This window comes from Solanum lycopersicum, chromosome 2, assembly GCF_036512215.1.
Source record: "Solanum lycopersicum chromosome 2, SLM_r2.1".
In the NCBI taxonomy this organism is placed as follows: domain Eukaryota; kingdom Viridiplantae; phylum Streptophyta; class Magnoliopsida; order Solanales; family Solanaceae; genus Solanum; species Solanum lycopersicum.
Window position 1 is genome coordinate 55,487,118 of NC_090801.1, and position 235,625 is coordinate 55,722,742.

At 32.1% G+C, this 235,625-nt stretch overlaps 28 protein-coding genes across 44 annotated transcripts; 10 read left to right on the plus strand and 18 right to left on the minus strand.

Annotated features, from left to right (window-relative positions):
• Nucleotides 1-1,916: 1,916 nt before the first annotated feature.
• Nucleotides 1,917-5,015, plus strand: LOC101267578 (probable aspartyl protease At4g16563). The gene has a single exon (XM_004233846.5). It carries the CDS (start codon nucleotides 3,286-3,288, stop codon nucleotides 4,741-4,743), a length of 1,458 nt encoding a protein of 485 aa, XP_004233894.3. The 5' UTR covers nucleotides 1,917-3,285; the 3' UTR covers nucleotides 4,744-5,015.
• A 1,050-nt stretch (nucleotides 5,016-6,065) lies between these two features.
• On the minus strand, nucleotides 6,066-13,547 carry LOC101247094 (ras-related protein RABF2a). The gene is made up of 7 exons (XM_004233157.5): nucleotides 13,147-13,547; nucleotides 12,387-12,464; nucleotides 12,112-12,279; nucleotides 11,952-12,000; nucleotides 11,497-11,570; nucleotides 7,108-7,201; nucleotides 6,066-6,387 (listed from the first exon to the last, which is right to left on the minus strand). Exons 1-7 carry the CDS (start codon nucleotides 13,183-13,185, stop codon nucleotides 6,287-6,289), a joined length of 603 nt encoding a protein of 200 aa, XP_004233205.1. The 5' UTR covers nucleotides 13,186-13,547; the 3' UTR covers nucleotides 6,066-6,286.
• Nucleotides 13,548-14,816: 1,269 nt separating this feature from the next.
• Nucleotides 14,817-22,847, minus strand: LOC101246592 (uncharacterized). Of its 6 annotated transcripts, none has more exons than XM_004233155.5 (8): nucleotides 22,462-22,847; nucleotides 20,936-21,049; nucleotides 19,313-19,380; nucleotides 18,074-18,146; nucleotides 17,586-17,695; nucleotides 17,403-17,510; nucleotides 15,541-15,640; nucleotides 14,817-15,188 (listed from the first exon to the last, which is right to left on the minus strand). In XM_004233155.5, the coding sequence occupies exons 2-8, from the start codon at nucleotides 21,017-21,019 to the stop codon at nucleotides 15,012-15,014; spliced, it is 720 nt and encodes a 239-aa protein (XP_004233203.1). In that variant the 5' UTR covers nucleotides 21,020-21,049; nucleotides 22,462-22,847; the 3' UTR covers nucleotides 14,817-15,011. The 6 variants fall into 6 exon arrangements, with proteins under 6 accessions (XP_004233203.1, XP_010316992.1, XP_010316993.1 ...); XM_010318690.4 differs by having other exon boundaries at nucleotides 20,936-21,089; nucleotides 22,462-22,840; XM_010318691.4 differs by having other exon boundaries at nucleotides 20,936-21,039; nucleotides 22,462-22,748.
• A 1,451-nt stretch (nucleotides 22,848-24,298) lies between these two features.
• On the minus strand, nucleotides 24,299-26,901 carry LOC101267286 (trihelix transcription factor ASR3). Of its 2 annotated transcripts, none has more exons than XM_069293533.1 (2): nucleotides 25,756-26,901; nucleotides 24,299-24,811 (listed from the first exon to the last, which is right to left on the minus strand). In XM_069293533.1, the coding sequence occupies exons 1-2, from the start codon at nucleotides 26,303-26,305 to the stop codon at nucleotides 24,453-24,455; spliced, it is 909 nt and encodes a 302-aa protein (XP_069149634.1). In that variant the 5' UTR covers nucleotides 26,306-26,901; the 3' UTR covers nucleotides 24,299-24,452. The 2 variants fall into 2 exon arrangements, with proteins under 2 accessions (XP_069149634.1, XP_004233893.1); XM_004233845.5 differs by having other exon boundaries at nucleotides 24,299-24,827; nucleotides 25,760-26,898.
• A 1,766-nt stretch (nucleotides 26,902-28,667) lies between these two features.
• On the plus strand, nucleotides 28,668-31,776 carry LOC101246309 (senescence-associated carboxylesterase 101). The gene is made up of 4 exons (XM_004233154.5): nucleotides 28,668-28,797; nucleotides 28,880-29,246; nucleotides 29,923-30,495; nucleotides 30,834-31,776. Exons 1-4 carry the CDS (start codon nucleotides 28,787-28,789, stop codon nucleotides 31,626-31,628), a joined length of 1,746 nt encoding a protein of 581 aa, XP_004233202.1. The 5' UTR covers nucleotides 28,668-28,786; the 3' UTR covers nucleotides 31,629-31,776.
• Nucleotides 31,777-31,884: 108 nt separating this feature from the next.
• LOC101246013 (CBBY-like protein) lies at nucleotides 31,885-42,195 on the minus strand. Of its 2 annotated transcripts, none has more exons than XM_004233153.5 (11): nucleotides 39,839-42,195; nucleotides 39,246-39,295; nucleotides 38,966-39,029; nucleotides 38,704-38,752; nucleotides 38,535-38,603; nucleotides 37,636-37,697; nucleotides 34,733-34,813; nucleotides 33,845-33,999; nucleotides 33,624-33,708; nucleotides 32,522-32,665; nucleotides 31,885-32,209 (listed from the first exon to the last, which is right to left on the minus strand). In XM_004233153.5, exons 1-11 carry the CDS (start codon nucleotides 40,081-40,083, stop codon nucleotides 32,107-32,109), a joined length of 1,107 nt encoding a protein of 368 aa, XP_004233201.1. In that variant the 5' UTR covers nucleotides 40,084-42,195; the 3' UTR covers nucleotides 31,885-32,106. The 2 variants fall into 2 exon arrangements, with proteins under 2 accessions (XP_004233201.1, XP_069149635.1); XM_069293534.1 differs by having other exon boundaries at nucleotides 34,733-34,834.
• Nucleotides 42,196-44,889: 2,694 nt separating this feature from the next.
• On the plus strand, nucleotides 44,890-50,453 carry LOC101245719 (probable phospholipid-transporting ATPase 4). Its single transcript, XM_004233152.5, has 11 exons — nucleotides 44,890-45,507; nucleotides 45,601-47,057; nucleotides 47,151-47,261; nucleotides 47,358-47,634; nucleotides 47,978-48,066; nucleotides 48,188-48,272; nucleotides 48,371-48,580; nucleotides 48,778-48,903; nucleotides 48,984-49,082; nucleotides 49,185-49,376; nucleotides 49,576-50,453. The coding sequence occupies exons 1-11, from the start codon at nucleotides 45,070-45,072 to the stop codon at nucleotides 50,221-50,223; spliced, it is 3,732 nt and encodes a 1,243-aa protein (XP_004233200.2). The 5' UTR covers nucleotides 44,890-45,069; the 3' UTR covers nucleotides 50,224-50,453.
• An 8,433-nt stretch (nucleotides 50,454-58,886) lies between these two features.
• LOC101266995 (LOB domain-containing protein 4) lies at nucleotides 58,887-62,006 on the plus strand. The gene is made up of 2 exons (XM_004233844.5): nucleotides 58,887-59,264; nucleotides 61,310-62,006. Exons 1-2 carry the CDS (start codon nucleotides 59,094-59,096, stop codon nucleotides 61,622-61,624), a joined length of 486 nt encoding a protein of 161 aa, XP_004233892.1. The 5' UTR covers nucleotides 58,887-59,093; the 3' UTR covers nucleotides 61,625-62,006.
• Nucleotides 62,007-62,013: 7 nt separating this feature from the next.
• Nucleotides 62,014-64,126, minus strand: LOC101245421 (photosystem I reaction center subunit III, chloroplastic). The gene is made up of 2 exons (XM_004233151.5): nucleotides 62,549-64,126; nucleotides 62,014-62,477 (listed from the first exon to the last, which is right to left on the minus strand). Exons 1-2 carry the CDS (start codon nucleotides 62,923-62,925, stop codon nucleotides 62,168-62,170), a joined length of 687 nt encoding a protein of 228 aa, XP_004233199.1. The 5' UTR covers nucleotides 62,926-64,126; the 3' UTR covers nucleotides 62,014-62,167.
• A 164-nt stretch (nucleotides 64,127-64,290) lies between these two features.
• Nucleotides 64,291-65,899, minus strand: LOC101245121 (photosystem I reaction center subunit III, chloroplastic). The gene is made up of 2 exons (XM_004233150.4): nucleotides 65,138-65,899; nucleotides 64,291-64,693 (listed from the first exon to the last, which is right to left on the minus strand). Exons 1-2 carry the CDS (start codon nucleotides 65,512-65,514, stop codon nucleotides 64,384-64,386), a joined length of 687 nt encoding a protein of 228 aa, XP_004233198.2. The 5' UTR covers nucleotides 65,515-65,899; the 3' UTR covers nucleotides 64,291-64,383.
• A 785-nt stretch (nucleotides 65,900-66,684) lies between these two features.
• On the minus strand, nucleotides 66,685-71,547 carry LOC101244547 (E3 ubiquitin-protein ligase WAV3-like). Its single transcript, XM_004233148.5, has 2 exons — nucleotides 70,898-71,547; nucleotides 66,685-68,912 (listed from the first exon to the last, which is right to left on the minus strand). Exons 1-2 carry the CDS (start codon nucleotides 71,075-71,077, stop codon nucleotides 66,966-66,968), a joined length of 2,127 nt encoding a protein of 708 aa, XP_004233196.1. The 5' UTR covers nucleotides 71,078-71,547; the 3' UTR covers nucleotides 66,685-66,965.
• A 3,709-nt stretch (nucleotides 71,548-75,256) lies between these two features.
• LOC101266692 (exopolygalacturonase-like) lies at nucleotides 75,257-78,018 on the minus strand. The gene is made up of 4 exons (XM_069294369.1): nucleotides 77,869-78,018; nucleotides 77,276-77,566; nucleotides 76,137-76,652; nucleotides 75,257-75,580 (listed from the first exon to the last, which is right to left on the minus strand). Exons 1-4 carry the CDS (start codon nucleotides 78,016-78,018, stop codon nucleotides 75,356-75,358), a joined length of 1,182 nt encoding a protein of 393 aa, XP_069150470.1. The 3' UTR covers nucleotides 75,257-75,355.
• A 3,786-nt stretch (nucleotides 78,019-81,804) lies between these two features.
• On the minus strand, nucleotides 81,805-84,881 carry LOC101244831 (sterol side chain reductase 2). Its single transcript, NM_001319322.2, is given in 3 exon segments — nucleotides 81,805-82,446; nucleotides 82,543-83,822; nucleotides 84,857-84,881. Coding segments are annotated over 2 exon segments (1,701 nt in total). The 5' UTR covers nucleotides 83,800-83,822; nucleotides 84,857-84,881; the 3' UTR covers nucleotides 81,805-82,002.
• A 17,830-nt stretch (nucleotides 84,882-102,711) lies between these two features.
• On the plus strand, nucleotides 102,712-105,864 carry LOC101244251 (pentatricopeptide repeat-containing protein). Its single transcript, XM_004233147.5, has one exon. It carries the CDS (start codon nucleotides 103,065-103,067, stop codon nucleotides 105,624-105,626), a length of 2,562 nt encoding a protein of 853 aa, XP_004233195.1. The 5' UTR covers nucleotides 102,712-103,064; the 3' UTR covers nucleotides 105,627-105,864.
• A 1,940-nt stretch (nucleotides 105,865-107,804) lies between these two features.
• Nucleotides 107,805-108,782, minus strand: TFAM1 (TMF family protein). Its single transcript, XM_004233146.5, has one exon. The coding sequence runs from the start codon at nucleotides 108,499-108,501 to the stop codon at nucleotides 107,956-107,958; it is 546 nt and encodes a 181-aa protein (XP_004233194.1). The 5' UTR covers nucleotides 108,502-108,782; the 3' UTR covers nucleotides 107,805-107,955.
• Nucleotides 108,783-112,998: 4,216 nt separating this feature from the next.
• Nucleotides 112,999-117,870, plus strand: LOC101243664 (mediator of RNA polymerase II transcription subunit 9). 3 transcript variants are annotated; one of them, XM_010318685.4, is made up of 7 exons: nucleotides 112,999-113,319; nucleotides 114,415-114,812; nucleotides 114,920-114,982; nucleotides 115,065-115,145; nucleotides 115,530-115,588; nucleotides 115,729-115,809; nucleotides 117,349-117,870. In XM_010318685.4, the coding sequence occupies exons 2-6, from the start codon at nucleotides 114,456-114,458 to the stop codon at nucleotides 115,784-115,786; spliced, it is 618 nt and encodes a 205-aa protein (XP_010316987.1). In that variant the 5' UTR covers nucleotides 112,999-113,319; nucleotides 114,415-114,455; the 3' UTR covers nucleotides 115,787-115,809; nucleotides 117,349-117,870. The 3 variants fall into 3 exon arrangements, with proteins under 3 accessions (XP_010316987.1, XP_010316988.1, XP_004233193.1); XM_010318686.3 differs by lacking the exon at nucleotides 117,349-117,870 and adding an exon at nucleotides 115,890-116,097; XM_004233145.3 differs by lacking the exon at nucleotides 117,349-117,870 and having other exon boundaries at nucleotides 115,729-116,097.
• Nucleotides 117,871-118,988: 1,118 nt separating this feature from the next.
• On the plus strand, nucleotides 118,989-127,133 carry LOC101266389 (protein POLAR LOCALIZATION DURING ASYMMETRIC DIVISION AND REDISTRIBUTION-like). 2 transcript variants are annotated; one of them, XM_019212244.3, is made up of 4 exons: nucleotides 119,059-119,594; nucleotides 122,735-123,180; nucleotides 123,283-123,483; nucleotides 126,987-127,133. In XM_019212244.3, the coding sequence occupies exons 1-4, from the start codon at nucleotides 119,315-119,317 to the stop codon at nucleotides 127,032-127,034; spliced, it is 975 nt and encodes a 324-aa protein (XP_019067789.1). In that variant the 5' UTR covers nucleotides 119,059-119,314; the 3' UTR covers nucleotides 127,035-127,133. The 2 variants fall into 2 exon arrangements, with proteins under 2 accessions (XP_004233890.1, XP_019067789.1); XM_004233842.5 differs by lacking the exon at nucleotides 126,987-127,133 and having other exon boundaries at nucleotides 118,989-119,594; nucleotides 123,283-124,035.
• Nucleotides 123,982-129,131, minus strand: LOC104645909 (uncharacterized). The gene is made up of 12 exons (XM_026029319.2): nucleotides 128,411-129,131; nucleotides 127,521-127,705; nucleotides 127,275-127,355; nucleotides 127,158-127,199; nucleotides 127,001-127,045; nucleotides 126,587-126,673; nucleotides 126,366-126,492; nucleotides 125,741-126,262; nucleotides 125,118-125,243; nucleotides 124,801-124,865; nucleotides 124,207-124,312; nucleotides 123,982-124,117 (listed from the first exon to the last, which is right to left on the minus strand). Exons 1-12 carry the CDS (start codon nucleotides 129,015-129,017, stop codon nucleotides 124,020-124,022), a joined length of 2,091 nt encoding a protein of 696 aa, XP_025885104.2. The 5' UTR covers nucleotides 129,018-129,131; the 3' UTR covers nucleotides 123,982-124,019.
• A 1,105-nt stretch (nucleotides 129,132-130,236) lies between these two features.
• LOC101268639 (protein CHUP1, chloroplastic-like) lies at nucleotides 130,237-135,477 on the minus strand. Its single transcript, XM_004233144.5, has 7 exons — nucleotides 133,742-135,477; nucleotides 132,547-133,428; nucleotides 132,186-132,317; nucleotides 131,645-131,826; nucleotides 131,419-131,530; nucleotides 130,795-130,938; nucleotides 130,237-130,657 (listed from the first exon to the last, which is right to left on the minus strand). The coding sequence occupies exons 1-7, from the start codon at nucleotides 134,513-134,515 to the stop codon at nucleotides 130,577-130,579; spliced, it is 2,307 nt and encodes a 768-aa protein (XP_004233192.1). The 5' UTR covers nucleotides 134,516-135,477; the 3' UTR covers nucleotides 130,237-130,576.
• Nucleotides 135,478-138,354: 2,877 nt separating this feature from the next.
• On the plus strand, nucleotides 138,355-148,548 carry LOC101268344 (pentatricopeptide repeat-containing protein At1g30610, chloroplastic). Its single transcript, XM_004233143.5, has 9 exons — nucleotides 138,355-139,213; nucleotides 141,189-141,380; nucleotides 141,955-142,036; nucleotides 142,160-142,351; nucleotides 143,149-143,262; nucleotides 144,373-144,463; nucleotides 144,540-144,697; nucleotides 146,087-146,518; nucleotides 148,002-148,548. Exons 1-9 carry the CDS (start codon nucleotides 138,585-138,587, stop codon nucleotides 148,371-148,373), a joined length of 2,262 nt encoding a protein of 753 aa, XP_004233191.2. The 5' UTR covers nucleotides 138,355-138,584; the 3' UTR covers nucleotides 148,374-148,548.
• Nucleotides 148,549-148,569: 21 nt separating this feature from the next.
• Nucleotides 148,570-154,916, minus strand: LOC101267862 (UDP-arabinose 4-epimerase 1). 4 transcript variants are annotated; one of them, XM_010318681.4, is made up of 11 exons: nucleotides 154,779-154,916; nucleotides 153,839-154,003; nucleotides 153,410-153,534; nucleotides 151,975-152,088; nucleotides 151,715-151,822; nucleotides 151,540-151,631; nucleotides 150,269-150,410; nucleotides 150,068-150,162; nucleotides 149,794-149,923; nucleotides 149,296-149,440; nucleotides 148,570-149,210 (listed from the first exon to the last, which is right to left on the minus strand). In XM_010318681.4, the coding sequence occupies exons 2-11, from the start codon at nucleotides 153,897-153,899 to the stop codon at nucleotides 148,969-148,971; spliced, it is 1,254 nt and encodes a 417-aa protein (XP_010316983.1). In that variant the 5' UTR covers nucleotides 153,900-154,003; nucleotides 154,779-154,916; the 3' UTR covers nucleotides 148,570-148,968. The 4 variants fall into 4 exon arrangements, with proteins under 4 accessions (XP_010316983.1, XP_004233189.1, XP_010316982.1 ...); XM_004233141.5 differs by having other exon boundaries at nucleotides 154,610-154,879; XM_010318680.4 differs by having other exon boundaries at nucleotides 154,601-154,867.
• A 6,809-nt stretch (nucleotides 154,917-161,725) lies between these two features.
• LOC101266095 (coatomer subunit epsilon-1) lies at nucleotides 161,726-165,147 on the minus strand. Its single transcript, XM_069293536.1, has 7 exons — nucleotides 164,724-165,147; nucleotides 164,529-164,618; nucleotides 163,828-163,979; nucleotides 162,888-163,023; nucleotides 162,656-162,811; nucleotides 162,304-162,383; nucleotides 161,726-162,025 (listed from the first exon to the last, which is right to left on the minus strand). Exons 1-7 carry the CDS (start codon nucleotides 164,889-164,891, stop codon nucleotides 161,932-161,934), a joined length of 876 nt encoding a protein of 291 aa, XP_069149637.1. The 5' UTR covers nucleotides 164,892-165,147; the 3' UTR covers nucleotides 161,726-161,931.
• A 528-nt stretch (nucleotides 165,148-165,675) lies between these two features.
• LOC101267575 (beta-amyrin 28-monooxygenase-like) lies at nucleotides 165,676-168,442 on the minus strand. Its single transcript, XM_004233140.5, has 3 exons — nucleotides 167,348-168,442; nucleotides 167,053-167,240; nucleotides 165,676-166,223 (listed from the first exon to the last, which is right to left on the minus strand). Exons 1-3 carry the CDS (start codon nucleotides 168,267-168,269, stop codon nucleotides 165,924-165,926), a joined length of 1,410 nt encoding a protein of 469 aa, XP_004233188.1. The 5' UTR covers nucleotides 168,270-168,442; the 3' UTR covers nucleotides 165,676-165,923.
• A 7,898-nt stretch (nucleotides 168,443-176,340) lies between these two features.
• LOC101267082 (vesicle transport protein GOT1-like) lies at nucleotides 176,341-179,795 on the plus strand. Of its 2 annotated transcripts, XM_069293537.1 has the most exons (8): nucleotides 176,471-176,618; nucleotides 177,049-177,141; nucleotides 177,256-177,324; nucleotides 177,698-177,789; nucleotides 177,914-177,994; nucleotides 178,115-178,212; nucleotides 178,291-178,372; nucleotides 179,490-179,795. In XM_069293537.1, exons 3-8 carry the CDS (start codon nucleotides 177,294-177,296, stop codon nucleotides 179,526-179,528), a joined length of 423 nt encoding a protein of 140 aa, XP_069149638.1. In that variant the 5' UTR covers nucleotides 176,471-176,618; nucleotides 177,049-177,141; nucleotides 177,256-177,293; the 3' UTR covers nucleotides 179,529-179,795. The 2 variants fall into 2 exon arrangements, with proteins under 2 accessions (XP_004233187.1, XP_069149638.1); XM_004233139.5 differs by lacking the exon at nucleotides 177,049-177,141 and having other exon boundaries at nucleotides 176,341-176,618.
• A 1,467-nt stretch (nucleotides 179,796-181,262) lies between these two features.
• On the minus strand, nucleotides 181,263-184,538 carry LOC101266787 (probable ribose-5-phosphate isomerase 4, chloroplastic). The gene is made up of 9 exons (XM_004233137.4): nucleotides 183,550-184,538; nucleotides 183,240-183,367; nucleotides 182,732-182,801; nucleotides 182,468-182,572; nucleotides 182,221-182,316; nucleotides 182,070-182,126; nucleotides 181,835-181,952; nucleotides 181,678-181,744; nucleotides 181,263-181,560 (listed from the first exon to the last, which is right to left on the minus strand). Exons 1-9 carry the CDS (start codon nucleotides 183,718-183,720, stop codon nucleotides 181,482-181,484), a joined length of 891 nt encoding a protein of 296 aa, XP_004233185.1. The 5' UTR covers nucleotides 183,721-184,538; the 3' UTR covers nucleotides 181,263-181,481.
• A 4,254-nt stretch (nucleotides 184,539-188,792) lies between these two features.
• Nucleotides 188,793-196,627, plus strand: LOC101266183 (subtilisin-like protease SBT2.3). The gene is made up of 10 exons (XM_004233135.5): nucleotides 188,793-189,720; nucleotides 190,331-190,484; nucleotides 190,643-191,040; nucleotides 191,997-192,092; nucleotides 193,013-193,085; nucleotides 193,228-193,510; nucleotides 194,252-194,571; nucleotides 194,886-195,156; nucleotides 195,286-195,567; nucleotides 196,011-196,627. The coding sequence occupies exons 1-10, from the start codon at nucleotides 189,455-189,457 to the stop codon at nucleotides 196,430-196,432; spliced, it is 2,565 nt and encodes an 854-aa protein (XP_004233183.1). The 5' UTR covers nucleotides 188,793-189,454; the 3' UTR covers nucleotides 196,433-196,627.
• A 270-nt stretch (nucleotides 196,628-196,897) lies between these two features.
• LOC101266478 (gamma-soluble NSF attachment protein) lies at nucleotides 196,898-204,683 on the minus strand. The gene is made up of 9 exons (XM_004233136.5): nucleotides 204,498-204,683; nucleotides 203,763-203,830; nucleotides 203,582-203,666; nucleotides 203,330-203,488; nucleotides 201,946-202,083; nucleotides 201,337-201,415; nucleotides 199,689-199,768; nucleotides 198,122-198,251; nucleotides 196,898-197,354 (listed from the first exon to the last, which is right to left on the minus strand). The coding sequence occupies exons 1-9, from the start codon at nucleotides 204,539-204,541 to the stop codon at nucleotides 197,250-197,252; spliced, it is 888 nt and encodes a 295-aa protein (XP_004233184.1). The 5' UTR covers nucleotides 204,542-204,683; the 3' UTR covers nucleotides 196,898-197,249.
• Nucleotides 204,684-205,817: 1,134 nt separating this feature from the next.
• On the minus strand, nucleotides 205,818-230,996 carry LOC101265887 (vacuolar protein sorting-associated protein 54, chloroplastic-like). 3 transcript variants are annotated; one of them, XM_069293538.1, is made up of 20 exons: nucleotides 229,810-230,996; nucleotides 226,267-226,329; nucleotides 225,831-225,910; nucleotides 224,957-225,074; nucleotides 223,432-223,506; nucleotides 222,382-222,538; nucleotides 222,079-222,167; nucleotides 219,199-219,455; nucleotides 216,962-217,133; nucleotides 216,776-216,859; nucleotides 216,427-216,693; nucleotides 216,273-216,358; nucleotides 215,729-215,882; nucleotides 213,515-213,596; nucleotides 211,471-211,550; nucleotides 210,045-210,206; nucleotides 209,081-209,148; nucleotides 207,721-207,801; nucleotides 206,546-206,781; nucleotides 205,818-206,122 (listed from the first exon to the last, which is right to left on the minus strand). In XM_069293538.1, the coding sequence occupies exons 1-19, from the start codon at nucleotides 230,596-230,598 to the stop codon at nucleotides 206,649-206,651; spliced, it is 2,997 nt and encodes a 998-aa protein (XP_069149639.1). In that variant the 5' UTR covers nucleotides 230,599-230,996; the 3' UTR covers nucleotides 205,818-206,122; nucleotides 206,546-206,648. The 3 variants fall into 3 exon arrangements, with proteins under 3 accessions (XP_069149639.1, XP_010316977.1, XP_025885106.1); XM_010318675.3 differs by having other exon boundaries at nucleotides 205,818-206,165; XM_026029321.2 differs by lacking the exons at nucleotides 205,818-206,122; nucleotides 206,546-206,781; nucleotides 207,721-207,801; nucleotides 209,081-209,148; nucleotides 210,045-210,206 and adding an exon at nucleotides 210,749-211,167.
• Nucleotides 230,997-235,625: the final 4,629 nt, after the last annotated feature.

A 235,625-nucleotide genomic window follows, 5' to 3' on the forward strand; every position in this document is an offset into this window, starting at 1 on the left:
TTCAGATATAAAACTAAAAAAAAAGTGAATCGTTTAAGTGTGTTTTTGACACTTATCTCTATATTTGAACATTTTTTCTTTTTTAATACCCGACAATCTGTCCTTAAATGCAATTGAGGTAGCTAAAGTCCTCCGAATCGTTAATGCTCTAATAATATTAAAATTTGCAGATTAAAACAAAAAAAAAGTTTGTTATAGATGGTATAAAGTAGTAATGAAGAGACAAATTAATTATATTTTTATGTAGTTAGACAAAAACAAGTGCAGGCAGGCAGTTACATTGTACCTTATACTAATTTTGATTCTTCAATTTCCAATAGTTTCATGTCATTTTCCAATATCCCAAAGTTTACGATAAAAAGCGCAGCCACCTTTTTTATTTAACAAATATTAGCAAGTACAATTCATTGGTTGTATAAACCATATACTTTGAAAGTGACTAACTCATTTATTTTAACCAAATTAGTATAAAGCAGTCAAATCATTGACATTTTTCTACAAATAGAAAAAGCTATGTTGCATACTTAAAATAATATATTTTTTTTCTTTTTTTCATTTTCTTAAAAATTATTTGGTAAGTTTTCAAAATTAACCCCTTACGTTTTCAAGTTTTTCGTGTTTCCCCCCTATATTTATGTTAGTATGAATTGAAATTGAAAACTATGTAGTAGGAATTAATTCTAAAGGTAACATGGAAAAATAGAAATATGATGTCAATAAGTTCAATATCGAATATTGCAGGTTGAACATTTATTTCGAGAAAATTTGGCTAATAAATTCATTTGAGTTGCCAATTGGTAAAATAGCCTTCTTTGATAATGTTCTACACGGGAGTGACTCAAACATATCAGTAGTCTAAACTCAAATTTGAACAGATGCCTTAAATTTTGATTATTTTTTTTTAAAAAAATGAAATTTATTATAGTTAATCATATAATTTTTTTTGAGACAAAGTATTTTAGATTTATCAAACTTCTAATCATTTTTTCCTCTAATGATAATTAATACAATGCTAATAAATTTTTTACCGTTTTTTATTAATATGCGTATTATTATTGTTAAAAAATATTTTTATCGTAGTGACTAATGTATTTAGCTAGGGAGTTAGGAAGCCAATGAAGAAAATTTTAGAAGTATAGGGGTGTGAAGTGTAAAAGCAGATCAATAAAGGGTTAAAATGAAAACAAACTAAATAAACAAAAGAAAAAAGATATTATGACAAGGTGGCGTAGTTTAAGGAATATAGCGTCATGTCCACATCAGATTAAATTAAACTTCCCTGCATTATGATCTGTCTGTCGTAACAAAGTCAGAATTAAGAATTTGAGGTTTTAAAATTACAAATTAACTTTACTATCTCGACATCGCTGCCAGTTTAGAGCCGAAATCAAGATTTAGGAGTTTCTGAATTTTCTTTAAAAATAGAAAGAGAAACTTTTTGTTCATAGAAAGGTTTGAGAATCCACAACTCTATATTTTCACAAGTTAATATATATACTTATATATTTATTTATTTTTCTTTGTATTTTTCCGAACTTACAAATCCTCGCCTAACTCCACCTTTAATTGTCATCGTACTTTGATTATTATATATGGCCTCTTTGTTTTCAATACTATAAAACCAACTAAGGCAAGTTCAAATAACAGGTATAGTAGAATGGATGAGATTTTTTAGTTAATGTTTGACGTTTTAAGTTATGATAATTGTGTTATATGTAACCAGAAATGTTTTAACATACATATAATTTCAAATAACCAGTAAATTTTAAACAGAATGATTATTTTAATTATTTTTAAGAAAAATGAAAAATCAAAATCGGTTCATGTTGGTAGTGACATGGTGGCCACTATCTCAAATTATGATCATTTGTGAATCATCATCATGCTTCTACTTTTTGTTCATAGTAATGTTTTTTTTTTTGTTTTGTTTAGTCTAAGATTCATTTTGATGAAGTTAAGATTGTTTGGTTTGTTTTAATTTAAATAAAACTTATACAAGGATTTTTGACATCATAGGGGTAAAGAAGAATTTTGTATCCATCCTTAGAGGACATTAAATTCTTAAATTCATTTTAGATTAATTAAATTTGGAAAAATTAATTCAGTAGTCGTTTGTACATTAACAAAAAAAATAATGTATATTTGAAGAAAAGGAGTATTTGGAAAATAGTTGAAAACGAGCAATACAAAATTAGAGTTAAATTTTGATGTTTTGCTCTAATGTGCATTTTATCAAAGAGATTAAAAGACTATGTTTAGTTAGTAGCCTCTCGTTGATAGTTAGCGCACTACACAAGTTCCTTTAATTCTGTTAAGATAAAAAATCAATAATAAATTGACAAGTTTAGCTTGACGATTAATTAATTATAAACTCAGATCTCGTATATATATATACACATATATTAATATATATCGTGACAACACACCTATATATAGAGTGGTCCAAATCTCTGTCAGATGCGCCGTTTCTCGTAATGTCATCATCTAACTAATATGAATTAGCAAAACGATTTAATTTAATTAAATTAAATTTGTTCATGGTATTATTAGTAGTATCATTTTGTTGTGTGCATTTCCACGTGCAAACCACTTCTCATTTACTTCCATAAGGCAGCTTTTTAAACTCAAACATGACACCCTCTTTAATTAACAGTTAAACACTCATTAATTATAAGTTTATAATGATACTAAAACTAATCTATAGTCATATAAAATTGATAGAAATAATTAAAATAACAGCACGCCTAGTAGTTTTTCAACTGATTGGTACGTACGAATCGATCTTATACCTTTCTAGAATGACTACATCACTATAAGAAAAGCCATGCAAACTCATTTCATTTTCAATTAGATTCCTCATTCTTCCACGCATCTTGATTAATTTCACGGAGTACTAGTAATTAACTATGTATAGAAGGAATCACCTAATATAACGCATCTTGACTAAAATCATGGTGTATTAGTAAGTCTGAATAGAAGAAATCACCTAATGCATTTTGTCTCCGAGAGATTTGAGCCTAGGACTTGATGATTCTCAATCCACTTTGTTGACCACAAGGCCACTTGTAGACTTTCTTATTTCTTTATTGAAATACCCATTAACCAAATATAACAAAGAAAAGGAAAACCTAATTCATCATTCTTCACCATGCAACATCTGTAAGCACAAAACATCTTAAGTTAAAGTTCAAGAAACCCTAATTCCCTCCATTAACACTAAAAATTGCTATAAATACTAGCTTCCTCTTGCCTTATTTCATGTTAAGAATTTAAACATCAAGCAAAATGACAACACCTTTTAGCCTCTCAACTTACTTCATCTTCTTCTTTCTTTCTAGTGCATTGCTTCATTTCAACCAATGCTATGCAAAGGAAAAAAAGCCTTCTTCTTATTCCTTGGTGCTAAGCTTAACTCATACAAAAACCAGCCTTACGATACCTAAATCATCGTATAATCTAGTGAAAAAAAACTCAGAAACATTGGACATAAGGGAGCCATTGAGAGAAGTGAGAGATGGTTATTTGATATCATTGAATATAGGAACACCCCCACAAATTATCCAAGTGTATATGGACACTGGAAGTGACCTTACTTGGGTACCTTGTGGGAACCTATCATTTGATTGTATAGATTGTGATGACTATAGGGATCACAAGCTAATGTCAAGCTTTTCTCCTTCATTTTCATCTTCCTCCTATAGGGATTTATGTACTAGTTCCTCTTGTATCGATATCCATAGCTCCGATAACCCTTTTGATCAATGCACTATTGCTGGATGCTCATTGAATAGTTTACTTAAGGGCACTTGTTCAAGGCCATGTCCTTCTTTTGCTTACACATATGGTGAAGGTATCGTATCGGGAACCCTAACTAGGGATACTCTTCGAGTCCATGGGACTAGTTCAAACCCTAATTCCATTAGGGAAGTCCCAAAGTTTGTCTTTGGATGTGTTGGAACAACTTATAGAGAGCCTATTGGGATTGTAGGGTTTGGTAAAGGTCCACTTTCTTTGCCTTCACAATTAGGCTTTCTTAAAAAGGGTTTTTCACATTGCTTCTTGCCTTTCAAGTTTGCAAATAACCCTAATATATCTAGCCCTCTAGTTGTAGGGGATCAAGCCATTTCATCCAAAGAAAATTTCCAATTTACTCCTATGTTGAAAAGCCCTATGTACCCTAATTTCTATTACATTGGCCTAGAAGCTATAACTGTGGGAAATGGTGCCACTACACAAGTTCCCTTAACCTTGAGAGAATTTGATTCTTTAGGCAATGGAGGAATGTTGATTGATTCCGGAACCACTTACACTCACCTACCTGAACCATTCTACTCGTCTCTTCTAACCGCCCTTCGATCATCCATAAATTACCCACGTGCTGAGGATATCGAGGCACGGACAGGGTTTGACCTATGTTATAGGCTCCCATGCCCTAATAACAACCTTAATAGTCTAGTTACCGATGATTTCCCTTCAATAACATTCCATTTCTTGAACAATGTTAGCCTTTTTTTACCTAATGGGAACGATTTCTATGCCATGGGTGCACCACGAAACTCAACAGTGGTGAAATGTTTGTTGTTCCAAAGCATGGAAGGTTCTGAAGAAGGGCCAGCTGGGATTTTCGGAAACTTCCAACAACAAAATGTGGAAGTTGTGTATGACTTGGAGAAAGAAAGGATTGGGTTTCAAACTACTGATTGTGCCTCAGCTGCAACTTCTCAAGGGCTTCACAAGACATAGCTTCATAAATAAATATTAATGAAAGCAATTGGATACTGCTAGCTGCTTTTGTATCCAATAAGAACTATATATATATATATATATATAAATATATATGGATGGACCTCAGCTAGGAGTTGTGATTTTAAATTTAGTGCTTTTGTTTTATGGTGTTTTTATGTATTGTTGAAGAAAGTTTAACTTAAAAAAAAGAAGATGAATATTGTTCAGTCCAAAGGACTGAGCTGGATGTATTCTAGTTGTTGGGAAATAAAGAATCATTTTGAATTGTATCTACAATACTTTCAACAATATGATGTATCTATCTTCTTCTTTTTTAATATAGAGAAAACAGTACCAACATGCATGTGGATTACATAATATGGATTATTGATATAATAACCTATAATCATCGATTTAACCTTACAAGTGAGGTCCCGGAAAATTGATAAGTAATTAATTTTGAAGAGGTCAAGAAACAGATTGTTAAGATTTTAACGTAGGAAGTATTGCTAGGAAGAATTGGGATGAAAATCCTACAATTTTTATTGCTGTAATGTATGTGCTACTATACACATAGTTTTATGTAATCGATAGAAAAAAAAAAGTAAAAAATTATTTTAGCTTCGAACGATAATTAAAACGAAAACTATAGTCTTTCACTGGAAGGATATGCTTTAGTCAATAAAGAATAGAACAGATAAAAGAGGACAGTGAGTCAGTTATATTATGATAAGTGTAATGAGTTCAGTGTAGTTTTTCTGTATCATGTTATGATTGGAACTTCCTTTGGGTTGATTTTGAGGTTTTATTTTACAGTTTCAAATGCTTTTCGTCTTCTCCAAGGTTAAAAAAGATGGATAAAATTACAAAAAATACTCGTGGAAAGTAGATTGACTTCTTGGAACAACAACAAAGTTGCCCCTTGAAATGTTTGTCCTTCAAACGCAGGATGCTTTATGCACCGAGTTGTCTTTTCTCAAGTATATATTGTTTGTTCTTAAAGTGATTGATATTTACTAACTTATCATATATCTATATCATTAGAAAGCATAGAAATAATCTAAAACAAGTAATTGTCTATTCTAGAACTCAGATTGATCAACTCAATCATCAGTTATCCTCTAAAACAACATTTCAGTATAACGGCCAGGTTGATTTCTTTTGGAGCCAACTTTATTCCATGCTCTATAACAATCTAACTATAGCAGTCAAAAAATTATTCAAATGAACGTTGTTATAGAGAGGTTTGATTATATATGCATAGCAGATGGCTGATAGATAAGTCCCTCCGGTACTACTACTACTACTACACATCAATCTCAAACGACTGAGAGCTCCAATGAATAATAAATAGTTATATGATGCATGTATTGTTTAATAGCATACTTGAGCATGTCACAAATCTCATTACATTAGGAGGATCCACAGAAAAGAGTTCAGCACATTGAAGATGTTTTCATGAAATCTGTACAGTGATGGACCATGAGCACAACGAACTCTAATAATCAGCACAAACAAATTAAGCAAAAACAACATTGAGATGAAAAGCACCAGCAGAGATTTAAGAGCAACAAGAAGCACTAGCCGGTGTTTGAGCAGGCCTATCCATAAGAACCATCCCAGATGGATTTTGTGCTGGCTGAAGTCGAGGCAGTCTCTTTGCTGCAAGTGAATAAACAGTTCAAGATATATTCAGGTTGATAAAAAAGCTAGGTTTCCAGCTATATAAAGAAATTAGTCAAACAAAGTCCAACTTGGAGAGACTCTATAGCAGAGAAATGTACGATAAACCACCACAACAATTAGAAGTTCCAAAGGAACCAGTTATTCACTATATGGCGAGATGTTCATTCGAAAATGATTGAATTTAAGAGTGATTTTACAATCCAAAGCCTGAGAAGTAATAATTTTGATCTTATCATTTCTATGACATAAATGTATCATCATCCACGCTGAATTCCATTTGCGATAATGTCAATTGAAACATAGATAATACATGGTTTATTAATTAGTGGATTGAAAATGACAACAAAAAATTATAATTTATGTCGAGTAGTAGTAGTATTTCCAAGTAAAACTCAAACCAATCTGAAGATCCAAAAGAAACAGAAAATAAACACCACATTTTAAATCATCATCTAGTGACCTACTCATCAAAGCTATCCACCATAACTAGTTTAATAATTTCTAATTCCTCTACTTTATTTTAATTTTTTTGTTCCCATTCATGACATGTCATACAAAATGCATATAAGTAGTGGTTTAAAATTGATAACACAACCATAGTGATATATGTAGGCCAATAAGAGCATAAACATGAGTGATCTACCACAAATGCAAGCTGGCAGCCCATAACACAACAAAGGGAATGCAAGTGGTTACCTATTTCAGAGAAAACATCATTAACATTAGATGCAGTTTTTGCAGATGTTTCCATGAAGAACAGACCATTCTCCTCCGCATATGTTTGTGCTTCCTGAAAAAGCAATAATACCATATCAGTACTGGTGTATTTCAGTGAAAAATCTGTTATTCAGACACCAGTTCTGACATAATGCTAATTGAGCAAGAACTTTTGAGATCTTCTGGATGCACATTTATGTAGTTGAATAGATAACACCAAATCTCATAGATACAAGTCTATATTTGTAAGAAATGGGTCACTGGCATAAAAAATTGACTCACTAACCAACTGAACTTTAGACCATGATATTATTTTTAAATATCCACCTAGTAAATGAGAACAAAATCCAATGATTGTTTAATGTTTTCTTCTATAGTTACATCCAAATGCCGGTTAGGACATGGCTAGATTAGGAACTGCAAAAGAGTTTAGTCCCCAAGGGCATGACCTAACAGTCGAAGAGTACAATCTTGGAAACCAATCCCAGTAGGAAGAACATTATGTGAGTTCTACCCATATACCTATACTTTAGTTGGTATACTTACCCAGTACCCATGCTGGTGTATAGATAAACCCAAATAACTAGTCAAGGTGCACAATTATCCCTAAACCACCTAAATCCCAATCTAGTTTGGGGTTGACTATTTGAATCCCCATTATAATATTATTGTTCCATTTGAACACATTCCAACCCAATAACCAATAATGTAGGTTCTCTATCAGTAGAAATGCTCTAAATTTTTCTACTGACATACAAATCTCACTCAATAAAGTGTATCCAAAACCATCATTCGTCATGATACAAAAAAAAGATATCACAAAATCAAGCTAGAATGGTGAGCAGGCAGAGATATTTCAGTTAAGAATCTAGAACAATGCTAAACTACAGTTAAACAAATGAAACAAGAGGAAATATTCTAATGAAATTACATAATTGGATGGGAAGCATAATTACTCAACTCTCAGAGTGTGTTTGGTATGAAGGAATACATTTCTGGAAAACGTTTTCCAATTTTCTCATGTTTGGTTGGGACAAAATCTTGGAAAATGTTTTCCAAATCAACTCATTTTCCTCAAAATTAAGGAAAATGACTTCCCTTCAAAAATTAAGAAAAACATTTTCCAAAACTCTCCTCCAATTTAAAATTACCTTTTTTTTTTGGGAAAAACATTAATTTAAAAAAAAAAAAAATTCAATTTCAAAATTTTATTTTTGATTCGATCCCTGACTGCCCCACCACCCACCCACCACCGGCCAGCCCCCCCAACCCCAAAAAATTAATTTTGCTTTTCAAAATATTTTCAACTTCAAATTTTTATTTTTTAACCTCCTCCCCCCGGCCAGCCCCCCACCCACCCCCAACCCCCAAAAAAATTAATTTTGTTTTTTCAAAAATACTATCAACTTCAAATTTTTATTTTTTCACTCCTACCCCCTCCCCCCTGCCCCCATCCACTCCACCCCACCGCACCCCACCCCACCCCACCACCACCACCACCAAAAAATAATAATTTTGTTTTTTAAAAAATATTTTCAATTTCATAAATTATTTTTTACTCTAGTAAAAATAGAAGAGTCTTTCAAAAACATTTTTCATTCATAAATTAAACACAATCATTTCCGGCAAATATTTTTCTAGTTACCAACCAAACATGAGAAAATAAGTCCAAAATCTACTTGTTTTCTAGGAAAACATTTTCCATGGAAAACATTTTCCTCCATACCAAACACACCCTCAGTCTCTCACAAATTCGAAGAATTTTCAACAAGATCCTATAGGAAAATATCAATGCATGTTTAAATTATTATGTGGGAGCCTAGATTTACCCACTTTCACCAAATTTGTTTTTCTTTTTGATAACTGAGAAATCTCTGATAGTTAGCGGTCACACGGTTCGAGACTCAGTGGATAATGGGTCCACCCCTCTACTTTTCTCCACTTATATACCAGGTTTTTGTCCATTAATCACATGTTGCACTCTTACCACTAGACCAAAATTAGGGTGCATCTCTTGGGGGATTGATAAGAAGGGTGCTCCACTATTGGTTTTTTAAATAAAAAGAATTACCGTGTATGAAGTTGTTGCACAAACCACATTGCACACTATACCTTAAACTCTCCTTGTGCTTTATACTTAACATCATTGATGTATTGGAATTGTTCATATTTTTATTGGCAACTTCCAGCCAAAAAGAGCCTCGTTCTTTTGTTGTGAGCTGGTTTTTTAAATAAAAAGAATTACTGTGTATGATGTTGTTGTTGCACAAACAAATTGCGAACTATACCTTAAAACTCTCCTTGTGCTTTATACTTAACATCCTTGATGTATTGGAATTGTTCATATTTTTTCCTTGTGATTACTGGCAACTTCCAGTCAAAAAGAGCCTCGTTCGTTTGTTGTGAGTTGGAGAGAGAAGTTGGAAAAGTAACCACATAGATGAATAACCTATTCCTGAACAACAGCATCCCTCTCTGCCACTACTAAACACACTCTCCTAACAAAAGGTTGCCCAATATTCCCTTCTCTTCCCCTTCGCTGTCCATATATGAATGCAATTGCAACTTTCTTAAGCATTCTGAGAAAACGAACAATAACTACTACAAAATAGTGCGATCATCCGAAACAACCTCTCTACCTCTCAATGTATGTGGGTAAGGTCTACATACACTCTACCCTCCCCATAACACTTGTGGATTTAAACTGGGTATGTTACTGTGGTTGTTCCTCTTCAGCCGTCCAACACAACTTTCTCCCTTCCCTCAATATTTCCCACTTTTTCATCTTCGCTTCTTACAGGTCCTTGAAGATTTCATCCACCCCCCATTTGCCAAAAAGTCCTAATAAAAATTTCATATATATACATGCATCCTTCATTTACTCTAACATATCTATGTCAAAGCGGCATGATACGAGTACTGTACTTACAGAAGATTCTTTAAAAGATGCTAAACCCCACCCCATCCCACCCCCCACCCCCAAAAAATAAAAAGAGAACACATACCTTTAGTCCTTTACTGAATACTTAGTTCCATATCGGGTTACCAGTATCAGTCAATGTAATGTTGGTCTACCTTCCTTCCCTGAGTTCTTTGTTTTTTTCTTCATTTTATCTTTGCTTTGCTTAGTGGTTCATTTCTTATTGTTACTTTTCTTTTCTTACTTTAATTTCATATTGTGTTTCCAATAACATTTTCCCACTCATTCATATGGAATACAGTACTTTCTTTGGTGAGGTTTCTGACATTAGGTGGTTGAATCTATGAAAGATGTGCAGTCCAATACAAAATGGAAATAAATTAGCATAAGAAAATTGCAAGTAAAATTGTGCTTACTGTTAGAAATTTAGAATCAACAACCAAGAAATACTGACATTTTAATTGAGCCAAACAAGACATTTATTTTCATTTCAGACTAGGATCTAAGGATAGGAATTAAATTGCTCCCTCTAAATCCAGTTCAAGGGAATTTTTATCGAGGCACCAGCACTTAGGCACAATTAGCACACTCAATCTGCATCTGTATCTGGTATCCAAGGCGATTTGACATATGAGAACCATCACTCCATTTTCATGCTCAGTTAATGAGCTTCAGATCATTGCTATACATGATATCTCTGCCACTACAATGATAAACCCCCAAGAACCTAACCTATTATAGCCTTTAGAAAAATAAAGTACAACGAAATTTATTTGTTATGCACACTAGCATGCAAATGAGGATATCAATGTTTTATCCTTGAAAATGAAGTTACTCTATACCGCTTTAGAACAAAAGATCCATTAATCCTGAAACTGAAAAGGCACTATTTTGGGATATATTACACTTCTATCTTAGAAAGTGATCAAATCATAATAACATTCGGTTCTCGTTCTTTATTCCGTGGTTTAAAAACTGCACATCAATATTTTTTCATCAACTCTAACTGACTGAAAGAGTGAGTGGTGGGCCACGACCCAATTGTTTCAAAATGCAACCCAAAATAATAAAGGGACAGTGGGAAAGGCAACAAAGAAACATAAAAGAGCAGGCCAACATGAAGCTCTAAGCATGTGTGTCTTGTTAATTTCAGTGACCAGTTTTACTTTTCCAAGTATGGTCAGTAACATGAGAAGGAGAAAATGGCACCGGATACCTCAACCCCTTAGGATACAGCTCCTAAACCCTCGATATTGTTAGATTCAGCTGGTCATCTCAGGCTTGTAGTTGAAATTATCACTCACCCAACTCTTACATAGTTGGGCAGGTACAACATCATATGCCTAAATTGATAGCCTAGCCAGACCTTTTGTTTTGTGGTGCTTCAGCACATCATTGACTATAGCATGGAAAACTGTGATTAGTTAAGAGGAATAAAATGCACAAACCTCAGCAGCCACTTTTCTTGCATCTAACAAATCTGCCTTATTTCCGGCTAGTGCCATCACCATATTCGGATTACCTGGGGCCAGAGTGAGATAGAAAAAAGTAAGACATATAAACATACAACATGTTTCATTGAAAGAACACTGATGTATGTATCACATGAGAAAAGGAACCAATGATTAGTTCCTTTGATATGGCCAAACATCATTGTGTGACAATGTTCAAGTTCAGACACACCCATGGGTGAAGCACTATTTCCAATCCATCCCCTCATATTACCCACCAACAGAGAGTCAAAAGTTCAGAGTTTTTCAGCATTTTTTTGGCCATCAAATTTTATCGTAATTCAAGCAGCTGAACTCCCCCTAATTATACATAACCTATTTCTTACATCAATTGAAGATAGGAACATTTAAATACAGCCTTGCAATAATGAGTCTTAAGATGTCAAAGGTACCTTGTGCTTGAAGTTCCTGAACCCATTTTTTTGCTCTATCAAATGATGCCTATCAATAATAAATTGAGAATCTTAGTTACCAAATCTAACATGCTAGCACCCTCTGGAAGCAGTATAGAGTGAATAATAAGGATTTGACAGGATCTGGTTAAAAACTTACTTGATTTGTTATATCATAAACAATAATAGCAGCTGCAGCACCTCTGTAATACATTGGAGCTAGACTGTGGTATCTCTCTTGGCCTGCTGTATCCCATATTTCAAATTTTACAGTTGCATCATTTACTGCTACTGTTTGAGAGAAAAATGCAGCACCTATGGTTGATTCCTACATAAAACATAAGCAAGTTAAATCAAGTCTCAAGGTCCCAATTTTAAAATGTTACTGCAGAAACCATTCAGCTTCAAATATCTAATGGCAGACTAAACACCTACCTGAAATTCAATAAATTGTCCTTTAACAAAACGCAGAACTAGACTAGATTTTCCAGCTCCAACATCCCCAAGGAGCACCTAAATCCAAAAGACACTTCATTAGCTCATCAGTGTCAGAATCAACACATCACGTTCATAAACTTACAGTTTAGCAAAAACTACATCATTAGAATAATCCTTTTTTATCAGGACCACATCCTTAGAATAAGTGAAAAAATGATCCCCTAGTGTAAAGTGTATTTATTGAAACAGAACATCAAACATTAAAATATGGAAGCAGTAAATGGGGAATAGGAGCACAGAAAAAAGTGAAATTCAAGATTGGAAGTACTAACCAATAATCATAGTACAAATAACATGGATTATCATGAACAATAGGTACACACTTGAAGAAGTAAAAGAGGATAAGTCATGGCAAAAGTAAGTATAATATATTCCAACCAAGCAACACTTCCACAACATAGCATCAGCAAATAATAACCAAGTGAAAGATCAAATTTAGCAAATTAGAGTACAAACAAACAAACTTTATCAGCAAGGCAAAATTTTGAGAAAGAAAAAGAAAACCATATCTAATTATTAGATATAGAAAACAAAGCAAGATAAACCCATTCCAATTGAGGAATTCTATGATCAAACCCAAAACCCAAAATAAACAAAATACTATAGGTCAGAGATGACAAAAAGAGAGAATCTTTACGAAATTTAAGCTAAACCCATAAGCAGAATTGATAAATCAAATATGAGAAGGAAAGCACACCAATTTGGCGTTCATATTCTTGTTTCCACTGGTCGCCATAGCTGTAATTGATCAAAATTGGGAAAGAGAAAAGTGATTATTTGAAGATTTAGCGATTGTTTCAATTAGGGTTCTGATCAGAATTTAGACTTCACAAAGACGATAGAGGAAGAAGAAGGGTTGACGCCAAGAAATTGCAAAAAAAGGGACACTCAACCAAAGTTGTTTCTCTCTCTTGTGGATGAATGATGATGAAAAAAAGATTCTTTTTATTTTATCTCGAAATTTCCATATTTTTTTTATTCCTTTGAATTTTTCTATAAATTAAAAAAAAAATTAATGCAAATTTGCTACGTATTATTCCACCATCTATCCACCTATCCTCTTTGTCTCATCTCAAACTCAATAAATGAAAAAAAAAAGTATGGTAAGGTTTGAACATAAGATATAATGGAAGTAGTTGTGTAATTTACCTAATTTTTTACGTGAAAAAGACATGGATACCTCCCTTTTTTCCCTTCTTATTAGTAATACGAAATATAAAATTGCGTTAGCACGAGTTAAACTTATGTTATTTATTTATTTTTATCTCAATTTATATAATTTCGAGAGTCAACTAAATGTTATCTCAATTTATATATAAGTTAACTAAATATCATAGTATTTCGAAAGTCAACTAAATGTTATATATATTTTAAATTTTAAATTATTATAATTTATCGTGCATTTTCAAATAACATATGTTACTCTTTTTTCCTCCCCATTTATATGAAACAATAACCTTATGTACTTTTTAAATATTTTTGAAGTTGTTGATTAAGTAATGTTATTAATGGTACTTTGTACATATATTTTATAATACTCGTATAGTCGTATGTTATTTTTTTCCTCCTAATTTATGTGATGTTTATAGAATTTGAAGAGTCAAAAAATTGTTAAATATTATGAAATGTGATATATAGTTTTTTTTTTTATATAATTTGTAATATATATTTATTTTAAAATATTTTAAATTATTAATTATTATTGTAAAATTTTAAATATATAATCATCTAAATCAAAAGGGAGACATAAATTAAAATAAAAATAATACAAAATAGTAAATTGTCACTAAGTGGGATTATGTTTTCCCGAACAATATGTAGTAATTACTTGTTCTCACTTCTCAGCCGACATGAAAAAAGTAGGTTGGTCCACAAATATCAAATTAGAGAAAAAAAATTTTATAGGACATATGCGCAATTATCTAAAAAAAAGTGTTGTGTTATTTTTTGGTACATGTATAAAGCACCAAGATACAAAAAATTTTACTTTTTTTTCTTGTTAATTATTGCTTTATTAGTTGTATTTTGTCACCGTTGTTTTGGCTTTTAAATTTTTTTCTCTCATTAGTTGTGTTTATTTTGCCATTTTAATATTGTTAATCTTTAAAATTCTTTTGGTAGTTTTAGTAATGTTATGATGAGGGCCTACCAATAATGTGTATCTATCCCTATAAAGATAGAAAACGAGATTTTGTTTGATATAAACATTGGTCATACATAAAACTTGATAAATGGGGTAGAATTATAAATTACAAACTTCCTTTTTTTATTCTTTTTGGAGTAATAAGACACCATTGCTTACCTACTACCACTTTGACTTCTATTACAACTTCTGCTCTGTTGACCAATAATAATTCAAGCAATAAGTACGAAAAAAAAATTGTACTAATAAAAACAACCAATAATATATCCAATATAAAGCATATGGAGTTAAATAAAATTAAAGGAGAGTAATGCAAGTGGTTTTGCCTGCCCTACTAATGAGGTATGCTCTGGTACTAGACACAAATAGGGAAAAGGCAAGAGTTTGTGTTATATCTCCAGTAACAAAGGGGTTGGCTGCTAAGTGACTCGAATAAGTAATACGACCATGACAAAGATTAATGTCATGACAAAGATCAAAAGCCACTGGACGCATGTAGTCTTGAAACTCCGAGAATAGACGTCCATAGCTCTCGAAGTTGCATGCCCTGTACTTGCCAGACTATGCTCAACTGCTTTCTCAGTTGAATCGAGTATCTGCATCCACATTGTATATGAAAACTATTGAGGACAATATAAATAAAGTCACTAGTAAAACCAGAGACTGAGGGAAGAAGTTTGTAACTAGAAAAGATGAATCTGAATAAATTGAGCACTAGCTGTTTTTTGTTTCTATTTCGCACTGGATTAGTAAAGAATCTTCAAACATATTGTAATATCAGAGGAAGACTAATAAATATTGTTGTGTCAGAAAAGAAAAGATAGTTTGAGCTACCAATGAATGGCCTCATTGCCTTCTAAGACGAAATAGTTTAGATTGTAAATGGCAAAAGCTGTATGAGGAAGTTCCCGACAATTTAAGCAAAGTAATTGAAACAAAAAAACTTACCTTTTCAGTATTTTTGATGGATTGATTCATCATGAGACTGCTCTCTTTGAGCTGCCGTGCCAAAACAACCATTTCATCAGTCAAATCCTCCTGAAGTTTCCTGCAAAAGGTGGCAACATCTGATAGTTTTATCAAGTAGACTCTACCTAACTAACCTCACCCTCTCTTAGAAAAAAAAATATTGCACAAATAAGTGATTACTTTCTCTGGTTACTTTTCTTCTTCAATGAAAAAGACTAGACAAACATATGGTAGTGTGGCCAGTGGCAAAGAGTATGCCCCAGCCATGAGGCAATCTAGGATTTATCTAACCATCTCTAAAATTAAAACAGAACTTCATTATGAAATCTACAGATGAAGTGTAAACTATAGGAGGAAACAACAACCTTTGTGCCCTAATGATCATCTATATACCATAATTTGCATCAACAACCTTCCCCACCAAGCGTCATCTTCTCGGTTCTATCTTCACATCGGTTTCCAACTCCCACATCCCCCCACCCCCACCCCAACACACACACACCTTTTCCTCTCTTTTTTCAGTATTAACACAACTTTTTGACTTGTGATTGCCTTCCCATGAAATGTTCTTTCTTCTTTTGTCCAAATATTTCAAGAATTTATCAGGCACTAGAAAAAAAGACTTAAAGTAGGGTGGACTGATGTCTAACTCTAATCAACTGTTTATGAGTTAATCTTCCCCACATTGACAAATATTTTGTCTTTCAAGTTGCTAACCTTTTTTCAAACTTTTCCTATACTTAAATAGAATTATGCTTTTCTCCTAAAGGGAGCTCCGAATAAATTGAATTCTCCTGCTTTTGCACCCAGATATATTAGCAAGTGTTAGCTTATAATCCATACTACTAATAGGATAAATCATACATTACTTAGGTTCATATTCAAACCTGAAACAACTTTCATAGCCAAATCAACCACCTTAAGGAATATCATATGTTTTTCCTTGTTTAACACATTAACAGTGCATCATTGGCGTAGAAACTATGTGAGGTTTCATGTTAGTCTTCTTATTTTCAAAAAAGATAGATTTCAAATTATTGTCCTCTGGTCCTACCTTAAATCCACTAAAACATCATTTCTCCATTGTCTAGTCCAACATTCCACCAAGACATTTCAGTAACAAGAATAGGAAGAAGATCTGCCTAGCTCGAGATAAGAAAAATCAGCATAACTCCTATTTACTAATGTAGAAAATTTAACAGAGAAATGTTTATCCAACTCCTGATTTCTATAAAGATCCATCTCTTTAAGCAAAACCAAACTTGACAGAGAAACACAATAGTTTATCCAACTCCTCAATTTCTACCAAAATCCATCTCTTTAAGCAAAACCGACCACTTCACACGGCCACTTCTCTACATCTAATTTACAAAGGACACCTACTTTTCATTGTCGTCTTCTTCAGTACAACTTCTCATTAGCAACTAAGTTGATCCTATTATCTGCCTCCGTTCACAAAAGCATAGTGACATTGAACTACTTTAGTAAATATTAACTTCGACCTTACAAATACCTTTGTTAGTATGTTATCCATGAGAATACTCCCATAAATCTTTTTGAGTTCCTTTCTTCTTCTTCTTCTTTTTTTGAGAAGGGGAAGAGGGGGTTAGAGTATTCCTACACCGTTCTGGTTATATTTAACTAGATCAACTACACCATAAGAGCAGATATCTGTTACACTTTTTTTTAGATGATGCATACCTATTACACTTTTAGCCACACATGGCAAGCTGTACCTTCTCAGGAACAGATATTCATTGGGAAAGCCTTGGAGGAACAGAAGTCATCAAATAAAAAAACTGTATAAATATTAATACAGAAAAGTAGTACAGATAGAGTACCTGTGCTTCTCAATATGTGTCCGTGCAGCATCATCCAGTTTGACTGCAGCTGATGATTGATCAGAATCAATGGTATCTCGAGATCTCTCCTCATTGTTTGAATGGACCCTGTTTCATTCAAAGAACAACTGTCAAGAGATAGAATTATAAAACAAAACATTGCAACAGCTAAAATGCAGGTACCCAAATCTTCTTCTCAATCCTTCGGAAGCAGAATTCACACTTTCTTCTGCTTTAGGAGTGCCACTGCTGGAACTCTCAGCCACAGGTTCCTCGGGTGTATGCACATCAGACTGGACGTGGTTGAAGATGATTATTTGTTAACCATATAAATAGAAGCAAGAATATTTTCAAATAACTACTACCATATGTCTATAGATTGAAAGGTGACTCCAGAAGAGAAGACTGAAACACGTTCAAAAACATCAAAAGAACAGAGTATGGCAACAGAAGTAACAGTAAGGTTAATGAAGTCTGAATGCTGAGCGCTATGGACTAAAAGCAAACAATAAGGCACTAAACTTCATGTACAGTCTATTTGATTAAAAAATGGCAGCTCCTCCATATTCCATCAAAATCAGTAAAATAACTCAATATGATATGTTTTCGTATAAGAAAGCAAGGTAAATCTGAATGGTAAATCACAAGAAATGACACTAGCACGTGCATACCATGGGCACAGCTAACTTGGCAGCAACAGTTTCAATGTTCTCAGCGTATTCATTCACCTTGGCTTTTGAAACCCTATATTGGGAGACAACGTGAAAATTGAACAAACGTCAGGAAGAAAGCATCTAGTAAATTTATTTATTTATTTTAACAAAAGAGATCCAATAAGAACATACACCCCTAAGTAAAGTGTTTCAGGCATTAAATCAATCCATATTAGCTTTTTCAATACAGGAAAAACTCTCAATGACTAGTTTATAGAAGCTCAAAACGTTCTCCTCATACAGTAAAGAAAAAAAGAGTTGTTAGAACTATATGGCTGAAGTTCTATTCTAAACACAGGAAGACAACAATTCCTTTTATGTCATCCCTGGTCATTTCACTTATAACAAAAGCAGAAAAATGCAGAAAATAACTGCTTAGACACACCACCAAACGGTCTGCATAGAGCATCATAACTTCCTCCATAGAAGGAGATAAAATAGACTACTTATACTGTCAGGATGCAATTTTTTCATTATAGGCAGGATATTAGTCCACTCTATAAAAAATATAACTAAAATATGTCCAATTTGGAAGAGGGTAGGCAGAGTTGAGATCAAAGGAGGGTGAGTTTCAATCAAACCGACCATGATAAGGGGTTTCCACTTTATTGATTAGGTAGAGTGAAAAGGCTAGGAAGCATATATTATAGGCTAGTCATACTCTCAGGATGCGACTTTTTCATTATAGGCAGTAAATTAGTCCACTCTATAAAAAATATAACTAAAATATGTCCAATTTTGGGGAGGGTAGGCAGAGTTGAGATCAAAGGAGGGTGACTCTCCATCTAACCGACCATGATAAGGGGTTTCCACTTTATTGATTAGGTAGAGCGAAAAGGCTAGGAAGCATACATGTTAAATTCAAATGATAATTCCCACTTCGGTAATAATACAATTTCTTTACCAAAAAAAAATAATTTAAATGATATTCAAACTAAACAAACAGAAGGCGAGGACATTATAAAAAATAGTCACATATAGTAAGGAAGCCAACAGTCTGGAAATTTTTGTAGCAGCATGTAGTTTTCAGCTAAGTTGTTTGGACTCTTCAATTTTGATGCCGGACCCGTGACGGATTCTTCAAAAATACACTACAGATGGATAATCCGACACGCACCCACTAACGATTTTGAAGAGTCCAAGCAACATAGAGTTTTTTTCAAATTATCTAATTGGAAAAGAACAAAGCATATAGACCTTGGTAATCCATCAGAATTCCTCTCGTCAGCCAACTGCTCCAGTAGTTCCCGCAAAGTGGCAACATACTGTGAAAGATGTAACAAAAGGAAATAGTAAATGCATATGCCCCATGAAGAAAAAATTCAGATGACAAATTGTACAAGCAATTGCCTATGCCATGATTTTCTTAAAAGCTTTTCACAGAAAGTAGAAACAACCTATGCGGCAAGTTACAGCTGTGTGCACAGAAAATTATCAACTTTCACATATAGCAACTACATCGGAGAACATACAATGGAAAAGGAAAAGATCAGCTTCCTGGAATAGAGGCTCCATCAGAGACATCAAAGGAACATTTGATGCATGTTTGTTCAGAAGATTAGGGAAGACAAGGAGGTATTACTATGACTATATCTCTCATCCTACATCTGATTACAAAAATTCCGTAGGTGGACGAGCCTTGCTGAGCCCTGTTCATCCTGGATATGGTGATATTGCAGTACTACTAATCTTAATCACCTTGTTGAGATCAGAAAAGTACTTTCGCTCCAAAAAAATATATTTGACAGGTAAATGTGTTGAACTGTATACAAAATTTGTATTGCAAAACCCAAAAAGATGTATCCTTAGAGAATGCGAGTACTCTGTATGCACTAAAGTCCCAATACTAAAGCCATAGAACACTATCATTTTCCAATACAGTTTTACTCAATAAATAAACAAAAATAGGAGAGTATATTTAATAAGGGACAGAGTTGACCATTAGCCTCTCTGTCCATAAAAGGCAGAACGGTTCATCTTTCCCCAAACAGTCCATATAAAATTACTTGAGGAAAGACCCACTTAATCAGCCCAAGTAGGATGAAGAAACATAGCCTTCTTCATGGATGGACTCGTACTGGTATCAGAACAATGATAATCCTTGTTACCCTTCATTTTGTTATTGAATCAACAGAGCTACCAGTTCACCTGAAGCTGCTCAAATATTTAAAGCTTCCAGAATAGGAAGAAGACTTTCTTAAATGCTTACGGTCCACACAGATTCTATGAGCTCCATTAAATAGCACAACTCCTAAGTTCTTCAAAACCTCTAGCAAAATAATAGGCAAGAGGAAGAGGAAAAAAAAGATATCAAAAAGCATATAGCCATCAAACCACTGCTAGTCAATCAATACCTATAAGGTTCATTTACACAGGCCTATGTTTCAAAGTTAGCTTCTCAAAGCATATCATGAAAGTCAAAGAAATGAGCCTCTTAAATCATAATGCCCAGGAAATCAAGACCACCAGATGTGTTGTTTTGTGTAACTATAAAATGTGATTTAGGTCGACACAAATTTTCCAAATTAGATAACCAGACATACCCAAATTCGAAGACTGAAAAATAAGAAATGGAATTACAATCCAGATATACCCAGACTCAAAGACTGAAAAATGAATCATCTATTCAAGAATATAATATCTTAATTTATATATATAAAAAAAAAACAGAATCAAATCAATGAGCTGATAAATTCACCATGTTCACGACAAGTCTCACATACATGCAAACCCAAGCCATAGGGAAGAATGAAAAGAAAAATAAACAAATACAGTTATCAATTCTCTATAAAGTGTTGAACTTGAATGACCTGTGCATACATGTATAAGCTTTGCTTGATTTTGCTGCTGTGGTGCAGTTACAAGTAACCTCTTCAAGTTCACTTCAGTTTTGCTCAACCCCATGACACCCTCGAGGGAACTTTCTGTCAATAGCTGATCAAGAAAATCAAATCTTTCTGAAACTGTCTGTAATCTAGCAAAAAATGTAGAGCAATATGCAAATTTTTACTCATTACATCAGAATTCAGATTATGTTTCTTCTTTATATTAGAATTTCCATCTAGCTCTATCATGCACTTCTAGCATATCCTTCACATCTTAAGACCACGAACTAACAAAGTGTACATAGTCCTAGTTTAGACATTCATATTTCCTACTTCAATTGCTTAATAATCACATATTCAACTATTTGTAATTCAAACTAAACTAATAATTTAAGCAGATTAATGGAGTAATCAACTCCACTACAAAATAAATGCACCATGATCCAAGCAAACAAAAAGGCCCACTTGAATGCATACTATAACCAACTCAGGAACTAGTCAATTTAATACACAAATATCCCTTTTTGAAATAATTAGTCACATATGTAAATATATTCATCTCTCTAAAGCAACATGAAAACTACTAAGATAGCACTGTCACACCCCATGTTTAACCATAAAAGAACAGATTTTCGTTTTAAGTTCCAAAAGGGTTTACAAGACTGAAAGTGACAAAAAATGTGTTTCAAAAGGGAATCATTTTTAAAATTGGAGGCGCCACTTTACATTGGATTGTGGTGTGCCAAGTCACTTTGATAAACAAATATCGCTTTTTGAACAAGTTTGATTCTAATAGACTGGTCAACGACACAGATTCTAGTTAAGGAATTCTATTGAACGAGAGGAAGGTGTGAGGCGCTCCTTGAGTCTCGTGGTTTTAGCATAGTCGCTTTAGATGACTTGTATTGGCTCAAATACTAACTCATTTGGAAAAACTCAAAGAGAAGCAATCACAGGCACCAAAAATGGGTTCAAAACAAAATCTAAACTATTACAAACCAAAATAAAAAGCACCTACCTTAGTATCCTACGCTACATGTCCATGAACAGCCTTCCTCCTTTACAAATATTCTTCGGGGCATTTTTCCGGAAAAAGAACATTAATTTTATTGAAAGCAAATAAAGACACATGCAATTAAACAGACCTAGAATTGCCTACCAACCCAAACACTACCTATCATCCGTAACAACACAAAACTCCTTTTACTTGTTGAAACCCGAATTCAATATTTAGCAAAAACCCATGGTACGATCATTCCATAAACCTGAGCTCAACACTTCATTTAGTTTCAGATTACTTCCTACAATCCCTTTACTTTGTCTAACAACAAACATATTCAAAATTTCAATCCAATATTTAACAGTGATAAAAACACTAGATGAAGAAATATCACAGAAGAAAAGAATCAAAGGCAAACATTTCAATTCGTAACACATAGATCTATTAAAAATTAAAATCCAAGCACTAATTAATAAGTATAGGATTAGTAATGAACATTCTGTATAGCTGAAATCCCTTACCAAAATTGAATCGAGCCGACACAGCAAAACGAACGAAGACCCAACAACAACGAAACTGAGTATACGCCTTGACTGGACGACTAAACCTCGATCGGAACTTCAAACCATACAATTGAACCAACTCCTCTGGCAAAACCGATACCGTCGAGAGTTTACCCCGTCGTTATCAGATTACCCAGAAAATCAAGTTTGTTCACTCTGTTTCTGTGTCCGTTTTTTCCCCAAAATATTTTGCTGTTCCTCCCTGCGAGAACGAATTTTTTTTTTGTGATAAAATTTAAAATGATGGTTTTTTATTTTTGAAATATAAATTTATAAATTATGGGTTAAAAAATGAATATTATAGGGAGAATTAAAATATTTTGATATCTTGAGAAATTTTTGATAGTTTTTGTAATTTGTGGGTTTTCATGTTATAAAATAAAGTAAAATATTTAAATTCATGTCCAATTAAAAATTTAATTTCATAGCAATTAGTTTTATATTGTATTTTTAAATAATTTTATATTTTCATATCTACAATACAAGTATTGAAAACATAGAGTTCGATAATTTAATTTTTCAAAATACTTACTATATCATTATGATATACCAATAAAAACTATTGATTTTAAATACATTAATGATATTCATATGGTTATATAATTATTCTTTTGAATAAATTTCCATCACAAAATTTATTTATTTTTCATTTAGTAGACTCCATCAAGTTCCCATGAAAAGAATGTATACTTGAAGAAAAAAAAGTTGAATTTCCATTGTAAATAGTTCTAAAACTTCATATTGGAAGAGATAATCAAAACTTCACACGCTTTAAATATGCATTTAATAATGCATGTCTATTACTTTTTTCGTTTAAAAACGAATAACCCTTCTTTTTTAGTTTGTTTTTTAACAAAATTAACTTTTTTCTTTTGATAATATTTTATTTTCAGTTTTTTCACGTGACATGTTTAAGACTATAAAATCAAAAGAAAATTTCGTATATTTGATATAACTTTAATTTAGAAAAACAAGATTCAAAAGTTTTCTATATTTTTTTGATATCAAATCAAACTAAATTATTCTTTTTTAAACGAAAGGAATAGTATAATTTAAAAATAAAATGTTAGTATGGGCAAGTTGTGTCAGGAAAACTGAAGAAAGCATACACATCCAGCCAATAATAATGGGAAAAGGAAAGCCCAAACCTTTCCATGACTACAAACCTTCCACAAAACTGACATGAAAAATAACACATAAATGGCCATTTTGCAATGCTAGTCAAGGCCATTTATTGACTGGAAGGTACCTTTGACCAGTCCTTTTGTCATGCCCTACAAACAATTTCTTTACTCAGACTTGCCCATTACTCTCTTATTTTTTTCTGAAACTGAAATATGGTATAGTAGAAAACAACACAACATGTGTGCAGAATCAGTAAACACAATAGTTCATCTTGACTGCTGCTTTGTCATGTTTTGCCTTCAATGAACCAATTATTTTCTTTGATTCAGTATGAATATGGTATTTGCTGCCTCCCACCAACGTATATATACGAGATACTATATGCACTAATACGACTTATCATGAGAACATATCTTTATCTCTATTACGATTTGAACTATAATCTGAACACCCCTTGTGTATAAAACTCAATAAACACAGTGGCTTTTGGAACAGTTCATCTTCTGCCTTTGTAAATATTAGATATATCATTGTCTCCTGTAATTTTCATACCACTTTATTGATAGCTAAGTCACATTCTTGTGTGCTTAGATCAGAGAGCTAAGTTTAGAGGTTACATTTCAAACAAAAGAAGTACTTTGTGTTGTGAAAAGTTGGATCAATGTGAGAATTCCAAAGGAAATGACTTAAATTGCATTTATAAATGAATCGATCATGTTACAATGAGCTCATCAACTTAGTATTATATAATAAGATATAGTATGAACTATGAAACAACAACATAATCATACTATTCAAGATTGACAAAGACACATGATGAGTAGCTATTTAGGATCAGTTGATTGGTTCTTGTTACCAGCCAAAGCAAGGATGGAATTAGCAAGTTTATTGATAGAATCAACAAGTCCATTAATGCCTTCTTTATTGATCTCAACTTTTGACTCCTCAATTTGTAGCCTTCTCTGATGCAAGCTTAAGAGTTCTTTGTGTCTTCTATCTCCTCTTTCTTCACAAGACTGTATTGCTTCTGCTATAATAGCAGCACTCTTGGAGATGGCAGAGCCAACTTCTTGTGATGAATTGTTAATGTTACGTTTTGATGTGCCACTAGTTCCTTCACCTCCTCCTCTCATTCTTCTTTTCTTTGCCGGTGAATCTGAACGCTCACTGCTATGATCAGGATCTGAGCTATCACACATCTCCAAAACATAAACAGATGGGGTATATCATAAAGGAATTTTCATTAATACTAAATGCTCATGATAAAATATCACCAGCTATAACAAAATTGAGTGAATGAAACAGTTTCAACTGTCAATGTATTTCTAGATTGATGTGTTAGATTGATATAAATGCAAATAAGATCCATTTGCAACCAGATAATAATCTCAGGATAAACTTTAGGATTCTTGTCATGTTTGATTCGAGTTATTAACTAACTCCACGATTCGTACTAATTAACATAGCGGAATAAATATCTCATACATAACGTGGAATAAAATAATCTCATAGAATATCTCAACCCATGGCATATATATCCTTGCTCATCTAAACCTGCGAGTAAGTATATTTTTATTTCAAGAAACTAAACAAAAAGGTTGTCTTCGAAAAATATCAAGAATGCAGCATGAAAATATGTAGCCAATTTTATTATTTTTTATAACAAGGCAAACTTGCAGCCGCTACTTTGGGTGCGCACAGGGTAAAACTCCTGCTCCTATACAATAACTCGCAAACCACATAGGAGAGGTAACTCACACTAGGTCAAGCCTGGTGCAACGGACCTGGAAGGCCAACTCCTTGCTTTCGCTGGCAAAGGGTTTCGAACTTGAGATGGTCAACATGAAAGTCTCAAGCCCTAACCACAAGGCCACCCGAAAGGTAAGTAGCCAAATTAACTAGGAACAATGAAAGGAACAGTTCTAAATAAATCATGGAGAAACTAGAAAGATATCAAGAATATTCAAGATGCAACACATAGACAGGGCAAAAGAACTTTCTCTAAAGCAATTATGTCAACTATTTAACTTTTTTAAAGCAAACGAGAGTGGACTTTATAATAGTACTAGCTACTAGTTAAATAGTGATCATTAATAAAATAAAATTAAAACTAGGAGATAAGAGTACCTACTGTGGTAAAAGGAACATTAGTAGTATAATCAGTTTGTGTTACTGTTGTTGTAATTGGTGGAATTGGCAAAGGAGTAGATTGTTGTTGTAATGTGGGAGGTAAAGAAGGCAACAACATTCTTTGACTTTTTTTGTCCATAACTTCAACTAATGCTTCATAAATCTCAGGCAACATATTAGTAGGCAAGTTCTTTTCTTTCCTTTCATTCTTCTCAATCTTCCAATAAGATCTTATAATCTCTTCTCCACCACTTTCAACAACTCTTCTTTCATATTCCCTTACTTTCTTGAAATCTCTCATGAGATTATCCCATTTGTCATTACATTGATTTTGACTCCTCAAACAACCATTTCTCCAACAATAATCCTCTACCCATTTCCATCTTAACTCTGTTGGTTTTCCCTCTTGCCTTGTCATTCTCCTTTCATCATCCATTTTTTTTGCTTCTATTAGAATCATTGTTTCTTTTACTGTCCAATTCCCTTTTCTATAGTCCCTAAACATGTTACTACTACTCCCTCCTTGATCACCTACCAACCTATCCATGCAAAAATAACAATAAAGAACCCAACTTTATGCAAAAACAAGAAAAAGGGTGTTCTTTTCTTGGCTTTTGTATTGCAAAGTTAAGGCAAAAATAGCAAGAAAAAAGGAACACCTAAAAAAGTATGGACTTTTTTGGGGTTTATTTGTGGTTTTGAAATTTGAAAATGGAAATTATGAGAAACATGTAGAAATAATCACCATAGTATCTTCTCCTCAAAATCTTAAAGTTAAAATCAAAGACTATTTATCCAACAAGTTGGACAAAACTGGAGAGGGGTTTCAGTTATGGACAAAGTAAGAAATAGAGAGGAGTAGAAACAGAAGTAGTATTAAGCAATGAAGAAATTAACAGTTCCACTATAAGAAAAGACCAAATAGAAATTCATTCAAACTGACATATCCACTGCACCCATAAAAAAAAATATATCACACAGCGAGAGAGGAGTGTACTGTAGAGTGGGGTTTGGTGTGTTTTGCTTGGTGGGCAGAGGGAAAAAGGATTACAAGGGATCGTTTCACCAAGACAAAAATAATGTGTATATTAACTTTGTATATAAGTATTATCTGTATAATTCAGAAGACATAAAAAAATAATTAATTCGAATTATTCGTATGAATTACTATCTTTTAAACTTACCGAGCATTCTTGCACCTTCGTGATCATTTGTACAATTGTACTGGGAGTACTGCTTATTTTATTCCATTTTATACAACATTGCACCAAATAGAAAGAATAAAAAAAGCCAAATACCAGATGTTTTTTTATTGTGAAATAATACATAACCTTATGTTAAACTTCTAATTATCCTCTTACCCAAACAAGTAAAACATTTTTTTTGTTTTTTCTTCATTATATTTTTTTTAAAAAAAATGACACAAATTTCATAATTTTTATTTGAAATAACATTATATTCCTAATAAGTTTTTAATTACATTAATTCTTTTAAAATTTTAAAAATTAAATACAATAATTGAAACTCTAATACATTAATATGTAGCTCAGATTCATTAAAAACTAACTCGAACACACAATATGTAATTCAAATACATTAAATATTCACTCGAATACATTAAATACCAGCTTTAATAGATTAAATACTAGTTCAGATACATTAATATGCAACTCAAACACATTAAAAAAAATAAACAATTTTAAAAATAATAGGATATAATGAAAATAAGTAAAACAAAGACGTATATTTCTATAATTTATCTCTATTTTATTTTTTGGGGGAATACTCCTTTTGAATCAACCAACTGGGTCATGGCAGAGTTTGCGGCCCAAAAGGTCCTGGAGGCCCATTTATGTTCATTGGGCCCCTAAAACAGTCTTGTAATAGCCAACAACAGCAGAAGAAGCACAGGCTGAACAATAACACTAAGTTAAAGCATCAACATTAGAAAATCAATAATATTTTGACAAAAAATAAAAAAATAAATAAATAATATTTTGACTAAAATATGGAAATGATAATATATCTCTAATAATCCAATAAAAATAACTTACGCCCACGAACATATAACATCAAATAAACTATAAAAAAAAAACTGCCAGGTCTAGGCATTGGACTCTTAAATTAAGATTAATCAACCACCAAAAATTTTCAATAGATAACTCTTATTTACTTTCAATTTTGAGTTAAAGCGCGCTCTCTATATATATATAGGAATTGAGTTGCTACTAGATAAATAGTACTACTTATTACATTGTTCTAATCTACCATTTTTTATTCTACTAATCGAAAACTAAACTTCAATCTAATCTTCATTTCTAAGCAAATATCTTAACTTTAAGTTAAAATAAAGAGAAACAAATCTAAAAAATACTTCAATTTTGATTGAAATTATTGTTATGATATCAAACTTTACGAATGACTTTTTAGCCCTTGCATCATTAAATAGTGTATTTTAAAGATATATATGTGTCCACGTGGACATCATAAATATTGTATTACTATAAATAGTAACATGTCCACTTGGACACATATATAATGCCAAACTTTGAAAATGACCTTTTATTTTCAAAGTTTGGCATGATTACAATAATCTCGATCAATATTCATATATATTTTTAGATATTTATCTCTAAAATAACTAGCTCAAAAATTATGATTTGAGGATAATTTACCTCGCAAATCAATGAAACTAATACTATCTCTGTCTCATTTTATGTGACACATTTCGAATCAAACAAGTTAAGTTTGACCTAGAATTTGCTAATAGAATGTTTAAATTTTTTATAAACTATCTAAAAGATATTATAAGTCACAATAATTAATAATTTAAAATATTTAAAAATATATTAAAAATTTATAATAAAAAATTAACTTGCTTAAATTTCAAAATGCAAAATATGTCATTATAAATTGAGAAAGGCGGAATTAGAATATAAATTAGGTTATCCTAGGCAATGTTTGACAAAATCTTGAATTGGAAAGCCAGTTAAATATTCGTTAACTTGGATTTGAAGCTTGCTCTCCAATGGTGTCCTTGTAAGCAATCAACTCTATTACTTCTCAGTTTATCGTCTTTACTCAAAGGTTAGATCATCTTCTTCTTCTTCTTTTTTTTCAGGTACAACACTGGACTGGAATTGGCAAATCTACTGTTAGGATCAGACCTATTGAATCAGTCATGGGAAGCAATTTCAAAGCTTCAAAAACAGAATCTCACTCTTTTGGAAGACCCATCACTTCCTTTCTCTGTTAAAAACCAAATTTATGAAAGCCCATCAAAGGGTTCTATTATAGCTTTTGTATCTTCACCCAATTGTGCTGTTAATCATTTGAAAGAAGAGTTCAGAGAGCTGATTTCTTCAGATCAAATCACGTCATTCGACTTTCTTCGCACCAGAAGTAATACTAGTTCCATCTCCATTCATAAAGCTGCTTTTGCCCTTTTTGCTTCTCTTGAGAAGGAGCTCTCGCTTCTCAAACAACAGGTACATAATTTTGCTTCCTTTTTTGATATGTACATTGAACGCGTTAGCACAATTGTGTTATTGTAATTTTATACATGTATTTGTGTTCCAGAAATGACAAAATTGTTAGTTAATTGGAGTAAATGATCCTTAATTTTGAGATGTAATCTTGAGTTGATCATTTAAAATGTATGACATTGTATAAGGAGGTAATTCATGGGATTAGAGCTGGATGATTAATTAGATAGGAAATGACGAAAAGTTATTTACATTCGTAAATAAGGATGAGAGTATAGTGAGATCGCGTTTAGAGTTCAAGAATTATACACATTCTTCAGTTGGTTGGAATACGATATGAGTAATGAAAAACACAACCAAAAAGAAAAGATAGTTGGGGATGACCACGGCAGGATGCTAGGAGACTAGAGGAGGTCGCAACTCGCAATAATCCATAAGCATGGGGCCTCTGCTTGCAGAAGAATTGCTAACGTTAGACAACTAAACACAAAGTTTAATTATCCCTTCTTTAGCAGGGAGGATGATTAATAGTAGTAACCAAACACGAGATTGATGGAAGAAAGATACCAATGATTGCTCTCCAGCTTATAATGTGCAAATGAAATGTAAACTGTCGGCTGGATTATCTCTTATATGTGGAACTGATTTTGGCATTGTGGCTTTGTATGCTTCGATGCAGTTCACCAGCAGCCAACCTCTAATTGTAACTGGACATTCTCTGGGAGGATCAGTTGCATCTCTCTTCACCTTGTGGCTGCTTGAGAGCCTTCCCAGCTATGGTGTGCAGCATATCCTCTGCATTACTTTTGGGTCCCCACTTCTTGGTAACAATGGCTTTCAAAAAGCCATGTCAGAGCATCCGATGTGGAGCTCTTGCTTCTTGCATGTGGTCTCAGATAAAGATCCAGTTCCAGGATTCCTGATCTCAGACCATAATGCCTCTGCTGCTACCTTGACTACTCCGACCTGGTACATGCCATTTGGTACCTATCTCTTCGGCTCAGAATCAGGTTTCTCTTGCTTCGAGGAACCACAGTCGATTCTGGAGTTGTTGATGATAATGAGCTCAAGATGTGCTGAAAGTGAAAATCTAAATAACTGCTCTCAGGTTATTGATTATGGACATATCTTGGAACAGTTGAAGAACAAAGCCATTTGCAGGGGAATCTCAGAGCTGCCTGACACAATAAGTAATCCACTTCAAGCAGGTACCTACCTACTGCTAGAAGCAACTGGAGTTGGAATGGTACAGGTAAATATACTTCCTTGCTACTTGATCAAATTGTGATGTTCCCACTTTGACGGTTCATCTACCGAAACACAACGGGAATCTTGATGAAAGATAAAACTTGAGTCATTCAGGTGCATATACAAGTCGTAAAGTAAGAATTTTGTGTTGAAGTATTAAAGAATGCACAAGGCTATGTTTGTTGGTGGGATAGGAAGGCGTATAACATGAAATTAACTTGAGGCAAAAAATTCTTGGTTAAATGGACTATAAAACGCCATACAGCAGAGTACTTCTTTCTTTTTCTCTTAATGTTTATTTTTGTCAGCAAATTTCAGATATTTGTCTCTTAACTGCAACAGGAAAATGTTAACTTGAGCTATCTTGCAATGAATATTGCTAAAAGAGCAGAGGTTCAGGCCAAACACAAGCAGAAGCTTTTCGATCCCTCCAAAATAAGTAAAACCAAAAAGTCCATGTCTTACCTTGAATGGTACATGAAAAACTCTTTGGAAGAGGCAGGGTATTATGACAAATATAAAACCAGACGTTCCAGAAGCAGAGACGAGATTGCAAGCACAGAAAACCTAATCAAGCATCACAGAACTTTGAAGCTTTTCTGGAAAAGAACAGTAACTGAAGTGGAAAATTTGCCCTGGAAGGAGGGGAGAACTCGCCGAAAGCGTTTGCTTTATGCTGCAACAAACTACCGAAGGATGGTTGAACCACTCGACATAGCTGAGTATTATGGTAGGGGAAAGAGAAATTATGTACTTCACGGAAGAAGTGAACATTATAAACTACTGGAGAAATGGTTAACTGGTGAAAATACTCAAACATACCAGAGGAGCCAAGCCTCTAGTCTAACAGTTGATTCTTGCTTCTGGGCTTATGTTGAGGAAGCTATGATCTCTTGTCAAGTGTTGAAAGATGGACAAAGTAGTAGTCCACAAGACCAAGAATCAGCTAGAGAAAACCTGATCAAATTTGAGCAGTATGTAATGGACATGGTTAATAACTTCTTGGTGTCTCCTGAGATTTTCTTGTCTCAAAGCAGCTTCATGCTGTGGTGGAATGAATATTCCAAAGTTGTAGGAAATTCATATACCTCACCCTTGACTAATTTTATGAACGATGGATTTCGTAGATATGCTTAGCAAATTATATCTGTATAGGAGAATGTAATTTATAACTTGAAACTACTTTTCTATTAGTTCTCTTTAATGTAACCTGTAACTTCATAATTTGAGTTGCCAAACATGATTATCTTCACAATACAGTAAATTATAGAGGGACCTTGTTTTTCTTCCTTTTGTGGTTATTAACAATTCTTTCTTATAGCTATATATATATATATATATATATATATATATATATATATATATATATTGATTTGACCTAATTAGACAGAAATCCAAAAAAGAACAAGGGGCAGCTGAATGTTCGAGATTTTTTACAAAGAGATGAAATGAAAACCAAAATTGAGAAGTAATTCCACAAATGGTCAGTGGCTATAAGATGATACTGCATTTTAACTTATGCCTGCATATTTCACAGTAAATAATTTTACAGAAGCGCAATTACACTCCTTTTAAGTTTAGAAATTTTACAGGATTTTGGCTTTTGAATCAAATATCAGGACTCTTGTATTTGCCGCAGCCTAGATATTGTTAAATCTGCACCACCAAATCCATCCATTATTGCTTTAGCTCCAGGAAACTCAGCTCTGGCCGTTGAACTTTCTCACACACAAAAAAATATTATTATTCAGAAAAGATATCCAGCAATGTTTATACTAATAAGTAAAAGAAAATTATCAAAAAGTAAAACTAGCTAACACTAATTTAGCAGGATGGATGTGGTACTAGTCTTATTTTGGAATAAAGTGACACATATTCTCACCCACATATAATATAGGATTATTTAGCCAATCCAACTAATTTAGGATAGAGTAAAGCTAATTGATTGATATATGCCTACTGTTAAAGACAAAAAGTATTTATATTGCATTCAAGAATTTGGTATTTAAACTTGGTTTTGAAAAATCAACCTGCTCCGGACCACAACGCAAGACATGCCAATTCGCTCTGCCCCAGCAACACCAGATAGACTTCCAGAAACAAGCACACAATTGTGCACAGGTACATCAGCATATTCTGCCCCAGCCCTCAGTGCAGCCACAACATTCTGCAATCTATATTAGAAGTAAATAAAGTATTAGACCACATTTAGATAACTGAACAGCAGACCTACTGTGTGCCAAATTGCAGCATGCACTCAATACAAATATGCATTAATTTCAGCTAGCCCCAAATGCTTCTGAGTAATTTGTCTTCAACTACAAATCAAAGCTCCAAAAGTGAGCTATATGATCCACTATGTAACATGGACTCTTACTGCTCCTTTGACATACTTTTGTCCAGGATGTACGATATTGTATAATATGGCTATTTCACAACATACTCTTACTGAACATTCAAAGTCACTGTATGAATCTATAATAATATCTAGCATTTGCATCCAATTCCGTGTAGTATCAATGACATTGATTTGGCAGTTTTTCCTAAGATTATCTCTGTAACAAACAGAAATATCACCAACTAGTCTGATCAATGTGAATTCAAGTAACAAGGAATTCATTCAAACATGGCCATGCCAAATAAGTGTAATGAGTGAAGGAAACATGGTCTGAAATAGCACAAATGAGATCAATAAGAAGCTAATGCATTTACTATGATCCACCAGAAACGGAGAAGCAATTTCTTTTTGGACCAGAGTTCCCCTCCCCTCCCCTCCCCCTCTTTTTTTTTTTTTTTTTTTTTGACAAGTCTCATTACAATTAATTCACAGCAAATAATATTCTTTTTTCCTTGGGTATATCTCAAAGTACCACTAGATACATGAAATGTCCAGCTTCAAAGCATGTGGGAAACAACATGTTAGCACCCTCCATGAAGCATCTCAATTCAAGTTAATTGTTGATAAGATCCCCAACCATGTTCGGATTGAAGTGCAGTTGATTATTGATTTTGACAAGTTTATTCAAGCATCTTCATCCAGGTAATATAACTTCATGGTGTAAAACTGAAACTAAACCATTAAAACAACAAAATAATTAAAAATACAACAAAGAAAAGAATGATAGAACTAACCCTTCACTTGAAGTAGTATCAATGTCGACAGTCAACTTTAGTATGGAAGCAACCTCCTTAGCAATTCTTTGCTCCTCAGCGGAAACTGGGTCAAAATAATATAGAGGAGGTGTGCAGTTTCTTATGTTGAAATATGGTACAAAGAGAGGCAACCAGCTTATGCCATGATATTTTAGCAGATTGTGCAACGAAATTGAACCAGATTGTCTGAGACAATTTACCTGCTTTTCTTGCTTCTTTAGCCAGTTGCTCACCTAGGTCAGACGCCACCCCTTCGCCTAATACAAGTTGGCCATAGGCACTTCGTTTTACCTCCTCAGTTCCAATTATTTTTATCTTTGCCATTTTATCATTTCCAAGCTTCTCAATGATAGATCTGTAGTGAATCAAAGAACTGGTTACTTTTCCAATGATTGGCAGAATGTATGCAGACTCTTTCACATCAAAACAACCCAATTTCTTATGGGAGGAAACCAAAACGGGTTTTTTGACAGGCAAGTGTAGAAGTATCACTGATGTTGGATAAAATGGGAAATACTGCATGCCAACCAAAAGTCCTCTCGATAACTAATGCTGCAACTTGCTTTAGAGATTTTACTTATTTCCTGATATGAATCAACCTGCAGAATCATTCAGTTTATATGATGACGTTCTAGCAACAAAGACCATAAAAAGCTGTTAAGCATATAATCTAGATCCAAGAAACGCATTGTTTTTTTTACTGATAATGGCGTTTGGGTGATTTTGCACACACCTTGACTATTCTACCGACTACCTACTGCCTTCTCAGAATAGGTACAAGGTAACTTTGTCCATCAAGGCATAGGCAGATGGAAAAATCACCTAGTGTGTTTGTCTCTCATCATTTTCACCCACTTCATTAACCACTATGACACACCCTTGGGTGCTTTAAGAAACATCAATTTAACACTGGCAGATCCCCAAATTCAACAGTTTCAAGTGTTCGGCATTAGCAATTTAGACTAACGTATTCAATTTCATTCAACCCTACCTCACCCTAAAGCTATATAAAGAACTTAATGTTCAAGAAAAAAAAAAATCTTATAAATTCATATTTGAAATGCAAAGAATTGAAATTAGCAGTAAACCTGACTTGTTTCTCCCCACTTTTACAGTAGGCTGTCAGCATCACTACTGGTACACCTTCTTCACATGCTTCATCAATAAATCTGCAAAATTCATTACGAGAACTATGACAAAACTAAGGATCGACCAATCAAATTAATAAATACAAAGACCGCGGAATCAAACTAACTGTACAGGAATCAAACTAACTGTACACGGTTAATCGAGATGCTAAAGAGCTAGCCTGACATGCTAATATCCTAACCTGCAACCTCTTTCTTAATTATCGTGGAAAAGTTAACTTTAAGACATTTGAAAATGTTATAACTAAATCTATGGATCAACGATTTGATAAATTGCTGAACATGTCAAATTTTAGATGCTTAAACCAAGAGCTTAGCAATGTTGCCACTAAAATCCAGTACACCCTCAAGATGAGTGTTGTAGAGATGTGAATGCTAGATGTACATGTGGTCATACAAGACTAAATAAGATTAGAAATGATTGCAGAGACAGGGTGAATCGTAGGAGGTAAGCTGTCCTTGGAAGATGTTGTGGAAGATTAAAGCTCATCCTAAGTGGCTTGTTTTGGCCGAGTAGCAGCTAAAATACCTGCCTCACTCGCCCTATGTAGTAGGTGCTTCTTTTGTGAAAAAGATCAGGAATCTGCAACTAATTTATTCCTCCATTGTAAACAAGCTGGACAAATTTTGGGTCTCTTTTTTAACATATGTGAAGTGCAATGAGTCATGCCTTGCAGTATAAGAGCTCTATTAGAAATCTGGCTAAGTCAGAAAGTTGGCAAAAGAAAGAAGAAAATATGAAAATCACCCTCTTTGCATCATGAACACCATTTGGTTGGAAAAAAATTGCAGATGCTTTTGAGAGTCATGAGTCTCAAGTTCAAATCCTAACGTAGGACGAAAAAAAAATACTAGGTGATTTTTCTCATTTGTCCTAGCCTTGGTGGACAGAGTTATTTGGTACTTGTTGTTGATGATAGATGATAGGTATCCCGTGGAATTAGTCGAGGTGCGTGAAAGTTGTCCCAGCCAGGCGTACACCATGGTCATCAAACAGAGAAATAGCAGATGCTTTAAAGGCAAAAGTTCTCATATTACTGTTCTGAAGAAAAGATGTCTGCAAAATTTATATTTTTGGTGTAACAGCTATCTCAGATGTCTTAGCTTGTACTTTTCTGTACCACTGTTATGAATGTGCCGAGACTAGTTATGGAAAAGCAGCCCAATACCACATTAAGTGGTTATGTGTGGGATCCAGGTTGATAAATACCACATTCCAGGAAAAATAGTCTTATGTACATTGTTGAGTGAAGAATCTAAATCCTCTCATCTCCACTCTTAGTCTGAGCTTCGTATCGCCTTTCTTCCGCTATCAATCCCTAGTCTTACTTTCAATAATCAATATTTTTGTATGTCCGTTTGGGCCTTTTCCCATTTGAGTTGTTGAATTTACTTTCTGGAAGTGTAATTGAACTTAAGACTTATTGATATAGTTGAGTAGTTGGTTACTGTTGAATTAGATTTGAGTTCATTATATTCTTGGTACCTTTTCAATCAATTTTTACCCATCTTATTTAAAAAAAATGATTGCATCCGCAAGAAGGTTCATGTAGCAAATATCGAGGATAAAATAAGAGGCTGTCTCTTGAGATGATATGGTCATGTCCGGTGATGAACGGCAGATGCACAAGTCCGCAGATGTTAGAACATGGTGGGTGAAGGTGTTAAGGGAACGAGGTAGACCTAAAAATCATTAGTACGAAGGTTTCTCAAAGGATCTACAATATCTTGGAATCCATGCAGACTTGGTGAAATATTAGGCACAAATCACAATGAAAGAAAATTATCTATATATCCGATACTTGTTAGTTGAGAATATGTTTCACCATATTAGCATTTCTACTCTACATCCTATGCTTTTCCACGAGTTGAATTTATATGCCACTAGAAAATATAAGGAACTGCAGGTAATTTTCATTTTTATTTTGCTTAATATGATCATGATATGAATTTAAGTGGAGTAACATAGTCACTGAGTATTCCGTAGCTGGTCCCAACTTGTTTGGGATTGAGGTAGGTGTTGTTGTAAACCATAAGCTTTGCACAAACTAAACACTCAAAAGTGTCAAGGATCCGAAGATTGTTACATATAGAAAGTCACAATATCTGAACTACAAGTGGGTAAAATATAGCTCAATGAAACCGACAAGGAACCATTACTTCTAGATATAAAGCAAAAAAGTTGTAGATTTCCTCTGTTGAGTTTGGCCCCGAATTTCTATAGGAAGGGGCAAGCGAGGTCATAACTCATATAGTAAAGCAAACAGGGATTAATCCCAGAGGACCTATTGGCTCAGCTACTGCATTAACCTATTGCATATTTAACTCCACTCTAATACAGCTATCACCAAACAATGAGGACTATGACTTGGATCTCAAGATGAGCCTGATACCAACTCAAATTAGAAAACATTGAATAACCCTAGAATTCTGAATACGTTCCCTCTAAAATTTGCTAAAAATAATAGTAGAAAAAACTGAATAGCCTCAATTTTCAATAAGAATAAACCTAAAAACCTGACAGCAGCATATAATACTAAAAGTAAAATCAACGCGTAAATCTTTAAGCAAATAAAGGGAACATGATTTAGAGCTTCGACCCTGTGAAAGGAGATCTTTCTCTCCTTCTTCACTTAGCACTGCATTACCCAAATAAAAGAATGGAGTAACCATAAGAGACCTCACTATGATGCAAGATTAAAGGAGAAATCTTCCGCATGGCTCAAAAATCACTGAAGTTCAGACGAGGATATTACTTCATCATGAAATAAATGACCATTTGTGGAGAAAACTAAATGCATGTAATACATGAACAAATGACTTGAAGCAAGAAAACTACTTACTCTTCAACACCAGGTCTTAAAGGCAAGGTTTTTGACATGACAAGTTCATCCAATGCAATTCTCTACAAGCAATGAACCCATTATTCAGATAGTACTTCAACCAAGATCATGTAAGCAATATTATATGTAGTTAGAAAAGAATATGAAACCATTACAAAACAAGTCCAAATAAAGTACTCTCTCCATCCCAAAAAAGTTATCTTGATTCGGAATACAAGAGTCTAACTTATGTTCGGTGTGACTTTGGACATAAAATTTTCAATGTTTCTGAAACAAAATTGACATATTTAGAAACTTAATAAAAAATCTATAAGTCAATAGTTAACAATTCAAAATATTTAGGAAGTATATGAAAAGATTGTGGTCAAAGAAAATATTTTGCGACTGTCCAAATAGTAACTAAGACAATCTTTTTGGGACAGAGGGAGTATAAAAGTGGAACAGGAAAACAACAATTATCACACTGGATATAACAGTGAGTACAAGTACGAGAAAACACAATAGCAAATTGATTTTAGCAGGAGCTCAAATATTAAACAGTGCAAACAAAAACAAAAGAAAGGCGCAGGAAACAAGAACTACGAGATTGCATATAACAGTTCAAACATGTACTTGAAGACAGAATTGCAATTTGATTTTAGTCAATGGAGCAGAGCTAAGCATGCCAACAGCTCTATGGGATTACCTTATCAGTAATGTTATTTTGAGTTCTTACATCAATTTGAAGCTCTATGATAACCATTAACCACTAAGAGACATGGGGGCAGGACAATATTCTGCAGATAGCCTATTGGAAGCTATAGAAGGTTTTACTACTGATATCTAAAATATACCAAATGAAGTGCAAGAAATTTATCATCACATGTTCAACCTATCAAGCTTTACTTCTGAATACATACCTTCTCTCGCAGAACAGTTTTCATAAATGTCTCCTTCTCACTAGTGGGCAGTGATGTGGGCCAACCAATCTGAATAAAGAACAAGCTTATTTAAATTTGGAAGAGTACTTGAACTTTTTTTAGAATGAATACAAGGCACAAATTAATGGACTTTTCTATGTGAGCTTACTCTATTAAAAAACAAGACCAACATCCTTTCTTCATCACCCATGCTCTTCCTGGAGAAAGCAAGAATAATATGTTTATGTAATTAGTCAGAGAGACTACTTAGGATGCTGTAGACTAGAGGTCAAAAATGAAACCAGGAAAGTTATGAAATCAGGAAAAGATAGAATGTATTAAAGAGAAATAAAATCAACTATGTAATACACTCTGATTCAGATAATATATGTATGCCTCAACTAAATCACAAAACCTCATAAACATCGTACTTTACAAGATCCTGATAAACTGGTTGGCTCCAATTTGCACAGTCCAATCCAAGCTTCCGGAATGCTGACATTAGTAGAAGAAAAAAGACATTTAAATTACCCCAGGTAGGCTTGTTTTCTTTTGTTTGTTTTTGTTATGCATTAGCTTGTGCACCATATTGGTGCATTCAGTCGTTAAGAATGACTTTTGTGATCATCACAAAAAAATGTCATTTCACAAAGAAAAAGATCCCATAAAGCATAGAATTTACTTGGTAAAAGTACAAAAAGAAAACCTCACCTGTGTTAAAGGCTTGGCGGTTGCCCAATCGGTCCACATCCATTAATACCCTAAACATATAAAAGTTGTCAAGAAAACAAAACAAAACAAAACAAAAAGTAACTACCAGAGGAAAATGATGCTGAAAATATAACACAAAGATAATAAGCACATAAAAACCTTGAACATAAAATTAGATACATATATTAACCCTCCAGATTAACATAATCTCAATATTAAATCTGTTTGATTCTTTTTATTTCCTCTTGGAGAAGGAGAGTGTAGGAATTCAAGCATATGTTGAATTTCAGCTAATTTATCTAATTCAAATACTCAATTGTTACCCAGTTCACTTTTTCCATACCTAAAACTTCTCTTCTCACATTTCCCTTCTAAATCTCAAAATATCAATGTTTTCACGATTGAATTTCACAAACAAAATGACAGTAATTGCGAAAAAATGTGTTCAATTTGATAATTGAGTAGTTAATACAAACAGGGCATTACATAGCACGACAATAAATACAATGCAGTCCGTAAAAAAGCGAAAAACAAACATAAAAGCTCATGAATTATCAGTATGCACACACAAAAAGGACGAAAAGTTATTGTACCCTTCAACTTCGAGAAGAAGAGCGAGTTTCTGAGACGGAGTTTCCTGGGTAGTATTGGAGAATGAACTTGACGAATTGAGAAATAATCCATGAGTGTACAGCTTGCCATTGATAGAATTGAAGTTTCTGGGGAAGAAAGAGGGAAATTGAAGGTGTTTTCTAGGAAAATTGTACAGTTTGGAAGAATTTTTGGTGCAGAAACGCAAAGTGTTGAGAACTGGACATGAAGCTCTTTCTATAGCCATTGTTGTTTTTCTAATAAAATCAACTCAAACAGTTCAAGTAGATTTTTTCCTCAATTTTTCTTTTGTCAAATTAACATTTTTAGTCCCTCAAATACCAATAAGTTATATCTTTATAATTTCGCCATAAAAGTTAAGATTTAACTTTTTTTCTTTATCATATTTGAAATTATTTTATCTCATTTGAAATGAAGAAACTGGAACTACGAACTAAGAATCAATTAAAACAAAATTGTGTTAAGATGCATTAATATAACTTTATTCGTGAAAAAACATAATTAATAAATTGTAAAAAAAAAAAGAGAGAAATAAACGAATAAATAACTTTTACCTAATTTGGTTTGATTTTAGTCGCTCTTATTTGTTATAATCATGTGGCATCAAATGGCAAGAAGATTAACTTGAGATTCTTATTCTCATTTTATGGCAATAAAAAGCTAATATTCTTTTTCAATAAATAATTGTCACATAAACCTAAAAATATATATTTATAAAAGGTTATAAAACTTAATCTCCCCAAGAACAATTTGGTTTCATGGCCACCAAGCACAATTGTAGTCATAAACTCTGTGTAAAATAATTCAGGCCTTTTAGCTCGTGAATTTTGGGCTTCTTGTGCTATTGGTCTGTTTGGACCTATATACCAACAATAGAAGTCCTCCAATCCTTGTAAGCCCAATCAGGACGAATCTATCTGCATTCGAGTTTTGAGAATAAAATTGTCTATGGTAAAAATTATTAGCGCAAAGGACAGAAATCACATATTTTTTAGGTAAAATATCATTTGTCCTTTACAAGTTTATAACTATAAAAATCCTTCAAATTGATACAATAATATAAGCGTTGATACATTAATCTGATTCGTGATATACATTAATTGTTAAGTAAGATACTTTACATTTTATACATGATACACTAATCTGATTTACATTTTATACATGATACACTAATCTTATGCGCGAGATACATTAATCTGATGTGTGAAAATGAGAAATTTTGGAAATTTGTAAAAAATTAATAGGGGATAATAATAATAAGAAAACTTAAAAATAGGATTTCTTTCGTATCCAAATTATCTTACTCTCAAGTGGAACTATGGATTTCTGTCATTTATCCAAATTATTTTACTCTCGAGTGGAACTATTAGCTCGATTCTAGAATAGTCAAGCCTCAAAGTGAGTGTCAAATTTCTAGCTAAAAATAATTTGCTTTTAGAAAAATAAAGGAATTATATATTTTTTATTTATATAGTTTTTTTTTATACTCTAAAGGATAGTCAATTGAACATTCTTCTTCGGAAAAATATACCATCTATATAGAAAATAATATTACATATTTAAGTTTAAAATATACCTTTTATAGGTATATACTTAAAATTTATGCACCCTTCATGAAAATTCATAAGTTTGCTGATATTCCACACAATCTCTTCCTAACCTTATTGCTTGCTTGTGAATGATAAGAGTCGGGATGACAAAGCTTCTTCGGTTAAAATCATTATCTTTAGTTCAAATTTTATATCTGCCTTAAAAATATATTAAATATGCATAAACTATTATTTCTTTTGTCTGCAATTGTTTGTCATGTTAAGGTCATACAAACCTCTCAAGGAAAATTTAATACAATGTGTTATTTGATCAATATAACTTTACTATATCAAGAATATTAAAAGTCTGCCTAACTTTTCAATTGGGCAAATTTGAAAAAAGGTGATCAATTGTTTCTTGATTTTAAATTGACTATTAATTTTGAATATATATTTTTAATATATCTGTCAAACAATTATGGACGGATGAAGTAATTTAGAAGAAATCGATGGTAAGAATAGTTTCTTTTTTTTTTCCTTAATAAACTTGGAAGTACATATACATGTTTACATATAATAGTTCACTGAATTAAATGTTTTATTGACTTGTGAAACCAAGCAGTATTATTTAATTAAAGGGTTCATCCACTTCTCAAATCCATATGCATTGACATTTGACACTTTGACAGTTGAGATTAAAAGGCTAATCATTTATTTAATTTGTAGATCCGTGAAATCTGGCTACTGCAATATTGTATAATTACACAAGTGACTGTTTGAATTTGGATATCCAAATAATGAATTTGCATATACAATTTTATTTCAATCATTTTATCATTCGAGCAATTCTCTTTTATCGTCGATATTATTTAGTCCATATTTTCCCCTTTTTCATTTCTTGAATGTTGTAATTTGGTATCTACTATATTTTGAGCTGAAATTTCTCTTAATAGTTAAATTTAAATTGAACTATCATTTGAAGTTATTATTCAAACCAATCCAAATTAAATATTTTAATTTGTGAGACCACTAATATTCTATCGATCCAAATTAAATATTTTAATTCGTGAGACCATTTTATCTCAAAACTCAAATCATTAGAAAGAAAATGCTTTTATTTTAGGATAAATTTTAGGAATCATATAGTTTTAATATGAAATTACAATCTATATCTCTTTAATTTATAATTACATTAATCCCTTAAAAAGTAACACAAATCGGATACATTAATATGTAGATCAAAATATTAAAGAGTATTTCAGATACATTATAACATAAATCGAGTACATAATATAGGTAACGGGTACATTAAAAACTACTCTCGAATATACAATATGTAGGTCGAATACATTATAAAATAAATTAAATACATTAAATATTGACTCAAATACATTAGTATGTAGCTCAGACATTAAGAAAACAAGAAATTTTAGAAAATTTTAAAAACAAAACAAAATATTGAAAATAAGAAAAATATAAGACAAGTATTCAGTAATTTTTCCATTATTGGATTTAGTTTTTCTGCAGCAAAATGTCTTGTTCCATTTACAGGTTACTTCATTTCAAAATGATATAACATATATTGTATTCTAAACTTGATTTTAAATTTTAATTTTGACCTTCAATTTTTATAATGCACAGATAAGCACTTTAACTATCCAACTTTTAAATAAATAAACGCATGAATCCTATATGACACAAAACACGTAGGACAAAATATGACATGTAGGACATGTGTGTTTATTTGTTCAATTTTATACAAATTTAAGTGTTTACTTGTGCACGCCCAAAGTTAAAGGGCATAAATATAATTTAAAGCCAAATTAAAAGACATATTTATATATTATACCTTTCAAAATAAATAAATTTTCGAAGATACGACACTCCATTTAAAGAAGTTAGTTGAACACAATTATCAAAGATTAATTTGTCAATGTTATTCTTTTGTTTCTTTCCATACTTTTTAAAACTAAAGTAGAGTTGAAAATACTATTAATGTGGAAAAAAAAAAGAGCCAACTATGAACTTGTGAAAAGATCATTTATATTTGAATATATTTAAAGTTCCATAAACTCATTTATTTGGACCAAAGGAAGTATATTTCTAACCAAAAACATAATTAGCATTTCACAAATAATAAAATCATAAAATTACTTGTTCCATTTATATTACTTGATCCTTATTGATCTGATACTATCCTTTAAATGAATTTAATTGAGGTGCATTTTATTAAATTTGGCATCTGCATTCCCTGTAAGATTAGCATTAAAACAGAACACATAGTAATATAAAAAGAAGAAAATTTGCTTAGGAAATATCAACCAGAGTCCAAAGCAGCATATACAGTGGAAATTGTAGTTTATTTAAAAGGCCTGCTTCTGCTTGATCCCAAGTAGATCATTTACCCCGTAAAGAAAATATTGTACAGTGAATAATATTATTTCTTTCTTTAATTAGAGGTTTCAAATTCAAGCCTTGAGTATAAAAAATCTTTGACAGAGAGCGATTCATCTCAAATAGGATAGGATGTACAAATTCAAAATAATTGAATTTTAATATAAATACCGCACACCGAATAAATTTTGGTGAATATTTGGCATTTGCAAATTGTCTTTTCCTAAGTGAGAAGCCGGTTAATGCTGAAGCAACAACGTGGTCTTTTGCATAATACCTTAAGCAACAGACAAGTTAAAAGAAACTTCTTTTCTTGAGATTGCCGTCTACAAAATAAAAACGATCTGAATAAAGATAAAATAATAGTAAAACTTAATAATAAAGTTTTTTTTTTAATTTTATGTCCTGCACTTTGTAATAATCGTCAAATATAGTCCTTGGAGCATTGTGCCAAAACGGATTATACCTTAAATTTTAAAAAACCTCTTATTAATTTATTATAGGTAATTTTTATACTATCAGATTACGTCAAGATAAACACAAACTATCCAGTTTAAGATTGAATACTTGAAAAGAAGGACATAATATTTAACAGGAAAAAAAAATATATCTCAAAATTATCGTAAATGGTATACATATATTTTTCGTCATATTTTTGGGACATTGATTCCATGCCATTTAAAAATTAGAGCATATGTATATCTTTTATACAACGAATATACACGTGTCATAATCTTATCCGTCGAGTCGATATTTAATAAATGTCGTGTCCATGATAAGATTGTGACACGTCTATGTCCATTAATATAAAGAATATATATAAACTTTAGTTTTTGGATAGAAAGAGCGTCAATGTCCCGAAAAGGATGATAGCGGGTATGTATATACCATTTGTGATAGTTTAGAGTATATTTATCTTTTTTTTTTCAATACATAAATATGTTTTTAACTTGGTTTTATCTGTGTCTTTCAATTTTAATATGCACAATCAGATAAATTAAATTTATATAGAATTGAACAAATGAACACGCGTGTCCAACTCGATATTACTTGTTTTATACCCAAAGTTGAAAGGTATAGAAGTCAATTAGTTGCATAGAACATGTAATGTTTTTAAATGCAATTATTTTTTTATGGAGGACTAAAGTTGTAAATAAGGGTATATTTCAAGGATCAAGAAGGCAATTTTTTTTATTTTTTTTTTCAGTTAAAGTTAATGTGTTTGTTATTAGTTGAAGATCAAACATTGGAATAGACATTACATTTTCTTTTTTCTCCATTTCCCTGAAATGGAAGCAGGAAGAAAGAAACAGAAACTAAAATGGAGCAAACTGTATACATTCTCATGTTTGAATCCTCAAACTAATGATGGTGATCCTACTTCTTTTTCTTTTGTTGCTAATGCACCATCACCTCAAAGTTTCATTGGTAAGCCAGGCTATTCAAGGGTAGTCTTTTGCAATGAGTCACATTTTCACAAGCACAAACATTACAAGTATCCAAACAACTATGTATCCACAACAAAATACAACATTGTCACCTTCTTTCCTATAGCACTTTTTGAGCAGTTTCGTCGTGTTGCCAATCTATATTTCTTGTTATCTGCTGTGCTATCTTTCACTTCCTTAGCTCCATTTAGTCCTCTTAGTGTCATTGCACCACTTGTTTTCGTCGTTGGGATTAGTATGCTTAAGGAGGCTATGGAGGATTGGAATAGATTCTTGCAGGTACTCTTATAAATGTTTTGATTGAAAATATTTTAGTGTCATACATAGAGTGTGTTCTGTTTTTTACTTTGTGTTTTTGTTTTGGTATTGTAGGACTTGAAGGTGAATGCAAGGAAAGTTAAGGTTCATATAGGAAATGGTGAATTTGTAGAGAAAGCTTGGAAAGATGTGTATGTTGGAGATGTGATTAAAGTTAACAAGAATGAGTACTTTCCAAGTGATCTTTTGTTGCTTTCATCAAGCTATGAAGATGGTCTTTGTTATGTTGAGACTATGAATCTAGATGGTGAGACTAATCTGAAAGTTAAGAGAAGTTTGGAGGTTACACTTGGTCTAGATGGGGATGAACAGTTTAGGAATTTTTCAGCCACGGTTCGTTGCGAGGATCCAAATCCAAATCTTTATACATTTGTAGGAAATTTGGAGTTAGGAAATGAATCTCATCCTTTGAGTCCAACGCAAATTCTTCTAAGGGATTCAAAGCTCCGAAACACTGATTATATCTATGGGGTTGTGGTGTTTAGTGGACCGGATACAAAGGCAGTGAGGAACTCCACAAGGTCCCCATCTAAACGTAGTCGAGTAGAAAGGAAGATGGATTATGTAATTTATGTCCTTTTTGTCATGCTCATTTTGATATCGATGGTATCTTCTATCGGTTCAGCTGTACTCACGAGATCTTATGCTGTTAAGTGGTATTACCTTGAGGTGAAAAATGGTACTGATTCATCTTTTGATCCATCAAAGCCGGTGGAATCATGGTTGTTGCAATTCATAAGGGCTTTAGTGTTGTATGGATACTTGATACCGATTTCTTTATATGTTTCGATTGAAGTTGTGAAAGTTCTACAAGCTATGCTCATCAACAAGGACCAGAAGATGTATGATGATGTAACAGATAAATCAGTTGAGGCAAGGACTTCGAATTTAAACGAGGAGCTTGGACAGGTGGAAATGATTCTGACTGACAAAACAGGCACACTGACTTGTAACCAAATGGAATTTAGGAAATGTTCAATTGAAGGGATTTCGTATGGGGGTGAGATCACAGAAATTGATCTTGCAGCATCGAGGAGAATGAACGTTGAGGTGGAGAGATATCGGTTCAGTCTAGGTGGATATGATCCCACTGGTCGAAGCCTAGAGATGTTTGAGTTCTCAATGGCTGATACAACAACAGAGAAGATGGCCCTTGGTTTCGATAAAGGTATGGAGACACCAAATACAACAACTCCAAGAAATTCTATTACAAGAAGAGACATGGCTATTAAGGGATTTAACTTCAGGGATGATAGACTAATGGACAAAATGTGGATTAATCGATCTAATGTATCTGATATGATGATGTTCTTTCGCGTAATGGCTCTATGTCACACCGGTATTCCTATTGAAGATGAGAGAAGGGATAGAATGAAATATGAGGCAGAGTCACCGGAGGAAGTATCCTTTCTGATAGCTGCACAAGAGTTTGGTTTCAAGTTCTGTCATAGAACTCAGTCTGTGATGATTGTTGAAGAACTTGACCCTTCTTCCGGAATGGATGTTAAAAGGTGACTTTCAACTAATTTAATTCATTTTCTTCTTCTTTTCTTTCAATCCCCCATTTCTTCTCATTACTTAACTCATTTTGCTATTGCTTATAGGGAGTACAAGCTTTTGAATCTTTTAGAATTCAACAGCTCTAGAAAGAGGATGTCTGTGATAGTGAGAAATGAAAATGGAGACATCTTTCTCCTTTGCAAAGGGGCTGACAAGTAACATGAAATTACTTGCATTACTTCAATTGTTAAGTGAACAAACTGTTATTTAGATTTTCTAGTATGTTTCTAAGTCTCTCCGTTGTTCCGCAGTGTTATTCTTGATAGACTTGCAGATAATGGTAGGACATACCAGCAAGCGACAACTGCGCATCTGTCAAACTATGCAGAAGATGGATTGAGAACTATGCTTTTTGCATACAAGGAAATAAAGCCAGATGAGTATGAGAAATGGAACTCACTATTTACACAAGCCAAGGCTACTATAGGTCCAGAAAGAGAGGACTTACTAGAAAATGTCTCTGAAATGATTGAGAAAGATTTGATCCTGCTAGGTGCAGTAGCAATAGAGGATAAGTTACAAAAAGGGGTAAGCTTTCTGTTGTTTTATCAATCTTCCACATGTTCAATTGTCCTTCCGCCTACCAGAGTCCCGAATCTTGGCCAAAGAGGTTAATATAGCATCATATGATAGTCTAGAGGGAAAAGTCGAAAAGCTCTATTTTTCACCATCTTTCTCCAGCCTCCTATCAAAGCTATATTGGCAAAAGGGAAGATGAGAAAGCTAGTGTGACACGGAGGGGGGCGAGGAGGAGGTGTTGGCCAAATTATAACTCTAATATGCTGCATTAAAAAGGACAAAGACACTATGCATCTCTTGCAAAGTAAACTTATTTTGAAGGATGGAAACGATTCTGCCCGACTTCTTTCAGGTACCCGAGTGCATAGATAAACTAGCACAAGCTGGATTGAAGATCTGGCTGCTAACTGGCGATAAGACAGAAACAGCAGTGAACATTGGGTGAGAACTTTTTTTCTTGAGATGGCAAAAGTATGCAGCTTTTGAAATATTCAAAGAATCTAAATGAAGCACAAAGAAAGGTCACCCTATAGCTAAATCTACTTCTTCTCAAATCTTGCAGATATGCTTGCAGTTTACTTCGGCAGGACATGAAGCAAGTTCATTTGACTCTAAGCAAAGAAGCTGAGTCGAAAAATCTCATAAAGGTGAAAACAAATATCATTTGATTCGAGTAGAGAAAAGAATCATGTGGAGTAAAATAGAATTGGTATTAAGGTAGTCAACTTTTTGTCTAGTTTTTCAGGTCATGAGAGAAGATATATTGGGTCAGATTGAAAGATACAGTCACATGGTCATTAAAGAAGACACAAAGGATCGACCTTTCGCGTTGATAGTGGATGGAAAAGCTCTTGAAATCGCCTTGAACAATGACATAAAGGACCAACTTCTAAGACTAGCTGTTAGATGTGATTCTGTCATATGCTGCAGAGTTTCTCCCAAACAAAAAGCTTTGGTATGTCATCATTTTTTATGCTTAGAATGGTCTAATGTAGAAAAATCCTTTATCATCTGCTTGAGATCAGATAAATGAAATGACCTTTTCAAATTCCTAAAAACTTAATCTTTATCCAACAATATTTTACATACAATTGCATATTCATGTTTCAATACACAAGTTTATATGAGTAAATTTCTGGCTGGAATTTTTAGATCACAAGATTAGTTAAGCAACATACTGGCAAGACAACTTTAGCTGTAGGAGATGGCGCAAATGATGTAGGTATGATTCAAGAAGCAGATATTGGTGTGGGAATCAGCGGCATGGAGGGAATGCAGGTAAATGCTTTGGTAAATTCTACTACAATCGAAGCCCAATCTTTAAACTAACTTCTGATGTTGATCACTGAGATTTACAGGCTGTTATGGCAAGTGACTTTTCAATGCCACAATTTCGTTTCCTGGAACGCCTACTTATAGTCCACGGTCACTGGTGTTACAAGAGAATCTCCAAGCTCGTGAGAGAAAAATCCTTCTTTTACTTCCAAGACTGAACGTTTTCTCCATCCTTAAATCTCAGTGCACTAATAACAACTTTGTTCTTCATTTTGATGCTGCAGATTCTATATTTTGTCTACAAGAATGTCGCTTTTGGCCTCACGTTGTTCTTCTATGACATCCTTACCACTTCCTCAGGGCAAGTTCTATTTGATGATTGGTACATTGTCATCTTCAATGTCTTCTTGACATCCTTGCCTGTGATCTCCTTGGGTGTGCTAGAACAGGATGTTTCATATGAAGTCTGTCTTAAGGTAAAAATCAAGAACTTACACTAATCCACCTCTAGACCCCTCCTAATTGTTTACCGTTGTGCATTGTTAGGTTTCATATGTAACATGATGTGTTTGTTTTTGTACTACTTAGGCTGCATATAATAAAGGGACTTACAAGTCCTTACAATGGCATTTCATAAAAATCTAATCACTCTTTTGATGTTTTTCATTGGAGAAGTTTCCAACCCTTTATCAGCAAGGACCAAAGAATATCTGCTTCAGCTGGAAACGAATCATTGGATGGATACTAAACGCGTCATTAACATCACTAGTAATCTTTACAATCAGCATCAGTGCACTTTCCCCAGCTGCTTTCACACAAGGGGGAGAAGTGGCAGACATTGGACACATTGGTGCAATCATTTACACTTGCATAATCTGGACACTGAACTGCCAAATCGCGCTAATAATAAACCATTTCACTTGGATAAGTCATTTACTCATATGGGGTAGCATCATTTTCTGGTACATATTCTTGTTCTTGTATGGAATGATCCCACCAGACTACTCGAAAACAGGATTCCACCTCTTAACAGAAGCCATGGGACCTGCAGCAATATTCTGGATTGTTACATTGTTAGCTGTTGTAGCCTCACTACTTCCATACTTCATTCACATTGTTATTCAAAGATCATTCTTGCCTATGGATGATCATTTGATCCAAGAAATGGAACATTTTAGAATGGATATCGTCGATGGACCTATGTGGTTGAAGGAGCAACAGAAATCCAATGAAAAGACTAAAGTTGGATTTTCTGCTAGAGTTGATACCAAGATTAGGCAGTTGAAGGAACAGTTGAACAGAAAGAAGAAAATCAATGTTTAAGTCTGTTACAAGTAGTCATATAACTATAAATCAATGTAAAAAAAAAAAGTTATCTTTGTATACTCATAAATATAGGTTTTTAGGTACTTCATGTTATTTAGCTAGCTCTGTACTTACCAATAATTTAGAGATGTTTGATTTGCTATACATGTAATGTTTGTACTCCAAAAAATTTGTTGGGAAAATTATAGCCCAAAGTCAAGTACAAGTAATGTATACTTTATACTAAATATACATATACTATATAATATACATACCTAAACATATACAACTGAAGTGTATCGATAGTGTATACTTTGTCACGTTAGTAAGCTAGATGACCGAAGGATACATTTATGTAAGTTTCCATATTTTGTTTATGGAAATGGAACATGAATGAAATGCTGGGCCTAGAAGCATTCATAATGGGCCTGAGGCTGAATCTGGGCCAGGCTAAACAAGCTAAGCCTCAATCACCAAGATGTTAGCCCAAAATCATCCTTCAAACTTGTGCACTAAATATTCTAATTTAGGTTGAGCCCCAAATATATATTTTGTTCACTATTTGATTGCCAATAAATTAGAAAGTGTGTGTGGGCGCGTAGGGGTGTGATAGTTAAGTCGGATAATTTGTAGCTAAAATAAAATAGAGAACGTACAACTGTTGCAAAATATGAAAAATCTGTCCACGTAATGAAATGTTGTTATAAAAGATGATTATTATAGACAAGTCTGTCGATATAACTATTTGAAAAGGGAAGGTAATAAAATGCATGCAAGCTACATGTTCTTTTTTTAATCTTGTTTTTTAGGTTAGACCTGAAGAAACCGTTAATTAAGTAATTCAAGTGAAATTAATTATTTTCTCCATATAAAATACTACGACAACATAGCTTTACGGAGTTTGAGGGTTGCTCAATTAGTTGAGCATCCTTTGTCCCTTATTTTGGTGAAAGATCGAATACCATCACCCTCCGCCCCCCCCCCCCCCCCCCAATATAAACAAAAAGAAATGAAACAAGAGAAAACATAACTTATGGTCTCACCGAAGGTACTAAGTTTTTGTGAACATACTAAGTAACTTTGATAAAAGTGTAGACTATATATATCATCACTTGTTATTGTTGTAAACAAAATGAGTACATGAGGCTTACTATGGTAATAATTTTGCATACAAAATATAGACAACCCAAGAGACAAAAAAGCAAATAGTTGTCCCCCCCTCCCTTCTCCTAATGTTTTCAAATAAATTAAGATCAAACATTATCAACACCAATTGTTTACTTTCTTAGAGTGCTGACAATAAAATCATCTTTTTGTTTGCTTTTGTTACAAAAATACTTACAAGAAAGAGTACTACGGACCCCTCATGGACTCTAAAGAATTTGGTTCCACATTTTTGGTCCCTTTAAAATTATTTCTATACAAAAAAAAAATAAAAAATAATAATTGTAGGTGTTAGCTTTAAATATATTAAGTGGATAGGCAAAAGGCTACGTATATATAATTCACTTGTTAACTTGGGTTAGAGGCCAAGACAATTTGCTTGCTTTCAACTATCCAAGAATATTAATTTAAACTGAACTAAAAAATTATTCCGTAAGATATAAATTGTTCAAGACTATATAAGTAGTTAAATTATTCATCCCACAAATGATGTGGCATAATAAACAAGTTGCATGATGTGGGACAACATCATATGAGTGCTCGAAATCTAGCTCATGAGATGAGATTATCAATGATGTAATATTTTATTAAAGAGAACACATTTTTATTTATTTTATTGTTATTTTCATGATAGGTCAAATATTTAAATAAAAAACTACATAATGGATGACAGTAAGACTCGAATCAAAACCTTTATCTGATATTATATGTTAAATGCGTGTCTATCTCATTTAAGAGTTTAATTAAGTTATTCGAGTTGGACTATACTTTTGTTTCCTTAGTTCTTATTTATTCAATACATACAATACCGTGTTTGGTGGGTAGGAAAAAAAAGTAGTTTATATTTTTTAATAATTTCTAGAAAAATAAGTTTGCAAAAATAAGGAAATTGATTTTCTAATAGAAGTAACGAGAACACGTTCATAATTAACATTTTAAGTTTACCCCACTCACCCGATCCCCCCAAACTTCATCTCTTGACCATCCCCCCCACCTCTGAACCACAACTCCCCGGTCATCCTTTTTCGTCTTCGTAGGGTTTGTAAATTATCATATAAATATTTTAAGGTAATATTTTCTTACTTTCGTATCAAATACTAAAAAATAAGTAAAAAGTTCAATTACTTTTCAAAAAAAGAAACATTTTGACTCATTTTTCGAAATATTCCTTCGTACCAAACACTCCCTAAATCTTCTTTCTTATTTAAAATGTAATTAAAGCTTACTCTAGATGCCCATGGTTAGTTAGTTATTCACGTTAAACATTATAATGACACCATTTGAGTGAAAAAAACTATAAAATAAAATAAAATGTATTATTGAAGTGTAAATATGAAGATTTGGTATCGTGAGAAGTAAATTTATTGGATTTAAAGTGGCTGAGGCCTGAGATGCATATTTAAATGGGTTGACTTTATTTTATATATAAAAAAGTTAGTCAAAAGACAGTACGCTCGCAGAAGTACTAATGAAGAGAGATTATATATAACACAAGCAAATATAAAATATCAAAATTTCTTCTAATTAATATTTCCTTTAATATTCATCCGAGAGAGAAATACGATAAATAATTTGAGACAGAAGAAACTATACTAATTAAAGAGAATTAATGTTCATATTATTTAATTAAAGAGACAAGTATTGAAAACATTTTAAAATTCGAATCATCACTTACGTTCCTAAACTATTGAAAGCCTTAAAAACATCTCTTTACTTGACCAATTAAACGTAGATACACACCGATTCTGTCACATAACATGGCAAGTGGTCTCAAACTCTTACGAAGCATGAGACTCTTAATAAAAAAAATCGAGAGAAATGTTGAAAGCACCCTTAAACTTGACGAGTATTTTACTCATGTTACAAGATTTTGCGATATATTTAAGTTCAGTTAGCTAAGTAGATAAGTGTTTTAAACCTGTTGATAATTGAAAGATCAAACCAATAATTCGCGCGGAGTATTTTCGATACTTTGTCTATTTAATTAATATATGTTATGCATACTTAAAAGTGGGTATTTTGCACCATCATTAGTGTGTTTCATAACATTTTAAGAACTTCACCAAAATTTGTTCTTAGAAAATCACCTGACCATAGTTTCTTGGTTTATTTTAATCTAACTAATATGCAATAACTGATAGACATTAAATAAAAATATATTTTTAAAAATAATTTCAATTAATAAGGTCCTTCGAGAAGAAAATGGTACTCATATTATTAATTAATGTTTGCTTAAGGACAAATCAACACGAGAAAAAAGATGTGATAAAATGAAGAGAGCACTAACTAAAGAAATGTTTTTCCCCAAAAGTCAAAGTCATTATGCCATTGTCAAACATAATTCCTCAATCTTTTTGACTTCCAAAATTGGACTACAAAAATTAAATGTTAAAGAAATGATTGAAAGATTATAATTTTCCTATCCCCATTATAACTTTAAAATATATTTGGATCAAAAACCAAAAAAGGGCAAACAAGAAAGAGTTTAAAATACTATTTTCTTCAAAGTTAGAATATTTTATGTTGAATTTAAAATAATTTTTTATTATATAATATTTATTTAATTATATTTAATTATTTCATTTTTATTTGTACTGTAGAATGCATAATATTTGCAAGCAATTTATATTATTTAAAAAATTATGAACATAATAATTTTTTATATTAAATGATTATAAAAAATATATAAATTATATATGGTGAATATTTTAGAAAAAATTTATTTCATGAAATAGTGAAGAGACAATAAGATAATATTTTTATATATAAAATGATAATTTTTTTATATAAAATAATAATTTTTTTTATATAAAATTTGATGCGATGAATTGAAATTAATTACACCAAATTTGTTGCAGACACCAAATGGAATTACTTTATAAATAATCTATTTATGTAATAACTTTTTTTTTTCTGCATAATATATTAAATTTAACTATATAGTAGTCGGTACCCAATGTTAGGTTGTGAAGAGATAAATATTGGAAGACTTAGTTAGAATATACTTTAAATATATATATTTGCCATTATAAAAATGTGCATATGATAATACTAAAAAGACAACACACAAAAATAAGTTCTTTCTGCCTTTGAATTTTTTTACAAATTTTTGCTGTTATAGTTTTGAATATTTGTTAATACATTCTCGATTTGTTCATAAGTTGCTAATCAAATAGATTCCTTCTTATCTTTGTTCAATGGTCAATAAAGCATTTCGGCTACACTGTATTATTACTATCCATACTCCTCGATCTAACATGTGTTTTACGTAATAAATTATAATTGTTTTGACGTATTTAATCATCCGTATTAACTATTTTTTGATCTATTTTCATCTTTTATTAAATTATTTATATTAAATTTCTCACGCTTCTACTTCATATATTTCCTCTTTACATGCTTAATCATCTCTCTCGATTACTATTACTATTATAATTTTAATCAACATGATATATAACAAAATTTTTTTTGAAAAGAATAGAATTGTCTTTATACTATTTGAAATTGTTGAATTTTATTCTTTTGTTACCATAAAAGCGTGTAACATAAATTAAAGGAGCGTGATTCTTTTGAGTATTTAGTAGTAAATTATAATTGTCTTGTCATATTTAATCATCTCTATCGACTATTCCTTCTATCTATCTTTATTTTTTCATATTTAATTTTTCACGCTTCATATATCTCCTCTTTACATGCTTAATTCATCTCTCTCGATTACTATTACTTTTGTAATTTTGATCAAACATGATATATAATGAAATATTTTTTTAAAGAACAAAATTTTCTTTATACTATTTGACATTGTTGAATTTTATTCATTTGTTACCATAAAAGCGTGAAACATAAATTAAAGGAGCATGATTCTTTTGAGTACTTATTAAATAAAAAACATTTGCATTGGATCTATAACCAAAGAGTCCAAATTATTATGAAAAGTCATCCATTAGATGCTCTTACTATTTCTCAAAATTCAAATTTAGGACACGTGTGGACTATTTGTATGTACAACAAGAAGCATGCAAAAGAGGATTGAGTAAACTAAATTATATTTTTATTTACTATATAGTACGTTCGTATACATTATTAATTATTATCTTTGGCAGTATTTATCTGACTTTAATTTGTGAAGGTTCCTTTAAAATATATGCATGATACTTTGTGTCATTTTTCTTCCAAAAGAAACATCAATTTCATATTTGAACTCACACTTTGTTGGTTTAGAAAGGAAAATAAATTAACCAAAGGGTTAATTAAATCAACACTTAATAATAATCGATAATCAATTAATCAAGGAAATTTAAAATTTTCTAGTAGTGAGTTATTGTAACCTAACACCCTACGACTTCGATATTATTACACAAAAAATTAATTGAAATGCACTTTTATCATTTTATAGAAGATCAGAGTCCACTATTTTCAAGATTTAATTTCATTTTTTTTATAATATAATGTGATTTTTGATAAACAGATCAAATAACATTCTTCTACACTTAGGGTGTGTTTGGTAATAAATGAAAACAGTTTTATTTTTTTCATGTTTGGTTGGGATAAAAGTTTTGAAAAATATTTTTCAAATCAATTTATTTCCTTTAAAATCAGAAAAATGACTTCCCTTCAGAAGTTAAGGAATTTTTTTTTCAAAATTCTCATCTACTAGAAATTACATTTATTTTTTTAAAAACATCAATTTCTAAAAAAGATTTTCAATTTCAAAAATTTATATTTTCACGCACCCGTCTCCTCGGACTCAAATCATCCCTCCACCCCCTCAAAAAAAAAATAATTTAAAAGTATTTTCAATTTCAAAATTTTATTTTTCATCCTGATCCCGGACCCACCAACACTCTACCCACCCCCGGCAAAACGCCCCCCCCCCTTCCAAAAAAAATAGATTTTATTTTTAAAAAATATTTTCAATTTCAAAATTTCATTTATTCACCCCTACCCTCGAAGCCCACCGACCCCTCTCCTCCCCTAAAAAAATTAAAAATTTTAGTTCGTTTTTAAAAAATATTTTCAACTTCAAATTTTTATTTTTTAACCCCTACCTTGACACCCCCCACATCCTTAAATAAATTTTCATAATGTTTTTAGAAATTATTTTCAAACATTAAATTTTTGTTATTTCACCTCTCCCCTTCCCCTGCCAGCCCACCCTTCCTTAATTTTTTTTAAAAAATATTTTCAATTTCAAAATTATTTTGTACTCTAATAAAAGTAAAAGATATTTTTAAAAAATATCTTTTATACATAAATCAAACACTAAAAATATTTTTTACTCACCAATCAAACATGAAAAAATAAATCATAAATTTACTTATTTTTCACGAAGACATTTTCTAAAAAGCCATCTTCCGTGTAACACATTTTTCTTCGTACCAAATACACCCTTAAAGTTAACACATTTTCTAACGAGAGTCATCTACAATTAAAGGTTTAGAATTTGAGCATTATCGATAATAGTAAAAAGTGTTTGATGATAGGTACTAGTTCAATAGCTTTACGAGCCTTATGTGACGTTATATATATATATATATATATATATATATATTGTTGTTGTTGTAACTATTTGTATTCTCAAAACTCACGTCGCATAAGGCTCGTAAAGCTATTGAACTAGTACCTATCATCAAACACTTTATATATAAAGTGGTGTGTGAAAGGAAGTTACTCCATTCGTTCAGAAATGTTTGTCCTATTGTGTTTATCGAAAGTTAATTTGATTAATTTTCAAAGTAAATTAGATTACATTAATTTAATATTTTAAACATCCGTCCAGAAATGTTTGTCATGTTGCGCTTATCAAAAGTTAATTTGACTAATTTCCAAAGGTAAATTAGATCACATTAATTTAATATTTTAAACAAAAAAATTAGATATTCTAAAACTATATGAAAAGTACTATAAATTATAATTTTTTGCATATTAATATGATGAAAAAATTCATCTTAAAATGTTAGTCAAATTTTTTATAATTTAACTCTAAAAATAGAAATTATTATAAATAATATCGAACGGAGGATGTTATTTTTCTTTTCATTTTAACTAAAGAAGTAGACCCAACATTAACTTTCTTCTACATGAGTTGCTTTGCTTTTTTCACTTTAGCAAACCAAACAAGAAAAGGAGAACTTCTCAAACCTCCCTTTTTTCTTTCCTTTATATGTATACTTCTCAAATAAAGAAAACCCCACCACCAAGGACGGCCAGTGGTAAAAACTTATTCATCTTTAATTAAAATTATCGATTAATTGAGTTTCTTTAGCTATAGAGTCACCTTTGTTAATAAGTGCTTTATTTTCAATGTGAGATTTCTTTATGCGAATCTAAATTTAATCAGACTTAAACGATTATCAAACACCAATAGTAAGAATCAAAAAAGAACATAAAACTTAGTACAATTATTTCTTTAACATAACAAAGACTAACATAGTAACACCTAGATGAGCTTCAACCCCACCAAAAAATCTTATTTCTCAGTTTAAAAAAAATGACCTAGTTTAACTTAAAATGAAGTTTAAGAAAAGAAAGAAGATTTTTTTAATCTTGTGGTTTTAATTTAAAATTATATCAAATATAACAAAATACTCTTTAATCTTATAATTTTAAATATGCTACGTAGAATATTAAAATTTTAAAATATTACAAAAAAAATTCATTCTTTTTAAACATACTTAAAAAAAAAAAAAAAGATCACTGAAGAAGTAATCCTTTTTGTTTCCCACTTAAATTATGAGAAAAAGTAATTGAAGTTTAAAAATTGGGACTATGAAATGTAAATTAATTATTGAAAAAGAAAAAGAAGGCGCCAAAAAGATGTCTTATCAGGAGAAATTACTTTTAATTTGTTAGACCAAAATCTGTAGAGACTTCCAGCTTTGGGACCCTCACGCACCCAGGTCGCAGCCTCTCATTCCCCGCTTCAAAAATTATATTCTTTCGTTGTCGAATTTTAATTTGATACGAAATTTTAAGTTATATTTAATTAAAAAGAATGTTACATCGAATGTAATTACAATTAAATTTTAACTTATTTTCCCCTTGATTATGATAAGTGAAACAATAAGACAAAAATTAAATAAAATGAATTATCTTTAGTGATGATACTCAATTTTTTAAAAAAAATAACACTTCTGGTAAGGAAATTTAATATTTATATAGTATATGTATATCCTTTTTTAAATTTATTTATAATATAATTTTTTCATAAAAAACTATTGATTAACACTTTTGGAAGGTTGATTTTGTTTGATAAAGATATATTGCGTCTAACTCAATCTAAAAGATTAGCTCAAAACGTGAAAAATTATTCAATATATTAAAAAGAAATCAAATATACTAAATCGACACATATGAAACTAAACACTCTACTGTATACATGACTAGAACTAGACATCTGAAACATGAACAATATAAGTTGATGGTCAATGACTATCTATTTATACGCGTGTATATATATATATATATATATATTAAAAGACCTATAATAAAATAAAAGTCTGATACCTTTGATTAGCATATATTTCCCTTTAGCATGCATAAAAATCCATCACATTTTTATTCTCTCACCTGCCTCCCCCTTTCCATTCCTACTCTTTTTTTCTCTCTAGAATTATTTTGCCTTGTTAAATACTCTTTTTATTGTTTCTTTTTCTCTACTATATATACACACCAACACTTGACTTTGTACACTACAATTAGCTACTACTCCAACATATCATATAATGAAGGAGTGTGGTAAAAATAGTAGCTCACCATGTGCAGCTTGCAAGTTATTGAGAAGAAGATGTGGTCATGACTGTGTTTTTTCACCTTATTTCCCTGCTGATGAACCTCACAAGTTTGCTAATGTTCATAAGGTCTTTGGTGCTAGTAATGTCAGCAAAATGTTACAGGTTCCACTTTTTTATTTATCTCTTCTTTTATCTTCTTCAATTCGAACACCTTAATTTTCTATGTGACTTATAGTTCGAGCTGTGGAATCAGTCATTGATGTTTGTGTCTGTGACTTATAGTTCGAGCTGTGGAATCGGTCATTGATGTTTGTGTTTGTGACTTATAGTTCGAGCTGTGGAATCAGTCATTGATGTTTGTGTTTGTGACTTATAGTACGAGCTGTGAAATCAGTCATTGATGTTTGTATCATGATAGCTAGATTGCTTATATCACCCCCTTGAGGTTCCTTGATCCTGAAAGAACACGAGATATTTAGTACACTGGATTGTTACGTTGAGTATTCAACATGAGATGGATCTAGAGATCATTAGCTTATTTAATTAAATAAAAATATTGGAGATGGAAGTTATACATGCACTTGGTCTGAACATATACTATAATAGAGAGGAGATAATGTATTTTAACATGTCACATGCAATAAAATCCAAAAAGTTAGAGTAAATATAATTAGCACAATAAACAAGTACGTATGATAAATATATAATCGATTAAATTAAGTAACCTAAATAATGGAGTATAAAAAGTTATAACCATATTTGTCCTCTTTCTATTGATCAAATGTGTCAAACATTCACATAATTAAGGAAAAATGTGTATACTACGTACTAAATTATTGGTTAAGTATTTAAATTTTCACTTTGATCCATAGACCACAATACTTTGCTACAAATCCAACATTAATCAATTTGATTAAAAAAGTCATTTATTTATGTTAATAAATTTATTTAATACGTATAAATAATTTATTCAAAATTCTTAGCAACGTTATCTTTATTATGACATAAGTTGTAGGGTCGATAGAGGGGAACAAAGAGACGTTTGTTAGTTGTTGAAAAACCGTTTCATTTGTTAAATGTGGAAAAAGTTTTAAGTAGTCTATTTTTATTGTCCCACATAAAATCTTAGAGAATATTGAATTTAAAATTTTCACAATCGAACAACGATTTTCAGATAAAGTGAGACACTTTCTCGTTTTGAATGGGTCCTTAATTTGGAGCCATAATCTCCATTCCTCCATGTCCAATTGTTTTTCTTTCTACGTACGCAATTTTATTTATTTTCTTAATATTTGAAAGTCAACTAATTTATTCAATATAAATATGGTCACCTATCACAATATATATACTTTTTTATAACTAAAATCTTAAGTGGACACATGATGTTTTTTCCTACCGTCATTTTTCATAAAATTTCTAGGGTTGTTAAATGGTCTCCTATTTTAAAATTTTGAAGGACAAAAGAATCAACTTACTTCAAGAAAATGAACACACTAATTCTTTTGACCACATATATATATACATATTTTTGATAGTAACATATCACCTCTTAGCCATAATTAAAGACTTCTTTGATTTGACCTAAAAAAAAGGTGATTTCTCTTTATCTTTTTCCTTTTTCTCCTTTTTTTTTTCAACTAACACTCCTTTTTAGTTATTTTCATTTTTATGACACAAAAATGATGTCAATATGACACAGTCTTTGAACATACCTTCTTGGGGTCCTCAGGGTGCAAACCAAGCCCATTTATTAGCCTATCAAACTTATTAGGGTAATTTGGAAGATATTGGCTTGTACATGTATCTCGTGATACATAAGGTCAAATTAAGTGTAATTTATTGTAGATATTCTGTATCTAAGCGGATTCGCATGTATCTGAAATACATAGACAAACCTCGTTCACCTCCCTCATATCTCGCTCGTATACATGTGAATCACACCATATACATATATCTGGTGTGATTCACATGTATCTGAAGTATGTATAGACAAGTTTTGCTCGTCTCCCTCCTGTTCTCACTCGCCTCTCTCTCTATTTCAGTGTGTCTGGTAGCAAAAAAGAAACATGTATCTAGATAAATCTGATATGAAAATATTAATTAGTTCTTGAAAATTCATTAAAAAAAAAAAAGCCATTTTAAATGCAAAAACACAATGACAGTGTCATGGATTTCGATCTTAAACGTAAAATGGCGTAAAATTGCAGGAATTGCCAGAGCACAAAAGAGGAGATGCAGTGAGTAGCATGGTGTATGAAGCTAATGCTAGAGTTAGAGATCCAGTTTATGGATGTGTTGGAGCCATTTCATCTCTTCAACAACAAATTGATATGCTAAGAACCCAACTAGCCATGACCCAAGCTGAGGTTGTCCAATTGAGGCTAAGACAATCAACAAGCATTACTAATAGCCCACCAAATAGTGGGTCTCCCATTATGGGCTCACAGCCCAAAGGATATTACCATATGGATTTGGATGTAGACCAGTCCAACACCTTCAATGAGCCTATGTGGCCATATTAGATGAGTTTTGTTGTCTATTTAAACTTCAAAAATTATCTTGTGTCCTTTTGCCTCTATATATCTTTTTCTTATAAGAGCAAAGGTGATGAATTAGGTTGTTGTTTCGTAAGCTATGCTGCTCAGACTCCTCCAAAATGCGTGTCATATCCTCCTACACGGGTGTAACATCATTTTTGGAGAGCCTGAACAACTTAGTTTGTGAGTGTGTTAGAATGAAATCAAACCCTTCATTGGGTGTTAGGCCTTTTGGCGAAAAAAAAAAAGTTTTATACCAGTATCATCTTTGTTCTTGTGTATATATATATGTAATAGGAAAATTTTGTGCTGTTTTTCCCCCCAATTTTGATTGAAGAAATTAAATTCCCTTTATATACTTTAACAACTAATGGTCCATAAAACTCTTATTTAACCATGTGATATCTGAAATTCATGTTAGAACTGCGGATATAGCCACGTACAATACTTACAATCTTTTAACACCATAATAAACAATCATCCATCACAATCAATGTTCTTTTCATGATATAAACAAGTTATATGAAATTAGACATTAGGATCAATGAGATCTCCATTCAAATACTCTCTGTAAGCAGCAACAGGCCAGATGAAGCCTCTCCAGACGAGCCTATTAGCCAACGGAACATCGATGATGATCTCTTTCATTGTTGGTTTCTTTTCATCTCTTACTGCAATCAAGTAACTCCTTCCTACCCATCCAATCCATCCAGCAATGTACAAGAAGAGGATCCCTGGTGTGATGAACTCACCCCAATGCCTCTGGTCACCACTCACTATCAAATGTGGCAGTCCATCCGATCCACATAACAGTCCCTGTTTACCGTAGTTGTCGAACCTGTAATGACAATAGTGAAGAGTGATTTCGTAAGTCAAATAATTGAATGACTTTTCTGAGATAATTACTACCTGCGTTTAGTTTTTTCAATAGTGGCATTGATAGCAAGTGCAGGGGCGCTATCAGGTGAGTAAAGCTTCAAAGAATTCTGAAGCTTCTTGATTTGTTGCTTCTCCCTTTTAGCAAACTGTTTTGAATCCTTGCAAGGTGTGAGACCTGAGATGTCAGCAGAAGCTGGAAGAACGGGTGCTGACAATAGAATAGAAGACAAAGCAAGCGCGGCAGAGAATGCCTTTAATGATGAAGAACTTTCCTCTGTTGAATTAGAAACAGGGGTCTGGTTTGAAGAACACACAATGGATGAAGTTCTTTGTTTTGTGGTAAATTGAGACCCAAATTTAGATGTTGAAATGGGTTTTGAAAGGTTTGAAGGAATAGTAAGAGACATGGTATTTTTTTTTTCTGTTTATTTTTTCAAGAAAACAGAGGAAGATTGGAGTGTGGAGAGTGAAAGGATGTTTTTTTTAGGATTTGTGGAAGAAAGGATTGGTGATCAAGAGAGAGGATAAGGAGTTGAAAGGGAGCTTAGGTGGAGGGATTTGATTGGCTAATAGAGTTGGATTTTATGAGTTTTGGGGATTTTTTGATCCATCTGTGGAAGAGCAAGAACCAGGGATTTAACAGATACATATATTATGATTTGGGTCAGGTACACTTTTGCCACACTATTTTGGGATAGTTTTTAATTTTTGTCCCTCAGCGATAAATAATTCTTTGCAATGTATAAGTTTATTATTTCGTATCAGAATATCTCCGTACATGACTTCAGTTTTTGAATCTACTAGATATAAGTTCTATTTATTTGAAGAGCAGAATTAATAGATCAATCTATTTGAAAGACAAAACGTACAATTTTATGGTTTTGAGATAACAGGCCATGCACTTCATGGCATATTTCCATATGGATTTAAATGTAAACTAGTCCAACAGCTTCAATGAGCCCGTGTGTTCGAATGAAATTTTGAATTTGCATATCTATGTGCACACCTTGATCTCTATGCTGGTAAAATTATGGTCATGAAGAAGCATACTGGATTACGGATTTATGTTTCCATTATTGAGCCAAGTAGTTAGGTGAATTGTAGGCCATTAACACATCAAGTTTTGACATAAATAAAATTCTCTGAATTTTCCAGTTCATTAGAGTGGGGCAAGTTATTGTCATGTAAAAGCTCTCCATGTAGCCAATGTCATCTTCAATGATACTTGTTTATGCCATATTTTTTGTATCCATAGACCATACTTGATTCTTCTCTTCTTTCGTTTTACGACCTCTCATGTGTTTTTTGGTGCTACCATATGCACTTTGGACTGTGGTTGGAAACTCCGCTTCTGTCATATCACACTGTAAAGTACCTCGTTAAGCAGGATATTTCGGTTTTGCACCATCAGGTAAATGACTACAGAGGACAAAGGGGCTCAATTTTTGTTCAGTTGGCATACTAGAGTGATATATTCCCTTTCCAGGCTTACATACAATATTTTCCTTAACATAGAGGTTTATCTCACACAGGACTCTCCAGCCGCGTGACAGACCTGAATTATGCACACCACTACTTGTAGATCTGATTACTTTTCATGGATCATTCATGGGAAATATTTTTGGGGTGGCATTGATAGTTGCGCATAGAAACCTCTATCTACTGTGATACAATATTGAAATGAACGACTCAACTTATGAAATCGTGAGAACAATTTCCAAACAAAAAGAACATTAAACAGCGAACTAGCCATTATCTAGCAACACATGGTATAGAGAATTCACAATCTTTCATCGATATAAACAAGTGAAAGTATAATTCCACGAGTCTCCAACAAGAGAAATTTAAACAAGGGTAATCAAAAATTAGACATTAGGGTCAATAAGGTCTCCGTTCAAGTACTCTCTGTAAGCAGCAACAGGCCAGATGAAGCCTCTCCACACGAGTCTATTAGCCAATGGAACATCGATGATGATCTCCTTCATTGTTGGTTTCTTTTCATCTCTTACGGCAATCAAGTAACTCCTTCCTACCCATCCAATCCATCCAGCAATGTACAAGAAGAGGATCCCTGGAGTGATGAACTCACCCCAGTGCCTCTGGTCACCACTCACTATCAAATGCGGTAGTCCATCTGATCCACACAACAGTCCTTGCTTTCCATAGTTGTCAAACCTGCAATGACATTAGTTGAGTGACGTTCTGATGAATTAAACTTCTACTAACTCGAGTATCAAAGGGTATATGTATGTTCTATTTTTGGATGTTTCCTAGTCTAATCTCAACGGCATATGCAAGGAAAAGTTGAACAATCTGCTTTTCTTTGATAAGCAAATGTTAATGTACAGTATGCTTTCATTCGTAAAAGAATACTTTTAGCTCTTCTTCTACTCCTACTCCTAACATGGGTTCGAACGAATTCAGTAGCTTTTCCATAGACCCTATATTTGTACTATGTATTTTAATTTGTAAACCCCTAACAAAATTGATTAGAATCCCAAAATCTTAATATAAGTACTCTCTATCTAGTACACAATAAAAAAATGATCAACTAGGGAAAATAGGCAAATAAGAAGTAAAACTTTTTGAAAATTGTGAAGAAAGATACTGAAGGCAAACCTGCGTTTAGTTTTCTCAATAGTGGCATTGATAGCAAGTGCAGGGGCGCTATCAGGTGCATAAAGTTTCAAAGAATTTTGAAGCTTCTTGATCTGTTGCTTCTCCCTTTTAGCAAACTGTTTTGAGTCCTTGCAAGGTGTAAGCCCAGAGATGTCAGCACAAGCTGGAAGAACTGGTGCTGACAAAAGAATAGAAGACAAAGCAAGTGCTGCAGAGAATGCCTTTAATGAAGAAGAACTTTCCTCTGTTGAATTAGAAACAGGGGTTTGGTTTGAACAACACACAATGGCTGAAGTTCTTTGTTTTGTGGTAAATTGAGACCCAAATTTAGATGTGGAAATGGGTTTTGAAAGGCTTGTTGGAATAGTTAGAGACATGGTGTTCTTTCTAAGAGTATTATTTTTCAAGAAAATGATACAAAGAAGAAGAAGAAGGAAGAGATGGTTTTTAGAATTTGTGAGTGATCAAGGGAGAGGATAAGGAGCTGAAAAGGGAGCTTAGGTGGAGTGATTTCATTGGATAACAAAATTGGATTTTGTGAGTTTCAGAGATTTTATGAAATTTTTATCTATCTGTGGAACAACAACAACCACGGATTACAGATACTCATATTTTCGCGTGGCCACCACATAGGTAAAGAGAACTCTTGAATGAATAATTATTAATAATATATATATTAAACAAACATTTACTATTTTACACGATAATTAAGAAATTATTAGTGATAGTTTGATCAACTTTGTAATTAAGGGATCAATCACCATGCTCTGATGCCAATGAAAGATTTAATATTAATTTTTTTTCCATCAGAATTCTTTCAAATATTAGAAAGAAGCCATATTAATTGTAGGGGGAAATGAGAAAAAAATTAATTAAATTTAACCTAATTTAGTAAGTAATCAAGTAATATGAGATAATTATTTTTAGTAAGACAACCATCTAACATACAAAAGAGAGAGTATCTTTTATCAAGTTTTTCAAATATATAAATTTTATTTCGAGATTCTGTTAACAAGTTTAAATCTTGAAAGGTGGAAAAAATAACATATAATTGAAATGGAGCGTAGTACTTTTTACCTTTTGTGATTTTTATACGTGAATATCTCAGAAGGACATATTTAGAACTACTAACATTCATATATACTTTCATGTCCCAATTTATATGATTTATTTTGTTTTTTATTCAATTTTAAAAAAGAATGACACATTTCTATCTTTACTAACAATTTATTTTTAAAATGCTCATGTTATCTTTAAATAAATAATTTCTAGCTACATAAATATATTTGACTTATTTTAAACCACAAATTTCAAGTCTTTCTTCTTTTGTTTCTTAAATTTTGTGTCAAATTAAATGAACTCATAAAAATTGAGACGAAAGGTTCTAGCGATATTTGGAGAGAGAGGCGAGAGGACATACAAGTAATTGGAAAGCAAAACCCAATCTAAAAAAAGACTGCAAGACATTTGCATTATATAGTTATTAAGAAAGTCAAAACAAGAAGTTCAGAACTAGTAGAGTTAAAGAATAATCAAAGAAAAAGTAGTTTAGGTTAAGCAGAATTAAGTCATAAAGACACTTTGTTCACAAAAAGGAGGTCAGCAGACAAGCAATTATCTCTAACATATTATTACAATATGCAGAGTTGTTGGTCTCTAAAAGAATCTGATATGCAAATGATCCTTGAAGAACTAAAAGAAACAAATAAATGGAACCAAAAAACAAAAAGTATAGCAGAGTCAAATGCCACAGAATTTGATCACTAAAAGAGTGGTGCTGTGTTCAATTGCCTATCACACTGAGAACGAATGAGGTCAGAAATGTTTGCTAGGATGGTGGAGGAGGTAAGTTGCTTGACTTGTTGGGGCGCGGAACTTGTTCAGATCGATTAACAAGACTTAGGTTCTGTGACTTTGAGATCATGCTGACCATAGATGGAGTTTCATACATGGTGGCGCCACTATTGCTTGAGCTACCACCTTGCAGTAATATTTGTGATGTCGTGTCTCCTCTAGTTGTCGCTCTTTGCCAAGAATGTGAGCTCAAACCTGAGAGGACGTAAGCTCGTCCAGTTTGTTCATAGCGCTCCCTGCTTACCATCCTCTCTCTGACTTCAGTCAGTTCCGTCTCAAGCCAGCTACAGAGAGCATCGCCTGCTTGAGCAGATACAGAAGACAGAAGGGTCGCTCTTCGGTTAGTTAGCGCGGCTTGAGCAGCCTCAAGATTTCCCATTTCTGCCAATCGTTGTGCCTCTGCAATGGTTTCTGCTACTGCCAGCCTGTTTATCTGCCTATCAACCTCTCGACTTATTACCACATCTGTAGGAGACAGCACTGGTGGCCGACGTATCTCAACTGTTTCACCCTCCACACTGACCATTTCTTCCGATATGGTATTCTTGTAACTACATGTAATTTGCAACAGAGATGTCTTTGTTGCGCCTTGCTCAATTTCAGCTGAGGGAACAGACAAGTAGACAAGGAATTCTTTTTCCTCATCTGCATACAGGTTCCCAATGTTTATTACCCCTTGCTTTCCCTGTTCAGAAATTTCACTAGCATATCTTCCTGAAGGGATGGATCCAATTTCTACTCCACGTGATGCTGACCGAACAGTAAGCTTGAGTTCCTGGACTACAACACTGAGGAGACCACCAATACACATTGCAAAGGCATCTTGAACAGTACCAACAGTCTCAATGAACGAAAATGTACCACCCGATGCATCTGAGATAGCATGCATAGCAGAGGAATCATGGTCTAAACCAAATCCAAACGTATGTACATGGAAAGTTGGCTGCTGTCCTGCTGCTAGTCCTTCTCTATTGCGAGGACAAATGGAAGAAGGCAATAGATTCAGAAAGTCGGGACCTGAGGTTGCATTAGAGGATCTGCGGTTCCGAGGACTCCGCCGTTGGTTGGCGATATCACCGTTAAAGGTGTCTCTCCCATCTGACAAGAGAATAATGCTTGCAACTGGGTTCCTTTCACGTCTTTCTTCAAGAACCCGAACCCCCTTCTTGAGTCCTTCCACGATATTTGTGCCACCATTTGCTGAAATGGCATTGACAGCCTGTGCAGCCTCTCTACGCCCTTGTTCTGTCATCCTTCGCAAGGGAAAGTTTCTTTGAGCTCCTGATGAAAAGGTAACAATAGATAGCCGGTCAGAAGGACCCAAGTTATCTATGACAAAACAAACTGCTTGTTTCAAGAGAGTCAATTTTGATCCAGCCATGCTGCCACTAATATCTAGAACTGTGACCAGGTCAATAGGTGCTCGCTCTTGGTGCCGAACATCATCAGCAAGTGGAGGTGCCTTTACTCCAACAAGAACAGCAAATCTTGACATACTTCCAGAAGCAGCAACTGCAGAATATTCAGGAAAAGCTTTCAAGACAGCAGTCTCTGGATGAACAGAGGAAGGGGAGGGGGTCTGATCCACAGTGATGCTTGGAAGAGGTTCATCATCAGAGAAGTGAAGGGGCTCAGGAAGGGGCAGAGAAACGGGTGGTGGAACACGAGGAATGTTGTCAAGGAAATTATCTTCAAGTGGAGAGACACGAGTCCGCCCAGCATTATTAGTGTTTACATCAGTACTGAAGGACGACATGAGAGGGATCTCTTTCCATTTGCATCTGCAGATGGGGCAGAGATAATTTCCATGCTTAACACTGTTGGCAATGCAGCTGAAATGGAATGAGTGGGCGCATTCAGCAGTGAATATGGCCTGACCATTCCCTGCTTTCATACTCCCAAGGCAAATGGCACATGTTCGCTACAGTCACAATAAAATAGAGTGGCAAGTTACAGTTAGAATATTGAAATCAGTACATAAATATGTAACATGCTCAATGAGGCAAATACATAATCACATGTGCTGAATCACTTCTCATTTAACTTAAGAAAAACTTTGACACTTTAAGTATATCCACTCCACCGAGCAATTGCAACCTTTGCCACCAGTGTGACATTCATGGTTAAAACAGTAGAAAATATTTTCAATAATCAAAAAGCATCTAGAGCCCTTGGGCACATATCATTTCAAGTCACAAAAAATGAGAACATGGACTTCATTGACTAACTAGTCATTGTTAAAATAAGCTATTAGAGTCATTGATTATAAGGTACCAAAACTTAAAGAAATATTGACTGAAATAACATAAATTGTTTAAACAGTAAGGATTTGTGAATAAAATGTACTTGAGGTCATCTAGAAAAAATTTGCCAAAACGAAGTACTGATTAAAAACTACTGAATTATTAATCTTATGCATTTCACAAACATAATTTAGTAGAAAACAGTAAGCAAAAGTTCGCTGTATGGAACTCATCACCTCTTTGTGAAAACAACCACTCGTGACTTTTCTAGGGAATCATTATTCAATGATAACATTGTAAATAAATCAAACAACTATGGTCTTAATCTCAAATTACTTCAAGACAAGTATTGATGATAACAGTTATGTGCATGCAATACAATTGCATAGGGTTAGGATGAGTTAATTGAGAAAACAACTATTAATAAATTGCGCATTAAAATGTATAGACCACCAAGTCCATATGGAGTACGTTTACTAATCCACAAACAACTAAACTAGCAATAACCGTTTCAAAATCTATACAAACCAACATACAAGTCCAAGTAACTTTGTTCAAGTATAGCTCCAAATCAAGGCCTATTAAACTAGCAAATTTACTTTTCAATTAAAAAGAAAAAAGCCAAACAACCATCCCATGGACACAATTTATATGACAATCTTTCCTTTTAGACAGGTATAGAGGATTTATGACTTATTCATGCCTTTCATACTTAAAATTCGTGGTTAATCAAACGTGTTCACATAAATTGGGACAGACGCAATATATAAGAAGCAAACACGTAATGTATAGGAAAATAATCTTCTTATAGGTAGCAAAAGTCAATTATAGATACGTTTAAGCTATCATCAATTATAATACTAGATTTCAGAAATGGTCCAACGACATGGACAGAACACATAGCTGGCGTAGGAAGATGTCAAAAATATCTTAACAAACAATAAAAAAGATCTCCAATTTGTCAAAAGCTGAAATCATCATAATTCCCAGCTAACCCATAGATTAAATTATTAAAATAAAATTATTAGCAAGTGTTAAACATTCATTAGTACTTTAAAATTAATAGTAGTTGTACACTAGGTGCCATTTTTTTTTTATTAATAGTAGAAAAAGGTATTTTTCAAAAAGTCAAAACTTTAGAAAAAAAGGCCCTGCACGGAAAGCCAAGAAATGTAATCTTTTTCAGCTTGTGAAAATTACCTTTTTGACCTCCAGAAGAAGGCGTTGATACCAAAGTAGAGGACAGTATAGTAATTTACACATACATTTCGTCATCTAAAACCTTGTAAAGCTGAATTTCCATTAGTTTAATCACTGATTAAGATCAAGCCAAACAAACGTGATAAATTAAAAAGTGAATTTCCAATATTACCCTTGTTACAGATCCCCAAATAACGTGAGAAACCGTAAATTTAGCAAAAACAGGTAGGTATTTTCGTCCAGAAAAATTCTCCTCCTATTCCATTTTTGGCAAACCAGAAATTTCTGCTCACCGTTCGCGATGGTAAGATAACAGCTGTCATCACCGGTGATGAAAATTGAAAACGCAACCGACTTCCGGTCCGGTCGAATCACATAGATAGCAAACCAAACACGCCGGCGAAACCAAAATCAAGAAATTACAACCGAAAAAACAGAAAAAAATTCCGAAAAGAAAACGAACCTTAGAGGATCGGGAGGTACTACTGAAACTTCTGGATAAACGGGAGAAAGTGGATGAAGATGCGGCGGAGGACGGCCGAGTAGACGGTGGCGATTTGGCATCGGAGGATGCATTTTCTGGAGGAGATTTAGGTTGCCTAAATGAAAGCGCTTTTTGGAGTTTGCTCCATGAACCTGACATTCTTTCTTTCAGCTCCTTCAACAGAAAGAGAGAGAGAGAGAGAGTAGAGAGAGAGGGGGAATTGATGTTAGGGTTTGGGTTTTGTAAAATGGAAGAAAAAGTAACGAACGTGAATTTGGAGAAGAAGAGATGGAAGAGGAGAGGAAAAAAACAAGAAAAATTTAAGATTTTGAAAATGATTAATATAATTTTATCTCTTCTTAAAAAAATATAAATGAAAAGGGCAAGTATGATTACGGGCTAATTTCATTTAATTACTCCTTCCGTTTTATTTTTCTTCATCCTATAAGTAAAATAAATATTTTGTTTTACTTGTTAGCACATCACAAAAGGTTTTTCCTTTTTTTTTTTTTCGTATTACCTTTGGGTTCCCATTAGAATATGAATATAAAATCATTACTTGAAAAATAAAATTTTGTTTTGACATCAGTGTAATTTAAATTGTATTTTTCTTCAAAATATAAAATTTTATGATCTGTGAGAACTATAAAAAAATAATTTATCAAAGAAAGCAAATCATAATTCACAAATATATATACATATATATATATGTGTGTGTTTTCTTTAAATAAATACAATAAATTTTATAAAGATGCATCAGCCAATAATATTACTAACAAAATATTTTTTTGGCAAAGGATATAAATCACATGTTTTTAAAGTAAAATTATTTTTCTTATAATTACAGAAATTTCTTAAATTAATACAATAATATAAACGCTGATACATTAATTTGATGCGCGAGAAATATTGATCATTAAGTAAAATAAATTACATTTTATACATGTTACGCTACTAATCTAATGTACATTTACATGAACAGTAATCTAATACACGAGAATATTAATTTGATATAATCTGATGCACAAAAATATAGAATATTAAAAATTTGTAAGACTAATAGGAAATAATCAAACCATATTTACTTTTTGGAGTATTTAGATTTCAAAGTGCACATCCAAATGCATATTTACAGTCTTGACTCTATATACATATATATTCAAACACAATCTTAATATTAAATGACTATACAAAATAATTATGACAATCAAATTTAAATTTCTAAAATATTAATCAATAAGATTAATTTAAAAACAACCTTTACTTAAAAATATTTTTAAAAATATATCATAAATCTAAGAGGTCAAATAATATATAGTAATTTTTATTCTTGATTTGGTACCATAAACGGAAGGTCTTTTCGTCTTAGCATAATTATAAGTATGGAAGATTTATAAAGATTAACACTGCACGTTATTAAGTGAGTAACATTTTGAGCAATAAATAAAGTAAAATAGGTGAAGAGGAAAGTGATATTGGGACATTAATTTCATTTATAGTAGTAATATCTTCATTTTATAATATTGGGACATTAATTTCATTAGTTGACTTTTGTGCATTTTACAAATTGTGGTCACCCACTTATTAAAAAACATAATTAAAAATCTAAAACCATGGTGTTAAAGTTAAGATAAGATCTCTACTAATAAATTCAACATATTTATTTTAGTATTTTTAAAAAAAAACATAATCAAAGTACTTCTAATATAAAATAAATATTTGTAAAAAAAACAAGAGTATTCCCGTATACTTTATGAAGTTAAAATAGTACCAATTCGCTTATTTCAATTTTACATATCTAGTGCAGTTTATATTAACTAATTTCAACCTTATATTTCTAGTGCAATTCAGATTAACTTATTTTAACCTTATATATTTAGTACAATTAGATTATTTATTTTTAGTGTTTTTAAATCTTATGTAGTTTTTTTTAAAGGAGTTTGAAAAGATTATAAAGGGGTAAAACTTATTCGCATCGAGTGTGTACATCAATTCATGTCATGTGTTTAAATATGTTCATTTTACTTAACTTTAATTAATTAGCATAACATGCATTTTATTTTATTAAATCGCATAAAAATGAAAATTGAAATAGTTTGATACAAGCACAAGGTGCAGATAAGTTTTTGCCCATTGATTTTCAGCACCGACTTTTAGCTAAAGAAGTTAAAATAAGTCAAAAATAGGACATCATCTATTTTTGACTTTTAACATTCGACTTATAAATTATTTTTTATAAGCTCATTCAAGGGCCTTAATATATGTTTATTGTGCAATTTACATCATATTCTATTTTTTCCTACATGTGTGATTTGCACCCTAACTTCTTCTCTTTTTTTTTTTTGTCATAACCAAACTATCAATCACCTAACTTTGTTTAGCTAAGAGAATTTGCTTAGCCACAGAGAAAATATCGAAAGCTCCTTTCCTCATCTATAGTTGCTCAAAATGGATCGATAACTTTATAATTCTTTATTGTTTTACAAAAAATTACAAATCATCATAAAAATAAAATAAAAAAGGTAGGATAAAGTGAAAATCACAAATTAAAACACACATTAAGGGTGTGCAAAACGTCATATTCTCTAGCATTATTTAGAGTACTAGTCAAACAAATTTCATTTCTCGTATATTTATTATATGAATAGTTTTTTTTATTCGTTCCTAAGAGATTTTTATGTTGCCTTATTACTGATTCGAACTAACAATCTTGGAATTAAAGGCGCAAAATATTTATCACTTAAGCAACTCTCTCGCATTAATTTAAGAAAATTGATGTGCCTTTTATTTATTTTTCAAACTCGAAAGCGGCAACTCTTGAAGGTATGAACAAGTTGAAGATGTAGGGCTCAACACAAAATGCCAGTTTCATCACACGAGACTCTCGTGACAAAAGGATGTTAATAATCATTGAATTCATAATACTTATGTTTATACATTATATAGTAAAGTAATTATAATAATTATAATAATAACTCACTTTTCAAACTCCTGTAATACTTGAGATCTACTAATTTACTTAGTTGATTAATTGAATGTTAATGTGATCAAAGTTAACCTAGGGAAGTTGTTACTTTTGGGCACTTTGAAGGCCTTTTAATAATGGGTAACAACTCTTTCATTAATCAAAGAAGTTATGGGTTTTTGAGTCTTTTTGGTACGGAGTCGTCTTTGTTTGGAGCGGTTTATCTCTTCAAGTGAGGCTTTCCAGCGCGAATTTAAATTTTAGTTATGTTCTAATGTGCATATCAAACGAATGAAAACCCCAAAGAAAATAGTTAGAACTCATTCGGTAATGGAGTATTATTCTTTTTTTTTTTCATAATATTTTCTTACTTTATATTTTAAATTAGTATTTCATTATAAAAAAAATTCAAATTCCGTTCATTTTCAAAAATTGAAAATGATTTATATCTTATTTTCCAACTCTATCTTCAATTCAAGTTCAAAAAGTGCTCCATTGTCTCTTTTTGCAAATATCACCGAACATAACACATCTTCACTCTTACCTCATAAATTTAAGAAAACGGTAAAAGGAAAAATATTTAAAACTTATTATCAAAATCCTGCTAAAGAATAAATGCTTTTTAATAACACATAGTATATATAGAGTATATACACCATTAAAGAATAATATCTTTTTACACATGGAGAATAAATTGACTTATTAGTTGTTATCACTATTTTGAAAAAAAATATTATATATATCCAAAGGATGCTGATAAAAAATATTATTATAAATATTATATTATTATTATTATTTATTATTATTATTATTGTTATTTTTTTATTATTATTATTATTGTTGTTATTGTTATTTTATTTATTATTATTATTATTATCCAAACACATAACTTCTTATTTTAAAAATAAGTTTCAACACTTACAAAATATTTTTTAAAAGTTACTTTTTTTAATCTCATCCAAAACGGGCTCGAAGTCCAGTTTGTTCTTTGAAGTAATGCATTACAACTATACTCCATATTTTAAAAGGAGTATATATATTATCTACATCATGTAAGTAATTTTTACATCAAAAAATCACGTTATAAATTCCACTTGTTAATGAGACTTATTATACATATATTCTTTGATTTATTACATAAGTTTAAAATATTTATGTTGACGATGTATATAAATTAAATCAAAAAGAGAAACAAGATAAAACAAAAATGACTAGCTACTTCAAATAAGAGTACAATTAAGAGACACAAAGAAATTACCAAAGGTCAAATCATATTTCATTTCCTTAGACATTATAACTGGCAATTAAAAGGGTTTATTGATGGAATTAGAATCCAAAATACAACTACTACTATATCCTAGCTTCCAATGTGTCCTCGATACTCATATCGAAGCCAGATTAAATCCGGATTCACACTCACTTATCTATCAACCTCTAAATATTACTAGTAGAAAAGTTGGTTATAAGAATAATCAACTACATTGAGAAGGAATTTGTGGTCCATTAAATTTCATATTTGCATTTTCACAAGTTGCAGATGTACTCTGTTGGCCATCCAAAGTTAATTGCAAACCCCTTAGCTCAATCCCTTGACATGGTACACTTTTGCTACAATCAAACACTACTGCCTCTTTTGATGCTGAAGTTCCTTTTACATTTATGAATTTTACATCTGAAATCTGCACTTGTGATTCGCCCTGTATACAAATATATATAATTAATATACAAACAAAAAAAAATGCATTTTACCAGCAATAAATGTTCAAATGCTTAGGTTTTTAACCACTAGCTATCTATACATTTGATAAAGTATATTTTTAAATCTTTCTATAACAAAGTCGTTTTGTATTTTATTTTGATGAAGTGAAACAAAAAGGAGAGTTCATTTTGGGCAAAGTTTTCATTTTTATCTATTTAGGAATGTGATGCTCAAAAAAGTGTTCATTTTGGGGTCTGATTCGGATAAAATATATAATATAACATAACATAATATGAAAGTTATTTTTTTTTAAGAAAAAAAAACTTTGATTGTTATAGAATCTATATATAAAACTTGTTTGTTATTGAAAGTTCTAGTGATCACGTAGCAATATTTGACTAGACGATACAAAAGAGAGAAAAGAAATTATTTTTAAAGTTTATAATGTAAAACAAGTTGTAAATATCTATGTGGTAGTAGATCTTCTCAATAAGAATAAAATGATGAGTTAAATAAAATTTGAAAAATGAAAACGTGTCACATAAATTACGTACCTGACTTTTACAAGAAGAGTGAGGACAATAGTGTTGATCAATGATGATAGGATTTTCAACATAATTCACATTAATATCAACAAAAGTGACATTGAAAACTTTGCTAGGAGGTGAAGGTGCCCAACTCTTTATCCTTAGACCATTTTGAGTTTTCCCAATATTACAATTTGTCACAATAACTCCATTCACATCACCTTCATTTTGGTATTTTCCTAAACTTCCAATGCTAATGCCATGTCCAGGCCCACAATTAACCTCAGAAATATGAACATTAGAAGTACCAGGCCCAATTGAAACACAATCATCTCCTGTTGAAATATTTACTTTGTTAATAATTATATCGTTGGAGCCGCCTATATGAATCCCGTCAGTATTTGGGCTTTCGCCTGGCGCTATTATGGTCATGTTCTGAAAATGAACTCCTTGGCTTTTATTAATTTGGAAGTGGAAGAACTTGCTGTTGATTGATGTTATGCCTTGTAGAAAACCATTGCTTATGCTGTTGAATTTTATCGACTGTTTATAATATACAAGAAAATAAAATGTTATTAGTCCATGATACAATGTTATAAAAACCATTAGTTAATAGCAACTATACAAATGTTTTGATTGAAACATAAGGAAAAAAAAATTGTATTTCAATGAAAATTTGTTTACCACCCTACATTTTCTCATTGAAAATCATATATTATAGCATAAAATTTACATTGATTCACAACGGAAAATTTTTATGTTTCTAGTAATGACTATAATAGTAATTCCATTAGTTACATTTGAAATCTCTATTTAATTCCAATATTAAGATATTATAATTTTTTTATATAAAATATTACAACTCACTATCTTTTGGAAAATTTTGTCAAAAAAAATATGTACATAGTGAATAGGTAGTATATACTTAAATACATAATTATAAAAATATAGTATACATACTATATACACATATATACAGCATATACAATTAAAGTATATAGATAATGTATACTTCAGTCGTGTTGATAAACTAGACGGAGGAGGTTATATTTTTCTCCCTTTTTAATCTTTTTATTTGTGATTTTATTTTTTTATTTAGTACGCAAAATAAACAATTAGAAGGGAAGAAAATATTTAATATGCAATAAAAATATTATTTTTTTTACCGAAGGAGGATTTGGGCCGTTATCATTATACATGGACCATGCAGATGGGCCTTGACCATCTAACGAACCTTGTCCATTAATAGTCAGCCCATCAATATGTTCAAATAATATCCAATAATCATCTTTGACTTTCCCCAAAGGAGCTTTTAAAAGTCCGTTAATGTTAAAAAACATTGGGCCTTTGCATGGCCCATTAAATGTTAATGTATTCAACAAAAAAGTTCCTATTGGAATAAGGACTGTGCCTCCTCCATTGTTTTGACATGCTTGGCCCCATGCCTTCAAAAATGCCTACAAAGAAACAAAAAGACTTGAGAAATAACGATAACAATAATCGACGGATGTATAATATATGTATAATGAGTGTATATTCTATGTATATTAACAAGAAAAGGTAAAAAGTGAGGAGACATATACATTGAAAGAAGTTATTTATCTACGCAATGTAATTATTCACCAAAAATGAATCGATAACTATTTTGTGGACAATGGTAATTTTACCACTCTATACATTATTAGTATATTGTAACATGTTATAGCAGTTTGTCTGTCATATTTTTCTAGATTACTAATTTCGACGATTGCGATTTTACCTGACTACTATCAGTCTTCCCATTAGGACTAGCACCAAAATCTTGAACATTAAACACTGAACCATTACCATGAACTTGAGAAACCTTAATGATTATCAAGAAAATGACAAACAAAGAAAGGAAATGAAAGAAAAAATGGGAAGAAGTCATTTTTTGTATTGTTTGATTTTGTGTTTTCTTTCAAGACTTGTGGAAGATGATAATTTTTAAGTTGAGTTCTTACAAATGATTTATTTGAAGTATTTATTTAGTGAAATTTTTATAGTCGAAAATGGAAACAAAACAAATTAAATCCCAATTTTAACGTGAGGATCAATCGAATTATAATGAGGTATCTCACTTTCCATTTTATAATATGTAATTAAGTTATATGGATCAACTTAACGATTTTTACGTTATACTTTACTTAGTTTAACAAGTAATAATATGTTAATTGTACCATTTTAAGTAGTCATTATTTAATACTTAATTATATAGTTTTACCTATAATTACCTCAAAGGTAACTTAATTGTATGAATATATTTTCCATATTACCTTGATCGATATTAATCAATATCTAGTTTAGTAGTATTTTCAATGCATAATATTAGTTATAAATCTTTTTTAAGTATTATATGGTGTAAAACTAAACATAGCACCTCATGGTATTAGAATTACCATGTTTTTTATTTAGTAATAGATGAATAAATATGATTAAAGACAGAATTATGCTTGAATACATTAAATTAAACACCGGATAAGAAATAATTTAAGTATAATTAATCTCATCATAAATAATATTAAAATTACCAGTTTCAATATGACAAATTTAATATTTTTCTTACACACTATATCAATCGAGTTGCTTTACTAAATTAGGTAAAATAATGTATGGTATAAATAGTTCTTTATATTATATCAATCCTAAATCATTTTTTTTAATCACAATAATATTACTCTAAATAACATGTTGATATTTTTATACCATATAATTGATTTTTATCATCACAAAATTGCTTAACGTATATTCTATTATTTATAGGAAATATGGAGTATATAACTTCCAATAAACTAAAAGTATTGTATAGTGTTGAACTATATGATAGAGATTGCTTTACCTTTTCTTCTTCTTTTAAAAATCTTTAATGGGAATCGTATAATCGATTAAATCAGTTTTCTAAAATAATAAATAGACAAAAAATTAATTTGCAAAACATTACGCCAAGACTCAAGGGTAATTGCGTTAAATCGAACCGCAATCCAAATTAAATCGGTTAAAGAATTGATATTTTATGGTGTGATTTTGATTTTATTTTTTAAAAACCATAAAAAAAAATTATATATAAATATATCAATTATTATGTTATTTTATTAAAAATTTTAATTAACTTACCCTTTTTTTAAAAAAATTGCTGCGTCTTTTTTCAAATACTTCTTTAGTATTTAGAATTGACAACATATAAATTGCACTCCCTCTAATGAGAGAGGCAATAGTGTTTTTTTTTAAAAAAAAAAAATTGAAGAAACAATTGTAAATACATGAATAATTATAAAAATTAAAAAATTGAACATTCACTATTGAAGAAACAATTGTAAATACATGAATAATTATAAAAATTAAAAAATTGAACATTCACTATTGAAGTTCACTCAATTTGACATTTCGTATTCAAAATTATTGTCACATAAATAAATATAAAGTAATATAAGAGGGAGTTTGCACTCAATTGATACAATTTCATTACCAAAATATGATCAAAACATACTTTAATCACCGATTCGTAATACAACTTTAACAACAACAACAATAATTAACAACATACTCAGTATAGGTCATCTCCACTGACTCTCACAATTGAAATTCAAAAAAATAAAGAATATACGAGAATCTTAACAAAAAAAATATATATCATTCACACTATTCATGTTTGCACAAGTAGAATGAATCCACCCCCAATGTTACACATTTGAAGTATTGTCTTGCAGTTTGAATTCATGAGTTGAAGAAAGAGGTGCACCAGGTGGTGGGGTGGGTACCCCAAAGACTTGGGGATTGGTTTTGATATCTTGTCTACCTTTAGCTCTTCCAAAGAAAAAACATCCAAATCCAATAAGAATTGTGAAAAGTATAAATGGAAGAGAAATAACAACCACCATACCCATATCTCTTATTATCCTAATTTCTTTGCTTTGCTATGCTTTTAATAAATAAATGGAGTATGTAGAGAATATTGTTTTTTATAGGTGGGATTGTAACGTTAGGCATAACGTTCTACTTTTCTAACGGCTACTTTTTTCTTTAGTTTTTTTTTTAAAAAAACATGGAATATATGTTTGATTGGTGGGTCAAGGGTAGGGATGGAAATGAGGTGGCGCGGACGCGGGATGGGGTGAGTTTAAGGTTGAGTGGGGTGGGAGGGACGCGGAGTGGTTTTTTTAAAAAAAAATAATGTAGGGCGGAATGGGATGGGTTGCAGGTTAGGGTATGTGTGTTTTTACGTGAGTTCGTATTTTATTTTAACTCTGTACATGTTATTATTGTGATAGAGCATTATTTCTTAAGATGATTTCTTTAAAGCTATAGTAAATGAAAATGGTTTAATAAAAAATAATTCAATCTTTTACATGTTTCTAATTGACCTCTAAAAATAAATCTCTAAGTCATTGTCCTTTAAATTAATACAATTTAATTAAAAAATGAATTCATTTTTAGTATCAAACTTAACTAGAAAAAAATATTTAAAAAATTATGGGGGCCGCTCTATGCGGTCAGGTTGGGACGGGTTGAAACGAAAAAGATTGTTATGTGCGGTGAAGCGGGTTGAAAATGAAAAAATTGTTAGGTGGGGTGAGGCATGGCGGGGTAGGTTGAAAATGAAAAAAAGTTGTTATGTGGATGAAGTAAATAAAAAATTTTGCGGGTTAAGCTAAACTGGTCCCGTATAACCATCCCTAGTTAAGGGTCTCATTCAGTAGTCATTTGAGAGGATGTATAGGAACAATATTAAATAGAATGTATTAATAATATTCGTATTAATATATACAAATTATTTTTTATTCATTATTTAGTTTTACATATTAAAATAGACGACATTTCATAATTTGTGACTGCTTGAGCAGACTAGTCTACGCTCAGAGCAATATTCTGAACTTGTCTCGATACTGACAGTTCACGGGATAGCACAGAAAGAAAGGAAAAGAAGTAATTTCAAAGAAATATTTGTTTAAAACCTTTCACAACCATTGCGAAAAAGATGTAAAAAATATTTTGAGGGTCAATTGACTTTTTAATCATGCTAATGCATTAAATCCCTCTTGTATTACTAATATAATTTGTCTTTTACCATTATCCTGTATTAGTTTTACGAATTTCTAAAATTCCTCATTTTCACGCATCAGATTAATAAATCAGCGCTTTAAATTAATATATCTCACGCATCAGATTAGTGTATCACGTATAAAATGTACATTAGATTAGTGTATCATCTATAAAATATAATATATCTTACTTAACGATTAATGTATCTCGCACATCAAATTAATATATCCGCGCTTATATTATTGTATGAGTTTGAGAAATTTTTATAATTATAAACTTATAAGTAACAAATTGTAATTTTACCTTAAAAGTATGTGATTTTTGTCCTTTGTCCAAAAAAATTTATACCCGACAAAGTATCGTTTATACACAAAACTAATGTATACCTTATTTCTTATAATTCATTATTTATTCATGTTATGTTGAGGTTCATTTGGCCATCAATATATATTACTTTTTTCGAAATTAAATTTCAAAAATCATGTTTAGCTATAAAATTTCGAAAAATATCATAATTTGTAATTATGACTAAACACAACTTCCTGCATCTTAATTCTTTTCAAATTTCATGAGGCAGAAATGTCTTGAAAAAAAAAAAGCAGTATGTATATATAAAGAAATGAAACTTGAGAGTTTTGAACTGCACTAGCCATTATTATTTGAAACATTTTTTGAATTTGGAACAGGCAAGCAGACCTTACTACTAGTAAAATACTTGTTCAATGTAGCTGCTTATTTAAAAGGCGAAAATTCATACTAGAAACCAACTAAACAGACGATCATAAAAAATAAAAAAAAAATAAAAAAGTCATAGAAATTCTACTATTCTTCGGAATCAATTTGCTTCAGGAGTCTCTTGTTCAGCTTTCTCTTGCTCAGCTTCCTGCACTTCCTTCTCTGTCTTCCTTCCTTTCTTCGATTTATAGTACACACTCATGAACGTTCCGATAGCTTTGTACTTCCTTCTGCATTGCTCGTACAGACCGTTATCAAACATCCTCCAGAAATTCTTCTCTGTCAGCTCAGTCACCGCGTATTGAGCCTGAAATCCATGGTTCTCTATCAACCAAAGCTCAAGTTGTCGGCATTTCTCTGAACCATCAAACGGCTCACCCCTCAGGACTGCTCCCGGAACATAGTACACACCAACATCAGTATACATTTGTGCATATTCGGTGTCACCCTGCCTTTTGTGTTTCTCGAATCCTGGTTCAGGGTAGATCATTGGTCTCACTGGCAGCTTGTAAATTCTGTGTGGGCACAGCCAAATTGGATATACCTAAACAAATACAATTCGTATGTACCAAAATGTGCTTTAGTTAAAGGAATTGCCAAAAACCAAAAAAACCGGACTAAAAGACGAACAAATTTTTACCTCCATCTCGCGATGAACCCACTCGAGACAATCACCGACCTTGTAAAGAGGAACAAGGAGATCTTGAATGACATGATGGTCATGGTAATAGTTTCTAATAGCCTCACTTTGTGTGGCTTTGAGCAGAGCAATCTTTGGTGGCATGAGCCATCCTAAGAGGAACCTAAACCAGAACTGATCACCGAATGGAAGAATTAGTTTACCTTCCCAATACAACGATCTCGTGTGTCTGTGGTAGTAGTCCCTAGTTGGAATGTACTCAACAAATTCCCCTCTTTTTAGTGCGGTTTGAGCGTGTTGGTAAAACCATGGTTTGAACCACCAACCGTAATTGTTGATTACATTACCCCTTCGTTTGGCTTCATTCCTCGAAGCATACATACCGGTCATCATAACCCCTTCGGTTGGACCATAAATCATGCCTTCTACCATCTCAGGAACTTTAGAAGGATTGTCCTGATCTCCATCTTTAGGTGCAAAAGAATCCGCGTAAGCCTGAGCAAGCTCTTTAAGATTACCCCTTACAGGTTTGTAGGTAAGTTTCACGTATTGATCAACTGGTATAAGCTTGATTTCAGCTGAAACAAGAAGCCCCAATGTTCCTTGAGACCACGGAATAGCGTAGAAAAGATCAGAATATTCGTTGTCCTTTGTAGCTCTAACAACCTTTCCATCAGCTAGAACAACCTCAAGTGCTACAACAGTGTCAGAGAACAACCCAAATATGTGAGAACTTCCTTCAACCCCGAACCCATTGATCAAACCACCAACGGTAAGATCATCGAGCTCAGCGAGAACTGCAAGGGAAAGATTCATTGGGATAGTGACCCTTGACATTTGGCCCATATTGACTAGAGGCTCAACTTTAGCAACCATCCGCTCCGTGTCAATATCAAGTATATTTCTAAACTTTGAAAGATCAACTTCAAAATGACGAGCACGTTTATAGTCGACATTTCTCATTCCAACAACCACCCAAGGAGGTCTGGCTGTGCATACAAGACCATCCTTTTCTGCATTCCTCTGGCCAAGACGCTTCACAACCTCTTTAACATTCTCATCGTGTTCCATCTGGCGTTGCTTGTAAGATTTCCTCTCGGATTTCACATCCCCTAGATATATCGAGAAGTAATACAAGAACGAGAATGGAAGGACAAAAAAGATGACAATGATCCATCGGAACGAAAGAAGGAAGTCCACCAACTGGATCTTCCTCTTAGGGTAAGCAGTGGCCACGGGGGCCTTAGCATCCGACATCTTGAAAACTTGAGGACAAACAACTGTTACAACGACGAATCCAAGTTAAGAACCACAGCCAAGAAATGTACTACTTATCATCAATCACATACCAATTGAGCACTACTTAACAAACTTTAAGGCACAAATAGCATCAATATGAAACCTCTCCCAAAAACATAATGCTATTGACAGTCAGATTAACAACAACAGCATCCCGCGAAAAACGCCAAGTTCAGTACAATCTTGAAACTAAAAGTTGAAATTTATGCACCATGGCCATTTTCTTGTTACTAATTATCATTGTAAAATCAACTGATGTAAAGGTAAAATAGACTAAATATGGAGTTGAATATCTGAATGGTCACTCAACTTATACTAATTAATCGTTAAACATCACTAATCTAAGTTGTCTTCCAAAAATCATCTAAACTTTTTGACAAATTTACCTCCATATTCACAAAAAAAAACATAGAAATATTCAGAAAAAAAAAAAAACTCAAGAGAAATAATCCATTCCGCTTTCTCAATAATTTATTCAAATTTAGGGAAGAACAGTAGTAAACGAAAACAGAGCAAGTTCAAACCTAACTTATGTCAAAAATATCCAAGCTTTAAATATTTATAATTTGACTATATATACAACATAATTTTTCAACTAATAACATTTTTCTTTGATATGCAAAACTAACAAAATTACTAGTATATGCTTCTATTGGAGCATTACCAAAAAATAAGATTATGCTCTTTCACTTCAAAATTATCAACTGATTCCGCAACAATATAATTTGTTCTTTACAGAAAATTATTTTCAACACATTGGTTTATAAAACTAACTTCAAAAAAAAAAATTAAACCCAAAAACTTCAGCATGCGTGAAACATGACTCATGAGCAACAAAATAATTTGTTCTACTCTAACTATGTCATGCATTGTACAAAAAGAAAAGCATAATTAACTACCGAATTCTTAACACTAATTATGATTTTTCATGCATAAATAGCTATAAAATTAGCTTAAATTTAACAAAATAATAATCATAGTGAGAAAAAATTGAGAAGAGATGAAAAATGAGTACCTAATAATTGGATTGCAGAGTTTACTCCCCAAAATGAGAGATGGTTTAGTTAAAGATGATAGTGTGCTTTATAGAGAACTTACAACAATAGGGGTATTTACGGAAAAACATGTTATTTGGTTGGTAGGCAGAGGACATCGATAAAATCGTAAAAAGCTAAGTATTAAATACACTTTTAAATTATATGTAAAAATTATTAAAAATAATATTTTTACTTTATTAATTATAATTTAAATAGTACATCTTGAATCTTATAACATAATTTAAAAACTTGCTAAATTTATGAATATTTTCAATATTTCTCCGTCTTATATGAATTATATATATTTAAATGATGAAATGAATATAAAAAAATCCAAAATCATTTTGTAAGTGTGATTTATATCTTTAGCCCACCATTTAGCCTACCAATCAAACGCCCCCACTACTTAACTAAAATTGTTAGAAAGAGTACAAAAGTATCACTTTTGAAGAGTCGTTAATTATTCTTTATATATCGTTAAATGGCATTATACTAATAATAATCATTTGAAATTTACATGATTATTAAAGTGAGGTACTATTTAGATTTTATTTTTGAAGAAAAGTATGACAAAGAATTAGTTTTAATAATTTTGATATAACAAAGAAGCAATATTTTTGTTAATTAAACTAAACACTAAAGAAGCAATCCTATATATAATTGACGAATATTATTTAAATATTATTTTTTTAGATACTCATATTTAAAACACTTAGTATTATTTATTTTACTTATATATAATATATTTTTCATAAAATATTATTCACTATAGTTTTATATGTGTAGTATAAAGAGATAATTTTACGGATGATTTAACATTATAACGGGTATTATTATTCTTATAAGTAACATATTATTACAGAAACAATTAAAATAAACATGAAAAAATGGTTTTGCATCAATTAGGATCAAATCGTGATGATAAAATACTGTTACCATAATAATTACTCATTAAGTGAGGTTTAGTTTTAAAATATTCAAAATAATTATAGATGCTACTTAATATTAAAAAGATATTTTTATCTTAATAAGTTAAATTAGAAAACTAAATATAAAACTTCATTTTTAATATATTGGAAAATAAAAAATAGGGAAAAAGACAAAGTAACTTATCGTCCGCTGACAACCACGTGACCCCTTTGGCCCGCTTTCCAAGTGCATTATTTTGGTGAAACAATAAATGATTTGTCTGCCACAAAAAATTATATAATAGTATCTTTCCGAAAGTTAATTTGGACAATTTTTAAAATTAGAATACATTAATTTTATATTTTAAATAAAAAATTAAAAATTTAAAAAATTATATAATTAGTGTTATACATTATGATTTTATTTCATATTGATATGATAAATAATTTATCATAAAATAATTTTTATAATTTGCATTTTAGAAAAAATAACTATAAGAATTATGAGTAATCAGATAGGATATCGTAAACGTAGAATCTATTGAGTGCAAATGATGAGCTGAGAGAAATTAAAATACGTTATGTGATTATTTTGTCATTGTTTTATATGAAATAATTTATTTATATAAAAAGAAATTAACTTTGAACCAATACTAATTATTATCACGCTTTATAAGATTAAAAAGTTATTTTGTAAATTATTTTAAAATTAGATTCTTATCCCAGATCGAATCTACCGTGCAAGTTAGATTTTGGAGTTTTGTTTTACAATTGGTTGAGAGGCATTTTCGAGTTATTATTTTAAAAGAAAAATCTTATTAGAATGTCTTACTCCTTCTCCATTAATAAATATATATAAATAATAATATCGTATATTTACTGAATAATTTTTCTCCGTTCTTGTTAAGATTTATAAAGTAAAAGACGTATTATTATATTTCAAACCATTATGAATAACATAAACTTTTCATAAAATTCACTTTGATTAAAATTTCATAAAATTTTTACACGTGTTCATTATTTAATGCTCAAGATTCCTTTTGTTAATCAGATGAAACTGCTAACGATCTGGAGGCATATTAGGTAAAATAATTTATGAATTAAAATTTAATTTAATAAATATATTATTTGATTATTTAATTTAATTTAATTTATGTATTGTTTATTCATCATATGTGATATTATCTTATCCCTTGAAAATGTAGGGATAACTAATTTAAGATTTGTTAAATCTTGGATAAAATTTTTAAATGACTAAATTAACCCTTTATTCTTTTTTAAAAAAATTCTTTTGTAATTTAATTTCCTTTTTATTTATATTAGAGTAGTTATAAATGTTCTTTTCTAATTCTCCAAATTTATTTGGTGTAATTTAATGATTTTACTAATATTTTTTTCTTCATTTCTTTTTGATTTTTTTTTATTCAAGATAATTTGTCAAGATAAGTTAAATAAATATTTAACTTAACTAATTAAATGAAATAAATAATTCTTTAAAAAAATTATCCGGTCCGGTAATTATCTACCTAGAATTAGTTACATGAAATAAAAACTCATAATAACACAAGGGCATAATAGGAAAGAATTTCTTTGTAGAATTATAAATTAAACACAAAATTATTAAACACAAAATTAAGTGGAAAGTAGTGAACCAAACACTTGACAAAAAATAATTCATGCACTATTAATCCCTGCATTACTAATTCATGCATTAATAATCCATGCATTATTAATGTTTGTATCAAACGACTCCTATTAAAAATTTTAATTTTATTTTATTTTAAAATAAATTAATATTTTTTATTTTTAATTAAAAAATATTAAAATTCTAAATGAAAATATTTAAAAATATAAAATAATATAAAAAAAATAATCATTTTGATCAAAGAAATTTCCAATAAAATATAATACTACTGGAAAACTTGGGTAAATAAAAAGAATCTTGAAAATTCAATAGTTAAATATGATCTGCAACGTGTATATAGATTAAAGTGATGTCAGAAAATATAAATTATAGACAGTGAGAGAGTGACCATTTGTTAAAATTAGAGTTTTTAATTAATTATTATGAATACATAGAGTAATGAGATGTCGTTTTTCATCTTTCCAAATTTTCAACGATAGTTGTTTATTTATCTTTTTAAATTTCATTATTATTAATCATATTTTTTATTTATAATTGTAAAATATGTAAAATCAATATTGAATAAAGTGTTATCGAACACATAGACTAACATTATTATGAAACCCTATGTTAAAAATATTGTTGATTCGAAGATAGTAATTGAATATGTGAAATTCAAAAATCAAAATTATATTCTATTGAAGCACCAATCGACAGAATTGCTAACTACATCAATAATCCCTACTTTTTGTTTTAACTTCTTCGGCTAATTTTTTAAAAAAACTATTATTATTATTTTTTTAAAATATAAAATTATCAATTTTTGTGTTTTATTTTAGGTGATATTATTTGACTTGATATGATATTTAAAAAAATAAAATTAAACTTATGATCCTAAACAATTTTAAAATATTTATATGAAAAAAAATTCAACTATTTACTTGAACTTTGGAAATATCAATTGTTTTAAATTATGAAAAAAGTGTCGACGATTTTATCAGATCCGTTTAGCTATTTGAATCAAAATCATTATAAAGAAGTTTTCTTTGAATTAAAATTTTGTTTGGACACGTAATTTGAATGATTAACTTTTACTTTTAATTATGTATATAAAAATTTAGTAAGTTGCAAAAAAAATTAGATTGCCTTGATTATATATATAATTTTATCAAATAAGCAAAAGTTCATAACAAAAGTAAAATTATTTTCTTGTTTCGAAAAAAAAACTAAATTTATGAATAATTTTTTGTTCAAAAAAAAATCAAACATAAGTTGTAACGTATTACTCTCTAATAGAAGTCAATTATTGAATAATATTATTAGCAACTATATCATCATATTTATATTAGGTGAAACATTTCATTACTCTTCTGGTATTCTCCAAAAAAATTGTATACATATAATTATTATTTTTTTATATAAAATATAGACTTGTAAAAGATTTGTTTTTTAATTTGAAAATGTTAAAATAAGATATGAAATTTTCAAATTAAGCTTTTTTGAAAAGTTTAGAATTTATTCTCTTTATTTGAAATGATATTATATATTCAAACATTGATTCATCTCATAATTTTAAATTACCAAAAAAAGAATTACATATCAACCGCATATTTAATACTTTTCCGTTTATTTTAATTTATCGTATTGCTTTTTGAAAGTTAATTTAACTAATTTTTAAAGTTAAATTAGATTATATTATTTCAATATTTCAAAAGAAAAAATGAATATTCAAAAATTATAAAAAAATAATATTATAAGTTGAAATTTATTAAATATCAAAATGCTGGAATAATATTAAAAATTTCTAAAATTTAACACTAAAATAGAAAATTATAACAATTAAAAATGAACAGAAATAATATAAACTAGAGTTTTTTTTTTTTAAAAAAAATAAGCATCTAAAATCAATTACAGATAAATAAAAATATTTAGCTCACCAAATAAATCTCGACCATTAAAATAATTGCAGAGACACGTGCATATTGTGACTGCACCACACAGAGTGTGGAGGAGCCAAATCCGGACTATTCCTTCTCTTCTACTATTTTTGGTTATGATTCCATCTGAGAATCACGTGCTTTTTGGTAGAATATTCGTGCTTCATTTCAATATTTCGCTTGTTATAAATTATTTATAAATAATTAAAATTAAAAAAATAAAATATATATATATTTTTTAGATTTATATTGTTAGGAGTTAAATTATATATATTTAGAATTTATGTAATCAAGAATTGAATTATACAAATTTTAAATTAATACATTTAAAAAATTAATAGTAAAATTTCGTAAAACCATTAACACGAACTAAAAATAATCAAATTATAATTATATTACATAACATACATTATATATTTGTCATTTTGTGTAATTTTCTCATAAAAGTGATAAAATCTGTAATATAATAGTGAAGTCACATATATCTAACTAATAGAGTTCGAAATATTTTTAAGTCATAAAGAGAAAAAATTGACACATGTAAGCGAGCCACACTTTTATTATGTAGCTAAAATAAGATTAGCGTAGTTATTTCTTTCACTTTATCAAAAAATATAAATGACAAGCATTAGTTGTAACAACCTTCTTATTGGCAAAACAACAAAAAAGAACTGGGCCATCATCCCGTCAGAGCAGGCCAGCTGCACTAGGGCGTCAGCGCTCCACCAGGATAATTCGCACCGGAGCGTCTCCTTTTTTCTAAAAACACCTAAAAAGGCGATGATCGCCCCTAAAACCCCCCCAAAAGGATGTTCTAGGCTTAGAAAGAGAGAAGAAAGAGATTTCTAGCGTAAGAATGTCGATAGCTTGCGAATTTTCGATCGAATCCACCGTCTGGTCGTCCGAAAGTCGGATTGAGGCTAAAATCTCTTTACGATTGCTTGGCGTTTAGATAGGTTAGGTTTATTTATTTGAGTAGTCTTAAATCTGTTTTCACTACGTAGTATATGAATAATTGACGGTAGAATTCATGTGTAGGCCATCGTGTACCGAAAAAAATCGTCGTGCTTGTATACCTAGTTGTTACACTAGTATATACCGTCAGAGGAAGCCTCATCGTGTGAACTAAGGTTGGGTGAAGGTTTAATTCTTGTTTGTGTGATGAAAACCTGTGAAATTAGGTCTTACGCCTAACTCACACCCCAAAAGCTAGCTCAAAGAGAGGACGATTGCCCAAGTCTTATAAGGAGTCCACTCATCTCATTAACCACCGATGTGGACTTTTGTCATTCTTTAACACCCCACCTCATGCCAAGTGCTTAGCATCTGGTGCGTGGGCAATTTTGATTTTGGGGGGCCTCAACATCGGGTGAGATGACCCCTGCTCTGATACCATGTGAAATTAGGTCTTAGACCTAACTCACACCCCAAAAGCTAGTTCAAATGGAGAAGAATTGCCCAAGCCTTATAAGAAGTCTACCCATCTCATTAACCACTGATATGAAACTTTTGTCATTCTTTAACAAAACCTGTTAATGGTTTCGCTATATGCATGTATGCATGAGAGCACCGTTGCATTGTCATATTTATTTGCTATTGAGAATGTGGAACTGTATATGGCTTTTGAAGTGATAATTGAATTATACATTTTGTATACATTTTTTTATCATGTCGTGTTTACTTGTTATAGATCTCGTTAATGAATGAACTAAAATGATCAAACCCAAATCGGGAGGTAGTGTGGTAATAAAAATCGAGGGTCCAGGTGTTACTATGTGCTATTTTACAGAAGTCGGTGGTGCATATCGTAAATGTTGAGTAGCTGGGTATTACCGGGGATTTGTATTGAAACGGTTAACAAGTCTTGGTAGAATGTACTATGGGGTAAAGGATTGAGTAGTGATGTGGAAAAATTAGAGTATGTCGTGAGTGGTTGACCGAGTTGGTAATAGCTACATATGAAACCTCCTCTAAGTGATTGAACATTTAAACTATGATTAAGAATGGAGCGGGTAAGGGGTTATAGGCAGATCTTAAAGCATTCGGAAAATGGTAAGGGGTAAGAGAACATAAATATGGAAATACAACTGGTCTTTTTGCATGTTTCTTGCTAGTTGTTTTCTTATATTATGCGGTGAGTATCGGGTTAACTGATGATGTTTACTAGTATGTGTGGTTGTATTGATACTGCTCTTGCTATGCCTTTTGTCATTGTTCGGTTACAGAGTCAGTGATATTTTGTAGGTGAGGACGAACAATCTCCAACAACTTCTATTTTTCCTTCTGTGTGGTGGAAACTACGTCATTTATTATTATGTTGTACCGCGTAATCTTATAAGCTCTTTTTACTTGTTTAGACTAGATCTTTGGAAAAGTTAATTACTTTACAAATTAACTTTGAGTCGTTTAAAGGCTGGCTCGTTTAAAACATTATTTTATAAACATCACATCATGAATTTCTTTTATTCATGAGTTTTTCTGAGTTTTCGGTATTTTCAAAACGTTTGGTAATCGAAGGTTCTCCTACTTAGGTGTTAGAGTAGGTGCCAGCATGACCCGATAAATTGAATCGTAACCTCTGTTAACGTTAAAATTTTGACATAAAATTAAAAAAAAAAAACTACTTTTTATAAAACAAAACTTTTTCTTAAACTTTGAAGTAGAAATTTCTGTCACACTCTTACATTTTCCATATGTACCTTTCATCAATGAGATCCTTACTATATATTTTCTAATAGAACAACAAAATGAAAAATATATAATAGTTAAAAATGTCATTTAATTTATATTTTTAAATAGTTATTTTCAACTTCTAACTATTCGCTTAATATAAATCAAACTCGATACTATTATAAACAATACATATCATTCATTATCTTTTTAAGGGCATGCAAAGTCCGAAACCAATAATTTAAGATGCAGGCATATTAGTAAGAAACTAATTATTTTAAAAATATTTACACGTACTCCAGCAAAATAAATTTAAGAGGCATAGTATCTGGATGAAATTATACATATATTAATATGAGTTTTAATAATATAGGTAAAAGTTATATATATATTAATTATATGCAAAATTTATTTATATCCGTATAAATTAAATAGGCATTCATTGTGCAGAATTCAACTATATACTATTTAGTAATTAGTATACATGTATAAATTATGCAAACTTTAGTTAGATAAAGTTTATAAACATTAGTGAACTACCGTAATTTTTATTTGTTAATTTTTTTTGGGAAAATATCTAAGTACCCCCTTAATATATGCCCGAAATTTTAGAGACACACTTATACTATACTAAGGTCCTATTACCTTCCCTGAACTTATTTTATATGTAATTTTCTACCCCTTTTTAGCCTACGTGGCACTAGTTGGGAAAAAAAATCAACCATCGTTGGGCCCACAAGATAGTGCCACGTAAGCTTAAAAGGGGTAAAAAATTATTAATAAAATAAGTTCAGGGTAATAGGATCCCAGTATAGTATAAGTGTGTTTCTGAGATTTCGGGTATAGGTTGAGGGGATACTTGGGCATTATCCCATTTTTCTTTAAAAAAAAATAGCTAATACTTATCATCACCATTAAAGAAACCAACTATATAATCATTACATTAAAATTAGATAAATATCAATAGCTAAAAAAGTAATAAATAACTAATAGTAATTAAGTAATTCATATTCAATGTGATTAAACAATTAAGCAATAGGTAATTAAATTAAAATAAATAACAAATTACTAAAAAAAATTGTATTGACAATGTGTTTTAGAGAAACTAAACAAAGAAATCAACTAAAATTGACCGTCACTACCTTTTACCACGAAAGAAAACAATTAACAAGAATTTCAGTAAAAGAAACTAACAGTAATTAAGCAATTACCTAGATAAAAATCTCCAAGAAAAATACCGTTATAACAATTAAGCAATATGTAATTAATATCTACATAATTTATTTTACTTGCTATCTCGTATAAATTATAAGTAAATTTCCTTTTAAGTTATACAAATATTAATTATGTAAAATTATAATGAATACTACCAAACAACGTATTAATATCCGTATAACTTTTATAAAACATTTCAAAATTTATCAACCAAACACCATAAAGTCAATGCACGAATAAATTTTATTTTATTTGCAAACCAAACATAATATATAATTAATACACGAATAACCAAAATTTTAATTTATCTCCTCTACTAAGTTATTCTATTTTCCTTTTCATTTTTATTGAATATTTTTTTAGAAGAAATATTTAGAAAACAAGTTGAACTGTTGGAACAAAAAAAATCATACCCAACTAACCTTAGTCCTTGAGGGTGAAATAAAATATATATTTGGAGAGTAAAATAGAAAATGTGTTCTCTAATTACATTTTATCTACAAATACAGAGCGGTGACCTTTCTATTTTATTTTTTAATTATTTTAATAATATTTTTATTATATTACTATTTATTAAGTCTTTTATCATTTATATTTATTTTCTAATGTGATACAATATCTAAAAATATATTATTAACAAGTTACTATTTCCACTCAAATTAATAATTTTTCTATTTTATCTTTAAAAAAAGAAATTATTGCTTCAAATATGTAATTTTAAAGTCATTTTAATATTATTATATTATATAAGATTATTAATTAAGTCTCTAATATTTTAAATTATTTTCTAATTAATATAATATCTAGAACATATTATTGATTAGTATACTATTTTCATTCTGAAATTAACAATTTATTTTTATTTTTTTCATTTTAAATAAGTAATTTAAATTATAATTATTTTCATTATGAAGTATGCACAAAATTTACCTGATAATTTAAACATTCTACTTTTATGTTATTGTTATAAGTTATTAAGCTACATTTTTTCAAAGAGTATGAAAATATTTGATGCAATGAGTCAAAATGGAATAGAAAAAGTTAATTAATACACGAAATAATTGGTATAAGACAAAATTATTAATTTAAACAATTTTAGATACACATAAAAAAATAAGGACAAAAAACACTTATTTTGAACTCCGTAATACATTAATTGAACATTCATAAGAGTATGTTATAAGATTCAATATGTAATTTTATTTCATCAATGATTTCACTTTTATTTGAATTGTTCACTAATATGTATTATATATACTATTTATTGCAATTTATGTCATTTAGAATTTTTAAAAAATTATATCTTAATTATAATTTCATAAAATAAGATAAAATAATTTTAAATAAAATAATATAAATATAAAAAAAAGTTCAAATTTAATTGTAATACATTTATTCTTATTTCACCTAACAATTGAATAAACTGTACCGCTATTAAAGGATATTGCATTCGGACAAAATTACTTATTCCTTAATTAAATATTTTAAGTTCATACTCCAAGTATTAAAAAATCTTTAATAAAAAACATTTCCTATAAAATGAGGCCAATTTTCTGCAATGTAAATTTAAAATAGTTAGGTATATTAAATTATTTTATAAACAATAGTTAATGATTCTGCGACGTAAATCTAAAATAGTTTGGCATGCTAAATTTTTTATAAACGTGGCTAGTGGTGTGCTAAGCCATTTCATTTTATTTCATTTGAATGGTTGAAATTATTTGCATATTTTTCATGAGTGGTAGAGAGCACAAGTATGGAATTGACAGGCTTTGAATTGCTGAGATCTAGACATGGAGAATTGGACCTACTATATATTATGCAATTATATACTAATCTTTAGAGACACGTTGTAAAAACATAGGTGTGCTAAAGATGTACGTTGGTCGAAAAATTATATTATCGTTATTATAACTTACATTGATAGAGAATAATTTGGACATAGATTTTTATGATCAGACCAAATTGTTAAGTTTTCATATTGGGTGAAATGCGAAACTTATTTCTCTTTAAATGATTTCGTACACTCAAACATCACCTTAATAGTTTAGATTTTTCGGATTAAATAATGTTTAAGATTTGTATTCCTTCATCATGTTTTAAGAGTTTGAGTTTATTTTTATTCTTATTATTTATTTTATATTGGTCTTTTTCTTTTTTATATTTTTAGGTTGTTGAGCGTTCATATTGATTGAGATGTCAAAACTTTGATATTTTAAATAATCTTTAACAATTTTCACCTCATAATTACATCATCAGGTCGAATTAGATGTAAGATTCATTTCGTAGCACTATTTTCATGTGAAAAAAACTATAGAATTTTGCAGATATCATTTTTGCTCAATTTCAACGACTAAAAGTACTAAATTACCCTCAACATCAACTTTTTATAGTCTCCCCACAAAAAAATTGAGGGTATTATAGTCAATCCTCCTTCTCTCACTATAGTTTTTAAGTGAAATCTCAAAACTGTCCCTACATTCAGTGGCAAGTCAATTCGAAGTATCCTCAACTCTCAGCCCTAATTTGGGGATTTCATTCCATTAAATCATTATCTGCTCAATGCCAGAGTACCAGAGATACTATATTATATTCTATATACATAAAATTTTGGTAAATCGTGGTGAATAGTCATTATCTAGACAATGATTTTTTGTTGTTTCTGTAATCCTTGATTATTTTTTTTCAGTGTAATTAGTGTCTTAATCGTAGTATTATACTTTAATAGGGTGATTTTAACTTCTCTTCATCGCAATTTATATAATGTAATTTGATTTGATATTAATTTAATGATACACTTGTGTATAAAAAAAACTTTATAATATTCTAAAATTACCTTTCAAATAAAATAAGAAAAAATTGTATATAATAGCAAACTAATAACCTAAAATAAATGAAGTAGATAGGGTTTGATTTAATTGTGTTCCATAGCAAAATGTTTGCAAAAAATTGCAGGCGCCTCTCTCCCAAATATCTCGCTCGCTCGCTTCCTCACTTTTTATACAAACACAAGTGTATAAAAATTGTTTCTAATTGTATAAAGTAGAGAAAATTGTATAAATATATATATTTTTGTTCCGCTCTCTCCTCTCTTTCAGATCTCGCTCGCCGCTCTCCCAAAATCTCGCTCGCCACGCTCGCCTTTCTCTCTTATACAAATAGAAGCGAAATGTATATATTGCGTTTCTGTTTGTATAAAGCGTGAGAAAATTGTATATACACATGCAAGTACATATATTTTCGTCCTATACACTTATAATTATACAATAAAAATACTCTCCTGTCCAACTTCTTTTACCTTTCTCTCTTTCTCGTTTTATACAATTTTCAAATTATATCTAATTTCTCTCTTTCTCGTTTTATACAATTCGATTCAATTGTATATTCCTTGTCAAGTCTCTTTTGTCTTTCTCTCTTTCTCATTTTATACAAATTCAAATTGTATATAATCGTTCTATACACTTATAATAATATAATTCGTTTTATACACTTCGTTTTTATACAGTTCTCTGCCCAAGTGTCTTTCTCTTTCTTGTTTTATACATTTCGTTTTATATAATTTGCTTCAAGTGTATATGTATAGCGAATTATATAGCTTCTATGTTTGCTATGGAGCAATTATGCAAACTTTGCTATAACATACAAATATAAATTTTTTGTTTGTTATATATGAATATTGCCCATAAAATAAAGTAAAAAATTACACCTAAGTAGATTTTTGTGTGTGTATATATATATATATATATATATATATATATATATATATATATAAAACTATAAAAAAAATATGTCATAAAAATTAAGACAAAAAAAATGATCGCTTCGTATAACTGTGATTTGTAATTATGTGAACTGCTTAATACTACTCCCTTTGAACTAAATTATCAGTCAATACTTTTAAAAAAAATATATTTTAATAAATAGGTGTAAAGTTAGCAATTATACTATATTATTATTATTATTATTATTATTATTACTAATTTTTTAATAAGTGTGAAAAAGTGAAAGTAATAGTTAAAATTATATAAAGGCGTATCATTTATTTATATAATGTGAGAATCCATTCAATATATCAAAAAAATTTTGTTCACTTGTATTGTGATTGTATGAATGCTTGAATTATTCAATATTCCTTCTTATTTCTCATCAAATAAATGATATCTTCTTCTGAAAATTCTATCGTCTCAACTTATTTCCTTCTTTTTGATACTTTCTTTTCCGATGAAAAAACTTACTAAGATTTTAAAAATTATTTTAAAAAGATTTGACTAAAAAAATTAATCCTTTTACATTTAGCGAGTCATTTTCTTTTATAATATGCTTTAAACCTTTCCATTTTTTTCTTAGGTAATTCAAATTATAATCTCAATACCTTAAACTTGAAATCATAATTTCCTTTAATATCCGAACAAATCCTTTAATTCGTTGACTAATTTGTGAGAAAATAAAAGATGTATTTTTTTAAAATAAAAATAAAAATTGTAGATCTGTTTTTGGTTTAAGTGAGGTGAATATAATGTTAGTTTGACAAATAAAAGGACAAAATATAACATATAGCCTGCTGGCAACCACGTGAGACTTTGAATTATTTTTATGAAGCGATAAATGACTTTGTCTCTCATAAAATAAAATCATTAGAATATCTTTAGAATTTATTTATTAAATTGTAAAGGACCTAATTAATTGTACAATTTATTATGTTTTGGAGATTCCGTTTGAAATCTTGTTTGCGTCACAAGTTGTTGAACAAATAATGTGGTACTCCTTCTGTTCTGTACATTATACTTTTTTTTAAAATTATAAATAAAAAGATCATTTTGTTATATTATTCTTTTAAAAATAATATCTTAAAAAATATAAAAGAGAAATGACTATAATTAATGATGAGGATAAATTAGAAATTAAGTACATAAAGTGGATAGATATTGTTATAAAATAATATAGTGGAAAACTATCATTGAACGAAGGAAGCGTTAAAAATAATTGTTTAATAATACTCCATGTTTCTTATTTTCATGTCGCTTTTACTATAAATGGATATTTTTAAATATTTATTATTTCATAAATTCAATACATAAATAACATTATCCTTCTTATTTTTTTATCGTTGAAAGCATGAATTTGATCCGTATAATAAAACTAAATGGATAATTTATGTTAATTGATAAGTTTAATTGTCAAAATAAAATATTTATGTTTATTTAGTCAAGATAATATTGAATATGGAACTTACTTATTTTCGGAAGGTACATGAAATTTAAAGGTTTAGAAAATCACAAGACGTCTTTTTCACCCTTATTATTAATACTATTTAACATCTAATACATCTTTTGAAATAATAAGTTTAATGTATTCAAAGGATAATGTGTTAATATTATTCCTACTAATTATTAGGTTTTACGCTATATGTCAAATCAATCATGAATAACTATTGTTGAATAGAGAGAATAGTATTAAAAGATGCTTTGACATAATAAGAGATTTCAAATATTCTTAAGTAGGTGTAGAGTACCGTATATCATAGCATTTAAAATTTTGGTACGTATTATATCATTATCATAATAGTAATTAGTCAGATTTCGACTTACCTATATATATGCAACTCCATAATGATTGAAATAATACTCAAATAGCTTGTTACATTTTCCAAATAGTAGTAAATATGGCTTATGAATCACTTTGCAAAAGTAACAATATATATATATATATATATATATATATATATATATATATATATTATTATAAAACTTTGATATGGTGTATGATCTTTCAATATTTATAATACAAATATCAAAATCAAAATAATCTAAAATGCATAGCAAATACCATATTAAATATCATATATTCACATTATACAATAGAAAATTTTGATTTTGATATAAGTACTCCTTCATCGTCTACGTGTTATTTGTGGACTTTTTCTTTACAAAATACTTAAGAAATGATAAATAAAAAAGCTATTTTTATTAATTTATCCATTAACATTTTAAATACATTTTTTTAATGTGTTTTATCATAGATGAAAAAATAACTATTGGAAAACTCTTTTTTTTTTAAGTATCTTTACCATATTTCTATAATATTAAAAATAATTAATTGTTAGAGCAAAATGCAAATAATACAAATCATTAATTTTGTAAATTATCAAAGAATTAGAGACGGATGTTTTTTTAATAATGCAAACAAGTATTCCCCCATTTCACAAATAGTTATCATATTTAGTTTTTTGTTTCGAAAACTAATTTTCAAAGTTAATTTGTTTAGATTAATTTAATATTTTAAAAATAAAATTTAGATATTTAAAAAAATCTAAAAAAATTAGAATTTTAATTTTTTTAATCAATATTTTTAAATGAATATGTCTTAAAATATTGATTTCAATTTATATTATTCTAACTAAAAATTGTGATAAAATAAAAATGAATGGAGAAAATATACAACATGGAGGAAGTAATAATTTGAACTTCTCTAGCGATCCTTTTGACCAAATTAAGATCATTTAAGTCTCTTTGTTGTCTTCATTCTTCATTTATGGTTTTGATTACAAAATTAAATCGAATTATGTTTTGAATTAAATTGATATTTGATTAATTTAATTTGGTTAAATTTTAAAAATCGATATTATTTAGTATGATTTTAATAAAAAACAATTGCAAAAATAATTGAACTGAACAAATAAACTAGATGTATAAATTTTATGATCATTTATATATTATTCATAAATAAAAAAATATTTTTGTTAAATTTTAATTAATTTAAATCTTTAACTTTAACAATTTTCAAGCCCAATACTTTAGCCCAACTATAACAATCTTACGTCCAAGTCCATCAAAATCATATTTAATCTTTACCTACCCAACTTCATATAAAATAGTCATATTTTTTCTTAATTGAATCACTTTTATCGTGTAATAATAACTCTAGTATTGCTTAATTGCTTAACTGAATCGTCAATAGCTTTTCTATGGATTGTTCATTACTAGGTGTAAGTGTCTATCGAGATTCGTACATTCTCAAAAAAAATTATATTCAAGCTAAATAAATCATAAAAGTTGAACAAAACCAATAATTCTTTCTTTCCGTTTGGTTTAATTTAATTTTAGAAATATATTTAAACCAACTAGATCAATAATCGATCCAAGCCAAATCACGAGCACCCTTACAGGGATATTACTTATAGATCTATCATCTATATATAAAAAACATGTTAAGTCCTTTTCCTTTGGGAAATAGTTCAATACAAAATCTTTTAGTTATATAGTATTGTGTTGAGTTTTATTTCTTAATGATTTTTTTTGGTTAATATTTGTGCTTTTAATTTAGGGGAAAAGGACGAATATATCCAAAGTTATCTTAAATGGCATGCAAATATTTTCCGTCATATTTTTGGGACATTAATACTCTTGCCATCCAAAAATTAGAACAACTTGTTAAAATTCTAAAAATATTTATATTGAATGAAATATCTTTTAAAATGATACCATAGGCACATCACAATTTTTGTAATTTTTGAAAATATTTTTTTTATACTAAATAGCTGTTAGGATAAAATTTATTTTCAAAACTAGCCTATATTTGAATTGTTACCCGCGTTATATGCTATTATACAAACTTTATACCTTGTATATACTAACTATATAACATGGTATATCGTGATCCGTGTGTATAAGTACTGTTAAAAACTCCCTCTAGAGTTGGCTAATTTTAAGATTAACTTAATACTTTAAATTCATTTCTTTAACAAAAATATAATTTTTATGTAAAAAAATATAGATTTTTTTTTATAAATTAGTTCAAATTGAAATCATAATTTTAACTTTACAACAAATTTAACAATAAGATTTTTAAGATTTGACAAATAGAAACGATCTCAATAAAGAACTTTTATGAATATATCGATGCTAGTTTATTATGAGGGGACTAGGGATGTTATCAACCAAGAGATATTTTTATTTTTTGAAAAGAAAGTGAACTGAATATTTTGAGGTGCGAATAAATTCATCTTTTCTAAATAATATTAATTGTTAATTCTTTAGAAAGCAAATTTCTTTAGAATTTTCCATGGCCAAGATTATTATCAAAGAATCTTCAATCACTTTCAAGATAACGTAATTTATAGAAGAAGAAGAAAATCATTTAAAGAAGATTTCTTTATTTGAACACGTATTTCAGTTAAAACTTAAATTTAGCTTTCAGGTAAATTAAATTCATGATAGAATTTTAAAAAATAAAAAATAAAAAAAAATTTATTTAAAAATTGAATTCGCATTTAAGCTCCAAATACAAGTTCTAATTATTGAATATACAATATTTATTTATAAATACAAAGACATTTGATAAATTTACAAATTCAAAGTGAAAAAGTTTTCTATAAATTATTCCTAACAATTAAATCGGATATATTATGTGTATTAATTCTTTTATTGACACATTATATTGAGAATATTATTAATTAATAAAACACATTATATTGAAAATATTATTAATTAATAAAAGTGTATATGATATTTTAAATATGATATCAGAGGATACAGAAATCCTGCGATCAAATTTTACTATCACCTATTTTAGATGAGGTTACCACACACTTGAGGATGAAACACTCCTATGATATTCTTTCCTCCAAACATTATTATACTTATAGACCCCACAAAATGATCAACTCTTTAAAAAGTTGTTAGAACCTAGAAAAACTGAATTATTAGACGTTTGGCCATATGTTATCATATTACAATATAATATCGTAAAATGGAATCAACATTTGGATATATGTAATTTTGCGTTAATTTTATTTCATAATTTCATATCATGAAATATGATGCTATATTTTTCAAAAAGGATGATATAGAATTACATTGTGATTTCATATCATGATTTGAGATATTTTTTAAAAAGATTGATCTACAAATTTATATTTTGTCAAAACAATTCCACATGTATATCTAGTAACCATTTATTTCATGTGTAAATAAAATTTATAATCACATCATTACTTTTTAAAGTTTAATATTCTCATCGAAATAAAATTTATTATTCACACCAACATATGATCACTTTAACTCACACCAACCGATTGTTAAAGTAATGAAATAATTATGGTCTATAAACATGAAAATATAGTTGCGAATGATATTGACCAACAAATAGCTCAAAAGTAACAATGTTGGTTCGTCTTCTCAGTCACATGATCGAGAAATGCAAATTCAACTTGAAGAAATTGTCCGATCTATGTAAGAGGATTATATGAAAAACTAGTACACTATAATTTATGTTCAATTTTTTTTAATTAAATTAAAGCTAGATGAAACAATTACTTAAGTGTAGAACAAATACCTTTGTAATAATTTTATTATGCGATTTTACAATTTTTTATTTGATAAGATTGAATAAACAATTGGGGCTACTTTAATAATTTTACTATAACTTATAAGGTTTTATGAGAAAAAAAATAACACACAATTTTTATATCGTATGACCAAACAAAATTTTAATTTCATTTTATAATTTCATATCATAATATCATATGCATGATCAAACATGTTCTGAGAGACTACATGTCAACAATTTATCTCACTTTTTTGCTCTTAAAATTGGTCAAATTGGTTTCTCTATAAGAATATCTGAATATGATCCACTATATTTTGTTATCAGCTTGGCCTGTAATGTGTATGATGTTTATGGTGGTGCATTGGCAAAGTTGGTTAATATATTGTCATGAAAATTCTAAATACACACATAGTAACAAATTAATATGTTTATACACTTTTATTTTATGATAACATTGTAGGGCATAAAAATGGACAAAGGAAGAGAGTAAACCTCATTTTTGTAAATGTTGTTTCAAAGCAAGAACATCTGTTCAATCTACAGAAGGAGTATCTCAGTCGCTGCTGCATTTTCCTCAAAACCCAATTCCCCTTTCATCCAAGATTCAGTTATTCACTGCACAGAAGAAGTTTTAGCATCGAAACTAGCTCCAATTTTGCAATCTTGCAACAGTTCTGCAGAAAATCTTGGTTCTGTTATTCGTAAAGGGGAGCAGGTTCATGCCCAGGTAACTGTAAATGGAATTGACAACTTGGGTATTCTTGGTACGAGAATCTTGGGGATGTATGTTTTGTGTAACAGGTTTATCGATGCCAAGAAATTGTTTTTTCAGCTTCGGTTGTGTTATGCTTCTCCTTGGAATTGGATGATTAGAGGGTATACAATAATGGGTCGTTTTGATCTTGCAATCTTGTTGTTCTTTAAGATGTTGGTGTTTGGTACTTACCCTGATAAATACACTTTTCCTTATGTGATTAAGGCTTGTGCTGGTGTAAATGCTGTGAGTTTCGGTAAATGGCTACATCGGTTGGTACAAAGTTTAGGTTTTGAGGATGATGTGTTTGTAGGTAGTGCTTTTATTAAGTTTTATGCGGAGAATGGTTGTTTGGATGATGCTCGTCTTTTGTTCGACAAAATGTATCAAAGGGATAGTGTATTGTGGAATGTGATGCTTAATGGTTATGCTAAAGATGAACAGTCTGTGAATGATGTGGTTGGGTTATTTATGGAAATGAGGAAAAGTGAAACTAAGCCTAATTCAGTAACATATGCTTGTGTTCTTTCTGTTTGTGCGTCGGAAACAATGGTTAAATTTGGTTGTCAGCTTCATGGGCTTGTTGTGCGATGTGGGTTGGAAATGGATTCTCCAGTAGCTAATACATTGATTGCGATGTACGCTAAATTCTGTTCCTTGTTTGATGCACGCAAGATCTTTGATTTAGTGTCACAAGCAGATCGTGTGACTTGGAATGGGATGATTGGAGGGTATGTACAGAATGGGTATATCGATGAGGCGCTGGATTTATTTCGGGAAATGGTAGCTAGCAGTGTCAAGCCAGACTCTATCACCTTTGCCAGTTTGCTCCCCTCTGTTTCTATATCGGAAGATTTGTACCAGGGGAAGGCGATTCATGGTTATATCGTGAGAAATGATGTATCTATTGATGTTTTCTTAAAGAATGCCATTATTGACATGTACTTTAAGTGCAGGAATGTTGTGGCAGCACGCAACATATTTAGCTGCAGCCCTGCGGTGGATGTTGTTATTTGTACTGCTATGATTTCAGGATTTATTCTTAATGCCATGAGTTCTGATGCCATAGATGTTTTCCGATGGTTACTTAATAAGAATATGAGGCCCAATCCTGTTACTCTAGCAAGTACCTTACCCGCTTGTTCTGGTTTGGCTGCTTTGAGATTAGGTAAGGAACTGCATGGTGTCATTGTTAAGCGCAGCTTTCAAGGAATACTTTATGTGGGAAGTGCGGTGATGGACATGTATGCAAAGTGTGGAAGATTGGATCTTGCTCAACAAGTTTTCAGAAGGATGCCTGAAAGAGATGTCGTTTGTTGGAATTCGATGATCACGAGCTGTTGCCAGAATGCTGAACCGGAATTGGCCATTGACTTCTTCCAACAGATGGGTGCAATTGGAGCCAAGTATGATTGTGTCAGCATATCCAGTGCTCTTTCTGCTTGTGCGAATTTGCCAGCTCTCCATTATGGGAAAGAGATCCATGGCTTCGTTATGAAAAGTGCATTAAGCTCTGATCTTTTTGTGGAAAGTGCGTTAATAGATATGTATGCTAAATGTGGGAACTTAGAGGTAGCTTGGCGCGTATTTGACTTAATGGCACACAAGAATGAAGTATCATGGAATAGTATTATTGCAGCTTATGGAAATCATGGCCGACTGAAGGACTGCCTGAATTTGTTTCATGGAATGAGAAAAGATGGATTCCAGCCTGACCACGTCACTTTTCTTGCGATCATATCTGCTTGTGGCCACTCTGGTCGAGTTGAAGAGGGAAAACACTACTTCAATTGCATGACTAATGAATATGGGATTACACCGCGAACAGAGCATTATGCATGCATGGTTGACTTGTTTGGGAGAGCTGGTCTCGTGGAAGAAGCATTTGGCGTGATTAAGAGCATGCCATTTGCTCCAGATGCAGGCATTTGGGGGACATTACTTGGGGCTTGTCGATTACATGGCAATACCGAGCTTGCTGAAATGGCTTCTGAGCATCTTTTGAGCCTGGACCCCCAAAATTCCGGCTACTATATGTTACAATCAAATCTACATGCTAACGCTGGCAAATGGGATATGGTTTCTAAAATTCGACATATGATGAAGGAAAGAGGAGTGCAGAAAGTACCTGGTTACAGCTGGACTGAAGTTAACAACAGCACTCATATTTTTGTTGCTGCAGATGCGAGTCACCCGCAGTCTGCTCAGATATATCTTTTATTAGACAATCTTCTAATAGAGCTGCAAAATGAGGGTTATGTTCCTCAAATGAATCTTCAAATACAACAGTCATCATCCCCAGAACTCTGTTGATTATTAACCAACTACAAGCATAGAGCTTAGCTAAGTGCACTGTATCCACATTTCAGGTAGCATAGGCATTTCATCTTTGTGTTGCAACATTGATTAATTTATACTTGACCTTACAAGTGGAGGAGAAATGTACCATTTATAGTGTTTTGTTTTCTGATTCTTTCATTTGATTCATTCATATAACAGAATACAGGGAAATGTGCATCTGTTACAAAATAAAGCTTTTAATTCTGATCTCCATTCAGTTCAGCAGTTTTCTTAGTCATAGCACTGCAGAAAATGGCTCTACCATGAGACCATCCAAGGGTGTGGGGGCGTGGATGAAGTGAGTTGAAAATCACGAGGTTTCAGGTTGTAAGTTTCAATCGAGACAAAAATCTAGCTTCGGTGAATAGAGTTATCTGATGCTGGTCGAAAAGGTCAGGAAACTCGTGAAATTAGTCCAGTGCACACAAACTAACCTGAACACAACCATTATGGGGGAGAAGGGCTCCAACATGAGTCATTCAAAAGTAGTAGGCTTTATTATAAAAGGAAAGTTATATTGATTAAAAAAATATCTTGTAAGATTCACCAACTGAATACATTAATATGCTTTGTCTGACCAAAACTATAAGTTTTCTAACCAAACTAGTAGAGTCATGCATCACATAAAAATGTCATTTTTATCCCTTTAGTTTTTCTTTAAATAAAATACTACTAAGTAATGTTTTTGGAGTGTTACTGTAAAAATTCAATTGAGATGTTCAAAACTTCATTATCCATTAACTAACATTTTTTGTATGCTAAAATTCAAATATTATGGATAACAACACAAGTACAAACACATATCCAGTGTTATTCCATAGCATGATATCCTTTCAAATTGACTCGACTCTTTTCTTTGCTCGGCCTCTCACTTCATTTCGTTCTTCTTCTTTACCATTGCTTGAATGAAGACCGTTTCAAACCAGGTAAGTGTACACATTACTTACCTCTCTCTTGGAAATATATTTCGATAAAGTCTCGATGGATATCCTATCTTATTATCTTGTTTCTACATACATATTCATATTCTTATTGACTTTAATTTCCTTTCCTAGATACACTGTCTTGAACCTCCATACAAAAATACAACTAGTGGCAAACTAAAACCTATTATGCAATGATGGAATTTAAAGACCAAAACATGAAAAACTGATTCCATTACACAAAGGAATGGCTTCATTACCACAAATTCAAAACCCAAAAAATAAGAATCTTAATACAATTATTGTCCACCTTTTTTCTCTACCACATTTCTTCTATGAAGAATAATATAATGTGCTTTTTGTACATCATTTTAATGCAATCCAGAAGCAAGTTTTTAACTTTTTTTTCTAGCAGCAATTATTAACATTAGGAAATAGGGTAGGATTCTTTTTTCCATTTTGGAATTTACATGTCCCATCGCTAGCTATTTAGTGGAAACTTGTCATTGAGGTAACAAATTAAGAATGAATTGAAATAATTGAAAAAAAATAAATAGGTGTGCTTGTTTCCTGATTTTCCCTATTAAAAGGAAATATAAACGTCAGTGATAGAGTCATAATTTTTATTAACGGATTCAAATTTGAAAAGTAAACACCTGTTGACAGAGATTTGAATGAACCCCTTGATCCTACCTGGCTCTGCCCCAGATAATAGAGAATATAATATGATTTCTTTCATTCTAGTTTATCTTTCACATGCTTATATGATCATAATAAAGATCAGTATACCGTGAAGTAATTGAAAAAAAAAATGAACTACAATTAAAATATGATTTACGACGCTAATCTGCCTTAATTGGTACTTACTACTTAATATAAGCCAATTACTAATGAAGTCGCTTATAGTACGAAATATTAGTGTTTCTTAAAAGTATTCACATGTTTTTTTTTAAAACAAAATCGTGATATGAATCATATATTAGTGTTTTTTAAATATATACGCAAAGCACCTTTAAATATTTTTTTAGAAAAATCTTAATTTCCTCTCAATCTAACTCGATGCTAACTTCTACCATAACGCATGTCATGTGGTATAAAATTTCAGTGTTTAAAGAGGAATCAAACCCTTAAAAAGGAATAGTAGAACTTAATCGAGTTTCATTTTTTGTTGAATCAATTACTAAATTTTCGAAGCCTTCGCCACTACTCTAGATCAACTTTGAATTGCTCGATTGAAATATGAGATAATAAATTCAAACTCCATGGTACTCCTATTTATATACATGATATTCCAACGAGCTAATTAATTCAAATTCCAAATAATTAAAGCCATTAATTATATATAGCATCTTCATTTTTTATTTTATTTTTCTCAAACTCTAATCACAATTATTAATAGTACTACTAATCCGCTGCTTAATATTTCTTCTTTTCTTCTTCTCATAAGCAATCCCCCTCGCTTTGGCTTGCGTGTCTCTCACTTCCTTCAAATACAACCTCACTGCTCGAGCACCGAACGGATTCGTCTCCGTCCGTCCTCCGTTCTCTTCGAAAGCAGCGCGTAGCCTCCCAATTAGCGCGTCAAGGCTCCCCCACGCCTGTTTCAACGGGCAATTGCACGGCGCCGGCGGATGAGGATCGCCGAAAAACGGACAATTACAGCTGTGAACTTTCGTTTTTCCGAATTGATCTAGGTATTTTAAGAATTCTAGAATGTTCGCTCCGCTGCATCGCGCAAGTATCAGTGGTGGCTTGTGGTTTCTCAAGTACTGTCCGAATGTGTTCCAGTCTCGCCGTTTTTGTAGCTCGTAACGGCTCACCGTCGGTGGTGACGAAGGCGGCGGTAGTGGTAGTGTCGGCGCCGGCGCCGATGATAGGGAGAAGTTTTGTGAGACGGAATTAATGGTACTATATACGTCTAACATGGCTGTGTTACTTTTGTGTGGGTATTTTTTGAAGTTGTTAAGACTCGCTATATATAGGATGTAAAAGAGTGCAAATAGTTTTACTTCTTATGGGTTCATGATTTGATTCATACCACTCGCGTTAGGGTCCGGTGTACCGGATGAGGTTATTCAAAGTCTCGAATATGAATTTTGGAATTAAAAAAATTATTGATAAGAAGTAGTCGAGTGTTGTTTTTGAATGAAATATAAATTGTATTAATCGAATTCTAATATAAATATAGAAAATAAAAAATAAATTCACTTATCTCATTTAGCTTTTCATTCGGCATCAAGCGGCGTCTAATAGATTCTGTTAATAGAAAGGATATTTGATCCTATAATTTGATGAGAAGACCATATTTAAGTCGAAATATAGTTTAAGGATATATTTTGAGCTATGTATTATTTCGAACAGTTTAAAGATATTTTTAACCCTTTTTGTAGAAAAAATAATTTCCAGAGAAAATATCTCAATTACTTGGGGCTAATTTTGGTATGTTGCGATAAAATTTAGTACAATTTTGTCTCTTGTGTAGTTATTGATTGTAAAAATAAATATATATGAAGGCAAATAATTAGTATCAAGATAAGTTATTTTATTTATAGTAGAATAACATTAGCAAAAATAGTTTTTCGGGTATAAAATAACAAAAATGTCAAAAACATTTTCCAACTAAATAAGGTAAAGGGATATTATTGTAAACAAATCAAATCATTAATAAATAATAATAACAAGATATTTATTTTTTTTAAGCTCTTTATTTCTTTTTTACTCCACAAGTAAAGTTCGTGTATAAGTGTGAATAAATTAAATATATTGTGATTTGGTTCAGAAGATCAAATTATTTAACGTTTAATGTGTAAATTTCCAGAACTTACAAATAAAACTTTGAATTATAGTCTACCTAGTTATGATGGTATTATAACGTGGTAGTAGTATTTATTTCATTAGATCCAATAAATAGCAAAGATTGTTATGCAATATTACCACATAAATTATTATTTAAAGAATTTTAGAAATTCTAATTTTCTTGTACTCATAAAATAAGAAGTAGAAATAGTGAAGGGAGAGTTGCTAGACCATTTATAGGAAAATGTAATGGCCCATAGAGAAGGAACAAAAGAAGATAATGAGACCAATATGAGTTATAATAATATAGTGATATGTATTGTTGAAATATCATCTCGAATTAACACTCATGCTTTAATATGTGCTTCGAACACTCGACTAATTTATTTTATGAAAACAAAATATATGGAAGGATGGGGCCCAAAGAGTGAGGACAAATTAAAGTAATATCACTTCAACTAGTCATGTCAAATGTAACTTCAATTGTTGTCTTATCAGTTTCACCCTTCCTTTTATCCGTGTGACAGTGGGTTAACTTGTATTGACCATTGGAATGTTTCGTGTGGCCGGTAACTTTTTTGTTTCCTCCCTTTGCCTTTTTTATTTTTTATTTTTAACTTTTAGGTGCCACTAGAATTTAGAGCAAATAACAAAACTTGATCCTCTCTACATCTAACGATAACAATAGTTTATTTAAATTAATTTCATATAGTGAAATTCAAAATAAAGTGATGTATACAAATTTTATTTTTATCTCAATATTTCTGACTAGGTAACTTTTTATTTTATAATATATAATTATTGGTAGTATTCATTGTTGGCCTCAGTACGCAGAGTATGTTGTCTTGGTTTTAATCAACATGACTCTTTAGACATCAAAAGTTGTCTTTGAACTTCCAACTTAGTATCAAAAATCACTATGAGTCTATCCGATCAAAATTATCTCATTGGTGAGGCGGAGCTACCGGTATGGAAGGGTGGTCAGCGATCACTGAGTTTTGGCCAAAAATATTTTTTAACTATATGTCAAACTTAAATTATAGCCCTAAAATATCATTTTTAGCAGATAACTATATTCAAAATTAAACTATATCTTTAAAGTATCATTTTCAGCAGAAAACATCCTTTAAGTATTTTTACGTGAACAATTTTCATCCTTTTGTTAGATATTGTCAAAAGATTAAGGGATCTTACGAAAACATGAGCAATTAATGTGACTATCAACAAATTTTATTATGCATAATTTCATTAAATCTACAATAAATTCTTGAAAATATAAAAAATCTTAGACACTGTTGCTTATGAAAACTATAAATGATTAGAAGGTGTGAGCGTACATGATTTGCCTTTTGCGCAACAGAAAGAAGTTGGAGATTAATTATTTTTATCTTTTTCTTAACCAATTAAATTATTAGATTTTTGGGTCAATCTAATATCGAAGTGACCAAAATATTGATTATGTCTTGTATTTGAGTTTCATTCTACATTATTTGAAGGGGAAGTCTCCAAAAAATGTCGCTTCTAGCATATTTAATTGAGAAGAAACTATTTAAATTAATAATATTTTAAATTAAAATTATATGAAAAATGAATGAAAAAGACGGTCAAATTAAAAGATTTTGCATAATTCTTAACTCAATTAAGAAAAAGTTCGCGATAATATTCTTGGCATATATAAGAATAACAATTAGGAAGGGACGGCTTATTTTTTGAGGGATATATCAATTAAGGATGAAAATTATTTACTTTAAAATACTTTAAGGATGTTTTATGATAAGAATATACTTTAAGGCTGTAATTTGAGTTTGAGGTATAGTTTAATGATGATTTTGGCTAAAATTTCAAAATAATTAATCTCCAACCTTTTTCAATTACGGAAAAGGCGAATCATGTACGCTCACACCTTTCAATCATTTTTAATTTCCATAAGCAACAATGTCTAAGATTTTTTATATTTTTCAAGAACTTCTTGTAGAAAATAATGAAATTATACATAATAACTTTTGTTGATAGTCGCGTTAACTGCTCATGTTTTTGTAAGATCCCTTAGTTTTTGACAATATCTAACAAAAGGATGAAAGTTGTTCACTTACAAATACTTAAAGGATGTTTTCTGCTAAAAATGATACTTTAAGAATGTAGCTTAAATTTGGGGTATAGATAAATGATGTTTTATGCTAAAAATAATAATTTAAGGATGTAGTTTAGATTTCGGGTATAGTTAAAAAATGTTTTTGGCCAAATTATACCCTATATATAAATAAAATGCTATATAATATTGCGATATATAATTAATTGAACACCTATGACAAAGTCTATTGGTCTGCTGGTAAGCATGTTCATTTACGTGCAAGAGGTCCTCAGTTGCAACATGTTTTTTAAAACATAAAACACACTCTCTTTTCAATTATGTGTAAGAGATCTGTATTAAGTGACTTATTAGGTATACACATTCTCAAGATTTTATTTTAAAGAAAAAATTAAAGATTATTATTTATTATTATACTTTTGAGTATTTCTAAAGTATCTTTCTATTTAGAAAAAGTAAAATAGTTAAGAATTTGAAAATAGGAGAAAAAAACTCATCATAATCGTGAAAGTCACTCTCAAAAGGCTCATCATAGCCCTTTTTGTGACTCGACTCAAGCTCATCATACATTATTCGATATTTGAACTATTCAGTTATTTAAATTACAAAAAACACTCGACAATTTATTTCATATGAACTAGAGGGAGTATATTTCAAGCAAAAATTATTTTGTGACTTTTGTCCATTAGTTTTGATTTATTCCATCGATAGTTTTATCATTTTAAATTTCCGCAAGATTTAGTTACTAAGTGATGTGTAATTTAATTTCTCACACATTTGCAAAAATAAATTTTGTGTACCCACTTCGCTAAAAAAATTATCGACTCTTTTAAAGTTTGAACAACCTCGGCGAAATTTCTGGCTCCGCCACTATTTGGCGAGTAACATACTCATCATACACTTTCTTGGATATATCGCGTTAATTCATTCATCATCAAGATAAATGATTTTGATCTAAAAGTTGATGTCTGGTGCAACCTCTTCATAGTGGAAAAGTGCTTTTTTTTCTTCTAGGTCTTGACTCCTTCATACATGTCCTTGATCTTCTAAATATACGTCATAGAGTCTGGCATTAATACATACATTTTATGAACCCTAAACACCCAAAGGGACCTCCAAAAAAATTTGGTGTGTGTTTTATAGAGGGTCCCTTTTAGTGTTTAGGGTTTAAAAAGTGTCCGTTTTGATATCAGACTTCTACATACCTCCAATTTCCAAACATCTCCAAAAAACCTCCTTCAAGACTCTGTCTAAAAAACTTTCCAATCAATGAACATCATATGCAAGTTTTTCTATTTGACTGTACTTATTTATCAATCTCTTTATAATGACTTTTGAATACATGTGAAACATGCTTAGATATCAAGTGTATAGAATAAATTATATCTAATTTTGACTCATATGTATCTATTTTGTAAAGTTCTAAGAGAAAATATAATTAGAAAGTATAGTTTCAACCGATAAATAACACAAATGTAAATGTGTGTTTTGTGTTGTTTCCTCTTAATTTAAATACAATTCATTCAAATTTGAATGCACTAGTGATCTACTTTTTTATTAGTTCAATCTATTTCAGTTTGTTAAAATATTAGTTCATATATAAATCAAATCGGTTAATGAAAAGTGAGTTTTATGTATTTTGAATTAGTATTTTAATTATTAAAAATTATCTATTTTTTTTTAATACATACTAAATTTTATACTATAGAAAATGTTAAAATTTCTAAATTAGCTTGTTTGCTCTTGAAATCGAAACCTCCCCACAAATTGGGACAGCGGGAGTAATTTCAATTTTGCTATTTGAAAAAACAGAGGATTTTCCGTTGGGGTTTAACCGGATCGGGCCTTTTCATCTCCGGTAATCTTTCTCGTTTTGTAATTCTCATCGTACTTCTGCTTTGTTATTAACTGTACTAGTTGTGGTTTCAGTAAAGTTTAGCTTCGTATAGTTGTGAATTCATTCTCTTGTGGCGGCTTAAATCAAGGGTTTGGTTGTCAGTGTTATAGCAAACGAAGATTCTGTTCAGAAGATTTAGAGTTCTTTTTTGTTGGAAATTTTGAGGTTGTGATTTTGACCTAAAACTGTTAATTTCATAGATAGAGAGATATTTGTATGTTAGTAATAGGGAACCTCTAGGGTTATGAAAACCTAAATTATTGAATATTGGAATAGATGGGGTTCTAATGGAGAGAATTCATATAGTAAACCCAAACTAATTCGGGATTGAGGCATACTTCTTGATTACTGAGCTAAATTAGAGATAAAGAGTAAGAGGTGCAGTTGGGATTGATTCATTTCTCACTTTAATAACTATCTAATTTTACAGTTTTAGGTTTTGTAAACTTTTTTAGTGCATACTAATAACTATCTACCCTTTTGGTTTGCTTGGGATTGCTAGCTCCTTAGCTTTAGTTTAGGATACTTGTATGAGTGCTGAGATTTTTTTTATGCCCTTCCGAATTAGAGCTAAGCGGTCGCATATTTTGTAATCTGGCATCTACCCGATGCCCATTCAAGGATAATTTTTAACCTTATCAAAAAGACATAGTTGCAGCAGTAATTTTTTCCGATGTACCTATTGATTTAACAATGTGAACACCAAATTTATACAGATGTCATGGTAGTTTTTACTTGGAGATAAGAGTTTACTGTTTGTTAAATTTCAAAGAAGAGTTTACTGTTTGTTACGAGGGATGGGCTTCAGTTTTAGAGGGTCTCACTTGATGGCTTTGTTCTCTTTGGTACAAAAGAACTATTCTTGTAATAAGATGTGGATGAAATGTCATTTAGGAATGATGGGAAATATATTTTTGAAGTGGTTTGTACATTTCAGAATCTTAGGAATTATTTCTCTTTGCTACTCAGTCCATTAGGCCAGTTCATGCTTTGATAGTTTTGGCTATTTGTGTAGTACTTGATTACATCTGATGACATTAATTTTATCCATTTTAGAACCAAAGTACCAACAGATTTCAGCTCAACAGCCATTAGTTATGGACCACTTTGGAGGAGGAAGTTGGACAATGATCCCCAACATCCAAACTCACAGTAATCCTTCGACACCCTCCAATCAAGACAATTTATTTCTTCAGCAACAGCAATTTCAACAACAACAGTTCATTCAACCGCAGCTCTATCAGCAACAACAGCAGCAGCAGCAGCAACAACAACAACGGTATCAACAACAGATGCAACAGCAACAAATGCAGCAGCAGCAACAGATGCAGCAGCAGCAAATGCAGCAACAACAACAACAGCAGCAGCAAATGCAGCAACAACAACAACAGCAGCAGCAGCAACAACAACAACAGCACCACCAATCACTTGCCTCTCACTTCCATCTTTTACAAGTATTGGGCAAAAACCATGATCTGTAGCTTGCTATTTTAATAGAGTAACGAGACATTTCTCTTTCCTAGTGAGACCTTTTGTTCTAACTTTTATTGTCATCTTACAGCTGGTGGAGAATTTAGCTGATACAATTGAAAATGGAAATCGAGATCAGCACTCAGATGCATTGGTTTGTTCATTTCTTGATTGATGCATTATATGTTAGTTTTCCATTTCTTCTACATTAAACCGGGTGTATTTTTCCTCACCAGGTAACTGAATTGAAAAATCAGTTTGAGAAGTGCCAGCAGCTGTTGACATCAATATCAGGGTCTATTAGCTCAAGATCTATGGTATTTCATTTTCACACATATCCTTTGATTTCTGTTGTAACTTGTTCTGAACACACCCCCAACTCAAAAAATAAAAAGAAAAAAGAGAGAGACTCCAACAAAGAGTTAAGCGCAATAATATGAAAACAGAACTTCAAAATTATTCTTTTCTGGAAGAGTTGGATTGTTTTTCTTTTGGCAGTGTTATTGCTTTTAATTGTGCTTTTCCATTTGGGCCTGTTTGTTCAACTTATAGTTGTGAAGAATTTTACTGAAAAGTGGGGTTCAATATGTTTGAAACGATGTTGACTTGAACAAAGTTGCTCCACAAATTCTTATTTGGTTGCATGTTTTGATGCTTAAATATGGGTAAGATAATTGACCAGTCCTGTGTTCTTTGGACAGACAGTTGAGGGACAAAAGCGCAAAAAGGCAGAGTGCGAACAAATGCTAAATCAGCGAAGGTTTGTATTATATATATATAAAACACACACACACACACATATATATATGTGTGTGTGTGTGTGTTTCTAATATTGTCTACTGAAATTTGTATAATTATTATTTGCTTCATCTGATGGTCATGTTTCATGCTTAATTACAGGGATCTTATTTCGAGGTACAAAGGCTCAGTTGAGGAGATTATTAACTCTGAACTATAGCTCATACTCGCATTTTAACCAAGGTAAAATTATGCGCTGCAAGTTGTTTTTGGCCTGCCCAAAAGAAGTTGAGTTGAATCACCTGTCATTTTGATTTTACTAGATGCAAGTGAAACAACTATGCAGTGTTCTGGATGCAGTCAATTTGTAGTTTGTTGTAATACATGAGAATAAAGTGCTCATGAGAAATTTTTATTGATGTTACTGTTGTAATCACTATGGCGCTCGCCACAAATGACTGCTCTGACTGTACTGAGAACATAAAATGTTTTGGGCCAAGGTTATGATAAAGTAATGCATTGCCTTCTTAACTGACTGATTGTATTTAAATCTAATTACATCAAAGTGAAGCAAATAATTGAAGTAACGGTGCTACCCGGGCTCTAGTCAGGCACCTGGATAGCTGATTGTTCAGTTTAATACTTGACTAGAAATAGTCTAAGCATTTAAAGTAATTTAAGTAGCCTGGAGAGTTGATCTTTCCATATATGGACTTTGAGGGCATCCGGGAGTGATCTATGTTACATATCACGTACATCGAGAACTTCCCGAAGACATGGCTTTAGAAAAATGTATGTTTGCCTAAGTTGTTGGGAGATTTGATTTGCTTAAAGATTAATATTTTTGTTACCTTATGTATTTTTTTGAGTTGAATTCAATGCTACATAGAATTCAAATCAGCATTAGGAACTTCACAAATAAGTTGGACATCGCTAGCTATCGAAATATCTAAGTTATTATTTGCATCATTCATAATCTATTCTCAGAAATCGTTAAATATTCATTTAAAGTGCACTTTAACTCTGAAGCTAGGTGAAGTCCGAGTTGGGCGCTTTGCCTTGCTTAATTGACACCTTGGCTCAGGCATCAAGTAGCTAAATAGTGTCCTTGTCATTTTTAGGAAGTTAGACTATAGAGTAAATGTCAACTTAGTTGACGGATTGATACAAAATGCTGTTTTATATATTCTTAATCGTTACGAATAAGAAACTAGAAATTAGAAATACGAAACTAGAAAAGAAGAATAGTTAGTGAAGACTTACAACTGAATTACATCCAAATTAGAAATTCAGTTTCACTTAATCATAGTAGTTCTGTTAAGTTTTCTATCCAAATGATTAGTGTAGTATTATTTTTTGTGTAGTTATTTTTCCTTGCTCTACATATATATTTTTAATATTATTCATCAGTGTTTTTCTTTGCATATGACCTCACTTAAGCTTTTCCTCTCAAGTCCCAACAGATTTTGGTGCTTTTCTACGCGTTTCACCTATAATATCTCTCGATAGTTTCAAATGGAGTATTCCTCTAGTAGCTGGCTCAAATTCTTATTTCAGGATATATTTTGTAATCCATGCTGGATCTGCATACCATCTACTGAAGTAAAACATCTTGAGTCACTAAAATTCCTCTATGCTGGTTCTGAGATCTTGCCATTTTTCTGTTTATATATGTGACAGAACTTGGCTAAAGTGAAATATGAAACATTATCAACAATGATATGACGAAACTTTATTGAACATCTGAATTTTCCCATCTGATGAAACTTTTTCTTGGCACAGGTAAAACACACTAGCAAACTTCTCCGAGCATTAGCATCATCATTGTCATGAGGAATTTGCAGAAGAACATTAAATTCGAGCTAGCGATGATGAATCCTCGAGACTCCATCATCAGATATGTCTTTATCATGTATTTCCTACAAAACCTATTTAGTGTTTTAACCTTGTTTGGATGCAAATGATTGCATCTTCCGCCATTTATTTCTATGAGACTAGACATCTAGAACTGTTTCCTTTTTTGACCTGTTGACTGCCTTAGCTCTATTACAATCATCAAACCTTAATTGGAGTTTGCTGGTACCAATGGTTAGGAAGAGCTACTACACTAGGAAGGCGGCCAAGATAGATGACCTACACACAAAAATTAAATAATTCGTATCGGCATTTATATCAAATCTCTGTATGTATTTGAATGTTCGTTTATAATTGTAAGATGAATGTCATTGATTTGAGCAAATAACAGTCGTTAGAATGGGATTGTTAACTGTGATTTGAATCAAATACTATGAATTACTAATACTATATGCTTTGTGGTCCTTAAAATAGAACAATAATTTATGGTATTATTTAGAGGGTATTGATACTTACCCACCTCAACTACACGAAAACATAATTTCTTTGTACAATTTGACGTCATTTAATTTTAGGTATTAGCACTTTTGACTTCTGTACGAGTGAGAGGAAAAAATAATTCTCTTACCCAAAAAATGCCACATTTTATTAAAGCTTGAAAAGAAAAATTTCGTTGAACTCTTATTTTGGAAAAAGGGTTAAAAAAAATGTCTTTAAACTGTGTGAAAGGAACAAAAACGCTGTTAATTCTTTGGCGCACAAATGCTCTTACTGTCAATACTTTAGTTCAAAAATGCCCTTGCAGTCAATAATACTTTGGTCCATAAATGCCCCAATAGTTACAAAATGAGTCGAAAATGCTTTTTTTCAAATAAATATATTATTATTTTTCTTTTTAAACATATCTTCTTCCTAATTAAAATATTATTAAAGAACACTATTCTTGTTTCTTTCTTCTAAAATCACTTTGACAAATAAAAATGGTTGGAAATATTCTTTTTCTTCTAAGTCTCATTTCATCAATTAAATGGAATAATTTCATGTATCCTTTTGATAAATAATATATGCCATATATATAAATTGATAGTATATCTATCACTAATTTATATTTATATAATAATAAAAAATATTGATGGTAAAATAAAATTTGTTTCATTTTTTTTTTTGAAATAAAGTAAGATAAACATTTGCTATTTTTTTAAAAAAATTAATTGAAAAAAATGTGTCAAAAAGAAAATAATACAATATTTATTTGGAAACTAATTTTTTTGACTCATTAAATAACAATAAGGGCATTTTTGGATCGAAATATTAATGACGAGTATTTTTGGACCAAAATACAAACGAGACATTTTTATTCTTTTTGCGCAATTTAAAGATATTTTTAAATTAAATTATTGACGATAAAGACATTTTTAAGCCAAACTATAAACAAAAGAGAGAATAAACAAAAGAGAGAAGAGAGTACTGTTGCAAAGCAAGTTAAGTTTAAATATAATTCAAAAGCATAAGCTAGGCATTTAATAATTAGTGCTTAAAAATCAAGTAAGGAATGGAATTTTCTTTTTGTTTTTCTCTGCTTTTTTCTTTTGGGTTTAAATAAATATAATAATATTACATTTATGTTTTTTTCCAGCTAATATAAAAATAGAAATTCAAGTAATTTAATGTCATTAATGGAATTTCGGTTGCAGTCAGATATGCTCATAAATTAGTATGTGATGAATCTCGTGAACCTTTCATTTTCAAAAAATTTCCCTCCTTTCACCTCAAAATCAAATCAGTTTTTCGAAAATCGAAAGAATAAGAAGCTGATGAGTTCTCTCCGATCCCCAAAATACATTTAGATTACCACATAAGAGAGTGATTTCAGGTTATAAAACAGTAAATCGTAATGGGAAGTGGCGATGATTATTGCAGTATCTCCATTATCACAGCTAGGGCTTGTACTGAGATTAGAAAAAGAAGATCGGAAACTTGTAGCCGGAGTTTTACTACTTGTATATCGCCGAGATGGATTTTCTCCCGGTGGTTCGAAACAGGGGAGAGAAATAAGGACGCAGAGAAAGTGAATCAGCTTCAATGTGGAAGCACCAGAAATAAGGGGAAGAAGACGAAGAAGAAGAAGGAGACGGGATTTGACACCAAATCATCTACCGCATTGGAAGATCAAGGTAAATGTTCTTCACCTTGATGCTCTGTTTTGGGCTCCCATTAATATGACTTCGAGCTGCATAAAGTTCTTATTAAAACAGTGAAACACTTTCTAATAAAAAAAATTTCATTCTCAAAGTTTGGAAGTTCGAGAATTTTGATTATGAGAAAAAAAAATTATATCTATTTTATCATAATTTTTGATGGTACAGTCTGTTTGAATCATTGTTATTCATTGTTTCAAAATGTATTATATTTTACTGTGTTTGGCTAGACTCTATTGTTCGTTGTTGTTTGATGATATTTTTATTGTATGATTTGACTGCATCATACTGTATTGTAATTTATAAAATTTACCAAAATATTCTTAATAATTCTATAGTAAGAGATTTAACTAGAATTATATGATATATTATGTCAGGATATAATTAGAAAAAGAAATTAAGTTACAATAAGAACACATCAAATTAATTGTTCCATAAAATGAGAATTTTTATTATTATTCAACAACGAAATTTAACAATATAATACAATATATTGTAAATATGATAACAAAACAGTACAATATAATGCATATATGATTTTATATTGTGTATAAAAATATATATGAGTCATTTTAATAAGTAACGAAGAAGATATTACCTTTAAATGCTAAATTGTTACGACTTAAATACATGAACATATACCAAAAGATTTAAAAATTATGTTTATTCGAAATATATTTTTAAAAAAGTTTTAAGTCAGGGAGAGAGCCACCAAACGCTAAAGAGAAATAAATAATTGGAGTATACATTTCGAAAATTTAGGTGCATGGAAAAAATATCATATTGATGTCATTTAAGGCTAGGCATTTGCTCATCGTTTTAATCTATGTTTGGCCGATCAAGAGGTGAAAAGTTTATTTTATTTTTTTTGCCATTTCATATTAATTGAATTTTTGCAATTTTTTTTTATAATTCAAGATAAATGTTCCATTTTTTTTATATATTTGTTTATTTATACTTTTTTAGATGATAAAGTTCAAGAGAGTTAATTGCTTATATTTATAATTTTATTTTTAAAAATAATTTGACAATGATTAAAAAAGTAAAAGTGGAAAGTAATATTTAATTTATATCCTTATTTTTTTCCCATAATAGGTGTGCATAATATGAATTAAATGAGAGTATAAAAAAGTGAGGTACTTGATGGAACTTCTGGAAAGGAATAAATGTTTATGTGGGAAAATATTAAATAAGAAAAGAGATAATTCTTATGACCATAATGATCCAAATATAATAATAATATCTTAACTTTATAATCTGTTTTTTTTTTTGGTTGATATTCTTACTCCTTTTAATATTTAAAATTTTCTCAGTAATTAGCCATTTCCTTTATTTCAAAAGAAAATTTTAATATTAATTTTTCACTTTTGCCATTTTAATTTTTTCTCAAATAATTCTTGAAAATATAATTCATTTACAGTATAATTGTAAATATGATCAATTAACTCTTTTGTCACTTTAGAAAATATAAACAAAAAAAAAACTGTATCTCTTTTAACGTTGAATAATTCACTATTATTATGCCATGGCATAAGTTGGTCCATGATATTTGTTATTTTATAAAATTAATGTATAAATTGCAATAGGGATAATACATAAATGTATTTTATAACTTGGCTTCAAATTACGTTTATGCTCTTCAACTTTGGATGTGCACAAATAGACACTTAAACTTGTATAAAGTTGAACAAATAGACACACATGTCCTACATGACATTTTTTGTCCTACGTGGTGTCTTACGTGTATTGTGTCATATAGGAGTCATGTGTTTATTTATTTAAAAGTTGAATAACTAAAGTGACGGTTTGTGCATTATGAAAGTTGGAGGTCAAAGTTAAAATTTAAAGCAAAATTTAGGGTCCAATATATGTATTATGTCATCGCAATATTTTTATTATTATATCCTTGATAGTTAATTAGTCTTGAATAATAGTTTGACCAACTTAATAAATTAATAAGTAATTAATGTTCATTGTAATGAACATTAATTACTTATTAGTTTTCATAGATTGGTCAAATATAATCAACTATCAAGGTATAATAGAAAGAATATTATAATTTATGAATTAATTTTATGAAATATTAAATATTACAGATCAACTATTTTTAATAAGAATGACATATAAAAAAGAGCGGAGAAAGTAATTACTTGATACATTGAAAAATTACTCTCGCCATTGCACTACTCTTAAAATCTAATTCTGACAAGAAATTTCAACAAACAAATTAATAATAAAAGACAGGAAAAAAAAATAATCTTGAAAATTGAAGCTTCAATGAAAATCCATGAAAATACTCTTTTCGAAATTATTTATGAGAAAATAAATTTAGAGTCACTTTTCAAAAGATTAGTCAAACACAACTCAGATGGTGGTCTTTAAATAGATTAGTCAAATGCAAATTGTTCATGTACTTTATTTTCAAAATAAGTTATTTTTAGAAGTTTGTCCATATACTCTATCCGTTTATAATTAATTGTCATATTTTTTTTAGAGTTAAATTATAAGAACTTTGATAAAAATTTTATGATATATTTTTCATCATATTGATATGCAAAAAGTTATAATTTATAGTATTTTTCGTATAGTTTTTGAATATCTATTTTTTTTTAAAAAAATATCGAATTAATGTAATCAATTTAATTTTAAAAATTAGTCAAATTGACTTTAAAAAAATGTAACTTGACAAATAAAAGTGGACTGAGATAGTATTAATTATTGGATATGACCATGTTTGCTTTGAAATAGAAAACTAAGACATACTGCGTGGGCATTTGACCATGTTTTATCGTGAAATTAAAAAAAAAGTAATTTTTATTTTTCAAATTGGATAATGATATCTGAAAATTCGAATTTCAATAAATAAGATTCAATTATTGAATTTGTTCATTTTGCAGTAACATAAATGAAATTTCTTACTTCAAGTAGAGAGTCTCATGCAATCCATATAAGAATTTGCCTTTATTAAGTGAATTAACATGCAATCCATATGAGAATTTGCCTTTATTAAGTGAAATTTATTCGTGATATAATAAGCCTAAGCAGATTTATATATTTCATACTACATTTTGTGATTTGATCTTCCCTGAAACACATTAATCGACATATTCATGCAGGAGGCGAAAAGAAAGCAGATTCTATGAACTTAGGCATCGGATTTGGTCTAATTTATCTGTTTAACTCTACCAAGAATGAGCTCAACAAGATCGTTGAGATTCGTCGAGAAATGGAAATCCTGCTTCATAATTCCAAGATGGAGTTACAAAACCAAAGAAGAATCAGAAGTAATCCATCTGGTGCATCAAATTTAAGAACCAAAATCTCACACTATGATTCCGATTCTGTTGAACAGTTTGCATACTCAACTGATATAGAAGAAGAATCAGAAATCACTTGCAGCCATGATGATGATCACCCTTTAAACTGCAAATTGATGAAAGGAAATGGAAAGAATTCGGAAATGAACCAACTTGAAGCAGAGCTTGAAGTCGAATTAGAACGTTTGCAGTTCCATTTAGATTCAGATATTATGTTCAAATATCCAACAAAACCAGATGCAGAGGTAATCCACCTTTGAGTATAACATAACTATAGTCAATTGCTTTTAGTTTAGCATGAGCATCGCGAAAAAAAGGTATAATTTTTTATACTTGTTTTGTGGCAGATTGTGGATGAATATAGCTCAGGGGAAGGAAGCCAGAGCACAAAATTTGCAGAGGTCTACAACCCTAACTGTGGCGTTCCTGCCGAAGAATTGAAAAGGAGGCTGCATGAGCTTCTACAGACAAGGCAAGAAGAAAGGATCAAAGAACTGGAGTCAGCTTTAGAATCCACCATGCAAAAACTTGCAGACAAAGAAAAAGAGGTATGTTGGTGGAGAGACACTGCTAAGGTCATTTCTCAACATGCTCCAAGTCGTCTTTCACTTACTAAGTTGAGTTAAAAACAACACCCCACCAACCTTGAAGGAAACTTTCCAAAGCTTTTTTGGATAGAAAAAATTAGGAAAAGGTTGATTGCCTAGGAAAAGTGAACCTTTTTCCATGTATACAGTTTCATGTAAAAGAAAGGTGAAGGAAATAAACCACAACTTATATATCAAATACTAAAGTTTAGTTTGCAATAGACTGATAGTATATGGAGGCATCATGAACAATAGCATCATCACTGGCTTAATAACTTCCATAAGAAGAAATTTAAGCCCCTTTCGACATGTTTGGTGTGAGCATTTAAAAAAATAAAGTAATTATCGCCATGTATGTGGCGGCATAGAGACTACCTCAATACATAGGTTCTTTGCAACTACGAAAGAAACACATGCGTACTGTTGACTGTTATTATTGGACATGAAATATTGTTAATGCAACAACAAATGTGGGATGACCTGTAAACTTTGTAGTATTATTTTGCTCTCTCATTGAATTCTTCCAGAAGTTTCTCAATCGTCTTCCTTGATACAATTTTTTCAATCTCGAACACCCTCATCTCAGCAGGTAGACCTGCAGAAAAAAAAGCAAAATATGGCCTTCAAAACAAATATAATCTTGAGATGGATCAAGTTCTATATGAAAAAATATAGCTCACTGACCTGATTGGCGCAACGCTCTGAGTGGTAGTAAATTTGCATAGGAGTAGATAAAATGGAGCAGGCTTTTCATAAGCTCAGCAGATTCAGCTGAGACTAGAATCTCCCTCTAAAATTGAAAGCCAGGAACATGATTAGATTGCTTGAACATCCACAAAATTGTATCAAATATAAGATATATCCAGATTATACAAGTACACACAATACATAGTCATCTATGCACTATGATCCTTCATCCTAGTTTCTACCCTTAATATGTAAACTCACTGCAAATTCAAGATGTGGCCTTCTCATGTTATAGTTTACAGAAGCATGAAAAAAGAAAACAATTATAGCCATGATCTCGTTTACCAAAATCTGAAGCTGTTATGCCATCATCAACATCGGTTAGCAAGCTCCATTTGGATCATGTTAAGTTCTCTTCTGTTTCCAAATATAAGTAAAGTCGCAACAAGAATTTAGAAATAACAGATTTACATTGTTTTAGAACACAAATTTAGTACTAATCCCCTAGGCACTAACAGTATAAAGCTAAACTAGAATGATATGATGACAGACACAAAATGGAGAAAGCACTCAAAGAGTAAGTCAGTAAACCTTGAAGCTCTTCTCTGCATCATAATACCCTGAAACGATCAAGAGGATGTGAAGCTTCTCTAGTTCTGCATATACAAAAGAAAATGATTGTCAAGCCAAGCTGTGTTATCTCTCTACTGTGAAAGTTATATTTGACAGAAGAGTTATAGTAAAAAAAGTTCAAATTCTCTACCATCCCAGCACCCAGCCCCCTCATCCTGGCACACAAGAGAAGATGAACTCTTCCAGAATGATATGATGACAATTATCGTGTGATTGGTTACTGACTGAAATATTATGCTTCCAAACTGAAAAAGGGGCAGAATCAAATAACTTACGCTGGAAACTTCTTATGTTTTCAGCTGAAGTAGAGTGATGTGTTAAGAGCTCTCCTATAGATATTCCAACTGAACTCATTCCAATATTTGAGTTCCCCATTCTTGATCCTGTACCACCAGGTTTCCCTGCTTCCAACTCTGAAGGTCAGTCCACATAAATAGTACACTAAAAACGTCGTTGAAGTCATATCATGTACATGATCTCAAAATGTAAAACTCTTAGGAAGTTTCTCAAATTTTCAAGTTATCTGTAAATTCTAACCATAACATGATTACATCAATTTACTCCACAGAAGTCCGTAGACCATTTTATAGTTACTTCCCAGAAGAGTTGCTGCTATCCAAATATTTGTCAAAAAAAAAGGAGAGGAAAAACTGAGTTTGTAGCCAGATTTATCCTTGCATTAGGCAGGAAGTAGTATCAAGGAGATGCTAATTACTTTCTATAGAAGCGACTCATATCAGAAATAAATCATCTAGTTTAAAGTGGCACACATGGACAAGGCATCTATACGACAACATACCAGTGTAATCCCACAAGTTGTCAATGAAAGCTTTAAATAAAGCATGGCTTTGAAATGGAAAGGTTTGTAATTAGGACAAAGAGAAGTTGGTGACAATACCTGATTTTGACCATCTTTTAATATCTTTCCGTAAAACTTCTCCTGTTCTGGGGTCAGCTGCATCCGATTTTGGCAAATTTATATTATCTTTTTGTAAAACTTCTTGCATTTTGGGCTCAGCTGTATCTGACTTTGACAACTTCTTGATATCTTTTTGTAAAACTTCTTCTGCTCTGTGATCAGTTTCCTCTGATTTTGACGATTTCTTAGTATCTTTTTGTAACACTTCTCCTACTCCATGGTCAGCTGCATCGGATTTTGATAATTTCTTAGTATCTCTTTGTGAATTTTCTCGTACTCCGGGGTCAGCTGCATTGAGTTTTGATGACTTCTTAGCATCTCTTTGTAAAACTTCTCCTACTCTGGGGTCAGCTACATTGATTTTTGACAATTTCTTAATATCTATGTCTAAGACTTCTCCAACTCTGGGATCAGCTGCATCTGATTTTGACAATCTTTTAATATCTTTTCGAGAAACCTCTCCTCGTCTGGCATCAGCTGCATCATGCATTTTGTATCTCACTGAAAATGACAAAGTTTTAATTAGGATATGAGTCTGATCACTTGGAATTAGAAATCTAGGATAGTTACTAAATATAATGACTATCAAAGCTGCATAACCTACAGATTTCATAAAGACCATTGCATCCAAATCGACCTGCCCCATTTATCAATAAAGTGGTCATGTACTTATCCTTTGTTGTAGTCTGTGAGTTTGTCAAATTTCCAGTATCCATGAGGATACCTGCCAACTGCACATATAATCAGATTTATACAGAGATTATACAACAGAAAGACATTAGAACTTGCATACACAATGGTAAATCAAGATGTTGGAGTTAGTACCAGAAGTCGACTGAACCATTGACCCACTAGTATCTCTGGTGAAGTTAGTACAAACTTATCAGCAATAAGAGTGCAGCATGATGCCTCCTACAATTAATAAGTACATATAAAAGGTGTCAAGCGAGCTTATAAGAACAATCATTTGGTTCCTTCCTGAAAATTTGATATGCTTTAACACATGAACCTTAGACTAACTCAACCACAAAAGCTAGCTCATGAGATGACAGTACTTTCTCCAACGTCTGCTAACTCCTGCTATAATTTCTCTTCTTATTCTTAAATTCATAGGAGCACAATGAAGTCGAACTTAGTGCTGCTTAGCAATATTAATCTCTGTTAACTAGTTTAAGAGGAAGCTGACATTTATTGGTATGTTGACTTCCTTTCATATTTGTAACAGATTGAGAAAGATACCTTCCCAATGGTTACAGCAGCAACTGAAGAATAAGGTGTATCTTCCTGCATAAACAGAAAGATTAGATTATAGCCTCTCTATTAAACAGATTTTATTACTTGACATGACACAAGCATAATGGAGATGCAAAAACAAGAAACCAAAATAAAAGTAGACCTCTCTGCAATTGAAGATTTCAACCACTGCATCCTTTAATGCCTGATACAGTAAGCAGTATGTAATCATCAGTTAACTCATTAATAGGAATTCAGCACCCTTAAAAAGAATGCGTACCTCCTGATTAGCTGGAAGCTTGCTACAATTGACTAAAACAAGTTGAAGACTCCCATATAATTCATAGTAGGACAGGTCAATCTGTTCAAATAATATCAAGTTATCAATTTAATAAGAAAAAATTAGTTGATCATATTTAGAGTATATTCCATTCCTGGTTTTCATTTACTATGTGGACGTAATTCTAGAGAATCTAGACTTAAATTTCATTTCCTTTCCTAACTTTATATATAGAATAGAACATACCTCATCAACGAAAATTAAGGAAGATTCATCAACAAAGCAAGAATCAAGTAGCCATTTGAGCTCAGCATGAGAATGAACATCCGACCTTTTCATGTTGATGACAGGCACAGTGCATAACTTGTCATCATTTAATGTTTCATTCAAGTAAAAAGCATACATTATGGTTGAAGCAACAGATCCAACATCTGCATCCAGATGCAAACAAACTTACAATTAAGCTCAACCAGTGTAAGACTCAAATTGTCAGATGGTCGCAGACACACTTCCCCCCTGAAATTGACTGTTCTCTAAATTAGGATTTGTTCCTTCTCTACTGCAGTAGATGAATAATGCCACAGGACTATATAAGCTTATCAATTCTCTTTTTTGTTGTTGAATTTGCTTCCAATCTATGTACTTCTAGTCCTATAAAGTGGTACTTAATGAAAGAGATAAATTTAAACAATTTGCAAAATCTGGAAAACAGCTAGTGCAACTTTCTCAAAACATAAAGATGAACAATCAGAAATACTAATGCATTTACTAAGCAATATCTGTACTAATAATGAAGCAAACTTGTAAAATCAAATGTGATATTACTAGGATCTACTTCTTCAACTTTAGGCTTAGACCATTTGTTACTTTGTGTCCAGAAGCCTCTTACTCTGTTGGATTTTGCACTCATTTTACTAAGTTTGTGTTTTCAGTTGGAGACATCCTGGATCCAGAATAGTATTCTTTGCCTAGTATTTGGATAAATTTGTTTTCTACCTTGTTTAAATAGAATTGAACATCAAGAAACTGGTCGTAATAGAAATTGTGCATGATCCAAGGACTTCCATCTGAGACATTGTAACATGTTAATACGGAGATTACTGTTATTTAGACAATGAATGGTTCATGGATGTTACCACAGCAGTCCGGTCCAATCACTGCATGCAAGAATTGTGATGGTACTCCTGCACTAACATAATCTCTTCTTGCCTTTAGAAAAATATTCAGCCTGTGAATTCCTTGACATGATCCAAGAACTTCCATCTGCGCTGAATTTCCACAGTAGAACGATGCTGCAGATGGAGGAAGTGGAATATCGGAGACAGTTCTACTTTTCTTGGTCACAGTGTAAGATCTTTCATAGGCAGGCAAAGTCAAGCCACCAGGTGAGTGGTACTCTACATCAGATGATTTTGGACTAGACTGAACTGAAGACTCATCTACATCATGCAGATCAATCTTCAGACCAGTCCGCGGGCTTCTCACTGGAGGGGAATTCAATTTGGATGCTGCTGACCACCTTACAGATAATGACCGACCAAGAGATTCATGTATACCTTTTGAAGCTGAATTAGGAGAGTGTCTATCATTATAAACATCATTTTCAGATAATTTCACAGTAATTTTTTTCTGTCCCCTGTTACCAACATCAGAGGCTGACCTCGTTATATCATTTATAGTGACTTTTCTAAGGATGTCTAAACCACTTCCTTTGTTAATGGCTGTTGTTTCACCTCTTCGCATTCCATCGAAATAAGGGTCATCTCTGGCACGTACACATTTTGCCTGAAAGTATAGCAGAAATAGGTAATGTAAGTACTAATGCAGCTATCGGAGACCACAGACACACACTTAATCAGGTACAAATTCAATAGAGCACTAAACTTTGTTTTCATCTATGCTAGAAGTAATATCATGAACTTTTATTCTGCCTTAATAGACTATAACATATTGGGACAAATGATGCAGTTTATGGGAACAAAATCTAAAGCATGAGCTCCAAGCTCGAGCCAATGGCGGAGCCAAACTTTTCATGAAGGGGGTTCAAATTATGAAGAAGTAAATACACGAAAAAAACCAAGAGGATTCAACATCTACCGTACACACATAAAATATATCATTTTAACCAGGTATACAAGTGTAATTTTCCACCGAATGAACTCCCTTACACCCACGTGGCTCCGCCCCGGGGGCAGCATCATAATTATTAGTTCCTCTATCCCAATGTAAGTGGCATAGTTGGAATTTCAAGATTCAAACATCAAAACTTTAATTTTGAGTTCGAACCTAGAAGATTCAAGTTTTTGAAATAAAATTAAATATTTGAAAACTATGTAAAAACTTCTATGAATCACAATAATTAATAATTGAAAAAACATTTTGAAAAATCCGGAAAACTTGTCATACTCTTGGAATTTCAATTTGCGTCACATAAATTGGGACAAAGGGAGTAATTTCTAGAGCAGCCAATGAGTGAACCATGAGTTTCAGATATCTGTTAGGAAATCAAATAGAACATGTAAAAAGGAGATTCTAAAAGTACATGAAAAAGGGTCTAATAAAAATTGAACTTTGAGCTACAAAAATGTTAACTTCTCACTTTCTGAAATTTCGCCATTGGAGAAGAGAAAAATGATTTTGAGAAAGAAGAGAAATAGTCTGTCAAAGATAGGTAGAACCAAAGGCAACCCAAATTTTATGAAAAAAGAATTAGAATGAGACGGTTAAGAGTAAGAAAAAACAGAAAATAAAGCCAAAAATAGCATCTTTGTGGAGTCCGCCATTGCAGCTGCTGTTATCATACAAGACAGTTGAGCCAAAACAAACAAATCTTGGACATTTCGTTTATTATAATCTCTTTAACACATTCTTGAATGTTTTCGAAAATATTCTTTCTACATTTACACATCACCCTACTCGGACCCCATTACACTGATTTATGAAAATAATTAAGGTCCAAAGATAACGTTGGAATTATATGTTATTTCATCAAGCCAATTAGTAAATTGATATGATAGAAAACTTGCATAAAAGTTCTAGCTTTTTCACCAAGCTTTCTTTATATAGAATATACTGAAAACTTGAGATCTGATCTTTCTACTTCCATCAAACCAAAAGCAAAAAATTGGATACAAAAACATGAACCAATTATCAATGATAAGGAATATCATTGATGTCAACCATGTTTCCACAGAGACCTTCTATTTTTTCTCTAATACATATGTGTCAATACTTGGATTGATGGTTACTGAGATGGTAAGCCCTCTATCAAAATTGTACTTCATCACAAAAATCTTTATCTTCTATTTCTTGTTTAATGAAAGTGCTAGGCCTCGTAGCTCCTCGAAAGCTTGCATAGTTTCTGCATCAAATCCTCCTGCAAACTGTAACAATGGAGATAAAAACTAAACTAAGATGACATTCACAACAATTCAATGCAGGTGAATTACCAATCTATTCTTCATCTGTAGTAAAATCCTGTTATTCACAACAAGACAGCATTTACTAATATCAGACAAACCTGATGAATCCGGAAAGCAAATCTCACTCCTTGGAGTAGCATGTAGTCCATGGAAGTGTCTTTATCTAATGGTCCTTTGGACTGAAGCTCCGCAGCTACCCTCTTCATGTACACCTTAGCCAACTTCACAGAGCCAAACTTTATCTGCATAATTTCTTTTGAATTAAGTCCCAATGCAAAATGACAACTAGATATCAAGAAAAAAGGTACTGTATTTTTTTGCTCAGTATTCTGCAGAGGAGGACTTGCACATATGCAAGAATGAAACTGGAAATAGATGAGCAATTTCAATATTGAAATGTTGAGATACTGAAAATGGCATGCCAGGATGTAACATAAAGATAATGTACAATCTTGAAACTCATCATCTGTCTCATATCAATTTCTCATATTATTCGGATTCCCTTCTGGTGGTGAACTATATAACATGCATAATACAGTTCACTAACTTCATAAATAAAAGTTTTTTAGGACAATTTAACATGTTAGCATACTGCTTAGTTGTGTACTTCCAGTTCCGGCTAGTTATATCTCATTAGATACTCATTGTATCATTCAAGCTCTATTACCATTTGAAGATCTAAATCAATAGATTATTTTCTACTTGGAACAGTCAGAACTGACCTTGCTTAATATCCCATTATCAAGCATCCAGTGTGTGGGGATTTTGAACTCTTTGCAGTGGCGCATCAATGAGTCTCGTGTCCGAAGAAGGTTATAGACACTACGTTCCATCCTGCAATGTGAAGATTAAATTTGGACAATTAGGTGAAAGATTTAACTTTCTTGGCAGAAAGACAAGGAGGTACCAAATTATAACACTACTTTACGACAAAGTAAGAGGTCATACTTCTCTGACAAAGAAATCATCTTCTTTAGTGCAATATCACATGGCGATCGAGGATCGTCCTTGTAAGTTGAAACTTCATTCTCCAACTTCTTGAGATCTCTATATCCAAATGCTGCCTCCCTTAGTGTATCTGCTTTTCTCTCTGGCCAGTCAAAGTGCTTTAGTACTGCCCTTTCATCCACCTTCAGAACAGTGCAGGCGCAATGATCAAAATTAACAGTAAATTACAGACTGAAGCATCTATTTAATGTGAAATGAAATATAGCAGATATAGTTCCTCAACATTTGGTAAAATTTCCTGAGAACTGCATTTTGCTACTAAGAATTCAATTGATAATAATTACTGAGCTTAATGTCATACCATTACAATGAACTAGGATAGATGCATGATTTTTCTTTGAGTTATTCTTCATTTTCATATGAATAATACCAAAAATTTTAAAATGAGACAATAACAAGCTTTTCGTTGCTGTGACAGTAGATAAAGGCATTCTTCTCTATGCTGATATACTTCATTAGATAATTAACACATTGAACTTACCAGAAAGCAAAGTTCATCATCTAGCCATTTCACAAAAGCAACCACGTCCTCGATGTCTGAATAAACTGCATTATTGACCTCTGCTATCAGGGAAATCACAAATTCTGCTTGAGTTTCAACATCTGCCCTTATCTGGAAGTGGGACAATAATATGCAATCAGGAATAAAATTAAGTCCAGAGACTAAATGAAAAAATCTGAAACTTCCTTATTGCTGGACTAGTAATCAGAAAGGAAAATCAGGGAAATCCAGATACAGTGGATATCTCAAGTCCTTGAGTGCAATTTAGTTGGTCATTGATATGGTTAGTGTGCCTTATTGGCAATAATAGAAATGAGAAGACTAGAGAGGAAGAACTTACAGCCAGCAAATAAGATGATCTGTTCTCAATTTCACCGATCATGCTACTACGAACGTCTGAAACACTTGACGCATCACATACTCCTCCATTTAATGAATCCTTCCTCGAGTCTCTCTTCATCAGTGAATGATAAAATTCTACAACCTGAGGAGCTCTCTGTACCATGCCTGATGTAGTTTTCGCCATAAGTTTTGGAGGTGGTGGGGGAGGAGGTGGGGGAGGTGGTGGTGGAGGACCAGGAACTTGAACAGAATTTTCTCCTTCTTCTTCAATTAAAGCAACAGATGAAGGCCTTGGAGGGGGATTAGGAATCCGCAAGACACGTTTCTCGACCTCCAAAGGATTGGTTAATTTATGTTGGGAAACAATAGGCTCAATCTCCTTTTCCACTTCCTTGGAACACATAAAGACATCTGATTGCCTTCTCTTATTAAAAATCAAGTCCTCAACACAAAATTTTGATCCACTTATCGAGTGCCTGCGAGTAGAACTTTGTGTATCCTCCCAACTATGATTAATGATATTGTCCGGGCTCCCTACTTGTTGCATATCTTCATCAGTAATAGGCCACTTCTTTAGCTTCTTAACGAGGCTTAACCTCCTCGCACTACTACATTTTGAGTCCTCATCACTATGATCATAAGACAAGCAAAGTGATTCCCTACTTTTCTCACTACCATGAGGGCTAGAAGTCTTATCACATGTCATGGACGAGCAGCTGCGCAACTCTTCTCGCAAACATGAGTTCACCCACTTCAAGTAGGCAAGCTCCTCAACCTCATTCAACCTACTCATTTGAAGACCCTCAACTTGTTTGCAAAGGTTTTCATTTTCATATCTCAACAAAGAAGCCTCTGCTTTAATGTGCTCAATTGTATCTCCCTGATAAGAATAAAGTGAAACAAGATATAATCAAGCCAGCCAATTACCAATGTTAGACAAATTCAATTTTTTTCGATACGACAACAACAACAACATACCCAGTGTAACCCCACAAGTGATACGGGTTGAACCACATTTTTCAGTATATCACTTGAAAACAATTAGAGAAAACTATGCATTTTAGGCATATACAGCCAATTAATTCATCAAGGTTATTCAAATTCGAGATATCAAAACTGGGTTTCCAAGAAAATGCAAACTGGATATTCCTATCTCATATTAGTTCAATAAGACAAAGTAGTAAAGTAAATACCTCTGGAACTTTTCCAACAATGGCTAGCTGGGACTCCATGGAAGACAGCCTGCAAGATATATCTCTTTTCTGAAGCTGGAGCTCCTTATTCAAGCGCCTCAACTCCACAACCTCCATTTCCAAACTAGTCACACTTTTGAAATCTTCCTTATTGGAATTCGTATCTTGTCTCTCTCGAGCAGCAGTCAATGAACTTAATTGATGAGAAAGGACTGCCTTTTCACATTCCATCAACTCAACTTTCTTGGCAAAGCTATTAATCTCACTCTTCTTCCGTTCGAGTTCCCTCTCGAGCTCAACCACCTTTGGACTCCTCTTAAATTCAGATAATTCAGCCTGCAATTTCATTTCCCTCCCCTTTGATTCTTGTAGCAAGTTCCTCAAATGATCAATTTCATTGAATAGATCACGCGAACCGGAAGATTTAGTCCTGTGAATGTTAACTGTTTGAGGATGAACTTGAGAGGAAACGACTGAACAAGACAAGTCTCCCATTAGAGACCTCTTCACCCTTGGCTGCGAAATCCCAGAAGAGTTCTTCTGGTTTGAGTTTTCGTTGCCAGGAACCAACTCTTTCTTGGCATGAATTATGGTCTGCAACTTGGTTTTTTTCTCCCCTGAGAAACCCTTCACAATTTGAGAACCCCAAGAAGATCTCACTTTTGACATATTGTTATTCCCTTTTACATTGCTATTACTACCCTTTGGTGCCTTATTTTGATCAGCAAATTTTGAAGTTTTCACTCTATTCTCTGATGATTTTTCCTCCCCCATTATGAACAACTACAAAGACTCCTCACCCCTTCTACTCTACACCTTGAACAGTTATAAACTCAGAAACCCCAAGTTTCCATGGATTAAACTCTAAATCCCTGAACATACAAATGCAATTTTCTCATCAAATAACTAAACCCCAAGTTTAAAGCTCAAAAATGAAACCTTTTCACCATAACATTAGCTCCCGAAAACAGAGAGCTCTAAATAGGTTTCTCAAAGCTCAAAATAGACACACAAAACATGAGCTCCAGAAAACAGAGAAATCCTAAATTAGTTAATCAAAGCTCAAAATTAAAACTTCTACACCAAAACATAAGCTCCAGAAAACAGAGCACTAGTTAATCAAAGCTCAAAATTAGAACTTCTACACCAAAACATAAGCTCCAGAAAACAGAGAACTCCTAAATTAGTTAATCAAAGCTTAAAATTTAAACTTCTACACCAAAACATAAGCTCCAGAAAACAGAGAACTCTAGATGATTTTAGCAAAGCTCAAAAACTGAAACTACTACACCAAGTTTCAGCATTGATCATCACAGATATCAAATGGGGTTCTTCAGTTGGAGCTCAAAACCGAAACTTTATTACTATATGTAGTCTCTCTCTCTCTCTCCCTGAAAAGAAAGTGGACCTCAAATTTAATAACCTTCCCACTATAAAATCAATTACCCTCAAAAGTTCGAGAGGTTCCCCTCTTTGTTTAAGCTGAAAAACTCAAATGGGTTTCACAGGTAATTCAATTTTGACGATTCTAAAAAAACCCTTTAAAAAGAAAAAAAAATTCACTACTCAAAAGCCAAGAAAGCTTATGAGTCGTGTTGTCGTTTCTGTGATCGTGCGAACAAGACGCTCCTCTTTAAAGAGACAAATCATTAGTTGAAAATGAGAGAAAGAAAAGGCTCATACTTTGAGGATTTCACTATACATTTCGAGAGAGAAAAAAAAGGGAAGCTTGTCGCAGCTTTAATGGCTGTTTGAATTTTGAAATTTGAATTTGTTCTTCTTCCTGCATAAACTGATCTTTGCCGTAGGATTTTAGTTGGTCCCACCTGCTTACGTGTGATGATCTTAGATGAACGGTTGAGATTAGAAATTTAAGAAAAATGTTCTGCAACGGTCGATTAATTTGCAAAATTAGTCAACTCTCCCACTACAATTTGCTTTAAAAATCCTTTTCAAACTATGCCAAATTTTCATACCTCCTTCCATCCCGTTTCATAGTAGATTTTGATGTTGAAATTTAAAGATTTAAATTTTTGAAAATGCAATTTTAAAAATTTAAATTTACATTTTATTTGAAAAGGAAAACATTATGAATAACAGTTCGTGTAAACTCAAAAATTAGTTTAAGCTAATTTTTGACTACTGAAATATTAGCCTATCAAATATTTGAAGATAAATTTACTCCCAAAAACTAACTTCGTCTTATTTATTTATTGTTACTTCCCAATCCAAAATAATTATTATTTTATATTTGGGCATATGATTAAGCAGACTTGCGTCCATAGTTCCGTGTAATAAGATCATACCGCTAAAATTTAAAGGTGAGTACAAGTGGTTATATTGAGAATGTTGTATGGAGTAAGAAGTAGAGTGTTAACCGATCAAGAATTTTATATGCTGGAGACGAAATTTAAATCGTAAGTGTCTTATTGGAACACTTTACTAAGAAAAATAAAAGATTAGTAATGAAGATATACAAGATAAGGTAGAGAGTAGTTTCGATGATAGACGAGATATAATAAGTGAGACTTACATAGTTCAAAACATATGAAAAAAGAAAGCTTCTCTCTATGGATGGTTCAGGAGAAATAGAGGTATCAAAGAAATATTAAGGAAATATGAGCGGACATGACATGACCTAATTATAATTTATCGAGAACATGATCTTAGAGATAAGGGTATGAATAACATTAATTACACTTGAGTGTTTATCTAGTATATCCTTTTATAGTAGTAATTGTGGAATTATTCTTGTTGTTAACTGTTATTCAATTTATGTTACTTTTTATTGTTTTTTGTACCAGATTTATGGTCTTATTTAGTTGTAGTTATTGATTTTTTTTAAGAATGTGTTATATTTTTTAAAAATTTCTTGCCGTGGCTTCTTCACTCATGTTACTTCTTTTTTACTTGGACAATTTTTGTTTCGATAATTTATCAAAAACAGTCTTTCCGTCTTCGTTTACACTTACCTCACTTAAACTCCACTTTTATGATTATATTAAATATATCATTGTTGACCCAATACATATGGTTCTTTTTTAATAAATAAATAAATTATTTTCATATCTTTAATTTTTTTTAAAATTTTTTTTAAAGTTTATTTTAAAAGAATGTCTCTTTTCGTTTTTAGTAACTCTTTGATTTTAATTTTTCATATTAATAATTAACACCATAAAATTAAAAAATATTATGATACATTCTATTTATCTTTACTTTAAGATCACAAAATTAAAAGAATCTATAATTTTTTAAATTTCATATCAATTCAAATTATATTTTTTTAAAAGGATTGAAATAGAGAAAGTACTATAGAAGTAGAATAATAAATTTAAACTCCATAAATCTCAAATTTAAATTCTTAAAATTCTTTTCTAATAAGTGGGGTGTTGGAAGCAAAGAATAGCTTAAAAAAATTAGAAATAAATTACTAATAAGTGTTAAATATGCGTTTGACAGTATGATTTGGGGATTTTAATTTGAAATCAACATTTATTTATGAAATATAATGAAAATCTTAATTTTATGATCATTTCTCTATGATTTCAATTGCATCTTCATTTAATTTACTTCACTGATAGGCTCTCTAACAATTCAAAACAACATTTAATAATAATCAGAATATTCCGTTAATTAATATACTAATCAAAAACATTTTATAAGTGTTTTGTTTTAAAAGAACGAGGTATATTTATTTACTTTCAACAAATTTCATTTGATTATTTTTAATGATTGTCTGAATTTCAATTATTCAAATTTCTATTTATATTATTAAGTACTTATGAGTATGTCTTAATCATTAAAATTTTGAACAAATTTTTAAAATCATTAATAATATTTCATGTGAATAATCTTTACTTGTGTTCCTTAGGTAAATCATCAATCGTCTTTATTGTCAATCATTAGTCATTACCATCGACCACCTTTATTATAACAACTATGACAAACTATCGTTACTATCTTTATCTTTGTAATATATTCATTACCGTCATTATTGTTACGATAATCTCTATTATTATTTCAACCACTATCACCATCGCGACCAATGTAATAATCACCTCCTTCTTTGGAAGTAACATCACCATCACCTGGCATCAATACATCATTAACTAATAACATCAATCGTCTTCACCATTATAATCATCATCACAACCAACCTTCATCGGCATCATTACTAGCCAGCAGATAGCTACTAAACTAGCCATTACAAGCACTTAGGGCTCGTTCAGTTTGAGTTATAATGTATAATAATCTCATGACAAAATATAGAATTATTTTATCTTATGTCTGATCGGAGGTACTAGGTAGTCAATGGACTAGTTATTCTATCATTTTTATTATATTAATAATATAATTTTTCTCTCATATATAATGAAATAACTTATCTCAAAATTAGTTATCTAGCGACAATTTGTTTCCAAGCAAATAACCCTTAACATTACACTATAAACTAATATCCGTTATCATTCCGAAACATAAATAATCATTTTGTTTGTATTAAGCAATACCTTATTTTATTAAATTTATGAATTTTTTAATATATTTAATTATTTTTATTTAATTTATATGTTTATATGCTTACAAATAAATTAATTATGCACATAATTTCGATCATTAACATCTTAACAATAACGATTTGGACCCACCTGCTAATCTCTACCCGTATTTGGACCCGATTCCGGAAGTGACCAAAACGGCTTTTGAGTTTTGGCTAACCAAAAAGCACTGAACATTCATAACTACATGCCGGGAAAATCCTATCTTTGGTCGCCGGCGGCCGACGGAGCAAACCAGGAAGAAGAAGAAGAATAAAGTGCAGCCTTTAATGCGTGGTTGAGTTGAGATGGTGGCAATTATCTTGACAGAAGCTCTATTTGGAGCTTCACTTTGTACTGATTTCAATGGAGTTTTTGGTTCAAATTACCTCCGTTGCCCTTGTTTTTCATCAGGATTTTCAATTTCCGAGACACCCACTTTAGAAATTTCTCTGGGAAAGAAAAAGGTTAAGAAGCAGAAGAGGAATGCGGGTTCCATTGTAGTTTCTTGTGGCTTAGATAATGTAATTAATAGAGAAGAGCTTGAATTCAAGCCTTCATTTGATGAGTATTTGAAAGCTATGGAGTCTGTTAAAGAAAAGAAACAGAGGGATAGTGTTAGAAGAAAGAAGAGTGAAGAAAAGGGCAAATTTGTGAAGTCTGAGAAGGAGAAATGTGTAGAAAGTTCTGATTTTGTGGAGCTGAATGAGAAATATGAAGGAGTTGGAGTTGTAAAAGAGAGTGGTGGTGGTGGTGGGAAATTGGAATTTAGAATGGTGAAGAATCAGAAAAGACAGAGCATAAGTAAGGACAAGAATGTTGATGAGATGGTGAGTATGGAAAGAGAGGCTTTTAAGACAATGGATGGAGATGTTTATGATAAGCCAAGAGTTACTAAGGCAGAGATGGAAGAGAGAATCCAAAAGCTTGCAAAGTGGTGAGTTATTCCTAGTTTTGCACTTTGGTTAGGGTGATTTCCCATTTGATAAATTCCTCATTTAGTGGTAGTGATACTGTTTCTTTAACATGTTCTGTTTTGTTTTATTATATTGTTTTTAGATGCATGAATTGATTGAACCTGTCATATTTCACCTTGATTTTGGTTTACTATAAGGTAATATGGTTTACATATGAGTTGCTAGAGTAGTTTTCCTTGTTCTTTTTCTGGTATAACCCTTCATAACATAGTGAGCTACCTGTGTATACAGAGGCTAAGAGTAAAATGACTGAATATGTTACAAGATTAAAATTGGTTTGAAATAATTATTTGAAATGTGAGCAAGTGGAAATTTGTTGAATGTGAAGATATAAAGATATACTTTTCGGACAAAGAAGATATAAAGATATATTAGTTTTTATTAGAATTTTCGAGGGGAGAATGGGATTCATTTAGGAAGATGTCAAGTTTTTTGTGTTATTCCAAATAGGGAAGTATGTGAAGTGTGGTGAAGTATATGGAATAAGCAGAATAGAAGATTTGTCTCGTAATAGTGAAAATAATACACTTGTATATTTGGGGTAGTGAGAAAATACCATGTTGTGTCAATAATTGGTGGTGGAAGAGTGAAGACGATGTACGAATCAATCAGAGTACACATACATCTTGTACTCATTTTTTTGGCACCTACCTGGTGTATATAATGAAACTTTTTGACCTGTATAACAGTAGTGTTTTGGGTTCACCTTGAGTAGTAAGGTTAAACTCTTGGAAATTGTTCTTTTCCATTAGCAGGTTACATAGCTCTTAAGTGCTTCACAATTATGTTTATGTTTATTATCAAATAGGAATAGGGAAAAAGGTGGGAAATAAATGTTGAAGATAGCCTGGATACTCAACTCTGGGGGTTAATTTGCAAAGGAGCCGTTCCATTAATAACTGGTGATAATTTTGACATTTTCGTTTCAGATAAAAAAAATTAAAGTTGAACATATTGATGTGAGATAGTGCGATTCCCATCGTTGGTGCTGCTTTAAGTTTGTAACATGCATGCGTTTTGCATCATGTATTGTTTGTATCGTAAGAGGTGCCATCTCTTTATGTCTAAATAGCATTTTCTTCTGATGTTGTGTTAGTCTCTCTCGCCTGTACACTTTCCATCTAGCAATTCTTTCCCCTAAATCTAACCGAAGTTGGCATGCCCAATAGGATAAACAGTTGGCGATGAGGCATACTCTAGGTTGCATGGTTGAGGCCAATATGGCATGCCCAATAAAATTATAGATAGTCAACTAAGATGGCATACCCAATAAAATTATAGATGCAACTCATCAGGACTTTTTGGTAAAAAGTGAGGGTGCCAATACCTTAGAGGTAAAGAGACTGTTTCCGAATAAGTTGAGTGTGGAAGAAACTCAAAAGAAATACTAACTCTAACTTAACTTAGACTATATGTCTTAGAACAACTGGGATAATGGCACATTGTTACAGAACAGTCGCTAGGCATTTCCTCCAATTCTGGTTTAATTTGAAGTTTGTTTTCTAGAGTCAAATGTTAATTGGTAAATTGTGTAATCATGGTTTTTCTTAATGCTTTATTGCATCTGTGTGCTTTGTCATGCTCAGTCTTTTTTCTCTTTTTTGGATAAGAATCTCTGAAAACTAGTTATATTTGACATTCAATGGTGCATAAAGGATAGCTATATGTTTGAGTTACACTTATGGCCCCTCTTATGCATGCCTTACAGAAAAAGTGCCTTGTTTGTGAAGTTATGAAAATAATTCAATTCCCACAATCTCCTTCCCAAATTCCATAACAAACACCACAGAATAAAAAAATGAAGGTTGATGCTTATCTCCCCAAAAAAGGACCTATGTTGTAGTTATTAAGGATCCTCTAAAATTGCTTAACAGTTGGCAGTTCGTTAGTATACTCTTCTTTTCTGACTCGTAGTAAAATATTTTACTCGTACAGTCTAAATGGTGCGGACATTGACATGCCTGAGTGGATGTTCTCTCAAATGATGCGAAGTGCTCAGATTAAATTCTCAGATCATTCTATCTTGAGGATTATCCAAATATTGGGTAGATTAGGAAATTGGAGACGGGTGCTGCAAGTCATTGAATGGCTTCGTTCACGTGAGCGCTTTAAGTCACACAAGTTAAGGTATCTTTTCTGTGACCATTTTTTCGTACTCCTTTATCAGTAGGAAACTTGATAGCCATTTTAGTGTATTGAGATAGTGCAAGGTCTTAGTGATTCCTGAAATATATTCTGTATTTTCTTGATTTGGGATTGTGATACTGGTGATTGATTTAGATGTGGTGCTGATGCTTATGTTACAGTTAGCTATGTATGATGATGTTATCATAATTACTTTCATATATGTGAAGAGGTGACATAACAATGCTTCATTTCTATAAGTTTGTCGGAGCTTTTGTTTTTGTTGTGATATGCTTGATTTACTATCTATATCTTCAACGGTAATCATTCTCATGGATCTTTTACTTCCTTCAAATGTGTCGTAGGAAAGCATTTTACATGAAACTCTCAAAAGAATCTACCTGATCTTGTAATTTTTCCTTTATGAACCTTCTAATAATGTTCTGAAATTGTTCTAAGTATTGAATTATATTTTCGGTGGCACATCCTTCCGATCTTTTGTTCTGGTTGGTCTAGGATCAAAGTCTTTAATGGAAAATTGATGCTGATGGACCCTTGGATTGAATTCTTTTGCAAGATATATTTACACGGCTGCACTGGATGCACTGGGAAAGGCAAATAGGCCAGTGGAAGCACTAAACTTGTTTAATGCAATGCAGGTAACACCTATAAACTTTATTTCCATGACTTGATCTCTCCTTTAATCAATATCTTGTGTCCTATTGAGATGATAGCTTGTGTGATATGTAACTAATACATCCAACCTCAACTCATTTCCGTAGGAGCACATAACATCATATCCGGACCTTGTAGCTTACCGTTGTATTGCTGTCACTCTTGGACAAGCAGGACATATGAAGGAACTATTTGACGTCATCGATACCATGCGGTCACCACCCAAAAAGAAGTTCAAGACTAATATAATTGAGAAGTTTGATCCACGACTTGAGCCAGATGTTGTCGTCTATAACTCTGTAAGTAATTGAAGAGTACGCAATAAGGGCCATTGTTCTTGGTTAAATGCACTTGTGGCTCTGACTGCTTTATCATTTGGTATAAGAGAGTGATGTTGTTTCACCATCATGCTGGGAACTTCTTCTGTTCAGTAAAGAATGAGAGTTTAGCATCTTCCCTATTTTTAAGGAAAAGATAATCGAGATAGACACAAGAAAAACAAAGCAGAATTAGAAGCCAAACGATAAAAAAATTCAGCTTGGCATTGGTAATTTATCGTTGCTATGTCTGGAAAATTGTACTTACGATCTATAGCTAAATGGTTAATGCATCAGTAATTCCCCCTTTTAATTAGCACTATATCCAGTAATCTATGCATCTCTACTTTCCTGTGGAAGCTAGGTCCCAAAATTTGAAGCAATCATTTTAACTCAGTACTATTGCTCCCTGCATGCTAAACTTGTTTTGGTAAAATATGTTTCCTTGACAGAGTTCGTTTTTGAACTATAAACTCTTCAAGTAAATAAATACATAAGATAAGGAAAGGAGAGGAGACAATCATAAGGGTACATCCAACTATGTGGAGCTCTTCCTAATGATCTGTGACTCGGTCTTGGTTGAAGTTCTTGTGTAATTTTTGTTCTTGATGCTAAAACGTGCTGCAGTCATTTTCTGCTGGAAGTCAGTATATTTCAATTTGGTTCAAATGCTAACTCATGAGAATGATTTTGCTCTTTGCTTGTAGGTGTGAGTATATTTTTTGTTGGTTCAAATGAGATGACAGATTTATGAGAACAATTTTGTTCCTTGCTTGTAGGTGCTAAATGCCTGTGTTCGCCGTAAAAGCTGGGAGGGTGCCTTTTGGGTACTGCAACAGCTAAAGCTCCGGAACGAGCAGCCCTCAATAACAACATATGGATTAGTCATGGAGGTAGTTGTCTTCTTATTTTTTTCTGTAGGTGTTTAGACTTTAGTGTGGGGTGACAGTTTAGAAGGCTATCAAACCATTGGGTCTTTTTTGTATTTTCTCTCTTAACAAGGAGTCACTTCCACCCTAATTAGCTTCAAGCAGCTTAGCTCCCATGGGAGGTTTTCGGACATTTGTTGGCAAATACTTACATGAACTGGCATCTCATGTTTTGTATAACCCTTAACATCTGGCAGTAATTGGTATATGCTGTCCTTGAGATGGGAAATTACATTGCTACATTTTTCTTCTTATGATGTAATTCCTGTCTTCATCAAAGGAAAAATGAGATTAAGTACAAGATGACATAATGTGTTTGGTATAGCTGGTATAACAGAGAGCTTCTAAGAGATACATATCCATAACACCTCATCCAAAAAAAGAAGAGATTTATATCCATAACATCAGAAGATTCTTATCTTTTTTAATAGACCCTTAACTCGAGAATAAGTGTCATCTTACACCTATATGTCATAATAATATTAATAGCCAAGTCCCTTAAGCTCCAAAAAGCAAGCCGGAGATCTGGAAGCTTCTCGGATATCCACTTGCCAAGGAAATTAGAAGAGCTATTTTTCATGAAGTATGTCGAAAGACCTCTACACATGTAAATGTCCAACTACAAATGGACTTCAATTTGGAAAAAGATAACTATTGATCAATTTAATAGTGATTATATTTTGAAAAACTGTGGTTAATAGTGTATCCTACTTCTTACTTCTGATGAACTTTTCATGATATGCATCTTTTGTGCTTTAAATTTTATTTTAATATTTAAGCTATAAATGAGAGAAGAATGAAGAACCTGCTGCATATTGCATATTTCAACAGAGGAGAAAAAAGAAAAGGAGAGAGAATCTTATAGCACAGTAATCTAGCTGATTGGCCCCCTTTACTCATTTCTTCTATTGTTGTGAAAGGACTGTTTCTTCTTTTACTTCCCTTTTTTAAAATACTTTTGGGTTGGTGTGGGGTATGGGATCCCTCTATGCAGGCTTTAGTGCTTGCCTGGAACATATTAGTTACGGAAATATGTTTGATTATACTAGTAGCTAAACTGAAGTGTTCATTCAGGTTATGTTCGAATGTGGCAAATACAATTTGGTTCATGACTTTTTCAAGAAAATGCAGAAGTCATGTGTTCCCAATGCTTTGACCTATAAAGGTAATGCAGAAACATGTGCTTGGTTGACATGCTGCAAGGAATTTTTGCTGAATCAAGTTTTCTTTGATGCGTGTAGTTATTGTGAGTACTCTTTGGAAGGAAGGGAAAACAGACGAGGCCTTACTGGCAGTAGAAGACATGGAGCGACGAGGAATCGTGGGCACTGCCAGTTTGTATTATGACCTTGCTCGTTGCCTTTGTAGTGCAGGGAGGTGTGAAGAGGCGCTGATGCAAGTACGTTTCTTGTAATAAGCTTCAATTGATCTTATTCTATTATGCAATTCTGTTTCCGGGCCCAATGATTTATCTTGAATATTCATATACGCTATTAGACATCAAATGAAAGGACGTCATCACGTTTCAGTAAAGTTGTTCCTTCATCAAAATATTTCATTATGTTTCTGACTATATAACATTTAGAAGCAAAATGCAATTGATACGAAGGTAGCATACATAAGTACGTGAATGTCCTGATTAAAAAGAACATAAGTACGTGAATGCAAATTCACTACTATTATTCTTTATATGAACTGCAAAAAAATAATCATAAGCTATCTGTAGGACTGCAAAAACACCCACAAGAAACCTAAGCTTGTACTCAATCCTCATATAATTCAAAATTCTAAGCACTGCTTGTCTGAAATTTTCTCAAGTATTTTATGTTTTCTGATTTGTTACTTCACTCATAGTTTGCTGAAGAGGTTAGTGCTCTTTTTGTTCATCAAGAATTTCATCTGTGTGCTAGGAGATCCTACTAAATTCATCCTTGAACAATCAATAACTGTGATGGAATGAAACTTCATCTCATACTTTTTCAAGTGAGTTAAATTAAAATTGTTACATTCATTTTCAACCGAGTGATATTCAGGACGTTGTTGTGCAGTTCAAATAACTGGTATTAGTTCTCTAGATTCCATGATCGTGTAGCACATGAAACTCTTGTTGATTTTGTCATCCATGAAACTGATTAGTCAAGCCCATTTTATGTGGACTTTTGAGCATCCCATATTTGGTGTTAGAGTGGGTAAAAGTCCCACATTGGTTGGGGAATGGACTGGCGGTCTCCTTATATGGACTTGGGCAATCATCCCCTCAAAAGGAAGCTTTTGGGGATGAGCTAGGCCCAGGTGCCATATCTTTACATGGTATCTGAGCCAGGTCCATCCCCGTTTAGGCTCCCAGTCCACGCTCTAGTCAGGCCTGGGCGTAAAGGGGGGTGTTAGAGTGGGTAAAAGTCCCACATCGGTTGGGGAATGGACTGGTGGTCTCCTTATATGGACTTGGCAATCCTCCCCTCAAAAGCTAGCTTTTGGGGTTGAGTAAGGCTCAGGTGCCATATCTTTACATTTGGAAAGCAGGATTTGTCTCGGATTGTCCCTGTAGATCCATTGCGATATCCATTACCTTTACGGCATTGTTAAATATGGGACTGTTGAAATTCCCTCAGTCATTGAATAAGAGGTTTTGATTGATTATCAAGGAGCAAAGAATTTAGGCCATAATACCAAAGAACAGATAACTTATTTATACTTACATGATTTGTGTTGATTATCTCCAGAAAGACCTTTCAGTTAAATACTAATGTTCCTTCTATCTTTGGGTCCATCTTCTACTGTGGAACAGATGGGAAAGATATGCAAAGTTGCTACGAAGCCTCTAGTGGTGACTTACACTGGTCTAATTCAAGCCTGTCTGGATTCTGGTGACATTCAGAGTGGAGCATACATCTTCAACCACATGCACCAGTTCTGCTCCCCAAATTTGATAACTTATAATATAATGCTAAAAGGTTATCTAGATAGTGGGATGTTTGAAGAAGCAAAGCAAATGTTTTTCAAGTTATTGGATAATGGTAACTCTATTAGCAGTAAATTGGACGGTAAGGATAAGGTTTTCCCAGATGTCTACACATTCAACTTGATGTTGGATGCATGTGCTGCTGGAAAGAAATGGGATGATCTCAAGTTTGTGTACTCACATATGCTGAAATATGGATACCACTTCAATGCAAAGCGTCACATTCAGATGGTACTTGACTCCTGCAGGGATGGAAAGGTACACTTTGTCAACCCAGTATTCAGCCTTTCATGTTCATTGGTTGTCATTCCTAGGAAATTCCCATATGAAATTTTATTTAGCTGATCATGGTGTAGACTGTCAAATTATTGTACAACTTTCTGTTTTGTTGAAATATAACTAGCTTTTCTTTAGAGAAAATATTTGAAAACTGATCCGCCCCCAATTTTCTGTAAATAATAAAACGATGTAACTTATGTGTCAAAAAGTAGTAGTATGAAACTTGTGCACAAAATTGAATCAGACCAGTACAATAAAACTAATTCTTTTCTTTCTATATTATAAAAACTAATTTGATCTCTTTATAGTCTGTTTAAGAAAAAAATTGTAAGTTCTTGCTATAATATGTGTCGATGATTTTGGGTAATAATAGAGATCAACACACCTAGGATTGTTACAGCAAAGAAAAGAAGCTTTTTTAATTAGTTTCATCCTTTAGCCAAGTCTTTCTTGCTCATACAATACCTCCGGATGTTTTTGTTTTCCTTCTGTGAGAACTATGAGTTATTTGTTTCCTCATGTACTTGCTGAAGTATAACTGATTAGTTGGGTAGTTCTTCACCGACCTAATTGGTATTATGGATGTGAAGATAAGAGCATGATCGTCAGCACTCGGAATTATTTTTGTTGGCTGAAGGAATTAAGAGGATGTTCTGGGATGGAAAATGCTGTCTTAACTTGTGGCCAACAAATTTCTTGCTGGAATGAGAAACCAGTGAACACAATGGGGTTTCTTTTGATTACCAGGGTGGCATACGTGGAGTTCAAATTGTTTTCAATTTGATGCCAGGTACTATGACAAGCCAATGGTCTGAGAGTTATCAGCTCATATGTCACGTACCTTTTGTGATTGTCTACCTACTGCTAGGAATAAAAAAAAAATAGAGAGAGGAGTGGTGGTTGGCACTCTCTTTTCCCTGTCAGTGCAGGACGCAGGGAAGTTTGAGTTAGAAGGTAGCTTGGGCTTGAGAAGATACTTTCTACTACATAAGGAGCTTGACTGGGTTGCTTGAGAAGCTTCCTGAATCTCTTTTTTCTTTTTTATACAGCTGCATCCCGTTTTCTAGTTCTGGAGTGAAATATTATGGTTTTTTAGTTTACTGGGAACACACCTCGAACTTCCCAATAATTTCCAAGGGTGCAACTACTATCCTTTTATCACTGTAGAGCACAACGTTGTGACCTAGTGGTCAGTAAAGACATCTATGAAGACAACATTAGGTGGTAATTCTTCCCATCTTTCTAAGCTTTTGGTGGTCTGAATGCCACCTTTACAAAAATAAAAATAAAAACTATCCCTATTACCGAATGACAGTATCATTGGTTTGTCATATCGATCTTTTGGGCCAGTATACTAAAGTGAATCTAAGGTTGTTTTGGTTTTACTCTGACGATATCCCACTTTCATTTCTTTAGCTGATGATAGTTAAGAGTTATGACTATTCTACACGGACCTTTTCAGGTGGAATTATTGGAAGCAACATGGAAGGACTTGGCTCGGGCTGATCGGGTTCCACCAGTGCCACTAGTCAAAGAAATGTTCCGCATGCAGCTGGAAAGAGGGAACATTGCTGCTGCCCTGACTTGTGTTACTGATTATCCTCCTGCTGAGTCTCAGGCATTTTCTGCCAAGTTTTGGATGAAGTTTTTTGAGGAAAATTCTGATCAATTATCAGACGGTACGCTTTTCAGATTGCTACAAGAGGTGAGCCGGATTGTTGCCAGAAATGACAGCAAAATACTCAACAATCTAATGGCTTCTTGTAAAGAATTTTTGAGAACTCAATCGACAAAAGTAGATAGAGTTCATAGTGAAACAGCTCTAGTTTGTTAACTTTGCTACAGCCCAAAAGAAGAAAAATCATCAGATACTGATCTGTTCTTGAACAAGTGCTCTATTTGTTAAGAGTTAAGAGTCAAGTTCATAATCAACTATTCTTTATCAGTATAATCATATTTGATTGTTTAGTTCAGCAAGAAGTTATTGGAAAGAATTACCTTTGCCAAAATTGATTTCAAATTGTTGGAAATTATCAAATATACAGAATTTATTACTGATATGGTCGAAGCAACTTCCATTTCTCCAAAAGTGGAGGCAATTATAACACCCAGTTTTCTATATACATCAAGAATAAACACGCAACAAATTCAAATGAGCATAGATGAGGGACGAAGCTATACTGGCCCAGAACTATTATTGATCTAAATATATGTTTTACTAGACTAAGATACACATCATATATGACTGGATAAATAGGCTGACTAATACACAAAACTGTGTCATGTAATTCAATCTAGATGAACGAAAAAATATAGACCCCTCTTTCGCTTCCAAAAAAACTACTCTAGCAATACTAAAAATCCACGACAATGTTAAGCTGTGTGATGGGGTTCATGTCGATCTTCCACAACGATAAGTTGTCAATGCATTACGAAGACTTGACCAGAGATGAACCATAACCATTAAGGTGTGATTTCTGCCATCTCCATGCAACCTGCAAACTCTCTTGAAGATCAGTGTGTTGGGCTGTCCAGTTCAGTTCAAGTTTTATCTTAGTAGGATCACTAAAGACTTCTGCATAATCACCAGGGCGACGAGGAAGGAAGTCAACTTTGATAGGAACTCCAGTGGCTGCCTTGCAAGCCTCCACAAATTCCTTCACTGATCTACCTGTTCTCAGAGACCAAAAGAATAAAGTGAGAACTAGACTCAAAGTGAGAAACTGCATATGATGACACAAGAAGGAACGCCTTACCTCTTCCGGTTCCAACATTGTAGATTCCCACCTTCCCAGGCCTAGACTTTTCAAGAGCTTTCACATGAGCATCAACCAGATCAGTGACATCTATATAATCCCTAATGCATGTACCATCTGTTGTCTTATAGTCTGTTCCTCTAACCTGCACGACGAAACAAAGGCTCTCAGAGATGAGGGCAGATCATAACTATTCATGTTATCATTGACACATTCCATCCCCCCCCCCCTCATAGCCCATACTAGAAGAATTGCTGATAGAACAGCGGAATGTTTGTCTTTTACATGTTATTAAGAGTGACAATGGCAACTGGGTATCAGAATAGTGTAGCCAATAAACTTTATCTGTATGAATTTCACTCGTAAGAACCAGATATTTTCTGGTAGATATTAGAAATGCTCCATGCATGAAGCGACTTCTGACAATTCAACAACCGCGAGTACATAGATGATAAATAGCAAATACATCGAGTATAGATATGGCTATTATTGGCTGACCTTGAGACCAGGTATGATTCCACGAGCTGCATCATAACAAGCACCAGAAATTCGCCCATGTTCACGAAGTTCAGGCCGGGGAGCTTCTCCTAGTCTTCCCTCTGGATCAGATCCAATCACATTGAAGTACCTGTATTTTCAGAAAACAATTTAGCATTAATTTAACCCATGCTAATTGTGCTAGACATAGCCAGTCAACCAATAGTTATGACTCAGGTTTCAACCATCGATCAAAGGGAAAGGGTATATTAGCAAAGACATATCGAACACCTACCTCAAAATCATGACAGCCATGTTTGAGTTCTTATGGAAATCCAAAATAATATCCTCTGCCATTTTCTTCGCTTTTCCATATGGATTAATAGGGAGCTGCAATTTGACGAAAAACTCTCAGCTGTTGCTTACCATTGACATAAGAGAGAGGCAATCATACGGTTCTAGCATACTAGAAGTAAATACGGCCTTTACACCCCACCTGTGGAGTTTCTTCGGTAATAGGCATCTTTTCAGGCTCTCCATATGTCGCACATGTACTAGAGTAAATCAATGTGGGGACTCCATGAGCTGACATAGCTTCTAAGACAGTGAGCGTATTTGAAGTAATGTTGTGATAGTACCTGATTGGAACATGCAGCACCTCATGAAATATGAGTTTCAGAGGACAAAGGCAAATAACCAAATTACCAGAGGAATATTTAACTTTATACAGTATCACGACATGGAAATTACTCTGAATTTACTCATTAATGAGACATGCTAGCTCCTTTGGTTAGAAATATTTAATCCTATTAAGTTTGAGAAAAATGATAAAAATTCCAAGCCCCCTAAAGCAAATTGCACTTTTCAGATAAGAAGTCACATAAAATTACACATACGATTCAAAGTAGTAATACTCAGTGTTTTGGATGGCAAAAGGTGATAAAGGCGAAAAGGGTCTGCCTTGCCACAAGGCGAGGCGCTCGCCTTTTTTAAGTGCGACCCAATTAATACCAAAAAATTAAAATATTTAATTGCATATATAAATAATCAAAATTTCAATAGCAACAAGATATTAGCAAATATTTCAATTCAAAAACTAAAAACAGATTGTACATGATTAGAACTTGAATGAGTAAAAAATAGAAGAAAAATCAAAACAGAGAAAAAAACAAAGGGTAGAAGTGACTCTGACGTTTGAAGAAGAAGAAGAAGAAAAAGGAAATCTGAAGAACGAACAATGTATTGGCTGAACTTTGGAGTCGCTGGAAAATTCTGGCTGGTCGCTCGAGGAGTCTAGTCGAAAATCCTAAAATTACCTTTTTAACTTTTAAAACCCTAAATTGGTTACCTTTTATAAGAAAATACAAAAGGCGACACCTTTCTCGCCATGGCGGCGCCTTTTGAAGATTGCCTTGCCACAAAGCTAAAAGGCAATGAAGGGTTGCCTCGACTCTCGCCATTGGCGACGAGGCAATCGCCTTTCACAACACTGGTAATACTAGCCTTAATTTGCTTGTATTCGGAGTAAAACCAATCAAGGCAGGAAAAAATAATGTTACATCAGTGATACATACAACCAACTTTGACAGAGATGCAATATCTGTACATACTTGATGCTTTGGCTTACCCTGTAAAAGATTTAGTTCTCTATTCCTTGCACAATGCACCAAGTGAAACACTAATTCACATTTATTTATTTATTTGAATGCTAACTCTCCATTTACATGTTACGATGGAAAGCTTTACAGAAAGATCAACTATACTTACTTTAGAGGATCGAGGGTGCTCTCTCCGACATATGCTACAGCTGCAAAATGCATCACAGCATCAAAAGCATTCTGGGAGAATATCTGGTGGACCTGCTCATTTCAGTTATGGAAATTAGTGAATGTCAAATAACAATAACAATAAAGAAGGTAGTTTCAGAACAGCTGCAGTTTACCACTTTTGCATCCCCCAAGTCAGCATATATAAACTGAAGCCTCCCTGGTTCAGGAAATAATTCCTGCAGAATCCTCACAGCTCCCATATTTCCTCGTGAAAGGTTGTCCTGTCGAATTGGTAAATCATTTTTCTTATTGAGTGTCTCATTTACGCATTTTCATGCTCATAAGACCATAAAGTGAAGTTAAAAGTAGAAAAAAGAGTCATTCAAGAATGACTGTCAAAGGATCTAATCACAACTTCAGAAGGAGATATTACCACTATCGTCACCCGGTAATTTTCTTTTAAAAGTCGTAATGCTGCATGGGAACCAATGTAGCCAGCACCTCCGGTGACTAAGACATGAACAACACCTGGTTGATGGCGAGAGAACTAGGAGAAAGCATCAACAAGAAAAAACAAACACAATGAGAACAAAGCTTAGAATTTCAAAACCATAAGAACTTCAATCTTTTGTAGCAAAAGAAATCCAATGCCAAACGGACTTGGCTATGGGCACACATTTGGTGCATCTGATACGGATACATGCAGAAATTTGTTAATTTGTAGTACATTTGAAAGTTTGAATTAAATATGTACACCTTTTTCAGACCTGTTCAACAAGGATATGTCAAGGCAATGAAAGATAGATGCAAACAGAATCCTAAATAGTAAGATGAAAAGGATTAAATATTTAGAATTTTAAAATCCTTCTTCATCTTACACTGTACACGGCCCATTAGTACAAACTATGAAATAGAAATTGGAGATATTGTAAATTGAGAAAAGTAAACTGGAATCCTAAACTGCTTAATGGTACAGAAATTTCATGATCAACAGAAGAATGCTTGTAACATGAAGCATGAAAGAAAAAGGGACTGAGAAGAACTCAAGAAAGCAGCAAATAGTACTCTTCCGATTTCAAAGGTTTCCAACAATTGCAGGAAAATAAACAACTTGGCATTTCTTAAGTGTAATTAGCTACTTGGACCGAGAGGCTGTAGCTATCAGGAAACTGCCACAAACCAAGATATATTACCAAACTAGTTCTCCAGTTGCCATTGCTTGTAATGGTGCAAGTGACAATGTAGTGTTCCACAAAAAGTAGAAGTATCAATATATCCAAGATCTGCACAAACAGAACTTAATGCCACGCCAGCCTTCTAAATGACCACCCACCAAAAGCAGAAGTAGACCATCCACAAGTAGACAGTGCACTGATGTGTACAAAAGAGGTGATGTATCCAAGTTTCATATATATAAGGACCTTTCACCATTATTTGGAGAAGGGCACAGGAATAAAGGCATGGCGGAGAAACCTAATTGTCACTACTCTTAGTGACACGGCAGTTACAGCAGCCTTTGTGTCTCAGCTGATTGGACTAAGATTTAAGTAAAAGATTCCAAGCATCCTATACATTAGAGAACATCACTTTGGTTGGTCAATGGTAAGTTACATTGATAATCCAATAGTTGGTTAAATATTCCCACTATCTTAAAGAAACAAAGACTCAGAACTTGTAGAAAAGAACAAATGTACTATACAACCATCTCATGTCAAATAAAAAGTACAAAAGAAACCCATGCTAGTAATGACACAAGAGAACATGCAGTCCATTATATAAAACTCCAAATATCAAACTGTCAATCTAATCCAAGCATATAGACACAAAACTGAGAAAATAATTCAACAGAGGAAGGATCAGGGAATTACTGCACTTGGGGTATTAAAAGTTGGAGACTGCTTGAGCATAAGAATGCATAGCGCTGTTAGCACAGCAGCCATAAGAATTTTACCCACAAAATTGCTCTTCTTCTTTGGGTCTGCATAATCCATGCCTACAATCACCAAAGCAAGTAATAGTTTGAGACCCTAAAAATAAGTGTTATTCACAATAAGTAAGAACAAAGAAAGATCATTGACCACATTGCGTAACCATCAGCAGAAATATATCCAAGGACCACAATTGAAATGTTTTACATTGACATCAACTGCCTAGCTGTTACTAATACAACTTTCATGATTTAACCAAATAGAACCAGCCAAATGTGATAAGCGTTTCGGGTCATAAAAAATTCTACCCAGAAACAGAATGTATATAACAAGAAAAAGAAACAAACTACTCCAATGAACATGGCTCACCTCCTAGAGACATAGATCTGCTAGACCTTGTTTGAGCTCTTCCCCTGCCCAAGCCTAGCATAATCTCTCCAATGCCAAATAGGCAAACAATCAAATTAGATTATCTTATTACTTGAAACTACTGATCAAGTAAGCCCCTTCTTTGTATGTGGAACTGTTATCAGTCTGCAGCAACAAACATAAGAATTTACTCTTCGATTATCATTATTTAAAAACTCAAACACAGATTACTAAAACTTAACCCAAAAGCTAAACAAAAAGCAATCAATAACTGGGCCCTGTCTCAAAAAGATGGCCATAATTATCAAATACTCAGATATGAAGTTTGTCCCTTCCTTTGCACCCCACCCACCCCCAAATCAAACTTCCAGAAAAGATCAAGTAAATTGAAAAAAATCCCGTTCGTAATAAATAACCTACTTGTAACCAAGAACGAAGAAAAACAACAAATTTCAAATTTCCCAAAGGATCTGAGTTGAAAATCCAGCAAAAGAAACAGCATTTCAGTTGAACTGAAACCTGAAATTAAGTTACGACTTTATCAACAATATTCCCACATAAAACTAACAAACCCCAGAAAATACCCAGAAAAGAACAATTCTTTCTCATTCAAGAAAACTCAAACCCAGAACAGAAAACACCAAAAACAACCCAAAAATACAATCTTTTTTATCCAATTTAACCCCCCCCCCCCCCAAAAAAAAAAACCATACCCATTAAAGAGAAAAAACAACACAAATTCCAAAAAGAGAAATCACTAACGTAGCAAACCTGCAGCTTCAATTTCCAAAACTGTACAGTAAAACTCCTTATGATCAAGAGATCTATGAACTAACATATAAAAAATATCTTCTAAAGAAATTTATAGTAGAAGAAAGAGAATTGAGTAGAGTCCACGATCATGTTTATTTTGGAAAACAAAAAAAAAAAGAAAACGTACAAAGAGGGAGAAGGTTCAGTGTATCGGTAGAGCTGATAAACAACAAACAAAGTCCTTAGTCTCTTGCGCGTATACTGATTTATTTATTTGTTGAGAATATCAAGTCAAATACCAAATGGAGAAGTGGCATTAGCTAGCCATGTGTTACTACTATTTTATTTTATCGATTTGCTCACTCCATTTTCAAAAGAAAGATATGGTTTGACTTGACACGGAGTTTAAAAGTATAAAGAAAGTTTTTAAATTGGTTTTGAATTAAAATTTAGTTAAATATACGTAATTACATTTTAATCTGCCTTAAACATGCCACGTGAAAAATTGTAACTAAAATATTACCAAAAAAAATGTCATTCTTTTTTAAACAGACTAAAAAGAGAAGGAGATTATTCCTTTTGAAAAAAGGGAAGGAGATTATTTTTTTTGAAACGAGAGAGTAATAAATATGTATTCAAAGTTTAAAATAATCGAGAATTGAAAATGATATAGCATTTTTTTTAAAAAAAAATTACTATGATTATTCGACAAGTCATCTACGTAAAACACTTTCCACAATCTACTCTACTCTTTCATAAATTACGTGATTATATCATGTGTTAATAGTTTATTCTTTCGAAAATAAACTTATTTTGTGTTATGTGTTAGTAGTACATTTACAAGGAAGAAGCAATGAGCTCGTTTTCTTTGCTTAATTATTAGACTATTTTGGTTATACTTATTTCGAATTTTTTAAAAATAATTTTTTCGTTTTTGTAAATTATAATTTTATTGAGTATGTTATCGTTTTGAACCGGGGAGAGAAGTGGACCTTTTTTATTTGTTGGTTGGTGTCCACTTTTCTCGTGGGTGGAAGAAAGAAAGAGAGGCAGCTATATTTTCATTTTTTTTTTGTTGTTTTTATGCTATATATTCTGAATTTAATAATTATTATAATTGTGTTTAAATTCAAACTTCGATTTCCTATTTTTGTTGACTTTTCAAATTTGGCCAATTTTTCATTCAAATTTTCAAAGTTGCTAAGCACTTTTAGACCTTTATGATGTTACATGTCAAATAGCATTAGATATTTTCTAATATTTATAGGTTTGTATATGATAAAAATGTTACTCTATGCTATAATAGAATTACTTGATGTTATATATATATAAGAAATATTAAATATTTGATAAAATAATTAGATGTATTTATAAATTAGTTGGATACTGTAAAAGTATAATTGTTAAGAGATTTAATTATTAAGAAACTAGTTCATTCGTTTCGTGATAAAACATGAATGTTTTTTTAATTTTCTAAGATCAACATTCATTTATTGTAATGAAATGATAAAATATGCATGTTAATAAGATTTTTCTAATTTAGTATGTTTCCTTCGTTATCATAGTTAAAATTTAATTATCTTAAAAAAGAACGACTTATTATAAATTTAAGGCCTAAGTCATTTTCAGCCACTCAAAGTTGTCCGCATAATTCATTTAGACACCTCAACTAATCCTTGTGCCAATTGAATACTATAATTGTTCAAAAGTCATTCCTATTAGACACAAAATGGTGACATGGCAAAAAACGTGTAATTCACTTTTCTTGAGCGCATTAATTTATTAAAATAATATTATTATTTTTTTCTTAATTTATACCCCTAAGTTAATTCTAAAAAAAATAATTAACAAAAAAGAAGAAGAACAGATGTCTTCTTCTTCCCTATTTCTATCAACCCTACCCCACCCAAACCCCCATACCCATACACCAGTGGTTATCTTGTTCCCCCACCATTCTAATGATTTCAAAATTCTTAGCATCAGTGGTTATCTTCTTCCCCCACCATTCTAATGGTTTCAAAATTCTTAGCATTTAGTTTCATTTATAAATTTTTCGGAGAGATTTTTTTCCCCATCTTTCTCTACCTAAAAAACGAGATGAAGTAAAAAGTTATAATTAATAAAAAAGTTGATGAAAAAAAAATTTGTGGGGTTAAAGATGGAACTGTACAGGGAAGAGAGGGTCGCCATTAATGGAGTTAGAGGGAAATGTATGTTTTGGATTCCACTTGAAGGCAGGGAAGTGGGTGTTTAAGTTTTACTTTTTTTTTTCTTTCATTTTTTTTACTTTAAAATAATTTTTTTTTACTTTATAATATAATGTTTAAATAATTTTTTGGATTAAAAAATAACACATGTCATTATTTAATTGGTCAAATTAACATGTCAGCACGAGTGTATTTCACACATCCTCTATTTTTTGTTTATTCTCAAAAAAATGTTCAAATGGTTCAAATTCAGAATGGTTGAAGTGTTCAATAGGTAGTATCTCTAATTGAGGTGTCTAAATGAATAATCGGGATAAGTTTGAGTGGCTGCATATCACTTTGGCCTAAATTTAATATAATGATGAGAAAGTTAGGTGACAATACGTATGATTCACCCAATCTAGAGCTATTTTGTATGATTCACCCAATCTAAAGCTATTAGCATTGCATTGTTTTGTTAATTAATTTAATTTAATATAAACATCTATGTATTATTTCTCCTTTTAATGAAGAATGACCTAGTTTGACTAGGTATTGAATTTAAAAAAATAAAAAAGACTTTTGAATCTTGTGATTCTAAATTAAAGTTATGTCAAATGTACAAAACTGTTATTAATCTTGTGACTTAATATAAAGTGAAAAGTTGAAAGTGAAATGTTAACCAAAAAAAAAGAGCTCATTCTTTTTTAAATTTCTTTTTAGGTAAATATTTTAATTTTACTGATAAGTTTAAGGTGATAAATTTAAATAGTATTTTAATATATTTGATATAATTTTAATGTTTTAAAATTTTATATCAATTTAAATTAGGTCATTTTTTAAAACGAAATATTTATTTATTTCAGTATCTTATGCAGAGAAGTTATGTTTACTTTTTTAGATCCCAAGAAAAGTAGTTTACTTTAGATGCAACGTGTCCAACTAGTTTCTTACTCTGTCACTCACATTTATACTTTCCACATTTATATATTTTACCTAATTATTAATCTTTCTGTCCAATATTATTTATTATAATTTCTATTTTTTTAAAATAATTACAAAAAATTGAATTAAAATTTTAAAATATATTTTTTCATTATATTAATATGTAAAAAATTGTAATTTATAATACTTTTCATATAGTTTTAGTCAAATTAACTTTCGATAAGCGTAACATGACAAATAATTTGGGATAGTATCATATATTATAAGTTATAACATGTCACTATATTATTGGATTTTAGTACATGGCTATAAAGGCTTTGTAGGTCCAATGAGTCATTTTAAAGTAAAAATGGCTTATCAATTTAAATTTGAAATTGAAAATCAGTACACCTTAATTAGGCTGTTGACTATAGAATATAAAACCTACATCAGTTTGAAATTTTCATTTTATTAATTTTATGAAATGAGTAAATTATAATTTATAAGTAATGTATGGTAATATCTTAAAGACATAAATTACCTATTTTTATGATATTTTTTATAAGTAAATATTTATGATTACATATTATTAAAAAATATAAAATATAATAATTTAATAAAGATTTGATGGTGAAAAATAAATTAATAATAATAAAAATAACTAGCTAACTATTTTTTGATAAAATCCTTTTATATAATATAAACAATCTCTTCAAGTCAAATATGATACTTATTACAAAATTTAAAGCTATGATTAATATAAATATTGAATCAATTTTTTTTACCTATTTTTAAAACAGTTGATAGTATCACAATTTAAAATTAATATAATTCTACTATTAGTAAAAAATTGAAATTAGACCAACTCCATATTGGCTTAAAATGTTAGCTCACATGTATAAAGTCAAATAAAAGTATAAAAAGATGCCCTAATCATTGTCTAAATGTTTTTTAGTTAATTAAATAACACACCGGCAACTGGTTCCAACGATAGAATTATCTGTATTTAAATTAATATATATATATATATACTGTCTTCGTTTATTTTTAATTGTCATAATTTTTTTTTTAAGTCAAACAGTAAATATTTTATGGTTTTTTTATTATATTTTTTATTTAATTTTTATTTAAAATATTAAATTAATATAATTTAATTTTACTTTAAAAATTAATTAAATTAATTTTTTTTAAAACGTCACATGACAATTAATAGTAAACGATGAAAGTGTCTATCGACAATTTATATATGGACCACATTTTCAAACACCCCTACCAAATTAGAAGAAGAAAAAAACACTTTAAAAAGGTGTATTGATTTTTTTCAATAATTTGTTTATTTAAAAAAAATACTGACTTTATGAGTTCCCAATGGCCAAATAAACAGATACAAGAAGCTGGCATTCATCAATAGAATAGAAATAAATTGCTATTAATTAATTTAGTACCTACAAAATTTTTTACATGTAAATCCTTTTAATTAGATCGATCGAAAAATATTACTAATTTTTTTGCAAAATAAATAAATTTTTTCACTAATGTTTGAAATTCATATTGGATCTCTGATTAAATTTGAATCTTGTAAACATAAGTTTTTCAATATCCTGATCTCAAATCGCAGAATTCTGCTTAAGAGTGGAACAATCCTACTACCACTCCATCACTACTCTCGTTGATGAAAAAACTAATTTAACTTCTGTATTATTCGAAAATACTTATTTCGATTAAAAAAACTTAAGTAAATACCTTTTTTCTTAAAATTAGTAGTATTACATTTTTTTAAAAAAATAAACATATTAGGTAATTAGCGAGGTTTGGATATTGGCATGTCATTGTATAAGAATGAGGTTTCGATAGGATCTCTCCATCTAATTATTATGCGTAAACGAAGGACGAAAACGAAATCTTACTCTTTTTAACAAGAAATTGCACCTATCGCGATTTTTTATTTTGTTATCGATCATGATTTTAAAAAATAATTATTTCATATAAAAATTTATGCTAAAATTTATTTTCCTTACTATTTTACTTTTAATAGTAATTATTTTTAAAGACTATAAATAGTTTAATAATAATAAAATAATTACACATAAGTATGATAAATAATTTGAAACCGAAAAAATACCTAAAATAGAAATTGTTTTGTACATTTTCAATCCGAGTGTGACACATCAACACGATCTTAATTTTTACTTCATGTTTCATGTTTTTTAATTATTTCTCTCTTTATTTTTTATTTTTTTGGAAAAAAATATATTTTTTGGTACAATGGAATCAAATTATTACAAGCCACGTGTCTTGGAATTTAGTCCACTTTCATAAAATGAGGAGGTTAATTTTAAATGTTAGAAGATTAATTTAAAATTGGAAGAGAAAATTAAAATTATTTAGAATTTTTGTATTTTCTAATTTTTATAAATGTATGTCTAAAATATAATTTTGGTCAAATTATATAGGGATATATTTTCCAAATTATAGTTAAACTTAAAACATTTTTACTCCTTTTTTTATAAAATATGGAGAATGGTAGTTGAGAACATTAAAACGTTTATTTTTCTTCGTTAAAGAAAGGAAGATCAAAAATTAAATGAAAGATGAAATTAATAGGCATATTATGAGGCATGATACTATGTAGTAGTCATGATCATGTTTATTTTAAGTCTTGCAATTTTTACTTAAAATATCAAGGCCAAAGTCATATGCGGCCACTCAAACTTGTCCCGATTATTCATTTAGACACCTCAACTAGACGTACTACCTATTGAACACTTCAACCATTCTGAATTTGAACCATTTGAACATTTTTTCGAAAATAAACAAAAAATAGAGAATGTGTGAAATACACTCGCGTTGACATGTCAATTTGACCAATCAAATGATGACATGTGTTATTTTTTAATCCAAAAGATTATTTAAACATTATATTATAAAGTTAAAAAAATAAAAATTATTTTAAAGTAAAAAAAAAAAAAAAGTGAAACCTAAACTTCCCTGCCTTCAACTGGAACAAAACATACATTTCCCTCTAACTCCATTAATGGCTACCCTCCCCTCCCTGTACAGTTCCATCTTTAATCCGACAATTTTTTTTCATCAGCTTTTTTATTAATTATAACTTTTTACTTCATCTTGTTTTTTAGGTAGAGAAAGATGGGGAAAAGAATCTCTTCGAAAAATTTATAAATGAAACAAAATGCTAAGAATTTTGAAACCATTAGAATGGTGGGGAAAGAAGATAACACTGATACTAAGAATTTTGAAATCATTAGAATGACGGGGGAAGAAGATAACCACTGGTGTATGGGGGTTGGGGTGGGGTTGATAGAAATAGGGAAGAAGAAGAAGACAACAGATCTTCTTCTTTTTTGTTAATTTTTTTTAAAAAAATTAACTCATGGGTATAAATTAAGAGAAAAAAAAAGAAAAATATTATTTTTAATAAATTAACGCGCTCAAGGAAAGTGAATTACACGTTTTTTGCCATGTCAGCATTTTGTGTCTAATAGGAATGACTTTTGAGACTTTTGAACAAATAAAGTGTTCAATTGGCACAAGGATTAGTTGAGGTGTCTAAATGAATTATGCGGACAACTTTGAGTGGCTGGAGATGAGTTAGGCCAAATATCAATAAATAGAATAATAACTTTACCATATCATTTAAATATTATAAATTTAATTTCTTGAAAAATAATTATAGTTAATGATAAGGTTAAATTAGATATTATTTTTTTCATTTCATATTAATAAAATTTGTTTATATATTTCAAAATTACTTGTCAATTTACAAAATTAAGATCGAATTAACTAAGTTATTCTCATTTTACCCTTACCATCTTACTACTAATTCTTAAAAGTGTAAACAAGTTAGTAATCCAAAAACAAATCTCAGTTATAACTACCATGACTTCTTAAGAAGTCCGTGAAGAAAAAGCGGACAAGTAATTAGCTAGGAAGAAAGTTAAAACTACCATGACTTCTTAAGAAGTCCGTGAAGAAAAAGCGGACAAGTAATTAGCTAGGAAGAAAGTAAGTGAAAGCCCATATTTTTCCATCTGAAATATAAGTGATCCAACTCATCAAAATGTTGCAAGGTAAAATTTTTACATTAATAACATGCCAATCTTTAAATTGTCTGATGAGAATAACCAAATGAACAAGCACCAGAACTGACACTACAAAAGACAGCTTCCACATTTGCCTGTTTAACTCATTAGTACATGCTGCAACTTTTCCTCAAGCAACAGTTTGGACTGCTCTATCAAAACTTTCTTCAGCAGATGCAGCGCGCTTAACAAGTGTGTGCTCTGGGTTCGATAATTTCAACTGGCTGCAAACATCAAGTAACAAAAGCAGCCCATTAGTATTCCTTTCTAGCTACCCAGACAACAAATTGGTGATGTCATGGTTCAACTGTCTACTCTCTATATCACCATAAAAAGTTTTTATGGACTGAAGATACTTCCAAAGTTGTGAATTAGCGACTGGAGTTAATCTGGCACATTGTAAAATGTAATTCCACTATCCTTCTATAATCATTATGGTATCACAACTAGATTCATTCAATTAAAAGTTGAAATAAATGGCAAGTATATGGACTTATCGTACTTCAGATAACGTGTGGATGGTTTCCCAAGGTGAAGACTGCAGACAACCAGATTGGCCAGTGTTTCTGGATCCTTAGCATCCTGCATAAATGAACAAACTCGTAAGAGATCAAGGAATAGAACAACACATTCTTAAATATTTTCAATAGAACGATGGGCATATAACAAGAAGGCATCAAATACAACTTCGAATGCCATGATAGAACATCGTGAGAAAACTTTTGCTAAATGAATAATTTGCAAAATTGTTCAGCATAATCAACAGAATTTGAATATATGATGGCTAAATCATTTCTTTTGTAAGCACTAACTCAACAGATAAAAATAGAAGACAAGTATCATGTCAAAGTGACCTTGTTTAAGGCTTCAAGCAACAGTGTCTCAGCTTCGTCAAAGTTACCCATGTGCATGCAACATACAGCCTTCCCATTCAGGATTAAGCTAGTCATCTGATACTTCTCAGAGAAGTCTTGGTAAATAAGATATGCTTCTTGTATTTTTGAACCACCCTGAAAATAGAATATATTAATAAACAGACACCAACTAATAGTTTTTTGTTAGGCAACCATATTTGAACTTATATACCACTGCCAAGTTTAGCCATGCACTTGCAAGTTGAGTTAGTGTATGATCTTCATCAACTTGCTGCATGATTCTTAACTGTTTCTCTGCATAATCCGATCTATGCATCTTAATGAGTATCTGGACATTCAAAGCATGCCTGCATAAGCACATTTAGTCAGGGAAATGAAAACTATTTTATACTTTAAATTTTAACCTCAAAGTAGATGGTTGACATTAAAAAGTATTTTAGACCTCAAATCCATTAAAGCAGAAATTTATAAAAACATCAAGCCTACAATCTTTCAGTCACCCAACTTAAAAATATGACAGGGTACATCTAGAAACTAAACTAGCCAAAGTAAAGCAAGAAAGGAATGGGAAATTCAGTTTGAAGGGAAGCTTCTTAACCTAGCAAAATTCTGAATTTGGGGTTGAACCACCAAAATTCTGTTCGATCAGCTGCCAGGAGATCTATCATTAACTCATACTTGCACAGGACTGCATTGAGATTATTAGCACTTCTACGGTTCTAGTTATACTATCCTCAGAAAAGAAATTATGTTATTCGATCCATTCTGTAATACTATTTGGTAGATAACCATTGCCTCTATCAGGTCTCACTCACATAGACATGCCTTTTTTTTTGTCTCAGATAATCATTCATCCAGTTCATGAAGCAGAATTTTTTTTTGAGAATTAAAAAAAAAAAAAAAAAATCCACAAAGAAGAATTTTTAAATAGCATTTGCCCTTTGCCAAGGAAAACGAGTCAAGTTATTTAGAAGAATATAACTGTATCTAGTCGTACACAAGCACCATGGGTATAGTTAGTACAATGCCAATATTCAAAGAAAATAAAAGCAACCAATCCATCAAATAATAAATTCCTCAATTTATCTCTACACTATTTAGCATAGCACCTTCAAAGCAATTACAAAATCAAAGAAAAGACAGCAACTCACAGTTCCATTGTTCCACCAGCATTTGTGTGTTTCAGAGCTTCATTATAATCCTGCTCATGCATGAACACAATCCCAGCAATAAGCCTCAGTATAGGGTTGCTTCCTATGGCTGGATCTCCTAATAATTCATGAAGACCGGCGATTGCTGCTTCCTAGAACATAACAAAGAAAGTTACAACTAATTACCCTCCTCTTGTCGATAATAAATAGGGAAGAAGAAGAACATCAAAGAGCAAAAATGATGATTATAACAAAGCATCTTCCTAAAAATTTATAGTTACAAATAAATGATTCATTTTCTTTGATTAAGGACTATATGGTAAGGAGAAATCATCTCAACTCCTCTCTGTGTTTTTATCAATAAATAGTAACCTGTAATGTAATGTCACTCAAACTGAATTCCCTAAATTGCTATTCCAGCTGCAAATACTATAGATGAATGGATTTACTTGAGCTAAACCCCCCCCCCCCCCACACACACACACCACACCCATCCACCCCAAAAGGATGGAAAGCCTTTTTTTTTCTTCAAAATTGAAACTTTGGAAGAAACCCTTTGTAATTGGGAGTTTATTTTCAATAAGATCCACCAATCAGATGGGGACACCTTCAAAAGTACAGATAACAAGACACAGTAGCTACCAAATTCTCAAAAAGATCACTAGAGTAAAAAAGGGGAGATTTTGGAATCAAATTTTCACCTTATTATTAGGGCTGGCAAGGTACAAAGCGAGCAATTTGACAGCTTGAAGAGGAGTAGGAGCTGATGCATCGATCTCATTGATCACAAGCTGTAATGAAAAAAAAAACAAGACACTAACTAGTAAACATAAAAAGAACTAACAATCACAGAAGAATTCAAAATCATAACAATACTGAAAAAAAGAAGAAAAAACCTGATAACTGGAAAGAGCAATGTAAGATCGGTAAACAAGAGTGTCTCTTTCAACAGCGTCCTCCTGAGAGAGATTTGGTACATCACTGTTGTTAATTGCAGCTTGGTAAGCACCTATGTAGAAGTTGTTCCTCAATCCGAACAATGGGTCGGGTCCTGACACTGCCATTTCTTCTTCTTCTTCTTCGTTCAACACAAAGTCTTCTTCTTCTTCTTCAATTTGTTGTCAATTCGATTCAGATCTCAGAAAAAAACGAAACTTGAAGTGAAAATTGAGCATTACGAAATGAGTTGGGCGGGTCATTGGTTATGAGGCCCGACAGCGTTTTGGGCTTTTAACACACTTACTATTTTAGCCCAACCATAAATACAAATTTACTTTATAGTTTGAAAGGATTACATATTGTCTCACTAATATTTCAAATAAGATAAACGAGGCATTCTTTTGAGATTTTAAGGCAGATAAATGTATCGAATATTAGATACATGTATCTCTTGATATTAGATACATTCCTAGATACATATAAATGTATCAAATCAAAGATACTAGATATATGTATCCATTAATGTCAAATACATTTTGAGATATATATACATATGGAGAGAGACGAACAAGAGAGGGAAATAGACATATAGATAGGAGAGGGGCGATTGAGAGAGAGCCAGTATGTATGTTTTCTATAAGATATGTTTTGAAATATAAATACATAGGAAGTACGGGAGGGGAGAGGAGAGAGACAAGCGAGAGAGATATTTTATCGCAAATATATACGATTCACAAATACATGCAATTCACTCTTAAACAATATATTTCAATATGTATAACAAATTACACCTAATATAACCTACGAGTATCCGTATACATGCATTTTGGCGAAGTAAATATGATAAAGAAAAATAATTTCCAAACTAAAATGAAGGTACTCAATTGACTTCATGCATATAATAACCCCTTTATGTGAGAAGCGTAATTATTTCTTTTATTCAATAACAAATTCTTAGTGAACTTACAACTTTAAAATGAAAGTAATCAAAATAAAAATAAATCTACATCTTTCATTGAACTCTTTGGATACAAATTAATTAAAGTATTAATACATGTTTTGATGACTTGTCTATTCAAAAATATCAACCTTTTCGTTGAATTAATCTAAAAGATGTATATATTTTGAAGAGGTTGAACAAACATAACTTTCGATTATTACTGATGATGGTGAAGACGAATGGGGAGTCCGTTTTGTGGTGTTGGCATCATATCACCAACAATCTTCTCATTAGGTAGTAACAATTCCCACTTATATTTCATTACAACATTGTGAAGAAAAGTTAGAATTGCAAGACGAGCATACTCTTTACCAGGACACATTCTTGGACCACCACCAAATGGTACATATGTGTATGGAATTGGTCCATCACATTTCTCATATCTTGATGGATCAAACACTTGAGGCTCTTCAAAATATAATGGATTTTTGTTTGTGCTACTTGTTGTCCAATAAACCTACATGTCAAATACACACACAAAAAAAATATTACGAACGTTATTGTGTTTATAATATTTTTTTTTAGAAGTTTATCTATTTTTTGAAATAATTTAGATATATGTGATTGAAATTGAAAATTTGAATCTAAAGTGCATGTCAAAGTTGTCTTAAATCTACTCCAAATAAACTCAAATTTGAAACAGTTTTTCTATATCATAAAAAACAAAGGCATAATACATATATTGGATCATAAACTTGACTTCAAATTTTAACTTTGATCTTCAACTTTCATAATACACAAACAAGCACTTTAGTTATCCAACTTTTAAATAAATAAACACATGAGTCCTACGTGACACAATACACGTAGGACAAAAAATGACATGTAGGACATGTGTGTCTATTTGTTTAACTTTATACAAGTTTAAGTGTCTATTTATGCATATCTAAAAAAGAAGGGCATGAATGTAATCTAAAGTCAAATTAAATGACATATTTATGTATTATGCAAAAAAAACAAATATTAGTTATCAATTTATTTATTTTTATTATTCAAAATACAATTCATGTTCAAATATAAGTAAACTTCCGATTGTTATTTATTTTTTTACTTAAATACTCTCATACACACACAAATACCCTTCCTTCTCTCTCTTCACTTCATTTGGTGAAAGTGTGGTTGAAATTTCTCTAATTTTTAGTTATATGTCTTGTATTTACATGTTATGAATCAGAATTAATTAGATCAATAAATTTTAAATAACAAATGAGTAAACTTAGAAGCCGAAAAAACTATATTTTATCAAATAATCAGGATATAGTCTAAATAAAATCAATGAAAATTACCTTCCAACCCTTGGGGATAGTGTAACCAGCATAGGTGAAGTCTGTCAACACTTGTCTAAAAGTTCCTTGAAGTGGTGGAGTGAGTCTCATTGTTTCACATATCACATTCCATGAATACTTCATTTTGTTCATGTCCTCCCACTCTAACAATTCTCCTTCCTTCTTTGTCGCCGCAATCTCCTTTTGTTCTGTATTTCACGAAATAAAACTTTGGTTCAGTTGTTTTAAAAAAAAAAATTCAAAATTCAAATCTCATGACACACTCTATTATTACTATCGGTTAAAAGGAGCGAACCGTTTAAGATCTTTCCGTAGATATCAAATCTCTCTCCAACATATTTCACGAGGAAAGTTATAGTTGTTGCAACAGTACTATAGCCAGCAACTAAAAGTCCCATTATTTTATCAGCAATTTCATTTTCACCCATAGAAACTCCATTGTTATCTTTAACAACAATCATATGACACAATACGTCTTGCGTTTTCACTCCTTTAGAGATTTCATCTTTTTTCTCCTTTATAACATGGATAAGCTCCCTTCTAATTGCAACTGCTGCCTTATTCGCGCGGTAAAAAGCCGTCCCCGGTACGTTCAGAATCATCGCGTGTAACCCTAACGCAACATCGTCAAAACAATCTACGAGCTTCACCATCCTCTCTGAACTACCCAGAAAGAAACGACTAGCAAGTGTCAATGTCAAAATTTTAGCAAAATCATACATTTTAATCTCAACTTTGTCTCGCAGAAGCTCTTTTGTTATACAATCCATTTCCCCCAAATAACGGGCTAGGGATTCGGGCTTTAAAAACCCGGGCTGACGAATAACCCGAGTTGATTGAGATTGAGAATGAGAAAGAGAAGGATTTTTCGATTGGTAAGAACGAAAAATTCTCTGCATAGAGTGAGTACGAAACACGGTAAATAGTTTCTCTTCGTTCGAGAAGAGGAATTTGTGGCCGTTAGGGCCACAAATTACGACCGTTTTCTCTCCCATTATTTTAGTTTTAAAAATATCGCGAGAGTATTTATTCATCCTATCGCGAACAAAATCTTCAGGATTACTAAACAAAAACTCTATCGTCTCTCCTATTACGGGCCAACCGAAACTGCCCGGGGGTAGTTTGGTATTTTTGGAAGAACGATTTTGATAGAGAATAATAGTGAGGATGAAAGAAAATACAACTAAGAAAATGGTGGAGAGATCAATAGCATCCATTGATTAATGATTTGTTAGGCAGCTAAGTTTAATCGATGCGTGTTAATATATAGAGAGAGGAGGAGTGTTGGATGAACTAATTGCTTCGTATCGTGATGTTAAATTTTCGAGCAAAGTGTAGATAATATTATTAGTAAATAAATAATTTAATTAAGTTTATATACTACATTGATAATGTGATAATAGGTAATTTTAATTATTTTGATTAGCGAGTTTTACTTGTTATGAACAATATATTATTATTTTTTAATTATTCTTCTAATAGTAATTATATTGATCTATACTTTAACGTTATATTTTTATATAAATAGGAATAAAATGATATGAAGATGAAGATAGTTAGAGTAAAAAAAGTTAAAACGGAGGAGAGGTGGAGACATAATGATTATCTAACATTATCACTATAATTTTGGTCATGGCCCGCATCACATTTAGTCAATTTCAAATTTAATATTTTCGTTTTAGATATGGTTAATAATTTGAAATATTTTTTTATAATCGTATATAAATACGAGCAACAAGCCGTGTGGAGTAAGATAAAAAAAAATAATTTTTTTGTCATGTTTTTATATGTATATGAGTTGTTCTTTTAAACTCTATTTATTTAATTACGCAGTAATTGTAGTTAATTGATTGACCGACGATTAATTGTGTCGCTGTTATATCTTGTTATTCTCAACATAGATTATGAGATTAGGTTATAGTTTAATAGCATCACTTTGAAGAATAAGAATAATGATTGAGATTTATAGAGGGTTATAATAATAACATAGCATCAGAGCAATTTGAGTGAATATATTAATTGTTTAATAAATTTATCGTAAAAGAAAATTCTTGATCGATCGAGATTAATTCGATGATATATAGTTAACCTGTATAGCAAAAAGGAAGTCTTTGGATATAACTTTGAATTTGTTACACTGTCACCAATATTTTAAGTAATTTGATAATGTATTTTTCCCCTAAATATTGAGAATAGAATTTTAACCCATAATTAAAAAAGTTAACTTGACTTTATGGAGAAATCGATTTATTGCACAATTGGGTCGCCGATCAAGTGACGAAATGTATAGAAATTTGATTTTATGTTATTTTTGATAATTTTTGATTCAAGACAAATATAAATACAATAACAGTAACTAAAAAGAATCAAAACATAAAAGATAATATATGAAATGGAGGGGAGACTTACTTCCCTTTTCCTTGAGATCCAACTAATTTGATTACCTTTTACGACTAAATTGAGGAATATTATCATTACAACTTTAACAAAAAAATATAATTCAATCTTGTTTAAGTGGTGCACTACGTATTAGTGTTAGAATTAGGTTGATAAACAAATTCATCAGTTATTATAATCATCTTGAGTCAACAAATACTTTTGGTGGAATTTTTCCCACTTTTAACCACACTCATTGGATAATTTTTGACAATGCTATCACAGTTTCACTGTCACAGTAATCTATTAGAATTCAGTTTAATTTAAATTTATGCAGTGTAGGATTTTTTTTTGCATTTCCAATTAAAAAAATTATATCCAAAACCCAACAACCGATTAATAATAAAGATATTTAAACTATTTTAACGTAATATATATTTGTGAGATTAATTATAATAACGACAAATAAAAACAATCTTTTTTTTTCCTTTTAAAATACTTGTTGGGATATAACCTATTTAGGGGAGTTGCTTTTAGGCAACTATACGATTGTTAGTTACAAATGCACAAATTTGACTAAGGTTGAAAGGCTTCGGCTTGGAGTTATTTGAGAATTTTAGTATTTCTTTGATCTCAAATGAATTGTCCTGATTTTTGAAATAGTTATTTAAATTAATTTTTAATTTAGAAATTTAAGATAAAATTATCTCATTTTATCCATACTCATTGTTGTTCATAGAGATTTCAAATACGTGGGAGCATATGACATTTTAATATTAATAAAATAATATTTTTTTAGAAGACACCCTATATAATTAATATATGATTCTATTAATATTATAAATTAATAATTTTTTAAAAGTAAATATTTTAACAACAATTTAATAAATATGATTTCACTATTTTTTGTTAAAAAATTTAAATCTAGTGAAAGCTTATTTCTAATTTTTTTGTTTGCATTCAAAAGTTCCAATCTTGTCACGACTGTAAATCTTTTTGAGTGCGTGAGGAATGATTTATTTTGTACTCGCATGATATTTTAAGCATTTGATCTATTATTTTTTATTTTGTGAGATCTTTTTAGATATGATATCAAGAAATCCTCTTTGCTTATATAGTTTATTATCTCACTATCACATATTGAATTTTTTATAATTAAGATACTATCAATAATATTTGATTATTAAAAAATAATGAACATAATGCGTAACAAATTTATTTTCACAATGAATCTCTTAATTACAAAAGAATATATTACAATGAATCATATACATATAGCACTCTATGTATAACAAATTTATTTTTATATGAATTCAATAAATATAATATATAGTAACATACAATGATTTGATATATTCATTGTATTTTATCTTAATTAAATAATTGAAAAGACCAATCAATCTTGAAAATAAATCTTAATTAAATAATTGAAAAAATCAATCAATTTTGAGCTTCCCTTTTTATTGGTGTTTATTATATAAATTTAAATCTTTTGAGAGTTCAAATTTTTAATGTGAGGTCTGATTAGATTATCAAATTGGGATCTGCGAAGGGTTAGAAAAATATTGTTTGAGAAAGAAAGTGAGTCTGTAAGAAAAAATTTCATTTTATAAGTCTAATATTTTTTTAGATTTTATATAACGTAAGAAAAAGTTTTGTTTTATAAAGTTTAGAAATTTCTTTTATTTTGTGTTAAAATTTAGACGTTGCATAAAATGTTTGTTATTTATATTTTTTGATAAAATGGAAAAAACAATTGCACTAAGCTTATTTTAGTTACATACTTTTTTTCATTCGGAAATGCTTGTCATGTTGTGCTTATCGAAAGTCAATTTAATTAATTTTTAGAGGTAAATTAGATCACATTAATTCGATATTTTAAACAAAAAAAAACTAGATATTCTAAAACTATATGAAAAGTAATATAAATTACAATTTTTTACATATTAATATGATGAAAAAATGCATCTTAAAATGTTAGTCAAAGTATTTATACTTTGACTCTAAAAATAAAAATCATGACAAACAATACCGAACGAAAAGAGTATTAAAATTGTGACTTATTTGTGTCAATTTTATCACTTTATGACTCGAAGGTTATAGACTAATGTATTAAAAATATATTTCTCGATCAATCAGATTTTAGTTAAATGTCATTGGGACATAAATAAAGCTGACTTGTCATTTTGAACGCATGACATGGTTTCATTGACTTCTTCATTTAACTTGATATTTTTCAACATTAGGCTTAGCAATGTGAACTCATATGTTGTAACCAAAATTAATGAATTTAAATTTTAGTTCCATTCATATTTATTGAACTTAAATAATCGATATAATTATTAATTATATTAATTTAGAAAATCTATTTAATAATTATATTTTAATATTTGAATCATTTATATCATAAGTTCATGAACAGCATATTAGATATTATTTTGTATTCGAAGGAAAATATCGTTATTGCATAATGAATGTAATTTTTTTTTTAAATAGCAAAATATTCGGTATGTCGTGAAGATTTTCTCTTATATTAAAATAAAATAATTATACACTGTAATTTTACCTAGGAATATTTCATCACGTATAAGGAATGATAATGTTTGATTTAATTAATTTAACTTTTTTTATTTTCTACTTAGTATCCAAACTGACCAATAATTATTAAAATGTTGTCAAAGTGAAGATGCACCACGTTATTAGTGTTAGTGGAATTATTTCAACATGGAAATATTTTAACAGGTGCAATTGCAGTTTCATTTTTTTTCTTTCTTCAATTTTATTTAGTGTTCGATATTTTATTAGAATTTGATTATTTTAAATTTGTATAATGTAGAATTTTTTTTTTTGAAACGACACTCTAATAAGCTTTTTTTTTATATTTGGATTTCAAACCTCAATTTCTAATAAAAAGTAAAGAATTTAATTTTAACCATTTCATCACAATTTATATTGATGTAATCACAGTTATAATTCGAAAGTAATTTATCATAAGAAGGACAAAAGGATTTCTCTTTTTTTTTTTAATTATATTTTTTTAAAAAAAAGCTCTTATCGTCAATATGCAATTAGGAATTTCCAACTTAGTGTAACTTGACCTTCTTTTTTTTTTTTTGTCTTTTTGAAATAGTTGTTGGGATTAAACCTATTTACGATAGTTGGTTTATGGTAATTATACTATTGTTAGTTACAAATGCACAATTTGACTGGAGTTATTTGCTAATTTTAGTCTTAAAAATTAGTTAGTCTCTTCGTTTACTTTTACTTGTCATTTTTTCTATAATAATTTTTTTTTATATATACATATCAAGAAAAACAGTTATTTTTTTCATGCTTTATACTTGACAGTAAATATTATTAGCCAAATCATTCTTGAAACGTAATACTCCCTCTTTCCCTTTTTTACTTTTCAAATTTTGACTTAACACACTAATTAAAAAAATATTTATTCTTATAATAAATTTATCATTTTATCCCTATTTATTAATGAGATCTCAAATATCTTTATTCACAATATTTTTTAAGGATGATAATTTAATATCAATAATTTGTGTAATATGTCAAAAAAGATAAAGATATAATATGTCAAAAAAAGACAAATAAAATTGAACCAGTAAAAAGTGATAGGGAGAATCCTAACCATCATTTAATAAAAATTGTATGATGAAATACCTATAATAATAATAATTTTTTTCTTGACGAATACGTAAATCTAACGATAACAGATAAAATTAAACGAAACAAGTAGATTTTTCATGTACAGTGTATAACGGTGAGGATAATCATAAATCATAGTAATAATTTAGGAAATGTCACTGTTAATCCATCAAATAGTGATAAATAATGTATTTGGTTCTTTTGATTTTTGAATTTTGATTTACATCTAACTAGAGCCGTCAATATGGGCTAGGCTTGTTGGGCTGGCCTGGTCTAACCCGGAATTTTATAGGGCTGGCTAAGATTTTTGAAGTCCATTTAAGAAAAAAGTTTTTTAGCCCGGCCTGAATAACCTGTTGATTTGAGGGGCTTGAGAAATATCGGTAGGGCTGACCCGTGGGTCAATAAAATTTAATTAAAAAATATAATAAAATTAACGAGAGTCCAAACTCAAAACAATTAGGTTAATATTTCTAAGATATTTATACTTAAAAAGACTTAATAAATTTTTTAATGGCAAACTTTCACATATAGCCACTTATAAATAATTAATTTACTCTCCGTAGCTATAATTTGATAATTATAATTTGTAGCTACATGTTATTTAGAGGAGAGAGGCGAGCGAGACTGGGAGAGAGAGGAGAGAGACGAGAGAGAGGGGGGGAAAGAGTGAAAGAAAGGTTAATTGTATATGTATATTGGTTAGATAACTGTATATATACATATGTAATTGTATATATGGTTAGAGAGATTGTGAGAGGAAGGAGAGATGCGAGTGAGACTAGGAGAGAGAGGAGAGAGACGAGCGAGATGGCGAGCGAGAGAGGGCAGAAAGTGGGAGAGAGGTGAATAATATATATGTATATAGACTAAAAAATTGTATATTATACATATTTATTTGTATATCCTGGCGAATTATACATATACAAACATGACTAATTATACAAATTTAAAGTCAACCCACGTAATTAATGTATAATGTTAGTCGCGAGTGGTAATTATAGCAAACTATAGATGTGATGAGTAATTAAATAGTATAAGTTTTCTTATCCGCGTAATTTTTTCTTTTTTAAAATGGTAACTTAACTTAACAAATATTTTATAAAGACAATTATATTTGTGAATTTGATTAAAAAATAGTAACATTAACATCATGTGATATTATTTTATCGATATCTATGATAATATTTTTAAATTATAATTTATAATTTAAATTAATAATTAAAAAATATATAATTTTTTAAAAGTGGGCTGACCCGGCCAGTTTGTAGTCTACATATCACATATTTTATAGAAATAAAGAGATCGAAAATATATTTAAATTAAATAAAAATTAAATATATTTGATTAAATATTATAAGGGGCAAGCCATAATTTATCAATAACTCTGGACCAAAAGTGAAATTCTACAAATAATCTTGGGTAACTTTAATGGTGTGATATTTCTCTATTTAAATCTTCTATTTTCCTTCTATTTTTTCATTAAGAAATGTTTAAATAAGATAGACATCACCAACACACACACATATATATATATGATGATGATGAATTTTACTGCATCCAACAAAAAACAGATTAAAAGGTGCGTTTAGTACGTTGGAAAGTAAAATTCAAAAAAAAAATTAATTTTATTTCATGTTTGAAAAATATGTTTTTCCAACAAAAAACAGATTAAAAGGTGCGTTTAGTACGTTGGAAAGTAAAATTCAAAAAAAAAATTAATTTTATTTCATGTTTGAAAAATATGTTTTCTTTAGTGAACAAGTATTTTTGAAAATTGGGGAAATGATTTCCTTGTAGAAGTAAGGAAAGTAAATTGTATTTAAAGCTTATTTATTAAACACTAAAATTTATAAGTAAGAAATTATTTATTTTTTAAGAAAATACATTTTCTTTTGTGCCAAACACACCCTATGAGGTGAAGACACACATAGATGCTAGCTTTTTCATCTATTAATTTAATTAAAGAAGGATGCATCTTGAATTTCATAATCGATTATGAAAAAAAATGCTCAAAAAGAGAGGAAAAGATCGAGTTGTTGGTGGCTCCGATAAGGGCATTGGGTCGAGTTCCATTGTTGATCATTCTTTTTTGGCTTTCAGCAAATTAAATTGTTGATTTTTATTTTTATTTTTTGTTGTTCATCTTTTTTTGATACATATGAGTTTTGATATTTTAGTGTATCTAGTTGATTTTGATTCTTAAATTAATGTATAATTCGTTCGGTTCACCTTTATGTTACATTACAATTTTATCATGTACAATGTATTATTTTCAAATATTAATTTTGATGCATAACACTAATTTATTGAAACACAAATTAATATGTATCATGTTCATAGTTATGTATTAGATACATAAATATTGCAAAATTTGTTATCTTTTACTACCGACACGTACACAATGCTTTATTCAACTAGTAAAAGGTTATGTATCGTCAGATACAAATATTATTGTTGATGCATAAACACTAATGTTTTATAACAAAATCAGCTTGTATCACATTCATAGTTATTATATGTGTATAACATAGTTATGTATCAAATGTTGTTAAGTATTTTGGAATATTTTGTAAATATTTCAGTTTATATTATATTCATAGTTTTTTTTTTTGTTTTTTGTATATGATACATAACTTTATAAAATTATCGACTTTTTATGAATTTGTTATGATTAGGGAGAAAATTTGAGATTTTTTTTTTTTTTAAAAATTGAATTGTTTGGAGTTGTTATTTGGGAGAAATTGACACGTATTTGATTTGCATGATTTGGAGAATTAAAATTTAATTTTATATTTAATCTCAACAAACTGGTCGCATAATGTATTAATATAATCGGACGAAACTTATGTATCCGAATGACTGATTTTTGAAGAGATTTTTGTGAAATAGAAAAGAGTAGGGATAAAATGTAATTTAAGTCTTAGGATTTATATAAGTTATACTAAATTGAATGGAGTAATATGTATTTTCTCTTTTTTATAATATGTGAAATAATATTTTTATTTGAACATAATACTATTTTAAAAATATGTTAAAACAAACCTATAAGTTAAAATGTCGTTTCAAATTATTGAAAAACGACATCATGTCATAATAATACTTTGATTCTTTAGTTTTTGATTGTAAAACTCTTATTAAAAAGTTACCTTTTCTCTCTTTGTCGATTGTTAAAAAATCAACGAACCAAATTACTCATTGACTTTACTAAAATATCTGTTTCTATATCTGATTCGATGGAGTGGGATAATAACCCTTCATCTATCATTACCAACTTACTTATTTTCGATATGAATAATAGATGATGACTTTTTTTTTAGACGGACTAAAGGGGAATAGTACATTTCCTTTTCATTTTATTATACTTCAAAATAAATAAATAAAAGAATGTAAAATTTATAAAAAAAAAAATTATTACGTAATATTCTTCTTTAAGCTTCAACCTTTTATCTTTTAAAAAAAATTCTTCAAAGTTTGACGTGATAATCTATTCGTAAAGGCACCACCGGAGCTTTAGTTTCTCAATTTCTCAGGTAAAAAATCGTAATTGATGGCTTTATCAAATGTATTTTGGCGTTGAATCTGTTAGGAATCAAGCTTAGTTCAATATGATCTACTCTAGTACAATTTATGAACCCTGAATTGTTACTTCATTTTTGACCTAGCTTTTTCATCGTAATCGTGTAATGTAACGTGTTAATTCAATGGAAAATCAACTTTATTTTGCATATATGTGTACGAATTTCGATCGAATCGAGTTGAAAACCCTATGCAGAAGTTTCCTGATTAAGATATGGTTATTTGGGGAATATTCCCAAAATCAATTGGATTTCCTTCTTCTTATGGCTTCAGAGTTGTGGATCTAACTTGGATTTGGCTTGATATGAATAAGTTAAGTATATTGTTGATAAAATAATCATGAAAGAGATTTTTAAATTGATGAGTGTGTTTGTCAATTTTTAGGTTGAAATTGATTTAAACTGCTGTGTGCTTGAGGAAGGAGTGGTGGAGATCTTTGTTTGAATTAAAACATTTGTATCTGTTTTGAAACCCTAAGTAACTTGTTTGATTTTTGAGTTTTTCTCTGTGTTGTTTCTCGTTGCGGTGTATTTGCATTCTTTGGTTATGATTGGGAACTGATTGTATTTATGATGGATTTTTGTGTTGTAGGTTTTGAATTGTGTTTGGGTTGAATAGAAGCTGCCAAAATGCTTTCCTTCGAAATGAATGATCGCAAAAGTAAGTCGATTGGACGTATGTTCTTATTATTTAACTGTGGTCAACTGCTTTGGAAATGTAGAACATGTCTGTTTCTGCTTGCGGGAAGATGCATGTTCATATTGTACATCTAGTTTGACCTAATTGTCATAAACTGCTATAGAAATTGCATCTTAGGTTTGTAGCTTAGTGTTCCATACAACTGGAGCAAAACAATCTTCTATTTATGGGGTGCAAGAGTCTGCATTCTTTCATTTGTTTTACCAAAATGATGTTTGCTCTCCTCATTTAAGACTTAATACCTAGCTATGAGATGGTAAGATTAAAAAAGAAGCATGTTGTGCTGCTATTTGAAACGTTATGTCTGCTAAGCTTGGGGTGCTTGTTGTAACAGAGATAGGGCTAGGATTGACGGGATTTGGAGTGTTTTTCTCATTCTTGGGGATCGTGTTCTTCTTTGACAAGGGACTAATTGCCATGGGAAATGTAAGTAAAAAGTCTTGCCATTATCATCACAATCTCATAAGTTTTCTCTGACCTGTCATTTACCACTTTCCTTTGTTTTATGACTCCTGCCTGGATTTGACATAGTGTTATTTTACTGAATCAGATCCTCTTCTTCTCAGGGGTGGCACTGACCATTGGTCTCAAGTCATCACTACAGTTCTTTAGTAAACGTAGTAATTTCAAGGTTTAGTTTGCTTTTGGGCCTTTTTTTCTTCCCCGTTCATCTCAACAATTCCTCTTGCTCTCTCTAGAATTGTTTGTTTAGTGTTACATCTTTTCTGTTTCTGTTTCTTTTTTTGCACAGGGAACAATATCATTTGGTGTTGGCTTTTTCTTTGTTATAATTGGTTGGCCCATACTGGGTATGATTCTTGAGGCATATGGATTTGTCGTACTTTTCAGGTAAATTAGTTACATGGTTCCTGACTGCCCTAATAATCTTTTAGTTGTTTTTGGGTACTGATGTACTGTTTTGCACAGTGGTTTCTGGCCAACATTGGCAGTTTTTCTTCAGAAGATACCTATTCTAGGTTGGATCTTCCAGCAGCCCTATATCAGATCGGTATGTTTGATTGCATTGTTCATACTTTATTCTTGTATTTCTTTAAGTTTGGGGGAATCATTAGTTTTTTAGAAAGCATTTTCTTACTTCAATTGTGTATAGTCCTTTCGTTCTGACCTTAATAGATTGGTTGGACAATGATATGCTTGTGGTAGAAAGGAACCAATGGCTGATATATGGTGTAGGAGATAATCCATAGATTTTACAGAGAAACATCTGGAAGTAGTCTTAAGTGCCTTGTATTTTGCTTATATTATGACTAGGCTGTACAATAATCACCAAGGATCATAGAAGGAACAAAATGAAATTGCCATTTTTTCACCCAGCCACTAGAAAATTGCTTTAAAATTAGTTGTTGCTTATTATTCTTTTATTTTTTTATCCTCTTATCACAAACCACCATATGATTATTCTAATGGCATTCCCTAAACATTTACAGAATATGACCAGTCTCTTTATATTTTGCCTGTATGATATTGGGAAGCTATAGAGGAGCTCTCCCTCTTCATTGAGTATGTTATAAAGTATCAAGTCATGTATTTGTGTTTAAATGCATGTATGTATCACTCTATAGCTACCCTGATAAATGAACCAAAAAGATCGGTTTGGTTGTTAGATATCATCTGATGATAATGTGATTTGAGTCTGGAAATGCCTGACTCTAGGAAGGGATCATAGAAATTATCGAGTATCAAGATGCCTTATCATGAAGTAATTGTCCGACATTCTGGTCCTCATGCATCTGTATGTAGATATTGAGATACTGCATTAAAGACGGATCCCCCAGAAAGGAAAATCCTTCTGTGATGCAATTTTACGAACCTCAATTTCCATCCAAACCCCTATTGCCATGGTTAGCAACCTTCCTGCCTCACTGTAATATCTCCACAAAGTATTTCAGAAGAAGATAAGAACTTCCAACTTATAAAATTGAATCATAGTTTTTCTCAAATACAAGTATCTCTTCAGTGGCATTAGATAATAAACTTATGGAATTGTTCTATATAATTCTTCTGTTGCTCTAATATACTGTTACTCAATCGAACCTAACATGATGCATTCTTGTGGGTTCCTGTTTTGTTTCCTTGGTCTGAGATTATTTTTTCTCTCTCTGCAGTTCTTTGACCGCTACCGTGGAAAACGTGTCCCTGTGTAGTATCATTTTGAAAGATACAAAGCAAACAAGATTGATTAGTCCCGCTTGCACGAATTTGTAAGATTTTTATATCTAGAACAGGATGATAGTAATTGTTTGTTCCTAGTTGGTTGTATTGGCCTTTCTGTGCTGTAAATCAGATCATGTACCTAGTTACCAATATTATACTTTTGTTTTCTAGATGAAAGTGGAGAAAAAAACTTGATCTCCAGATCTTTAATCAATGGTACAAAGCAAGTGTTTTACATTCTTGCATATTGAAAGCAAGACATGGTGTCAACTAAAAATTAGCAAGTCAGATGCACTGTGCACCAAAACCAACTCTGGAAAGAACAATTACCTTAAAGAAAACACTATCCAAAGAAGTAAAAAGTGAGGCTTATGTTTCTTATCAATCCTACGATACCTGGTAAGCTATATATGAATCCTTTAGTATCCATCATGTTACATTCAGATTCATTACATTATGAAGTTGAATAAGTTGTCTTTTACAAAAAAGATACGTCAACATAATCATTTTGCTTTAATTACCACAATTGAAACAACTAAACATTTTGTATTCCTCTGCGCTCCATCCAGAGCTGGAGCCAAGATTAGAAATTTCGGGATTCTAAATCAATTTCGTGGAATATACAAGTCGACATACATAATTTTTTAATACAAATTTAGGGTCTACTAAAATGGGAGTGATGTAGAACTTAACAGCTCAAAGGGTAGAGCATAAACCTATAGTAAGATGGTTGGGTCAAATATAACCAAAAAGGTATAACTAAGAGGAAATGTAACCTATTTTAAGAGTACGAGGACAAATATGACCTCATAAGGTCATTGTTTTTAGGGAAAAGGGTCTGATATACCTCTCAACTTTGTCATTTAGAGCTGATATACCCCTCGTTATAAAAGTGACTCATATATACCCCTTCTTGTAAACAAATGACTCACATATACCCTTTTCTTCTAACGGAAATGAAAAAAATAATAATTTTAATCTAAATTTTTATTAATTTTTTCTAAAAAATATAATCCCATATGAGTAAATTTAATCCTCGTAAAAACATATTTTTTTTTTACTTTTTTAGTTTCAAAGACTAATTTATAATTATTATTTTGATAATCAAATTTATTTATGTTTCACTAATCTTCTTGTAAAACTTATTGTAGATGACCAAATTTTTTATTCGAATACGAAATTAAATTACAATACACACAAAAAGAATAGTTTAATTTTTCTCTCTTTAAACTAAGGAGTGAAAGAAAAAAACAAAATAAAAATAAAAAACTCAAATAATTATAATAAAAGAAGTCAAAAAATAATTTATGTATGAAAAAAATTAAAATATACCTTGAACTTTGATAGAAGAATCATATATACCCATAAATAATTTTTTTAAAAAAATTAGAAGTAACAAATATAAATTTAAAACTAATTTTTTAACTTCCGTTAAATGAAGGGTATATGTGAGTCATTTTGTAACGGCAGGGGTATATGAGTCGTTTGTATAACAGCAAGGGCATATATGAGCCACTTTTATAACGAGGGGTATATCAGCTCTAAATGACAAAGTTGAGGGGTATATCAGACCGTTTTCCCTTGTTTTTATATATTAATTCTTTTATCTCAATTTATATAATATCATTTGACGTAATATAAGATGATAATTTATTTTTTTTTAAATATGGTAGAAAGCAAGTGTTAACTCATTTACATTCTTGCATTATGAAAGCAAGTCAGTATGAATAGAAAATTCTCCACACTTTCATTCTCTTCCTACTTAGAGATCAAATTATTCAAAAACATATTATTGTTTCAACAAGTACCCCTATAATATGAACGTAAAATACAACTCAAAGATATCAACCTTCCTCCGCTTTAAAAATGTAACAGAACACTTGAAATAGAAAAATAGTAGATAGTGATAAGACTCAAAAGTTGCATTCCTAATCTTTTCTCCATTAGAAGTTGCTTGATTCCATCAGAAATGTATTATCGACGATTTGCAGATCATTTTCTGAGGCAATGATTGCTGTGCACCTGAAATTAATCCAGTGAAAGTAGAAACAAACTTTACATTTCATGTGTCAAAAGCATAACGATAGCAATAACATGAAACAGATGAGATCGCTAGACTTAAGTGATTGCAGAACTAACGGTTTCCTGAAGATAACACCATGTTCCACAACACCATCAATCTGATCAAGGATTTTAGCCACTTCAACTGTCATATGAACAATGGACGGTAGATAGTTAGCATCAAACAAGTTCAACAAGAGAGTTGTAAAGGAGTAATTCAGAGATGGAGATATACCTAGGCTTTCTATTGGAGATGTAAATATGACATCAAGGATGTTGTGCCCTTCTTTAGTAACTAAAGGGAAATCACCTCCAAGAGGACCTGCATACCCTATAGCTGGCCTCCTCCAAACCTGCATAGAAAAACAAAAGTTATCTATCTGATTATGAAATGTATCCTATCTTGGTCCTTTGCAAATATTGGAGTGTGGCAAGGAGAGAGCACACTTTTATACATGATTAGGACTAACCTCTGCATCACCGAGGAAGAGGTCGTCTATTTCTTCAGCTGTTTCAAGCCAGTTAACCTGAGAAGTGAATAAGCTAAATGAGTATAGTTTCTCGCTTTCTGAACTACACTTGTTCATCAGCATTCAGTAGTATATTTAGTATGGAGCTTACAGATTTGATTAGTACTGGAACTGAACCTTCTACACCGCCCTTGAATTGTTTTTCCTTTATAATAAATATCAGTTGATCAGCTGCTTCTAAAATAGTCTGCATCCATATTAGACAATGCAGCCTCATAAGAAGTCAGTGGATAATGAAGATAACAAAAGATAAAAGGAATTTCAAGCTAAAAACACACAATAATATGTTACAAAATCAAGATAAGAAATACAAATACATCACATGATATATGACAGACCTTCTCTTTAATTATAGAATCATCTCCCTGCAGTTTTCGTCGACCAATAATTGCAGCAAGTGTTTCTTCTTCCATAATGTCAGCTTCATCAAATGCTAGATCAATCTATGTAAGAAGCACATACATGTTTGCACAAAACATTTCAGCTTCAATGAATGCAATCTGAATGCATATGGAGGTCCAAAATGTAACTAAATGCTCAAATTTTTAAATAAGTCCTAATGCAAGTTTCTAAATAAGAATCTACGTAGTAGTGGTGCGCACCTTTAAACTGTCATCATACTGTTCCAAAGGAATTCCTGCCTTTGCTGCTTCACTTGCACTGCTAACACATCTGCATCAGAGTGTTCCTGATTACTCCTAATGGAAAAACAAACAAACTCAATAACAAGGCTTCTCATCAGTCATCACAGTAAAACCAGGATACTTATATGTAAGCTGTATAAAGATCTAATGGACAAACTAACAAGTAACAAATTATGGAAATACATTATCATCGCGCCCAATCCTCCACGTTGTACTGTTTCATGTGTCAACTATCTATCTAATGAATCCAGAAATTGATAATTCCAAGGTAAAATCATTTCTCAACACACCCTATAGTTGAAGTGGGAACACGACGAGTAAAACAACATAACATGGAGTGTGTCTATTCAACAAACAAGTTAATCTGCACTATGAACTACCAACAAAGAACACATACAAGCCCAAATCAGATTCTACGATGGTATCATATTTCCCTTATTTATTAGGATCAATAGATTCAACTTACGTGGGTATGGCAGTGACATCTTTTATAGTACCAGCTCGTAGTTTCTGACCTAGATACTGTATAGCCAATGTAGAAGCATGACCTGAACCTAATCCAACAACCATACCATTCTTCACATATGAATCCACCTACATTTCAACAATTCCACAAGATTCAACACCCAAACACAAACCAAAAACTTTAAAGCTGTAATTTTTTTAGCAAAATCATAAAAAGGGCAAACGAGAAAGTGTCTTACCAAACCAAAAAGCTTTAAAGTTGTAATCTTTTAGCAAAACCCCAAAAAGGGGCAAAGAAGAAAGAGTCTTACAGTGTGTTTGGCGGCTAGGAAGAGATCATCAGAGAGAGTAGAACGAGTAACAAAGCGATGGAGGGGTTTTCTTGATGAGGTGAAATTATGAGCTTGCTTTTGAGTAGTACAAGAAAAAAGAAATGGTGATGTTGAAGAAGGCAAAGCCATAGCCATAGCCATGTTGCTCATTTCTGCTTCATCTCAATCCCATCACTATCAGCTGCTATTAACAGTTTTCAATCTGTTTTGAAACAGATAAGAGGGCGCCATGGCCACCCATACAATTTTTATTTCTTTTTATGTAACTTAATTTAAGTGGGATCAATGTAATTTTATTATGTATAGAGATATTATTTAATCAATAAATTAATATTTATTAATTTAAAGAATGGTTTGAGATTTAATGAAGGTTAATTTTGATTATATTATTTTACTAATTTATGTATTATATTTATTAATTCTACATAAAATAAATATTATATATAAAGTACAACGAATACATTAACTTCATTGTATCTTACTAATTTATGTGCCATATTTGTTGAATTGTTAACAAAAGAGCATGGATGACAAATGTGCTTTTTGATGAATGTATTCAGTGGTTTGATCACAAAATGCATGATAGACGAGTTTTCCAGCCAATAATGGAAATATTGAAGGACTACAAAATATTGAATTGGTTTTCTTGTCACGCAACATGACATCCAAAATTCAACCTTATGATGCTGTGACAATAAGAACTTTCAAAATGTATTACCGTAATAGATTTATCGTAGGATATTAGAAGGTCATGAAGTGGGACAAACTGATCTAGCAAAGATTAATGTTTTGGATGCTATCAATTTTACAATCATTGCTTGGACAACACATGTTCAGCAACACACAATAGCAAATTGTTTCGACATTGCAAAATTCATTGGGGATGTAATCATGTAATCTCATAGATCCAAACTCTAGAAGAAATTGTGGATATTATCGGAAAAAACAATGTTGATGATGAAGTTGAAGATGATACTATATATTTAGAACTAGTTACATGTAAGGAAACACTAAGCGCATCTAGAACTTTTCACAATTTCATGGTGCAGTTTGAAAAGACAAAATCAGAACTCTTGGATGCAATAAAAAAAAAACAGAGATGAGTTTCAACTAGATTTAAATTTTACAAAAAAATAAAACACAATATAATCATAGAGTATTTCACTAAATTGTCTTAGATATATTTATACTTTAAAAAAATATTTATTTATAATATTAATGGGACCATATATTTATATAGAGTCTTCTGAAAAGATATTATTTAATTATCTTATCGAAATTGGTGAGACTTTGGCCCAAGTGGAAACAAGAGAAATATATTAATTTAGAGAGATCATTGATTTACCAAATATTAATTTATAGAAATTTTTACTGTATATTCAATTCGAAACAACTTTAATATTCGATATCTAAAATTTAACTTCAGTTATAAGTGCATGAATTTGAGAAAAAAAAATATTTCTAGTTTAGACAAAACTTGTTTTGATATCATATAAAAATGACTGAATTTTTGTCATATAAAATAAAAATAGCTATAATTTAATCATATAAAACTTCAAATTTAGAGGTTCTCCAAGGTGATAAATATGCAAAAATTTGTGCACTTGGGGGAATAACATAAAATAGTGGCACCAAAATTAGATATTTGTGCACTCCCCCTTTACACTGCATCCTATATTTTTCTAGTAATCGTATTGTTCGAGTCAATTTTTACATACTTAACTAATTTTATAATATATTTATTATCTTTCGTTACGCAATAAATATCAGATAACTCATCATTATCGTGAAATATTGCACCCTATTGTGTTGGGTTCAGACACGAAATTGGTTAATTTTCTCTTAGCGATGGATGGACCCATTTCTTTTGGGCCACAAATAAAAGCTGAAGCGTATAGTAGATACCAATTGACAAATCGAGCCACAAGGAATTAAACAGATAAGATAATAACATAACGGGCTCATTTTTATTTATTCGATTTCAATTCAACGCATTTTTTAAGGGATAATTATATATAATAGCAAATTAATAATCTAAAATAAATGGAGTAGTTATGGTTTGATTTAATTGTACTTCATAACAAACGTTAGCCAAAGTTTGCCAGTCGCTTCTCTCTCAAAAATCTCGCTCGCCACTCTCCCATTCTCGCTTGCCACTCTCCCTCTGCTCGCCTCTCTCGCTTATACACAAAAGTGTATAAATTGTGTTTCTATTTTGTATAAAGCGAGAGAAAATTGTATATACACATGCAAAACACATATATCTTCGTGCTATACACTTAATTACACAATTTACAAACATTTTACTTCAATTCAATTGTAGACAAATACAAATTCTATACAAATATTGCAACGAAAAAGGCCAACAAATTATACAATTGCAGTGAAATACAATTTTCTCTCGCTTTATACAACAGAAGTGTATAAATTGTGTTTCTGTTTTTGTATAAAGCAAAAGAAAAACGTATATTTTCTTTCTATGCACTTATAATTATGCAATATACATACATTTTACTTCGATTCAATTGTATGCAAAGCAAATTTTATACAAATATTGCAGCAAAATAGGCAGCGAATTATACAATTGTGCATTATACAATTGCATTGAAATAGGATAGCGAATTATACAATTGCAGTGAAATAAGCCAGCGAATTATACAATTCTATATGTATAGCGAATTATACAATTATATGTTTGCTATGGAACAAAATTACACAAATTTCGTTATAACATACAAATATAAATTTTTTATTTGCTATATATATAAAAATTGCCCTTTTTTTTTTAACATAATAAACAAATAAAAGTGGGCGAAATTGACTACACAACTATTTCGGTGCACTTCAACTAATAATGATGAAAATTAACTTTTAAAAAAGCGTTGATAATTCAAAATCAGACAAGAAAGAGATTGTCATAATTATGGTATCGGGTTCCCTCTCTCAAAGGAAATACTACAAACTCACTTTTCCAAAACAAAGTTTTTTTTTTTTTTTTTTTATTTATTTAGAGTAACGGCCTTAAAAATTTGCCAGAATCCTATGTAAAAAATTAGAACTAATTGAAACAAAATAAATAAAATAAAATAAGCATATGCTACCTCGATTATAAATATATTAATTTATAATGATTTCTATACAAAATTCTATTATAAATCCACTAAGAAAACAAACCTAACTATCCACTCTGTACAATGACTAATAATATTTGGTGCCCTTCACATGTACAATGCACCAATAATACCTTCCAATTCATTTATTCAAAGTGGTTAAAATTTAATATATATTTATAAAAAATTAAAAAAAATTGATATATGTTATTCTTATATTTTTATACATACGAAATGATTTTTTTAACGATGGATGTTCAATTGATTATATTTAAACACAATGTTACTTGTTATATTATATTATTAGTTTAAATATAATATTTATTTTTGATTGTAACTTATATTTTATTGTATCTTATTATTAACTCCATTGTTAGATAACGATGAAAAGATTCGTAATGACTGATTTGGTGTGGCCGCATCGTTATGATATTATATTCTGCATTTTTGCTATAGCTCAACCTTGTACCCTACTTTTCTTTTTATATGTTTGTTATTTAAATAATAAACGTATAACATTATGTAACAATGTAAAACAATACAATCTATTCAAAATTTCAAACACTATATTCAGTAAAATAATACAGTCCTATATATCCGACACAACACAATATAGCTACGCTCGGGGTAGACTTAGAGTATGTCGAGGGGGTTTGGATCAAAAATTACGTTGTATATTTAAAGTATCTTTAAGAATTTTTATGTTTATATATTGATTTTGAACCTCCTGAATAAAAGATTACAGGTTGACTTAGTAATTTAGAGGTTTGAACCGTTATTTTTTTTTTCGAATCCCTTAAAAAAAATTTTAGATCCGCCATCGCTACGTGTGAGTGGGATTTTTTTCTTTCTTTTTGTCTACTTTGCCTTTTTGTGTTTCAGTGTGCAGTGACGTTGCCATCAATTTACACAATTAAAATACTTACAAATTTTTTTCAAGATAATTTATTTTATAAATATTAGCCATCGTTAATATAACAAAAATGATTACCAATTAAGTAGCCATTAGTAGTAATTAGTATTGTACTATATGATTTTTCCAATCATATTGATATGAGAAATTTGTAGTATTTTTTTCTGTATAGCATATATAATCAAATTTTTTTTATTGATTTATAAATTCCAAATATTATTGTAACAGTATTATGCATTAATGATGTAAAAGATTAAAAGTATTGTTTTTTTTATAAATAGATGTAATCATTTATACTAGTGACTGTGTTAGTAGAATGAGCACGAGCTAAAAGAAGATTTAATCTTTTACTCATAACTATATCTTTTTTTAATTAAATAGTAATAAATATTTTTCTAATTTTGGCCCACCACATCATGTTTAACAACTCTTTTTCGTTTGAAGAATGATTTAGTCTATAATATAATAACTATGCCCATATTTTTTCCTTATTTAATAATTTTAGTTAAGTTTTTATATTTTGGAAGGTCTGAATCGAATTTTTTTTTTAGATATTTTAAAAGATTTTCGTTATAAAAATAAGAAGCTAGGGGAAATAAATCGAAATTGAGAGTGATAACAAAAAGGAGAAAAATCATTATAAAATGTTTACTAAACATGTTATTCAATCCAAATTGATGTGGAGAAAAAAGGAAAATGCTAAATATATCATCTAATTTTGAGAAAAAAAGTTATTTATGTCATTCGTCTAGAGTTTGATTTATCTAAGTCATTTTCGTTTGAGAAAAAATATTATTTGTTAATTGAAATAGCATAGATGAATCAAACTTTTAATATATTTCATAAATGAGACTGTTCTCAAAGTTTGATGACATATTTGAATCATTTTTTCTTTTGAAAAAAATGATATAATTAATAACGTGATCGAATTATAGTTTTCCACGTATATAAAATATTTTTGCAAAATCGAAATTATTTCCATTTAACAAGACATGAATCAACATTTTCTCAAACGAAAATGACATAAATATGTCAAATTTGAAATAGATAGATGAACCTCTTTTTAAAAATTCGATGATATAATTGATCATTTTTCCCGATAAGGACTTCTTTGATAATAGTGAAGCAAATATCACTTAGAAAATAAGAAATTGACGAAGAGCAATAAAAACATTTGCAATACCTCAAAAATTATAATTATGCAAATAAATCATGGTAATAACTAACTAATAAGTTTTGTGTTACGAGCTGAACTCACGAGGCAAATCCGCACAAAGAAAACACAAAAGATTCTTAAAATACCGTTTAATACCAATAAGAATTTATTATGTAATCACATGATACTAAAAGTCCAAAACTATGAACTGATTCAGAAGACTATTGATAAAAATGGCCGTTAAAGAAAGAAGACAATATGCATAAATTTAGACACCACAAAAGAACAAAAGAAAATGTTTCAATTTTTGTTTCATCAAATATAAGAACAAAAAAGCAAAAAGATTAAATAAAAATTCCAATTTTTTTTTTTTTATAATTATGAATAAACAAAACGTTCACATGCACAGCATCCAAGAAAGTTTCACAGATTCTTCTCTGCTTATTATTTAATATGCAGGTGTATTCATACTCCTTCCAATTCTTGGTGGTGGCAATAGCAAGAGGGTTCCCATTAATGTGAAAGCACTAATAAAGTTTCTATCAGTGCCCACATACTGCAAAAGGGGTTGCTTTATTTGTGAACTTCACTTCTAGTGGTACTTGGGAAAAGATAAGAGTTTTTAATCTTGGAAATTGACAATGGAACAAATGGGTAGCTTTTTTTTTGGTAAAAAAAGAGTAGCTTTGTTGTGATTTTGCTATAATGGGAGCTTATAGGATGTGGGTTGAGCTTAAAATGGAAAAAGATTTCACCTTTAGGTTGTTGTTTGTAGTGCTATTGTTGGGGGTGTTTGTGGATTGTGGGTTTTGTCTGGAGGATACAGATTCAGATGCTGTTGTATATATTGTTACTTTGAAACAAGCTCCTGTTTCTCATTTATATGGTGAGGAGTTTAGAGTGAAGGGTCACCATCACCACAATTCCAAGAATCATGGTTCAGGAAATGTTAGTAGGCTGCATAAACCAAGGTATTGTTTGTTAACTAGCTGTCTTATATCCATGTTTCTTGAAAAGAACTGTCTCTTTCTAGTTAGTTTGTTTTGTTCAATGAAAGATGGAGGGTTTAGCTGTGACTTGGGAATCTACAAATGGAAGTCTTTTACTGTCTTAAAATTAGCTTTTATAGTGCTCAAAGTGTCTGAAGTTCTTGATTGTGTATGCTAAAAGAGGAAATTCTTGTAATTGACGAGTTACGTGGTGCCATGAATTGTTAGGTTAGGATTTTCAGATAGCTGGATTGTTTGAGCTGTGCAGTTGTAATGGAGAAGTTTTAATCTTTAACAGTTCCTCTCTCATAGCTAAATTGTGTGAGCTGTCCAGTTGTAATGGAGAAGTTTTAGTCTTTAACATTTCCTCTCTCATAGCTAAAAATTGTTTGAGTTGTTCAGTTGTGATGGAGAAGTTTTAATCTTACTCAATTATCACATTGTGGTCTTGTCCTTGGCTGACAATTTTGTATTTCTTACATTAATGGACTAGTGTGTTAGCTCATTGTCAGTCTTCTTATTTTATATCTCTGTGAAAGTGAGAAGCTTTACTATTTTCTAGCATATCATTGATCAGCTTTATTTGAATCAGCCATAATTCACACAAACATGCCCACAATGCTTCCTCCACATCAAGGATGCACAATTCTTTATTGAGGAAGGTATTGAGAGGAGAAAAGTATTTGAAACTTTACAGCTACCACTACTTGATCAATGGCTTTGCTGTGCTTGTTACTCCCCAGCAGGTATGTTATCAGTGAGTGGTATTGAAATTGTGTTTCATTAACAGATGCTATTCCCTTTTTTGTTGCTAGGTTTTCATGACACTCTGGATAGTTAAGCAATTATGTGGTTTGTGTTTCTTGATCTAATATCAACTCATGCATATGTTTATATTTTCAAGGCTTTCAAGCTTGCAAATAGGAGAGAAGTGGCGAATGTGGCTTTGGATTTCTCAGTCAGAACTGCAACCACACATACACCACAGTTCCTAGGTCTTCCCCTTGGGGCATGGGCTCAAGAGGGTGGATATGAAACTGCTGGGGAAGGCATTGTGATTGGTTTCATTGACACTGGAATTGATCCAACGCACCCCAGCTTCTCTGATAATACACCCGAGAGGCATTATCCTGTTCCACAACATTTTTCAGGCATTTGTGAGGTCACTCGGGATTTCCCATCTGGATCCTGCAACAGGAAGCTTGTTGGTGCCCGCCATTTTGCAGCCTCTGCTATAACCAGGGGGATATTTAACACATCTCAGGACTATGCTTCTCCTTTTGACGGTGATGGCCATGGGACGTAAGTCTTATCTATCTTATGGGACCACTTCTCTGTAGCTTTTTGTCCTTAAGCACTCTGTGGAGAGCACACCAATTTCTAGAGAACTAAGCCCTATCGTTAGTGCCAACAAAGTGGCTGCGGGGTCTAACTAGTAGTTCATTCCAATCTCGAATTTTGTTGGAATTGGTCTCGAAGAAGCAATTGCCCTTGGTTGACATGCTTATTTTATAATCCACATGCCTGGTTTTTATTAATTTGTTTTGCTTAGACAAATAATGCTCTAACCTCTTATAAAAGTGGAAGTTCTTTCGATAGAAGTTAGTCTTTCTCCACTTGGAACCATTGGGAATTCGGGATAACCAAATACATTCATACCAAATATATTCATTCTTCATTAAATGACAGGCACATGAAACCTTCTAAGCCTACCACAAATATCGTGCTTTTCTGAAAATTCGTTTATGCTTCCTGTTTTGAGATATCTAATGATCCATTTTTGTTTCTTATGATAGAACTTTTTCATGTAACAAGCGAAATATGCAATTTCATAAATTTAAAATCTGGTACTGTGTAGGATAACTTATCTAACAAACCTGCAGTATAGACTGATACGTGGAAGAAGCAAAAGTAAGTTGATTCGAATTTCTAATAGACCATCTTCCCTCTGTATAGCTGAAAGGAGTTACTTTATTTAGATTTTGGTGATATTAAAGTACTTCCGTTGGACTACAATTAGTATGCTTACAGCAATGGACGTACCCTTGAGGATCCCAAAGAATTAAAACCCACACAACATATAGACAAACACACACATAGTTACACTCACGGAAAAAGAAAATGGATGACGGTTCAGACCTTCTTGATATAATTGGCATGCATTCTCCAAGTAGATAGTTGCTCATATTCATTGAATTTTTAGTTTACTGAAAGTAATTTCTACTACAAGTGGCTTGAATTTTCTTAACTACTTGCAGGCATACAGCTTCAGTTGCAGCAGGGAACCATGGAATCTCTGTTGTTGTAGCTGGACATCACTTTGGAGATGCTAGTGGAATGGCTCCTCGTGCACAGTAAGGACCCTCAAAAGTTGAATCTTTTTCCTTTTTGATTTACGAATAACTATGGTGATTGTGATGCTCAACTTGTAGTTATAGTCTGTTATTTGGAAACAACCTCGCTACTGTGAGGTAGGGTAAGGTTTGCGAGGTAGGATAAGGTTTTGCATACACTGTACCCTCCCAAGACCCCACTGGTAACTGGTATGTTGTTGTTTATTTGGAAGAGATCCTGAAAATGATACCGATGATGTTGCCTGTGCTTTGTATTGATGTGTATGCCTACACTAGATTACAAACAACTTACATGCTTATTCTCTCTTCCGCTCCTCTTCCAACTTCTCTCTCTTTGAGATGTCTGTTTATGGTTTGTCTGGGGCTCTGGGCATGCTATTCTTTTGAAATATGTGATGCAATGACTGCTAAAACAGCACCATTTTTACAGCTATAGCTCCTGATTATATTTATAAGTTTAGCTTAAATACCTTTTTTATACAAAAATTACTGAAGTTAAAGTGTCTTTAACAGTTTAGAAAACTTCAAATGACTTTTGAAAAGCCAGTTATTACTGGATTAGAGCTCAGCCTGTAGGACTACAATTGCAGGAATTCGTCTTTACTGATATTTCTTCCTGGTGTTTATGGACCACCTAAGAACTCCTAAAATTATGGATGCGTTATTTCCAATGAGAGTTAGATCCTGGAGAAGTTAGCAACTGCTTGAGTTGTGAGCCCTTCGTGAAACCAACAAGAATCTACTATTACTTTTAATCTGCTCTGTCAAGTGTCAACTTCCCTTAGTGTGCATGTCTCAATAATTTGAGTTTTCCTGTATACTAGACTCACATTTGGAATTATTTCCCAAGGTACAATATTTCTCTGGCCTCAAATCCTATAAACTAGAATGAGATACTGATCACAGGTTCGTATTTGCAGCATTGCAGTTTATAAAGCATTATACAAGAGCTTTGGTGGCTTTGCTGCAGATGTTGTTGCTGCTATAGACCAGGTATCTTTACTTTTCTAGAGAGTAGAGAAGAAAGGCTTAAAGAAAGGAGTGTATTTTTGTTGTTTAGACTTCACAGAAACGAGAGAAGAAAGTAAAAATCTTGATTCTTAGCATTTTGATACTTATCTGTTTTCATTTATAGGCAGCTCAGGATGGTGTGGACATTATCAATTTATCGATCACCCCAAACAGGCGTCCTCCTGGTGTTGCGACTTTCTTTAATCCTATAGACATGGCCTTGCTATCAGCAGTTAAGGCTGGCATCTTTGTAGTACAAGCAGCTGGCAATACTGGTCCTTCACCTAAAAGTGTTTCTTCCTTCAGTCCATGGATCTTCACTGTTGGTGCTTCAACCCATGACAGGGTGTATAGTAACTCTATAGTGCTGGGAAATAATATCACAATAGCTGGAGTTGGACTTGCACGTAAGTCTATCTTGTAGATTGATTTAGTAATTATTCTTCTATAATTTTTAGTCAAAAAGCTCTCGAGAAGTTTATCTTAATTAAAAATCATGGAGAATGAAAGATGACTTTTGTGGGGTTGTTTTCGTGTTTCGTCAAGCTATAATCACTTAGAAATGTTAAAGAATGTGGACAAACAGCCTATAATTTTTTTTTTCTTTCTCAAAAAAACAGCCTATATATTTTCCCATTAAGGGATATTTTTCTTGTCAATTTTGAACCAATTTTGTTCTCCTATCTCAATTAGTCAAAAATTTACTCCAGGTTAAGTAACATTTCTGGAGAAGATGAATGACACTAAAAAAATCACTTGATATAAAAATTCCCATGTTATTTTTTGGTCTATGCAAATTTGCCAAGCACGATTCCTTGTGGTTCTCTCTTCTCTGACACATCCATCATCAACATATAATCATGAACTCGGTAAACTTATCATTTGCATGTTCCAAGACATTTTGGCTTGTAGAGTCTGCTTTTCTTTCGTAGGCCTAAATTGTTTAGTTTGCTTCTGGATACAACAATGAAGTGAGGTAACCATCATTCTTTGGATGCAAAAGAAGTTGTTTGATTTTAGCTTGCACACCACTTCAGCAATTACTACAATTTAGTGGGGGCTAGCCTGTTGCCCAATAAGGTTCTTTGAATCTTTTAAAGAAGTTCCTGTCGCATGGTTGGCTTCAAAAGTTTTGTATTTTGCTGCAGCTGGAACAGATAGCATGTACACTCTAGTTATGGCAAGTCATGCTTTGAATGACACAGCTGCTAGTGATATGTATGTGGGTGAATGCCAAGATGCCAGTAGTTTCAATCAGACTCTTGTTCAAGGGAATCTGTTAGTTTGCAGCTACTCTGTCCGCTTTGTGCTTGGCCTTTCTACCATCAAACAGGCCCTGGAAACTGCGAAGAACCTTAGTGCAGCTGGTGTTGTGTTCTGCATGGATCCCTTTGTCATTGGCTTTCAAATCAATCCGACTCCAATGCGATTGCCTGGCATCATAATTCCATCTGCAAATGATTCGAAGGTATGCCTAGAAATATGCTACTCCCTCCATTTGATTTATATGACGGTGTTTGATTGAACTCGAATGTTAAGAAAGAAGTAAAGACTTTTGCCTCATAGAGAAAGCATTCTTGTAACTTATGGGTGGACAGATGGGTCTGGGTCAATTTGCTACCGCTAGTTAAAACTTGAAACTTCCTAGAAGTGTGATAAAATTCTTAAAGACGACATACGTACATTTTCGTCAGCCTGCTTCAAGTTATTTCTAAGCTTTGTTTCCATGCACCCAAGTATTTATTTGCCATTTGCATTTTCTGATTCAAGTAATTTTGGCAGATCTTACTTCAGTACTACAATTCTTCACTGGACCAAGATGAAGTTACTAAGAAAATTACAAGGTTTGGGGCAGTTGCAAGCATTTCAGGGGGTCTTAAAGCAAATTTCAGCTTATCTGCTCCGAATGTTATGTTTTATTCTGCTCGAGGACCAGATCCAGAAGATAGTTTTCTTGATGATGCAGACATACTGAAACCGAACCTAGTTGCCCCAGGAAATCTTATATGGGCAGCTTGGAGTTCTGGTGGCATGGACTCGGTTGAGTTTGAAGGTAGTTTAACTAAATAAAGCTTGTAGATTTTGTAAAGCTACTAATGGAAAGAGGAAAAGGGGCTCTACTTGTACATCAATGAAAATAACATTATATGTTTACTTACCTATGTCACTTGATCGAATTTAGGTGAAGATTTTGCAATGATGTCTGGAACCAGCATGGCTGCCCCTCATGTTGCTGGTCTGGCAGCACTGATTAAGCAGAAATTTCCTAATCTTAGTACTGCTGCTATTGGATCTGCACTTTCTACCACGGCTTCTCTATCTGACAAGTACGGTGGTCCGATATTGGCCCAGCGTTCATATGCTAATCCAGATTCAAACCAGTCTCCTGCGACACCTTTTGACATGGGAAGTGGATTTGTGAATGCTACTGCAGCACTGGATCCAGGACTTATTTTTGACACAGGTAAGAAGCTACTCTTCTTTGCGATCGAAGTCTAGGATACTATTGGTTATAACATTAACTAGTTATCAGATGCTATTAAAATATGAATGGCAGATGCTGTGGTATATCACACTTGTGATTGTACTTGTTGTAGTGTTGAATAAATTAGTACATCTTAAACTAGTTTAAGCACGATATCGCGTAAGTCTAGAACTTGGTTTGCTTGAAAGGTCTATGTTGTTGATTTGTGCTGATAAAGATCACTGCAGACCACTCAAAACTTCATGGAGAAAATAAATGATACCCAGTCTTATTTAAGCTGTTACATGTATTTACTTCAGACATATATACTTCTGTGACTCGCTTACAAGTTTGAGTCAAGGAGAGGGGTTAGAATTGGTAGTTCTTGTTGTATCACTTCATTTCTGCCAGTCTGATATGGATTTTGAAAATTTTCAATGTAGGCTATAGCGACTACATGTCATTCCTCTGTGGCATAAATGGTTCGGCACCTATGGTACGGAACTACACTGGTGAGAGCTGTGGAGCATCTACAATGAGTGGAACTGATCTGAACTTACCTTCAATCACGATATCGAAACTGAATCAAACCAGAACAGTTCAAAGAACATTGATAAATATTGCTGCCAATGAAACATATGTTGTTGGTTGGAGTGCGCCTTATGGTGCTTCTATGAAGGTCACACCAGCACGCTTTTTTATTGCGTGTGGGCAGCAACAGGTCTTGAGTGTCGACTTTAATGCTACTATGAACAACTCTTCACCAAGCTTTGGAAGAATTGGACTATTTGGAAACCAGGGTCATGTTATAAATATTCCTTTGTCAGTCATAGTAAAAATTTCATACAACACAACTAATAGCTGATAAAGCTGATAACACTTTTCTCTTTTTTCTTGTAATATTGTTGAGTGTCCAATTTTTTGATTTGTTAGGCTCTGTAAATGTGTTTTAAATGTAGATAGATAACTTATTTGTTGATGATAAATAAGTATGATATGATTTTGTTCAGGAACTTATTATTGTTCTCACCTTTGAGGAAAAACAAATTCTGCTTCCATACTTGATGGCTGGAATTATTTTTTTTACCCTTACAATTTCAGTATTTGTGTGTATTATCCATTTTTACACTTACAATTTCAGTATTTGTGTGTATTATCCATGCGCAGGGGTCATGCTAATCGTCCCTCGTAAAGATGAAATTGGTTCTTGATTTTTCTGCATATACCAAGGCTTCCAAATAAAGATATTGCTAAGTTTTGGTTTGGTTGATCAAGCAATCATGTCCTAGTTTTGTTCCTTTACAACTATCAAATTAGAGTAGTGGCTCACTTGTAATGGACAAAAAACACATGCATTTTCAAGTAGTAGATGGACAAACACATTTTACACCATCTTTATGGTCAGTGCTGGAGGAACAATAGGAGCAGATAAACACAGTACAGAACCACACTGCTAAGATTACCCAATAATCAATTATATTCATGAACAAAAGCTTCCAATCTGCAAAGCAATCAACGGAGGGAGGGTTTGTGAGATTCTTCTGTACAGGGTTTTCCTCAGACAATTTGTCATGATATAGCTGATAAATCTAGCAAGATAGATTGTAAAAGCAAGACTCGATGTTCCAGACACAAACTCAGCACACATAAAGCTTCGACTCATTCCATCAACTAGTGAAAGTTTAGGTCAGATCATCCTCATCCAAAGGATCTTCATTGTCTTTCATGGCTTCATTCTTGAGTGCGCTAACATCCCCTGTAGGCAATTTCCTTGCAATCTTGACGATCTGGATTTATTGCAATTATGTTAATACAGCAAGGGAGAAAAGAGAAGGCACATAGACGTCACACAAATGATGCTTCTTGCTTGCTCATCTTAATTTCCTTACATTATCGTCCAAGTGAAAATTAACTAATCATGCTCAGTGTTATGCTAAGCATTGAAAATGAAACAGCTATGCAGACTTAACAAGATAAAAAGTTCGGCGTAAAAATAAGTTGAGATGAATGACTCTTTCACTTCTGGGAAGCAGTTCTAAAGCAAGCAGGGAAAATAGTATTTGAGTAAACAGCCTTGGGAGAATAAATATCAGGGGAATATACAAGTTACATTGTGTCGGGACGATTGATTTAGCTGAAAAGGTGCTCGAAAAATCTTATAGCTAGAAAACCATGATTAAGGAATCTCTAGTCTAGTTTAAATATAAGCTTGGTGATCATTTTTACCAAAAAGCTGAGAACCTATAACTGGCCACCTATTTTAAATAAAGAAAATGCTATACAAGCCTAAGCGCCAAACCCAACCAAATAATTGAAATTTTATACATTTTTTTTATAACCGAGAAATTCGTTTGTGATCGGCCCTTTGGACCAATCACAGTCTTTTAAACTCGGTGGATAATGGGCCCGCCCCTCTACCCTTCTCCGCTTAAATACCGAGCTTTATTTTCAAAAAAGAGCTGCTCTCAGCAGTCAGCAATGCAAAATTAGTAAGCACACAACAGTAATTAGCACTCATCATCTTGACTTAAAACTCTGATACTGCATCACTAACCGTGTGATCAAGATTTGAAACAGTGCTTGATTGTGACACCCGTTTAATATCCTCAACATCGCCGTCAGCATATGCAGAAAGAAGTTTACCAGCACAGCGACCTTGATCGCTATTCAGGAAAACTTCAACCCTACAAAGAAGAGCCATCACCCGTGTTTTTAGTAAAATCACTTAACCTGATAAAATCATGAGTAAACTAAAAATATGAGAGAAATTATCAATTCCAGAAGAAAATATGATCTTGAAATATAAATTGTCCATATAGATTCATAAGTCTGAGAAAGATAAACACGAAAAGCTGAATAGGAAGGGTGTGCATAGATACCTACCAGATAAAATAAAAATAAGAGGATATTTTAGACCAAAATAGAAGGATGTTAGACTAAAGCAAGTTTCTGGAGGTCCACATTTCTGTCTCAGCTATCATTGTCTTAGTTGATATTCTAACAAGTAATTCTTCCCACTTAATCGTGACTCACATACTAATTGTGTGATTTTCTAAAGCCTTACAGCAAGAATAGAGGAGGGAACTTGTACAATTAGATTAAAGGGCATAAATTTACCGCTCTATAATAAAGGGAAAGAATTTTGAACCAGGGAACAAAAATTTACAGCAAGCACATTTATTTAGGTATTGAAAGAAATTTTATATTAACTAGGAGTAAACTAACCTCTTGGTACTAACCCACCAGTCATTTTCAATAAAACTCGTGCTTTGACACAACAAAAACATCATTTACCTTAACCATGCATGTGGAAGATGGGGGGGATGATTTGAAAGCATGAATGAATGTGACGTCCAATAAGAGAAATACAAGCTAAAGAGTATCTAAGCAGACGGACACTGAGATTCTAGGGAAATGATGAGTATATTAAAATCCAGAGATGCCTAGTTATCGACTAATCTCTTACCAAAAAAATCACCAAGTTTGACTAACCCAGGTGATTGCAGTATAGGATCTGGCACTCTTAGACTTCATGATAAGCAAGTGGATTCAAGTAACCAGGTTAAACAAGGTTGAAGAAATTGCTCGTCAAAGGGAAGTGGAGGAAATGCATTGAGACAGTAAAAACATAAATCACATCATTGTACGTCTCATCCTTGGATCACTTTGTTGGAAAAGTCAAAGAACACTTTGGAACTGCCCATTCTCTGGGTTTTCCAGATGCAATACATCTTTTCTTCTAACAAGGTAAAATGTTTTTACCATGTAAGACATATTCCTAAACCCCCAAGCACCATAAAGAAAGATGTGCAAACGAAAAGGAGGATGCTAAACAGTGAGCTTCACAAGATAAAGATAGTATTGCACTAGAAACTGTAATAGATTTAACGGGACTGATAACACAGCAGAGAAGTGGTTTAAAATGCATATATATTGATAAAAAGGTAGACATTTAGGTGTAGCAAAACTGAAAATAAACTAAACCAAATTTGACGCATAACGTTTCTGAAATGGACTCCATTAGCTCTCAACTTCCAACTTTGGCGATGAAAAAGTAAAAAACAACATTACACGGACAAAAATTCTTGTAGCTTAAAGTCATGAATGCGTAAGTAACTTACTGACAACAATCATTGTAGCACTTCTCCGCTTGCTTAAAGTCGTGGGCATATAGGTAAACAATGATTGCACTAAGATAAGCCTGCAAGGAATCGATTACTTTAGCAATTGCTGAAGGTTGAAACCTTCAAAAGCGGTAAGGATTTTCAAGTATTTTAACACTATATTTATCTTTTACTGATAACATTATTTTAACACTAAATTAATAATTGATCCCACATTTATCTCGAAGAGATGAGTCAAGAATGATGACCTAGATATGAGATCGACAGATTGTTACACAAAACCGGGGAGATCCACTCCGACACAACATTCATTGCATGTGTTTACCAAGGACAAGCTATTCACTAGGAAAAAGAAAACCGAGAAAAAACAAAGGAAGAATACAAACAGGATGAATGCAATAGGGCTCATATAAACTGAAACCATAATCACATCCTCCTGAGATAACTTTCTCCTCAGTAGCTTGAAGAATTGGATGAAATGAAGATCATGGTGACAAAGCCAAGACGACAAAGTGAGAATTATTCAGCAAAAGGAGGAGACAAGGGAAAAAAAAAGAGGCTAAAAGGACAGGACAAAAAGCATACACAGAAATCTTAGTCTTAGCACTATATATGTGCACATAAGTTCAATGTCATTATGGTATTAGCTTGTAACTTTTTGGAGGTGGCCAGCATACCCTTAATGCTGAAGAATACGACTACAACGTTATCAAAAAAAAAAAGTGCACATAAGTTCAATTTTTACTACACCCATTGAGAATATAATGAAATAATAAAAGTGTTCTCTCTAGGAGCTTAAACTTTTAGATGAGATGGTTGCACAATTCAACATGGGGTAGAGAGCAGGTAGGACCATAGAGCAGGTAGAGGTCGTAAGATTGAATCTCACCGCCACCAATATCAAAAAGAATTTTCATGTGCTTGGTCCATGAAAAATGAATCAGGCCCACACGTGAGCGGGCGTGTAATAATGAAAGTGCGTTCTCTCTAACAGGTTAAGCGTTTAGATAAGATGGTCACACACTTCAATGATACCCATTATTAATTGGAAACTCAGACCAAGCCAAAAGATCAAAATGTCCTACATTTTAAACTAAAACTAATCCAGTTACTGATTAGATCAGTCCTAATAACCCCAGGAATGCTATCAGTCTATTTTGTTGAAACTGAATAATGCGCACCACTACAGAGCACTCATTAATAATGTCTGAGAAAAGAACATTCAAATATAAGCAGTAGATGTGAAGTTTAGGCATAAAAGACACACAAGAGTAGAAGAACTACGAGAGAGGACACATCAATATGTTTTTCATTGGCTGCATATGTAATGCACGAACAAAAAGATGGTGTGTGTGTGAGAGAGAGATCCTGTGATGGTTTAGGAGGAAACAAAGAACTCCTATTTATATAGCTTGAACACAATGCAAATAGTTGTAGCTAATGAACAATTGCAGTATTAATTTTTTGAGAAGGAAATTAATAACTCTTTTTGAAGTGTGGAAACCACAGACTAAAATTCTTAGTGTAAAAGGCTGACATAAACAAACTTGGATTGTGCTATAAATTATTTTCTTCCAGTAAACAAACAAGATAAAGTCAAAGTAGTGTTCAGCAGATGGAACATGTGACTAAAGGGCTTTCGAACCTTGCACTGGCTATGTGTTGCGCTGCACTTGTCAGCAGCTAATGCCAAACTTATTAGGATAGTTGCAGCATCTTCATACCTGCATGTGGTGAAATCAAAGTCATCATCACTTACTAAAGGGAGAAGTGTACTGTGTGAACCACTTCACTTAAGAACATAAGACTATTAGAAATGAGACTTTTTATTTATTTACTTTAGGTTGGCGATACATCTCTCATGTGTGTGTCTAATACTCTTTAATCATCCAAACACAATTTTTGATATCATGTTGTATTTGAGGCTCAAAACCAGGACCTCTAGTAGATATATTACTGAATGGTGCAGACCAGCTCCATCTAAAAGTTAAAACATTAGAAGATGTGACACTTCTATTTATTTGTTTTAGGTTTGCAACAGGGAAGCCTAAAACTTAACAAAATTCTTATATATAAAAAGTCAAATCACTCAACTTGGTTGTGACCTTTTTAGCTCGATAAGTTATAACTTTTTTTCATCAGCAGGAAACAAAGAAAAGAAAAAGTAAAAGAACGACGTTGTAATGTACTTAATGAAATACATTTCAATACACTATCTTCTAAAAGTAACATCTGCCTCGAGTATAATTCTTACTTTTCAAGCTTCAGATAAACCCTTGCAGCATCACGATATAGATCAAAGGCCATTTGTTCCTTCCCGTCCTCTTCAAGAATGGCACAGGCTTCAGTATACAACTGAACAGCTACATCAGGTGCTCCATCTTCTAAAGCACTATAACATTAACAACTTGCTAATCAGATACGATACAGTGTTTCAATCTCAAGCAAAAGGAGAAAGTGTCAGACACATAGAAGGAATCTATAGTTAGAACATATAGAAAACTGTTAGATCTGTGAAAACATCCCCCTCTCTAACCGAGTTTCTCATCGAAAGGGAACAGAAAGGCATAGGGAAAGTTAGGCATGGAATTTAGACTGATGTCAAACACAAAGCTGGCAGCCTGGCACTGCAGTATTGTGCCAGTGATTACCCGCCTTTCCCATTTCCTTGTTTCACAAATATGTAGCGTTGTATTAAATTTGATTTTTAATGATAGTTTTGCTTATATTTAGATTCCACTCTTTTTTATGAACTCTTTTGACATTACAATAAGCTTGCGTTTGGACATGCGATATGAAGTCAAGGAATCAAATAAGCGCTTGGATATGCTATTTGGGATCATGATTTCAAATCCCAAATCCTCCAAAAAACATATTATTTGGGATTCCAAAGCATGATTTCAATTTTTTTTAAATGTAAAACTTGACCCATAAATTTATATTTTGTAAAAAAAAAGATCCATAATTTAAAATTTTGCAAATAAAGACTCATACTTGGTGTAAAGAGATTGTCCATACCATGTGAAAAGATTATATCAAAGATAACTAGTTAATGCTATTATTGACTAGTGGATCTTTATAAAATTATGTATATTTGGAAGATTGTAATCGCGAACATTTATTTTTTATAAAAGAAACACGGAGATATGCGATTTATCGATGAAGTGACTTAGGATACTTCGATATCTTGTTTATGAACTATGGTTTGCTCATTTGGTAAAATTTTATAAGAATTGGAAAAATTTTGATAGTTTTCACAACTTGTGGGGTTTTTCTTGTTTATGAGAAAAAGCACAACTTAAGAAATCCAATCGCATGTCGAAACAACTCCGCATAAACTCTATCGTAACTCGTAAGTAATGATCCGGTTTAATGACTAATATGGTATAATCAGATTCAACAAATCTACACCTCAATCTCATACTAGTTAGTGCTGCTATATTAATCCCGTATGTGTTCTGCTCCATTTAGGCCCGTTTTCCAGAACTAAACAAGGGGTTCTCTAGAAGTGGGGATTCTCTAAATCTGTAATCAGATAAGACTTAGACAATCAACGATATTAAAAATTATAATTTATATAGCATAAAATACTACTGCTGCAATTTTGACAAATGCAGCCAAATAAGTAAGTAACATACCGCGCGCCTTTTCCAAGTGCGTCAGACGCAGGTTGGGGCCTCCCACATTCATTGTACAACTCAGAGGCCCTTCTATAAAAGTCAGCAACTTCTTTCCAGTTGCCTAGTTCCTTTGCCATGGTAGCAGCAGACTCCATATGCTTAGCAGCATCCCAAGGCCTGATTTACTAGTGAAGGATCCCAAAAGCCAAAACTCACTCAATCGAAGAACAAGAGGAAAGATCCAAAGAAACGGATTGGGGAAAAGGATACGAGGAAAGCATCTCTTGTCCTTTTGAAGCTTTTTCAAATGCTTCTTTTGCCTTCTCATAACTTTTAGCAAGCCTAAATCCATTAGCTGTAATGAATGAACATAGTATCTGTCATGTAATTAACATGCTAAAAGTTTCCATATTTATATAACATTTGTTTTATTCGTGAATATTGTACATACCTGCCTGCTCATACAAACCAGTAGCACTTTTCCAATCAATACTCCACCTGGTAAAACTTAGTTTTGTCCTATATATATAGGTAAACACATAATAGTTACATAAAACTTAAGGTGGAACGGCACAAGTAATAAATAAACAAAGGCTTCTTTTTGTCTTCACATTAATGGAACAGAACATTCATTCAGCATTCAAAATCTCGGAGATGGTATTTTGCATCACTCTAACTACAGCTAATCTCTCAGAAGTTAGATCAAACACATTAATAGAGACCACAGATAGTAATCAAGATCCTTCAATCTTTGATCAACACACTACTTTTACTGGTTGGTGTAATAACTACTAGAAAATCAAATCTCACCAAGAAAATGGAAATTATCTTAGTTCAAGCATCACACAAGGGGAACAAACCAGACACATTCCATTACCACATCCATTCAACAATTTCAAAAACTATAGCAAAATATGGTCTTTATAGACAGCTTAAAACAATTACATGTACATACATTGTGTATATGTGTGTGATATACCATTTTCACACAAGCAACTCAAAAGAAAGAAGAACCCCTCTTACACAGACATGATCATACAGCCATAACAATCTTTACATCACAAAAATTGTATCTTTATATGAAAACAATTGTATCTGACAAAATTGAATACAGAGCAAATATTTAACAGATAAAAGATACAGAGTTTATTGAGATGGGTATGTGTGTGTGGGGGGGTGTTCTTACAGTTTATCGGCTTTGCTGATCAACTTTTCAGGATCGGAACCCATGGCTGATGTGCTGTGAGTTCCTTTCTTGCTTCTCCGGTCAATCTGAGAATCCGGTTTTGTTCCGCATTTGCAGGGACCCCTATGAGAAAAATGCAACTTTTGATTAATTGCGCAATTGATCCCTCATGTTTGATGTTTTGAACTTTTGAACCAAATCAATATGACATTTACAATAAACTCCTTCACGTTTCAAAATTTATACTTTTCATCAACTTATTTATTTACTTATGTTATTTAAAGTAATTTACAATTGAGTTAACTTTTACATATAACAATATAAAAATCATATTTGTATGTTATAGCTATAGTTTGTATAATTGCGCTCCATAACAAACATAAATATGTATATTTCGCTATACATATACAAAAAAAAAGCAGTTGTATAATTCGTTATACATATACAAAAGAAAGCGATTGTATACAAAAGATTAATTGTATAATCTGTGTATATATGAAATGAGAAAGAAAAAAAGGCAAAAGAAAACTGGACAGGTAAATATTTGTATTGTATAATTATAAGTGTATACGACGAAGATATATGTATTTGCATGTGTATATACAATTTTCTCCTGCTTTATATAAACAGAAACACAATTTATACATTTAGTTTTCGTTTGTATAAGCGAGAGAGGCGAGCAAGATTTGGAAGAGCGAAACAGAAATATATGTATATATATAATTTCTTCTCGCTTTATACAAACACAAAAACACTTGATACGTTTGTGTTTGTTTGTATAAAAACAGGAGAGGTGCGCGAGATTGCCAACAAACGAGAGTAGCGAGCAATATTCCACCAGAGTGAGGCAAAAATAACAGTAGTTTGCTTTAGGATGCAATTAAATCAAAGTATATTTATTGCATTTGATTTGAATGAATAGTTTGTTATTATCTTTGCATCCCTACTAGCATTACAAGAGACAAGCTGTAAATGAAATCTTATGCGAGATCTTAAACCAAAAATTTTTTCTCTGATTTTCAAATTTAATAATGATATTTGGAAATTGAGGTTTCGAAACACAAATCAAAATTACTTTTGACAATTTGGAAGTAATTTAAAGAAAGAGTAGACCTCTTTTTTTTTTTTTTCAAGTTCTTGAAATTTCTCTGTTGCAACTTTTTTTCTCATTTGTCATTACAATATGTAAAAGTTTTGTATCTAATAATACTTAGTCCTACTGCAGAGGTACTAGATAAAGGAATTTATACAATATTCCTTTATGTTTTCTTCATTATAGTATTCTATAAGATTTTACAAGACATATATGAGATAATGCTCTTCATAAACGTCCAAAGAGATCTATTAAGAAAGGCCTTGCTACATTCAGTTTGCTTTCATTAGTATACAAAATATACACTGTCCACGGGTCTCTATTACAGAAAATTGTTTTACCAATTCCACAATGCGATAATATATGAATTTTTTTCCTCTAAAAACAGAAGAAGAGGAGGGAAAAAGAATTTCTATTTTCCTGGGCTAAAGAATACAATCACAATGAAGTTCAAGAATGTCTGATCCATCACAAATTGGTATGACAATTACAAGTTGTTGTTATGGACTCCTCCCCTCAAAACTTGATTCCGCTGTGGTAAATAAACACCAACATCCAGTAAGAACACTGTACATCTGCAAAATTTTGCAATAATTAAAGAGGGTACATAGGAAGGTAAAACAAGAAAACTCGGACTACGTACGTCTGAACTGTGTGAAGATAAAAAACAAGAATAATCGAGCATATTTTTAAGAGAAGTCTACTATCAATAAACTTCTGTAATTTCTAGCCTAACCCTTGATTTCTACAGATTTGGAACACATTTTTAACAGCAAAGTTCCTTAGACATGTCCACCCATCATGGTCAAAGTTAGTCTAGCTATCAATAGAGATGAGAATACCACCATTGTATCACACAATCGTCGCAAGTTCCAACTTGCATTATGGTATATCACTTGTTCATGCAGCTTTCGGTGTGATGCATATAAAATAAATTAGAAAAAATCCAGACTACCTCAAGTCAATTATACAATGTTGCTGCATAGTCTTCACGCATTGTCAGATTGCCTCTGCCAAACTATATTTGATCTTTATGAAATACAGGATACTTTACAAGGCTATTGACCAACTTCCTCACCAAAATTTTTTGCCACAAATTCATCAAGCTGTCCCCAATTAGGAGGATTAGATTTGCTATCTGAAGGCAATGATCTGATACATGCAAGAATATGCTGCACATCGCAATACATTCTGTTGCAAAAGAAAATAAGTTCATAGTCATTTTTGATGAAAAGAGAAAACAAATTAATACTCATAACAATCAACAGATGAAGAAGTGAACGACAAACACAAGCAATAACAAAAAAGAACAAAAAGAAACTTGTCAGCCTTCAACTCTAGGATATATTTGTGTTACTAGATGCCATCGGGTTGTTTGCTTAAAATGACAAGAGTAATGCAAATCGAGGATTATCATATCATGTGTTAAGCAATGCTGTTCCATTAAATGTGCGCTTTTAAATAATGAGGCACAAAGTAATCTAACCAGAATTGATTTTTTTTTGTGTGTGAGTTTATTGACCAGAAGCAATGGACGCTCTGAAGGAGATACAGAAAACAACAAAATAAAGGAAGGACAAAACAGGGCATTTTGCTATGTGACTACGAGTATTCCTTAACACGTAAGTTTCCAAATTTTCATCTTCTTCTTTTTTTCATGCTTCTTGAGTTTATGATGCCTCTTGTTCTTCTACTTACGTTTAAATGCTTTCTTCAAATAAAGACTCCCAAAAGATATATCTATATTGTCTTATTAATTATTAGTCTATTCTGTAAGCGCACGTACACACGCACACATAGAGTCTCTCTGGCCATTATCAGGATTCTAACAGTTTGTTAAGTTGATGTTTCGGTGCTATTTCTTGCCCTCTTGTATCCTAGATTTTCAAACGGCCTTAGTACATTATGTAGGCATTATAGGAACTTCAAATAGGCATGGTATAACATGGATCATATTTTTTATACTAGCATGAAACTATTGTTTTGACAAGAAAAGTAAGCACACAAGGAGGTTGAAATGATGAATAAATTGGCTCTTGGGAAAAGAAAATAATAATTCATCCGACAACACGGCATTACATTGATGTATCTGATCAAAAAATCATTTAACACACTAAAATGACTCCATACCTTTTTTTAGCATGTTCACTGCTGATATCCAAGTGCGAAAACGCTTCTGAAATTTGAGAATGGAAGATAATAGCCACTTGCCTGCAAGTATGACATTCTTTTTAAGCAAGAATTGATATATTTAATGTCAATTAAAGCAATAGATATAGATGCAAAATTACTTCATGCCAGCACTGAATATATAAAAACAAGGAAAACCTTATGAAAAGAATGAACATATAATAATGAACAAACAACCACCACACCAAACAATGATAAGTGCTTCTAATGAAAAAATAGAATATATTTAGAGAGAGAGAGAGTCCTTGAAGGCGAGCCTTGGTGTAACTGGTAAACTCGTTGTCATGTGACCTAGAGGTCACGGGTTCGAGCAGTGGAAACAACATATTGCAGAAATGCAGGGTAAGGTTACGTACAATAGATCCTTGTAGTCCGAAGAGAGAGAGTGTGTGTTCTTCTCCCTAGAAACAAGAAAAATTCAATGTTCAACCTTACAAGGATGTTTTGACTTCGCCAATACTGACCTAGATGGTGAATGCAGGAAGAAATTAGTACTTAATGAAGTTCTTGGTCGGGAGGGTTGAGAAGGTCTAACGCTCAAAGCTGATTATATGTTCGTCCATAAGTGTTAAAAATTTATCTCAGAAAATATTTACAGGATGTCAAGATACCCCGGTGCGGAGGTGTGAGGCTGGCCATGGATGGTTTCAGCAAAGGTAGAGGTAGACCGAAGAAGTATTGGGGAGAGGCTATTAGACTGAACATAACATAGTTTCAGCTTACCAAGCACATGAACATAGATAGAAGGCCATGGAGGACAAATTAGGGTAGAGGAGCGAGGGCTAGTAGGTAGCAATGCATGTTTTGTTATCCGCCCTTACTAGTAGTTGTAGTATTGCTCCTGTAGCACTTCAGAACATAGTTACTCTGTACTCTAATGATATTGTCTCTGTTAATGATGTTTTAGATTCCTTATAGTATCAAGACAATAATAATAGGGTCCTTTTGTAAATATGGTTTCAGTCCTATGTGCTGTTTTGTTCATTACAGAAATACACAGTTACCAGTTCCAAAAAAATAATTAATAACTACAACGACAATAACAATAACAATAACATTAATAACAACACCAGCGATAATACTAACAATAACAAGACATCAAACAGAGTTGTATCATATGCAGAGATAAAGCTTAAGGTATCAATGTTAAGCAAATATACATGTAACAGCTGAAAATTGAAGAAAACAAAGAACAATGCTGCGACAGCTGCCAATAAAAGATTATTCTGAGTCCCCCCCAAAAGACTAAGGTTCTTTTGCTCTGCCTAGGACAAATTCAGGAAAAAGTTTAAAAGTTCACCTGAAAATAGCTTGAACATCTAACTCATGCAGGGTTCTAGATAAGACACGTTGAAGAAGGCCAACTTCCTTCAAATAGATTAAGAAAACAAATCAGTTAGATACAAGTTCCAGTAGTAGTAACGTTTCACAAAATTTTAGAAGAACATCATAAGAAGCAACATTAGAAAGTAACTTGCATGCAACAACTATACAGAGGACCAAAGTAAAACTGTAACCTCCAGACTAAGATGAGAAACATCAAGGATAGCAATTGAAAACAAGAGCAAACTTGCATAGGTTTTACATTGCATCAAATATCAGAGAAATGTCATATTTGAAATTAGTTCACTAACTCAGCAGTAGCCAATTGCCTGTAAATTTCAAACAGGGTTTGAACTTTTAGCTGTTAATATTTCAGGTCAATTATAACTGTCACTTGACAAACCCAAATCTATTACAATCAAGAAGGGTTGGTGTAAAACATGGCAGGCTGCACCATTCTGTGTCTATGCCTTTTTCCTTTTCTTTTTTTTAACAAGGTAAATAATTTTATTGAGAATAGGAAGAACTCCAGTATACAAGTGTTCCTCATATGGTTTATACATATGGAAGGAAAGAAAAAAGATAGCACTTAAAGAGAGAGCATGATTCATAAGAGAAGAATTTGATACGCTATTTTGGTCTTAGAGATATTATTGGTGCACATTGTTTTTGGTGTAGACAGTCTCACTCGGTAGAAACTGTTGAAATTCTAGATGTATTAAGCTCCCTATAGATAACTAGAATAGCTCCAGTTTCTTAAGAATCTTTTGATGTAAATATGGTGCAAGACCAATGTACTGAATGATCTTAATCATAGTTAGAAATACACAAAGTTACCAATTTCAAAAAAGTGGCTGCAAATTCACAAGGAAGCAAACATAAGGAAGAGGTGGACCAAAAATGGGGAGCAAGAATTGGGCTTACTACAGTATAACTTGTACCTTAGTGATAGAACGAGCAAACTGACTTGGCTGCGTATCAGTATTTTCTGGCCTATTCCAACTCTCAACAATCTGTGGAAGCCCACGGAGGTGGACCAGCAACCTTTCCCTCATTATTTGCACCAACTTCGAGTGTATCTCATCTCGGTGCACTTTATAGTCCTGGATTTCATGCAAAGCTCTAGAGTTAAAATAATATTTCCCCACCAAAACCTTGGGTGAGTGATAATCTCAGCAGTCAGCACAGCAAACTTTTTGATTGGGGCCCACGGCATAGCAGTGATTGATTTGTACAGAATTAGCGAATATATTCCTCTATGTTTATACAGTAGAAATGGAAACGGACAAAATGCAATTGTCATGTGAGAGATAAAGGAAAAAAAAATTCACAAAATAGGAGAAACTGGAAAATACATGGTTGGGGATAAGCAGAACCCCGTGGTTATTAGCAGAAGAGTATTACAACATGAATTACTAACAAGCAGGCTACAGCTACACCAAGATGGTAGATGCTGAATTGTTTTACACACTCTTTTTTTATCTTCCTTTTAGTTTGACAATATATTGAAATATAAGGAAACATCTCAAGCCAAAAAGATACTCCAAGTAGAAAGGTCACATAACTTCCATTTTATTCCAGTTTTTGCATTTATAAACAATTATAAGTCACTACAGCTAATAAGATGCATTCATATGATACATACAAAAGGAAGAAACTAATCACAGCCATCTCTCTCCACTTGGCGTACAAGTGCCTACGTACTGAAGATAGTCCAAGAGATCCTGAGATCCTGTTTTGGCTTCCATTGAATCTTACAACAGCTTTAACTCCATATGGTCAATTTATATTTTATTTTTTGAGAATGGTAACATTTCTATCCATCAGTACAAACATTGTACTGGCATCTGAAATATCGAAGCATGTGTTTCCTCATTTCCAGATAATCAGACCAAGCTTCTGAAGAAGTAATGTTTTCAGTAATATAGTACAATTGGTCTCCAGAGGTGAAGTAGATCTTGTTTTCCATGTTTTTGAACAAGCACAGCACGCGATTAGAGAAAAACACAGAACCTGATGTTGCTGTAGTGCGGGAATCTCGGAGGAAGAGTCTGAGGGCCTTACCTGAAAATCGTGTTAAGGAGCACTTGCATATTTCTAGTGATATCGTCAATTAGGAGACATCAATCAATTGAATACATTTTTTCTTTTCTTCGCAACACGTTTTGTGAGTACTAGCATTGAGAAATATTCATAGCATAAATAATAGATGCACAGACAGGAAAGGAAATCCCTATCTCAAAAAGGAGAATGCTTCACGGTTTTTTTTTTTTTTGCATGAAATAGACCAAGAACAGAAATATATCATTAGGTTAGAAGTGGATTCAAGCAAAACGTATCAACAATAACATATACAGATTTCAATACCTGTGCTACACGATCAACCTCCAGAATCAGCAGTCCCTTGCGCGTCTCAGGCACTTTAAGGAACAGAATCCTCTTGAGTTCTTTGACAAATACAAAACTTGTCAGGAAAAAATTGAGTTCTAAAATCACAAGGTACTTAAATTAAGGCATTTCTGGCACATTTTCATTGATGAGTATGCTCAGACTTTTATGTAAAACTGCTTATTGATCCATATTATGCCATGTATCGACCAACACTACCTAAGGTTACTCAAGTGAAGGTTCCTTATGCCGATGCTATATCAACAAATTGAGTTTATTAGTTAAACTGTTAAACATTCTTGGTCTTACTTTCAGATAAAGAAATTTTTTAAGTGGTGGTGGTAGTAGTAATATGATTTTTTTAGTCCTATCAAAGATTTACATGTCATAGAAAATATAAAGAACTTCTAATGCTTATTATAGTAATAATAGTACATAGTAACAACAACAACAAATAATAATAATAATAAATATTAGAAGTTTTCTATATTTTCTTTTTTGAGAATGAAGAAGTTCTCTATATTTTCTACTGGCATATAAATCTCAGATAGAAGCTAAAGACTCCTAGAAAACATAAGATCTAAAGTAGGTATGGTAATGTGACTAAAATATAATCCCAACTAATAGGTATTGCCCATTATAGATCATTTTCATTTTATTGTGCCTTAATTTTGCTAGGACTAGGTGGACTCCAAGAGATTGTGTGTCTTTCAATATAACTTCTTTCCATGTGATTTTATGTCTGCCTCAGCTTTTTCTAAAACCTCCACTCACCATAATTTCATTTTCGCACCTACAGACCGGTGCATCTAGACGTAACGCAGGACATAACCAGACCATCTTAACCTAAGTTTATCCTTGATGTGTGCTACTTGTACCTCTTATTGAATGTGATCATTTCTAATCTTGTATGCATGCACTAAATCTTAGCATGCGCATCTCAGCCACATTCATCTTGTGGATGTGTTGCATACTTCAGTGTTTATCAAAGGCGCGCTTAAGCCTTGAAGAAGGCTCAAAACGTATTGAGCGCTTCGACTCGCTTTATGTGCACTTCAATGTCGTCATCAAGGTTCTAAGGCAAACGTTTACTTGCCAATGAGCCTCGTATGAAGAAGTGACACTAAATAATTGATATTTCACTTTATTATAAAAAAAAATTCAATTTCTTTGGTCATATATGTTTATAATTATTGGTCTTGGACTAAACACATATATTTGTATTCTTTTCTACGTTTGTGCATTTTTCCATTAAAGCCCACTCTTTATTTGCGCTTAAAGCCCTCACAGACCTTAGAGTTTTTGTGCTTTTCGCCTTTAATAACACTGGCATACTTGCACTTCAGGCGGTCTAACATCCACTCCTACATAGCATTGCATGTCTTATGAATGATACATAGAACTTGCCTTTTCACTTCAGTAGATATTCTTTTATCAACGCCTTGGTAGCAATTCTCCATTTCAAACGTTGTAACATCTTTATATCATACTATCTTTTTGGTAACGACAAAAAATGGATGTGTAATATCATACTATTCTCCTGAGACATGAAACCTAGATATCTAAATTATTTACACCTACGCATAGCATTCCCATCGACCCCCGCCTTAATTTCACTCATTCTTTTGTTGACTAAACATGCAGTGCATGTATGCAGTCTTACTTCTACTTATCTTTTTTCCTTATGAAGTAAGAATCTTACTTCTACTTATCTTAAAACCTGTACTCTCAGGAGTGCCTCTCATAACTTAAATTTTTGGTCAACACCCTTGCTTGTTTCATCAATAAGCACAATACCGTCACATGACTTTCCTGTTGAAGCCTAACACCTAAACAGTAGATTGAAAACTACACAAAATAGTAACCTTAGCATGGTTTTACTTGAGAAAAAAGGTCCAAGCATGAATTTTTGTCTCTTCAGACACCTACAGGATAAATGCACCCGTAGACTAGGAATTGGACAAAAGGTGGAACCAAATAATCAAGACACTTTGTAACTGACAACTTTATCATCATTACATACCGGGAATTATGGTGTATGTGAAACTGATGACTTGACTTGACAAGGCCAAGTGTTTAGAAGTAATAGACTTCAAACCTGAAACCTGTAAAACTTATCCCAGTTAAGGCACAATGATATTGCATCCATATCAACTAGGAAAAAAATGTTTGGGGGGAAATAATCAGTATGAAATGCACCCATAAAAAGTCGAGTAAAAATCAGTAGTTAACTACAATTACAGTTGCCTTCCAATCATTGTCAATGTTCCAGAAATAAATTTTTTGATTCCCAAACATCTACCACCATACATTTTCTGCCAATTTATAACCTTTTTAAAATCCTTTATTCCAACAATTCTAGTCCAAAGATGTGGAAATAAGAAACCCAATCCTCATCAATCATTTTTATCGCCTCCTTTCTCACACCATTCTCCAGGGTACTTGGATGATGGCTAGTAAAAGGAGGGTCAGTACATATCAAGGGCAGGAGCAGCGCCGCTTGAGCTACGGGTTGGGCATAATCCAGTAGCTTTGATTCAACCCCATATTTGTGTTAAAAAATTCATTTGATGGAGAAATGTGAAAAGAAATTAACCAGATGGAGATCACAATATCTATCCTTGGGAGGTAGACTAACTTTGATTAACTCAGTCTTAGATGCCCTCCCTACGTATATGTTATCTCTTTTTCATATACCCCAGTCAGTACTTCAAAGGTTGGATAAAGTCAGAAGAAACTTCCTGTGGCAAGGCAACAAGGAAAGGAAGGGTTTTCATTTGGTCAAATGAAGAACATTATCAGAAGTAAAGAACAAGGTGGACTAGGTATCAAGAACCTTAAATCCCAAAGCAAAGCACTCAAAGTCAAGTGGCTATGGAGGTACCATCAGGCGGACCAAGACCTCTGGTACAGGGTAATCAAGAGCAAGTATGAGCAACTGAACACATGGGTAACTAAAGAGGTTAACACCCCCTATGGTATTAGCCTCTGGAAATCCATTAGATTATTCTGGCAGTTCCTCAGTAATCAATTAACTGTCAAAGTTCGAAATGGTAGAAAAACAAGTTTTTGGATTGATAAATGGGTGGGTACTGTGAGCTTTAAAGATCTCTTTCCTGACATCTTTGTTTTGGCTCAACACCAAGAGAAAACTGTTGCTGAAATATGGTCACCACAAGTATGGAATATGATCTTTAGAAGAAACTTGAATGACTGGGAAATTCCCAGAATGATTGAACTTTTCAAACTACTGGAGAGTTTCCAAGAAATTCAACCAGGTGAAGACTATTTATGGTGGCATGGGAACAACAAAGGAAGATATAGGGTGAAGGAAGGATATAAACAAACAAGTCGTAAAGAGAATCAAGATTTCAAATGGCCTTGGAAGCAAATTTGGAGAGTCAAAGTGCCACAAAAAGTGGCATGCTTCACCTGGCTGCTAGCCAATGAAGCAGTTCTGACATTGGACAATGTGGTCAAGAGAGGTATATCTCTATGCAACAGATGCTCCTGATGTGGTAAGGATACAGAGACAGTAAAACACCTCTTTCCACAATGCAATTTCACTGTTCAAACTTCAACTGTGGCAGATTTTCCTTAATCTCAGAGGCATTTCCTGGAGTATGCCTAGTAAGATTGCTGAGACTCTTTTCAGTTGGGAGGAGGCTGGAGTTGGGCTACAAACAGAGAAAGATGGAGGATAATACCTGCTTGTATATGGTGGACTATATGGAGAGAAAGAAATGATAGATGTTTTGAGAATAGGGACAACAACCTGCAGGAAGTCAAGCTTAAATGTATTCTGTTGTTCTGTTTTTGGTGTACAAATGTCTACTCCAATGAGACTGAGTCAATCGTAGATGGTTTAGGGTCCATCTAGTTCCTGGTTTAGCATTGGAAGGACTTTTAATCTTTTTCTTCTTTTTGTAAATATGGTTTTTCAGTACTACCTAACTACTGACTGAAATACAATGTGTCAAAAAAAAATCATTTGATATGTACAAATAATTTTTCCAGAATCCATAAGTTAAAAATTCTGGCCCCGCCTAAGGGATTAAGACAGTTAAACTTCTATATTGTCTCTAGTTCAAGAGAAAAAAGTGGGATTGAAATCAAGAACATATTTGGTGGCTTGAGTACCTTTTGCCTACTAGTTTTTTTTTTTAAAAAAAAATTAATGTCCACAAGAAAATCAACAATAAGCTAGAGAAAATATAATCAAGAAACCAAAACAGACCTGCATTGCTCCAGCACCAAGGACAAGCTGACAAGTCCTTGTATTGAACAATTTCAGGATTTCAACAACACGGTGAACGACTTCTGAAGATAGGCCCGGCAAGCTATTATTCATCTCAATACATTCTGACAACATCTTTACCAAAATCAAGCCGCTGAAGCACAATAGGAGAATTGTCATCTTTGAAGGGAGAATTTATCTTAAAAAGAAAAAAGGAAAACTGTGTAGGGCAATCCAGCACTCCAAAATCGAAGTCCCAGTAAAAAGCCCCAAAAAGGATTAAGAAGGCGTGTTGTCAGATAAGTTCTCTTTTCTGTTTCACAGGGCAAAGAAAATGCAACATGTTGAGACAGCCAAGAAAAAGTCACACAAGAAATAGCTCTAAATCAGTGGTCTTAACTATTAAGAACTTAAGTGACCAAGACACCAAGTGCACAGAAGAGAAGACACGGAGAAGGAAAAAAATGAAAAATAAAAATCTGAGAGTACCAGCTCCACCAAAAGAGAACAGACGACTTAATCAAATTGAAAGGAATTTACTAACCAGTTTACCATATGATATCCAACACCTCTGAAGAAAAGAAGTCTAGCAGAAGATTTTCCACGTTCTCTTGAGTTAGTTTCATTGCTCTGTGAAGAATTAGTTCCAAATCAGCATTAGTGCTTTCAGTTTGCCAGCTGAATCATGAAATACTAACCTGTGCTGTACTCTCTGAACGTGGAGTAGAATCAGTGTGCTCTGCATTTTGTGATATCTTTTGAAGTCTAGCTTCTGCCGTAGGGGAACCATCACTGCCCAGGACCATCTTAGGGCTGCTTGGTGCAATATCAGCTGAAACCTCATCAGCAAGTTCACGGGTCTCAGATTCTGAGCAGAACAGTGATGTGACAATTGTCTGGAACTCATCAGGGACATCAATCTCAGCCCAATTTTCCTGGTCAAGAATGGCCCTCATCTTTGCCATCTGAATCAACCAACAACAGGTATAAACGCAAGAAGCAATGAGTCAATGACACAGATAAAGCTCAACTGGAGAAACAACTAACCCTGGATTCGTGTTGGAAATCAATAAAGGCCTTGGCCTGTGATTGCAATGTTCCCCGAATACTATAACCCAATCTTCCACCAATCTGTATATATTGGCAAAACAGGCATCAATACAACTGAAATACATATATGGAACCAGCAAAGTATGTATTTTACAAAAACAAAATAATAATAGAGAATCTCACCTTCTCAGTAGCCGTTACAAATTCTTGAGTGATGTTATATATATTTAGAAACTCCTGTAACCTCAGTCTAGGGTGGATAGGAGAACGCACTCCAAGGATCTTTGCCCATCTGCCATGAGCAGCATCACAAGCTGCAAAAACGGCTTCTGCATTTTCTCTCAATACATCAGCTCTGTCAAAGAAAAAGTAGTGGATAAACATTTGGAAATTATTTAAATACAACTTATGCAGATGCTAAAAATAGAAGCCAACAACTGAAACACAAGACACGGCATATTGCCGTTACTGATTAGAATGTGAAACCTTTAGCCACTTTCAGTGACGTTCTAATATGCAATTACAGAAACCAGCATTCAAGATTCAAATATTCTTGCTAAGCAGCTTTTTCTTAAGATGAAGTACAGAAATATAGAAACCCTTACAAAAAAACATAATTTTCTACGACAACCGCCATCATACAAAAAGCAACTTCATGGGTGCACAAAAAAGAAATAAAGGAAAAGAAGCTATTTCTATTTTCTCAAGTGTATGAAATTTTTCTCTATTCCATCAAAAGCTTTCTCATTCCTCTTTCTCCATATGGTTCACATCAGGGCTAAAGGTGCAACTTCACATGCTCTGCATCTCCTCCTCCATCTTCTACGAGCCCAGCTAAACATCATTTCTTTCACAGTTTTCGACATTACCCACTTAAAACCAAGCCATCTCATCACCTCCCCCCTCCCCCATAACAAAGATGCTACCTGGCAATGTAAGAGTACGTGATCTATGTCTTCTCCTGATTCTTGTACATGAAGCACCAACTAACAGACATAGTCCTTCTCTTGCTCAAGCTCTCTGCAGTCAGGATCCCCCTCCCCCCTCGTGGTTAATCGTATGAAGAAGTACTCTAGGGATTCACATCAAGGTTTGTGGTAAAACAATCTCCTCTCTCACCAAAAGCTTCACATAATAGGACTTAACGAAAAAGACTCCATTTCCCCCAATTCCCCATTTCCAAACACCCTGACAATCCATAGTAATTTTTGTTGGTGGAGCAAGCCAGCAAAGTATTCAAATTCTCCAAACTTCCCAGTCTTGTAAGTTTCTGCTAAACCTCAAAGCCCAAAAAGCTTGACCCCCTTGTAAATTCCATGATTGTATAAACAACGTCCTATTTTGGCAAGAAATCCTCTACATGTTAGGGGAAGTGAGACTCAAAATAGTGTTTCCACGGCCCCAATGACCCCAAAAACTCACCCTACTCCCTTTACCCACTCAAAAAGAAGTATTTTCATTGAACTCTTCCTAGCCCTTTGAAATATTCCTTCATAGCCAACAACCGCAGGATAGCGTTGTATTTTTAGTCCTCTAACCCCCTTCCATAACCCCGTACTTCTCCGCAATCACCCCCTTCCAAATTGTTACCTTATCAAAAAAAAAAAGCATTTACCTCTACCCCAAATCTCCATAACCACTTCCCTAAAAGTGCCTTATTAAAGACCCTTCGAACTTTAAATCCAAAACTACCCAAATATTTTGGTGTGGTAACAGATTTTTTCAATTCACCAAATGAAACTTCTTTTCCCCTCACGAGTCATTACATTGAAAATTTCTCTGGCCTTTTTCCAACTTCTCTGTAACACTAACAGAAGCTTGTGCTTCTTTAACCAACCACATTAAAGAATTCCACCAACACAAAAAAGCACCCAGTTCAGACAATCTCTCATCAATCACCTAATTTGCTTTTCAGAGTAGTCCTGACGTTTCACCAACATCTACGCTGCTCGGACTCTTCAAAATGTCAAACGGGTGCGTATCGGATTTGCTAAAAGTAGAGTATTTTTGGTGAAGCCGACACGGGTGCGCATCAAAAGTGAAGAGTCAGTGATTTCGGCTTAAGTTTGAAATCATTTTATGTTTGTGGTTAGACCGGGTCTAACGAACATGCCCTATTTTAAAGATAATCATGTCTAGATTCCAACAGAACCGTTTGTCAATCTGAGCACCATACAAAAAGTTGTGTACGTTTTACTAGAGCCTGCCATAGAAATCTAAGTGTTCGGATGGGAATGGGGGTGCAACACACTGGCTATCGCACTCAACCTCATGGTGATGCCCATCGCACCCAAGTTGGCGCCACGACCAAAGCGGTTGAGGAGGAAAAATTGTTGCAAGTGTTGGACACAAGATTTCTGGTAAATAAAGAGAAATAAAAAAGACAAAACATAAAAGAAGGGACCAGGAATGTGAATAACCTGAAATTTCTCGATAAAGTCGATGACGTTATACCCTCATTTCCATTCCCGTGAGCAGAAGAGACCTTGGAAGAGTTCCTTTGCACAGAAAGTTGCAGCGAGGAATTTACCTGATCGACGGTTTCATGAGCTGTTTCTGATGCCGCTGCTCCAAGTGCAATTGCAGCAGCAACTGAGTCAGCAGCATAATGGCCATCAAGATGGCACAAAATCCACTCAATGGCTCTCTTAACTTCAGATGCCTGTGCTAAGTGTGCCTGCATTCACTAAAAGAAAAATATCAAGTTATATCATACCAAATCAGATGGAACAAAAACAAGAATCGGTAAGACAATTGCACAAAGCACTTTTCCAGACAGCTGATATGGGTAACCAATTATTCAAGACAAACCAGAAATCCAGATAAAAAATATCTCCATTTGGTTGTGTATGCAACATTTCTCAAGGAAAATATTTACCATGTGAGATTCAATGATCATTTCTCGTGCTTAGGAAAAACTATAATTTTGTGGCTTTGATGCTAGTGGGAAGTTTTGGATTGTCATGATAGTGTTGGATGAGAACAGCAAATACTGACACCCCAGAGAAAGTAGGTATTCATAGAAGGAATCAGACAAACAAAATGACTGGTGCCCCTATGGCACATACATTTGGCTTCTCATTTTTAGTTTAACACGTTTTATTTTATCTCTACTATTGAAGACCAACTAAACAGCAATAAATAGTGAACTATTTGTGCGCCACCAAATGAATCACATTTTAGGTGATAAGTTTGGAAGGGATACCCAGCACCAAGAGTTATTGGATGTGTACATCACATGAAGAGGGGCATACAAATGTGTCCAAGATGTCTTTTTGTGAGCACAATCAACCATTTGTTTTTACACGGTAAAGTGGTTAGCCAACTATGGAACCCGTTTACAGATTTCAGAGGCATAAGGTGGACTATGCCAAAAAGGGCAGATCAGGCTCTGGTAAGCTGGAACTATGAGGGGAGTGGTAGCACAGACAAAAACAGATGGAAATTGTCCTAGCAGTGATATGGTGGACCATTTGGAAGGAGAGAAAATCAAGATTTTTTGGAAATATCAGTAGTCCACTGCGTAGGATTAAAATGAACTGCATTATCACTTTTTGCTATTGGTGTAGTTCGGAATATATAGATGATCCTGTAGCAATTGTAGACATCTTAGGATCCTTGTAAGATGAGATAGGACCTAGATATAGGTTCTTTTTTTTTGGGTTGCTGAGCCTACTCCGTTGTATGTAGCTCTGTGATGTAAATTTTTGGGATCCCAGCCTTAGTGCTGAAGATTTATATACAAACTAGTTACCTTAGTCAAAGGAGAATAATAATAATATGGCGCTAAATTGTTTGTTTATAGGCACTAAACTGTAGTTGATGTGCTAGGTTGTTTATAGGCAGCAGTTTAGAAACTTTACTCTGTAAGTTGTTACACTTTTAAAGGGGAGCTACACTTTTGTTGTACACCTGTGGATAATAGACAAAAGCTACCAATTTCAAAAAAAATATGGCACAAAATATGAAACGAGAAGCCATATACACTATAAGCCTACAATGACTAGTAATGTTTTGTCACTAAGATTATGAACCTAGTTCAATAAGTACGATAATCTCGTGGAATAATTACATGCAGAACCAACAGTAACAACTATTTAATTCATCTGGTAGTCAACCCTATACCAGAAGCAGTATTGCAGAACTTCAGCTTTTAATGGAAAGGAAGAAGATCTCAGGAAGCAGGTTATCAGCAATTAGTGTACCAGCACCCACAGAACGAAAACCTATCTGCCATGCAAATCAATTTATTGAAATTCAATTAAAAGGGGATTCAGGAAGCACCTGAGACCAAAATCTAATCAATTTATACACTATCGGAGCTTAAGGCTCAAATCGAATTAGTCCCATCAAACAGCGCAGGTACATGATAAGGCTAAATCAGTTGACAATATTAAGGCTCAACTAATTTAACATTAAAAGAGATATTTGTTTTCTACCAAAAAAAGAAGAGAAGAATATCCAATGAAGCAGAGTTGAGGCCTGTCTGGAATTTGATATGGGAAAATAATTAGATGAAGAATGGTCTGCAAAGATAATTTAATAGAAAGAGATTTTATTCATCACAAAAATATTACATGTAAAAAACCATTGACCAAAAATGTTCACTCAAAGAAAGACCTCATAGTTACCTACCTTTGAACATTTCTTCAAAGAGGAGAAGAATGAAAAGACCTTAAATGCCGTAATTTTGGCTCCATACTGGGACTAAGAGATTTTAAACATCAACCTCTTTTTGGTTTGGGTGCGGAACCAAGAAAAGGTGTGTTTTATAAACTCTTTAAGACTTATCGAAAAAGGAGTAAATTTGTTTTCAAATGAGCCTGAAGATATTTAGCTCAAACGTTAAAAGCTCGACATTGTCCTGTTAGGTGCTTACGTTATCTAAACAAAGAGCATCTCAAGTGGTAGTTCAGACTCAAATGATTAGGTCTAATTGGGTTCTTGAATATGAACAATGAACCTGAAAGTGCATGAGCTTGGCCAGCTTATTTGATCATAACTTACCCCTTGCATACTGTGTGGCATCAATCAACCAATCAAGTAGGCCTCAATCCCCAACAAGTTGAATCAACCGTATGAATCCTCTATATCCTTTCTGTTCTATTCATGTCCATTTTATCCAATTTAATTAGGCATATTAGAGGTCATTCAAAGAGAAATCCCCCAGATCTTCCACTAATCCCTACATCGATATACAAATCCTTTTTTTAATTCTTCAAAGGAAAAAAGGGAAGTAACATATCATGATTGCAGCATAATCCTGATTGAACAGAAAGATACAGTGAGGTACACATTACCTGCACTATCAGGAAAACAGCCTTCAAAAGATGAACAAAACATTCAGGCGACAAGCTTCTCAATCTACTGGCAAGGGATGAGCTTCCACCTGAGTAAAGCATATACATTATATCAGGAACTATAGCATGAAATCTACCAGCCCACTCAGTTGCATTAATGATGAAGTTGCATCCCTAATCCTTAGCCACATCTTTTACAGGAAAAGGAAGAAGAAGAGAACCAATATTTTGCACACCAAATTCATTTGCATCTGAAGCTCTTCCTTGCAAAAATGAAATGTGAACCTAATAATATACACTCACCATCAGCATCAACTGCTCGTTCTCCTGCAACAAAATCTGAATCCATAGGTTGGGCACCAAGCACCCGTAGCAGTTCTTCAACTGCCATCTTAATGGCAGTTTTCATGTCAGCCGTAAGAGTGTCATGGTATATTCTCAATACAGCAGGAAGTTTTGCCTGGATATTACAACAGTCAAACACCACCAAATATTTTTACTAAAAACATCATATAAATTCCAAACACCCTAAAAATGTTGACGGAAAACATATAGTAGACTTTACAACTGCAAAACAACCCAGAATAAAATTTGTTTCATTTGGCATAAATTGCAGCCGGATTGGAACCGATGCTTAGTCAAGTTGATGATCAATAATAAGTCAATCACAAGGACACAGAAAATGGTACATAAGAGGTGTAAAGGGATTGTAGTCCTCGCTATTCACTAATCAACTATTTCCTAGAATCTTCAGCTATGCTCCTCCTTCATTATTCTCTTCTAAACTGAATGAAGTACATACATAATAAATTAAGACAATCTTCACCAACACTTGTTACTTCCAGATAATATATATAGTCCATTTAGCGTTGTATCACTGCTGCAAGTGATTAAACCATGGCCAGCCCATTACATCAGATCTTATACACACAAAAGTGAAGAATTTGGAATAAAATAAACGCCAAGAGGGAAAAAAATTTGAGAATATGATAAAATCAAATACCAAGCCAAATTTTCTCAGCAAGCTACTGCTCTATTTGGATAATGACACCTCTAACCTCGATTCAGCTCTTAAAATTATTCATTTCTTTGTTTACACTTAAGGAGTATAATCCCATCCAAATCTACACATATTTTATCTCGAATACTACCATTCACCTAACTCTGAGAAAGAGTGATTCTGCATCTCTTCGAGGATGTATTGTTTTCTATACTTAACAGATAGCATGATTGTAATCATGCCATGGCATTCAACAATCAACATTAACCACCCAAAGAAAATCAATACGCCACCAACACTCAACAAAACAAGTGAATACCAACATTACTCAGTGAAAAAATAGAGATACTCACGGTTCTAAGCAACCCAATAACAAAAGGAAGTAGCCGGTCTCGCAAATTATAATTGTCTTCTTCATCTAATTTAACCTGTAATACATAACGTCAATGTTCAGATGATTGGTTGTCGAGTAGCATGAAGACTGGGTGCATAGATCCAGTTAAACAATAGGATGATTAAAAGGAACAAGAGAGAAATTCCCTCAACAATTAGAACATTGAGCAACACAAAAAACATAAATTACATTTAGAATCAAGCATGGAACATATTAAATATATACTCCTAGGTCAACCAGAAAAAGATAAACTTGAAAGATTCAGAAACTCAAAATATCGTCCGTTATCCTCTTAGCCCCTCAAATTCTAGTTTCATGAACCGAATAGGACAGATACCACTAAGGCACTAGCAGGAGAACTTCCACACCAGACAAGTGCCACAACAGATCTATGCAAAGAAGATAGCACAGATTAATTGTTACTTTAACATTTTTTCATCAGAAAATATGGTGGTTGAACTCAGAGCATTACTTAAGTGCATTAAAACACAAGTTTTTGACGGTAAGCAGGTTATCATGCATCAAAGCTGCTTTCTTATTTCAGCTTTAGAGACGTCATCCTTAGTTACTGATGACCTATCCACCTTCCTCCAAGTAAATGGAAATGGGCTACTTAAAAGTAGTACAAGCCTCTTATCCCCTTCCTTCCTACTTCATAGCTCTTTTTTTCTCTTTTTGTTTCAGGGGGGGAACTGAGGTTGAAAAGAAGCATTAGTTTGAAGGATCCAGAAGTTGAAGGAAACTAAACTCATCCAAAAGAAAGGATATTTGCAGTAAAAAGAATGCCTGAAGTTGGGTGCAACGTGGAAATAGCTAATGATATAGAAGCCGTGGTTGAATTGTTGAGTTCATTACAAAACTTGTAATAAGGCTTTCATCTGTAAATAATTGCCAGCAGTTTTTTTGCTCTTTAGAACTATACCATTTACCCATCCAATAAAAGAGAATGACTGGAGTTGGGGTTGGCAAAGACAAATAGGGAACTATTACATTTGCAAATCATTATTTTGTAGTGTTTTAAAGTTATAATAGGATTTCGCTTCTTACAGTGGACAAGGGCTAATAGAAGACATCTTGAAATATAGTTTAGGCAAGAACGGTAGCGTGCAGGATAATTTAGACATTTCTTTGTTTCATTTTTTTTTTCTGACAATCAAATGCATCCCTTCACATTTCAAGAGCTTGCAAAGGTGCTTGCTACTTGGTAAATTACAGCAAACATTTTCATGAAAAACAACCCACTGCTAATAGAAAGAGAGTACCATAGTACAAGTACCCAGAAAAAAATTTCTTAAACGTTAAACTCAATATTGTGTTCAAATCATCTTTTCAACTGGTGATATACACAGAGTAAACTTTTTTCATCTAAACTGTCTAGTACAACTATTTTCTCCAAAAGTGTAGAAATTTTTTCAATTTGATTCGTGCACTGAAAATATCTAAACCAAGTGCATCACTATATAAGTACATAATAACATGCTTACTTCATGGCCTTCTCCATTCATGGAAATTGTCTTCTGCACTTTAAATTTTGATGTACTTAGAGCATCCACGTTGCCAGCTCCGTGTATAGATATACGCATAAATTCTGCTGAAAGAATACTACAAGACTGGATTCGGTAAGTTACAATGTTGTACTAAAGATTACTTTGAAAATAGTGGTATTATAGATCCTAAGTTCAAAAGATGTATTAAAGGAAATATAAAATAGTGGACCACAGTAGAATGGTAACGTTTTGCTACCAAAATGTGGAAATACAACTCGTAGTCAAATACACTGGAAGGAACTAGCAACAAACCAGTGCACTGGATGGTCATGCCCTAAGCATTGGTATTTTAGCTAATTAGATAAATATAACATGTTAGTTGTTAGAACTTTTATTTTTAAAAAAAAAATAACTCAAGCATGAAAACAGAAACATAAAATGAATTATTTCTTTATTTTGTATTAGAAAACAGTTTGTAACCCCCTATAAAACTTACAACATAATCATCCAAGAAACCTAAACAATATCTATGCAAACTGGACACTTGGGATAATCCTGAGCAAAGAAAACGAAAAAAAAAAAATACTTTGGTCACTACATAATAACGTGAGATAATAGTTTGTTCTGGATGTTATCATTAATCCAACAGAATCAGAAACGGGCATTACTATCACAACTGCCTCAATAAAGATATTAGCAGAAATTAGCCACCAAACTTGCTACAGCAAATTTTTTTTGAGGATAGTAACAGCAAGTTGAACCAGTGTTTAAGCTTTATTCATTTAGCATTATCAAGAACTCAAACACCTCAAAGGTATTCTTCCAATAATGTGATTGAACCTACACAGAAATCCATTCCGAATAGTCTAACCTGTTAATGGAATCAATTGAAGCGGCTAACTGGTCACGAACATGACGGAAACAATGTAGACCAGCTAATTCATCTCCATCCTGTTAAGCATAAATGAACATTGACACTGCAGTAAGTACAAAGGTTATAACAGCTTCACCTTTTATAATAGTTTTTGCAACAGACAATCCACATAGTTGTTCCAAATATTTTGCATTTAAGCAAATAACAAATCTTGAAGCCTATAACCAAACAAATCAATCTATCCACAAGAAAAAATATTAACCAACTGGATCACAAAACAGTTCGCTATATTCCAACTTCAAGTTACAGAAAGGGATAGCGACCAGTTTGGCCTCAATGAACACAGAGGTTAATCAAGGTAAAAACTAGTTAGGTACCTAGAAGAAACTAAGAATTAAAAATAGCAGAGAAATTAAAAGACTTCTGTACATACCAATAAATGTTGTAAATCATCTATAACATCTAAAGCTCCGGCACAATCTGCAGATGCAACAAGCTGCATAAAATATGTGAATATACGTCAGATATAACCATTCAGTAGACCCGTAACTTTTAAATAAGAGATATTATTTTAATATAATAAAAACAAACACCAGAAGGTCTGGAAAATCAGTAACTTGTCATTATGGAGAATAAAACTGAAACATCAAATTTTGAGACAAAAATGTGAAGGTGGGAACTTACAACCCGCAGGGAGCAGAGAGCATCATCAATAACATCTCTGAACTTGACATTTTTCCTGTATAGTCGACTAAAACTTCTACTTCCCCACCATATCTTGTTTACACTAATATTAAGAAAGCTGAGGCAATTCATCTTAACTTTCTGGATTTTGCTGCTTTTACCTTCAAAACATCTTGCATTTCTTTCCTTCCATATTGTCCACCATGTGCATGCTGGGATAATCTTCCACCAGTTTTCCTCTGCCCCTCTACTTCCAACTCCTTTCCAGTTTAGAATTTCAAAGGTATTCTTGGGCACTACCCAACTCACACCTAGTATACACAAGAACAAATTCCACAAATTTACAATTGTGTTGCAGTGCAATAACAAATAGCCATTGATCTCTACTTCTTGGCCACCTAGAGAACACCTTGAGCATAAGGTGTAAACCTCTTCTTTGTGACACTTCATGAGTTAAACGGGCTCTTCTAATCACCAACCATGTAAAACAAGAAACTTGTTGAGGAATTTGACCTTTCAAACTAACTTCCAACGAAATCACTAATGAACGGTTATTATTCATTCTCTAGAAGCAAGACTTTACTATGAAGACTCCCTTGCAATGCAGATTCCAAAGTAGTCTGTATGGACCAATGGAGTGCCCGAGAAAATGTTCAGAACCGGAGCATACTTGCTACTCCATCAACTTCCCAATTATTTAGAGCCCTTTGGAAGATAGGCCCCATCCTTGAGGGCTTCATCTGAGAGACAGTGGCATCTTTTGTAGGGTCATGATGTGTAAATCTGAGAAAAAAGCTTTTACACTGCCTTCTCCTATCCAGTGGTCATTCCAAAAATCTGTTTTCGTAACATCTCCCACTTTGATGGACATGTTCGTATTGTAGTTGGGCCACATCCTTCTGATGGTTTTCAACACACTACAACCAAAAGTTCCCAAAACTTCCTCAGTGGTCCAAAGATTCAATAGTTTTCTTAAAGCCATATCTTAATTGTAAAATCTCCAGAACCACTTCTTAAATAGACTAGCACTGTGTAGACCAAGGTTCTTTATGCCCAAACCTCCTTGATTTTTGCTAAGTGTTAAGACATCCCACTTCACCAGATTGTATCCTCTCTTCTCCTTGCCAGGTGAAAGCCCTCCAGTCCTCAGTTTACTGATCTTCCTTTCAATGCTCTTAGGTATAGGGAACAAGCTGAATATATATGTGGGGAGGGCATCCACACTAATTTACAAGTGTTAAACTCCCAGAGAAAGGTATTGGCTCTTCTATTTCACTGGCTTCTTATCACATCTCTCCAGCACTTCACTCTAAATTTCTAGCTAATTTTTTTTTGCTCCCAAGGGTATTCCAAGGTATTTTATAGGTAGGGAAGCTACTTGGCACCCTAGGTTCTCAGCTAAGATCTGCATATCATCAACTTGATTGACTGCTAGAGGGAACTCTGTCGTCGGTTAACATGTAACCCAGAATGCCTTCAAATATGGTCAGGATTGTCCTTAAATGACAGATTTGTACCACCTCTGCTCAGAAAAAAAACTGGAGAATCACTGCATAGAAGAGGCGTATAAATTCCATATCATTGCCCTGAATTCTGATTGTCTGGGCAGAACAACCTTTCATCCACTTATATGCATTTGCTTTCCAGATCATGTAATTAAGGCCCTCCATGGCTAATACAAATGGAAAGGGTGACATAGGTTCAGCCTATCTCGGTATTTTCATTTATGATTAGGGAGAATTTCGCACTGGATATGCAGAAGTTTATCCAGTTAGATCCATTTGTTGCCAAAAACCATGTCCCTTAGTATTTCAAGTAAGAAGGCCCAGTAGACATGGCCATAGGCCTTCTCAATATCATGTTTAATTCTTGGTGTTTATTGCTTCACCTTAGACTAATACCCCCATCAATTCATTAGCCAATAAAGCTGCATCCTGATTTGCCTGCATTGCAAGAAAGTCATTTGGTGGCTTGGTGTTCATCCACCCGTTCTCCCATAACAGTCTTCAGCCTCTCAGTGATAAGTTTGGAGATGATTTGGTACACTCCTTCTATCAAACTTATCGGTCTGAATTCTTTTAACTCCTTTGCTCCACACATTTTTGGGATTAATGTAATAAAGGTATTGACAAAAACCACTACATGGGTTGTAAAATGTAATAAAGGTATCATTCAAGGACTTCTCAAAAAAATCATTATGATGAGTACCTTTAACTTTTCACAAACCAAAGAATACATCTTTAAGATCCTTTTACTTTATATGTGCTCTTCCATCTATGAATTACCTTTGCTCTCTAACCTTCTAATTAATATTGACTGATCAAACATTTCTTTAAAATCATAGAAGGGATGACCACCTATTTGATGCTTATCACTGTAACATTCTACCTCACTACTCAAATGAATTGTACTGAATGAGTTACGAAATAGGGCAGTATTCCTTATGGTCTTAAAATAAGAGAGCAAGGGGCATAGTATATGCAATATCTTTTGGAGAACTATATAGTCTTATATGCCAATTGTGGACAGGATATCAAAATGGACTACATGTGTCTGCCTAAATACTCTAATAGGTCATGGATCAAAGTTATGAGATTGTATGTAAAAACTGATCTTATGGATCTGCTCTCTTCCACATAAAACTCAATACACTTTCTCGAACCAAGGATGTCTAATTCAAATCTAGACTGAAGTATCACCATCATAAGAATTCAAGTTGCCACAAGAATAGTTAACTTTTCTACCTGGTTGTTACTGAAAAAACTAAGAACTAATATCTTGCTTGCTGTAATTCCACAACATCATCTCGGCTATATTTATAAAAACTGTGAATCCTATAATAGCTTTACTTCCTTTCATGGATCCCACAGTATTTTTAACAACAAAGAAAAATAGCAATTCTCTTCAATACCTATTTCTATCAGCATTGTACAAGCAGCTACCTTTTTTTAAAAAAAAAGTTAACTTGTATTATGAACAAAAGGAATACTCAGAAGTAGTCCACTACTTACAGCAAAATTACAGAGGGAGAGGTGACCCTACTAATGCTTCATACATAGTCTAAAATGACAAGCCACTACTTTTATGACAAAGCATGACTTGCAACAACTTCACTCTATATCAGCAGATAAGGAGGTCTATTTACATTCCATACTTAATTCATAGAATCTCAACAATTGTACATTTTTTTCTTATATCATTTTGTTCGTATATCATTTTGTTCATAGAACTTAGACAAGAAACCAACATAAGATATACATAACGGAAAAATATTAAAGAAATCAGCACATACCAACTTGAGAGTTGACAGAGCTTGATTAACATAAAGTATAAGGTTCAACTTGTCTTGGAGCGAAATCAATTCACTTCTCTGAACATTCAACTCTTGTACCTTTCTAGCAGACCCCACCAAATTGTCATCTAAGAGCTTTATAGTCTCCTTCAATTCCCTTATCCTATCACACCCCTGAACAATCTTCGAATTTAAATCTTCTAACTGACCTTGTGCCTCAAAAAAGGAATTTGATCTCAACGAAATCTCCCTAACCAAGTGCAATTCCACTACATCCAAATACTGTGATAGCTTCTCCTGTGTAACCAAATTTTCCGCAGTGGTCCTAAATGGGCAGGCAGCTTTAAAAGTAGAACCATCCTCTAACTCAAAATCCTCTTTGAAGTACAGCGCAGGGACTTCCTTCAAGCAAGCAACGAGGGCATTTTGGTCGTCTTGATGTTCTAGTGACTCAAACCTCGCGTGCTGTTGAATGTCGTGGAAACGAGCATATGGGTCGGAGATGGAAGAGAGATAGGATTGGAAATCAGGGACCCGAGTTTCGGATCCGGGTTTGGGTAGAGTTGATAGAGGTAGGAAGTCAGGTGTGGGTATAGATGATGAAGTGGACCACCACCAGAACCCATCGGATTTTCCGGCATGTGGGTTGTTGAGAATGGAGGCTAAGCTTTGGCTATGAGGGCTGCTGCTACTGGCATCGGAAATTGATTTGGTCAAGAATGGAGTATTGTTGCTAGTCGAAGGACTACTTTCGAATCTTCCCGAAGAAGGGGAAGGCTGAGAATCCATTTTTGTTACTCTCAAGAAGATCTCAGGACCATATATGTATGTAATTATAGTGTAAAAGTGAGTGTTATCTCAAATGAAACTCAATCAGATAGAGAAAAAGGGGATTCTTGGGTGTTTGAGTAGAAACTTGGAGACGAAGATGGATCTGCGCTCTCTCCAATGGAGGAAAGTGCCACCAAAAAGGTAACAGCAAGGAGGGAACGGGTTGGGGGGGAGAAGTGAGAATTACGAGAAGTTAGGGGGGGCAAAAAGGAGGTGAGAAATTGATAATGGTAGTCGATATATAGGGGTCTTTTTTTCGGGGATAAAATTATTTCGAGATTAATAAATTAGATAGAATAATAAGATTGTGAACAAATTTATATAAGAAAATAATATATTCTTACTTCACATCAATAAATAAATATGTCCTTCAATTTTGAATGTATAAGAAAATAATACATTCTTAACTTAAACTACATGGCATAATATACATAAGATGTCATATAGATAAGGGTGGCAAATGATTGAATTGGATCGAATTTTGGATGGGTTGAATATGGATTGAGAAAAAATTGTTGGATTACAATCATTCCAAATAAAATATGAGTAAATATGAATTTGTTAAATATGGTTTAGGCAAAACAGTTCTAAATCATTTAGATAAATTTGTTTTTCAAAAAAGAAAAATTTACCCCTCTCTACGGGCATCCCCAAGACCCCAACCAGCCCTCCTCCACCTTCCATCAACCTATTCCTAATTTTTTTTTGTTTTCGAAAAAAAAATTACACCCTCCCAAAACGCCCCCTCCAAAAAAAAATCTTGTCTTTTAAAAAAAAAAAATATTCCTGCATCATTCCCCCACCTTTCATCAACCTACTCCTAAATCTTTTTTATTTTTGAAAAGAAAAAAAAATTGCACCCTCCCGAACCCCCCACCCCACGCTCCCAAAAAAATCTGTTTTTTTCAAAAAAAAAAAAAAGATTTATTCCTGCATCTTCCACCAACCTACCCTAAAAAGTTTTTGTTATTAAAAAAAAATGGGAAAATTGTATAAAATAGCAAACTAATAACCTAAATTAAATTCAATAGCTAGGGTTTGATTTAATTGTGCTCCATAGCAAACATTGACAAAAATTTGCCAGACGTCTCTCTCCCAGAAGTCTCGCTCGCCACTCTTCCATTCTCGCCTCTCTCGCTTTATACACAGAAGTGTATAATTTCTGTTTCTGTTTTGTATAAAGCGAGAGAAAATTGTATATACACATGCAAAAATGTATATCTTCGTGTTATACACTTAATTATATAATTTACAAACATTTTACTTCAAATATTGCAGAGAAAAAGGCCAAAGAATTATACAATTATGAATTATACAATTGCAGTGAAATACAATTTTTTCTAGCTTTATACAACAGAAGTGTATATATTGTGTTTCTGTTTTTGTATAAAGCGAGAAAAACATATATCTTCTTGCTATACACTTATAATTATGCAATATACATACATTTTAATTCGATTCAACTGTATGCAAAGCTAATTATACAATTGCAGCGAAATAGGCCAGCGAATTATACAATTTAGGCCAGCGAATTATACACTTTTATATGTATAGCGAATTATACAGTTTTTATGTTTGCTATGGAACGCAATTATGCAAAGTTTGCTATTTTATACAAATATGATTTTTTTGTTTGCTATATGTGAAAGTTGCCCAAAAAAAATTACCCCCTCGCTCTGTCACACATCACTCTTCCACCAACCTACCCCTACAAAAATTTTTGTTTCCAAAAAAAAAAAATTTTCCAAAGAAAAAATTTAACCCCTCAACCCCACCTTCCACCAATTTAACGCTAAATTTTTTTTGTTTTTCAAAAACAAAGAAATTACCCCTCCTCCGTGCGCGCAAACACTCATCCCCTTCCGGGGCCCCACCTTTCACCAACTGATTCCTAATTTTTTTATTTTTACAAATATTAAAAATAAATTATTTCATTTGTCACTTATATGAACTGAATATCGATTCTCATGGTAACTCATTTTGTCCATATTTGTATGAGCTTAAATAGGCTGAAGACTATATTAACACATTTAAGAAAAAGACAAAAAATATGAGTGATCCAAATAATTTAATATGGGCAAAATGATTTTATTTCACTTTTGTGAACTGAAACTATCACCCCTACATGTACGATACAAACTTGTCATGTAAGGTGTCATGTAGGACGAATGTATTCATTTTCTCAATTTTATTCAAGTTTCTACTTGTGCATATCTAAAATTAATGACCATAGTTGTCAATTGACGTCAAATTAAGCATGTATATGAAATATGTTTTTTTTTCAAAAAAATTTAGTTTGAGTCTTCGGCCATGCATATAATTGGAGTTGGTTTTGACCCCTTGTTTTTTGAGTAATTTTAAATGAAAAAGGGCGAATACTTTTTTTTTTGTTGCTCTTCGAAATTTTATAATCAAATATGTTTTTTACAGTTCCACTCTGAGAAAAAGTAAAAAAAAATTATGGTTATGTTTAATTTTAATCTCAAATATAATCATGAATATTTTACTGTATCTCGCATATTGATCAATAATCCCTTAATTTCTTCGATATCAATATAAATATAATGAAATTTTATTTATTTTTCGTAATAAAGCATCATTTTCCTTTTAAAAATAACAAAATATACAATATTAGTGCATGCATATAAAATCTTATTTAATTGAAATCGTATTATATTTGAGAAATCATACTAAATAGTAAGTACCCGTAGATGAACTTGAAAAAAGCCAAGCAATGATTTCATAGTAGATTCAATGTAAAAACAATATATTAAATCATAGAAATCACATACTTTTAAGGTAAAATTATAATCTATATTGTAAACTTATTTGTCATTTATGTTCATTCTACGCTAGAGTGAAAGAAAAAAAATTGACATCTCACATGGCACATTATAAACTAAAAATGATTCTCATTAGCTCCACCATTTTTTGTTTATAAATATCATTTTTAGTTCATAAGGTTAGACATTTATGTCAAAGTTTAGATATTTGCAAGAGTTTTAAGTCTTCATTGTTATAAGCCTTCATTGTTATGAACTCTTCATCATCCTACTGAATGGAATGATATCAATTTCAATATAATTTGTTATGAAGTGTAGTAAGTTTCAGAGAAGAACGTCTATTTCTTTAGAAGAAAAAAAATGTCTCAACATATTCACATTAATACAATTGTATCATATTTTTCATTTCACACGTTTTAAAAAAAAATACATTTGTAACGTAATAATACTTGATGACAAGTTTAGTTGAAGATGACCTCATTATCATTATCAACAATTCTAATAGTTATTTCGTGAAAAGGACATTAATTAACTCTAATTTCAGACAAATGGAGAATTATGGACCGCAACTTTCCTACTATGACACTTTCTTTGATCTACATTCTATGATAAAAGAACTGCACCATTTCATTTTTGAAAGCTTTTGAAGTTGAGGTATATCTAATCATACACATCACATGCACCACACATTTTGCCTATGTAGAGTTATTGGTGGATCAAACTCATCAACGATTAAAGCTAAAATTGTATAGTGTATATAAATTTAATGAAAATTGACAATAACTAAAAAAGATCTCACACTTTATAAAAATTAAAGAAGTAATTAAATCAGCCATTAACCTCCTTTGAGTTTCGGTCTTGCGATCGTACTCCCCAGGCAGAGTGTTTCACGCATTAGCTGGGCCCCTGATCCGCGTAGACCAAGGACGAACACTCATCGTTTACGGCATAGACTATCAGGATATCTAATCCTGTTCGCTCCCAATGCTTTCGCAGCTCAGCGTCGGTAGATCCAATTTAGAGCCAAACTCTCAATTATTCGTATAGAAAAAAATAAACAACTAAGACAAAAAAACAAAATTCAATGTGGCTTCTCTTTTTCTTTCTGCTCGTAGAAATGACAAATTAGTTAAAATAAGGGTATTTGCACAATTGGTGAGGAAAGAACTCAATCAACTATTGTTCTTTATGACTATTTAGTTTTAGGAGTTTCTAATTAAAAAGATATGTATTACAGAATATACAGGAATTGTTATTATTTATAGTGTAAACGCGTAACTTATAAATAATAATTTTTTTTAGAATTTTAAAACAATTGAAAAAGTTTAATGTATTTTCAATGATACTAAGTTTAATGTATTTTCAATGAAACTTGTGAATAAGTAAGGACAATTTTAATCAAATTTTAGTGAATATTATTAGTTGTAGTTGGGATTTAAATGGGGTTTAAAGAATCAAATGATATGCATAAAAGAAAATAACATAGAATATTATCGTAAAATCAATGAAGTTTTTCAATTTTTTTGTGAAAAGGATATATTAATTATTCGGATAAAATTAATATTGTGTTTCGAATTTTAACTCTTTCAATTGTGATAACATCCAACAGAAAAATGAGATTATCACACTTATTATAGGTTTAACTCTTTCCATTGAGATAACATCCAATAAAAAGATAATGAGATTTTATCATACTTATTATAGGCAGAAATTGTGACGTTTTTCTGAAATAAGGTTCCAATTATTGAGAGTTTTATATTTTTATTTATTTAATTACATGTTTACTTAACCCTTTATTACCAAATGCAAATTTGATTCTTTTTAATGTGCCTAATGTCACAGACTAAGACTTCAACTAAACATTTTATGCGACAGTTGACAACTTACTCACGAATCTTAATATAAACTCAATTAAGCCTGAAAATTTCTAAAAATACTTTTTATATTGATTGGAAGATTGTTTTACTTGATTTCAAGTTATAAATGAATTTTCCTCTATTTATACTGTACATCTAGGGGTTAAGATGCAAATAAAAGTTACTAACACAAGTCTCTGTATATCAATAAATAAATCATTCTTCTAGAATTCTCTATAAAACTAGAGTATTTTAAGTCCCTGCATATCAATAAATAAATCATTCTTCTAGAATTCTCTATAAAACTAGAGTATTTTAAGGTTTTTCAAGAACTCTTCTAGGATAT

Excerpts from the sequence above, each read along its gene's own strand:
- LOC101267578 (XM_004233846.5), top strand. The coding sequence starts at position 3,286 with ATGACAACACCTTTTAGCCTCTCAACTTACTTCATCTTCTTCTTTCTT.
- LOC101247094 (XM_004233157.5), bottom strand. The coding sequence starts at position 13,185 with ATGGCGACCAGTGGAAACAAGAATATGAACGCCAAATTG. Across the intron at positions 12,280-12,386 it reads GACAATTTATTGAATTTCAG|GAATCAACCATAGGTGCTGC; the intron begins GTAGGTGTTTAG and ends TGTTTTATGTAG. Across the intron at positions 12,001-12,111 it reads TTTATGATATAACAAATCAA|GCATCATTTGATAGAGCAAA; the intron begins GTAAGTTTTTAA and ends TATTATTGATAG.
- LOC101246592 (XM_004233155.5), bottom strand. The coding sequence starts at position 21,019 with ATGGGGTTGAGCAAAACTGAAGTGAACTTGAAGAGGTTACTTGTAACT. Across the intron at positions 18,147-19,312 it reads AATTCTGATGGATTACCAAG|GGTTTCAAAAGCCAAGGTGA; the intron begins GTCTATATGCTT and ends CTCCCAATATAG. Across the intron at positions 15,641-17,402 it reads ACACATATTGAGAAGCACAG|GAAACTTCAGGAGGATTTGA; the intron begins GTACTCTATCTG and ends CACCTTTTGCAG.
- LOC101267286 (XM_004233845.5), bottom strand. The coding sequence starts at position 26,305 with ATGGATAGGTTGGTAGGTGATCAAGGAGGGAGTAGTAGTAACATGTTT. Across the intron at positions 24,828-25,759 it reads CTAATGTTCCTTTTACCACA|ATGTGTGATAGCTCAGATCC; the intron begins GTAGGTACTCTT and ends TATGTTTTGGAG.
- LOC101246309 (XM_004233154.5), top strand. Across the intron at positions 29,247-29,922 it reads TCTCGCTTCTCAAACAACAG|TTCACCAGCAGCCAACCTCT; the intron begins GTACATAATTTT and ends GCTTCGATGCAG. Across the intron at positions 30,496-30,833 it reads CTGGAGTTGGAATGGTACAG|GAAAATGTTAACTTGAGCTA; the intron begins GTAAATATACTT and ends TAACTGCAACAG.
- LOC101246013 (XM_069293534.1), bottom strand. The coding sequence starts at position 40,083 with ATGGCTATAGAAAGAGCTTCATGTCCAGTTCTCAACACTTTGCGTTTC. Across the intron at positions 37,698-38,534 it reads AAACTGTTCTGCGAGAGAAG|AGAATTGCATTGGATGAACT; the intron begins GTATGTATTCAG and ends CATTGCTTGTAG. Across the intron at positions 34,835-37,635 it reads TTAAGACCTGGTGTTGAAGA|TTCTCGTAATGAATTTTGCA; the intron begins GTAAGTAGTTTT and ends GTTTTGTCATAG.
- LOC101245719 (XM_004233152.5), top strand. The coding sequence starts at position 45,070 with ATGGAAGCAGGAAGAAAGAAACAGAAACTAAAATGGAGCAAACTGTAT. Across the intron at positions 48,904-48,983 it reads GCGGCATGGAGGGAATGCAG|GCTGTTATGGCAAGTGACTT; the intron begins GTAAATGCTTTG and ends TGAGATTTACAG. Across the intron at positions 49,083-49,184 it reads ACAAGAGAATCTCCAAGCTC|ATTCTATATTTTGTCTACAA; the intron begins GTGAGAGAAAAA and ends TTGATGCTGCAG.
- LOC101266995 (XM_004233844.5), top strand. The coding sequence starts at position 59,094 with ATGAAGGAGTGTGGTAAAAATAGTAGCTCACCATGTGCAGCTTGCAAG. Across the intron at positions 59,265-61,309 it reads ATGTCAGCAAAATGTTACAG|GAATTGCCAGAGCACAAAAG; the intron begins GTTCCACTTTTT and ends GTAAAATTGCAG.
- LOC101245421 (XM_004233151.5), bottom strand. The coding sequence starts at position 62,925 with ATGTCTCTTACTATTCCTTCAAACCTTTCAAAACCCATTTCAACATCT. Across the intron at positions 62,478-62,548 it reads ATTGAAAAAACTAAACGCAG|GTTCGACAACTACGGTAAAC; the intron begins GTAGTAATTATC and ends TTGTCATTACAG.
- LOC101245121 (XM_004233150.4), bottom strand. The coding sequence starts at position 65,514 with ATGTCTCTAACTATTCCAACAAGCCTTTCAAAACCCATTTCCACATCT. Across the intron at positions 64,694-65,137 it reads ATTGAGAAAACTAAACGCAG|GTTTGACAACTATGGAAAGC; the intron begins GTTTGCCTTCAG and ends ATGTCATTGCAG.
- LOC101244547 (XM_004233148.5), bottom strand. The coding sequence starts at position 71,077 with ATGTCAGGTTCATGGAGCAAACTCCAAAAAGCGCTTTCATTTAGGCAA. Across the intron at positions 68,913-70,897 it reads GTACCTCCCGATCCTCTAAG|CGAACATGTGCCATTTGCCT; the intron begins GTTCGTTTTCTT and ends TTGTGACTGTAG.
- LOC101266692 (XM_069294369.1), bottom strand. The coding sequence starts at position 78,018 with ATGACTTCTTCCCATTTTTTCTTTCATTTCCTTTCTTTGTTTGTCATT. Across the intron at positions 77,567-77,868 it reads GGAAGACTGATAGTAGTCAG|GCATTTTTGAAGGCATGGGG; the intron begins GTAAAATCGCAA and ends GTTTCTTTGTAG. Across the intron at positions 76,653-77,275 it reads ACGGCCCAAATCCTCCTTCG|TCGATAAAATTCAACAGCAT; the intron begins GTAAAAAAAATA and ends TATTATAAACAG.
- LOC101244251 (XM_004233147.5), top strand. The coding sequence starts at position 103,065 with ATGTTGTTTCAAAGCAAGAACATCTGTTCAATCTACAGAAGGAGTATC.
- TFAM1 (XM_004233146.5), bottom strand. The coding sequence starts at position 108,501 with ATGTTAGACGTATATAGTACCATTAATTCCGTCTCACAAAACTTCTCC.
- LOC101243664 (XM_010318685.4), top strand. The coding sequence starts at position 114,456 with ATGGACCACTTTGGAGGAGGAAGTTGGACAATGATCCCCAACATCCAA. Across the intron at positions 114,983-115,064 it reads ATCAGCACTCAGATGCATTG|GTAACTGAATTGAAAAATCA; the intron begins GTTTGTTCATTT and ends TTTCCTCACCAG. Across the intron at positions 115,146-115,529 it reads CTATTAGCTCAAGATCTATG|ACAGTTGAGGGACAAAAGCG; the intron begins GTATTTCATTTT and ends TTCTTTGGACAG.
- LOC101266389 (XM_004233842.5), top strand. The coding sequence starts at position 119,315 with ATGGGAAGTGGCGATGATTATTGCAGTATCTCCATTATCACAGCTAGG. Across the intron at positions 119,595-122,734 it reads TACCGCATTGGAAGATCAAG|GAGGCGAAAAGAAAGCAGAT; the intron begins GTAAATGTTCTT and ends ATATTCATGCAG. Across the intron at positions 123,181-123,282 it reads CAACAAAACCAGATGCAGAG|ATTGTGGATGAATATAGCTC; the intron begins GTAATCCACCTT and ends GTTTTGTGGCAG.
- LOC104645909 (XM_026029319.2), bottom strand. The coding sequence starts at position 129,017 with ATGCGAAGAGGTGAAACAACAGCCATTAACAAAGGAAGTGGTTTAGAC. Across the intron at positions 127,706-128,410 it reads GATTGGACCGGACTGCTGTG|ATGTTGGATCTGTTGCTTCA; the intron begins GTAACATCCATG and ends ATCTGGATGCAG. Across the intron at positions 126,263-126,365 it reads CAATGGTCTTTATGAAATCT|TGAGATACAAAATGCATGAT; the intron begins GTAGGTTATGCA and ends TGTCATTTTCAG.
- LOC101268639 (XM_004233144.5), bottom strand. The coding sequence starts at position 134,515 with ATGGGGGAGGAAAAATCATCAGAGAATAGAGTGAAAACTTCAAAATTT. Across the intron at positions 132,318-132,546 it reads GATCATCTTATTTGCTGGCT|ATAAGGGCAGATGTTGAAAC; the intron begins GTAAGTTCTTCC and ends TCCCACTTCCAG. Across the intron at positions 130,939-131,418 it reads ATAATGGGATATTAAGCAAG|ATAAAGTTTGGCTCTGTGAA; the intron begins GTCAGTTCTGAC and ends GAAATTATGCAG.
- LOC101268344 (XM_004233143.5), top strand. The coding sequence starts at position 138,585 with ATGGTGGCAATTATCTTGACAGAAGCTCTATTTGGAGCTTCACTTTGT. Across the intron at positions 142,037-142,159 it reads ACTTGTTTAATGCAATGCAG|GAGCACATAACATCATATCC; the intron begins GTAACACCTATA and ends TCATTTCCGTAG. Across the intron at positions 142,352-143,148 it reads ATGTTGTCGTCTATAACTCT|GTGCTAAATGCCTGTGTTCG; the intron begins GTAAGTAATTGA and ends CCTTGCTTGTAG.
- LOC101267862 (XM_010318681.4), bottom strand. The coding sequence starts at position 153,899 with ATGCTAGGCTTGGGCAGGGGAAGAGCTCAAACAAGGTCTAGCAGATCT. Across the intron at positions 153,535-153,838 it reads CAGATCTATGTCTCTAGGAG|GCATGGATTATGCAGACCCA; the intron begins GTGAGCCATGTT and ends TGGTGATTGTAG. Across the intron at positions 150,163-150,268 it reads TTACCGAAGAAACTCCACAG|CTCCCTATTAATCCATATGG; the intron begins GTGGGGTGTAAA and ends GTCAAATTGCAG.
- LOC101266095 (XM_069293536.1), bottom strand. The coding sequence starts at position 164,891 with ATGGCAGTGTCAGGACCCGACCCATTGTTCGGATTGAGGAACAACTTC. Across the intron at positions 163,980-164,528 it reads TTGCCAGCCCTAATAATAAG|GAAGCAGCAATCGCCGGTCT; the intron begins GTGAAAATTTGA and ends GTTATGTTCTAG. Across the intron at positions 162,026-162,303 it reads CCATCCACACGTTATCTGAA|CCAGTTGAAATTATCGAACC; the intron begins GTACGATAAGTC and ends TGATGTTTGCAG.
- LOC101267575 (XM_004233140.5), bottom strand. The coding sequence starts at position 168,269 with ATGGATGCTATTGATCTCTCCACCATTTTCTTAGTTGTATTTTCTTTC. Across the intron at positions 167,241-167,347 it reads CTACGGAAAGATCTTAAACG|AACAAAAGGAGATTGCGGCG; the intron begins GTTCGCTCCTTT and ends CGTGAAATACAG. Across the intron at positions 166,224-167,052 it reads CTATCCCCAAGGGTTGGAAG|GTTTATTGGACAACAAGTAG; the intron begins GTAATTTTCATT and ends TTTGACATGTAG.
- LOC101267082 (XM_004233139.5), top strand. The coding sequence starts at position 177,294 with ATGCTTTCCTTCGAAATGAATGATCGCAAAA. Across the intron at positions 177,790-177,913 it reads GACTAATTGCCATGGGAAAT|ATCCTCTTCTTCTCAGGGGT; the intron begins GTAAGTAAAAAG and ends TTACTGAATCAG. Across the intron at positions 178,213-178,290 it reads GGATTTGTCGTACTTTTCAG|TGGTTTCTGGCCAACATTGG; the intron begins GTAAATTAGTTA and ends TGTTTTGCACAG.
- LOC101266787 (XM_004233137.4), bottom strand. The coding sequence starts at position 183,720 with ATGAGCAACATGGCTATGGCTATGGCTTTGCCTTCTTCAACATCACCA. Across the intron at positions 182,573-182,731 it reads AGTATGATGACAGTTTAAAG|ATTGATCTAGCATTTGATGA; the intron begins GTGCGCACCACT and ends CTTCTTACATAG. Across the intron at positions 181,745-181,834 it reads ATCTCCAATAGAAAGCCTAG|TTGAAGTGGCTAAAATCCTT; the intron begins GTATATCTCCAT and ends TTCATATGACAG.
- LOC101266183 (XM_004233135.5), top strand. The coding sequence starts at position 189,455 with ATGGGAGCTTATAGGATGTGGGTTGAGCTTAAAATGGAAAAAGATTTC. Across the intron at positions 189,721-190,330 it reads AGTAGGCTGCATAAACCAAG|CCATAATTCACACAAACATG; the intron begins GTATTGTTTGTT and ends TATTTGAATCAG. Across the intron at positions 194,572-194,885 it reads CATCTGCAAATGATTCGAAG|ATCTTACTTCAGTACTACAA; the intron begins GTATGCCTAGAA and ends TAATTTTGGCAG.
- LOC101266478 (XM_004233136.5), bottom strand. The coding sequence starts at position 204,541 with ATGGGTTCCGATCCTGAAAAGTTGATCAGCAAAGCCGATAAACT. Across the intron at positions 203,667-203,762 it reads TGGTTTGTATGAGCAGGCAG|CTAATGGATTTAGGCTTGCT; the intron begins GTATGTACAATA and ends CATTCATTACAG. Across the intron at positions 201,416-201,945 it reads GTTTATCTGAAGCTTGAAAA|GTATGAAGATGCTGCAACTA; the intron begins GTAAGAATTATA and ends CACCACATGCAG.
- LOC101265887 (XM_069293538.1), bottom strand. The coding sequence starts at position 230,598 with ATGGATTCTCAGCCTTCCCCTTCTTCGGGAAGATTCGAAAGTAGTCCT. Across the intron at positions 217,134-219,198 it reads ACTTTATCGAGAAATTTCAG|AGCTGATGTATTGAGAGAAA; the intron begins GTTATTCACATT and ends TTTCTTTGACAG. Across the intron at positions 209,149-210,044 it reads TTGCTCGTTCTATCACTAAG|GAAGTTGGCCTTCTTCAACG; the intron begins GTACAAGTTATA and ends ATCTATTTGAAG.